Source organism: Meles meles, chromosome 6 (genome assembly GCF_922984935.1).
Source record: "Meles meles chromosome 6, mMelMel3.1 paternal haplotype, whole genome shotgun sequence".
NCBI classification, from domain to species: domain Eukaryota; kingdom Metazoa; phylum Chordata; class Mammalia; order Carnivora; family Mustelidae; genus Meles; species Meles meles.
The window spans coordinates 5,471,571-5,751,741 of record NC_060071.1 but is presented as its reverse complement, the minus strand read 5'-3'; the positions used below and the strand labels follow the sequence as shown (position 1 = coordinate 5,751,741).

Genomic DNA, 280,171 nt, shown 5'->3' with positions numbered 1-280,171 from the left:
CACCTGGGTGGCTCAGTTGGTTGAGTGTCTGCCTTTGGGTCAGGTCATGATCCCAGGGGCCTGGGATCAAGTCCCACATCAGGCTTCCTGCTCCGCGGGGAGTCTGCTTCTCCATCTCCCTCTGCCTGCTGCTCCCCACGCTTGTGCTTGCACTCTCTCAAGTAAATAAAATATTTAAAAAAGAGAGAGAAACAAACCTCAAGAGGAGTTTTGAAAGCCTTTCCTTTGAAAGTGGTTGAACTGTTTGCTGAGGGCGATGGGAAACTTTGAAGGGAATAGTCCCACAGAGGCCTGATTGGATTTTGTTTTCAGGAGAACCTAACTGCCCGAACTGGGCGATTGGCTACGACCAGGTGGGCCAGACTGGAACTGGAAGAGACTGCACGGTGCCCCCCACCCCACCCCGAGTCTGCCTCAGAGCAGTGGCCCAGTCTGGTTGGGCTCAACACCCGACTTTTGCATTCAGATTGGATACTGATCACAGATGAAGTCTTGTAGGTTTTGGTTTTGTTTTTAAGATTTTTATTTATTTATTTATTTATTTGAGAGAGAGAGTGAGGGAGGGCAGCAAGGGAGAGGAAGAAGCAGACTCCCTACCGAGCAGAGAGTTCCATGTGGGACTCGATCCTAACATCCTGAGATCGTGACCTGAGCTGAAGGCAGACACTTAACCGACAGAGCCACCCAAGGCGCCCACTGTAGGTTATTTTTAATAAAATGCAAAGATTAGAATTTTGATTTATGCAGTCCTTTGTCTTAAAATTGGAGTGCCTGGGGAGACTCAGAAGTTAAACTTCAGTTAACTGAGATTAGAATAATTAACATTGGTTGATTGAGATTAAACAAATGCCTTAGTTACCTGTTCCCATTTCTAAAATGAATGGAGTACGATAAATTCTTTGAAACATTATTCACTATCTGGGTATTGATATGGGCATCTGGTATAGGCTACGGGTGTTTGTGACAAAGCTTTTCTTTATGCAGGAGAGGCAACCTTTTTGTTGTTTTGTTTTTGATTTTATTTATTTATTTGACAGACAGAGATCACAAGTAGGCAGAGAGGCAGGCAGAGAGAGAGGGGAAAGCAGGCTCCCCACTGAGCAGAGAGCCCACCGCGAGGCGAGATCCCAGAACCCCAGGATCACGACCTAAGCCGAAGGCAGAGGCTTTAACCCATTGAGCCACCCAGGTGCCCCAATTTCTGCTTTTTAAATGTTATGTGAAGCAGACTAATGGTTAGCCTTTTTTTTTTTTTTTTTTTTTAAAGATTTTATTTATTTCTTTGACAGAGATCACAAGTGGGCAGAGAGGCGGCCGGGGCAGGGAGCCTGATGCGGGGCTCGATCCCAGGACCCTGAGATCATGACCTGAGCCGAAGGCAGAGGCTTAACCCCCTGAGCCACCCAGGCGCCCCTGGTTAGCATATTTAAAGTAAACTTTTTTAAGACAAATTAGAAGGTGCCCGGTTAAATTTGCATCAGATAAACAATGAATGTTTAAAAATAAAGTTGTAATTGAAGAATAACATACAGAAATGTGCATAGATGCAAGTGCCGACTCCATCAGTTTCAGTCAGCACACACCTGTGTAACCAGTGCTCCTTGTATCCCTGCCTAGTCACCACCCCCCAGGACAATGGCGACTTCCATCCTCACTGCTGAAAGCATACCGTGGTTTTGTCTGTATTTGAATTTTGTATAAATGGAATCACATGGTGATAAATGCTTGCTTGTCTTGCTTGTTTCATTCAAACCGGTTTTCCTTTTCTTCCCTAACTTTTTTTTTCCACATTAGTTTTGTTTTACCCACCCCCCCACCTTTTAAAGATTTTATTTATTTATTTATTTATTTATTTGGAAGAGAGAGAGCGCGCACACATGCATGAGTGGGAGGGGGGAGCAGAAGGAGAGAGAATCTCAAGCAGACTCTGAGCCTGAGGCAGGGCTTGATCTCACAATCTTGAGATCATGACCCTACCTGAAATCAAATGTCAGACACACAACCGACTGAGCCACCCAGGGGCCTCGTACCTCTTTTTTTTTTTTTTTTTAAGATTTGAGGTATAATTTACATATAGTAAAATTAACTCATTTTACATGAACAGTTTGAATTTTGGTCGTTGTATACAGTTAGGTGATCATCGTGAGATCTAGGACCATTCCATCACTGTAAAAAAGTTTCCTTGTGCCTTTTTGCAGTTGATATCCTGCTCTGATCCCAGGCTTTCTTTCACTATAGTTTTGTTCTTCTAGAATTTCATAAGATGAAATCGTGTAGGATGTAGTGTTTTGGCGTTTGACTTCTTTCTTTCTTTTTTTTTTTTTTTTTTTTAATTTTTATTTCTTTGACAGAGAGAAATCACAACTAGGCAGAGAGGCAGGCAGAGAGAGAGGAGGAAGCAGGCTCCCTGCCAAGCAGAGAGCCCGATGCGGGGCTCGATCCCAGGGTCCTGGGACCCTGACCTGAGCTGAAGGCAGAGGCTTTAACCCACTGAGCCACCCAGGCGCCCCCGTTTGACTTCTTTCATTTAGCGTAGTCCACGAGATGTTTCTGAGACTCAGCCTTGTGGTTCATTGCTACGTTATGATCATACCTGTTCATTGCTATGTTATTCCGCGGTAGGAACGGACTCTTTACTCTGTTGGTGGACATCGGGTTGTTTCTACTCTTACGCCCCTAGGACTAGCGATGCTCTGACCCTCCCTGTGCGTGTCTTTACCCCGTATGTGTTGGTTTCTGCCGGCCCCGCGTGTAGAAGTGCACCTGCTTGACGTCAGCAGGTGCTGCGGCAGGTTTCACAGTGGTGTCCCAGCTTCCACTCCGGGCCAGTAGTGTGTGAAAGGCCTGGTCTTTCTGTATCCTCGCCAACACTTGATGTTTGTCTTGTGTAATCTGAGCCATTCTCGAAGTCAGTGGCTGTAACTTCAGAACAACCAGACTGTAGTGAGTTGTTGTTTCACAAGAGCTTTTCCCAGAGCAGGCTCTTGTGTTTGGCAGGAGTTCATTTTGTCTGGTTTATCTTTCATTTTTAAGTAGTCTCTACACCCAGTGTGGGGCTTGAACTCACAGTCCCGAGTTCAAGACTCCTATGTTTTGCTGACTAAGCCAGCCAGGTGCCCCGTTTTTCTTTATAATTCTGTGTTGTCCTGCCATAGGCAGAATTGCTGATGAAAGTCCTGATTCTGGCTATCACTGAGAGGACTGAATTTCCGGGGCACCTGGGTGGCACATTTGGTTAAGCATCTGACTCTTGATCTCAGGTCAGGTGTTGATCTGGGGGTCATGGGTTCAAGCCCCATGTTGGGTTCCACGCTGGGAGTGGAGCGAGGACTTGGAGTAGAGAGAGGGTTTTCATTGGTTAAGTGATGTTTTTAGGATTATTAGGACGAGCATTTTTTTTAATGTAAAAAAAAAAAAAAGAAGAAGAAGATTGAATTTCCCCAGTGTAAGGCGATACTGAATTTGGCTTTGCCAGTGTTGTGTTTTGGAGAAGAGAGGTTAAAGCTGAATGCTGGTTTTGATTTGTTTTAGCCTGAGGCCATAGAGAAACTAGTCTATTTAGTTTTTGTAAATACTGTTTTTAGTCTAGAGGCAGGGGCTCCTGTTACTGGCTTCTCTTGCTTTTCAGTGAGGTGCTGGCGGAGGAGTCGATAGTATGTCTCCAGAAAGCTCTGAATCACCTGCGGGAAATCTGGGAATTGATTGGGATTCCAGAGGACCAGCGGTTACAACGGACTGAGGTGGTGAAGAAGCACATCAAGGTGAGCTGAGTCGCACCGGTCTGTTTGCAGTGGGACAGCAGTGCGGAGACTGGTGTCCCTCGGAGAGAACTGGGAAGTGATAAACACTGAAACGTCACAGGCTCTTCCTGGTTTTTTTTCTATTTAAGTCCTTTCTTCAGAATTTGTAATTATGAGGGGCCTCTGGGCAGCTCAGTTGGTTAAGCGACTGCCTTGGACTAAGGTTATGATCCCGGAGTCCTGGGATCAAGTCTCACATTTGGCTCCTGGCTCCACAGGGAGTCTACGTCTTCTTCTCTCTCATGTTCTCTCTCTCTCTCTCTCTCTCTCTCAGATAAATAAATTTTTTAAAAAAGAAGAAGAAGAAAAAAAATTATGGGGCAGCTGGGTGGCTAAGTGGGTTAAGCCTCTGCCTTCAGCTCAGGTCATGATCTCAGGGTCCTGGGATCGAGCCCCGCATCGGGCTCTCTGCTCAGCGGGGAGCCTGCTTCCCCTTCCCCCCCGCCCTCCGCCTGCCTTTCTGCCTACTTGTGATCTCTGTCAAATAAATAAATAAAATCTTTAAAAAAAAAAAAAAAAGAATTTGTAATTTTGAAGGTTTTGGTGTTACTGGTTTGGGGTTTATTTTTTCCCATTGACCCCAACCTTTTATGGGACTTCTTTCTCTCTTGTAGGACCTCCTGGATATGATGATTGCTGAAGAGGAAAGCCTGAAGGAAAGGCTCATCAAAAGCATTTCCATCTGTCAAAAAGAGCTGAATACGCTGTGCAGCGAGTTACATGTCGAGCCATTCCAGGTACATGGTGGGGGCTTGGGGGCTCCTGCTGGGTCTGACATTGAGGAAGGACTCCGACTTGGGGCTCCAGTGGAAGATTTCCTTGTAGAATCTTGGCCATAGAAAGTGGGAAGAATTTACCACCTAGTCAGTTTGTTCCAGCAACTTCCACTTATGTAAAGAGTTGCCCTGTTGGGGCGCCTGGGTGGCTCAGTGGGTTAAAGCCTCTGCCTTCGGCTCAGGTCGTGATTCCAGGGTCCTGGGATCCAGCCCCGCATCGGGCTCTCTGCTCCGCGGGGAGCCTGCTTCCTCCTCTCTCTCTGCCTGCCTCTCTGCCTAGTTGTGATTTCTCTCACTGTCAAATAAATAAAATATTAAAAAAAAAAAAAAAAAGAGTTGCCCTGTTGCGAGGTGGAAGAGCTGGTAAGTGTTACCATCCTTCAAGCCAAACCAGCTTCCTCTTGCTATCATTGTAGGGCACAGAACTTCCTTTTTTTTCTTTTTCTTTTTTTTTTTTTTTTTTTAGAGATTTTATTTATTCACCGGACAGAGAGAGATCACAAGTAGGCAGAGAGGCAGGCAGAGAGAGTGAGAGGGAAACAGGCTCCCTGCCGAGCAGAGAGCCCGATGTGGGACTCGATCCCAGGACCCTGAGATCATGACCTGAGCCGAAGGCAGCGGCCTAAACCACTGAGCCACCCAGGCACCCCTCTTTTTTTTTTTTTTTTTTTAAAGGTAGGTACAGATGGCACGATGCTATTCTTTTTCTGAAAGAAAATGAAAAGCACTACCCAGGAAGCAAAAGTGACTGGTGATACAAGGGAAAGTTACCAAAAGACCTGCCTTTGTGGCGTGGCTCATACCCCGCAGCTGTGTGCCACGGACCAGCCAGGAAGGCAGCTGGGGGAGAGAGGTCTCAAGGGCCGGGGTGTCCGGGCGGCAGAGTCAGGCCGAGGGCCTGCGGGGTTTGCTGCATGCCAGGCTGAGAGCTCGCTGTCAGCTGGCCAACCCAGGGCAGGGCTTGAAGGAGGAGCCCAGCAAGGACGAAATGAGTAACAGGATAGGGGTCCAAAACGTGGCCCTGGGGAGAACCAGTAGAAATAGTGTTGGGATCATAAAAATGAAAACCAGCGTGGAGCTTGGGGAGGTGGTTGGAATGGCTGTGAGTGCAGGGGCAGCGCACGGTGCTGTCAGAGTCCGGGGTCCCTCTCTCTTACAGCAAGAACTACGTGGGTGTCTAGGGGGGAGTTTCTTCCTTGTCTTTCCCTTCTTCCTTTCTTTTGAAAGATTTTATTTATTTGAGAGAGAAAACACAAGGGGGGGAGGGGCAGAGGAAGACAGAGAAGCAGACTCACGCGGAGCAGAGAGCCCGATGCAGGGCTCGATCCCAGGACCCTGGATCATGACCTGAGCCAAAGGCAGAGGCTTAATGACTGAGCCACCCAGGCGCCCCTATATCATTGATTTTAGATAGTTTCTTTAGTGTGGTTTTTTGTTTATTTTGTTTTGTTTTTAGTTTTCAGTGTGAAATTAGGTGAGAAGTTAGATACACAGTGATAGATCTTCCTCAGATTACATGACAGTCTTTACTCACCAGTGTTGAATAAAACCATGTAAAGTTTTAAGTCCTATACCTGCCACTTTTTTTCCTCTTAGTATGTTGTAGAAGAGCAAAGACTATTGATTTTTACTGAGTGAGGTGGTGTTCTTAGGGTTATTAGGGTGGGCATCCCGTCTTGAACTGGATTTACTCCTCAATAGCTAACTCAGCGCAAGCTTTCCAACCACTTTTCACCTCTTACCAAAGTGTCCTGGTACCTTTCCTTATTCAAGACCTTTCTTAGGGAACCCTCTTGGTGCCATATTTTTCTGGCCATGAGTTGACTTATTTGTAAGTTTAACTAAAAGTCTGTCATCCAAGGGGGCACCTGGGGGCCTCAGTTGGTCAAGCATCTGCCTTTGGCTCAGGTGATGATCCCAGAGTCCTGGGATTGAGTCCCACGTCAGGCTCCTTGCTCAGTGGGGAGTCTGCTTCTCCTTCTGCCCTTCACATGCGCATGCTCTCTCTCGCTCTTTCTCTCTGTCTCAAGTAAATAAATCTTAAAAAAAAAAAAAAAAAAAGGCCTGTCAGCCTAGCCCTGTTTCATTGTCCTTCTCTTCATTTGAAGAGATCCCCGTGGAACCTTCTCACAGTGGTACACTCTCTCCCACAGGAAGAAGGAGAGACGACCATCTTGCAGCTGGAAAAGGATTTGCGCACTCAGGTGGAACTGATGCGAAAACAGAAAAAGGAGCGAAAGCAGGAGCTGAAGCTACTTCAAGAGCAAGATCAAGAGCTGTGTGAGATTCTCTGCACGCCCTGCTATGACGTCGGCAGCGCCCCGGTTCCCAGCTTAGAGGAGCTGAGCCAGTTCAGACAGCACGTGGCCAAGCTGAGGGAAACGAAGGTAAGTGCTGGCCTTCGCACTTCCTGAAAGGCAGTTTGACTTTCCTGTCCGTACTTGTAATCATTTGATTTCGTAGGCGTCTAGACGGGAGGAGTTCGTCAACATAAAGAGACAGATCGTCCTGTGTATGGAGGAATTAGATCACACCCCAGACACGAGCTTTGAAAGGGACGTGGTGTGTGAAGATGAAGATGCCTTTTGTTTATCTCTGGAGAACATTGCAACACTACAGAAGCTGCTTCGGCAGGTAATGACCGCTCACGCTGCGGCCCGGTCCTCCAGCGTCCAGAGATTGGAAAAAACAGCAGTTTTTTCCTTCAGTCTTAGGCCTGTGTAAGTTAAAAGAATGAGAGAGATAGTGAATGATATATAACGATATATAACCTTGGGGGGGGGGTGTCTTTTTTTTTTTTTTTAACAAAACACTTATTTGAGGCTCTAAGAGTGAAGTTGAAATTTTGGATGAAATACTATTAGTCATGTGAATTAGCTTCATATTAAATTTTTTAAATTAAAATTCTGAATTCTAATTCTTGGGGTTTGAGATCCTACCACAATGGCAGCCATACAGTCTGTGTCCAGAAGTCAGGAACCCACACTTATTCACACTAGTAAAAGTGCTGCTTCTCCGTGTGGCTCCAGACGTTTCTTCGCAGGAAGCCACAGGGCTGGCCTTCTTTGTGCTGCTGTCTTTGCCATAACCATTGGCTTTCCTTGCTACAGCTGGAAATGCGAAAATCACAAAATGAAGCAGTGTGTGAGGGTCTGCGAGCTCAGATCCGAGAGCTCTGGGACAGGCTGCAGATACCTGCAGAAGAGAGAGAAGCTGTGGCCACGGTTATGACTGGGTCAAAGGCCAAGGTCAGGAAAGCGGTAAGAAATCCAACGGGCACTGGGTCAGCAGTCTCCACCAGTGTCTGGTATATGGTCTTCAACACCGTCTGCCTCGAGTGAGCCTGTTGTTTGTTTTAAAGACTTGAGAAAGATAGAGAGTGAGCATGTGTGCAAGAACATGGGTGGGGGGAGAGGAGGGGCGAGGGAGAAGCAGGCTCCCTACTGAGCAGGGAGCCTGATGCAGGGCTCGATCCCAGGGGATCCCAGGGGATTCTGGGGATCGTGACCTGAGCTGAAGGCTGACACTTAACCATCTGAGCCACCCAGGTGCTCTGTGAACCTGGTTTTAAGGCAAGCATTAGACAGGGATGTCTGTAGCCTGCTTGTCTTCTGTCCTCTGTACTTTTCTTAGGTTTCTGGCTCCCATGGTAACAGTGTTGTAAAAAGTGTTGATTGTGGGGCGCCTGGGTGGCTCGGTGTGTTGGGCCTCTGCCTTCGGCTCGGGTCATGATCTCAGGGTCTTGGGATCCAGCCCTGCATCGGGCTCTCTGCTCGGCAGGGAGCCTGCTTCCTCTTCTCTCTCTGCCTGCTTCTCTCTGATCTCCATCTGTCAGGTCAATAAATAAAATCTTTAAAAAAAAAAATTGTTGATTGAGGCACCTAGATGGTTCAGTGGGTTGGGTGGGTGTTCAGCTGCTGATTTTGGCTCAGGTCATGATCTCAGGGTTGTGGGATCAAGCCCTTACCGAGCTTGGAGCCTGCTTGGGATTCTCTTCCTGTCTGCTCTTATATGTGTGGGTTCTCTCTCTCTCTCTCTCTCTCTCTCTCTCTCTTTCTTTCTTAAAAAAAGTGTTGACTGACCCCTGTGGCTTGGTGTTGTAATTTTATTTTAGCAGCGTGGGGGGTTAGAGGGACCTTTAAACTTCTGTATTCCTGCGTAAAAGTACACTATGGCAAGCACCTTTACCAAATCTCTTCGTCACAGCTGCAGTTGGAAGTGGATCGGTTGGAGGAACTCAAGATGCAAAACATGAAGAAAGTGATTGAGGCAATTCGAGTGGAGCTGGCTCAGTACTGGGACCAGTGTTTCTACAGCCAGGAGCAGAGACAGGCTTTTGCCCCTTACTATGCGGGTTCGTACACCGGCAGCGGTTTCCTGTGACGTCCTCACTTGTCTTTTACGAGGGCAGACATTCACCAGCACATATTTCCTCTGCTGCCTTTTCAAGCCACGCAGCGTAAATCGCCATTCCTGTATAATTAACATTTGCAGATGCTGCTAGGAGATAAGGGGGCCTTGATTTCCGAAGTAGTAAGTCACCGTAGCCTGTCGTTGGGAGGCTCAGGTCTGTCGGGAGCTCGCTCCGTGCCAGGTGCAGCGTCAGACCCCTGACGCCACTGCCTCACGTAATCGTCACCTCAGGAGACGAGGGCACGTAAATGTTCAGCCACTTAACCTGGAGGCACAGGGCAGGCAAACCGCAGAGCCCGCATTTGAGCCCAGGGAGTGCGTCCCCGAGAGTTCGGCGGAGCCCTAGCCTGAACTGAACTGAGCGTAAAGATGAGATTGAACTAGGTTTTTAGACATTTTCTGTGAGCAGGTGGGCAGGAGGACCGTGAGGGAAACTGAGGACAAGGCAAGAGGTGACACAGCTCTGAGAATCTTCGTCATGGGAACCGCACACTAGCCGCTCGCTCCCTGCCCCCGCAGACGGCGCGTGACAGCGGGCGCGTGACAGCGGGCTTTGTCGCCCACAGTGCACACTTATTCACGCGTCACTTTTACTATAAGGAAGAAAATCTGGTTTCATTTTAAGAGGAAGGGGGTGGGGGTTAGTACGTGGGGATACTAAACACTAGAGGCGTTTTTTACAACTGTGGGGCCTGGGTCTTGCAGAGGACTACACGGAAAATCTGCTCCAGCTGCACGATGCTGAGATCGTGCGCTTAAGAAACTACTATGAGCTTCACAAGGAACTCTTCGAAGGCGTCCAGAAGTGGGAAGAAAGCTGGAGACTTTTCTTGGACTTTGAGGTACGGGCCTAGCTTCCGTTTCCCGATCCGCTCTGCTCTTGGCCAGGGGTCTGACACCCGAGCTTCAACACTAAGTCCCGAGTTGCTGCTGACCCAGCTGTGTGTGCCCAGCTCACATGCGGGAACGGAGGAGAACGGAATTACTGCCTTCGGTGAGGTAGAATTCCTGCAAAAAGAAGTCCGGGCTAGAACACACAGGGCAGTCACGGCTGTTCTACAGTCATCCGTGTCCCAGCTTCTCCCCACCACGAAGCGGTGAACCTGACCTCAGGTTCGAGGTGGCGCTAGAGCTCCCCCTGCGGCACTGCAGGCACTGCCTGTCCAGCCCCTCTGCTCACAGGCCGCACCCGGGGCTAGAGAGGCCGGGGGAGCCGCTGCCGCAGACAGATTCCGGTTCTCTGAACCAAGGAAGGGGGGCACTGATGTGGGGCGGCAGTTACTGTTCACTACCATTCCAGCTGTTGCTGTCTTCTCAGAAGGTTGCCTGGGTGCTGGGGCTCGTGTGTATGGTCTGAATTCCTTTTCTTCTGACAGACTTGGCTCTCACAGCTTTGCTCAGAGCTTTTCCAAGCTCAGGCATGGACTTGGATGAGCCAGACGAGACCTGTAGGGCACACGGAGATTCATTCTCAGAGCTTGAAAGGGGCTGTTAGGGAATCTGAGCTCAACTCCTTCAGGGTTACAGCAGGGAAACGAGGACTCGAGTGGAGAGCCCCGCGTGATGTCTCAGAGCTGATTAAGAACAGATGCCCTAGGCCTCAGTTACTCCTTAACTTGTGGTTGCAAGCAAGAAGGAAGGGTAGTAAATGTCAGTAAAGAGCCAGGTAAGCAAGGCTTATTGACATGCCAGTATTTAAGGAAAAATAAGAAGCGAATTACCACCCCCTTTAGTTAGTGTTTATGGGCAATCACCAGTCAAGTGGTCTGGAAGGCAAACAGTTTCTTTACGAGCTTTGCCCCCAAACTGACAAGATTATTTCTAAAATTTTCTGATGATCTCCAATTTTTGTATAAATCTAATTTATATGTACAAGTTACATGCTTAAATTACTGTCCTGATATACTGTATACATGATACAGTAACAAAAAACAGAAAAGCCTAACACTGTACATGTTTAACTTGCCTATTTTGTGAGTGTTAATTTCACAAATAACAGATGACAAACCTCTTAACCGGGCCCATTTGAGCTGCATCGTCAGCGCGCTAGAAGTGAGTGGGCCATAGGGATGCCACTGCCAAGCCCTCCCGCGTGTAGACCCCTCCCTTGTCGCTCCACACACCTCATTCCCTACAGGTGACAAGTTGTCTTTGACATCTGAACCACGGAAGAGAGCCAGTGACATTGTGCATTACATATTAAAGCCTATCTTTTATTTTTTTAAAAAGATTTTATTTGAAGGCGGGGAGAGAGCACGAGCCAGGGGGAGAGGAGAGGCTGAAGGAGCGGGGCTCAATCCAGGACCCTGTGATCATGAACTGAGCCAAAGGCTTAACCTAACCCACTGAGCCATCCAGGCGGCCCTATCTTACTTTCAGATTAGAAAGGAAACCGTGTAGTTTTCCTACACGCCAGTGAGTGATCGCGCGTATGCCTGTGGTACTCACAGCCCACTCTCCTGTCTTAGGACATCACCGCCTCTCACTGCGGACAGCGGGCGGGAATGCAGAACTCTTGAGAGTTTCCTTAGTATGATCAGTTTATGAGAGCGAGGGATCTTAGCAGTTTCTGGTCTGATCATCTCAGGGCCTACTCTAATTAAAAGGTATTTTTCACAGAGAAAAGCTTCAGATCCAAGTCGATTTACAAACCGTGGAGGAAATCTTCTAAAAGAAGAAAAGCAACGAGCCAAGCTTCAAAAAACACTCCCCAAGGTAACGTCGCCACTAAGAGTATTTGGTGCTTGGCTGCAAAACACCTTACTTTCTGTAAATCCTCTGCTTTGAATTGTCTCGCCCCAGAACTGTCCTCTCTTCCAAGGCTTAGGCAAGGATGGCAGGTATATGCCGAGCCTTCCTGGTGGAAGCATCTGAATATCAAGGTTTCGTAGCTGTCTCGGGCTGCCATAGCAAAGTGCCATCGACTGGGGGCTTCAACAACAGAATTTTTTCACAATCTGGAGGCTAGAAGTCTGAGATCAAAATATCAGCAGGGCTGGTTTCTTCTGAACCCTGTCTCTTTGACTTGTGGATGACTTGCCTTCTCCCTGAACCTTCGCCTGGCCTGCCTTCTGTATCTGTGTGCACATTTTCTCTTAACAAAGCCACCAGTGAATGTTGGGTTAGGAGCCGTCCGAATGACCTCACCCGCCCATGACGTCATTTTAACTCCATTACTTGTATGTCCGAATAAAGCCACATTCTGAGGTACTGGGAGTTAGTTAGGACTCAAACATGAATTTGGGAGGATGCAGTTTGGCTTATAGCATAAGGCAAGCTTTTGAGAAAGTGCTGTCGGCTTCCTTACTGTTTTTTTTGTTTTGTTTTACGATTTTATTCATGTATTAGAGACAGTGCAGGGCGGTGGGGCAGGGGAAGGCAGGAAGCAGATCTTCCTTTTTGCTGAGCAGAGACCCCAGTACAGGGCCCAGTCCCAGGACCCGGAGAGCATGACCCAAGCCGAAGGCCGATGCCCAACTGAGCCACACAGGCGCCCCTACTGTTGTCTATTTTATAACTTTATTTTTTTGTATAAATTGTACTATTTTTTTAAGATTTTTTATTTGACAGAGAAGTAGGCAGAGAGAGAAGGGAAGCAGGCTCCCCGCTGAGCAGAGAGCCCGATGCGATGCGATGCGATGCGGGGCTCATCCCAGGACCCTGAGATCATGACCTGAGCCCAAGGCAGAGGCTTAACCCACTGAGCCTCCCAGGCGCCCCCTGTTGTCTATTTTAGTAGAAGTAATTGTTAGCATTTATTGCATTAAGTGCCAGATACAAAGTGCAAAGTGCCTTCCATTTATTAATTCATTCGTTGTCACCACCTCCTTAGGAGGTTAGGATCATTTCCATTTTTATAGATGAGGAGACGCCTTGAGAGCTTCAGTAACTCGCCCACTTTTTCACAGCCACTAAGAAGTAGATCTGGCCACGAACCCCAAGAGCGGTGCTCTCAACCCGCTCTGCCGACTTCACGTGGCTCGTCTTCCCTGTGCCGTGTCCAGCTTCAGGCACCAAAACCCTAGTTAGACTCTGGGTTCTTGCCTTCTCCCCCCTTCATGTGTGTTAGGAATAAACCATCCCTAGGCTTTGCTCTCTGGTCACTCTGACCTGTACTCTCGTGGGTCCAGCGGCTTGATGTTCGGCTCCCGGTGCTCTGGGGCAGGGTCCTCCTTTGGGGGAATCATTTCACTCGGGCGTCACCAAAAATCTGTAGTAATCAGCGTGTCCTTGTCTGCGATCCCAGCTGGAAGAGGAGTTGAAGGCACGGATAGAAATGTGGGAACGGCAGCACTCGAAGGCGTTTGTGGTGAACGGGCAAAAGTTCATGGAGTACGTGACGGAGCAGTGGGAGGCGCACCGCCTGGAGAAGGAGCGAGCCAGGCAAGAAAGAGTGAGTGAGCACAGTGGGGGCCGGGGACAGGGGGTGTGAGCAGCCCAGGGTCTCTGCCGGGGGCAGGGGTGGTGGCGGTTGGAGGGGTAGCCCTGGGTACGGGGCCTGGACTCTCCACTTCTGGCCCTGCTCTGTCCCATCTCAGGCCTCTTCCTGTCTTGAGATTTATGGCTGTTGCTTCTGACTTTCACACAGCAACTCAAGAACAAGAAGCAGACAGAGACTGAGATGCTGTACGGCAGTGCTCCCCGCACCCCCAGCAAGCGGCGGGGACTGGCCCCCAACACGCCCGGCAAAGTGCGCAAGGTGAGCGCGGGGCTCTGTGAACCACCCTTACGGGGCTCTTGGCCACTTGCCTCCTGCCCCATGGATGGGGAAGGGTTTCTTGGGCCTTCTGGGTTCGGTTCCTCTAAACTATGAACGGAAGACAACCCTTACCCCGGTAGCAACTTGATAACGACAGGGACGGCCTGGTCAGTTCAGATGTGTGCCTGTTGTTGAGGTCCTGGGTGGGTTAAACTTGGGGACCCTGGACCGCAAGTTTAGTAAATGGAATATCCAGTATTCCTCCATCTCTGGAGCAGGAAGTTGGGGGGACTGTGACCTTGTCGTTGATAAATGAAGTAGAACTTTACTTCTCAGCTCGTATTTCATAAAATACAGGTGGTTTAAGAATCACCTGCAGGGGCGCCCGGCTGGCTCGGTCAGTAGAACACGCGACTCTTGATCTCAGGCCGGGAGTTCAAGCCCCATGTTGATGTTGCTTACGTAAGAAAAAGAAAAGTCACCTGCAAAAATTCCCAAGAGAATATTTGGTGTTTTTCCTGATTTTAAAAAAGCTTATAAAGATTTTTATTTGACACAGAGAGACACAGCGAGAGAGGGAACACAAACGGGGAGTGGGAGAGGGAGAACAGGCTTCCCTCCGAGCAGGGAGCCCTGTCTGGGGTTCAATCCCGGGATCATGAGCTGAAGGCAGCTGCTCAACCACTGAGCCACCCAGGCCCCCCCCAAAAGGCTTTTAAATAATGTATTTTTACGGGGCACCTGGGTGGCTCAGTGGGTTAAGCCTCTGCCTTCGGCTCAGGCCATGATCTCAGGGTCCTGGTAAGAGCCCCGCATCGGGCTCTCTGCTCAGCGGGAAGCCTGCTTCTCCCTGTCTCTGCCTGCCTCTCTGCCTACTTGTGATCTCTCTCTGTCAAATAAATAAATAAAATCTTTAAAAAAAATAATGTATTTTTACAAAATAGAGATCACATAGAATTCGGATTTCTGCCTTACCCTACAGGGTATGTTGCTTGTGATTTTTTCATAGCATCAAGCATCCTTCAAATACATGCTTATTGTTAGCTGTACCTTCTAGCCTCTTCTTGCCATGCTATCATTTATTAAACTAGCTCCCTCTTGCTACATAGTTTTTAATGAGAGTGCATGCCCGTGCTCTGGGGGGTGGGGAGGGGCAGTGGGAGAGGGAGAGACTCTCAAGCAGGATCCACTCCCAGCGCAGAGCCCAGCCTGGAGCTCAGTCCCACGACCCTGAGATCATGATCTGAGCCATAATCGGGAGTCAGATGCTCAGTTGACTGAGCTGCCCGGGTGCCCCTACCTAGAGGGTTTGTTTTGTTTCTTAAGTTTAATTTTATTGAGTCAAATTGGCAGATAAAGTGTACACTTTCATAAGTTTGGACATACGTATACCCCGTGAAACCATCACCACAGTCAAGCCCGTGAACACAGCCATGGCATGCAAAGTTTCCTCCTGCCCCTTCGTGTTCCCTTTGCACCCCCACCGCCCGTGGCAGCCACAGCCTTGCTGTCACCACTGACCAGTATGCGTTTTCTAACACACTATATGCGTGTGGTTATATAGTACGTGTGCCTTTCCGGCCTGGCTTCCTCCGTGCAGTGTAACTTCTGTGAGATTCGTCTGTGTTGCTACATAGGTAACAGGTCAGTCCTTTTTCAAAGGGACCGGTTTCTACTGCACGACTCGGCTGCAATTCGCTTACGTGCCTGGGGGTGGACGTTAGGCTTGTTGGTGGGGTTTGGGCTGCTGTAAAGCGGCTGCATTTGTACACAGGCCTTTGCGTGGCCATCTGCTTTCGCTCCTCCTGTGTAAATAACTATCTGATAGATTTAGAAGCAAAATGGCTATGCCATTTTATAGCTCAATCTGGATAGAAATCGGCTTTGAACACTGATGACAGGTTTCCTCATGGAAAACCATGGAAACCCATCTTAGACTTTTTGTTCTGTTCCTTCCTCTGTAGTGCTGGGCAGGCTACTGAGCATGTTCAATGTGTTCTTCTCCTTAGCTGAACACTACCACCATGTCCAATGCTACAGCCAACAGCAGCATTCGGCCTGTCTTCGGGGGGACAGTCTACCGTTCCCCCGTGTCTCGGCTTCCACCTTCTGGCAGCAAGGTCAGTATGCTGTGCGCACAAGGACCTTACCAACACGGTCCCTGCGCGTGGGTTCCAGTCCGGCCACCCTGGATCGCGAGACAGTCGGGGACGGTCACGTAAGGAGAAGTAGAGAAGCTGTGCTAAAGGTGTCTTTCAAGTATTTAACAGACAGGCTTGAGCCAGGTCCTCTGCACCTCATTAAGAATTCCTGCAGCTTTTATTTTATTTTTATTTTTTAAAAAAATATTTATTTGACAGAAATCACAAGTAGGCAGAGGCAGGCAGAGAGAGAGGAGGAAGCAGGCTCCCTACGGAGCAGAGAGCCGGACGTGGGGCTCGATCCCAGGACCCTGGGATCATGACCCGAGCCGAAGGCAGAGGCTTTAACCTACTGAGCCACCCAGGCGCCCCCTTCCTGCAGCTTTTAAAACCACAAGCAGAGACATGAAAAATACAGAGACGTTACTAGCCTTCGGCCACATGTGTGCGCATGTGTGTGTGTGTCCATCCTTAGCATGATGCCCGGATCTCTCTCTCCTCTGCAGCCGGTCATCACTTCCACTTGTTCAGGGAAAAAAAACCCCCGCGCTGGGAGGCACGGAGCCGACAAGGAGAACCTGGAGCTCAATGGCAGCATCCTGAGCGGTGGGTACCCCGCCTCGGCCCCCCTCCGGCGCGACTTCAGCATTAATTCTGTCGCCAGCACCTATTCTGAGTTTGCGGTAATTCACCTTTTCTGATATCTACCAGTCTCTGGGAGCACACAGTTGGGGCAGAGTGGGTTCCTTCCTGAGGGCACCCAGATAATTAGGACAGTTCTTTGGAGGCTGAGAATCCCTTTCCTGCCTTGACCGTGGCACGGGGTCGGGTGGTTTAGGGGATCGAGAAGGAGGAAAGTGGCAGCGGCAACGCGACATTTAACCTGGATCCTTCTGCTTAAGAAATACCCTTCCCTGGCCGCAGGAGGTGACCCTTCTGATCACTGCCCTGGTGCTCTCTTGGTGGAGTTCTTGGTAATTGTCTCAATTCTTTGTTCTTAGAAGGATCCGTCCCTCTCTGACAGCTCCACGGTTGGGCTTCAGGTCTGTACAGCAACCCCTGCATGTCCCATGGCCATTTTCCAAACTCACCTGTCACGTCTGCTCGCTTAACTCCCGTCTGGGCACGGAGCTACACTAACGGATCATCTCAGCTGTACGACTGTAGAGCCCCCCCTTTCTTTTAAACAAAGGAAGCAGGAATTCCTAATGCAGAAATCAAAACTACTTTGACTTCGGTCCTACAACATGCTAACCTGCTGATTAACAGGAACACTTGTTCAGACTTGAATTGGATTCTCAGCCCTACCTAAAGTCAGGCAAAAATTTTTTTTTTTAATCACCGTGTTTCACACCAGAAGACCTTCACCCTCCCCAGTTGTGACCTCAGAGGCCTCCAGTGTGCTGGAGAGAAGAGGCCCCATCGCGCGGGGAGGGGAGCCCCAGCTGTGTGCTGCCTGTCGTGAGGTTCTTGGCCTGTGTGCTGATTATGTCCTGGAGTATTTGCCTTACTAACCCCTTGGGGCTCACCTGCCAACTTTCTGTCTGCCACGAGCTAGCCGGCGCTCCTTTCCTAGCCTCCGCTTGCTCCTACCACGTCGAGCTGCTAAAGCATCACGTGGCGTTGAGAAAGCGATTTTCCAGACACTCTTTGTTCCTAACCTACTCCATCTTTACTAACCCTTACCTGCACATGTTCTCTCTTCCCTCAGTGTCTTCCTGGAGGCGGGGGGGGGGGGGGGGGGGCATGCTGGCGCACAGCCAGGGGAGCCACTCTCGGTGCTGCAGTGGTGGGGAAGGGGGGCAGTTGCCCAAGGCTAGAGCTGGTCTGGAACACTGAAACGAGCTTCATACTACGGTACTTTTTTCAAATGACATCATTGTGTGTGTCGCTCCGGCCAGCTGCCTGCTGCACAGAGGGACCCGCTTGCTCTTGCCTAGCCGAGCCCCGGAGCACTCACTTGGGGCTTAAATGCACCTGCTCCTCTTTATGGCAAGGCCATGGGTGGGAGGTCTGTCTGGTTTGGGTTGCTGTGGCTCATACCCTCCCGCAGGCAGCACCCAAGCCGATAGACTAACCTCTCCTGACCTCTCTCTCAGGCCTCATTCATGCTTTCCCTTCTTCTGTTCCATGTGCTCCAGCAGGAGATCAAATCACCAGCAGGTTCCAAGGCCCTCGGCCCCAGGGATTGGTAGATAGAGGGTCTGGCCTGTGCTTTATAAAGGGCTCAAAGACCAAAGGTTGTTGCCTGCCTAGCTTGACCACGTGAGAGAGTACTTCGTGGAGCGTAAGGGATTTCTGTGCTGGGAGGTTCTGGTGGAATGTACTGGCTCAGGAAAGGGGTCCGGGGTCCGCGTGCACATGCTTATCTACGGCTAATAGCATGGTGCTCAGGCTTTCGTCTTACGTCCCTAACACAGCCTGTGCTGGCGAGGGACCTCGGGCTCAGAGAGTCACATACCCATGCTTCCGAGGAGGGGGTAGTGTGCCGGAGAGGGTCCGCTCTGCCATTGACATTGTTTATTTTTCCAACAGCGAGAACTTTCAAAGGCTTCCAAATCTGACGCCGCTTCTCGAATCCTCAATTCGACCAACATCCAGTCCTGAGAAGCCCTGATCAGTCAGCCGCTGTGGCTTCCTGTGCTTAGACTAGACCTGATTATGTGGGGGGGCCTGGATTTTTCTTGAGTTTAGGTTCCACTACCCTGGGCCTGACTGACAGAAGTAATTGTCACAGATGAAAACCCACCAGAGGGTTCAGTGGGTCTTCAAAAACTGGATATTGTTTTGACCCAAGCAATACCTTAAAACTTAGTTCATAGCGGTAAGTGCAAATTTTAGCAGATGGAACCTAATTTCTTTCTCTGCCCTGAAATTCTATTGCTGAAGCCTGACCAAGGGCTTGTTGTATTTTACCACCGTGCCCATCCTTGGGGTGTGGGGCACGAAATACTACTGGCCTGTACCCTTATAATTGGAGATGAACATCTCGTTGGACAGGGAGGCTGGGGCTCCTTTGTTAAATGGTGTCGAATTCTGTTACCTGGTGCAATGGCCCACGTGTGGAGACGTGTGTGCGGACACGTATGCTCACCTGAACTCTGCTTCTTTCGTTTTCTCCGGGTTGAGGTGCCGGCGGTCGTCTGTCCCTGCAGTTGGCAGGCTGTGGGGCTGGGCCGGGCCATCTCGGTCCCGGAGACCTGGAACTTTGCACATGTCAGTGCTGGGGAGTTGCTCCTGCTCCAGCGTCCGCATCTTCACGTACCCGGCGATCACTACTGCTCTCCCCCAAGCACTATTTATTCTTCCTCTCCTGCCCGTGCCCGCACTACTGTCTGCACACTCAATGGTTCTCGAAAGCTTAGCGGCAGGGGTTTGGTCTGTGTCACCCATGCTGCTTAGACGTATACATGTCCTGTTTTTAAAAATATCAATATATTCTTAAAAATAAATTACTGTGTATACTTAAACCTTTCAGAAAGATACATGGTGGTGTGTGTTTGTTTCTCAAATCACTTTTTTGGTCAGTGGAAAACAGAAAAGACTAAAAGAACATACAAGAAATATTTAGTCAGGAGTGTGATTTTTATATCCTTTTTTTATTTCTAAATAAAAAATACTTTTCATTTTGAGAAAAGTACGAGAGAAAAAGTACAACTCGTGCTATAAAGGGGCTGAAGCCCTGTTGGGACACTTCCGGCTGCACTGCTGTGGGTCCTGAGCAGGCTTAGCTTTTATCGGGGGAGGCGGCCTGGCCTTTTGCTTTTTTAACAGCCTTTATTTTGATTAGAAAATACACACATATGTGAAGTGTACACTTGGATAAATTTTGATATCGCCCCAATCAAGTCCTGTGATTCTAGGTTTTGCGAATATCTCCCAGTCTGTGGCTTCTCTTTTCATTCTTTTAACAGTGTTTCTGAAGAGCAGACGGTTAACTTTGATGACGTCCCATTTTTCTTTAGCTTGTGTGTGTTCTAAGAAATCATTACCCAACCCAAGAGGTAACAGTTTTCTAGAAGTTTAAAATTGTAGGTTTTGCGTTTCTGTGTGTGATCCATTTTGACTGTGCATTCACGTGCACGGCTCCAAGTATGACTACGCACAGATGTCAAGCTGTCGAGCGACATGAGTTGAAAAGCCTTTCCTTTCTCCACTGCGTTGCCCCTGTGCGGCTGTCAAAAATCAGTGCGTCCATCTGTCCTGATTACTAAAGACTTAATATTCTTGAAATCAGGTAATATTAGCTTTCCGACTTTACTTTTTTGTTGTTTTTTCCATTTTTAGCATTTAAGTAGGCTCCACACCCCGTGTGGGGCTTGAACTCATGACAGATCAGGAGCTGCACGCTCTACCTACTGAGCCGGCCGGCTGCTTAGACCTTCTTTAAGTAACTGGCTGTTCTAGGTCCTTTGCGTTTTCATATGAATTTCAGAATCAGCTTGTCAGTTTCTACAAAAAATCGAGGATTATTGACTCTATAGATCAACTTAGGGAGAACGGACATCTCTCTCCATTTCTATGGCTCATACATACAGATCGTCCACATCTTTCTCAGATATATCCCTGTTTCCTATTTCTCGAGGCTACTGTGATATTTTAAAATTCCAGTTCCTGGCTGTTGCCTGCCTGCAGGAATACAGTTGAGCTCTCTATACTGCTCTTGTATCCTGCCTGCTAAACTCACCTATTAGAAAGATGGGGGCGGGGGCGCCTGGCTGGCTCAGTGGGAGGAGCGTGCGACTCGTGAGCTCGGGGCTGTGAGTTCGAGCCCCATGAGGAGCGCACAGATTACTAAAGAGGAAAATGATCATCTTTACAAATTGGCTCTGTTTGGGCACACTCCTGCATGGCTTAGCTGTGAGACAACTCCGGAGATTTCTCTACTGCTTGATCGCGTGGAGCCTAGAGACAGCCAGAGTGAAAGCCTGAGGTTTTCTCAGGCTTTTCTGAGCAGCTACGCCAGCCCTAGGTGCGGACTGAGCTTTCTCAGGTTCTCAGTACACGGGGGATCTTTAAGAGGCTTCACCTACGTACTTCCTTTCCCAACTTCCCTCTTCCCAGGCTTTTTGGCATGTCTGTGGCCTGTCCCAGCTATCGGCCCTCCAAGCTGCTGCAGCCAATTCTCGTGTCCTTGAATACTTTTGGCAACAGCCATCGAGCTTTGGAAACATGGACTCTGGCAAAGCGAAGGCCAGCTTTTACACTGGTCTTTCAGGGAAATGCCAGAGGTCGAAATCCAGTCACACTTCTTTGAAAAGTACTTGATGTCTCCCTCTGGTGCCACAAACATGCACCAAAAATGCGAGCTCTTGTCCTCATTATCGGCCCCCGCGTCAGGTGTGGCGGCTGGCAAGGTAAGATGTCGGCGCACTTACCCGCAAAGCGTCAGCTTCTCCCCTGGTCACTGGAAGGTTTTGACGATTTCTGGAGTTCTGCAAAAGTGGACTCTGCCACGGAGCACCTGGGTGGCTCAGTCATGAAGTGTCTGTCTTCGGCTCAGGTCATGATCCCAGGGTCCTGGGATCGAGCCCCGCATCAGGCTCCCTGCCGGGTGGGAAGCCTGCTTCTCCCTCTCTCTGCTTGTGTTCGCTCTCTCACTGTCTCTATCAAATAAATAAATAAAATCTTAAAAAAAAAAAAGTGGACTCTGCCAGTTTCTGCCAGTTCATTAGCTGCACTTGTGAAAGGCAGAGCCCGGGAGTTCTACCCCATTTTCAGCGACGTCCCAGTTCTCAATGTTTATGCACCTAAAACAGCTTCAACACACGCAAAGCAAAAACCGACAGAACTGAAAGGAAAAAATGGACAAATCTACCAGATAAGAAATAGTCAAGGCTCTAGAAGAAACTAATCCCACCAATAACCAGCTGGGCCTGATTGCGGACTGCCACCCAGCAACGGCAAAAGAAATCCAAAAGGAAAAAGAAAACATGTTCTTTTGTAAAGTGCATATGGAATAGTCACCAAAATAGGCCACATTCTGGGTCATAAACTGTAGCACATTTTTAAAAAATTTCAAGACTTATTCTAAGAGCCTGTGTGCACAGAGGGGCACAGGGAGAATCCCCAAGCAGATTCCCCCTTGAGCACGGAGACCAACGCAGGGCTCGATCTCAACCCATGAGGTCACGATCTGACCCAAAAGCAAGAGTTGGACGGACACCTGCGCCACCCAGGCATCCCACATTTTTAAAAAATTTAAGTGATCAAATGTTCTCTGGCCAGAAAGGAATTAAACCACAGCAGCCAAAAACCCTCTCAGAAAATGTCCAAATACAATCTTTAAAAAAAGAGAAGTTTCAAGTGAAATTCACAGATATTTTGAACTGAACAAAAATGTAAATACTAAATTATCAAAGTTAGAGATGTAGCTAAAGCAACAGGAAATTTCGTAGTATTAAGTGCTCATATTGGAAGAAAAGTCTCAACAATTTAAACTTCTACATTAAACAAAAAACCCAAAGTAACCTGACAAGAAGAAAGGACGTAAACCTAAGAGCAAGAAGCAATGAAGTCGAAAAGACCAAAGCAATACGGAGGAAATCAAAATCTGGCTCTAAAAAAACCCCAAAACTGGTAAACTTTCAGTGAGGGGCGCCTGGGTGGCTCAGTCGTTGGGCGTCTGCCTTCATTCAGCTCAGGTCATGATCCCAGTGTCCTGGGGGCTCCCTGCTCAGCGGAGAGTCTGCTTCTCCCTCTCCCCCTGCTTGTGTTCCCTCTCTTGCTGGGTCTCCGTCAAATAAATAAAATCTTTTACAACAAACCAAAATGTTTAGCGATAAGTAGGAAAAAATACCAGGAATCGAAGCAGGGCTATGCCTACAGACTCCACAAACCTGCAAGGGATCACGAGCGAACATTATAAACTATGCACAGAAACTTGACGACTTAAGTGGACAAATTTCCTGAAAGACAAAAAGGACCAAACTCGCCCCCAAAATAATCTGAATAGTCCTTTAACCCATCACTGCAAACCTTCTGAAAATTACAATTCCAGGCCTATGTAGTATTACTGGTAGATTCTATTAAATATTTAAATTAGAAAGAACACCAATTCTACACAGTTTCTTCCGGAAAACAGACATACCACTTTTCACTCACTTGATGAGAATGACGCTGGTGTCAAAACCACAGAAACACGAAACAAGAGAACTACAGGCTAATTAACACCCCTTGTGAACGGACAAAAAATCCTTAACACGGCAAACTGAATCCCAAAACACAAGAATCCACATCGTCGCCAAGCAGGGTTCACCCTGGCAGCGCGAGGCTGGCTCTGGTCTGCTGGTGGGATGTGAGATGCGGCAGGTGCTCTGGAGAGGTCCGACGTTTCCTCAAAAAGTTACCATGGGACCCAGCATTTCCGGTCCTAGGTTTGTTTTGTTTTGTTTTTTTAAGATTATGGAGCACCTGGGTGGCTCAGTCAATTAAGCATCTGCCTTTGGCTCAGGTCATGAGCCCAGAGCCCGGGATCCAGCACCACATCGGGCTCCCCGCTCAGGGAGGGATTTTATTCGACATCGAGCAAGCACGAGCCTCGGCAGAGGCAGGGATGCAGGTCTCGAACTCGGGATCCCAAGATCAGAACCCAAGTCACACATTTAACCGAGCTACCCAGGCAGCCCTCACTGCTAGGTATTAATACCCGATTGGAACATGTCCACACACAAATGCATGACTGCTTACAACATTATCTGTAACAGCAAAAAAGCAGAAATCATGCAACTGTTCGTCAGCTGACGAAAGGATAAACGAAGTCTATCCACGCGATACTGTGCAGCCGTGGGAGGAATACATGCGACAGCACGGACGAGCCTTGAAAATGCTGCGCTAAGTCAAAGAACCCCGACACGGAAAGCCGTGGGATTCCATGTATGTGAGGCATCCAGAATAGGCAAATCATAGAAATACGAAGGGAGAGCGGTGATCCAGGGGCTAGCGGTAACGGGCAGTGGTTGCTTTGGGGGCTTAGGAGAATGTTCTGAAACTAGATTGTGGCCATGCCTGTGACTGTACCAAAAACCACTGAGTTGTGTAGCTTAACGGGATGAATTCCACGGTATGTAAACGGTATAATTTTCAAATTCTATCATTGTAATCTACCATATTGACGAACCAAAGAAGAAAATCCACACGATCATATCAATTGATGCAGAAAAGCATTTGACAAAATTCATGATAAAAACTTCCAGAACGTTGGGGAGGGTATGTGCTGGCAAGTATGTAAACCTGACGATTCCCAGACCTGTGCTCCTGGGGCAAATAATACATTATATGCTAATTTTTTTAAAAAGACAAGGGGGAAAAAAGTTAGCACAGCAGGACTGAGACTGCCGGCTTAGACACGTTTGCTCGCCAGGTCAGCCTCTGGCTGGCATCTGCGAATTTGGCTCTCAGAGAGTCTCGGGCATGAGGGGTGGCTCGCTGTGCCTAGACTGCTTGAGTGGGGCACTGCGTCTTAGGCTGAACATTTGCTGCCCTGCTGGGAACGCCGTATGTGTAAGCAAAGGGAGCCGACGCGACAGCCCCCCATAAACACGGCGTGCTGAGTCTCTAAATGGGCTTCCCGGGGGCAGAAGCCCTGCACAGACATTGCTGTATTTTCGCTGCTGGAAGAGTGGGTTCTGGGTGACCCTCATGTGAGGGAGGAAGCACAAGTGAGCCTGCGCGTGGGTTCTGTCAGGCTTTGCCCGTGTTCGTCGCCCTTACCGTGTCCCTGTAATAAAGCTCCGCTAGGGTACAGCTATATGCCGATCCCAAAGGTCCTGAAGAATGGCCACTAGGGGTCGCGCTGGGGGTCTCTACCGCATCCTTTAAGTCCAGTGTCCTCCTCTGTAAATTAGCAGGGACAGACTCTCCCGCAGGCTCAAAGAATCAAGCATAGAGGCTTATAGAGACTTACTAAATGAAAATAAACTTTACCTAGAATTTAAAAAAAAAAAAACTTCCAGAAAATTAAGGAAAAAAGGAATGTTCCTTAATCTGATTAATGAATGGCATCTAACAAAGTCAACTCACACTGACTAAAGGCTGCGTGCCTTCCCCCGGAGCTCACAAGCAAGCGGTCTACTCTCACTACGCCTGTGGAATACGATCCCCGAACTCCGAACCAGTACAATACAGCAGGAAGAAAGACACGACGCACAGATTGGAACAAAGACATTAAACCATCTTCATTCACAGACATCATGAGTGTATGGATTCCAGGGAACCTACAAAACGCTCCCATTGGTCTAGCAAGGCCGTGGAACACCAGGTTAACCTACAAAATCAACCTCATTTGGAAACACTAGCCATCAACAATACTAAAATTTGGAAAACAGCACTTAAAATAACTCCAAAACAACAAACTAGACCTAGGTATAAATCAAACAAAACTCATATTAGCATCTGCGGAAAACTGCAGGATACTGATGAAAGAGAAGAGCCTGAGTAGGAACATGACGCCCTTGGAGGGGAACATGTGTTCTCCCCCAGGCGATCTGTACAGAGAAGGCAGATCCATTCAGAGTCCCAGCGGAATGTTTTTGGTAGATACAAACATTCTAGCGAATGTTATATGGAAACACAAACTAGAAAAGCCTAAGAATTTTTAAAAGAACCAACTTGGAGGACTCCCCTGTCTAACTTGAGGCTAGTTCTACAGCTCCCGCAACGAAGGCAAAGCGGCGTTGATTGGTGAAAGGACAGAAAAGGTCAGTGAACAGAACAGTGAGTCTGTGGGCGCCTGGGTGGCTCAGTGGGTTAAAGCCTCTGCCTTCGGCTCAGGTCATGATCCCAGGGTCCTGGCATCGAGCCCCACATAAGGCTCTCTGCTTCGCAGGGAGGCTGCTTTCCTCTCTCTCTCTCTGCCTGCCTCTCTGCCTACTTGTGATCTCTGTCTGTCAAATACATAAATAAAATCCTTAAAAAAAAAAACAACAAAAAACCAGTGAGTCTACGAAGACCCACAAAACTGTGGTGAAATGGTTGCTGGAGAAGGCGCGAAGGCAAGACAGGGCCATGTCCCCAGCAGATGCTGCTGAACCACCGGACAGTCACACGCCGAACGGCTCTACTCTTGCCTCACTCCTCACAAGGCAAAACTTAGATCAAAGATCTAAACATAAAAATCTAAACCAGGGGCACCTGGGTGGCTCAGTGGGTTAAGCCGCTGTCTTCGGCTCAGGTCATGATCTCAGGGTCCTGGGATCGAGCCCCGCATCTGGCTCTCTGCTCGGCAGGGAGCCTGCACCCCCCACCCTCCTATCTGCCTGCCTCTCTATCTACTTGTGATCTCTCTCTGTCAAATAAATAAATTTAAAAAAAAAAATCTTAAAAAAAATCTAAACCAGTATTTATTTTAGAACAGAAAATACTCATGGTATTCGGTTGGGCAGAGTTCTTAGTCAGGACATCAAAACCATCCATAAAAGGAAACAATGGCAAGTCAGACTTGAGCCACTTTTAAGACTTGGCTTTGCACAAGATACTGTTAAGAGATGGAAGAGGCGAACTACCAACCAGGAGAAAGTATTTGCAAGTCACGTATCTGATGAAAGGAGACCTGTATCCGGAATATATTTAAAACTCCCAAAACAGTCAAAGGAAACAACCGGGGGAGGGGTATAAGCCCTATCAGGACAAAATATCCTGGGGCGCCTGGGTGGCTCAGTGGGTTAAAGCCTCTGCCTTTGGCTCAAGTCAGGATCTCAGGGTCCTGGGATCGAGCCCCGCATCCGGCTCTCTGCTCAGCGGGGAGCCTGCTCCTCCCCCCACCCGCCTGCCTCTCTGTCTACTTGTGATCTGTCAAATAAATAAATAAAATATTTAAAAAAAAAACAAAATATCCTACAGCGTGTCTACAATGCGATGTGGCGCAGACCTGCAGATCAGAACAGAAAGTCTAGAAATAGACCCAAATACACACAGAACCCAGGTATAAGATAACGGTGCCATCTCCAGTCACTGGGGGTGGACATAAGGCTTAGCTGCTTGAAAAAAGACAAGGATTAGGTAGAGGGTAGAATGACGGTTGCTGGGGTGCTGGGGGTGGCTGTATTGGGGACTTTGTGTTTAGTGGGTATAGAATTTCCATAGAGAATTAAAGTCAATGTGAATGTACCTAATACCGCCGGACTATACACTTAAAAATGGCTAAATGGAAGATTTTATGTTAAGTATATTTTACCACAAGAAAAAAAAGTATTGTAAAGACACCACAGTCAGGAAAAAAAAAATTTTTTTTAAGACTATTTATTTGACAGAGGGATAGAGAGCACAAGTAGGCAGAGAGGCAGGCAGCGGGAGAGGGAGAAGCAGGCTCCCCGTTGAGCAGAGAGCCCGATATGGGACTCGATCCCAGGGTCCTGGGATTAAGACCTGAGCCAAAGGCAGCTGCTGAACCGAATGAGCCACCCAGGCGCCCCCAAATTTCTTCAATCACATATGTGCACACACACCCATTAACCATAAAGGGAAATGCTGATAAAGCTGATAGTAAGCACTTCTGTTGATCAAAGTAAGTTATTCGCAAAACACGCTGAGCATTACCAGGCACAGAGTAACATTTAACACAAACTGGTGAAACCCAACATACCATACAGACTGAAAAGCCAGCGGGGCAGAGAGCAGTCTCCACACGTACCCATGACGGACTTGTACCTAACATACATGAAGAACACAAATCACTACGAAAGCTGAGACAGGCACTTTAAAACAGAAACACTCCATATGGCCAATAAATAAATGAAAAGCTGCCCAGCCTCGCTAGTACTGGGGGAACCCGAACGAAAACTTCTGTCTGTCTGCTTGGTGTTTGAGCCACTACGAACCCCACATTGCCCGCGGGATGGGGGGCGGGCTAACACAGTCCCCTGGTAAAGACAGCTCGGCCACCAGGTCTACTCTGAATTCTGCAGATGAACTTGGACACATGCACCAGGTGTGAGATCAACAACCAGAAGCGAGAATGACCACGGGAGAGGATTCTGGGAAAGGGCAGAGTAGGACGTCCCTGTAATCCACGCCCAGACAACGATGGTGCTGCACGTCTGTTGGGCGGAACTGTTCGGGAACTCGAGTTTGCTGAAGGCCTGCCACTTGCAGGGGAAGGCTTGGGTGGTGAAAATGGTGATGAACTTGGGGCAGGTTCAGCTCCGCACGGTAGCACCACCCCCGCCACCCCGCAGCAGCCGTCCACATCCTCCCCAGGCAGCGGGCACACAGCTTCTGAGAGTCAGGGCGGGAGAAAGGAACCTGCCGTCCAGACAGCAGGCGTCTGTGCTCTGGCTGCTGCTCTGATCACAGAGGTGCAGAGGCAGGCAGCCAGGATCATGGTATGTCCCTGTACTGCGGCAAGCCTGTCCCCACTCTGGTTCAAGTGCCTTCCAGGAGATTTAAAGGGCCCGTGCCTTTCAGTTCCCCCTTCATTTCCACTGTTCGCCTTTCGGGGGGAGCTAGACATTAAAGATTGGCACACTGGGGGCATCTGGGTGACGCGGTCAGTTGAAGGTCAGACTCTTCGATTTTGGCTCAGGTCATGGGTGATCTCAGGGTCATGAGACGGAGCCCACCAAGGGGCCCGCCCTCAGCAGGGGGTCTGCTTGAGATCCTCTCTCCTTTGCTCTCTGCCCCTCCCCCTACCACCGCACAAGCGCACTCTCTCTCAAATAATAAATCTTTAAAAAAAAAAAAAAAAGCCTGGCATATTCCAAAACTTCTGCATATGTGGGGGAAACTAGAAAGGGATGGCCCAGCCCAAGGAAAGGCTTAGAAAAGACATAAGAAGACAAAGTTTACACCTCATTCCTGGCACAGAAACCCCTTACCACAGTAAGAAAACAAAAGCAACAAAACCCAGCAATCCTTGGAAAGAGGGGAGAATCCAACTTCCAGAGTTTGCTCAACAAAAAGTCACAAGGTATACAGAGAAATAGGAAAACATGGCCATTCAAGGAAAAAAATAAAGGCTCTGTCCCTGAAAAGCTTAATGGCAGGCATATTTGACAAAGTCTATGTTTTTTTAAAAGATTTTATTTGTTTGGGGCGCCTGGGTGGCTCAGTGGGTTAAGCCGCTGCCTTCGGCTCAGGTCATGATCTCAGGGTCCTGGGATCGAGTCCCACATCGGGCTCTCTGCTCTCTGCTCCGCAGGGAGCCTGCTTCCCTCTCTCTTTCTCTCTGCCTGCCTCTCTGCTTACTTGTGATCTCGCTCTCTCACTGTCAAATAAATAAATAAATAAATAAATAAATTAAAAAAAAAAAAAAAAGATTTTATTTGTTTGACAGACAGATCACACGTAGGCAGAGAGGCAGGCAGAGAGAGAGGAGGAAGCAGGCTCCCTGCGGAGCAGAGAGCCCGATGTGGGGCTCGATCCCAGGACCCTGGGATCATGACCCGAGCTGAAGGCAGAGGCTTTAACCCACTGAGCCACCCAGGCGCCCCAAGAAAAACAATTATTAATGTAAAAGGTAGTTTCACTGTACCTTCAGATTGTTAACTCCAAATCTTATTTTCTACAGGATTTGGGAGACCAATGCACTTTAAAAGAATTATTAGCTTATGTTCTGGGCACATGTTGTATAAAGATGTAATTTTAGGGTATCAGCAACAAAGTGGTGGGGACAGAACTATAAAGGAGCAGAGTTCTTCTACATTACTAAAGTTAAGTTGCTATAAATTCAAATTAGAATGTAATTTTGATATTAAATGTAATCCCCACAGCAGCCACAAAAGAAATAGGTATAAAGTCACACAAAAAGACATGAAGAAGAGATTTAAACATTTCACTACAAAAAAATCACCCTAGGGGCACCTGGGAGGCTCAGTCATTAAGTCTCTGCCTTCGGCTCAGGTCATGATCCCAGGATCCTGGGATCGAGCCCTGCATCAAGCTCCCTGCTCAGTGGGAAGCCTGCTCCTCCCTCCCCCCTCCCCCTGCTTGTGTTCCCTCTCTCGCTGTCTATCTCTCTCTCAAATAAATAAATATTTTTTTAAATCACCCTAAACACAAAAGAAGGAATCAGTAATAACTTTCAGTGGAAATGCGTTAAATTCTCTAATCAAAAGACAGTGATTGTGGGCGTCTGGTGGCTCAGTTGGTTAGGCGTCTGCCTTGGCTCGGGTCATGATCTCAGGGTCCCGGGGTCAAGTCCCACTTCGGCCTCCCTGCTCAGTGGGGAGCCTGCTCCTCCATCTGCCCCTCCCCCTCGCTCTTGCTTTCTCTCTCAAATATTTACAAAATCTTTTTTTTTAAAGATTTTATTTATCTGACAGAGAGATCACAAGTAGGCAGAGAGGCAGACAGAGAGAGAGGAGGAAGCAGGCTCCCTGCTGAGCAGAGAGCCCGATGCGGGGCTCGATCCCAGGACCCCGAGATCATGACCTGAGCTGAAGGCCGGGCTTAACCCACTGAGCCACCCAGGCGCCCCTCAAATAAACAAAATCTTAAATAAAAAAAAGACAGCAATTGGCATATGGATAAAATCATACAAACAACTGTACGCTGTCTGCAAGAGACTCACTTGAGGTCCAAGACACAAGCAGGATGACAGTGACTAGAAGGAAGGAGACGTTCCTGCAAACGGACAGCAAGAGGGCGGAGCTCCGCCAGTATCAGACAGAACAGACCCGCCATCATAAAGGTTCAGGACTCAGAAAAGAACATTACATAGTAAAAGACTCCATACAGCAAGAAAACATAACAATTACAAGCATCTACACACCTAATGACAGACCATCAAAATAAGTGAACCAAAGGGGCGCCTGGGTGGCTCAGTGGGTGAAAGCCTCTGCCTTCGGCTCAGGTCCTGATCCCGGGGTCCTGGGATCGAGCCCCGCATCGGGCTCTCTGCTCAGCAGGGAGCCTGCTTCCTCCTCTCTCTCTGCCTGCCTCTCTGCCTACTTGAGATCTCTGTCTGTCAAATAAATAAAATCTTAAAAAAAAAAATATGTGAAGCAAAAACTGACAGAATTGACACAGTTTTGTCAACACATGACGTACTATCTGTTGCAGGGGTACAGGTCCGTGACCCGCCAGGCTGACAGAACACCCAGCGCTCATTACAACACACGCACTCCCCGGTGCCCCTCCCCCGCTTACCCCGCCTCCTGTCCCCCTCCCCTCCAGCAACCCTCGGTTTGTTTCCTAAGATTAAGTCCCCTATGCTTTGTCTCCCTCTCTGGTTCCGTCTGGTTTCATTTGTTCCTCTCTTCCCCCACGATCCTGGGAGAAACAGCTGGAGACTTCAATACCCGCCCACGGTAACGGACAGAACAACCCGACAGCAGGAAACAGAGGACTCAGCGGCACCGTAAGGCAACCAGATCTGGCGGACACGGGCACGGTGCCCCGCCCAGGAGCAGCAACACCTTCTCAGGTGCACACGGGACAGTCTCCACAACAGACCATGTATCGGGCCACCAACTGAGCCTCAAAGATGTCGCACACAGCGATTCCTACCCAAATCCCAACAGTATTTCTCACAGAGCTGGAACAAGCCTGAAGTTTGCACGGGGCCACAAAAGATCCTGGCGAGCCGGAGCAATCCTGAAAACCAAACCCAGAGCGGCGGTATGACCTTCCCGGACGTGCGGTCCTGGCACAAAACAGACGCGTAGGCCAATGGAACGGAATGGAAAACCCAGAAATAACCCCACAATGATATGGTCAGTTACTCTTGGACAAAGCAGGAAAGAATGTCCAGTGGGAAAAAGTCTCATCAACAAACGGTGTCGGGAAAACTGGACGGAAACATACAACACCACCACCGCTGGGCCCCTTCCCTTCACCACACACGAAAATAAATGCAAACTGGATTAAAGATCTCACTGTGAGACCTGAAACTGTAAGAATCCTAGAAGGGAACACAGGCAGTGACGCCCCTCACACCGTAGCAACGCTTTTCTAGATGCGTCCCCGAGACAAGGGACATGAAAGCAAAAACAAACTAGCGGGCCTTCACTAAAATAAAAGGCTTCCGCTCAGAGAAGGAAACGAGCAGCAAAACTAAAGGATGACCTACCTCCGAAGACGACGCGCAGACGGCCAGCAGACGCACGAGAAGATGCTTGACCTCACTCAGCATCGGGGAGACGCAAGCCACGACCACAACGAGAGATCCGCTCACTCGGCTGGCATGGCTGGAATCAAAACGACAAGAAACAGCAAGTGTTGGCGAGGATGTGGTGAAAAAGGACCCCTGCACTTGTACGGCCACCGTGGAAAAGAGACCGTCCTCAAAAAGTTAAAAATAGAGCTACCTTCCGGCGTATTTACCCCCAAAATATAAAACCGTGAATTTAAAGGGATATACGCACCCCTATGTGTACAGCGGCATTGTTTACAAAAGCCCGAGGCTCCAATGATAGATGAATGGATAAAGACGACTTTGGGGGGGGGGGTATGTGGAATGGAATATTACTCAGCCACGAAAAGAATGAAATCTTGCCATGTGCAACAACATGGAGCTAGACAGCATCAGGCTAAGTGACCTAAGTCCTTCAGGGGATGACAAATCCCACAGGATTCACTCATATGTGGATTTTAAGAAACAAAAGAACCAAGAGAAAAAAACAGACCAAGAAAGTGACTCTTAACTATAGAAAACAAGCAAACAGGTGGTTATCATGGGGAGAGGGGAGATGGGAGGGGGTGTGCAACAGGTGAAGGGGATTAAGAGTGCGCCTATCAGGTATCAGGACGAGCGTGAGTAATGGATGGAATTGCTCAGTCGCCACACTGAACACCCAAAACTGGTACACCACTGTGTGTTAACTATCCTGGAGTTAAAGTTAAAAACTTAGTAAAAATAAAGATATCATACACAGCATCCTCTCTGACCACAGCAGGATGAAATTAGAAATCAGTACAAAGAAAACTGAAAATTCACAATATTGCGGAAATCAGATGATACATTTCAAGCAACCAATGGATCAAAGAAGAAACCACAGGGTAAATTAGAATACAGAGACTAATGAAAATGAAAAAGAACATTCCAAAACTCATGGGCCACAGAAAAAGTGGTGCTAAGGGGGTAATTTATAGCTATAAATGCTCCCATTTAAAAACAAGAAAGAGGGGTGCCTGGGTGTCTCAGTCGGTTAAGCCTCTGCTTTCGGCTCAGGTCATGATCCCTGGGTCCTGGGATCGAGCCCCACATCAGGCTCCCTGCTCAGCGGAGAGCCTGCTTCTCCCTCTCCCGCTCCCTTGCCTGTATTCCTCTCTCTCTGCATCTCTCTCTGCCAAATAAGTAAATAAAATCTTTAAAAACAAGAAAGAGGGGCACCTGGGTGGCTCAGGAGGCGTCTGCCTTTGGCTTAGGTCATGCTTCTCCCTCTGTCCCCCTACCCCTCCCCTCTGCTCATGCTCTCTCTCACTCTCTTGCTTGCCCATGCTCTCTCACAAATAAGTAAATAAAACCTTTAAAAAATAAAAACAAGAAAGATCTGAAGTCAACGATCTAATTAAACTTAACTAGAAAAAAAGAGAAAGAACTGAAGCCAAAACTAACAGAAGGAAGGAAATAATGAAGAGCATAGCACAGATAAATGAATTGAGAATAGAAAGACAACAGGGAAAAACCAATGGAACCAAAAGCTGGTTCTCCGAAAAGATGAATAACAGACACACTTTTAGCCGGATGGACTCAGGGAAAAAGAAGACTCAAATGACTAAACTCAGAAACGAAAGTGGGGATGTTACCACTGATTCTACAGAAATGAATGAGATTTTAAGAGTACTATGAAAAATTGTATGCTAACAAATTGGATAAGCTCGAGGAAATGCTAAAACTCGTAGAAGCACAGAGACTAAATCACGAAGAAATAGACAATCTGAATTACTATAACTTACTATAACTAGTAAGAAGATTAAATCAGTAATCAAAAATCACCCAATAAAGGAAAGCCCAGGACCTGAAGACTTCCCTGGTGAATTCTACCAAACATTTAAAGAACTACTACCAGTACTCCTCAAATTTTCCCAAAATACTGAAGAGAGGGGAATGCTTCCCAACTCGTTCTATGAAGCTAGCATAACAATGACATCAAAGCCAGACAAAGATATTACACGGTAACTACAGACCAATATCCCTTTTGAACATGGATGCAAAAATCCTCAGCAAAACACAAGGAAACAGAACTGAGCTGCATTTTAAAAGGATTACACACCACAACCAAAGGGGATTTATTCTTGGAATACCAGAACGATCGATGTAATACACCACATGAACAATATGAAGGGAAAAAACCTCACATGATCACCTCAATCAATGCAGAAAAAGCATTTGACAAAATTCAACACCCTTTCGTGATACGAACACTCAATAAAATAGGAAGGAAACTACCTCCCCATAATAAAAGCTAGATATAGAAAACCCAAAGCAAACGTAATACTGAATGGTGAAACAGTGAAAACGTTTCCTCTAAGTTCAAGAACAAGACAAGGATGCCCACTCTCACCACTTCTATTTAACACAATACTGGAAGTCCTGTCAGAGCCATATTCTCTGCGGAGAATATGACCTCACATATAGAAAATCCTGGCGTCCACAAAGAAACCATCGGAGTAAATGAATTCAGCAGAGTAGCAGGATACAAAGTCAGTATACACACAAAAAAGGTGCATTTCTATAGGCAAACAATGAACAATATGAAAACGAAATTATAAAAACAATTTCATTTACATTTTCATTTACATTACATTTACAATTTCATTTACAATAAAATCAGAAAGAATAAAATACTGGGGCACCTGGGTGGCTCAGTGAGTTAAGCCTCTGCCTTCAGCTCAGGTCATGATCTCAGGGTCCTGGGATCAAGCCCTGCATCAGGCTCCCTGCTCAGCGGCGAGCCTGCTTCCTCCTCTCTCTGCCTGCCTCTCTGCCTACTTGTGATCTCTGTCCGTCAAATAAATAAATAAATAAAATCTTCAAAAAAAGAAAGAATACTTAGGAATTAACCAAAGTAAAAGACATGTACAATCAAAACTACAAAATGCTGCTGAAAACAAAGAAGACATAAATAAATGGAAATACATCCCATGTTCATGGATTGGAAGACATATTATTGATACCAACACTACCCAAAGTGATCTACAGATTCAATACAATCCCTATCGAAATACCAATGACAATTTTTGCAGAAATAGAAAAATCCACCTTTAAATTCATAGGCAATCTCAAGAGACCCCAAATAGCCCAAACATTTTTTTTAAAGATTTATTTATTTATTTGACAGACAGAGATCACAAGTAGGCAGAGAGGCAGGCAGAGAGAGAGGAGGAAGCAGGCTCCCCGCTGAGTGGAGAGCCCGACGAGGGGCTCGATCCCAGTACCCTGGGACCATGACCCGAGCCAAAGGCAGAGGCTTTAACCCACTGAGCCACGCAGGCGCCCCAGCCCAAACATTCTTGAAAAAGAAAAACAAAACTAGAGGACTTACAGTTCCTGATTTTGAAACCTACTAGACAAAGATTCAGTAATCAAAAAACAGTGTCGCCCAGGCATAAGGACAGACATACAGACTGAAGGAACAGAGCAGAGAACCCAGAAGTAAGCGGTTGTGTATAGGGTCAGATGATCTGTGACAAGGGTGCCACGACCGTTCAGTAGGAACAGAACAGTCTTCCCAACAAATGCTGCACCGAAAACTGGACAATCACACACAAAAGAACAAAGTTGGACCCTTAACTAACATCATAACATCATATATGTAAATTACCTCAAAATGGGTCAAGGATCTAAATGTAGGACCTAAAACAATAAAACTCCTGAGAGAAAACACAGGACAAAAGCCTCATGACAGGGCACCTGGGTGGCTCAGTGGTTTAAGCCTCTGCCTTCGGCTCAGGTCATGATCTCAGGGTCCTGGGATCGAGCCCCGCATCGGGCTCTCTGCTCAGCAGGGAGTCTGCTTCCCTCTCACTCTCTCTGCCTGCCTCTCTGCCTACTTACGATCTCTCTCTGTCAAATTCAAAAAAAAATTAAAAAAAAAAAAGCCTCATGACATTGGATTTGGCGATGACTTCTTTAATAGGACACCAAAGGCACAGATGACAAAGGAAAAACAAGTTGAACTTCATGAAAATTAAAGTTTTTTTGCTTTTTTTTTTTTAAGATATTATTTATTTGACAGACAGAGATCACAAGTAGGCAGAGAGGCAGGCAGAGAGAGAGGAGGAAGCAGACCCCCTGCTGAGCAGAAAGCCCGATGTGGGGCTCGATCCCAGGACCCTGGGATCATGATCTGAGCCAAAGGCAGAGGCTTAACCCACTGAGCCACCCAGGCGCCCCAAGTTTTTTTGCTTCTTACATCAAGAGACCCTATTAACAGAGTAAAAAGGCAACCCACAGGACAAAATATTTCAAAATCACATATCTGATGAAGATTTAATATAAAGAACACATATGGAACTCCTAAAACTCAACAACAAAAACAAATAATTCACAAACAGCCAAAACCTTTGAATAGGCATTTCTCCATAGTAGATCTATGAATGGCCAATGAACACATGGAAAGCACTCGACACACTAAGCACTAGGGAAATGCAAAGTAATACCACAGGGAGATAGCACCTTGCACCCATTAGGATGGTCATTATGGAGAAAAACAACCAGCACTGGGCAAGGCTGTGGGAAAACTGGAACCTTATACACTGTTGTAGGAATTAAACATGGTACAGCCTCCATGGAATAGAGTACGTAGGCTTGTCGACAAATTAAAAATAGAATTACCAGGCGCACCTGGGTGGCTCAGTGGGTTGGAGCGTCTGCCTTCGGCTCAAGTCATGATCCCGGGTCCTGGGATCGAGCCCCGCATCCGGCTCTCTGCTCAGCGGGGAGCCTGCTTCCTCCTCTCTCTCTCTGCCTGCCTCTCTGCCTGCTTGTGATCAAATAAATACTTTAAAAAGGTAAAAATAAAAATAGAATTACCATACGACCCAGAAATTCTACTGAATATACACCCAAAAGAACAGGAAACAGGGTCTCAAAGAAACATCTGCACACGTAGAGTCACAGCATCACTCACAGCAGCTAAAACCTGGAAGCAAGCCAGCGCCCATCAACCGAGGAATGGATAAACAAAATGTGATCAGTGCTGCGATGGAAATTCTGGAATCTGCTACAACACAGATGAGCCCTGAGGACCTTAGGCTAAGTGACATAAGCTAGTGACACGAATGAGGATTCAGAACAGTCGAAATCAGAAAGACAGAAGGTACCGTGGTGTTGGCCAGCGCCAGTGGGCAGTGGCTGTTTAACAGGTAACAAGTCGTGCAGGACGAGAAGAGACCCAGGGGTCAACGGCGGCGAGATGGTTGCACATCAATGGAATTTAATACTGAGACACACACTGAAAAATGGTTAAGACGGTACATTTTTTATGTGTACTTTATTTTTTTATTTTTTATTTTTTACTTTATTTTATTTTGTAAAGATTTATTTGACAGAGCACAAGTAGGCAGAGAGGCAGGCAGAGAGAGAGGAGGAAGCAGGCTCCCTACTGAGGAGACAGCCCGACTCGGGGCTCGATCCCAGGACCCCGGGATCATGACCTGAGCCGAAGGCAGAGGCTTTAACCCACTGAGCCACCCAGGCGCCCCTTTTACGTGTATTTTAACTCAGTAAAAGGAAAAATGACCACCAACAGAAGAATACACAACGAGGTATATTCACACAACGGAATACGGCAGGACAGTAAAAATGAAAGGACCGCAGAGCCCAACACGGACGATCATACGGTGTTGAAAGAAGAAACACGACACAGAGGAACAGTCACAGAGTGACTCTAGTCACATAAAATCCAAAGCAAACAAACTAAACTCTACTCAATACGGACGCAGTGGTACAATCCTAAGTGAAAACAGGTGAGGAAAGATGACCAAGATGACCCCTGCTGGTCCCCAATCTCTGCACGACCTCAAACCCCCTGGGTCGGCTGCAGGAGCTTGATGATCTACCCCCCAAGACGCGCCCCCCCCAGAGCTTCGGATTTCACGGTGTCTGCCCTGCTGGCCTTGGCCATGCCCTTGCAAAACTCTTAAGGGGTGTCCAACACGAGGACGAAGTTGAAGACGCGGCTCTAGGGCAGGGCAGGAGGGCTGTGGCGGGGAGGGCGAATGCGGGGCGTCTGGGGGGCCGGCAGTGGTTTCCTTGGCTGGGGGTGGGGTGCTTCACGGGGGTAAGTGTATCATCTACTCTAATGCACGCTCACTTCATGCCCGTGGCTGCGGCTGTCCGCTCTCCTCTTTCTCCACAGCGTACACGTAGGTGTTCCAGAGCCCACAGCTCACGGCCCTGACTCGCAGTCGCTTATCTACAAAATATTCCACCCGGCGGGGCCGATCCAAGCTGGTCGTGTCCTGGTGGCCAAGCTGTCCATATTTACCTGAAGGGAAGGGAGCCCTTTGGCCATCCTCTCCTCTGGGCCTTGGGTCTTGCCCTCCAGGAAGGAAGGAAAAAACTCAGGCTGCCCCCCAAAGTGCAAGGGTTAACCCACCACTCTGGGTGGTCTGCTCTGGGAATTCAGGAGCCCAGCGCCACAGAGCCTCCGGGTTCAGGCAGAGCCCCCCCTCCCCAGGTCCCCAAGAGGCAGCTGCCACCAACCACGCCAGGCAAGACGCTGTTCCAGGTTCTCTGCTCCGAACTCCAGACACTCAGAGCACAGATTTTTAACTTTTTCCCTCCCCAGTCCAGACCAACAGATGCGTCGTAAATGCTGCCTAACCATTCCCTCAAGACAATTCTCCAGAAAGACCCACAGGGAGCACTAACATCGCTCCGCTCCCGTGTGGTCTCGGACTTCCGAGTGCCAGGCTCTGTTCTAGACCAGGGCCCGCAGCACTTCCGTCCCAGACGTCCCAGGGCTCAGGCCCTCTATGCCCTGGTCCCTTCCCCCCCGGGCTTAAGCATCACACAAGCAAACCTCTTACTTACCCCAGCCCCACGTGTAGAGCTCCCCAGTTCCTACAACCAGAAGGACAGTAAGGGGCAGTCACAAGGCAGTTGTCTAGCGTGGCCTGCCACAGTCCACAGCCAGCACCTTCCGAGTGTCCCGACCTCTGCCTGGCACAGCACAGCGCCTTCTCCAACAACGGTCTCCGCGCAGCCGCGGCCGGGGTGGGAGAGGATCCGGGTGCAAGAGGTTTACCGTCCCGTAGGCCGGCGGAGGGGCCTGCCCTCTCACAGCGGCGCAGGAGTCTTAGCGGCTGCACCGGGCAGGCCCTGGCCCTGCGCTCAGACCGAACGTCCGGCGACACCGGCCTCCCCGCAGGAGGAGGGACCTCCGCGGCCTGACAGCTGGGGGGCACCTGTTCAAGCCTCAGGGTTTGGGGCTGTTTTCGCGGAGGGAGGCGGCTACTCAGTGCTTGTCGGAGACGCTTCAAGTATGGGTTTCTGCGGGGGATCACAGCCTTCTCTGCCGCGCCAGCTAAGGGACAGGGCGGGGGACTTCCTGCTGCCCGCCCAGCCCTACTCACTTGTCACCACCGCGGTGTGCCGGGAGCCACAGCTGGCCTGGGCTGCCTCCGCGCCCCGGGGCAGATCCAGTAAAGCGGGGAAGGGCTGGATGGCTATGAAGGGGGCCGGGGCTCCGTCCTCACTCCCCACCGTTCTCCTCACGTCGGCGTCCCCTTCCTTCAGCCCGCCGGCTTCAGAGAAGCAGGGACAGAGGGGGAGGATGGTGGCGGCTAGGCGGAGCTCCGGCTACACCTTAGCCATGGGGGTAGGGGGCTGCGGATGCTGACAAGAGCCCTGCCATACCCCAGCCCTCCCCAGAGCCCGGAGGCCCACAGAGTGTCCTGGGGCCCCAAGGACGACCCATGTCCCTTCCGAGCACTCTAAGGTCTCGGCCGGCATGTGGCCAGGAGGCAGGAAGGACAGAAACACGTGAGGAAGATGGACCCTCACCTTCCCCGGCAACGGTCTTTCCATCCTCTGCCAGGCTCCTGGTGGGCAGGGCCAGCTGCCCGGATTCATTCCAGCCCCAGACGTAAATATCCCCCGACTCTGAAAAAGAGACAAAGGGGACCCATTAAACAGACTCTGAACCACACCATCACCCTCCCAAGCCCTCCTGAATCCACCCAAATGCCTTGTATACCCTCCAGCTCCCCGGGGATGACTAACGCCTGCCTTGCCCAAGGCAACACGCCGGGCAGTGCCTCCGGCGGGCCCCAGCAGCTTTCTGGCCTTATGGGCTCCTTCCCCCTCAGGTGCCTTCCTTGTCATCCTTTCTTCAGAGTCTCCTGGACCTTCCTCTCCAGTTTCACTTTTTCCCTTTGTTGCTAAACTGCCCCCTCCCCACCTCCTGCGTGTGACCCAGACAAACGCCATCTTGCGCAAAGCTGCCATGACGACAGCTCGAAGACCTGAATGAAGCCTTCTTGAGAACAGCCCCTGGACATACTTTCTCTTTTTAAATCACACAAGTAACAACCCTTAAGAACACCCTGGAGGCATAAGGTCCTTGGATCTGTTCTGGAGATGGGACAACACAGAACTAATCTCGAACATTCTCCTCCCGGGTGGCCCCCAGCACGGAATCCCAGACGCGAGGGCTATAAAAGCAGGTCTGACCGGAGGGCGTGCGGTCGCAGCCCTGTTGCAGCCGCCCAGCAGGAGTCCAGAAGCCCCTTAGTAAACCGTTTCTTGTCAGGCTGGACCTGTGGGCCTCTCTCTTTGGTCTCCAGCTCCTTGGGAAGTCGCTTCACATAAACTTCCCTTTCGCGGAACACCCAACCGTACATGCTTCAGAAATGCATCCCTGGAAATTCCCAACGGCCTCCCTTTCAAACCCACTGAGCCCACGACACCCCCTTCCGTAGCCCCGGCCACCACAGGCCCCGCCAGAGGCCTCTTCTGGAAGCTCTAACCTTCCTTGCCTCTCTCGTAAAAATTCACCCATGACAGCAGCTAATTTTGACCAAGTGTTTACTTGGTGCCAGAATTTTAAGCACTTTTCAAATATAATCATTTAATTCTCAGAAGAGCCCTACAGAGGGTCATATGACAGCATCCCTGTTTTATTCATGAAAAAACGGGGGGCACGGAGCGGTGAGGTGCTCTCTCCGAGGTTAGAAGGGGCAAAGTGATGATCTGAACCTAGTAAGTCCGGTCTCAAGCGTCTGTGCTCCGAACACTGTCACGGACTCAAGACTTCCAACTTCTTCCGGCCTAAAGTGTGAGACTTCCCATCTGGCTGTTTCTAGTCCTGTCTTCCCTTCCCTCCAGCCCACTAGTTTTCCCATCTGTCTGCGAAGCCGGGCCCAGGACAGGAGACTCCGGGGGTGGTGGTGTGGGCACATGTTTTTTAAAGCTGCCCCCACCCCCGGGGATAGAAGCGTCCAGAGCCCAGCCAGACCCCCAGGTGCAGACCCTTGCAAAGACCACCTGCTCCCAGCCTCACCCGACAGCCTGGGAATCAGCTGCAGCTGGGTGGCCTGCCAGGGTGGTGGACATGGGATCCCAAACGAAGGTCCCCGTTCTGGGCTCGCCTTCACCCCCATCCTCCTCCCTGTGGGCATCTGTGGGGCCACTGTGTGCGGCACATCACAGCCACCTGACCCCCTGCATCCTTTCTTGTCCGTTCTCCTCAGCTCAGCTGCTCCTTCCTGCGCCCTTGCGAGCGTTTTAGGAAGGCAGCCCCCGCTGGAGGCGGAGGGGTGGGAGAGGCAGGGGCCCAGCAACGGAAGTCAAGGGCAACAGTCGGGTGTGAGCCCACCATGGCGGGGCAGAGAGAGGGCTGAATCTGAGGGCCGCGGAGGAGTCCTGAACCGCAGGCCCGTTAACATGGGATGAACTTGAAAGGAGGCCTGCCTAGACCACCCCGCCCACCCGAAAGAGGGGCAAGAAGGTTTGGAGCCTAGAAGACCTTGAGTCTGTCACTTACCGCTCACACACACGGAGTGCCAGCCACCCGCGGCCACCTCAGCCATGGGAAGGCCCTGCAGCGCCTCCAGCAGCCTCGGCTCCGGCTCGGCCTCCAGAGTCCCATGGCCCAGCTGTCCGTGCCTGAGCGAGGGAGAGCCCAAGCGGGTCCCCCTCCCCTTCCTGCCCCAGTCACACGCACAGGTCCCCCAGACGGCCACTTCCCACGCTCACATCCCACTCCCGGCCAGGTTTGTCTGCCCCCGCCCCGCCCCGCCCCCGCCCGCGGCCCCCACGCGGCCACGCCCCCTCACCTGCCCTGGCCCCAGGAGAACACCTGGCCCGCCTCGTCCAGCAGCAAGGCGTGCTCGCCGCCCAGCTCCAGCCGGCGCGCCCGCAGCTCCGGGGCCAGAGGCCGGTAGAAGGGCGGCCGCGGACTCACGTAGGCGCGCGCGCCGGGCAGCAGGGGCAGCGCCCGGGCCTGGGGCTCCTCGCCCGCGGCGTCTTCCCGCTCGGCCTCCGGCACCAGAGTGTGGGTCCACAGGGGCTCCCCGCGCAGCGCCGAACCCGGCGCCCAGGCCTGCAGCTCCGGCCCGGGCCCGACTGCCGGCCCGGCGCGCAGCACCACGAGGAGCGCCTCTGAGGCCCACGCGTCCCTGCAGCCGCCCGCCGTGCCGCCGGCCGCGCCCGAAAGCTGCACTTGGCCTCCACCTGCGGGAGCGGAGGGTTGGCTGGGGGGCGGCCGGGCCACGCACCCGGGGCGGGGGCGGAAGTGGGAAGGAGAGGGGCGCTCACGGGTCACGACGGCGGTGTAGCTCCAGCTGGCGCTCACGCGGCAGACGTCGGCGCCCGGGCCCGGTGTCGCCAGCGGCTCGGGGCTGTGCACCTGCCGCCCACGCCCCGAGCCCAGCGCCTGCCCGAAGCCGCAGAAACCGAAGCCGAACCAGGACCCCTGGCGCTCCTCGGCCATGCTCGGGCCGCGCCCTCTGCTGGCCGCCACCTGAATGGGGTGGGAGGCGGAACAGAGTTAGGAATCCCAGCAGACTGAGGAAGATTCTGGGCTGCCTAGAATGGGGACACTTGCCCTGTTTTCCCTTTAGCTCAGGGAAGCTCACTGCCCCACAGACTGGGCCCCAGGTACTTAAGTGTCCTCTCCCTTAGACGTTGTCCTAGGATCTGAGCCCCCACAGCTCCCAGTGTCAGGCTCATTATCCCATGTCATCTTGAAAACCAGAATTACCCCCACTTGACAGAAGAGACTCCTAGAGAAAGTAACCCTTACAGAATCACACAACTTAGGACCAAGAGGGGCAGAGGGCTGAAATCAAGGCCGACCGACTCCATACAACAGTGCTCTTCCCACCAGGGCAAAACAGAGCATTTGGGAGACAGCGTCCTGTGCGGGTTGGCCAGACCCAAGATTCACGTGTTTCCCTCTACAGGGAGCGGTGCCCGTGTCCTTGGTCCATCACTTAAGCTTTCTGAGTCCAACTCAGTTTCTTCAGTTTTACAAAGGCACGGGACAGGACAGGGTGCCGCCTGTATGTACCCTGTAGAACCGTGTGGAACAGATGGAAATAAACGGTTCAGGTCTGGCCCATACCACGATGGGCACAAGGTTAAGTACTGGCTTATTAAATGCAGGGCTTAGAGCTGATTTTAGAAAGTCCAGTGGTACTTACTGGTTCTCAAGGGACCTATATAAACACAATTTCAGCTGGACCTCACCTAGTCACTTATTCGTTCTACAAGCATTTACTGATGCCGTCCTTTGGGCGGATGAGAGAGACGGCTGGCTGCCCCCAGAGAGCTCACACGTAAATGACACACAGTCCCGCGGTTACAAAAGCAACACCGCTTTTTCCGTTCGGGGTCCCCGCAAATCTCCGTGAGCCGGACCTGGGCTCCTAACCCCTTCCGTGCCCAGTCCCAACCCAAGGGGGCCTCTGACCTTTGATCTTGATCCTGTGCCTTCCACCCTCCTCGGGCAGCTCCCCCCGACCCGCAGTCTCCGGGGAGGAAAAGCGGGGATGCAGCGTAGCCGCCCGGGACCCGGCTGCCAGCCGCCGCGGAGGAAAGGTTTGAAGAGCCGCGGCCCGGGCCAGGCGCCCATTGGCTGCCGCAGCCTCCCCGGGCCAATCGCCGGCGAGGGCGGTGACGTCACCGCCCGGGGCGGGCAGCCGCAGAGCAGTGCTCACTCGGTACCCACCACTGTACCCGCAGTTCCGCCCGCCGCCCGTCCCGTCCGACCGAAGTCTACCCGGCCCAAGGTCCTGCGCTGGGCCGCTGCAGCCTCGGGTGTGAGGTTGGGCAACCTCCGGTGGGCGTGGGCCCGAGGCAGAGGTGGGCCGGACGGGGCCGCGGAGCTCGGGTTAGAATCCGAGCTGCAGAGCTGGCGAGGAGCGACCGCGGCGACGCGTGCACCTCGCCATTCCTCTCAGCCCGGGACGGCCGTGGCTCACGACCCACACGAGACGGACTCAGGCCCCACAGGAAGCAGCCGTCCTAGGCGGGCGCCTCGGCGAGTTTGGCCTTCCATTGGCTCCGGGCCTGTCACTCATCTCTGCGAGGCAATGAGCTTCACTCTCGCTCCCAGAGCGGAAACAGGCTCTCGCCGCTCTCCGCCCCGGCAGGTGGTGGAGCTCTTGCTGTCTCCAGGGAGCTACAGGATTTTTCTCGACGGGAGAGCAGGTCCCAGATGCAGAGCACTGCCGCGTGCAGGCCACTGGAAACTTTTAGTACAAAGACAAGAGTATTCAAGGTCCAGCACTTAAGAGTCCAAAGCCATTGATTCCCACGCGACTGAATAGATTTTTATTAGCTTCTTGGGTTTACCCTGATCCTCGGACAGAACTCGACAGCACTCAGCAGGCTCCGGGGTGAGGAATCCGTAGGATTCCCTCCGTACACTAACTGCTGCACACAGAGCCAGAGCTGGCTCCCGCTCCAGAGTCTGGCCCACAGCCAGGTCCCTGCCGAGGGACAGGGCGCGCACTTGAGTCCCACATACTTTTTATTAGAGGGTCGGGGTGGTCCTGCTGGCAGGCTCAGGTGAGGCTCCTAGCTGGTGCGGCTGCTGGATGTGCGCTTCCCAAGGCCGGGAAGGTGCGGGCGGGATTCCCAGCTGTCTACAGCAGTACACAAGGGCCCTGCTGCGAGAGGCTGGAGGCGGTGCTGGCAGAGCAGGGCTGTGACTGCCCGTGGTCCCCGATTCAGCAGAGGACATCAGGGGGCAGCTAGGGAGGAGAGGCCAGTGTTCAGCATCCCAGCCCGCAGCAGCCAAAGCTGTGTCCGTCCTCCTCTGCTGCAGCGCGCGTGTGCATGAGGCAGGCCCTCACTCTCCACCCTGGTTGGGTTTGATAAGCCCGTACTCCACTGCTTTCCCCAGGCAGGCCGCAGCAGCCCTGGTGACCGGGCTCTCCTTGCCCTTAGCCAGCACCGACAGGATCTCCAGCACCTCGCTCTCCATGAGGGTGCCGGCGATCTCTTTCGAGGCCTCCACCATGTTCAGTACCACCACCACACCCCGGTGCTGCAGCTCCTGGTTGGGGCTCAGGAGCAAGGCCTGCAGGATCTCCAGCCAGTGTGTGGTCTGCGGGAGACAGGACAGCGTCACCAGTCACCACGGAGCAGCAGGCTCAGACCTGGCCGGAGCACTCCCGTGTGTCCCGGGATGTCCCCCAACCCAGGGCCGTGCAGGGCGTTCCGGACCCGCCTCCCCTCCCCGGCCAACAAGAGGCACCGACCACTTGGGGGATGCGGCTGCAGAGCGAGGGCCGCATGGAGGTGAGCATGGCCAGGCCCCCAGCTGCGGCCCGCCGCAGCAGCTCGTCGTCCTCGCCGCTGTACAGCACCAGCAGCTTCAGCCGGTCATTGCCCTCGGCTTCAAAGAGGTCCTGAACCTGTGGCCACAGGAGGGGGGGGACTGAGCGGGCTGCAGCAGAGCCAAGTGGGGCACGGGTGCCACCAAGCACCTGTCTGTCGTGACCCCCGGGCCGCCCTCACCTCCTTGCTCATGGCCAGGTTGCACATGCACTCCGTGGCTGCCCGGCGGATCATCTCGTGCTCCTCGAACATGTAGCCCTCGATCATGGGCACGGCCTTCTCCTTCAGGATCTTCTGCCTGCGGGGGCGGGGTGGAAAGGTCAGCAGCCTCAGAGCTCCCGCCTCCGCCTCCCCCATCCCTGCGTCCCCATGCAATCGAGTCCCAGGTCAAGGATCTCCCGGGCACCAGAGACCCTCCTGCACCAGGCATGAACTGCGGTGGCTTCCAGCGTCTTCAGCAAGCCTAGGAAAATGCTCTACAGCAGGAGTTCGGACAGCAGGGGCTGCTGACAGTGATGCTAACGTCTAACCTTTAAGCCCGTACCCTGACTCAGAACTTGGACTTTTTTTTTTTTTTTAATTAACATATAATGTATTATTTGCCCCAGGGCTTAGACTCTCTTAATCCTCACCATGGCCCTACAGTGAGGGCGCAGGTACGCTTACTATCACTATTTTGCAGAAGAAGAAACTGAGGCTGAGTGCGGACAGGGACCCCAATGTCACCGTTCGCGGTGACAGTAGATGCATACCGCTTGGCCACACTCCTGGGAGCGAGCCAGGTGCCACGTATTCAGGGCTTGTGTGTGTATTTTCTCATTTATTGCTCACTACCACTCCTGAGGGAGGGGGTGTGCCCATCCCATTCCACAGAGGGGAAACTGAGGCACAGAGCAGCGCTTGTTTGCGTTACACACTAGCGACCAGTGGAGTCAGGATGCGGACCCAGGCGGCGGGACTCCAGGACGCGCACCATCACCGCCCCAGGCCTCGCCCACGGGTGGACCGCGGTACGAGTCAGAGCTCAGGGCCTGCCTCCCCAGGTACAGGGACGGGCCTGTGAGGCTCACGTCAAGCTGTGACCGAAGACAGCTCTTCAAACTGGAAAGTGCTGTCCGGGGGACCTTACCGGAGCCTCTCACTGATCCCCGCCAGGTTCGTGAGAGCCATGAGTGCCTCGAAGTTCTGCAGGCCTGAGCAGCTGAGGTGCAGCAGGGAGACGAGCGGCCGGACCACCTCATAGACCTGCGGCACAGCCACCTGTCAGGGCGCTCACCTGCGCCGCCCCCATCCCCACCGACCCGGAGGCGAGAGGCCACCCCCAGAGAGAAGGCTGCCCTCGCCACCCCGGGGCTCAGCAGGGTCGCCACTTCCTGTCCGTCCCAAGGAGGAGCCAGAGCCCAGGTCAGAGGCCATCAGGGCCCAGTGCGGGGTAGGGGAGAGGCCAGGGCTGGGGCAGCAAGACACGCACCCGCTCGCCAGGAAAAGTCATCTCTGGGTTGGAGGTGATGGTGAGCTTGGCGAGAGCCTGCGCTGCCTTCGTCTGGCCCACGTCAGTGCCTTCCAGGGCCAGCGGGAGCAGAGCCTGTGGGGACGAGCCGCTAGAGTCCGAGATGTGTCCTGGAGGGTAAGGCCCAAAGCACCAGTCCCCGAGCCCTGATGGTGGTGCCCTCACTTCTCTCCTCCCTCAGGCCTGTGACATTCCCTGCCCCGGGCCCTCTTCCCCGCTCAGGCCTCTCCTTAAGCTGCCAAACTCCTCCACACACACTTATTAAGGGCCAACCGCAGCTTCTGCTGGGCCCCGGGCCACGCAGGAGAAAGGAGCAGAGTCAGGATCTCCAGGGGCACAGACCCGCCCCAGTCAGCATCGCTCACTCGGCAGGAACACGTTCCTGCGGGTCCCTCGTACTGTGCTCCGGCCTCGTCTCTGGTGTGGCAGCTGCTGAGTCGTGTTTTCTAGACCCTCGGGAAGGAGTCTGTAAGCCAGCTTACCTTGCCCCCGCCCTGAGCCACCACCAGGCCTCGGTCCTCTACCTCGTCCACCAGCGCCAGGAAGACCCTGCGGGGAGACGGCGAGGGTGGGCGGGAGCCGGCTCTGGCCAGCAGACACCCCAGGCCCGGGCTCAGTCATGGTCACGGCCAGTGGCTCTGCGGGTGGCCCCGCGGCTCCTCCGCTCCCGAGCTCGGAGGCCTGGCGGCGCGGAGGCCGGCTCACCTGGACAGCAGCTCGCGGCAGGAGCCGGTCAGCACGGGGCTCTCGGTCTTCACCATGCACGTCATGGCCGACACCACACCCGCCGCCAGCAGCTTCTTGACCCGCGCCCGCACGAAAGCCGGCTTGTCCTGGGAAGGAGGCAGCTTAGCTTAGCCGAGGGGCCCCGGCTGACGGCACAGGGAGAGGAAGGCCCTCCTCGCGGCACAAACCGACGGACGTGAATGCAGAGGGAAAGAAACCCGCTTCAACGGGAGGCTGCTGCGGGTGCCCCGGGTCAAGGGCGCCCTCACCTTGGGGTGCTGCTCGGGCACGTGCTGCTTGGCGTACTTGGCCAGCTCCACCATCTTGGGGTCGGGCTCCTCATAGTCGTAGCTGTTGGTGCAGTTCACCAGCGCCGAGGCCACCGCAAAGAGCACCGACCTCTCCTCGGACTGCGGGCAGGACAGGGGCGGTCGGGGCGCCATCCGGGGGCCAAGCAGCACGGGACATATGCTGCCCGGGCCTCCAAGTCTACCCTCGGCTGGACAACCGGGGCGCCAGGATGAATGGGGGAAGCTCCCAGGCCCAACCTGCCCCCAGACTCTGGGATCTCACACCCGCGACCTCCCGAACTGCTCCAGAGACACTGTCCAGTCCGACGCTGCTCGTGCAGCCCCGGAGGCCCAGGCCACAGAGCGGCCCCGCGGGCTCCCGGCACTCCCGGCACTCCCGCCCCGGCGCCCGAGACCTGCCAAGGAAGTCTGGTCACTTTGAACCCCAGATTCTGATCCCAGACGACTAGAGGAACCCATGGAGCTACCCTGCTGAGCTGGAACAGAGCCTTCAGGGCAGCCTCATCTTCCACAAACTCTTCCTTCACGTCAGCGTCGAAGGTGAGGTAGGCCAGGCCCTCCACTGCCCAGCGCCGAGTGCCCGGGTCGATCTGGTCATTGCACAGCCACCTGGGGACACGCGGGGGAGTGGGGATCGGAACGGGGCGTGTCCCCTCTACACACGAAGCAGCACACGTGGCAGGACACACAAGGGTCTGCCTGGGGCACAGCAGGGTAGAGAGGGGGCCCCGCCCTGTGCCCACACCTTCCTCTCAAGGCCGAGCTGATGGTCCGGAGCCACAGCGACCAAATAACTCACTTTCGACACTGCTTGGCCAGTTTGAGAGTGGAGCCTTCGGCAAACTGCTTCATGCTGAAGTCTGTCCCTCCAGCCGAGCCGAGCTTACACAGGCCCTGCAGGAAGAGGCAAAAACAGCCGCTGGTCTCTAGGGATGGAGGCAGGGCTGGGCTCCTCCGTACCTGGCATGGACCCGCTCCCTGACATGGTGCCTGGCCCTCTGGAGGCCACGCACAGCCCTACCAGGCTACCACCTAGAGCATCCGGCAGCAAATCAGCTACTGGGGGCGGGGGGTGGGGGGGGAGCAGGTGATACATTGGGTAGAGACCGACATACTGTCCACGGTGCAGTCCTGGACCCCAACCCCCCGGATCTGCACTGGGTTTGCTCTGTTTTCTTCTGTGCCATACAGAGCCCTTTGTGGGTGGAGCCAAGACCTGTGTGGGGAGAGGCCCAGTGCCTCTGGCAAGAGAAGATCCTTCCGGGATGGAGAAGCCCAGGACTAAGTGCCGCAAGGAGGAGGACCAGCCTTTCCAAGGGGCATGGCTGCAGCAGGCTTGTGGAGACCAACCAGGGGCCAAAGCTCCACACCTGGGCTGCCCGGAGGCCGAGCCTTTCCACATGGCCCCTCTGACCGGCCGGGCCAACTAGCCTGGCCCAGCGGTCCTCCTCCCTCATCTCCTCCTGGAGCTTCTCCCGCCGCCTCCGGGGGCAGCAAGTGCCATCCTGCATCCTCGGCGGTCCTGTCTGCACAAGGCTCATCTCCCTAACTTGACCATGAACCCTGTGGTTAGAAGGAGCCAGGGCTCATGCCTCTGCTTCGACAAGGCCCTGCACATCCCATACTGTCCCCAGGCTGTGCTCGAGCCGCACCCTCACACACCGGCCCCTCAGTAAGCACCCCTGCCCGTAGGCTGGCCTGCCCAGCCCAGGCCTGCCCGGCTCACCACCAGCGCCCGGATGCGGATGCTGTCCTTCTCACTGCGCTTGTACAGGTCCTTCAGCAGCGAGACGCCGTTAGCCGTGATGAACGAGGCCCGCTTGGCCTTGCCGGCCGCATGGATGAGGGCCTCCACGGCCACCAGCTGCTCCTCCTCCTGCTCAGAGGCACACAGAGCGATCACGCTCTCCATGACGCCGCTCAGCTCCAGGGCCCGGTTGCCGGCTTCGCACGGGCCCTGCAGGAGGCAGGACACGGTCTGGATGGCCCGCAGCTTCCCGGCCAGCCCTTGGCCCTCGAACCAGCTCCTGCGGGGCACAGGGTGACAGTGGTCACACAAAGGCCAGCATAAGGGGATTCTCCTTCCCCACCCCCTTTCTGTCCACCGGCCAGGCACCTGCACTACTTGGGCAGGAACAGCAAGGAAAGCTGCCCCGGGACAGCAAGCCCATGCCGCTGGGCACTGGCTGCCCATCTTCTCTCGCTAGGCTTTCGGGCCTCCCCCGATCACGTATCTGACTTAGGTCACTCTCATGGCACCGCCATTTAGCTCCTTTCCTGCACTTATGACAACCCAAAATTGCTCTGCTCATATCAGGATTTGTCCTCAGTCCCATCTGGAACCTCCTTAAGGGCAGGACTGTCGCGCTGCACTGGAGTGTCAGAACAGACACCCCCAAGGGCTCAGTCCACAGTGCGTGCCCGAGAGCATTCGCTGTGGTGTAGAATGGAGAAAGAATATTCCCTGGGAAGGCCACTTCGGAAAAAGAAGTGGGCCTTGGGACCACTGTGGTCCCTGCAAGGCCTCCCTAGGCTGCTCTCCTGATTGAAACCCTTTCATTGCTGTCCCTCCCTGAGGACTGCGACCGGTCGGCACCCCCGGCAGTGGGCCGGGCCAGCTCCCTTACTTGATGTAGTTCTCGCAGAGCCGGTGGAAATTCTCCCTCTCGGCGTCACACTTCAGGTCATCAAAGAGCTTGTTGAGCAGCACGGAGGCACTCATGCGGCTGTTCGCGGTCACCGCGAGCTCTCCGGGAGGCCCCTGCACAGAGCCCCCCACCTCCAGAATCTTCTTCAGGCCTGAAAAGACACCCTGCTATGAAAGTGGCAAAAAGCTGGCAAAGCGAGGAGGTTCCCTGGGAGGGGCAGCGGCAAGCAGGGCCTCCCGGAGACAAGGGTACACAGCGTGGATAGTCGCATGCAGGGCAGGCTTGGAGAGCCCAGGGGCTGCCGCCGCCTCCAGAAACAGTCATGGTGTCAGGAAGGGCCCTCAGAAGTGAGGACCGCATGCTGGCCCTGCCCCTGGGGCCAAATGCTCTGGGGCTTTGAGGTTCCTCATCTGTAACCTCGAAGGGGAAATAACACCCGGGCCTCACAGCATCAGGAGGACACCAAAAGATGCACACCGATAAATGGACTCATGGAGGGCCTTTGCCAAGTTTTCCTTATTTAACTTTTTTTTAAAGACTTTATTTATTGGGGTGCCTGGGTGGCTCAGTGGGTTAAGCCTCTGGCTTCTGCTCAGGTCCTGATCTCAGGATCCTGGGATCGAGCCCCACATTGGGCTCTCTATTCAGTGGGGAGTCTCCTTCCTCCTCTCTCTGCCTGCCTCTCTGCCTACTCGTGATCTCTGTCAAATAAATAAGTAAAATCTTAAAAAATAAAAAAGATTTTATTTATTTGACAGAGACAGAGAGAGAGACAGAACACAACCAGGGGAAGTGGGGGAGGGAGAAGCAGGCCTCCCGCTGAGCAGGGAGCCCGATGCAGGGCTCGATCCCAGGACCCTGGGATCATGACCAGAGCCAAAGGCAGACACCTAACAACCGAGCCACCCAGGCGCCCCCCCTTATTTATTTTTAAAGGGAAAAAGAGTACTGTGAACTGATTTACATATGTGTGTGTGTGTATCTGTGTATACGTGTATGTATGTATTTAATATCTTTCTTTTTTTTAAGTACTCTCTTTACCCAGTACAGGGTTTGAACTCACAACCCCAAGGATCAAGAGTCCCATTTTTCAGGGGCACCTGAGTGATGCAGTCGGTTAAGCAGTTGAGTCTTGATTTTGGCTTAGGTCATGATCTCAGGGTCGTGATATGGAGCCTTGCGTCTGGCTCTGTGCTCAGCGGGGAGTCTGCCTGAGAGTCTTCCTCTCCCTCTGCCCCTGTCCCCCCCTCACAAGCATGCTCTCTCTCCAATAATAAATCTTTAAAAAAAAAAAAAGGCTGCGTGTTCCACTGACGGAGCCAGCCAGATGTCCCAAGAGGTGGGAATTTATATAGTAAACTTCTAAGTATTTTTCTCCAAGTACAAAGTAATGCACACTCACAGGCAAACACCTCAGATACAGAAAGCTGAACCAGCCTCCCTGCTGACGGGCTTGCCCGACTGCTCGATGCACACGCACATGAACACGGGCACGGCTAAAGGGTCTCCCCTCTCCCGAGACCACGGTGCAGGCCACAGGACACGCTTCAGTGCACAGGGCCAGGAACAATGACCCAAGCAAGATGTAACAGATAAGCTCGGTGTCCTTCTCCCTCTTTAAAACTGATCACCTACCTTGGTCAATCACCCAGAGCGTGAGGCTGTTGTTGGGGTCCTTCAGAGACTTCCGGGGCACTGCTTTAATCAGGAGGCTCAGAGCATTGTCCCGGCCTTGGCCAGAGACCCCCACCTCAGTCAGCAGCTCCAAGAGGTTACTGATGAGGATCTTGAGCTCTCGAGCAGGATCTGGCAACAAGAAGGCATCAGCGAACCCCATGGTGGCCCGGCCCGGCCTGACCCCAACCTCCCCAATAGGCCATGGAGACACAGGAAGGGGACCCCTGGGCTCCAGCCTTCCCTGTAGGTACCCTTCTCCGCAGGCTTCGAATCTAGAGTAAAATACTGCCACCAAGCCATATTCCTAAACAACCTGCGGTGGCCAGCGTGGTCCCCAAAGAGCTACCTTGGCTGGCTCGGCCCCTTCCCCTCCACGATCACAACACCCAAAGGACCGCAGACCTGCTTCCACTCACCCACGATGATGGCGCCTTCTTTCCCTCTGAAGCCTTTCTTGACGCCTTCCTTGAGGGCGTCGAATATAACCTGCAGCAGGTGGCAGGCAGCCAGGGACACAGCCTGGTTTTCCACGCCAAGGATGGAGACCACACGCCGCGTTCCCAGCACACTCAGGGTTGCCACTGTCTGGGTGGGAGAGAGGGGACAGTGTCCTGTTGGTGGAGGGCAGCCACAGAGATCCCTACCTGTGGGTGTGAGTGTGGCCAGAAGGGGAGAAAACATCTGGGTGGAAGGATCAGCTCCAAAGGGAATCAAAGTGGGCCTGACTGAGGGTGTGACCCAGGGCAATGCCAGGATTATTTGTGGGAACGGCTTCTAAGGGAAAGATTCCAGAGGAATCCACCACTACCTCTCCTTAGCTCGTCAGAGGAGACAGGAACACTGTGGCCCCAGGAACAGCTGCTTTGGTTTGTGTTTCGCTAACAAGGAGCCCCAGAAATCTGGACAAGCTCCATGACCCCAGGTCCAAGGACCCCTGGTTTCTTTCCAATGGTGACCCTGAGGTTCTGTCTGCAGCCTGCGGACATGCATGGAATGGACGACAGGGCCTCTCCGTCCCACTTCTAAGCTGGATATCCCAGAGGTTCACCTGAAAGGGGCAGGCAGGCTGAAAGAGGTGGATGGAATTCACGTGGCTTTACCGTTCTTAGTTCTGGGAGACCCAGAAATATAGCCTGAGTTTGGCCTAAAGAGCTTTCATGGACTATCCCACAGCTCCATCCCTGATCTCGGAATTGTGGGCGCCTCTCAAAGGAACCAAGCGTCAAGCTCCTGTCCGCTGGGTCCAGCCAGCTCAGGTAAGAAGTGCGGCCTGGACTTCGCCAGGGCCGGACTGTTCTGGCACAGGTGTCTGTGCTGGACACATGCTGTCTATACGGACCACCAGCGCAGGGTCAAGCCCCTCCTATCTGGTCCTTGTCTGGGTACAGATGCTCTGGGTGACGTCACGGACCACATCATTGGCTGGAGGACACCCCTGCAGGGGAAATGTCAGTTTGATGGTTGGAGAACGATGGGGGCTCCTTTCCTTGCAAGACCTTGCTTTTATTGCACAATGAATGAGTCCGAACGAGGCGTCTGAGCTGGCTCCAGGAAAGCCCAGCTCAAGCCTACTGAAAGCACGGGCTCAGGGTGTCCGTGGGCTCTTTTCGCTTTGAACAGGCCCCAGTTCATCCCAAATCATGATGGGTTTTTTTGGAGCCATTTTAATTTTTCCTCTCATGACATGTCCCCTTGTACTCGGCCTTCCATTCTTCCGGGAATACGGAGGGAGTCGTGCAAGGGTGGTGGTGCCCGGACCGTGGGAGTAGCCAGCCCCGCCGCCCCACCTACTCGTGACTGGTGCTCCGAGCAGATGCCGACCAGGGTGCGCAGAGCCGCCAGCATGAGGTCAGCCTCGCCCGTGTCCAGCAGGCGCTGCAGGAGCTGAACCCCGTTGCTCCGGAAGATCTTCTCAGCCCCAGCATCCTCCCGGGCCAGCACCACCAGGTTCTGGGAAGCCTACGTCAAAGGAAGCGCACCATCACGTGGACGCTACCCACGGCACGGGCCGGGGCGAGCAGCGAGCCAGAGCTCTGGACCGCGCTGCTTCCAATCATCGGCTGAGCGACCCGGGTCATAAATGGAACCTCTGTGAACTTCAGTTTCCTCCAGAAAGGAAGGGAAAGGACACACGCAGGCCCTAGGCCCTGTAGGTTCTCCCTCGGGCTCTGGGAGCCCGGCTGCATGACCCGAGGAGCACCAGGCAGCACAGCAGGCCGGCAGCGGCCGGTGGGCCAACACTGCTCACGGCGAGGGCACCGCCGGGGCAGGGGGCAGGGAACGGGGGGCGGCTGTAGTGGGAGTTCCGCCCCTACTCGCTCGGCCCAGACCTATACCTTTTGCTTCTTCTCGGTGCCTTTCTCTTGTGGGTCCAACAGTATCTGAAACATCTGTTCCACCTTGGCATCCGTCGAGGACATGTATCGCACCTACGACAAACCAGCGAGGCACGGGGCAGGTCCCTCTTGGAGCCGAAGACAGCGCATTCCCTGGGTGCTCTCTTCCGCTCGTCCCGGCGCCTGGCTCGTGTCCTCAGGAGGCACAGCTAGGACACCTGGGCCGCGGGCTCACCCCACGCTACCCTGGGCAGGAAGAGACTCGCCCGGCAGCTTCACCCAAACCTCCCGCGGCTGTTTTCTCTCCTGAGCTACTTCGCACTCAGGCAGCAGGGGCGGCGCTAGTGCCGAGGGCGGTGCCATTCCGAAGGCAAGGCACCCTGGGAGCCGCGGCGCCACCCCCTCCCGGAGGAGCCATCCATGTCGTGGCAGCATGGACGTTCCGCCCGTGGCCCTCAACCAGCCAGGGAGCCAGCTGGTCAGCAGGCAGCTGCGAACACTCCCTGCGGCTCCAGGATTCTGACAGCGTTTAAAAATAACCTGATGGGGGCACCTGGGTGGCTCAGTGGGTTAAAGCCTCTGCCTTTCGCTCAGGTCATGATCCCAGGGTCCTGGGATCGAGTCCCGCGTCGGGCTCTCTGCTTGGCAGGGAGCCTGCTTCCTCCTCTCTCCCTCTCTCTGCCTGCCTCTCTCCCTACTTGTGATCTCTATCTGTCAAATAAATAAATAAAATCTTTAAAAAAAAAAATAAAAAATAACCTGATGGACCAAGATCACCCTTGGCCCTCTCCCTCCCTAGGGCCCCGAGCATGGGCGGTGGCACGTCCCCAGCACGTGTGCCGTCCCCGCATCCCCCTTGGCACCCATGGCAGACATGACCAATCGGTCGTGCACAGGGCGCTCTGCGAGGCCCACCAAGCTGCTTCCTCATCCATCTCAACACAGGGCTCTAGGCAGCTCCTGCTGATCAAACAGAGCTGGAATGGAGCGGAAACGACCTGCCTTCCCACATCTCAGCCCTTCTGTAAGGCGTCTGCCAGCCCATTCCCTGCTCTCACTGGGACAGGGTTGAAACATCACGGGATCTGGTTAATTCAAGCTGGGCTGTGTTCATCATGGGCTTTAGACTCTTTCTCCTAAAGGAACTTTTTTTTTTTTTTTTAAAGATTCTATTTATTCATTTAACAGACAGAGATCAGAAGTAGGCAGAGAGGGCACCTGGGTGGCTCAGTGGGTTGGGCCACTGCCTTCGGCTCAGGTCATGATCTCAGGTCCTGGGATCGAGTCCTGCATCAGGCTCTCTGCTCGGCAGGGAGCCTGCTTCCCTCTCTCTCTCTCTGCCTGCCTCTCTATCTGCCTGTGATCTCTGTCAAATAAATAAATTAAAAAAATCTTTAAAAAAAAAAAAAGAAGTAGGCAGAGAGGCAGGTGGGGGGTGGGGAGCAGGCTCCCCACTGAGCAGAGAGCCCGATGCGGGGCTCGATCCCAGGACCCTGAGATCATGACCTGAGCCAAAGGCAGAGGCTTAACTCACTGAGCCATCCAGGGGCCCCCTAAAGTAAATTTTAACGTATAAACTATGCCAACAACGTCTCTTTCTATATCACGAAGTTAATGGATGAAGCGTATCTCTGAAAAACTCCATCGATCTCCCTCCTTCCCCAGGGCTCATACTGTTACCATTCTGATGCGTTATCTCTGAGAATATTTTTCTTCATATTTACACGCCCAAGTGGGCCCACAGAAGAAAACATGGTACTGTTTTGAGGGTGCACATGAGGTATTATTTTGACATGAACGGTATCCTCCCGTATGTGTTAACAGCATATGGGCTTTTTTCATTTCAGAAGTATTCTCTTTCTGGGGCACCTGGGTGGCTCAGTGGGTTAAAGCCTCTGCCTTCAGCTCAGGTCGTGATCCCGGGGTCCTGGGATCGAGCCCCACATCGGGCTCTCTGCTCAGAGGGGAGCCTGCTTCCCTTCCTCTCTCTCTCTTCCCCCCTCTCTGCCTGCTTGTGATCTCTGTCAAATAAATAAAATCTTAAAAAAAAAAAAAAAAGTATTCTCTTTCCACGTCTATACATGGACGTCTATAACTCTTCCTACTCTTGGTAACTGTGACACAGGGGTCCACAGTAAGGGCAGCACCCCGTTTATTAAGTCAGTCCCCTATCGCTAGGCAGTGAGCCAAGCCCCAACTTTTCATTACAACAAACAAGGCTGAAATAAACATACACAAGCCTGCTTGTGTACACGGTCAAGGCTTCAGGGGAGACAGCAAATAAACATACTAGATCACAGGATACGCTCACTTAAAATTTTAAGAGCTATGTTCAGGTACTCCCTGAAGGAGCTGTACCAATGTGCACCAACTCCAGCACTCATGATCGAGCGCGCCACTTAAGCGTCTGCCTCCCTTCTTCTAGCAAAGTGTATGTACTTTAAAAATTTGCCGAACAGACTACCAAAAAGACAGCACCTTGCTGTTATTTTCACTTGCTTCTCCCTAACCACTAGCAAGGCTGAGCTTCATTCCAAAAGCTTGTTTGCCATCAGTATCTCCTGTGTTTACACCCTTTGCCCAGATCCATTTACCAGTGTCCCTCTACCAACTGTCAAAGCCTCTCTCTCAGTCATTCAAGTACCTTCTCCTGAATCTGGCCGCCGATGTTCCTCAGGGCCTCCTGGAAAACTTTGTTCTTGGGTTCCAGGCTCACACATCTCTGCAGGTCAAGGACAGCCTGATCAAGGCGGCCCAACTTCTCTAGGGCTTGGCTGCGCCGGTAAAGTGCTTTGACATCTCCTCCGTCCTTTTCGATGGCTGAGCACAAACGGGAGCTCTGTCAGCACCCATGAGGCCACCGTCTCCAGGAAAAGCAGTAGGGAAAGGTCTCGAGGGCCCCAGGAAGGTGGGGGGACAGATGTGGGACTCAGTATTCCAGCCTCAGAAAGGTTGAGGGTAGCTGCAGAGAAGGAAACGCCCGAGGAAGTGGGAAAGAGAGAAGGCAGAAGCGTTTCTGGGGCCAAAGGGAAAGGAAAATGTGAAGGTGCAGTGGCCCCAGAGTCCTTGCCCACCACAGCTCCACACCGCAGCCCGCAGTCCCCTACCTTTGGATGCCTCGGTTTCTGCTTTGTCGTAATCTTCCTGTAAGAAAAGGAGCAGGAGCTTGAGAGGCTGGCCGTCTTCCTTTCAGGGCACTAGCTGGGCAGCAGGGCTGTGCTCTAGTAGCCACTCAAGTCCCCACCACCCGGAGGCCCAAAAGACATCAGACAAGTGAGTGGAGGTGGCCTGGGAAGGCGAACACCCAGCCAGGACCCAAACAGCAGCAAGACGTCAAACCGGGCCCAGGCAGGGCGGAGGAGGGGCAGAGGAAGAGCAGCCAGCTCCCTCACCAGCTTGAGGTGACAGGCGGCCCGGTTTCGGTGCAGAATGGCTTGGTCCTGGGGCGTAGCGCCCAGACCGAGGGCCTGAGTGTAGGCCGTCAGGGCGCCCTCGTAGTCCCCGCATTTGAACAGCTCGTTGCCCTCCTTCCGCAGCTGCTCCACCGCACTGGCCTGTGGAGGGAATGGGTGGAAACGTTGACGGTGGGCTCCGGCCAGGGTCGGGGAGCTGGGAGACAAGAGACCGTGGGGCAGGGGCAAGTCCCATGGAGGGCCAAGACGGGGAGAAGGAGGCCGGGGTACAGTCAGAGCAGGTGGGAAGTGGTGATGGAACGGAAGGACCGGTACGCACGCCGGGGGCGGCGGGCCGGGGCTCGGGGGTGCCTGGACCACTCACAGTCATCGCGGAGACGGCGGCCAAGGCGCGCGCAGGCGCAGTCTCTGGGGCGGAGTGGGACAGGCTCAGGAATCTGGCGTCGGCTGCCCCGCCCCGGTCCTGCGTCAGAGGCGGAGCCGGAGAAGGGGCGGGGGCAAGGAGAGAGAGCGCGCCGGTGGGCGGGGCTCTGATCCGAGGTGCAGATCCTAGTCTGTCCCCACCGGGACCTGCAGGGGGCGCGCGGCGGAGGACCGAGAGGGAAGTCCGCGGGCGCCCCGGCGCCGGCGCCGGCCCCCGCCCCGACCGCGGCAGAAGTGCACGAGGTCGGCGGTCATCAGGGCCACGAGCAGCAGGGTATAGAGGCCCAGGGCTAGGAGCGGGCCCCGGCCCCTGTAGGAGAGGAGAGAGTATTACGATGCTGGCCCCAGCCGCGCGCTTGCTGCAGCAGCTTGTCGGTTACAGAGCCCTTGAGAGTCGGAGAAAGATCGGGACACCCCTCTCCCCCGATCAACGTAGAATTCGTAAATAGAAATGCAGGGGGCTCACAGATGCCATGAAGCCATCCATGGACAGATTTAGTTTTCAAAACCCCGACTACAGTGGATGTAATCCACGAACTACAAGATCCTCTCGGTCTGACACCTGCCCCACCTGACCCTAGCCCCACAGTGCACGCAACGGCTCCCTGTTACCCGCTTACACAGCCCCCTGAGCGTCCTTTCACAGAACTGTTTGTAGTTGTGTATTCACGCGATTTTCTGTTTGAAGTCTGCCCCTCCACTCGTCTGTATGCTACAAGCTTCCCGCCCCAGGAATGAAAAACAGAGCTTGTTCGCCAGTGCTCCAGGGGTTCTGGGGCTTGGAGTTCTCACCTGAGGATGCGTGGGGGCGGAAGGGCGGACAGGTTGACCTGGTACAGGGCCTCAAATTCAGCGCGGGTGCAGCAGGAGCCCCCTGCAGCCTGCAGGTGGCAGCAGTAGGCTTCCTCCGGAGTATCCGAGAGCCGAGGACAGAAAAAACCGGGGTAGCGGCGGCCATCAGCGTCCCAGGTGGTCTGGCACAAGTGCGGGTGGTGGGCCAATGCTGAAGGGGGGAGCAAGGGGGCTGGAGACTGGCAGGAAGGGTCTGCCCACACCCAACTCCGGCCCTCTGGAGAGTGAAAATGATCAGCCCTTATCAAAAGGGGCAGACTCCCTTCCTCCCCACTGGCTCCCCAGAGCAGCTCATACATACCCTGCTGAGTTGGTGGGGGCCGAAGAGGGGAGCGCGCAGAGACTGGGTACCTGAGAGAGAGGTCGGCTGAGCAAGCGTCGCCCAGCTCAAGAGCAGCAGCAGCAGCCCCACAGTCAGGCCAGTCAGCAAAAGGCCCAGCCTCCTCGGAAAGCCCATGAGAGGTCACGTCCACCTGAGCGCTGGTCTTAGGAACCCCAACATCTCTCTTTCTAAGCCATGGCTGCAGACAGTAGGAAAAGAAAAATCAAAACCGCAAGGCCCCTGGGCGCCATGAACACAAACCTGAAGCTTCTACCACAGACCTCTGGAGCCAAAAGTGACTGAGGTTCTATATTCTGTTGGAAAACGTGGAGACTGTGTCTCCAGCTGCCTAAGGTTTTCCGAACTGAGGGGGGAAGGTTCAGAAGACTAGAGGGCAGAATGAGGCATGAGAGGGAAGTTGAGCCATTAGGCTGAAGAAGAGATAAAGCCAGATATGTTTCTCTCTACCCACTCTCAATTTCCAGGCTGCTGTGGAAGCCCTGGGAATTCTGGTCGTTCCATTTCGGGCCCCAGGGGCCTTGGTTACAGCGTTTGGAGCTTCCCTCCCTAACTTCCGCATCATGGCAACCACTAAGACTAGCTGAAAAACAAGGGCAAGTCCTTCCATTAGCTTTTCCCTTGAGCCCTTGTCTGCCCCAGCTGCCAGCCGAAGCATAGAAGCTACCAGTCTGATTGGAGGACTATACTTCACAAAGCAGTTCACAGGAAAAGCTCTTCCAGGGTCTCTAGTTCTCTCTTACCCCTTAAACCTCATAGCAGCCATCTGCTGAGACGGGGATTTTCTCTAGAAGACCCAAGGCCGCCAGCCAGCAGTGCTGTTATTCCAGAGTCTGTGAAGACCTGATGATGTCATGCTCCCAGAACAGCATGACAGCAGTTGTCATCTGAGGGGCGCACAGCAGGGGTCTAGGGACTGAAGCAGGAACGCTTACAGTACAAGAAAGAAATACAGCACCCGAGAACAGAGAAGACAGTTCTCACAGAAACATCACTGCTGCCTGGGAGTCTAACCCTGAAGCAGTTAGGCAGGCTGCTAGTGTAAGTTCCCGTTTCCAGAGGGTCAGGCTGTAGGGTCTTCTGGGCCCAAAGGCGAGGCTCCCACGCCCATCCCAACCAGCTCCTCCCTGCAGGGAAAACCATTTTTAGAGCACTTTGAGAATTTTTAGAAGATTGACACTGAAGATTGTCTTTTCACAGGACGAGAGGATCCTTCTGGAGGACGTTGCCTTTGACCCTAGAAGGCCAGGTGAATTGCCCTTCCTCCAAGGCCACATAGTCCCCTGTGTCTTTCTGCCCTGGATCCAGCACACTGTGAGAACGCCGTCTTATTTCTTGCTTGTCTTCCTCCTTCGCCGAGACTGTGGGTTCTCAGAGAGACCGGCCATGTCCTTCTTGTACCCCCAGTGGAGCAGCTCCCCTCACCGGCTGGTCTCTCCTCCAGGATGTCAGCTCCCCAGAAACCAGCCTGTCTGGGTCGGACTCCACAGTCACCGGCCTCCGCGGCGCCAGGGGGCGCTGTGGACGCTCTGTCTGGGTTCAAGGGGCTCCTGGGACGTCAGTTGCACGCCCCACCCGCGCGATGGGCTCCGAGGCGGCGCAGCTGGTGGAGGCTGCGGATTTCGCGGCTCGCAAGCACCGACTGCAGCGGCGGAAGGACCCCGAAGGGACCCCCTACATCAACCACCCTATCGGTGGGCGCACCGCCCGGGGAGCAACCGCAGCGGTGTCAAGGGGGTGGGGACAGGGAAGGGAACGCGGAGGGCCTACGCCTCACTGAGTACCTACACTGTACCGGCCTTTGTGCCGGGCACTTTTCGTGTTTAAGCCTCACAGCAACGCGGGACGGTAGGCATGATTGTTCCTCTGCACAGATGACACGCAAAGAGAGTAAAGGTCGTCTGGCTAGTGAGAGGCTACATCTGGCTCTGCAAAAGCCGCAGCACGCAGCCTGGGGCTCCCTCAGGTCTGACTTCCTGCTTTGCCCCGTCAGGTGTGGCTCGGATCCTGACCCATGAGGCGGGAATCACTGACATTGCGGTGTTACAGGTACCTCCCCTCGTTCTCTCCTCGGAGGCTAGGGTGGGGATCAGGGACCCCATTCGGCCCTGGGCAGCCCTTGCCTGGAGTCACAGGGCTAAGGGGAAGCCTATCCCCAGGCAGCCCTGCTCCATGACACGGTGGAGGACACAGACACCAGCTTGGATGAGGTGGAGCGGCACTTTGGGGCGCAAGTGCGGCGGCTGGTGGAGGAGGTGACAGATGACAAGACTGTGCCCAAGCTGGAGAGAAAGCGGCTGCAGGTGGAGCGCGCACCCCACAGCAGCCCCGGGGCCAAACTGGTGAAGCTGGCAGACAAGCTGTACAACCTGAGGGACCTGAATCGCTGCACCCCAGAGGGTACGCTCCCCCACCTGCTCGGAGGGAAAGGGGGAGGTGTCCACCTTTTGGAGGCACAGGTTGGTTAGTTCCAGGGAGAAGTGGGGGAAGAGCCTGGGCCTTCTAGTTGGTTCCCCCAGCTACTCCTACTAGCCCACTCTGATCTTGCACACTGTGGAAGTGCAACAACTGTCAAGGGGACGTTTTCAGGACAAATCCCAGCGGGAGCTCATCTCATGGCCCCGCAGCAGGCCAGGAAGTGGGCAGAAGGCAGTGCTCTCCTGGATGCCGTGTGAGCAGTTTTCTGCCCATTCTCATGCAGGATGGTCTGAACATCGAGTCCAGGAATACTTCGAGTGGGCAGCGCAAGTAGTGAGGGGGCTTCAGGGAACAAACCGACAGCTGGAAGAGGCTCTAAAGCAGCTGTTTAAGGAGCGGGGGCTGACGCTCTGAGCGGCGCTTGGAGCCATCAGGGGCCCAAAGGCCAGAAAGATTCCCTGTTCCGCCTTTCGGTGCCTCTCCATCTCCCTCCCTGACTGGTTCAGCCCAGATACAAGAGGCCAAGAGACACTTGCGTCTTCTCACTCTGAGTGTGTCCTGCCGACTCAGCTGAGCCCTGGATTGTGGAAATCAGATGGAGCCCGTCCGATCCTGATGCACGTACTGCCCTTTCTCCAGGCTTGGGTCTGTTTGCTATTCTGTATGAGCGAACTCTGGCCCCTCAGGGACTTGGGCTTCCATAAACACTAGTTCATAAGTCATTAAGTAAAAATAAAGCATTTTGGGTAAAGCTTTAAGTTCTCGCTGCCCCTTCCCCAGCCTGCCGAATGGGGAGCAGGTAGGCGAGCAGGTGGGAGGGATACCTGTCCTTGGACTTGGCAGGGAACCGACTGCGTGCCCCCACGGACAGGGCAGGGCCCCGCCCCGCCCCCCCCCCCCCCAGTCTGGCTTCCTTATCTCACTGATGTAATTACTAGGGTTAGACTAGGTCACGTGTCAGACGGAGTTCAAGAAATGGTAGCAGTCTTCCTCTAAGGTTGGTGAAAAAAGGAAAAAAGTTGGACGGAATGACAGATGTTTTGGAAAGGAATGCCACCTGCTTACCAGCAACAACAGGACAGGGCCCTTGGGGGTGCTGAGAGTCCCTCACATCCCAGACCGCCCCGGAAACTCGTCGCGATTTGCAGCCCATCCCAGATCTCAGCCCCACCACTCCGGGTCCTTTGGTTGCTAAGTGACGCGGACTTCCGGTCGTCTCCGGAAGTGGCCCCGAGGCGGCCCCACCCTCGGAGGCCTGTGGTGGGCGGGGTCGGGGAGAGGCGGCTGCTCGCTCCGTGGCGTCGGCGTGCGGGGGTCTGCAGGGGACGGATTTCTGGTCGCCGCTAGCCATTGAGAGTTATTAGCCCCTTGGAAAGGGCACACCTGGGGAAGGAGGAAGTGGTTAGGTCAAAGGCTATTTCGCGCTAGACCACGGTGGTTATTTACCCAAAGAGGGCTCCCGTGCAGCTTCTGCAGGAAAAAATGGTGAAGGGCCGCATGAAGGCGACTTAAAAGGAAATGAGTTTCAGGGTAGTCCCAGGTAAACGGATCAGGAAAGTGAAAAAATTAAGTGTAATCCTCTAAGGCAGGCCTGGATGAGGTGTGTTTTGGAGAATTTTGGTTTTTAATAAATTATTTGGGGGAGGCAGAATTACAGGATTTTTTAAAACCTTATTCCTTACACTTAAATATATTTACATATATACTTCTATATAAATAATGTTAGTATGTCAATTTATTAATAGTATAGTAGTACTTTATATATTGATAGTACATTACTATACTATTAATAAATTTGTATATGCAAAACCTGCAGTTTATATATATATATATTTAATATCAAAATACGTAATCTGCAGCTTTTAAGTGACTTAAAATGGAGGTTTCAGGACATTTAATAAAAATTCCATTACTTACAGAATGCAGGGGTATTTGTCTCACAGGGTGCTCCACGTTGTACAAAAAAAACCTTTTCATAGGTGTTACTTCATCTGTTCTGTATAATAACCAGATAAGGCAGTGCTGGGAAGGGATATTCTCATTTTACAGAGGAGGTGCAAAGACTTGTTAATGGCCAAAGAGATGGGGCAATGACAGAGTAAGGACAAGTTCCTTTTTTTTTTTTTTTAAAGATTTTATTTATTTATTTGACAGAGAGAGATCACAAGTAGGCAGAGAGGCAGGCAGAGAGAGTGAGAGGGAAGCAGGCTCCCCGCCGAGCAGAGAGCCCGATGCGGGACTCGATCCCAGGACCCTGAGATCATGACCCCAGCCGAAGGCGCGGCTCAAACCACTGAGCCACCTAGGCGCCCGACAAGTTCCTTTTTTACCACACTATTGGGCCTTTAAAATTTTTGTTTATTTACCTTTAAAAAAAAAAAAAGATTTTATCTGAGAGGAACGCCTGGGTGGCTCAGTCATTAGGCATCTGCCCTTGGCTGGGGTCATGATCCTGGTGTCCTGGGATGGAGCCCTATCTGGTTTCTTGCTCAGCAGGAAACCTGCTTCTCCCTCTCTCGCCATCTCTCTCTCTTATAAATAAACCTTAAAAAAAAAAAAAAAAAGGTTTTATTTGAGACAGTGAGAGGGAGAGCACAAGCAGGAGAAAGGGCAGAAGGAGGTAACGTCTAAGCAGACTCCCCAGTGAGGGGAGTCTCACAACCCATGAGATCAGGACCTGAGTCAAAATTGAGAGTCCGACATTTAACAGACTGAGCCACGCAGGCGCCCTTAACTCAATATATATTTTTAAACAATCAGAAACTTAGAAGTTGTGGAATTACAGAATAAGTAACTTTTCCCCCTGAACCATCTGAGATCATAGGCATTACTCCGAGATACTGCAGGTTCAGTTCCAGACCACGACAATAAAGGGGCTATCACAATAAAGTGGGTCAAGTGCAACTTTCTGGTTTCCCAGTGTATGTAATTATGTCTACACTATGCTGTAGTGTGCTAAGTGCGCAACAGCATTATGTCTTTAAGAAAACAGCGTGTGTACTTTAATTTAAAAATACTCTATTGCCCCCCCCCCCCCAAATGCTAATCATCCTTTGAGTTTACGCTGAGTGGTGATCTTTTGGCCGGTGGAGGATCTTGCCTCCCTTGATGGCTGCTGACGGATCAGGGTGGTGGTTGCTGAAGGTGGAGGAGCTGTGGCCATTTCTTGATAATTTAGTTTGCCACATTGATTGACTCTTTCACTAGTGATTTTTCTGTAGTGAGCGAGGCTGTCTGATAGCATTTTACCTACAGCAGAACTTAATTTTTTTTTTTTTTAAGTACGCTACACACCTAGCATGGCCCCCAGTGCCAAAGCAGGGTTTGAACTCACGACCCTGAGATCAAGACCTGGGCTAAGGTCAAGAGCTGGACACTCAACCAGCTCAGCCACCCAGCCACCCAGCGCCCCCCCCCCCCGAACTTCTCTTAAGTCATCTCTATACCCAACATGGGGCTCAAGCTTACAGCCCCAAGATCAAAAGTCAATGCTCCACCAACTCAGCCACACTCAGTAGAACTTCTTTCAAAATGGGAGTCAATCTGAGTTTAATATTGTAAATCCTTTGTTGTCATTTCAACAATCTTCACAGTATCTTCACCAGTAGACTTCATCTCAAGAAACCAGTTTGCTCATCCACAAGAAGCAACTCCTCATCAAGTTTAATCATGAGATTGCAGCATTTCAGTCCCATCTGCGGGCTCCACTTTTTTTTTTTTTTTAAAGATTTTATGAAAGAGAGAGTGAAAGAGCAGGGGGAGGGGAAGAGGAAGAAGCGGGATCCCTGCCAAGCAAGGAGCCCAATGCAGGACTCGATCCCAGGACTCTGGGATCATGACCTGAGCCCAAGGCAGAGGCTTACCCCACTGAGCCACCCAGGGGTCCCCAGGCTCCACGTCTAATCCTAGTTCTTTTGCTGTTTCCACCACATCTGCAGTGACTTTCTCCACGGACATCATGAACCCCTCAAAGTCATTCATGGGGATAGGAATCGACTTTTCCAAATTGGAATCCTGTTAATGTTGCTATTTTTATTTCTTCCCACAAATCATGACTATCTTAATGGGATCTAGAATGGTGACTCCTTTCCAGAAGGATTATTGCTTACGCTTTTGGTGTCGTATCTAAGAAATCGTTGCCACAACGTCAGGAACATTTCCTCCTGTTTTCTTCTAAGAGTTTCATAGTTTTAACTGTTACATTTGGAACTTTGATCATTTCAGGTTTTGTGTGACGTGTAAGATAAGCTTCCAACTTCGTTCTTTTCTTTGTGGGTCCAATTTTCTCAACACCATTTATTGAAAAGACTGTCCTTATAGCACTTATCTTAGAGTATTTTGTCCTAAGTATGTATCACTCTGTAAGTTTACTTTTTTTTTTTAACTTAAATCATCTCTACACCTCATGTGGGGCTCGAACTGCAATCCCGAGATCAGGAGTTGCATGCTTTACTGACTGAGCCAGCCAGGTGCCCCAGCACCTTTCTTTTCCTTTAGCAATGCTTTTTGAGATCTATTCATGTCAATGCACATGAGTGTTTAGTTCATTCCTTTAAACTACTTTTTAGTATTTCACTATATGAATGGACAGTATTTCTTTATGCATTCCCTTTTTTATTATCTATTTGTCAGAGAGTGAGCGAGTGAGCACACAAGCAGGGGGAGCAGCAGGCAGAGCAGAGGAGAAGCAGGCTCCCCACTGAGCAGAGAGCCGATGACCTGAGCTGAAGGCAGACACTTAACTGAGCCATCCAGGCGTCCCTACACATTCTCTTAAAAAAAAAAAAAAAAAAAAAAAAATTATTTAAGCTCTGTGCCCAATGTGGGGCTTGAACTCACAACCCCAGATCAAGAGGTATACCCACCACTGGCTTATGCATCCTGGATTTTCTCTTTTCCTGAAGAACACCTTTGTTCTACTGAAGTTTTGTACACTGCAAACTCTTAGCCTTCACTTGTTTGGAAGGCCATTTCTCCTCCCTCTGAATGGGAGTGCACCTGCCACCAGATCCTGGCTTGGCAGTCATGTTCCCCAAGTCTGAAGGCATCATTTCACGGGCAGCAGCGATCTACTGATGCTAACTAGATGTCTGCCGGCGCTCGGGCACTCCGGTGGTCGGTCCTTTTGGAGTTTCTCCTGTTGATTTGTAGGGGGTTTGTTTTTGTTTTTGTTTTTTTGCAGTATGTGTACGGGAGGATTTTTTTTATACATCCCTTTCTTGGAACTTGGTGAGTGCTTCCATGTAAGGACTCCTGCATATCTTCCTTTCTGAAGAATGCACCCGCTATCATTTTGACGGTTTCCTCTTCCCTACTCACTAGTCTCTCCTAAAAGTGCTGCTAAATGCTATGTTATTGCTTCCAAGTCTATCTGCCGTTTTGGTTTTCTTTGTATCTGAGAGAGAACACAAGAGCTGGGGGGCAGGGGTCGGGACAGAGGGAGAGTGAATCTCAGGCAGGCTCCCCACCAGGTGTGGAGCCCGACACAGGGCTCGATCTCACGACCCTGACTGAGACCGTGACCTGAGCCAAAACTGAGAGTTTGCTCAACCAGCTGAGCCACACAGGCGCCCCTATCTGCCATATTTCTTAACCTCTTTTATATTTTCCTTTTACCTCGGTGGTGGGTTCAAGGGATTCCTCAGCTCTGTTTTCTGAATGCACAAGTCTGTGTCATCTGCACCGAATCTGGTGTTTCTGCCACACAGAGTCCATTTCGATAAAGTACTTTTGGGGGTTGCTTACATTTTGTCACGTTTTTCCTCGCAGTCTCTTCGCTTTCTCAACCTGTGCTCCTCGCTCGGCCTGGCTCTGGCCCCTCGGTCACCTGTGTGTGCCATGGGGACTTGGAGGGCTCCTGGCCACTGCTTTTCCCTTGAGCCACGCAGCCTCCCAGCTTTTCAGGCCATCGTTGTTCTCTCCATTCTGGGTCAGAGGAGTGCCTCCAGGAGGACGAGGCTTTTGCATGGTTAACCTCTCACCATCCCCAGGCATCCGGGGTTGAAGAGGTAGGTGGGTGTGCTCAGGCAACCGGTTCCAGTGTAGGTCCCTGGGCTCCCCGCCAGGGAAACCCGACTCCCCCACCCCCGAGTGAGCTCCTCAAGGCTTCCACACTCAGCGCTGGTTTTTAAATCTTCAACCCTGTCGCACGTCCCAAGAGCTGGGAAGTCCTTACCTCCCCCACCGCTCCAGGTCTCCTGTGCCCAGAGTTCACTTTCAGTTCAGTCTTACCTCAATCGGGGGGTCCAAAGTCAGGACCCAGACTGGGTGAGACTCTGCAGATCCACTCGGTCCCAGTAGCCGCTAAGGAGTTCTGAACGGATTTCCCCCAGACCCCAAGTGAAATCGAGGTTTGTTTTGAAGGATCTGGCCTCCTCCTCTCTCACCTGTTCTTGCTATGAGAACTGCGCCCCCGCAGTGTTTATGTGGACGAAGTTTTGCTAGTGAAAAACAAGAGATCTCGATTTCGGACGGTGAGCCTCCTTCCCACCTCGTGCTTCTCCTCCTCCGTGAGGGCTTGGGTACCGTTAGCCTGCCGCTGTGACAGTGGGGGAGGCAGGCGAGCTTCCGCCGAGAGATGCCGTCCTTCCGAGGGTCTCTCAGCCCACGCCCTAGGGAAGCCGGGTCTGCGCAGTCCGTGCCTGGCTCAGTCTGCGCAGGAGGACTTGGTTCTTGGTTTCAATCCACCTTCCCAGGGTTCTTTTCTTCTTGGAGGTGGGTAGTTCTAAGCGGCTGGAGGGGTGCTGGGAGGAAGAGAATTCTAGTTCCAGGGGCTGACGTTGCTTGCATGTCACGTCCTCGTTCTAATTCTGATTATCACCCTCAGAATGGAGGCCTCAGTGTCAGGGCTTCGTGGTGAAGGACTGCAGTTTGCCTTAAAATCAAAGGCCCATTTCTGTACTACTGTATGCAAGAGAATCACCTGGAAGCTTGTTAAAAATGCAGATTCTTTTGAGTGCCACTCCCAGTTGTAGGGCGGTCCCAGCGAGTCTCTGTCTCTGCTCCAAGGGCTCTTGTCCTCACGTCCAGGCTCAGGGGCACCCCTCGCCAGGACAGGCCAGAAAGTTGGACCAGAAACAAACACTCCTGGTGATGTGGACCTCACCTTGAACTACGCTGCCTGGAGTGGTTTTAAAAAGCCAGTGTGCAGGATTAAACATTGTTCTGGGCAGATGAATAACTCCATGGAAAATCTAAGACCTTCAGATGTAATAAATAGCCTTTATTCTGCTCATTTCCTGGGGGGGGGGGGGTGGTCACAGAGTCTCCCTTATCGTTTGATTACAAGTCATAGGATACTAACAGATACCACCTGCTGTGATAAAACTACCTGGCATTACTAATAAGATCACCGCTTCTATTTATTGAGCTCCTCTGTGCTGAGCACCTCACATGGTAATCTCATTTCTTCCGCTGCAACTTAGCATTCCACGTGCCCTGGCCCGATGCTGGCGACAACAGTGCTGGGTGATCCGGAAGAACTCTGGATGTTTGGGGAGCTGCTAAGCAGGCCCGGGGGACCGTCTCCAAGGACCCCAAAGCAAGCTTTTCTCCTGAAGGAATTAACTCATCGATATTAGAAAGGCTGCAAACATTTTTCTCCCAATCTCATCTGTGTTGGAACTAGAATGTTCTCCATCATACATAAACTCCCAATTTCTTGGGGTGGTCAAACCTTTTTATTATTTCCCTCATTAGATCTTTTGGGGTTCATGTTATGTTTAAAACACAGCCTCCCACACCAGAGATATAATAATCTCCTGTATTTCCTTCAGTAATTTTGCAGTTGAACTTTTCTAGTTTCTTCCCTCTGGATCTAATTGTCATGGCAACTGTGAACTACAGATCTCTTACTTTGAGGGCCACTTGTCTTAAAGTTCTATTTATTAAACAAGTCATCTTTTTTCCCCACTTCAAATACTCCTTTTATCCTACTAAGTTCCCGTCTCCCTGGGGGTCTGCTCCGGGACTCTGCCTGTTGTTCCAGGAGCCTGTCGGTCCAAGCCCACCCCAGGTCACAGAGGCCACTCCTGGAAACCTGAGAGGTCTTGGGGCAGTGGCTCAGGACACGTGCCTTTCACTCCCTCGGCGCTCCCCGCCCCCAACTCCCCATCATTCAGGATTCGTGTAATGTTCTCACATATTTACTCTTCCATGAACTTGAGAACTCATCCAATTCCCAAAGCATCCAACTGCGCTGGAACACACTGAACTTAGGGGCTGATTCAGAGAGAACTGAAATCCTTCCGGGTTCATCGTGTCCGCTGTGTGTGTCCACTCACAGAATGGTCTTAGCAGGTCTCCTGCGGGCTCTCTTACACTGTATGGGTTGGCCGGGCTGTCGTCTGCAAATAGTGACAGTTGTACCCTCCTCTCCTTCACCGCTCTCCCACGGGGGTGACCGTGCCAGGACACCGCTAACGAGTGATGCGTCCTCGGCTCGCTTCCGACTTGTATGGGAATGCCTGTGGTTCTTCAGAATGTCACCAACTGCCGGTTTGCGATAGAGATTTTTGTCTTAATCTAGATTATGATGTCTCTTTGTCATCTTAACTAAGATTTTTAATAAGGGATAGATCTTAAACTTTACCAAATACTGTTTCAGCATCTATAGAGACTACCAAAAACTCTTCTCTATGAATCGAAGCTGAAATGAAGGCCCATGAGCAGCTGTAATGCCTCTTAGCGTACGCTCTGTATCCCCAGTCCCTGCGCCAGGATTCTGTAGAGGACAAACCCCCCTGCCCTGCCCACGCAGGGATGGGGCCGAAAGCCTTCTCAAGTTGCTCACACTCACGGGCGCCTGGAGGCTTTGCTTTCTTTCCAGGGAAAGGAAGTATGCCAGGCCAAATGCCCCCAGGATGGGAAGGAGCTCCCGAGGACGGTGGTGTACGGAGTACAGGAACAAAAGTGGGGTCAGGGAGGATGGAGGACCCTCCAGGTCCCTGCCACGAGCCCACACATCAACATACAGACCAAGTGCCCGCGATGAGAGGGGGGGTTTGGTATCTGAAGTGTCCTCCGCGCTCTGGCCATGACACGGTCTCTCGTGAGTCCTTCCTGCCACACCACAGCCCCGAGCCGGGGTGCGCAGGCCAGGGAGCACCCATGGCAGAGTCATCACGGAAAGCAGGGCTCCCTCCCCAGCCCCACTAACTCCGGGTCCCCGTCGCCCTCCTTCCAGAGCTGGAGGGTCCCCCTCGAGCCAGCTCCTGCCTGCAGTGACCCCGGCGCTGGGTGGCTACCCACTCAGCCGCCCCTACCAGTTCCGACCCTGCTTCTCCTCCATCCCGTTCTGGGACAACAGGGGGGTGCTTAAGCCTGTGCCCGCCTGGGCGCCATCACAACCCAAAGCAGAGGCTGGCCCCGTGCGCTCTGACCCTGAGCCCTCTTGCCACCTCCTCACTAGCGTCTGTCCTATCTACCCGACACGGGGCTTGGGGCTGCCGCCCCCGGACACAGAAGCAAAGATAAACAGAAAATGAGGGCGCAGCCCAGCGTGTCACAGTTCTGAGAGGTAGATCGGGACAGGATACCCGTCCGGTGTGCCCAACCCGACCTTGTGTGAGAGGCAGTCTCTGACGCGCTTTCCCTTCAGGCCACAGGAAGCCCTAGCCCAAGCGGAGGCGAAAGGTGGCGATCTCCATGGGCTCCACATAGACGTCAGTGCTGTTGGAGGGTGAGGCCAGGGGGTACAGTAACGTCAAGGAGGTCGGCTGCAGGAACCCCACGTCCAGGCCATGGAAGAGGCTCCCCAGGGCCACCTGTGGAGAGGGACACGGGACGGGGCTGTGCTGGGCGCCCTTCCTCTATGAGCCCTGTCACCTCTTGGAGAAGCCCACGGAGGCAACACGGAGCCTCCCCGCGCGTGGGAGTCTGTGTGCCGTCTCGGAGGGGCCCTGGGGTGTGCCCGGCTCTGAAGGCTGCCCGTGGGCCACAGGGCAGGCAGCGCCGCCCAGAGCCGTGAGCTCCTTGAGGACGGGGACCACGTTGGCGTCCACTCTGGACCCGCCGGCGCCCACCCAGACCGTGGCACATGGAGCCGTGTATCAGCGCCAGCTTAACCCCCGAACAGAGCTCCCAGAGCGGCGGCCTGAGCTTCTGGGGCTTTCCGCCTCGTGCGACAGTGGTCCCTGGAGCACAAGTTCTCCAGCTGTGCGTCTCGCCCGGAACGCGCCCCCGCCAGGCCTCGCTTGCTTTGAAAACACCCACCGACGGCGTCTCTCTCACTCCGAAACGCCCCGAGGGACCCCCGCCCGCAGTCCCATCCTCACTGCCCACCTCAGGGTGGCCCCCCCATGTTGCGGCCCATACCTTGCCTTGGCTTGTGGTGCAGTTGAAGCCCAGGTTCTTGGCCTCAAGGCCACAGTCGAAACCCTTGCGGTGCAGAATGAGTGCAGTTTCCGCCGAAGGCAAGGCATCGTCCTGGGTGACAGACGCGAGGGGTAGGAGGGGGTCGGGGCTGCTCAGGGCTCATGGAGGCGGGGGACAGCCCTGCTCCCCAGCAGGCAGGACCGGGACGGGGAGGCGTCTGGGGCACAACAGGCCAGAGCCTGACAGGGACACTCACCTCGGCCTGCAGCGTACGCAGGTTGAGCAGGTGGAAGTCACAGGGCAGAGAGGAGGCCAGGGGATGAAACGAGCGCAGCCCGGGGCCCGGGAGCTGCCTCTTGGCTACGGGCAGGGCGAGCACTGGGGTGTTCAGGTACATGGAGGTCAGGTGGCTGAGGAGGGACGGGTAGCTGGTGAAGCGGCCGTCCTGGACCTGCGAGGTTGGCCGGAGATGCGCGTGAGGGGGACGGTAAACGCACGCCGGGGTCAGTTCCTCTGGGAAGAGCTTCCCCGATGTGTCTGCGAGGCTCCAGGAGCCTTCACACCGGGCCACTTTCCGTCTCATCTCACACAACCTAGAAAGGACTACTTGCTAGGCCCTCTCTCTCCTCGACTTTTTGCGGGGTTTGGCTTCTGTGACGTCACAACGAGCACACACCCCACACCCCAAGTACCATCCCTCATCACCGAGATTCTCAGAGTGGGGAAGAGAATGGGAAAGACAGACGTGTGCTTCTCGCAGGTGGAGGGCGTACTCAGTGATCCTGCCGTTCGGGTCCAGCCCCACGTCCACAGCACCAGCCCCGGTCCTCGGGCCCAGGGGCCCCCACAGCTGAGCCCACCGAGGACAGCTGCTTAGGTAGCTGACCTGGACTTCCTCTGAGGTGGCTACTTGTCCGTGTTCTACACTTCTGCCCTAGCTTTACTCTCCTGCCCGTCGCCTAGAATCTCTAACTTCCCCTTCCCCTGACCCCCGTCCCCCCACCCACAAGCTCCCTCCTGTGGCTCACGTGAGCCACTCACATCTCCCGCTTCAACAGCCTTTACACCATCACCTGCCTCCGGCCTCCCTGGAGATCCACTACTCACTACTCCAGCTGTTAGAGCGACAGCTTAGGGCCGAGCCTGCCTGCTCGGGTCCCTCCTGGGCCTCCAGTCAAAGTCCAGGCTCTTCTACCAGCCGGGCCAGGCCCACGACAGTCTGCCCCAAATGACCCCCAACCTCTTGCTAGCCCAGCAACGGCCACTAGAACTTTCTGCCACGACAGAAACTCACTATACCTGCGCTGGACGACAGAGTAACTGCCAGCCACGTGTGGCCACGGGACGCTCGAAGCGTGACTGGGCGAATGAAAAGCTAAATTTGGTATCGCATTTCGTTTTAATTAACTTAAATAGCCACGCGTGCCTAGCAGTCACCGCACTGGACAGGCTGCTCCAGGCAGGGCTGCTGCCCGTTCACGCGGTCTCTCCTGCCTCCCGCCCTGTGCCGTGGTTCACAGGATCAGATCAGACCCCACTCGTCACGGCTGTGCTTGGCCGACGCCCCCGGAAGCTGTCCTCCGTGGCCTTGGCTCATGATGCTCTGTCCCTCCTCAGCACCAGGGGGCAGATTTCTACCTTCATTTTACTCACAGAGCTTGCCCCCAACCCACCCCCAAGCGAAGTCCTAGGGAGCGGGGTGGGGTGAGGGATGCGGATGTTTGTGTCCCCCTCAGGCCTACAGCACGACAAGAGCTCAGGATCTCCGTGGTGAGTGAGGACTGAGCCACGGCCTCGAGGGACCGAGTGGCAGGCTCGGTCATCCGCAGGCGCTGCGTCCAGGCACAACTCGCTACCACTAGTCCGACACCCCATCGCTAGCCCTTACCTCGAGGTCACCGCTCCTGCTGCTGTGAAAGACCAAGTCCCTAAACATGGCTGCCAGTTTGGAGAAAAAGCCAGGCTGGTGGGGGCAAAGAAAGCCATGAGATGCACGGGGCTGCAGCAGAGAGGGCTAGAGGACGCGGTGGGGGCCGGGGGCACAGAGGAAGGCGGGAGATGCTGTGGGAGACGGAGGTGCCAGGCTGCCTGGCAGAGCGTCAGGCTCGCTCCCCGCACCGCCGGAAGAGCCCTACTCTCACTGCCCCTCCCCACCTCTGCCACCCGAGGACCAGCCTGACCTGGCTCCCGGGGAGGGCGGCCCGGAAGTTACCTCACTGCCCAGGCTTCGCCGCTCCAGCAGGAGGCGGAAATGGTTGCAGGTTCTCTTGTTGTCCTTGAGCCCTTGGCCCAGACCCCGGTTGTCGTCCTGCATGAGCCGTCGGTCCAGGATCACCTCCAGCTGGCCTGGGGACGCTAACTGTGAGCCACGGTGCCGCGACCCCCCCATCCCCACGCAGATGCTGGGCTTTGGAAGGAGAATCCCAACCACGGGCCCCGGGGGACCCGCCTGGTGAGCTCGCCGGACGCGGAGGCACGAGCCGAGGCAGAGCCGTGGGAGCTGGGGCTCGAAGGGGGCTGCGTGAGGGCTGGTGTCCCAGAAGAGGAAGCAAGCGCCCAGAGCAGGCAGGTGGGCCCTGTGCCTCAGGCTGGGGACCCTATCTGGACTGGCCACGTCAAGAAAGTGAAGAAGCGAACAGAAGGGCTCGGGGCGGCCCACAGAGATTCTTGCGCAGGCCCAAGGCCGGGCACCGCGGGCATGCTTTGCTGCGACTGGAACACGCACCCGCCCCGCCCCTGCTCTACACTGGGCTGGACTCCAGCTCGGCTGCCTCGTCTGTCACAAGGAGGACACAGGGGACAGGCAGATGGCAGATCAGACACAGGCTCAAATTAGGTACCATTTCGGGTTGCCCTGGAGAGAAGGGATGGCAGAGAAGCGCCAAGGTTTTCTTTGTAAAATATGCTCGGGGAAGGGGCTCCCTGCAGAGCTGACGTATGTTGGGGTGTGGGGTTTTCCCAGCACCTGCTTTTTTTAAGAATCTCCTGAGGGAGTCTACTCAGGGGCCCCTAACCCTCTCCCCAGCCCGATTCTGACTGCTCTAGTTTCTAAGACTTTTATACGCACGGGTCCATTTTAGGACTTCTGGGTATCTTTCCAGAAAAGGTTGCTCAGGGTAAAAAAACGATAATCTCGGGGCGCCTGGGTGGCTAGTCTGTTAAGTGTCTGCCTTTGGCTTGGATCATGATCTTGGGGTCCTGGGATCGAGTCCTGCATTGGGCTCCCTGCTCAGCTGGGGGTCTGCTTCTCCCTCTGCCCCCTCTCGTGCTCTCTCTCTTGCTCTCTCTCTCAAGTAAACCAACAAAATCTTTAAAAACAAACACATAGAAAGTAATCTCTGAACACATTGTTTCCCAAAAGGGCAGAGAGAACCAAGGCGGGGGGACACCGGGCGCAGCTAGCAGCCAATGGTGCAGACAGAGCTGGGCACAGTCTGACAGCAGGGTGATCCCGGGTGAAGGGGGAGCAGCGCCACGCTCCTTCAGCAGGGGGTCAGGCCTCCATGGCCCCGGCCACCGGCCCCCAGCACAGCCTGGACCGGGCACTCTCAGCTCAGCGCTGCACAAAGGCTCCATCCCAAACCCGGAAAGTCGGAAAACCTCAGAGGCCAAGTGCAAACTGTTCTTTTTACCCTGACGACACAGAGCCACTTCAGCTTGCCTGGCATGGCCCAGCTCCAGCCCGGTACTCCTCCTGGCTTTGTTTCAATTTTTAAGAACAACAATTCTCTCTTTTAATGACTGCTAGTAGGAAAACAGTATATCCTTTTCTTCTTTGCTCAATTTTTTTAAATTAAAAACATCTTTTTTGGGGCACCTGGGTGGCGCAGTGGGTTAAGCCGCTGCCTTCGGCTCAGGTCACGATCTCAGGGTCCTGGGATCGAGTCCCGCATCGGGCTCTCTACTCAACAGAGAGCCTGCTTCCCCCTCTCTCTCTGCCTGCCTCTCTGCCTACTTGTGATCTCTTTCTGTCAAGTAAATAAATAAAATCTTTAAAAAAAAAAAAAATCTTTTTTTTCCATAAGAGAGCAAGAAGCTGGGAGAGGGAGAGAGAGAATCTCGAGCAGGCTCCATGCCCAACGTGGAGCCCTACACCGGGCTCGATCCCACAGCCCTGCGGTCATGATGTGAGCCGAAATAAAGAGTTAGATGCTTAACTGACTGAGCCACCCAGACGCCTGTTAAATACTTCATTACAACACCAAATGCACTTTTCCAACTGCCCCTACCTCCATCCCTGGCCAGGAAAAGGGGGCCGCAGAGCTCAGTTGAGAATCGCTGTTTGATACCCTGGTGCTTCTTAAAAGGACCCGAAAGGACCCCATCCCCAGGTCACCTCCATGGCTGCCTCCACTAGGAGGGTGACAGTGGGCGTCTGCCTTCCTGCCGTGCCCGTGCGACTGACAGGCGCTGCGAATGTTCTCCAAGCTTGGAGGTGATGCGGACCGCAGGGGTGGGGCCCGCTGAGAGAAGGCCCCGGGGCACCGATGGGGCTCTGCCTCGTCCTCGCCCCCTCGGTGTAGCTGGGCTCCCCACTCACCATCGTGCAGGCTCGAGACCCCCAGGGCCTGGGCGGTGTGCAGTGTGAGGCGGTCGCGGGCGTCCTGGATGTAGGCCATGACCGGCATGGGGTAGAAGTTGGCCTGCAGGGGCAGCTTCTTCAGATAGCGCCGGGGCTGCACCTGGGAGGGCGAGGCCGGCTGATCAAGGGCATCCGGGCACCCTCTGGGCCCCAGGGGTCCCCAGTCTGAAGGGGCCCCGGTCATTCTCGCCTCGGATTCCTCTTCCTCCACCAGGGCCGACTGCTCTCAAGTACCCGGCAATCACCTGAAAGCCGTTGAGGTCGGTGAAGAAGGCGCCCTGGCTGCCAATGTCCGTGTGGAAGCGCAGGGCCAGCTCCTGGTTGACGTAGTCACGGATGTCCACCAGGGATGACATGTCCAGGGACAGCCCCTCCACCCCTGGGCAGAAGGACAACAGAAGAGCGTGGACAGGCCTGAGAGACCGGCCGGGGGAGGCTGTGCCCAATCTGCCAGCAACTCCCAGCATGTCTGCAGGACCTTCCCCACAGGACAACTAACGTCCTTCTCGTCTCAAACAATACATTTGTTGAAAACAGACGTGTGAGCAGAAAACAGGCAGAAGGCAGAGTGTGGCCTAGCTGGTGCAGCCCTGACCTTCCTTCTGACCTTCCTCGTCCGCCGAGCTCACCTGGCAGATTATAAAGCCGGACCACCTGGCGGACATGCTCATAGTAGGCAACCACCTCCGAGAAGAAAGGGCCTTCGGTGACACGCAGCACAGGGGGATCCTTGGGGATGTAGGGCTGGGGACAGGGCAGAAGGCAGCTGAAGCCACAGCACAGAGGGCAGAGTGGGGAGGTACTGGCCCAGCACTGCCAGAAGTACTTGTTCCCAGCAGGCTCCGGCCTGAGAGCCCCGGCTGAGCCGGCCCAAGGCCCCAGCCGCTCCTTGGTGCAGCCCACTCCCAGAGGCAGCCGAGGCCAGGCCCCGGCAGGCAGGGACGACCCTGGAAGGAGGCCTGTGGCCACACCCCACCCGCCGCCTCAGTGCCCTGGGCTCCTCGGATCCCCGGATTTCTGAGCAGTCTTAAGGTTACCTGGGCCTCCCCATCAGGCAGGAAAAGGTAGGCTCCGCTCTTGTCCTTGGACGCACGGGTGCCATAGATGAGGAACTCCATGTCCACCCTCTGCTCCTGCTCCTCGTCCACCCTTCGGACGCTCTGCCAAAGAACACAGCCCTGACCCCTGGCCCCACACCGGCATGTCAGGCCTGCCCCCGGGAGGGCACGGACGATCTTCTCCGAGGAGCCAGCCCAGCTTCCCCATGCCGCCCCCTCCCGTCGCTCAGGAGCCGAGAAGGCCCACTCCCCAGCCCCCCCCCGACGGTCACACGGCAGCTCCGCACCCCCGCCCCCGCCAGGCAGGCCCTCCTCAGCCCTGGGCCCTGGCTCGTTACCTTGAGGAGCCCGGTGAGGCCTGAGAACCAGACCTGCATGTAGCGGTTGCTGAGGGCAAAGTCACTGGCGCCAGAGTCGATGACGCGCAGGGGAAACGCGTCCTGCCTGCTCACCGACAGCTGCCGGCCGTGCAGGTAGATGCGCACGGAGGCCGGCAGGGTGCGGGGCCCGTCCAGGCCCAGCTGCAGCTGCAGCACGCCGAGGCCCAGGGCTGGCAGGCGGATGGGCAAGGACACCTGCCGGAGCAGGAGGGGTGAGGGAGGGAGCGGTGAGGAAGGCAGGGGTGAGGAAGGGCGGCCCACGGCGTGGGCATCCATTCTGGGTACGGGCCTGGGAGTCTAGTCTCGGGCATTCACTTCTTCACTGAGAAAGGCTGAGCAAATGCCCACACCTGGGGGGTCCTCTGTCCCCCCACCCCCGCCTCTGAAAGTCGAGGGGACGTCACTTGCCTCTGGCCAGACTTTCCGAAGTCTCATATGATTCCTGAGAAACTATGAAACAGGAAGCGGGTGGCACGGCAACCTAGCCCCCGTTTTTGCTTTTCTACCCCACCAAACTTCCCCTTCCTTTGGAGCACTGACTCAAGTCCCAGGAGTGACTGTCCTCTGGGTAACCCCCTCCCCAGGACCCCTGCCCCCAACCTAGGCAGGAAGCAGGAGGGTGGGAGTGTCCCAGGTGGAGTGAGGCCGCGGGGAGGGGCCCCGGGTCAGCATGGAGGACTGGGGCCCACGCCCCGGGCCCTCACTCACCTGGTAGACATCGGCGACCGTGTCTGTGGCAGAGCTCCAGTGTGCGCTGATCTGCACGGCCAGCGGCTGCCCGTCCTCCGAAAGAACTCGCACTCGGGGCGAGCTGACCAGCAGGGACACCACACTGAACCGCTCCTGATCCAGGGGGTTGAAGAGAACCACGTACCTGTGGGGAGAGGCAGGCTCGCTGACCTCGGAGGCCACTGGCTCTGGGCAGCGGGAGCAGAGCTGTGGCCAGGCCGCGTCCCGCGGTGCCTGGGTAGGCATGGGGGAGACGGTGCCGGGAGCCAGGGGGGCTTCACCTCTGTGCCTGGCCGGGTCTGGCTCACCTGGGGGAGGAATCCAGCTGGATCACTGTACGCTCCGGCAGGGCGTCGTGATTTAAGCGGGTGTCATCCTGGGGATTAGATGGGTGGGAAGGGAAGAACCATCACCGGATTGGCCCGGCTCAGGGTCTTGTCTCCTCCCCCGCCCCTGTGGACCACCAGCCGCACTGGGCACTGATCCGCACTGTCCAGGGCAGGCAGGACAGGAAGAGGGACACCCTCTTGGATGGGACTGCACACTCCAGAGAGCGCCCCGAGTGGACGGAGAAGTGGGGCTCACCATCTGGAGGAAGGGCGCCTCAGGCTCAAAGCGGTAGGTCTCCTTGTCCCCCAGCACCAGGTAGTGAGCGGCATTGATGATGACCTGCTTCAGGCTCACAAGGGAGCGCAGGAGCCTGGGGGCACAGGAGGCAGGAGGGGGGCCATGGAGAACACGGCCACAGACAGACTGCCCACCTCCCCAGCAGGAAGAGCCCTCGGCAGGCCTGCCCACTGACTGCCCAGCGCGGCCCTTCTTAAGGACGGTGGGCAAGGACATGGATCCAGCCGGGCGGAGGAGGGGGCCGCCACCTGATGCCATAGTCTGCCACAACCGCCTCCTTGGCGGTGCCGGTGATGGCGTCGTGGTGCTGGAAGAGGCCCAGAGCGCGCCGAGCTTCCGTCAGAAGGGCGAAGTCCGAGAGCGGGTACTGGCTGGCCAGTCCAGAGCGGCGAGCGTGAGCGGTAGCCAGACTGTACAGTATCTCCGCACCCCTGCCCAGAGAGAGCGGTCACACTCTTGCCTGCACAACCCCCAGGTCCCCTGCGCTCAGCAAGCCCTGTCCCCTTCCTTCCACCACATCTCCGCCCGCCTTCGTCTCCAAGCCCTTCTAGTGCATTCTGAGCCAATCCAGCTCCTCCTGAAACTCCGAAGGCTCATTCTCCTCCCTCTGGCCTGGAAGCGGGGGTGAGCCTCACCGCAGGTGGGCTTCCAGGACCCGGTCCAAGCTCTTGTAGAAGGGCCGAGAAGTGTAGTAGCCGGTCCAGTAATGGTCCTCCCGGTCCGCATAGGAGAAGAAATCCCCGCTCAGCACGGGGAAGCCTGGAGGCCGGGCCCCCGGCTCCACCCCAGTCTTCTTGTACAGAGCGTCAAAATAGTCAGAGAGGGTGCCAAACTGGGCCTGCGGAGACCCCAAAACCCGCTCTCATCAGTTCCAGCGCTTCTAGGAGCTATGGCCCCCCAGGGCTGCAGCCGGGCACTGGGGGCAGGGATTCTGCCTACACACAGGCAGCCGTGGCACGTCCTGCCCTGTGGGACCGCACGCAGACGCTGGGGGACCCGCAGAGGAACTCTGACAGAAAAGGGAGACTCTTGCCCAAGAGTCAGGCACAAACCGCCGCCTGGAGCTGGCAACCTCCCAGGCCAGGCCAGTCTGCAGCACTGGGGAGGGACCCCCCCCCCAACACCACCCCCCAGCTCGGCGCCCCTCCCACCTGCACATGGAGGTCAGGCTTGCTGTTGAGGAAGTCAAAGAGCCGCTGGTAGTTGGAGAACTGGGCATCCCACTCCTGGGGCTTGTCGTATCGGAAGTCATCCCCCAGCGGCACCAGGAGGACGTTGCTTCGGAACAGCCGGGACTTTTTCCGGTACTGGTCCAGGAGCAGCGCGGCCCTGCAGTGGGGAAGGGCACGGGCCTGAGTGGAGCCTGGGCCTAAGAGGAACAGGGCTGAGCCAGCCCCAGAGGGCCCCTGAACACATCCATCAAGGAGTCATGGGGCCTGCAGTAGGCACCATCCAGACTGGGAGACCTGTGCCCGGGAGCCCCATGTTCTCTGGGTAGTTCTGACAACCAGGGACATCTTCCCAGGCTGGGCTGTGGTTTCCGGCTGCAGGTCCCAGATATCACGGTGGCCCTTGGACACCACACACAACGCAGCACCCTCCCCCCTCCATTCTCCTCCAGACACAAACCACACTCCTCTGTGCCTTCCATTCCTACTCCACAAGCCCGGCTCCTCTGTCTCCCGGGTCCCTCCATCCCCAGCTGCTCCCCTGCACACCACGCCTGAGTCCCTCAGAGCAAGGGGCCCCGCACTGGAGGCGGGAGTCCAGGTGAGCCCCCTGACCACCCCCTCAGGCGGCTGGCGTGGGGGGGCAACAGCACGAGCGTCTCTGGCAGCCCCGCGGTCACCCCACAGAGCTGATGTCAGCCAGCATGCACATTTCCCATGCCCAAGGTTCAGCAAGGTCCTCTCTTCTCATCCTGAACTTTTCGAAGCTGTTTTCTGAGGCTAAGAGGGGAACCTTACGTTAAAGCTAGTAAATCTCACCAGGTTGGATTCGACCCACATCACACACAAACTGTTACGATCTGGTGGGATCCTGACTCTGACACCCAGCTATACTTTGCCTACCAGTTAGTGGCACAGCACACCACCGAAGAGCCTAGAACCAGAGCCAGACTATGCCGGCTCCACTTGGACTAGGCTGAGCGACCCTGGGCAAGTTACTTTTCTGGGCCTCAGTTTTTATAAAATGAGGAGAGCATCACTACCTACCATCATGATGTTTTGAGAATTAAAACAAACTAAATGGGGGCACCTGGGTGGCTCAGTAGGTTAAGCCTCTGCCTTCAGCTCAGGTCATGATCTCAGGGTCCTGGGATCGAGTCCCGCATCAGGCTCTCTGCTCAGCGGGGAACCCGCTTCCCCATCTCTCTCTGCCTGCCTTTCTGCCTACTTGTGATCTCTCTGTCAAATAAATAAATAAAATCTTAAAAAAAAAAAAAACTAAACGAATTCGTATATACTGAACACTTAGAACGGCGCCTGGCACATACAGCAGAAATGATGAATACACATTTGTCATTTTCCTTTTCAGTCAAGTAACTGATAAAATCAATAGAAAATCAGAGCCTCGCAGCCTCTCGTTAAAGTCCCTGTCTCTTTTCAGACCAATCTAGTAATTGGCACGTTGTGGGTACCGTGGTTCACCCAGCCACTAATCTACTTAACTGTGCTGACCCAGCGGGTACTATCCTACTCTGTGCTCAAGGGAGGACCCCTCGAACACCCTCTCCCCCTAATTCCTCAGCCTAGTAAGCCTTTCAAAAGAGAAGACGAAGTTACTCTCATGACTTGCCCTCCACAGACCTCGGCTGGCATCACGGGTCACAGCTGCTGCTCTAGGACACACCACAGCTTAACAGCCCTAGAATCTTGCTTAGAATCAGCATTCAGGGGGCACCTGGGTGGCTCAGTGGGTTGGGCCGCTGCCTTCAGCTCGGGTCATGATCTCAGGGTCCTGGGATCGAGTCCCGCATCGGGCTCTCTGCTCAGCGGGGAGCCTGCTTCCCTTCCTCTCTTTGCCTGCCTCTCTGCCTACTTGTGATCTCTCTCTCTCTGTCAAATAAATAAATAAAATCTTTAAAAAAAAAAAAAAAAGAATCAGCATTCAGATTTCTGAGTTTCAGAAACAAAAGACCATTTTCTTTCCCTTTTGGTCACAGATTTCGCCTCTCGGACCTCATGGAAATCTGAGTTACTGCAACACGAAAACCAGTTCAACTTGTTATATTCTCAAGGCCATTTGGTTCCGGCCAACCCACTGTTCTAGATCACTCTTAGTCTGCCCTCTCCCGGGGCGTGGGCTGACTTCAGCAAAAGAGACATTTTTAGGGGTCCCCAATGACCCTTGGGGGCACAGGTGGGCTTTCTCTGAGGCTGGGGGCTCTTGGGCAGGACCGATTGTGCATCTGAATGGGGGTTCCTGGCCAATTTGAGCCAAGGCAGGATGCCTGTGCTAAATGAAGGCATATTAGGCCACAGAGTCCAAGGAAATTCACTTATTTTGAGAACTGTTCCCTTCTGAGTCAATCAACCGGCACTGGCTGGGAAATATCCTCATTTGGGAAAATAAAACCATTCTGGACAATTCCAGTTTCCCAGGGAGGTTCGGTAAAGGAGCTGCCCCCTTAGTGACTGGGGACCTGAACTCACCCCCTGTGCCCAACCCCCCTTTCTACAGAGGTACAAACCCCCCCACCCCGTGAAGCAGAGCCCGGCCTGAGGCCAGGTCTCCCGGCTCCTCTGTGTGAAATGGCCCAGCGCAGGCCGGGAGCGAGTACCTCTCAGCCACGTTGGCCTCTGTGATGGCCCGGGGTGGCACCTTCCAGGGGCAGTTGATGCGTCCACCCGGCAACCGCTTGAAATCGAACTGGCAGCAGATCTTGGGGTCCGGGCCGCAGGTATGGGGCACGTCATAGCTGTAGAAGGGCATCATGTGGCAGAAGATGTCCGTGTTGGCGTCCGCGTCTGGAGAAGACGGAGCGGGCCGTCAGCCCGAAGCAGGCTACCCCGGAGCCCACGGCGTCTCCAGGGGCCGGGCCGCTCAGACCCGCGGGATAGACAGCGGGCCCTGCAGAGGCCGGGGTGAACGTGACCCCCGACCTCCCCCAAAGGAGGAGAGCACTCTGACCACTGGCACTAGCGCTCCCTGGTCTGCTCTGGAGCCTTAGTTCTCATCCACCCGTCCTTCCCCAGGGAGAACCGTGACCCCCGCCAGCCTCCCTGGCCTTACCCCAGGTCTGTCTCCACATGAACTCCAGACTGTGGGTGGCGGCAAAGTGCTTCTTGATGGCATAGTGCACCCTCTGGATCAGCATGCTGGTCAGGTTGGCACGGCGCAGCAGGTAGGGGATGGTGGAGCTGTAGCCGAAGGGGTCCACTGCCCAGCCAGAGCGCGGGGTTGCACCTGAGAGGACACGGGAGCCACAGGTGGGCTCCCTGGTCCTGGGGACCCAGCTCCCTTCTGTCATCGTGCCAGGCCCAAGCTGGTGGAATCAGCCTGGACAGGGAACCCTCCCCAACCCTGCCAATCCCTGTGCCCCACAGGCCCCTGCTGCCTCCTGGGCCCTGCTATGGGGACAGACCCCCATTCCTGAGCCCAGACTCACCGAGGTTTCTCTCCAGCCACTGGTGGCCCTCAATGAACTGGTCAATGAGTGCAAAGTAATGGGAGTTGGCCTCGTCCGGCATCACCCAGCCTCCTGTCACAATCTCCAGCTGCCCGTTTCCCACCAGCCTGGAGTGAGGGACTCACACTCAGCGTGGGGCAGGGATGCTCTGCCCAGTCCTGCTGACCAGAAGTGCCAGGACCTGTGTGTGCTGGCCTCACCGAGCCCACTCGCCTCACCCAGCCCAGCCCAAGCCCAGGACCCACAGAACAAAGGAGCACCCTCCTCTGCCCGCCATACAACCTCCATGCTGTCCCGGCCCGGCCTCTCTTTGGACCTCCATCTGTGCTTCCTGGGGCCAGGCCCTGGGGTCCTTCTTCGCCAGGCATACAGCTTCGTGTGACTCTGATTTCTCCTAACACCAGTTCTTGTCTTCTTTGCCTCGGCCCCTGTGCCATCGCTCCTCCCTGCCCTGCTTCCGCCTGCCTCTCCCTGCCACACTGGCGCCCACCACTTGGCCTCCAGCTTCTCTGGCAGCCCTCCCGGGGCCCAGATGGCAGCCCTCCCGTGCCTCCCCGGTGGGCACTGGCCTGCGGACTGCTGCTTTCTTCTGGGCATTGATGTTGTCCCACCACTTGGCGAAGAAGGAGACTTCCGCCCAGAGGAAGCGCCGCCGGGGGTCCTCCTGCAGCTTGCCCACCATGCTGTTGAGAATGTGCTGGGTTTGCTCCGTGTAGTACTTGTCAAAGGTCTTGATCCAGCCTGGGGAGCCAACACAGGGTCCCCTTAGGACGCCAGGCTCTTCGTGGGCCCCCCTCCAGCCACTGGAGACCCCCCCCCTCCCCGCACAGCCGGGCTCCCAGGGCTCCGCCAGGGCCTCACCCGGGTCATTGTGGGAGTGAGGCACCACGAACACCTGCAGGTCTTCAGTGTCCCAGTCGTGAGGCCCGTAGGAGATGTCAAAACCTTGCTTCCACACGCCGCCATCCACGTTGTCAAAAGGCAGCTCCTCTGATATGGTCAGCATCTGCCAGGCCAGAGAGCAGCTCAGCGCCCAGCCACAACCACCAGCGCTCCTCGCCGGCGCGGACCCCTACCTGCAGCTCCGGCTTCTGGCCCCGGCCCCCCAGAGCAAACTGGCAGTCTTGAGGGGAGATGGAGAAGAAGCTGGGCCGGGGCTCTGGAGGCACCACCCAGGAGCCGTTGGCCGCGTAGTAGGGCAGCAGGGCCGGCGGGCCCTCCGCATTGGCTGTCAGTTCCAGCACCGAGTCCTTGATGTGGCTGATGATCTCATGGTTCTCCTCCAACAGCTGCTCCAGCTGCTCAATGCGGTTCTGCAGCACAGAAATTTGGCTCTGCCAAAAGACCAGAAAGCAATCACCCACGGCTCCTGGCGCCACAGGGAGGATCTCTGCGTGGGGCCCATCACCCGAGGCCTGACTGGGATCCTTCTCCCCAAGTGCAGGCAGAGCCAGGAGCCTACAGGCCTGGATGGCTCCGGTCAGATGAGCAGAGATCTGCAAATCACTACAGAGGACTACAGTCCACTTGGCTTGGGAGTACCCTCACCGCCCCAGCTCATGGAAGGCAAAGATTTCATCTCGAGTGCCTATTCCCCAGGTGTGGCCTGTCTGGGGCATGGTGCTGACAAGGACTGCAGCCGGGCTTAGTGGGAAAGAATGCTGCAATCCATTAGCAATGTCTGCCAAGAATTCAGGAGGACAGAACGGCAGGACATGTCTCTCCTTCCTTCTCTCTTTTTGCTATCCTTGTTTTTATCTTTGCGTTTCTAGAACATCTGCCTATTGGGAAGAAATGTTCCTGTTCTGGGCTGACCCTGACTCTCCACCTGAGCTGAGATGACCTGTGTATGTGAAGAGATTAGCAGCCAGGTCTGACTCACCCGGGGGAAGTTCCCACCATTCTGGTGACGGGTGGGGTCATGCTGCACTCGGTCCAGCATCAGGTAGAGCGAGAAGACGGCCACACAGAAGATCGCGGCCCCGCATACCGTCACCTGCTTCTTCAGCTTCATACTGGCCTCCACACACACCTGGCAGGAGGGACACCATTTGTGGCTCCAGCAGGCAAAATCCCTTTGTTGGTCTTTCCACCAAATGCCCCAAAGAGTTTCTGAGTGCCACTGTCTAGGCGCACCTATTTGCCTGGCTCCAGAGAAAAGCAAGTTTCTAAGGCTCAAATCCCAACATTGGCTGTGGAGCCTCCTCTCTCGGCTGAGACCCAGAAAGCTCCAGGAGCTCATCCTGTCCAGTCCTGGGGCAGCTCTGCCCCTAGGATGCCGAGGCTGCTCCTTCCCAGGGTAACACAACAAGATAACAGATTTCCCAGGTCTGACTCCAGAGTTTACCCCACAGCCTCCTGGTCATAATTAGCTTCCCTACAAGAAAGCCACAGCCAAAGGAGGTAGGTGTCCAGTCTCCTCGACCATGTGCTTCTAGTTTCAGAGGAATAAACAGATTTAGTTTGCTTTAAAGGCACGGACAGAAAAGCCTTTCTTCTGCCCTCTTGGATCAGACGGATGCACACCAGAAAGCGCCAGGCACAGCACGTCTCTCATTAAGAGAATCAGAATGAGTTCACAAAGCTGCAAGAGAGGCTCAAGCGTTTCTAACACCAAGCGGGCCCTGCTTCTTCTCCGGGCTAGTTGGGATTCCTGCAGCGGGTAACTTTCAGCTTTTGGTTCTAGAGCACTTGGGGGACCCCCTGGGAAGGCAGCAGTGATTGGTGCCCAAGGTACCCCGGCTAAAGAGAAGCTGCACACACTGCTCCACTGTGGGGCAACTTCGGAGGACCAGTGCCCACTGCCACCGCCCGCGGGCCCCCACTTGCCTGCTGGGGCGGAGGGAGGCCGCTAACTACTGGGCCGAGCGTGGGCTGAACCGCCGCTCCGGAGACTGGCTCCCGCCCTGGGGCCGAGGAGCTCTGTCGCCTCTGCGCGTCGTGCCCTACTTAGCGCGATCAGATTCCGCTCAGAAGCCTCCGGGCAATATTTTTAGCCCTTGGAGGTTGGGTCTAGGCCAAAGAGGGTGGAGCTGCGGGCAGAGCGAGTTGGGTCACAGGGTGGGCAGGCACCTGCCGCCGGGTCTTCGGTGACCCGCCCGCCGGCCGGCCCCCCCCACTCCCCCCCCCCCCCCGGCCGCGACCCTCGCCGACCCTCCCGGCCCCGGGGACCGCATCGACAACGGCAGGGCGTGGGAGCGCGGGCCGCCTCCGACCCGAAGCGCCGCTCGCTCTCCTGCCGCCCACGCCGGTCGCGGCCCGGGGCGCAGCCGGAGCCCTCCCCCGGGTCCGCCCGGCGCGTTACCGTCCGCGGCCGGCCTCCGCGCCGCTCCAGGCCCCGCCGGCCGACCTGCGCCCCTCACATCCCCGGGGGCGGCGGCCCGCGCGGAGGCAGCGACGCAGGCGAAGGCGAGCGTCAGCCCAGCCGTCGCTGCCGGCTCCGCACGCCGCAGCCGCGCTCCCGCGGGGCCACGACCGCCGGCGAGCTCCGCTGCGCCTACCCCGCGCCCGCCCTCCCGCCTCCCGCGGCCGCCCGCCGACCAGCGCGGGGGGCGGAGACAGCCGCGCCGCGCCGGCTCCGCCCCGTCCCGCCCTCGCCGGCCGGCTCGGCGCCTCCCGCGCGCTCCCCGCCGCCGACCCCGGACGCCGGCAGCGGGGCCGCACTGCGCAGCCGCAGCCCGGCCCGGGCATCCGCGCGCTGCGGAACCTCCGCGAGGGGCGCGCAACTTTATTTTCTGGATCTTACTAGCGTCCGCGCATTGCCAAGCAGCAGGGGAAACGTTCCTCCTCCATTTCAGCCGCCGAGCGGTGAAGCCCATTTTCTGAGCGCGCCCTGTTCTGCGCCAGGCCGCCTTAACTGGATGCGGCTACGCTTCTGGGGCCAAGGGGTGCTGCCCCTCCCCACCGTGGGGGCCGTGCATTGATCACGATCCCTTTCCGTGCTTGCCACCCCGTCAATAAGACACCGTCTTCCTGGTGGCTCTTCTTTCACTGGGCGTCTGGGTGGTTCATAATTTTGCAGCATCATAAACATACACAATGAACATCTTCCTGAATTCCACGTTTTTCTTATAGTGCTACCTTCGGACAGATTCGCAGCAGTGAGTACCTGGGCCTTAAAGATAGAGACCTGTGTGAGCCTACTTGGAGATCTGTTGCTCCCCCAAAGGATTGTGCTATCAGTGACGAACTGTTGAATATTGCTTACACAGTTAAAAAAAAAGATTATTTAAACCGTCATCTCATTGTTTTAACTCCCATCTCTTTTATCACCACAAACATTCTTCTAGGTTTATTTACAAACCGAAAGGCCAGGTACTAGGGTGTTAGACCTAGGCTAGATTCATCGTTCCCTAGGCCTCTGTGTTTTGCCTTGTGTTCAGGGAAATTTATCTTCCAGCCTTTCTACTGGATTTTTCATTTTGGCAATCATAATTTCCAAGAGCTCTTATTTGTTCCCTGGGGGTTTCTCTTTTTTTGTGGTTTTAAAAAAATTGACATATAATTCACAGTTGATGGCACAAGTCTTTTTTTTTTTTTTAATTTATTTATTTAACAGAGAGAGATCACAAGTAGACAGACAGGAAGACAGGCAGACAGAGAGAGGGGGGGAAGCAGGCTCCCTGTTGAGCAGAGAGCCCAAAGCAGGGCTCGATCCCAGGACCCTAAGATCATGACCCGAGCGGAAGGCAGAGGCTTTAACCCACTGAGCCACCCAGGCACCCCATGATGGCACAAGTCTTAAGTGTATACAGCTTAATCAGTTTTGATAAATGTATGTGCAAGGATAATCACCACTCCAATCAAAACAGAACATTCCCATCACCCCCAAAATGATCCCCTCTGTCAAGAGGTCAAGCAGTCCCTAAGCACAGCATGGTGGCTACAGGACCATGAGGGTCACTGCGGAAGCTGCTAGGTGAGCCTGCCACATTTCCCTAGCCTCAGCCAGTAAGGACACAACCCCCCCATGGATCCACAGAGCTTTCTACTCAAACAGACAGAAAAACCAAGAACAGCATGGTGTCAGCTTTCCCAAGTCAGAGGACAAGAGTGAACTGGAGGGATGGGGTGATTGGCAGTGAGGACATAGGTCTCTCTGAGGTTAGGGAACCAACTCAGCAACATTCGAGCCGTTTTCACAGCCTGCAGCTGCCCTTGACATGGAGGGAGGGGGCTCGTGGAAAGCCCCACAGATGAGCTAGGAGGAGGGATGAGAGAGGGCCTGGTGGCCGTGTCCCCACACTGTCAGGCTGCTTCTGTCCTCTGGTTGCAGGCAGAATCAGAAACATTCTGCCGGGGGGCTGGGTGCTCAGTGGGTTAAGCCTCTGCCTTCGGGTCCTCCGAAAAAAAAGAAAAGAAAACGTTCTGACAAGACTTGGGTGCTTCTGTGGTCAACCCTCACCTTCGTGGCCTCTCGGGCGCTGGGCAAGGGCATCAGGGCTCTGTGTCGGAGCTCCTCCCTGTCGCTCTACTTCCTGCCGCCCCAACCTTTCACGTATCCAGCCAAGAATTCTTTGCAGGAGCATAGCCACTCCATCAGAGAGCTAGTCGTGCTGATGGGAGCTTGGACCAAATTCTTTCTATTTGTCTTAACATCAGATGACAGTGACCACAACTGTGCCTCCGGGTGGAGTGATCGGGCCCACGTGGAGGACAGACCACAGCCAGGCTCCCTCCTTGAGCCAAACCATGATGTCCCAGATGCCACTGGGATCAACCTTAGAGCCTCCCTGTTTGTAAGTCGAGAGAAAGATCATTCCATTTTCCCTTATTCATTAACTTGAGTGCAGCAAGAGGTGTTGGGAGCCGTGAACATGCTGCCTTAACTGACCAGCACAAAGCCCAGAGCAAAAGGATTCCCATCATCACTTGTACTACAGACTTTAGACTGGTTTGTGTCTGGCAGACCAGTAGAGGCCGAACGTCCTCAGGCATAACCAGGGCAGCAGGAGAAGCACTAGGTTAGGCTCCCCCACCCCTGGCTCTTTTTTGCTGCTGTAGGGCCCAGGAGCCTGGTTTCCTAGAGGTAGGGATGAGAGGGGAAAAGAAAGAGTAAAGGGAACTAAATATGGGGTTTGGGTCTCTTACAGTCAGTCAAGGCCTCTTTTCTTCCTCTCAACCTTATAGTTAAACACTATCTGGATGAGAACTGCCCTTTCTTGGAATTGCCACGTTCAGAATTCACACTGCTTCATCTCAAGGGTGTGCTCTATTGGGAGCTGAGGGTCGGTCGTCTACTTAGCCTTTTTTTAGTTTTTCCTTTAAGGGCACATTCCATCTTTTGTTGGCACCTGCTACCGGTCATTGATAGAGGGCATGAAATGCCCAGGGAACGCCGCAGGTAGTTACCACGGCTGAGTGCTCTTGGGCATGAAAGCACCACTGTGTGACTGGATGTTTGGAGAACCCATATGTGCGACCCCACGCATTTAGGAGTCTTTGAATGGCACGCTCCACATCTACCGTGCAGACGGGAACTGCTGTCCATATCTGGAAAAAGCTGCCAATAGCAGTCATGGCCCAGGAGTACCACTGAGCAGAAAGCAGTCTCTCTGTCACGACCAGCCAGTTTCAGTGCTCCAGACTACATGCCCCAGAGTTCTATCACTCCACTGTGTGGCTTGTAGTGCAGGCATCTTAGGCCACACGCACTGGCCGATAGTCCAGGGGTATCAGCCAAGCCCTGGGTTACAGACAGTCAGCCGTGTCCTGTGTGATCATCGATCCAGGTGGCTATAGTTCTTACCTGGTACAGGTCTAACCAGCTTGTTGGTTCCACTGATGTTCATGGTCAAAGTGTCCTTTTTCCATGGGTAACCTGTATTAGTCAAGAGTCTCCAGAGAAGAACCAGTAGGATGTATGGACGTGTGTGTGTTTAAAGGAATAAGCTCACGCAACAATGGCAGCTGGAAAGTCAAAAGTCTAGAGGGTAAACCAGCAGGCTGGAGACCCAGAACGAGTTAATGCTACACTTCAAGTCTGGAAGCTGGGAGGCGGGAGACCCAGGGAAGAGCCGTTCAACTCCAAAACCCACCTGCTGCAGACTTCCCTCTTGATTGGGAGAGGTCAGTCTCTTGTTCTCTGCAGGGTTTCAGCTGATTCGATAAGGTCTACCCACCATATAGGGGGAGATTTGCTTTCCTCAAAGACCATCAATTTAAATGTTAATCGCAACTAAAAAAGCCTTCACAGCAACATCCAGAATAACGTTTGACCATGTATCTGGGCACTATGGCTCAGCCAAGTGGACACGTAAAATAACCACCATGCTTTCTGTGGGCTGTGAACAGGGACACATGTTCCCGTCATCTGTTGTCCTAATGCTCTTTCTACAGAAGTTAGGGCTGGTGGCAAATTACAGAATTCAGCTAGTCCTGTGGCATCACTGGAAAGGTGTACTGCAACCCAAGCCAATGAAGGCAAGATGATTTTCATCCTTTGGATGTGATGGGATGCTAAAATAGGCATTAGCAAGCAATGTCTCCCACCACACCCACGTGTCTTCTTCAGTCTGTACCATGAGCTCTGGGACTTGTAATAATCTGTGAGGCACCACAGGCAACTGGCTTTTGTTAGTGGCCACTCAGGACTATTATAAGGAGATATCAGGTCCTTGAGCTCCCTTAAATCTACTAGCTCCTTCGTCAGGACAGTAGCTCCCCTCCTCATCCCCCTGTCCTGCTCTGCTTCAGGGTGACCACTTGTCCCTGTCCTAATGACCACAGTCCTAATCGTGACATTTCCCCTTTGGGAACATCCCTTACAATTAAGAGACGTTAACACACATACTCAGAATTCCTGCTCCCACAATACATTCAACAGTATTAGTTACAACCACTTGGGTGTGTGTTGGCTCAAAAGGGCCCGCCCCAGAACTACAGCAATCCAGTGTTCACTTTGTCCAAATCTAGTAAGGGTGAGCTCTCAGTCACGCCTGTGGGTATGCCCCGGATCACAGTGGCCCACAGGAGGCCTGAGACGGTTTGGGAATTTTCATCATTCTCTGTTTTCTAATTCACCTCGACCACACATAGGGCCTCTGGTCTCCCCTGGGGATAAAAGGACCTTGGCCTCCAAACTAGCCCCAATTTGTCTATGAAGGGGGTCTAGGATAGTGCAGAAAGTGTTGGGTCCAACGGTAGTCCGAACAGCACAAACTTCAGCGGGAAGGTCAGGGCTTTCTCGGTGTCTCTCCTGTCTGCTCAGGGGACACGGCAAAGCTGGACCAGTTATGGCCCACATTGTTAAGTCCCATTGGCCATTCCAGGGCGTGATAACCAGATAGAATTTTTTTTTTTTTTTTTTGTCACAGTGAGATTATCACTTTACTCTTTCGGGAACCGCTGGCACAACAGCCAGGTCCAAATGGCCTGGTTTCTCCCCCAACCTTGACCTGGGGTGCATTATCTTGGCCTTTGCCAAAGCTTCCATTCTGGAAAAATTATCATGCCGTAGCTGAATAGTTTCCTGGAAACATCCTCAGAGAGCTAGAGAAGACTCCATTTCTCCTGCAGCCTGTGGGTGTTAAGCAAACGTTTGAGCTGACTTTGGATGACTTTTTGTTATCTGGACACTCGTGGTCTCTGTTATGAATGCAGGTTCCCGAGCACTGAAAGGAAGGGGTAGCCTCTCCCAGCACGATCTGAGGATGCCCGTCAGACGACAGGAATTCATCTTGGACAGGCCGCCATTTCAGTATAACCGTGAAGACCCACTGCACAAGCCTTCCTCCTCCACATTTGTGACATTGGCCGGCACGCTTGTAGCCAGGGGGGGCGGGGAGCATGGGGTCAATTGTGAAGCATGCGGAGGACCTCTATTCCTCGACAGCCTGTGGGGCAAAGAACCCTCGTTTGCTAGTCAGATGAGTCTTGCTTCTATGGTTTCACTGGACTTTTGTTCCAATCTCTCATTTCCCTCCTTTCTCATTCACTGTAAGAGTGGACCCCATCGCATTTTGAAGTGGAGAACTGCCCCTGACCACCAGGTAGCGTTCTGTCCGCAGTCACAGTAAGAGGGTGAGCAGTACTGCTGTGTGCTTTGTTCAGCTCTAGGAGAAAACCCCTCTTTGGCTTCTAACCCTAAACACCAATGTGTGGGGCTCCTGGTGGCCTCGGTCAGTAGAGCATGTGACTCTTGATCTGGGGGTTGGGAGTTCGAGCCCCATGTTGGGGGTAGAGATTACTTAAGAGTAAAATCTTAAAAAAAACAACAAACACTAATGGAACTCATTTGGGATCAGGGATAATGGCAAAGACTGCCTGTCTCTCATGTCACCAAACACGTCAGCACAAAGTGGACACTGAGTGAGGCAGATTTCTCTCTCCTCCTTGACCTGACGTTCCACACAGCCCTGTTTCTTCTCCAGAGAGACTGGCCTTATTGGACCCATAGGAAGTGCGGTGTCGGGGCTAACGGGGCCACAAGAGTCACTGTTGCCGTCACTCGGCCCACAGACTGCCTCATGTCATAGACTCAGCTGGGAAGGCGACAACAAGCCCCAGGGCATCCAGATGGCTTTTTACTCACAGACGGCAAAAGGAAGACCAGCATGGTGCCGACTTCTCACACGCCTGGTCCCACAGGAGGACATGGAACTGGAGAGACCGGGACAGGAGGTATGGTGGGAGGTCACTGTGGCGAAGGAGCCAACTGTAAACTACAGCTGAGCAGGGGCACGGCCTCAGGCTGCTCTCTACGAGGAGGAGGGGGCGGGGGAGCAGGTGACGAGCCCTGCCCTCAACCGGAACTAGAGGGATGGGGTGAGGCATGGCCTCGTGGTGGTCTCCCACGGATGGGGAGGCTCCTCACCCGGCTGCCTGGGGCCCCCTTGCTGCAGGATGATTGGTCATGCATTCTGTCAAGACTCAAGTCAGTCACCTCAAGCCTTGCCTACACAGCCTACGGAGAGACGTGTGAAGCTGTAAGGATACTGGGTGGGGCTGTGACCCTGCACTCACACCTCTTCCTTATGGGTAACCCTCAGCCCCAACCACGAGGCTGACGTCTCGATAGCTGTGTTTCGCCTGTTCTTGAATTTCATGAAATGGAATCATACAAGGCACGCTTTCATGTCTGGCTTTTTTCGTCGATGTGTCATTGAGATTTGCCAATGTTGGTACATGCACCAGTGATCTATTCTTCCTTATTGCTAGAGAGACATTTGGGTCATTTCCGGTTTATTCCGGCCCTAACCTCTCTCTCCTTCTGGAATTTCCATCACTCATATACAGGAATCTCGTGTGTTTCTTAGGCTCCCCTTTCTCGTTTTTTGTTTTTGTTTTTTTTTTTTTAATTTATTTTAGAGAGAATGTGGGGCACAGGAAGGGCAGACAGAGAAGGAGAAAGAATCCTCAAGCAGACTCCCTGCTGAGCACAGAGTTCAACACAGGGCTCCATTCTGGGACCCTGAGATCACCCCCGGGGCTGAAACCAAGAGTCAGATGCTTAACCGACTGAGCCACCCAGCTGTCCCTGCTTTTTCTATTATTTTTTTCTCTCCCTATACCTCAGATTAGATACCTCCTATTAATCCATCTTCAAGTTCACAAATAGTTAATAACTATTAACCATAGTTATTTTTAAGTCCTTGTCTGCCAGCTCCAATGTCTGGATCATCGGTGGATCTGCTTCTTTTTTTTTTTTTTTTAAGATTTTTATTTTTTATTTATTTGACAGAGAGAGATCACAAGTAGATAGAGAGGCAGGCAGAGAGAGAGAGAGAGGGAAGCAGGCTCCCCGCGGAGCAGAGAGCCCGATGCGGGACTCGATCCCAGGACCCCGAGATCACGACCCGAGCTGAAGGCAGCGGCTTAACCCACTGAGCCACCCAGGCGCCCCGGTGGATCTGCTTCTATTGTTTCTTTTTTTCTCCTGTTCATAGGCCCCATTTTCTATCCCCTTTTGTGCATGTTTTATCATTTCTGATGTGGGGTATAAAAGAAGGGTATATTTATGAGCAACGAGTAATATATACAATTGTTAAATCACTATATTGTATACCTGAAGCTAATTTAATACTATATTAACTACATTAGAATTAAAATAAAAAATATATAATAATCTTCAAAAAGGAAAAAAAAAACGGTAGGACTTCAGACTATGTTATTCTTCTCCCTTACCCTCCATCCCAGGGGAGCCAGTCACTTCAATGTAATTAGGCACTGAGAGGATTTGGGGCAGAGCTACAGTTCTGGTAAAATTCAATCTTTTTCTGGATTGTCCCTGTCCCTTAAGAGTGACCCTCTTGGATTTGGGGTTGAAAGCCTGGCCAGCCCCTACTGCTCTAGTCCTTCAAATTCTCTTCTGAAATTCTGAGGTTAGCTCTTTAGCCTCCCAAACCACCCAGGTTCAAAATCTGGCCAGTATTTTGAGGTGGGGGCAGTCATTATTTTAGCCCCCACGTCTTTAAACACTGCAAGACCGTGGGATTTGCCCTTCGAGCCCAGCCACTACTCAGCTGGCCGCAGTGCTCCAGAATTCAGCAATTGTTCCATGGGGAAAACTGGCTTGGCTTTCCAGGCTCCTCTAGTGCCCAACCCACGACACAGTCCTTGCAAGAACCACAAACCGTTCGTTTCTTTTTTTCCCAGTAGAGACTCCCTGCTCGGGGCAATGTTGCTCAACTGGAGATGCCCCAAATCAACAAATGTCTGGGAGAAGAAAATAATCATCTATCATCAGTGCACCTCGGAAGGTATCTTTCCCCCTGGAAATTTTGTTCATCTGGTCCTTATTCCTTCCACCACTCCTCATTCTCTTTAAAAAATGATAATTTTCAGGGCACCTGGCTGGCTCAGTCCATTAAGTGTCTGCCTTTGGCTTAGGTCATGATTCCAGGGTCCTGGGATCGAGCCTCGCATCAGGCTCCCTACTCAGCAGGGAGTCTGCTTCTCCCCCTCCCTCTGCTTGTGCACGCTCTCTCTCTCTCTTTCCTTCCTTTTTATTTTTTTAAAAGATTTTATTTATTTATTTGACAGACAGAGATCACAAGTAGGCAGAGAGGCAGGCGGGGGTGGGGGGTGGGGGGTGGGGGGTGGGGAGCAGGCTCCCCGCTGAGCAGAGAGCCCAATGTGGGGCTTGATCCCAGGACCCTGGGATCATGACCTGAGCCAAAGGCAGAGGCTTTAACCCACTGAGCCACCCAGGTGCCCTTCTCTTTCTTAAAAATAAATAAATAAAATATTTTAAAAATATTTTAAATATTTAAATAAAGATATTTAAATATTTTTAATATTTTTAAAAATTAGAAAAATAAAATAAAAATGATTTCCATGTCATTTCCTCCCAGCTGTTGCAATGGGAGTAGTGGTCTGTGGAGACCCACCTACCACATCCTACCCAGAAAACAGAAGTCCCTTGGTTCTGCTTTTTATCACTTCTGATGATAAAGACTTCTTAGTATTTTTTCTTAGTATTTTTTCTTAATCACACTCTAACTTGATTTCCTCTTGTTTACACAAGTTACAGTGTTTTTATCTCTGTCAAAAATAGACCTGAACTACTTCCTCAGCTTTCTCAAGGGAAGGCCATTTTACCTCCAAGTTCTTGTTGCCTTGTTCTTGGGAGCGAGAGATCCTTCCCGGTTTCTGTTTTTCAGTTTGTTCATACCTCTTTGTCTTCGTGCCCTTCTCTGGTGCTGCTAGGAAAGTTTCTGATGATTTTATAGATTTCGGGGGTCTTTATGGACCTAGAGGAGGAGGTGAGAGCTCCCCACTCTGCGACCCCGTTGCTCAGTAGACTTGTCTTGATGGATGAGCTCCCTGGGAAGCATGTTCTCTCTCTTCAGTCACCCCAGCCCCCTTTTAGGGAGACTCGCTTTCCCCGACTCCCCTCGCCTCTCCCCTGAGTCTCCTATGACTGTCACACATATATATCATCATGTCAGCTACTCTGACATTTGTCAGCTAGTGACTTTCCAACGTCAGTGGCCAGCCTTTGCCTCCATCTGGGCTTCTAGACTTCTTTATTTTATTTTATTTATTTGTCAGAGAGAGAGCACAGCAGGGGGGGGGGCAGAGGGAGAAGCATGTGGGGCTCCATCCCCAGACCCTGGGAATTATGACCTGAGTCCAAGGGAGACGCTTAACCCACTGAACCACAGGCCCACCCGAGGCTTCTAGACTTCTGTGTCACACCTAAATCCCCACACGCCTCTCAGAAGCGGGTCTCCAAACTCCCCACTGTCCCCCCAGTTCTGCTCCTCTCCCCGCAGGCCTCCTTCAGGAAGGACACCGCCACCGCCAGAAGCCGGTAGACGGTCTCCCTCTCCCCCGTGTCTCACATCCAGGGGCTACGGACCACGTCAGTTGTGACCCACGGACACCGCCGGTCCCCCCCCTTCCCCACAGCACGGGCCCCCCGCCTCCTCCTCCTGAGGCCTGCCCTCGGGAGGGGTGCACATGCCAAGAGCACTCAGTGGGCACAAGTGGTTTTATTATCTCCGCCGGGACGGGCCGACCGACTGGAGCTGCGCGGCTGCCGGCAGCACGGAGCGGGCAGGGGCCGGGGTCGGGCCGGGGAGGAGGCGACGGGCCCCGGGAGCGGAGCCGCAGGGTTGGACGTCCGGGCTGGCGCACAGGCCGCAGGCGGGAGCCGGGCGGGCCTCACCGGTGCCGCTTCCGGATGCTCTGCAGCTCCTGGGAGATGGCGCTGAAGCCGGGCCGCTGCGCGGGCTCGTAGGCCCAGCACTGCTCCATGAGCCGGAACACGGCGTCGGGGCACAGCTCGGGGCAGGGCAGGCGGCCCCCTGTGGGGACAGGCACGGGGGCGCAGCAGCGGCCGTGAGGAGCGGGCAGGGGACCGGCAGCCCCTGGGGTGCTCCCGGAGCACGGGGAGCTGCTTGCGCAGAGGGCTGTTCTCGGGGCGCCACTCCTCAAGGGCCCCGAGGACGCAGAGGCCCTGACCCCGGTCCCACTGCGCGCAGCGGGCTCCGCAGGCCTGATTGTTTGTCGTAGGAGGGACGCGGGAAGCCCTCCCGCCCTTGCGGTGACAGGTTAGCGCGACAGCGCTGGGCCTCTGGTGGCAGCCACAGGATGACCCTCGCTCTGCCCTCAGGGTGGTCGGGGGCCCCGGGGAGCCCAGCCGGAGCCTCGGGAGAACCGCGTGGGTCCGAAGCCGCCACCGTGCGGGGTCGCCTTACCCTTTTCCACAAACTCCCGCGTCTGCTGGTTGCTGAGGTTGGGGTACGGGGGTGCCCCCAGGCTGAACGCCTCCCAGAGCAGGATCCCGAAGCTCCACACGTCGCTCTCGGAGGAGTAGCGTCCTGCGGTGGGGGGGAGGGGGGCGGGCGTGAGCGCCCCGCGCGCAGCCGCAGTGAGGGCCCGGCCCCAGGGCGCCTGGGGGAAGGCCCGGCTACCGTAGTTAAGAGCCTCCGGAGCCGTCCACTTCACCGGGACTTGTCTGAGGCCTCCGGAGGCTGCATAGATCCCATCGGCCTCCTCCCGGGACATCCCGAAGTCACTGATCTTCAGGACGTTCTTCTCTGTCACCAGGCAGTTCCGAGCCGCCAGGTCCCTGGGTGGGGGCGGGGGCGTGGAGACAATGTCCATGCAGCCACCGCACCTGCCCAACCCCGCGCTGCAGGCACGGCCTTGGACAGAACTGCTCACCAGTCCCAGCCCCTGGTCTACGGGGGACAGGCAGCCGGCAAGTCTGGAGTCCATGCCTGCCCTGGGCGGGGGTTGGGGGGTGCGGGGGTGGAGATGGGGTCTAGGCGGTGGCGGGGCCCTCCCAGCCCTCACCGGTGGATGCAGCACTTGCTCTCCAGGTATTCCATGCCCGCGGCCGCGTCCCCCACCATCTGCAGCAGGGTCTTCATCCGCAGGCGGGTGCCCTCGGTCCGCAGGAAGGTCAGGAAGTCGCCCCCTGGGGGTGGGCAGCAGGTGACTTGGTGAGCCGTGGGCGGCCGCATCCCCCCCAAAGCGGGAGACCAGGTTCCCCCGCTCACCCTGCACGAGCTCCATGACAATGTAGATGGGCTGCTTCTGGGTGCAGATGCCAATGAGACGCACGATGTTGGGGTGGTTGTACTGCTTCAGAATCCTGGGGGGCAGGACCGCTTAGCACCCTGGCTCGGGGAGCCCCGGGAGACCCAGGGAGACCAAGGGAGCCCGAGGGAGGACGGGAGAAGGCCGCAGACAAGGAGAGCATGGCCTGTGAGGCCAGCAGACCCAGACACCTGCCCTCAGGTGAGTCACTGGGCCTCTACCCCTTGGCACTAGGCAGGGATACCACCTGTGCAGTGCGGGGTGAGGGGCATGAGGATTAAGCCGAGCACACATCACCTCATGCCATGCACAGAGGAACCCCCTGTATGTGGAACTGTGGGGTCATCGCTTTATCATGTACCTCGCTTCCTGCAGAAACTTGGCCTTGAGGTCAGGTGGGAGCGTCTCCCGACAAGACTTCACGGCCACCAGAGTATTGTCGGCCCTCAGGCGTCCACTGAACACTTCGCCGAAGTTCCCCTGAAAGGGCGCCAGGCTCCTACCAGTTGTCCCCAGACCAGGGTCCTCTTCCTCACTCCCGGGGGCTGGCCCTCATCTTGTCCCCACCCACCCTTCACTGTCCCCACGCCCAGACTGCTCAGCCGTGCTCCATAGGCGTCTGCCCCCTGGGTGGGGAGCCAAGGGGGTGTGCATGGGATAGGCAGAAAAGGTTACCTCAGACATGCCACATTCACAGGGAGAAGTGACGCAGAAAACCCCCAGATCTTTCCCTCAGATCGAGAACCCATTCTGATTCTTAAGGAATTGACTCTTAGGAGATATTTTATGGCTCATGGGTATTGCCCCTGAGGAGAAAGGGCCTGGGTGGGGCGAGGAGGCATGGGGGGAGGGTGCCGGTGGAAGTGGGGGAGGGAAAATAAGGACACGCAACTCACCCGTCCGATCTGCTCCCCCAACACCAGGTCTTCGTGGTTTAGCACCCACTTGTCCTGGGGAGGGAGGGGAAGGGGGGTCGGAAATCGGTGAGGGGATGGGTGCTGGGCCCTGCACGGGACCGGACGTCCCCCCACCAACGCTGTTTTTCATTTCTTAGCACTTCGGTTTATTGGTCTGAAAAATGGGGGTTGGACAGTCTCAGGATCACACTTAGATGACTTTGGGGACCAGGCAGCTGCCCTGAAGGAGGGAGGCTCGGCTCTGCGTGTATGCGTGTGTCCCACGGGATGGGAGCGGCCTTGAGATTCCAAACCTAGAGGGAAGCTGGCCCCGAGGAGGGCGGAATCACGTTGCACCCCCATATAGACAGGAGCCTGGGAAACCCTTCCTGCTCTGACGCTGTGTGGCCTGGGTGGCACGGCGGGGCCGGGCACAGGCTCACCTTGGGCACAGCCCTGTTCAGGACGATACCACTCTTCTTGGTGAGGGGCTGCTGGGAGCGCAGCTGGTGGTCGATGAGCAAGGGGATGCTGGGAAAGCCGTCCCCTTCCAGTCGGTATAGGTTCTGCGGGGCGGGGGAACCCAGGGTCAACGGCCTCCTCTGGGGGGTGGGGGGCGCCTGCACTGCAAGCCTGGAGCCCTCCTTTGGCAGGGGCGCCCACGCTGAAGACCTGAGCTTGCGGCACGGACGGGGTGCTCCCTGTGGCCCCTTCCAGCTCCGCCAAGGAAGCAGCGGACGTAGCAGCCAGTTCCTCCCATCCCAAGGCCATTCCCCCGCGGAGGGGGGCGGGGGGCAAGGCAGGGAAGGCCAGAGGGCAGGCCCCACTCACGTCGGTGGACTGGATGATGAAGTGCCGGGGCTGGCCGTCCCACAGCACAGACAGCACGTACTCCTGCTTGCCCTGACTCTCCCGCACCAGGAAGTCCCCGGAGTGCGTCAGCAGCTCAGCCACCTCTGCCCGTGGGATGGCCCCGTGGTACCACAGCTGCTCGTGCAGCGGCTTCTGCACCTCTGGCACGAGCTGCAGGGGTGGAGGGAGCTGGCAGGGATGGGGGGTGGGCGAGGAAAGGTCATTCCACCGGTTTGCCAGGGGAGGCCACCAGGACAGACAAGGGTCAGTTGCGGTCTCTCTCTCTCTCTCACATAGGTCCCTCGTGCTCACAAACCCCCTGCATGCCTTTAGAGCCCCGGGAGCCAGCGACAGGGGTCAGGCTCACTCTAGGCAGAGCTGGGAGGGGGAGCCCAGGCCCGCTGATCTCAAACCAGGCTCTGCCTTCTCCTCCAGGCCCCCGCTGCCCAACTACTCCCGGAGCAGGGACAGCCGAGGGTACCAAGGCTGCAGCACTGTACTCAGCTTAGCGGCACGTGTCGGACACCCCCTGGCCTGGCCCACCTCTTGGAAAAGGGCAGGGCTGTGGGCCCAGGCTGCGCTCCACTCACCGAGAACTTGGGGCGGAAGATTCCCGAGATGTGGCTCTTAAGGATCTCCAGGGTGGGCGTCCTTCCCCCTTCTCGCTCCTGCTCCTGAGGCCAGGGACAGACGTCAGCGGGTGGCCGGGCTTGGGGAGGGGGAGGGCAAAAGTGAGGAGCGCGCCCCGGGGCAGGCGGGCGAGGCCGGCAGGGCTGGCGGTGGTGGCGGGCAGCTCACCGAGGACGACGTGGAGTGGCGGTCGTCCTGCAGGAGCAGCACGGGCGGGGGCTCCCCGGGGCCCAGCTGCTCCAGCGTGGCCTGCAGCAGCTCCTGCTGGGCCTGTAGCTTGGCCTGGCTGCACAGAGCCACCTGCAGCCCCTGCAGCGCCTCCTGCAACACCTGCTTCTTGGCCAGCAGCTGCACCCTGTGGGGGGTGGGGGGCGGCCGGGAGGGGAGAGGGGCTCAGCCGCCAGCAGCGGGTCCACCCAGCGGGTGGGGGGCGGGGGGGGGAGGGCAGGCCAGGAAGCAGCTGTGGGCCAGCCGTGGGTGGGCGAAACGCTCACCGCTCCCGGGGATGGGTGTTCTGCTCCTCATTCCAGAGGTCTTGCTGCAGCTGGGTGACCGCCTCCTGCCGGCTGAGCACCGTCTCCGTGGCCGCGGCCAGTTCATCTGTCACTGAGGTCAGCCTGTGCGCGAAGGAAGGGCCGTGTGAGAGCCGGGCCCCTCGGATGCACCGCCGCGCAGCCGAGCAAGCCTGGCGGGCCGCAGCTCTGCGGAGGCGGCGTCCGCTGCCCCCGCCCCTCCCCCAGCCCGGCCCCTGGCCCCACGCACGTGTGCTGCACGCTCTCCACGGTCAGCTCGTTCAGCTGCAGCTCCCCCGTGGCCAGCGGCTCGCCCTCCTCCAGCAGTGACTCATCGAAGGTGACACAGGGCGGGATGTCAGGTGTGGACCTTTGGGGCGACAGTGCCCCGTCAGCGAACGGGCTAGAAGCCCTGGTGCCCGGCAGGAGCAAGGAGGGGCTTACCCATACTGTCGCAGGAAGCCTTGGTACTCGGCCTCGGGCTGGATGCGGGCGACCGCTGCAGCCATCTCCAGGTGAATGGCCGCCACCTCGTCCTGCACCAGGCTGCTAATCTCCAGGTACTCCTGCAGGATCTCCTTCCTGCCCTCAGACAGGAGTCCTGGTCAGTGGGGCCTCGGGCCAGGCCAGGCTGGGCAGCGTGGGGCCCCTGACGCCGGCTCTGGAGGGGCCAGCGCTTGAGCCTCCCCCTCCCTCTCATTCACCAGCCAGATAAATGACCACGGGCACATTACTCAATGTCTCCCTTATCTCCGCTTCCCGGTGTGTTTTACGGGGACGCTGGGCCTTGTGATAAGGACCCAGTGAGAGCTGGGATGCAGAGCGTGGTGCGCGTGGACCGCTCGGTAAATGCAAGTACAGGTGCACCCGTCCCGGGCCGCCAGCCCCACGCTGGGGGACTCTGGGCTCTGCCGTGCTGCTGGCCCTGCACCCACGCCCTGCTGGCCCATGCGTCCAGTCCCAGGCCCTCCCGGAGCTGCAGCCTCACACGGCCACGCACCTACACGAACATCCCGCCGGACGTCCCTGAGTCACCATAATCCCTGGAGTTGAAGTGCAAACTCCTGTCTCCCAAACCCGTTTCTCTCCTTCCTGTCCACGTGAGTCAGCGGGAACTCCAGCTTCCCTGGACGCCATCTCACACCTCACTTCTGGTTCATGAAGAACCGGCCCAGCTCCACCTCGGGAGTGCGCCCACGGAGACGGCGCTGCAACAGCCCCCCGTCTGGCCCCGTGAATTCTCTCCTCCACACAGCAGCGCCCAAGTCCCCCAAAGGCCTGCTGGCCCCTCCATCACCCGGCAGTGCCCCAAACCTGGACCTGTCCGGCCTCGCGGCCTGCTCTGGCCCTGCCCTCCCTCTGCCTGGCCTGGACTGGCTGCCCTGCTGCTCCCGGATTTCAGGCACTCTCCCACCCCAGAGCCTGTGCACCTGCGTTTCCCTCTTTCTAGACCAGTCTTTCTCCAAACATCCCCCATCCCACCCCCATTCGCCTGGGTATCTCTGAGGCTCTCCCAGAGCACTCTCTGGAGAGCTCTCCCTCCTCCCCTCCCCTGCCTTTCTCTGGACCACTTACTGCCTCCCCACACATGCTGCCCCTTGTCCTTACTCTCTTTTCTCTCTCCAATACCGTGAAGGACCCTAGAGGACAGATGCTCTTGTCTGTGTTGTTCCCCGCTGTACCCCGGAGCCTAGAGTAGTGCTCCGTTCATACAAGAGCACCTTGCAACAGGGACCCTGGAGAAGCACGACCCAGACACCAGCCGGCGGACTCCACCTCAGCCCAGCACCTGCTCCCCGGGGCAGTCGCAGCGTCTGGGGCTGGCGGTGGGGCTTCGGGCGGGGCAGGGGCGGCCGGAGCAGGGGCGGCCGGGGCAGGGGCGGCCGGGGCTGCGGCTTACAGGATGCAGGCCATCTCCTGGTGCAGGTCCTGCAGCGACTGGAGCAGGCCGGGGAGCAGCAGCCGGTGGTGGTGCTGGTGGTGCAGCTGCGCGGCCCGCACGCCCAGCACGTAGCGGTTGTGGTGAGCGAACAGCTTCCACAGGCTGCGCACATACTTGTCCTTGGCCTTGTCTCGGTCCTTGTCTGCAGGGGGATAGGGGGGTGGGCAGGGAGGGGTCGTGGGGGACGGCACAGAAGGACAGGCCCCCATGGGGGGGGGTCAGGGCTGGCTCGGGATCCCCTCTGTCCCAAGAAGGAAAGCCACACACCTTTGCTGGCCTCCTGGTACTTGCGTCTGGCCTGGGCGCTGTCCCGGGCCAGGACTCGGTACTGGCTCTTAAGCTTCTCGATGTCCTGGTTGTGGACCTGGGGAGAGACGAGGGGCCAGCGTGGGCTAACAGGTCCCCGGGGCCCAGGAGAGTTCAGCCTGAGGCGAAGCCCTGCAAGTGTCCTGCAGTCCTGGTGGGCCGCGCACCCTTGTCTGTCCTCCGGGAAGGGCCTGCAGGCCTCGGGGGCCCAACAACGCTGCCGCTGAAGTAAGAGCAGAGGAGCTGGCGGGAGGGCAGGCGCCTGGGACAGGCAGAGAGGGGCGCTGGGAAGGCTCCACCTGGCCCTCCTTGACCTAAAGTGGTACCTGGAGGCACGTGGGGCCAGGGCTTGGTTTAACTCTCTGTTGGTGCCATCTTGAAACTCTTCCTAATTTTTTGACAAGAGGCCCCGCATTTTCACTTTGCATCAACTCCTGCAAATTCTGTTCCTGGTGGCAGGAACAATGGATGGCCAAGAGCGAAGTTCTGATCCCAGTTCTCCTGTTTATGCACTGGGATCCTTTGGGTAAGTTCCCTCCCTTTCCTCTAAATCTTAGTTTCCCGGTCTGTGGTCTGTACAACAACTTAAAGGAAAGACGAGAGGAATCTCTTAAAGGGCCAGACAGTAGACACTCCCTCGGTCTCTGTTGGAATCCGCTCTGTCACCATAGGTCTGTAACAGCCCCAGGTAACAGGAAAATGAACAAATGGGCATGGCTGGGTTCCAGGAAAAGTACCCCATAAAAGCAGGCTGACCCCCGAATTCCATGCACTTCTGGGGAGCCCGCCGGTGGGTGGACAGTGGCCAGCAGGGGCCGCTGTGGGTCCGTGGGAAGGCTGGGTTTGGCACAGGTGGAAGGGGTGTGGCGCAGGGGTGCTGACCAGCACTGCGAACGGGCAGGCCGAGCAGCCTCCAACCCGCTCCCGTCGCTTAACCTCTAGACCAAGCAGCAGGGTGGGGTTCAAACGCCAGTGGGCTGACTTCGCACCTCCGTGTCCCCACAGTGGGGGCCCCACTGCTGCTTGTGGTATCTCTGACGCCTTGCGAGGAGCCCGCCTAGACCAGCAGCAGACAGACCAACCCAGACTGCTCTCACGGGCCCCAGAGCCAGCTGGTGCAGGGCAGTGAGGGGCGGGGGTCACAGACCTGCGCGCCCTGCAGGCAGTGGCTGGATCACTCACTTTGCTCGGCATGTGCTCAGGGGATAGAAAATGCAGACAGGCCTTGCTACAGACCAGCCCAGGAGCAGGGAGGAGGGACCGACGGAAGCTAGGGCAGGCTGCGGTCAGGGACTTGCACTTCCCCCGTGAATCCAGGGGCTCTTGTGCAAAACCAGCCCATTTACTCTCGGTCTTTGGGTAGCCAGGGCCAGGGGGAGCCCAGGGCCACCGACCCACCTTGGTGAGGTCCTGCTGCAGCTGCTGCCACTGCTCGCTGTACGTCTTGCGCAGCTGCTGCCGCTCCCGGATCAGCAAGCCCAGCTTGCTCAGGGGCCCTGAGTTCAGATCCTCCGCGTGCTGCCTCAGCAAGCGGCTCAGGCCCTCTGTCTGGCTGGTGATCTCTGCCCAGGACTGTACGACATGGGACAGGCGAGACAGGGAGTGGGGGCCAATGGCTCCCTGGCCCGGGCCTGCCAACCCTCCAACCCTCCCCAGTGGGCTCTGGGAAGGGAAGGGGGCAGACAGGCAGAACTGTCCCGTCCCCCCCGCCCCCCTTCCCGCAACACCGAAATTCCTCAGTCGAAGGCAGGAAGGGGACGAGGAGGCCTAGGGTCCCCCAGAACCCCCACCTGGCTGATGGGGCTGTTGGGGCTCATGCCCCGGCCCCCACTGTCCTGCAGGGACATGTGGTGCAGCAGCCCCGCGTACTCCCTGTCGCTCTTGACCCGCTGGGCCATCCACTTCCTCATGCCCTCCAGCAGCCGCAGCTCGGCCTCCTGCATCTGCTGCAGGGCCCCGTGGCCCTGGGCGCTGCACAGCTCTGAAGAGAAGCCCATGGCGCCGGCCTGCAGGGAGAGGAGGGTCCACAGCTGGGTAAGGCGGCAGCTGAGGATGGAGGGGCCGGCCAGAGAGGCGGGTGGCAGCCCTGCGAAGAGGAGCTGCGGCGGGTCAGGAGGTGAGGTCCTCTCCTTCTGAAATGCAGCCATAGGTCCAAAACGGCAACTTGGCCTGGGACGCCCGGCCCTCCTTGCTTCCCGAGTCTCCGGCCAAGGCATGGCGCCAGGGGACCCCTCCCTCCCCAGGCCCTCCTACCCCGCACCCTTCTCAGGGGCTCCGCGCGCCCCGGACCCTCCGCCGGGCTTCGGGCAGACACAGCCTGAGCCGGGCCCCTGCCGTGCCACGCGCGCCCCGCCCGGGGGTGTCCCCCCTCCGCACCCCGGGCCCCCGCTGCCCTCCCCCCGCCCCCCGTGCGCCTCCGGGGCCTCGCGGCAGGAGTTACCCGCGCGGGCAGCTGCTCCGGGGCTGCCGAGGACGCCTCCGGGACGACTCCTGCCGGACTGCGGCCCGGGCGACCCTGGCCAGTTCCTGATTCGGCTTCCTCCTGCCGCGGTTTCGGCTGGCCGGCCGGGGCGGGCCCGGCGAGGGGAAGGGGCGGGCGGCAGGGCCGGCGCCCCCAACGCCTGTCGGCCCCCCTGCCCAGCGCGCCGCGCGGCCGCGGAAACGGAAGGGAGGAGGGGGCCGGGGAAGAATGGCCGCGCGGAGAGCCGCCTGCCGGCGCCCCCAGGGCCTGGGCAGCGCCCGGGAGCGCGGGGAAGCGGCCGCTGCGCGGTGGGGGCCTGGCGCCCGGCCAGGGCGGCCCAGAAGGGGAAGGGGGAAGCCTACTCCAGGCCTCCCCACCCCATCGGATTCCCCAAGGAGCGCTCAGGCGCCAGCCAACATGTGAATAAAATTTCCAAGTAAATAACCCCGAGGAGAGGCCTCCTTCTCAGGCACAGGTCCTGGGGAGCCGGCGGCCAGCCCCCCTACCCGAGGCAGGGGCTTCCTGTCCCCCACCGCAGACCTCAGCCCTACAGCTCAGGGAGATCCTGAGCAAGGGGGACCGCCCTGCTGGAGTCCAGGCCTGTGGGAGTGGAAGCCCTCTGCTTGTCCTACTCTTGGGGCTCCCATGTCCCATACCTTGGGGCTTGTCCCCAGCTGCTGCCTCCTTCCACAGCCCACCGCTCCCCCAAGGAGGCCCTAGAATTCCGTGGGAGACAGCCTTTAGAGTCCCCGACTTGGGCCCACCTGGAGGCAAGCCGGTCATCATCTGGTCCCACTCCCCGCCCCCATCCCGGATGCAGTCCCAGGGTCCTAGGAAGAGCAGCATCACCACACTGGAGACCAGGCCTGGTTTGCATAGTCTGCACGTTTAATCACTTTAAAACCTCTAACATTATCTCGTGTCCATTAAATAGAACCAACAATGCTGGGCCTGTTTAAATTACAAGAAAAAAAAAAAAAATCACTGGGCACCAACCCAGTATCTTACAAAATCAGCCAGGCTGGCCACAAGGGTGGGGGGATGGGAGAGGAGGGGACACCCCTGGGCAGGTGGCTGGGTGCCAGGAAGGGGTAGGGGAGAGAGAAAGAAAAGAGGGCTCCCGGATGGGAGGGGACTGATTGTCCTCATGGGAGGGGTGCGAAAGGCACGTCAGAAGAGGGGGACTTAAGGGGGCAGAACAGGTCAGTGCTTTCTCCACAAGGGCACAGTGTTGGAGGGGGCTCAGTGCCACTGCCTGCCCACCCCTGGCACTTGGAGAACCAGTGACCCATGAGCCCTTGGCACGACAAGCCCCTGAGACACAGATGACAGCCTGCCCCTCCCCCACAATCCCCTTTCCTAGGCCCACCTGGCTTGCCTGCCTGCCTCTCTGGGACTTGGGGCTCAACTCCTCCTCACTCCTCAGCAACATGCGGCAGCCCCCCACACCTCAGGGCCAGGGTAGCCGGGGGGACAGCAGAGTGGACAGTGGGTGTGGGAAGGTGGGTGGTCCAGCTGCTACCCCCATTAAAAATACAAAAAAAAAAAAAAAATCAGCATCTAAAGTGAAATCATCACAAAGTGAAAATATATCCTCAAACAGCCCCTGAGATCCCCACAGGGGAAAGCAGCATCGGGTGGGAGGCGGGAGAGGCCGGCCGGGCCACCGTCCCTCCCCACCACCCACCCAGGGGCTCCGGGACTGTGAGTGCCAACAGCCCAGGCAGCCCCGGGCTCAGAAAACAGGGACTTGGGCCCTGGCAGGAGGGGAGGGGGCCCGAGAAGGTAGGGTGGTCAGGACACCAGCACGGGGCTCGGTCAGGCCGGCCGCACTTGGCGGGCAGCCAGCTGTGGTGGAGGTGGGCAAAGGGACACACAGGCGCGGGCGCGCCCTGGAAGCACCTGCCTTGCCTTGGTCCCTTCCTCTGATCACCACTTCCTCGAGAGGCTCACCAGACTCGGGGGACAGGGTTGGGGATACAAAAGCCCTTGGAGAGGTGGCCTCCTCCTTCGAATACCCCCTCGGCCAGCCTCCCTGCTGCCTGGATGGGGACCATTATTGCTTTAGAGGAACAGGGAAGGGACAGGGCTGCAGCTCGGTCAGGAATCCCAAAAGAGACGGGCTGACCCTCTGCACTCCGCAGGGGATTCCGGCTGGGGCCTGGACCTTGGAAAGCTGTCCTAACGGTTCCACTCCTTTCTCCACGCAGAAGGGCTGCTAGAGGTGGGGTGAGGCCCTGCCCTGCTCCCCAGCTGGTCCTGGGGCCCCACCTCAGGCAGCCAGAGGGGCCCAAAGGTAGGGTGAGAAGCAGTCTCTGCCCCTTTGCCTCCCAGCTGGGGTCCAAACCCAGTCCCAAGATAAAAAAATACTTTGGTGAATTAAAAAGTGCCCAAGGAGGGGATGGGCTGGAAGGGGCAGGCAGTAGGCGCTCATCAAAGGGCGCTCTGGTCTTTGATAAAGGCGGTCCTCTCGCCCCGGCCCTCGTCCTCTTCTGAGTCCGACGGGCACTCTTCCTGCCAGGCTTCGGGGGGCAGCCCCTTGTAGGAGATGAGGCCGCGGTCCATGGTGTACACCTTCACGCCCCGGAAGCTGAAGCCAGAGCGCAGCTGCAGGACCAGGAAGACGGTGACGAAGACCAGCACGATGAAGGCGCAGCTGAGGCCGGCCACCACCTCGGGCAGGTGTGAGGGCAGCAGCCCTGCCCGTGGCCGGGGCTCCGCCTCCACCTCTGCGGGCAGCCTCTGGGGCGGCGGCCGCTGCTGGGGCGACTCGCGGCTGCTCTGGCTCTGTCGGGAGCACGTCTGCTCCACGGGGTCCAGCGAGGCATGGCTGGGGCAGCTGAGGCAGTCTGTGGGGGTCAGCCCCTGGCAGGTGGCACACGAGCTGTGGCAGGGGGTACAGACACTGGCCCGGATGGTCTCCACGTCGTTCTCGGTGCTATAGTGCGTATCGAGGACCTGGGGTGTGAAGCCTGGTGGGCAGTGCTGGACACAGGTCTTCTGGTGCAGGGAGAAGCCTTCTTCGCACACTGCCGGCAGGGGAGGGGACGTGGGTGTCAGCTACGCAGGCAAGGCGGCCCCGAGCAGCCTCCAGCCCCAGAACTGCAGTCATCCCAAGCTCTCTTCAAACCCCTTTTCCTCCTAGCACTGGGCTGCAAGACGGGTCCCCTCTGTGCCCACCCCCTCGAACCTCAGGCCCCGAAACCCCGAAACAGCCGCCACTACTGACCCACGCAGGCCTGGCTGGTCGTGAGGGTCTTGCAGCCACTGCTCTCGGGAGGCGTGTGCGGTCCCTCGGGGGCCGTGCCATACAGCACGAGGGTGAACTTGGTCAGCGTCCCTATTCCAGGGTGGGGGAGGAGGCAAGAGTTAGGGAGCACTGCACCACTCCTGGAAATCCCAGGGCCCACCAGCTCCCTTCTTTGTCCCCCCGCAGTCCTCAAACATCCCCAGTACCATAGTTGTTGGCTTCGCTGGTGTTTTCAATCTCCAGGACCCACTCGCCAGAGGGGTCCTCATCCCAGGAGTGGGTTGTCATGAAGGCCCAGTCGTTAAACCCATCTGCAGAGTAGTCATGTGGCCTGGGGGAGAAGGGTGCCCATGGCTGTTGGAGGCCTCTGGGAGACCCCAGCCAGGGGACACCAAGGCCACAACACGTGGACCATACACCCTCCCCCAGTGCAGCACCAACCCCACTGGGCTGAAAATGCCTGTAGCTGTTGTTTCCCAGTAGGCCAGGATGTTCTCAACCAGAAGATTCTGGAAACGTGCAAAGTTTGGACACGGGAAGGCACACTAGTGGCACATAACAAGGAGAAGCCAGGGATTCCTTTGACGTGGGACAGTCCCTAGGACCAACCGTCCCTCCTGAAGTACCCAGAGCGCCGCCACCAAGAAGAACGTGGCGGCCACTAAGACTCTGGGACAAGTCCAGGAGGGATGCGTGCGAGTGTGAGGGGCAGGGCAAGCTGGGCAGGGGAGAGGGCAGGCACCTGGCGGCCAGCAGGGTGGAGCGGGTGCCCATGGGGCTGACCAGGTGGATGGCCAGGTCGCCACGGCGATTGTAGGACAAGGTAAGGCGGGCCTGCGCGTGCTCCAGCCGTGTGATGTGGCTGGGCTCCCCCAGGCAGGCGGTCACCATCTTGCGCACCTCCAGCCGCTTCCCGATGTCCCTGTGCGGACAGCAAGGATGGTGTGTGCCACCCAGCAAGCCTCAGGCCCCAGACACCCCTCCCAGCCCAGGGCCGGGCCTCACTTGGGCTCAGTGAGGATGTCGATGATGCATTTCCTCTGCGGGGGCACCGTCGTCCAGTTCTGGGCCAGGGTCACCATAGCACCTGCATCCAACAGCCCGTAGCCATACGAGTGGCTCACTGCGGGGCAGAGAAGGCGGGGTCAGCTGGGAGGCAGCGGCCCCCATGCCCAGCCTGCGCGCTGGGCCACCCTGTCCTCACCTTTCCGGCCCACACCGTTGGTGGCCCAGTCGTTAGCATTGAGGTGGGCGGGCTTCGAGGTCTGTACCACCAGGTGCTGCATGTCCCGCCAGGTGAGGTTCTTACTGCAAAGGGGGCAGGGAGAGGCGGGGCTCAGTCTCTCCAGAGAGAGGCCGGAGGCCAAGGGCTGTCCTGCAGGGGGCGCTGGTGGGGACGAGGTCGCTGCCCAGGCGGACTTACTTGGCTTCCAGGGTGAGAGCGATGATGCCGGCTGCCAAGGGGGCAGAGGCCGAGGTGCCAGTGTGAGACTCCGTACACTTCTGCCGCAAGTCTGTGGTCACCTACCAGGAGAACGGGTGGAGGGGCTAGAGAGGCCACCAGCCTGCCCCCTGCTCTGCCCACAGGCCCAGAGCACCCACGGAGGGCCGGGGAGCCAGGGCCAGGATACCTGGGGCCCAGCCGCTGCCTTGCTCACTTGCCGTGAACAGGCCAACACCTGGCCCTCCCCAGCTCTCCGTTTCCCAAGGCGCGAGGGGCTGAGCTCCAGGCTGGAGGCCACTCGAAGCCACGCACATCCTTAGAGTCTCCACTTCTCGGGGGCTTCAGAGAGCCCCATGGCCGGGGCATCCCCAGCCTCAGGGAGCCCCGGCTCCCGTTCCACCATCCCCTGGGCAGAGCCGGCAGGCAGCCCCCCCCCCGCCCCCAGGGCGGGACTCACGATCTGCTTCTCGTTCTGGTTGCCGCTGCTGTATGTGGTGGCCAGCGTGGACGAGCAGGCCTCGCTGTACCAGGGCACGTTGCCGAGCTGCGTGGCGCTGCTGATGGACAGCGTGTAGATGCTGTTGGTGTAGCCGTCACAGTTGCAGCTGTCGTGCTCCCGGCCCCCGTTCCCCGAGGCCCACACGAAGATGGAGCCCAGCCCCCCGCGGCCCTGTGGACAGAGTGGGCCGGGGTCACTCGCAGACGGGGCCCGGGGGAGGCCTGGCGGGAGGGCACTGCCGGGCACTGGGCCCATTGTTCGCGCAGGTCACCTACTCCGCACCCCGTGAGACCCCTGCTGGGTTGGGCGCTTGGGCAAGTCTGTCTGTCTGTCTATCTGGAACCACAGACCTGGGCTGCTGCCAAAGTGCCCAGACCCGGGACTGCAGGAGCTGGAAGGATGGGGGGGTTTTCCCCTTGTGTTTCTCTGTTGCTATCTGTCTAGTGCATTGACGTTTTAATAAATGAGCCTCGTATAAAATTAAAGTGTAACACAAGCATCCACAAACAGGAAGAGGAGAACGGGGGAAGCGAGCTAGGGAGCGGACAGCGCCCGGCCTGGCCTGAGGAGGCTGCGCGGGGACCCCCACCGCACCTGGCTAACCCCCCGGAAGAAGGCCTCCTCGGCGAGGCGGGCAGGCCCATCCACGGTCTTGCCGTCGTCCTCGGGGCCCCAGCTAGCGCTGTAGATGTGGATGTGGTTGGGGTTCAGGCCCAGCGAGCGGGCCTCCACCGCGTCCGTCACCTCGCCGTCCAGCATGCGCACCCCTGGCCGCGGAGGGGGGTGAGGAGAGGGATGCTGCATGGGTCTAGCCACCGGGGCACCCCCCAAAGCACACCCAGCCCTGCACCCCGAGGACACACAGGGGAAGGCAGAGGCTGGAGCTGGGAAACCCAGGCCAAGAGCCCAAAGAGAGAAAGCGAACACACCCTGCCTTCAACCACACAGCCTGGCCTGGAACCAGCCTCTGCACTCCCTGGGACACGCAGGGGCCAAGGGCGGCCCTGCAAGGACTCAAAGCCGGCGGCGGCAGGGATTCAGGGAGGCTTCTGCTAAGAGGCCCTCACCCTGGCCTGCAGCACGGGCGGCTCAGCTCTGCGTGGTCCGGGAGCCTCTAAGGAACTGCCCCATGGTGGGAATAGGAACGGCACTGGCCAGATGGGACAAAATCCCCCGCAGGGCCCTCGCCAGGACAGGGTGGTCACGGCCCACACCCACCTCCAATGCGGGCATTGTAGGCCACGCCTACGCCACAGACACCGTTGTTGGCCACGGCAGCCACCTCGCCGGCGCACCGTGTGCCATGCCTGCCGGGGACAAGAGCACAGCGTTAGCAGGCGACAGAGTGTGGTGGGGCAGCCTGAGGGACGGGACGGGTCAGCACAGCCCTCCAGCTGCGACCTCTGTGCCCTCCCACGCTCTCCGCTCCACGGCCACCCCTGCTCGAACCAGAACTGGAGCACGACCACAGAGATGTCAGCCTACGGGGGAGCGGGTCTTAACCCGGGCTCGACCCCGCTTTTGCAGTGGAAGGGAGGAGACCCCAGGCGGGGGCCAAGGGGCCTGCCATAGCTCACCTGTTGTCATTCATCTGTGTGTACCGAGGCTGGGGGTCAGGATCCTGGTCATTGACATCGAAGCTGGCCCCAGGATCCTGGAGAGGACATGGCCATCGTCAGGAACAGTCTGACCACACTGACAGAACAGGACTGCCCCAGGACACCCCTCACCGGGATCACTGCCTCCCTCCCCCACCTCCTCACATAATTGCCTGCCAAGTCTGGGTGGTTCTTCTCGATGCCATCGTCCAGAATGGAGACCACAATGCCGTGACCCGTGTAGCCCTGAGCCCAGGCCTCCTTCACGTTCAGGTCCCGCTGGGTGACGCCAGACTGCTGAGAAACCCGCCCCATCACCCCAGCACTTACAAGACGTGGTCGGCTGTGTGAGGTCAGGGGTACCCTGGAGAATCCCGTCACCACCCCCGAAACCTCCTTCTCCGCCCGCCCCTGCTGCCTGCGCTCCGTGGGAGGGTCGAGAACTCGGGAAGCGCGCCTCCCCCCACCCCCCAGGCCAGCAGGAAGGGGCAGCGAGAGAATGCTCGGCAGGGAGAACGAAGAAGGATGACAGGACGCCTCCATGTCAGCCTCGCCTTCCCCTGGGAGCCCTCAGTGGCCAGACAGGTGCCGCGGGGGAGGAGGACCCACGACCCGAGGAGGCCGCGTACCAGGTACCACTGCTGGGGAAATTTGGGGTCCGTGGGCTCCTGGTACACATCCCGTTTGGTCCTTGGCTTGGCCACCTGCTGCTCCAGCCACTGCACCTGTGAGGGGGTGAGGGCGAGCAGGTTGAGGGTGGGGGCGGCGGGGCGGGGGGCAGGGGGGCGGTGGTTGCTCAAGAGGCTCCAGAGAGCGGGAAGGGAAGGGTGGCAGCCAGAGGGGCTGGGGGTGCGCTCACTTGAGGCTCCCTCTGCAGCCGGCTGTGCCGCGGGTGGTGAGGCGACAGGGACCGCTTTGTCACCGCTCGATGCCAGAAGTGGTAATAGTCGCCGAAGATCTGCGACAGAGCAGGGAGGCTGAGCCGGGCTTTCCATCTGTCAGTCCCCGGGGAGGCAGCGGACGGGGGTGGACGACCGGCTGCAAGGGGAGGCTCACGACGCCAGGGGGTGGTGGGGCAGCTGCTCCCGGCCTGGGACCGGTCAGGGGGTGCAGGGGACAGAGAGGGACCCGCCCTCCCTGGCACAGTCTGGTCTCCCCAACAACCCACGTTGGAAGCCAGAGGGCAGGACGAGCCCCTGCTCCCATCCCCACCCCCCCACACCCCCCCCGGCCCAGAATGTGCCCCCACCCGGACGGTCCTGACCAGGTAAGCCCACAGTCCCCGGCCTGGGGCCCGAACCCCTGCCCTCACCGGCCCCACCCCCAGCAAGGTCGCCAAGGCCAGAGGTGGTCCGCCCTGGCCCGCGCACCTACCTGGCCCAAGTTGAGGAAGCCGTGCTTGCGCGCCAGGCGGTCAGCCACAGCGGGGCCTCCGGGAATGTGCACGGCCCAGGTGTTGGTGTAGACCTTCTGGGTGCGCGCGTCGGCGGCCAGCAGGACCAAGGCTCCTGCCGCTGCTAACACCCATAGCAACCAGGGCCTCAGCTCCATGGGGGGCACAGGTGGCCGGGACCCCGGAGCCCCCGTCTCCTTGGCCTGGTCACAGGGCCTCGGCTCCCGCGTGCCTGCTCACTGCCTGTGGCCCGGGGCTGACTGGCGGGGGCATGGGGCCGAGCGGGGCAGGGCTGCCAGCTCTGAGGGGAACAAGGGAGGAAGAGGGGGACATGGTCAATGGTCAGTCCCTCCCCAGCCATGGGCTAAAGCTGCCTTCCCAGCCCCAGGGCTCACTCTAGGCCTAAAAAGGCCTCCTGGGGAGACGGATGAGAATCCAGCCCCCCCAAGGTCAGCCAGCCAGCCGGATGGACCCCCCCAAACACACACACACACACACACACACACACACACACACACACACACGGCTCCTAAGCCTCTCTCCACATAAGAATACGGAAGTGGGATGAAGTATCAGGCTTGAGTCATCCAAAATCAGAAACAACAACAGAATAAATGTTCAGCACAATCGAAGTAAAAAAGAGATGGGCTCTAAAGCGGTATGTACACATGACCCATTTTGTTTTTAAGGAACTATTTATACATGTATATTTATATATAACCACAAAACAAAATCTGGAAGGACACATGCTGAAACGTTAACCAACGATTCTCTCAAGATGGTGACGATTACAAATAACTGTTATTTTCTTCTTTGTGTCCTTGTGTGGTTTCCAAATTACCCAGGTATATTTGACAAAATGTCTTTTCAAAGTTTTTTAATGGGTGGTGTCTACCCAGCTGGCCGGGGGTTCCTGGCTCAGCAAAGCAGACACAGCCACAGGGAGTTACCTGCAAAGACCCACAGCCCCATGGGAAGAAACGGGGGGGGGGACCCTGGGAGGGGCAGGGCTTGGGGGGCTGAGCCCAGGGGATCCCACCGGCTTCACCTTCCTCTAGGGGCAGACCCCAGGCCGGTGGCCGTCATCAAAGTAGGGCCCAGACTCTTTCCAGGCTGTTTCCTGGGGAACACTGGGGCCCCCCAGCACTGCCCTGCCCAGGCCTGGGTGCAGGGCCCCCGGCGGCCCCCTTGTACTCCACGCCCACCAGCCTTGCATCATCTGAGCCCAGGCAGCCAGAGCAAACATTGGCTGCGGAGCCAGGAGCGCCAAGGTGAGGCTCAATCAATAGTCTGCCTGTTGTTTCTCCTCCTTCAGCAAACAGGCCGCGGGACCTCTCTGCCTGGGGCCACATAACTGTCCCCACACAGGGCCCCTGATTAGCCAGAACCCAAGCCCCTGGGGTGGGGAGCAGCTCGGGGAGGCCCCAGTAGGGCCGCTGGAGGTATCCTGTCTCAGTGCCAAGCTCACTGAGCAGAAAGCCTGCCCACAGGGCCCCGGATGCCCCCACCACTCCCAGCCCCAAAGGAGGCTACTCCGCCAGGCGGCAAAAAGGAAGCTCCCCCGCTCGCCCCAGCCTGTGGGGCGCTGAACAGGCAGGCTCACCACTGGGAAACCTCACCCCTCCGGGGGCTCCCCTTGGCCATGACCAGCCTCACGGAGGGAGGGCCGCTCCTACAGTCCCACCCTGCAGGCTGGGAGGGACTCAACACAATTCCCAGGGTATTTTCAGTTTACACCAAAATAACCTGACAGCTGATGGCGGGAGGCATCCACAATACGGCTCCTCCTCGCCCTGTTACGGGGCAGAGTCCATGGGGCTCCAGGACAGGCCCGTGATGCCTTGGGCGTCCAACTTCCAGAAAGCTAGTCTTAGCAATGGCCGGGTGGCCAAAATAGGCCCTAGGCTGTGAAGAGACCTCAAGCCTCTCACTTAACAGTGGATGTGGGGCCCTTTGGGCAGAACCAGGTAGGAGCAAGACAAGGCCTCTTCTGGCCACTGCAATAGCTACCTCTCCGGTCCAGATGGCAAGTAAACCTCCCCCTGCCCCGGCCCCGGACCACAGTGCTGGGAGCCCTGCCGAAGCCCCCAAATCAAGACGGGCCCATGGAGGTCCAACCTGGGTTCCAGCACACTGTGAATGGAGCTGCAGCTGCTCGGCATTAAAGGTGATTAACCAACTATTTCATTACCCTGCAGCCCCCCAAAAGAAAGCAGGCTTCCGGCACAACCCAGCAGTCCCCGGAGAAAGGGCCTGCCTCCCTCCGCCCAGCATCTCCAGCCACGGGGCGCTGTGGATATGGCTCCCACACAGCCCCCAAGCCCCCAGACATCCCTACCTCAGCAACCTGGAGGGAGGGAAGATTTCTCACCCCCCTCCCTCCCCAAAGAGCAGGCGCTGAGAACAATGAATGAATGGGCTTCTCCCCACCCCCATCCCAGACTCTGACTCACCCTCAGAGTCCCAGTTCAGCTCAAACCTCCCCTCCCCAAACCACCAGGCTTGCTTTATAGCCTCCTGTGATGCCCCCTCACATGGGACTGGGCTCTGGGCTGTGGCCACAGAGAGAGCTGGGACTGCTCTTTCTGGCTGTGTTCCTGGGAAAAGCCATTTCTCCAGAGGTCCCGGGAACCTCTAACATAGACAGCCGCTCTGAAGCATTAAACTGAACCTACCCCCAGGTCCGGCTGCTGTTTCCCAGGCCCTGAGGGTCTGGTGTGGACTCGATTCAGTCTTTCTAGCAGACACACCAAGCCAGGTCCTGTCAGAGGCACTGAGAGGCGTCCCCGAAATTCTGATTTTCAGTCCCTGCTCAACTAATTTGCTGTGTGATCTCAAACAAGTTACTTCTTCTCTCTGGGCCTCAGTTTCCTTGGTGGTAAAAACTACTAGATCTGAGATTTTCCAACTTTTTTTTTTTTTAAGCCACATACTCCCTCCCCCCTTTTTTAAATCAAATCTTACATGAAAGCCCCACATAGGAAACAGTAAAATTTGGGCTGTTCCGGTTGAAACACGTCAAGGTTGGCTACTCTCCTGCGCTGTGTCCACACCTGGCCCGCAGCTGCCCAGCCCTCACCAGGCCACATCACCTGGGTTCCCCTCACACTTCCCAAGTCAAAAATAGGATTCCAACAGCCTCCAGGGCAGAGGGTCTGCACCTCCCTTCCCCACCCGCGGGGCACGCGGAGAGCAGGTACAGACCAGACAAGTGACTGCTGTCAGACCTGTCTGGCGAGCAGGCAGCCCCGCAGTCCAGCCACCCCACCGGGGCAGAAGGGGCCTGGGCCAGGCCTCGGCGGGAGGCAGCCCCAGCGCCTACCGGAGCCAGCCTCCCGGAGCCCGCGGGACCCGCACCTGCGTCTCCGTCGCCCAGGTGTGCGGGCGGGGGCGAGGCCGGGCGGGGAATAATCCCCTCCGCCCAGCGACCCGCCGTTCCTCCCCCTCCCGGGGGCGGCGGAGTGGGCGAGCCGGCGGCGGCCCCCGGCGGCCAGCGGGGAGGCGGGAGCACCCGGCGCCTCTGGAATTCTCTCCCCATCCCGCCCCCAGCGGGGGCCCCGCAGGCGCTTCCTGAGGTCAGAGGGCTCGCCCCGGCCCCAAGCGGAAAAGTACCGGCCACGGGGCCGGGGGCCGAGCCGGGCCCGGAGCGCTCAGGTGGGCTGCAGGGCGCCCTTCCTGCTCCCCGCGGCTCCACCCTCGGGCCGGCCCCGAGCCCGTTCCGAACGCCGGGACGGGCAGCCGGGGCCTGGGGGCCGGGGTCAGGCCGGCCGCGACCCTCCCCCGCCGGGGCGCCGGGACCGCGGAGCCCGCTCCCGGGGCACAGCGGCCCAGTCCGGCCGGCCCTCCCCGGGCCCGGCGCGCTGCCTCCCCGGGCCCCGCGCCCGCCTGCTTACCCGAGGGAGCCCGGGCGGGTAACTTTTCCAGGCGAGCGCCGCGGCGGCTCGGGCGCCCCTCGGCCGAGCGGAGAGCCCGGCGGCGGGGGGCCTGGGCTCGGCGCCGTCCCCGCGCCCAGCAGCAGCGTCACCGCGCGGAGGCGGGGAGGCGCGGCGGGCGGCCTCGGCCCGGCCCGCGACCAGGGGCAGGGCTCGGCCTGGGCTCCGGCTCCAGCGCGGGCGGGGGCAGCGGCCGGGCCCCGGCGGCGCTGCTTGTTTACTCCCGTCGCTGTCAGCGGCTGCGGCGGCCCGGGCTCCTCCTCCTCCGCCGCCGCGCCCCTCCCCCTCGCGGCGCCACCTCCGCGCTCCCGGCCCGCCGCCGCCGCCGGCCCGCCGCGCACGCCGCCCATGCGGCCCGCGCCCGGGCCGGCGTTCGGAGCCCGAGCCGCGCGGACCCAGAGCGCCGGGCCCGAGCCCAGGCTCCGAGCCCAGGCCCTGCGGCCTTCTGGGGCGCCCGCTTCCTCCGGCGCCCGGTAGAGGCAGGTAAAAAGTGAGGCCGGAGATCCCAAAGCCCTGGCGGCCGCCGGGCGCGTCCCCACACCCCCACCTCCCGGGCCCTACTGCCCGCGCCCCCGCCCCCGGCTCTGCGCGCCCCTTGCTCCGGGGGCAGGCGGCGGCGGAGACCCGAACTCGGAACCCTTGGCTCGGGCTGCCAAGGGCTTGAGGAGGTACTCCGAGCTCAGTGTCGGTTGGATTGCGGGGGAGCCGGCCCTCTCTTTCCCGAACCCCCACGACTGCCCCATTCCTGAGCCAGGAATTTGGGCATGACCCAGTTAAGTGTCCCGGGGTGACCGACCTGGGGTAGCTCCCCCTGAGGTCGGACCTCAGCGAGCGGGGCACACCTTCCCAAGGCCTACAGTTAGAGGAGTCACGACTGTTTGCATCTATATAGACAGGTGGGTAAGCTGAACCAGCAGCCCACGCCTTTTCCTTTTTTTTTTTTTTTTTTAAACACCAACCGCGGGCCAGGCACGGGGACTGTCACTTTAGGTTACCTCCTTCTTAAGTACATTATTTAATTCACATAATCCTTCCAAGCCGACATTATTAATCCCATTTTACAGATAAGGAAACTGAGGAGCACAAAGTTAAATAATTTGCCCAAGGCCCCCCACCTAGCAGGCCTCAGAGCTGGATGAGATCTGGGGCTTTGGCAGAACCCGATCCAAGCTACTTGCCGTATACCAACCGGCTCCTCTCCCTCCCTGGGTCCCTGCCCTAGAAAACGTCTGCGCTACTTGGCTGAGGCCACCACTGCCTGAGCTGAGAAAGAAAAGAGGGGAAATGTGGCCAAGAGCTCCCGGGCTCGGTTATTCCAAGGTCGTAGAGCAGTCTCTGCCCATCCTTTCTTGTGCCCTGGGAGACTACCTTGTGCACAGTCCTATCGTCGGCGTCCTTAAACGGAGGGGGGGGGGGGTGACAAAACCCGAACACCTCCCAGCGCTCACCAGGAGCCAGGAGCTATTCTCGGCTCTTTTCCACGTGTTAACTTTTATTTCTCCCTCCCCACAAACCCCGCCAGGTGGGTACAGTACATTCTCCTTTGGCACCTTTTATGTAGCACTGTCTACATTTTACAGAAGAGGAAACGGAGGCCCAGAGAGGTCAAGTAATATCCCTAAGGTCACTAGGTGGCGAGTCAGCTGGCAAGCCCGGGGTCAGACCCCCGTGGCCCTATTTCACACCCCGCCTGAGACAAGTTACTCCATTCTGAGAGCCTCCCCTGGCTCCTCAGTAAGGTGGAGATGGTCCTCACGGAATGCGACGAGGTACCCCTGGGACACCCCTTCAGATGCTGCAAAAACTGGAAACTCTGGTTAGAATGCGGGGTCCCGAAAGTCGGGCTGGGAGCTAAGTCTGGTTTGTTCCCGCTTGGGGTGGGAACTTCCCTCAAGAGAAGCTGAGACTCCTAGGGGCCACCCTGGGGTAGCCCCATTTGGGAGAACAATGCCTGTGCAGTCAGACTGAGGCAGGAAGTGAGTCATGGTTCTTCCTCAGTCTATGAGCAAGAGAACCCCATTGAGAGGAAATTGGGACAGGGCTAGCCCCACCTTAGGCTTGGAGTCCCCCACAGGTCCTCTGGCCTAGGCGTAAGGCCAGCGCAGAGAGAGAGCGAGCCTGGTGGCCTCCAGGTGCCCCACACCGGACGGAGGCTGGCCCCAGGGGTGCCACCGTGGGTCTCAGGAGGGGGAGGGGCTCGCCCTGTCTCAGATGGCTGCCACCTCGGAGGGGCCGGCCTCTCCCATCCCGCCTTTGGCAGGAAGTGCAATTCCTTCAGCTGTGTGGCTCAGAGGGGCATCCCTTGGGGGGAGGAGGGGGCAGAGGACGGAGTGAGTGAGCCCCTGTCCTTACTTTGCCCAGACCATCTCTACCTCTGTCCCTCTCCAACTGGGGAGTTTCACGTACAATCAGGTATTTTACAGCAGGCCTCTTGGCGCAAACGAATATGGAAGCCACTCTCCTTGAGACCAGACGCCTCCGTCTGGAGAGGAGAGAATCCCACCTTGCCGCAGCTGGTGACGGCTTCCTTTCTCGCCCCCAAACAAGGCCTGGGGGCACGTGTGGGTCTCTGGATCCCGCCCAAACATTTCTCTGAGGCCTTAACGCCTGAGGGAGCGAAGCTGCCCCTGAAGCCGGGTCCCCCCTGACTGAGGGCCTTCAGAGCCCAGGGCTCTCCGGAGCGGGTTATCAGTTTTACCAGTTTTACCAGCGGCGGGGAAGACGGTAGCAGCACGTGACAAGCCCCGAGCAGGAAGGCCTGGCAGGGGCGGGTAAGAGCAGGGCCTGACCGGTAAGGCCTGAGGGAGGAAGGGGCTGCAAAAGGGGGTTCCCACCTTCCCAGCAAGGCTCAGGGAGGAAGGCGGCAGCCAGCCAGGCCTCTCTTTACCTTCAAATTGGGGGGCAAGTCTCCTGAGGGCAATCACCGTCCCGTGGCTCGGTTCACCCGGGTGCTCCCATGTCCCCTGAGTGCTCCGGGGGGGGGTCCACTTCTCCCCAAATCTCCTCCCCGCTTTCGGGCACCTCAGAGCCCTGCACAGCAGCAACCACACCTGGTTTTAATCAAACCCGTTTGTGCCTGCACGGAAGGGCCCCTGACAAAATCTAACGGGTACTTTCTCTGAGAGGGTGGGATTTGGAGAGCTTTTTTAGTTTTCTTCCTTTTTGCTTACCTGCGTTTTCCAGACTGTCTACAGTAACTTTTCTAATCAAAGAATTAAACCTTGAAGTCATGCAAAATTGAATAAAGCACGCCCATACTTCACCAGCTAGCGCCTGAACACCCGGGGTCCATCCTGAGCGCCTCGCCGCCCGCCGGGGGCTACAGCCAGGCTCCTCCTATCTGGTCTCAGGGCAGGGCCTATCCAGTTCTGGCTAAACCACTTTGGGAAAACCTCCTTTATATGACAGGCAAACAGGGTGTCTGTGGGTGGGGGGAGGAGCCAGAAATGATTGGGTGCTGACATCTGGTCACGCTGGGACAGGATCGCAGCACGGCCAGCCCTCCTCATTTTCCCAGTTATTGGGGTGGGTCCGTGCTTACCTTTGCCTTACGGCTCTGCCACATCCCCAAGTCACTTACCGGTTTAATGGCTTCCCTCTGCCCACTTTGTGTCTTCTTCCTTGCCCTCAGTGCCCCGCCAGTGTTACCCATTGCTGGGCACGTGACAGGTGCTTTGGGTGCAGTCTCTCCTGCAAGACATTCATTGAGCACCTGCTGTATGCGGGAGCCCTGGTGCCTAAGCGCGGAGTCCCTTAGAGCTTGTCCTCAGGAAGCCAGCGCCGCCTCTGCTGGGGTTGGAAGGACCTGCTTGTGAGGATACCAGTGTCCCTGGAAATCTGCACCCTCCCACGGCCTCGCGGCTCCAACAAACCCCCGCCCTTCCTTCTCCCTCTTGATCCAGAAAAATAAGACAGTCCATTTTCATCTCTTTTTTGGAAAGATTTTATTTATTTGACGGAGAGAGAGAAAGCGAGCACAAGCTGGGAGAGCTGGAGAGGGGGAAGCAGGCTCCCCCGTGAGCAAGGAGCCCCAAGCAGGGCTCAATCCCAGGACCCTGGATCATGACCCGAGCCAAATGGCCGGCTTGTCACCAACTGAACCACCCAGGCGCCCCGAAAAAACAGTCCATGTTCATGACTTCTTGTTGAGTTTTCCAATCAGTTTGTCAGGATCCAGAACGAGGTTTCTCGGGCCACCAGATCATTCTTTTTTTTGTGGAGAGTGTCCTGTGTATTGTAGGATGTTTAGCACTATCGCTGGTCTCTAATCACTACGTCCCAGAAGCACCACCATCCGACCGTGACAACCATAAAAAAAAAAATCCCCCAGACATTGCCTAACGTCCCGTGGGGGGCGGGGGCCAGAGTCGCACCCAGCAGAGAGCCACTGGTCCAGAGTGTGGAAAGGGAATGGCGCAGGAGGCAGCAGGAATTGTCTGCAGGAACCATGCACCCAGACACCTGGCAGCGAGGGAAAAAACTGCCAAGCCCCGTGGCAAACAGTCCTCTGTGTCTCTACAGCATCTCCTCGGTAACACTCAGAATAACGCCGAATCCAGGTACGGAACAATCCCAGGGATCGCACTAAGGTCGGGGAGACAGCTTTGCCTTAAATGTGTATTTGGAAAGCAGGTTAGTAGCTGCTTGGGGAAGAGGAGCCAGGAGGGGCGAGAGGAAGCATTTGGGAGTGACAGACAGCCTTCGGGATCTCGATGGGGCGGAGGGTTTCACGGGTGTGCACGGACGTCAAAACGGATCAGGTGGAACCCTTTAAACCCGTGCGGTTCAGAGCGCGTCAATCATATCTCGATGGATCTGTTTTTAAAATGTACTTGTTTAGGGGCGCCTGGGTGGCTCAGCGGGTTAAAGCCTCTGCCTTCGGCTCAGGTCATGATCCCAGGGTCCTGGGATCGAGCCCCGCATCGGGCTCTCTGCTTGGCTGGGAGCCTGCTTCCTCCTCTCTCTCTGCCTGCCTCTCTGCCTACTTGCCTACTTGTAATCTCTATCTGTCAAATAAATAAATCTTTAAAAAAAAAAATGTACTTGTTTAAACTCATAGTGCTTGGAAGGTATTATTCGGAAAATTTACGAACATGCGCTAGCCTGTCTCTTGACTGTGACTGATACATGGGGTCCTTAAGATCAGGGTGGTACTTGAGAGGAAAACAGAAGAAGAGAAGACGATCGTGGGCCTCACGGCTGGCCTCAGAAAAGAGGGAAAGCCGGCGTGAAGCCAGGAGCGCCCGGCCCCGTCAGGGGAAGCGCTGGAGTTCTGCCCTTGTCCGCCGCTATCGAAGCAATGTGTCTGGGACCGCAGTATCAGGGGCTTGGGGAAACGAGACGACAAATGTGGTGCTGGCTGCCAGGAAGGAAATACACGATTCTGGACCCTACAGGCTCTTCCACTAACTTTAATCCCTAAAACAAACATCTCTGGGGAGAAAGTCAGTTAATACTGGAGGAGGGCAGGCGCTCTGGCTGGGTACACGGGGGAGCAGAGAACCCTCACGGGGCACCTGCCCATTAAAGGCACCAGCGCTAGTGCCTGGGGCGGGGGGTGCACTTGGCCGAGCAGGGTGCTGGAGAGGCCCAGGAGGGAGAGCCATTGCCAACAACGAGGGGCTTCGAGAGCTTTTCTGCTGGCGGAGACCTCCAGCCAAGGTTCTCGAGACCCGAGTGAGGCCGGGGAGCACGGAGAGAACTCGGGGTGAGGCTGAGGTACTGGGACCATGAAACCCTATTGGTGGAGGGTTGACTGTGCACCTCATGCATCTGTTCCTTGGACCCTGACTGAGCCCCTGGTGGGCGCAGGGCCTCCTCCAGTGCTCCCGTTGTGGTAAGGGAGGCAGATAGCAGGTGGTAAGCCAGGTTACAAGAGAAGTTCAGATCACCATTAAGTACAGCACAGATAATAAAGAGGGTCATGTAGTGCTTGGGGGAGGGTGACAGCTGCTGTCCCTAGGGTAGTCAGGGAAGGCTTCTTGGAGGAGGTGATGCTGGAGCTGAAGCTAAGAAGGAGGCAGTGATGTGGAGATCTGGAGAGAGGACGTTCCAGGCCAAGGAAACCGGGAGGTCCCAGGTCTGGGCCTGAGCTCGTGTGCTTGGAAGCGCACTTGGTGAGGTGCCCAAGTACTTCTTGGTGTGGTGGGAGTAGCCAGAGCAGAAGAGATAGCATGGGAGGGTGGTCAGAGTTAGGCCATGGAGCACCGTGGCAGGCCAGTCAGGGTGTTGAACTGAATTCTCAGAGCACTGGACAGTTTTTGGAAAATGTTACTAATTTGACTGTTTGCAAGGTTCTCTGGCTATGGTGGGGAGAAGATACGTAAGGGGTAAGAGGGGCAGCCCCGTTAGTGACCCTCCCACGTTCCCTGTACATAGGGAACTGCCTTGGGGAAGCTGAGTGCGTTCATCGCTTGGTCAGAGGGTCTGTAGGCTGCGAAAGATGGGGTGTCACTCATCACCTTGAGAAGCCACACCCCTGCAGGCCCAGAGTTGGCCAGGGTTGCCAGGCTGAGGGTCTCATGACCCCGCTGCTTAGGTGCACTCAGGTACGTCTTCCAAAACCACACCTACGCAGGCGTCCAAGCAAGTGAGCAGGCAGCAAGGGTTGCCCTGCGTGAATGCCTAAAAGTCCTAGGGCACTTGTTTGCTGATTCCGTGACGGGACTAAGTGCCTTCTGTGGATTGCTTCATTTATGGCTCAGAACACGAGGCAGCCTCTGGGAGTAGCCCCGTGTTACAGATTCAGAAACTGAGGTCAGACAGCTTGCTGGGAGTCACAGTCAGGAAGAGGGAGACCCTCACTCTGAAGCTGGGGACCTGTCATGGAAAGCCCACATGCTTAAACCACCCAGCTTTGCTTCTAGAAGAGGCTGAACCACGACTGGATCACAAGCCAGTTCCCTCGAGCGACGTGGCACAGGCTGCTGGACTGAGGTTCATGTTTGACTCTTCCCTGGACAAGGCCCACTGGCCCGTATCCTCCCAGAAGTCCATGTTGCCGTTTCTGGAATGTGTGTCCCGTGGTGCCGCTGCCTGCACCCCCCCCTCCCACACACACCTTGCGAGAGGCCTTCCAGGTGTGCTGGTTGTCCGTCCAGATCCCGCTCTGCAGGCCCCCGGGGCAGATCACATCACCTCCTGGGGCCCCAGTTCCCTCCTCTGTAAAACGGGATAAAGATCTACCCCGCGCATCAGGTGATGCCCGAAAAGTTCTCGGCCGGCACCTGGCCTGAATCGATTGCCTCTGCGATTAAGTGGCTTCCTCCTTCCTTCCTAAGCAGGAATGCTTTCCCGATGCTTCCACACTGGGCTAAAACCAGGCTTCCCGGCACGAAATTTCTGTCCTCACTGCAGCTCTCTGAGGCGGTCAGACTTTTTTTTTTCCTAGACAGGAGAGTTGTTAGCCTCCTTGCACTCCTGTCTGTGCTCAAAGCAGCCTTTGGTACGGCCTGGTCCCTGGGTGGTCCCTGAGGTGACTTGTACCCATTCTGCAAGTTACCTGCTCCTTTGACCTCTAATCTCTGAGGTCAGAGACTGGCAGGTCCTGACTTGTTCACATAATGACGCGCAGGAGACGTGGGCAGCCCGCCGTGGTGAATGGACCGGGCTGGTTGGGGCTGGTGGGGCCTTGCTGGCAGCTGCTTCTCCAGATGCCTGCTTGGCGGCTGGGGGCTGCAGGACCATTTTCGGCACACTAGAGGACAGGGCTCTCTACAGGACACCCGGCGGGCTGGCCACATGGGGGACAGGTGGCTATACCTCGTCTCTCGGCACCGGCCACAGCATCGAGCTTTCTGGGCTCGCTCATCTGAGAGTCCTGCCAGGGCTAATCTTCCTGACCTTCTCATTGTTTAGACAGAAGAAAAACTTCCAGATAGTATTCTAGGAAGAGAGTTCTCCTAGGAAGCAATAGGGCTGTTTATCAGCGACAATGAGCCTCCAGTCAGAGCCTCGTGCGTTCCCTCTACGGGAGAGAGACCCCCGCAGCCTCCCCAGTGCTGCTCGAGGAACACTGCGGTTGTCCATTTAGGTACACGTTCCTCGTCACACTTCTTATCCTGCCATCCACCCAGAATGATTCGAAGGTCAACACTTTACGGAAAAAGATGCATAAAGCCATCCTAGCTCGGCCCCTTCTGTATGGCCCCCCGCTACACCTGAGCACCAGTTTTTACTAGATCTGACTTATCCTCCCAGAAAGAAAGAAAAAAAATACATATATACATACACATGCATATTTATCTTTCTCTCCATGTATCTTCTTTTACTCCCCTTTCTTATCAAAAGGTCGCATATGACAATTTGTTTTTGGCACCTGGGTGGCTCAGTCGGTTAGGCCTCTGCCTTCGGCTCAGGTCATGATCCCGGGGTCCTCGGATCGAGCCCATCGGGCTCTTTGCTCAGCGGGGAGCCTGCTTCTCCTCCTCCCTCTGCCTGCTGCTTCCCCTTCTCGCGCTCGCTTTCTCTCTGTCAAATAAATAAATACAACCTTAAAAAAAAAAAAAGGAATTTTTTTACTTAGCAATACATTCTGGAGAAACTCACGTAATAAATACAAACAAGACTACGAACCCGGTAGAGTTCAAAATGAACATTCGTCTAAAGGGAAGGCTGATGCTGTTTGGCTGAAACCAATCGCCACTCGTGGGGACGGGGGACCCACCAATGGGAGCAGCGCTCCTTCGGCATCTGAGATCCCCACGGGTGCGCGCGTGCAGGATGACTCAGTGTTCCCACCACTTTTCTCTATTTGAATTCCTGCAATACTTCTGTTTACACAGTGGGCTGTTACATCATTTGGCCTTCACTTGGCTTCAACGCATCATTTACGCATTAAATCCGCCTCTGTTCTTTTCTTGTTAGCCAGCAGCAATTAAAAAGGACTGCTCGATGCCAACACAATCATAAACACGAATGCAAACTTGGGCAGTGAAATCCTGTGTCAACAGGAGATTGTAAGGTGGTCAGGCCGACAGTAATGATGATGAAAATAACCGTAATGGCCAACCCTTGCCGAGTACTTGCAATGTGTTCGTGAAGCTGAATGCTTCACACTCGGGGTCAGACGTAATCCTCTCCAAAGGGAGCATACCCATTTCAGAGATGAGAACGTTTGGTCCTACAGGGGTGAAACAGCTTGCTCAGGGTCACATACATGCACAGCAGACGGTGAACCCACATCACTGATCCCAGGGACCGTTCTAAGGGCTGGTGGCTGGGGCAGGGACCTTACTGAGCTCTCTGACATTAGCTCCTGGAACAACTGCTCACCTTGGCCAGGACCTGCTGGGCTGGGCTAGGCAGGATATACAGGGGCTGGGGCAGAGGGCAAAGGGGGAATGTGGGGGTCACAATCCCCGGTGGGACCTGGACTCCCAAGGGACCCTCTCCCCGAAGTCCTGGGTGAAAAAGCGTGCCAAGCCTGTGACCCTGCCTCCTGTCTCTCGGTATCAAAGCGAATAAACACAAGCCAAAAATACCATTTAGAAGAAAACGATCTACGCCCGTGACTGTAACAATGACATGTTGTCAGGTCCTGGCGGACGACTGAGAGTTCTAAATGTTCCTGCAGAGTCCCTGGCCAGCTCTGCCGGGCTGGGGCCGGGCTCGCGCCGGGCAGGGGCTGGGCAGTACTTAAGATAAAAGTGCAGACTCTTGGCCATCACCTCCCCGTGGCCTTCTATTTACCCTGACTCCTGCTCCGCCTCACTTCACCTCTTACCCCCTCTCCTGCCACACTGCGTGTTTGTTCTTTCCCTGTCCTGGGCCTGACCTTGCTCCCTGCAGCTCCGGGTGCAGGAGAGAGGGTGGTCAGGTAGGCCTGGAGCCAGAAGCCTCCGCCCAAGCCTAGGGACCAGATCACAGGGCATGTCTGAGCTGCACAGGCTTCCTGGCAATGGGCAGAGATAGTCTGATGCGGAAGAGGATGGCCCAGGGCATTCCCCTCCCCAGTGGCTACCCCAGGGTGGGTGGGGCTTTGGTCCTGAGGGATCAGGACAGTGTGGGACAAGCAGGCTGCTGGGGCTGGCTCCCTGGAAGGTTCACATGACAAATGCTTGGGGCCTCTCCATGTCTAGGTATTTCCGCTGTCTCCCAAAACTCTTCCCTGGCATGGGGTCTGGGGGGCACTCCCAGGCCCAAGGCAGCCAGGGAGGATACCATTCCATGCCCACCTTCGCACCCTTCCTCAGCTCCAGGCCTGAGAACATGGACACCCTCCCCCAGCCCCAACTAAGCCCAAGGAAGCCCGGCCTTATTTGGTCTCCATTTCCTACATCAATACAATTGCTTATAAAAACTGAGTTACCCCGTCTCTTTGGCTCTACGTGAAGTGCCAGGCCCTGCTGGAGTTCCAGAAATGCTGGTTCTGTGGTCAGTTGCCAGAGTGGTCTTCACTTGGTTCGCTGTGATTGGATCTAGGTATTCTTTTCATCTGGACCGGAGCTTCTACTAGAATCCAATCCATTCCTACTTAAAAAGATTTGGCTTCTTGCATTTCCAAAGCCATATGTCTGCAAGAACCATCTACTCTACTGCAGGGCCTTCCTGACCCCATCTCATCTCCTATAGTTCTCCGCCCGGCTCATCTGACTCCAGCACACTAGCCTCTCTGCTATTTCTTGGTCCCTCCAATAGCACGCCTACCTCAGGGCCTTTGCACTGGCCATTCTACCTGGATTTCTCTGGCAAAACACCCATGTGACCTGGTCTGGCCATCTCGCTCAGGACTTGGCTTGAACGTCGCCTTTACTACCTATAGTATGTTAAAATGCAAATGTTAACACTCCCATCCCCCTTTCCTTGCTTCATTTGTGCTTCATAGTACTTTTCACATGGGACAGACTCTGTGTTCTCTTTATGTAATTGTTTGTTGCCTTTTCCCCCCACTGGACTGTCAGCTCTACAACGGTGGGATTTTTGCCTGTTTTGTTCACTGCTTGTCCCCAGTGGCTACAACAGTACTGACATGTAGTAGGCACATTAGTTTGTTGAAGGAATGGTTTCACTGTAGGAAACTTAAATCTACATAAAGACACAAGGAAGAAATAAAAGATGCTAGAATTTCCAATCCTTCCAAAGGAGCTCCTCGCCTTTGGAGGCATTTAAGTGGAAACTGGGCATCCATTTGGTGAGGAGTTGTAAAGGGATGTGGGCACTGGGTGGAGGTGGGACTCCTACTCTTGGGAATATTTTGGGGGATCCTGCAAAATGCTCCCCACCACTCGAAGGCATTCTCTCTGCAATTTAGAGCCACTGAGCAGCACAGGACTTTCCCTTCAGTCCTTCCTCAGCACTGGGTGGGGAGCCCTATGACCCAGAAGGCTTGGGGAACGGGTGGAGTGGAATCACCTATCACAGCCAAACAAGACTGTCCAGGAGGAAATGCAACCGAGACCTGTGAAACCGTGACAAAGGGGCAGCAAAGCCGACCTTTGTCGGGCCATCCCCACATTGCCAGACACGTCCCAGACACCAGCCACAATGTCTGGAGTTCCATCATTTGAGAGACCTAAGTCTCTGCTTTTAAAATGCACTCCTGGGGGTTGCCTGGCTGGCTCAGTTGGTTATGCATCTGCCTTCAGCTCAGGTCATGATCCCAGGGTCCTAGGATCGAGCCCCACATCAGGCTCTCTGCTCAGTGGGTAGTCTGCTTCTCCCTCTCCCTCGGTCTGCCACTCTCTATCAAATAAATAAAATCTTTAAAAAAAAAATGCACTCCCTGGAGGGTCAGGCATTCTTCCACATCGCCACGTAAACGAGGTCCGAGTGTGCACGTCAGCCCTGAACGGGTCCTAAGGCAGTATGAGATTTGGCCATGTGTGCATTTAGAAGCAGGGGCACTGCCAGGAAAGAGAGCAGCCTGCAAGCCCTGTGCTCCAGGACAGGAGTCCCCAGAATCGAAGAGCTCAAAGACAGCAGCATGACCTCACAGGTCAGCCCCGGTGCAGGTACTGGAGCAAGTTATCTGGGGCAGGAAGTGGCTATGAGAGGCAGGAACCAATGCAAAATCCCCTCTCAACAGCTGCGTAATTTCTCTAAGGGGCCTGTCTTCACAGAAATGGGGTTACTGGGGCATGTCACCTGTGGGGAGCACTTGGGGAACTCCTTGAAGGCTCACTTGGGACAAGACACTTGGGGGACCACAGGTATGGCAAACGCACAGCAGACGCGCTATCACTTCTTTATCCTTGCCCATGGCAGACATTACTAATCTATCACCACACAGCTGTGGAATCCTTCTCTCTGCCGTGATCCAGACAGTCACTGCTAATCTATCGGCACTCATGCGCGAGGTGAAACATGATGGCTATCGCTGGTGGAAGGGCCATTCGGAAGGGGGTTGATGGGGGGCAAAAGAAATGTCTTCACCATGCCTGCCCTTCAAGAATCATGGGGTTAGGATTCCTCAGATGAGGAAATCAAGGCTCAGGGAGGGAGGGAGACCTGGCCAAGGTTATATTGGACTTCAGTGGGGGAGAGGTGGGTCTGGAGCTCCAGTCTCCCCGCTCCTCACCTGGAAGCTGTCACCTGTGACTGGACAGTTGGTTCAGGAGACAGAGCACATGCATATGTCCCCAGTGCCCACGTGCCCAGTGGAAAAAGCCGTTCGAGCTCTACATGTCAACAAGGGTAGAGAATGTGAAATCCCAGGGTGCTTGGGTTGACCTCATAAAATTTGGACTTTCTGGGCTCCATGAGTCAGCAGGGCAGCAGTGGGTAGATGTTGGGGAGGCCCTGTGCCTGGAACATGGCTGCTGTCCAGATAGGTCCATTGGAGCCTTAGTCCCTGGTCTGTATCCAGGGCAAACTCCCCAGTACCCTCAGGCAGAAGGAGGGGGGCCCGGTCCAGGGGACAAGCCTGCTTTAGGATGATCCCCGTCCTGGGCAGGCCATCTCTGCTCCCTTGGCCTCAGATGCCTGATCCATCTGTGAGGAAGCTGACCTGTGACTTCACTTTGCTGAGGCTCAGTTTCCTCATCCATTAAATGGGGATAATGATAGCTCCCTGCTGGGATGTCACAAGAGAGGGATGAACTAATGCTGTAAAGTGCTTGGCTCAGTGCCTGCACACAGCAGGTGCAGAGGGAGGGCCACTGCAATCACCTGAGGACTTTTCTGGCTGCCAGAGTCCAGCCTGTGACCCACACCTGCCTGTGGGAAACAGGCCATCTCACGTCGGCTCTGCGCTCACCAGAACTCACACACATTGGCCAAGCTTGGAGGGTGAGAAAATCGATTTCTCCTGTATTTGGGAAAGGGCAAGAGGGAAGACAGTGCCCTCTGTCTGCAGAGCAGCCCAGGAGTCCCCAAACAGCTGCTCCAGTTGCCCATGTTCTGTGGGGGAGCTGTAGACAGGGGGCCCCTTTCATCCCCCGAGGGGACTCCCCATGGGGCCGATTGGCTGGGGACTGGGCAGGCAGATCAGTGACTCTCCTGCTTGGAAGCCGGTTCCGGCAAAGAGAGGGTGTCACTCTGCCTACCTCTGGCTTCCCAAGAGCCCATCCTCAGTGACCTCAGTTCCCCTGTTCCCACCCACATCACACAGGTGACGCTGGGAGACCGGGTCCTGGGTGCCAACGGTGGGAGAAGGAAGAGACAAACATTGTCTCTAATGTTTGAAAACACAAATGTGGTCCATATTATAATTTTACAAGAAAAAAAGGGCCTGGTTAGAAAACAGCACGTGTCCATGGAGTTTACATGTGCACACTGAGCCACGACTAGAAGGAAAGACAAGGGGAGGCTGAGAGCGGTTGTCCAAGGTGGGGACTGGAGGATTTTTAGTTTCTTCCTTGGGCCTTTCAAGCTTTGTGACTATGAACACGATTTGCTTTTATCCTCAGAACAGTAACAACAAGCCCCATTCCTGTTAAATGATGGCACGAAGCCTATGGTTTAGGGCTCCGTGGCGAGCAGAGGGCAGACTTCCTCCAGCCGCGCCCCACCCGCCCCCACATAGCCGGTGACCCTCAGGCAGGAGCGGGGCTCCCCTCCCCCACCAATGGTGTGGCCCTCAGGCCGCTGGGAGGACCTCCTCCCTCCTGCTCGGGAATCAAATCCAGCCCTCTTGGGTCTCCCAGTCCCGAAGGTGGCAAAGGTCCTGCCAGCCGCTGGGGGTGGGAGTGGGGGGCGGAGCTCTGGGTTTGGCCACACCCCCCAGGGGGCCCGACTCCCTGCCTGCCCGCTGGGGGTGGGAGTGGGGGGCGGAGCTCTGGGTTTGGCCACACCCCCCAGGGGGCCCGACTCCCCGCCTGCCGGGAACTGGGCCAGATGGAAGGACCCGATTGCAGGCACCAGTGACGTCTCCCCCACTTCCTTTAACCTGCCCCGCTGCGTGTGCTGCTGAGTCAGGGTCCCTTTGGGGACTGACCAAAGGATGTGACATGCCACAGCAGGATGTGGCGATGCTCTGGGCCGTCCCCGGGAGCTGGGCAAGAAGGCCTGAGGAAAACGAGAGCGAGAGCCGAGACATGAGACGCCTGCCTGCGTGGCTCAGGTCATGATCATGGGCCTCCTGGATGGAGCCCCGCGTCGAGCTCCTCCCTGTTAGCGAGGAGACTGCTTCTTCCTCAGCCGCTCCCCTCCCTGCCCACTGCTCTCTCCTTCTCTAATACTTAAAATCTTAAAAAAAAAAAAAAAAAAAAAAAGAGCAGAGACATTGTGTGTCCCCACCCATAGGACCACCTCCCGGTTCTAGAGCTGGTTCTCTGCAGTGTCTCCTCTTGGACCTTGGCCACAGGCCTGCATGCCTCCCATGCCCCTGGCAGCCCCCCCGGGGGTGCAGGTGGTGGTCAATGCCAGCCCACGTCTGCGGCGCTCCCTGTTTGATCGCTTCCACTCTAGAGACCTCAAGAGCTTGGGAGGTTTTCAAAGGGAGACAGATGCTCGTGGCATTGTGGGGATAATTCTTCATGTACAATTGTTCCCTGTGTTGCAGTGGCCCCCTTCCACTAGATGCCCAATCACAGGGCCGTCCTGACATGTCCCCCCAACCCTACATTTCCAAACACCCCCTAGACGCTTAACCGACGGAGCCACCCAAGTGTCCCATGAAGAGATTTTCTGAGAAGGGACAAAGATCCCTTGTCCAAGCTCCCAAACCAACACTAGCAAGCATACACATCTGGGCTTTTCCAGGGCCACGGTTTTCTGCAAGAGCTACTGAGTGTTGGGTCCTTGGTTGCCTGAAGACTAACGCATTCCTAACGTCTACACGTGGGGAAGCAGCGACACAGAGACTGAGTCACTCACCTGAGGTTTCTCGCCTGGTAAGGAGCAGAGGCAAGATTCACACCTGAACAGTCTGGGTCCAGAGGCCCCACACGTAACCACTGAGCTAGGTGGACTCTGAGTGCCCTGGGACTTTGGCCTGAATGCACTTTCCTTCCCTTGAGGAGAAGTTTCATTCCCTCCGTCAGATTCTCCAAAGGTTCACAATTGAATAAGAGCCTTCCTCCCTTTATGTTTTCGTCCCACTCATTTTACAGGTAATAAAAGGTAACCCTCAAGGAGAGTGTGTTGCCACATTGGTGACCAGCTCAGATGATCAGTGGGCCTTGCCCGCTATGCTGTCCCCTCCCCCGGCTCCTTCCTTACAAAGGCTTGGACGGGTGCAGTACCCTTCCTGTGGGCCTCCCTGCCTCTTGGCCCACAGCCTGACAGGCTCCTACTCAATGCCTGGTGTTACTCTGCCCCAACTCATTCCAGCTCGAAATACTAGTATTTTCTTATGTCTGCTGTCTAAAGACGGTCACAGAAGTCTTTTCAGTCCAATGTGGTGTGAAACCTTGCTGTGTTCCCACAGAAGGTGGAGGCCGTTTCCCCTCTCCTTGAACCTCAACAGGCCTTTGTGGCGGCCTTCCTGAAGCCTCTGTGGGTGGCAAGGGCTGCTAAGACTTCGGCCTCCCTCTCTCCTCCAGTCTCTCCTGACCTTTGAACCCACTGCCATGGTGCGGTGCCATGGTCTGGGCCCTGCGGAAGTTCCCGCCAATGCCGAGCCAAGATCTCTGCTGATCGATCAGCTTACGGTGGTGAACGGCCCTCTGGATTCCAGCCTCTGCCCTAAATCTTCCAGCTGAGTCCCCAGGTACGGTAGGGCAGGCACGGCTGTCCCCTCTGGTGAGCCCTGTCCAAATTCTTGAGGCCAGTTACAGTTGTTACTTCCTTGAATGGGAGACCCCTACCAACTTGGGCTCGGGACTCTTGGGGGCTGCCGGATGCTCTGGAGTAGGGGAGCACAGTAACCACCACCAAGCTGGCTAAGAGCAGAGAGGGGGCTTCCCGATCTCCTCCCCTAGCTATGTCTGAAGCTGGGGTCCACATCTGGTAGGGGCAGATTTTTTTTTTGTTTTTTGAAGGAGAGAGGGAGGCAGAGGCAGAGGGAGAGGGAGAAGCAGGCTCCCTGCCCAGCAGGAAGCCTCATGTGGAACTAGATCCCAGAACCCTGAGATCATGACCTGAGCCAAAGGCAGACATTTAACTGACTGAGCCACCCAGGCGCCCCTTTTGTTTGTTTCTTTTACTTTTTGCCGGTCTGATGGGGGAGACAGAATATCTCACTGTTGTTTTCATTTGCATTTCTCTGAAACCAGCAAGGGAGAGCCTCTTTTCTTACATGGTCCTTGGCCTTAAGGGTTTCTTTTCCTGTGAGGTGTTTGCTCACAACTTACACTGAGTTTTCTGTTGGGTTGGTTCGTCTGTCTTTTTGTTGCAAAAGTCCTTTACATATTCTGGAAGCTAATCTGCTACTGGTTGTATGTATGGCAAATACTGCCTCCCAGACTGTGGACATATCTTATCGTCTCGGTTATGGTATATTTTGTTGAAGATTTGAATGTAAATGTTATCAGGCTCATTTAATATTTTCCTTTACAGCCGTACCTGGGATATTCTTCCTTATCAAGAGGCACCATGGGACTTTCCAAGTTGCTGGCTGTATCCCATTTCTTGGCTTTAGCGCTGGGTACAAAGCTGGGTTCGCTTTGGGAAATTTTATCAACCTTGTACGTATGACATGCACTTTCCTTTATTCATGCTGTAATTTTTTTTTTAAGATTTTATTTATTTGACAGACAGAGATCACAAGTAGACAGAGGCAGGCAGAGAGAGAGAGAGGAGGAAGCAGGCTCCCCGCAGAGCAGAGAGCCCAATGCGGGGCTCGATCCCAGGACCCTGGGATCATGACCTGAGCTGAAGGCAGAGGCTTTAACCCACTGAGCCACCCAGGTGCCCCTATTCATGCTGTAATTTACAAAAAGTTTATTTAAAAAGAGAAATCATGGGGTGGCTGGGTGGCTCCGATGGTTAAGTGTCTGCCTTCGACTCCAGCTGTGATCCCAGGGTCTCGGGATCGAGCCCCACATCGGGCTTCTTGGTCAGCGGGGAGTCTGCTTTTCCCTCTCCAGCTCCCTTGATTGTGCTTTCTCATGCTATCAAATAAATAAATAAAACCTTAAGAAGAAAAGAAATCATTCCTTACCCTGAGGTGATAAAAAACATTCACCTAGATTTTCTTCCCAATGTATTACACTTTCATTATGCACAGGTAACCCTCGAATCTACCCACAGTTGTGTGTGTGGTGTTAGGTGGGGATCTAATTTTACTTTCTCCATATGGATCCCCACTTGTCCCGACGCCATTTATAAAACTCTCTTCCCCACGTGGGTGATGCCTCTGGGTCACGTCGCGAGTTCTCCTTTACACACAGTTGTACTTCTGTGCCCTTCCTCGTTTCCCTTCATCTCTTCGTAGCCTGAAGCCAAAGCTGGTGGGCTTCGTTTCTTTAAAAAGCTTTGCTCTGTGGTAGGATCCAGGGGAGGATGCGAAGGCAGGAGACGGTGTGGTCGGAAAGATGCCGTGACCACGTCCCCCCAAGGAGTGGAGCGTGGCTGCTGTGGGAGCCGAGCCAGTGGCTGTGGGGGTGGGGTGGGGCTGGGAAGTGGGCCGAGGTCAGCCGTGCAGTGGAGATAAGGACAGGATTTGCTGTGGATCAGAAAAATGAGGATGGAAGGGGACTCCTTGGTTTTTCGGGCAGAGGCTGGCGGTGCCATGTGCTGAGCCGGGAAGGCCTGGGGTGAAGCTGACAGGTAGGCCCTCGAGACAGCGCGCTGATGAGTGACTGAGTGCAGGCGGGAGGGGTGGGGATAAGGGCGGTCCCGTCCCACTGACCCTTGCATCCTCCAGGAGGCCGAAGGACTGCTCGCCTGGGCAACTGCGGTAGCCCCCCAAGCAGGGCTGTCATTGCCGTGGGAGGAGAGGGACATCTTCCTTGCCCGGATGCTAGGCCCTCCCCTACAAATCCTGGCTCAGGGCCAAGCCTTCCAGGCTTCTGGTCCCAGGACACCGGTTCTTGGAAGTCTTCCAGTCCCACGGGAGGCCTGGGGAAGGACAGAAGCAGGCCCTGTGGGGTTGGCTTTGTCACCTGCCTCCCTGCTCGGTTACGCATGGCCACGGTGCATCTCCGTGGTATTTTGGGAGCCTGTGCTATTTGCCGGGACGGAGCAAGGATCCCTGGGCTTCACCTGGGCCTCTGGCCTCCGAGCCTCTGCTCGTGGGGGCTCAAACCTGGGCGTTTTCGACCAGAGCTTGCTCTGTTTACAGTCTGCTGCTGGCTCATCATCCCCAGCTGTTATGAAAACACCTTTAGTTCGTAAAACGTGGAAATTGCATCTGAGCGCTCCAGCTGAGTCATTTCTCTGAGCAAGCCTTCAGCTTGGGCAACATTTTTGGCCAGGCCTGGGGCGCGGCTCTGTGTGGGTCTGGGTTTTGCCTGAGGGCAGCCCCAGGTGGCCTGGAAGCTCCATGCAAACCCCAGAGCCCGAGCTTCCTTCAGCGAATTGAGGCCCATTTTAAGTCCCTTCTTTGTTTTGTCAAAGGGACAAGGAAGGGACCCCTGGGGTCTCAAGTCTCCAGACAACTCTGGGGGGTATGCAGAGCGAGGAGGCCTGGCATGGAGGGGAGGGATAGGGAGAAGCTCGGCTGGTCGGGGAGAAGGCCAGACTGGGCCTGGAGCTGGTCTGGTCCCAGGGCCTGCGAGCCCTTGGCCTGAGACACTGTCCCTCCCACCACAACCCTGGCCAGAGGTGACCTTCTGACTGGGGCCCAGCATGACTTTTGGACAGGAAGGAGGAAGGAGGGCGGTACAGAAGAAACCGGTCTTTACTAAGCACCTACTTCATGCCAAGCCCTTGGCTAGCTCGTTCTTCAGCCTCGTGCCTGGTCCAAGAACCTTGGCCCCTCGCCAGCTGCAGGCCCTTGGGCCTGAGTGTTCTGTCCTCATCTGCCTTATCTTCCTCATCCGGCCTCAGCTGTTGTGACGGTCAAGCGAGATGGTACAAAGACAAGTTAATAAATGGGTTTTCATAGTGACACGGCTCACATTTACGGAGTACACGCTCTACTGGGCTCCAAGCTGCAGGTTTTTCTTGCAGAAACGCATGGAACCCTCCCAGCAACTGTGAGGCGAGTTCTTTTTTCAGTCCCATTTTACAGATGAGGAAATGGAGGTACAAAGACACCGGGTCACCTGTGGAAGGCCGCGGGCGCTCGGACACAGGCAATAGGAATTTATGTGACGCTGCAGAAGCCCAGGCAGTTGGATTAAGCTGGTCTTTCTCAATGTGAATTCTCCAGAACCCTCGTCTTTCCTTCATTTTAAAAAAGTTGCTTCACCGGGGTACCTGGGCGGCTCAGCTGGTGAAGCGTCTGCCTTCAGTGAAGGTTGTGACTCCGGAGTCCTGGGATCAAGTCCCCGGTTCAACTCCGGGCTCAGCGAGGAGCCTGGGTCTCCCTCTACCCCTCACCCCCGCCCCGGCTCGTTCTCTCTCTTCCTCCCAAATAAATAAATAAAATCTTCTAAAAAACGAAAAAGTTGCTTCACTATCAGATAAGCATGAAAAACACTGGAACACTGCATGCTCCTTCTAAGACATTCACTGGGAACGTTGATATAGTAAAGGTTCTCGGAAGTGCTGTGGTTAAAAAGGAAAAAGCGGGGGCACCTGGGTGACTCAGTGGGTTAAAGCCTCTGCCTTCGGCTCGGGTCATGATCCCAGGGTCCTAGATCGACCCCCACATCGGGCTCTCTGCCCAGCAGAGAGCGTGCTTCCTTTCCTCTCTCTCTGCCTGCCTCTCTGCCTATTGTGATCTCTCTGTCAAATAAATAAATAAAATCTTAAAAAAAAAAAAGGAAAAAGCGGACAACCGGTTTGTGTTTAACCCAGCATTTCTGAGCTTCTTTGCTCTCAGAGCCTTATTTCTGAGGAGCCCTTATTAAGATCAAGCTTGAAGCCCGCACATTTCCCCAGCCTGCATGCAGGTCTTGGGCTGTCTTATGGGGGCAGCCCACGGACACCCCGGTTCCAGAGCCCTGTGTTTCTCCTTTGTTCAATCCTTTCGTTCACCTATGCCACAAGCCTTCACTTTTTATTTTTTTAAAGAGCTTATTTATTTGAGAGAGAAGGAATGAGCAGGGAGGCGGGGAGAGGGAGAAGCAGACTCCCCATGAGCAAGGAGCCCAAAGCAGGACTCGATCCCAGGACCTGGGGATCATGATCTGGCTTAACCGACTGAGCCCCCCAGGCGCCCCCGCCTTGACTACACACCGGCATGATGGGACATAAAGACGTGACTTTGGCTTTAAGAATCTTGTTAGACTGACAGGGGAGACAGGACAGTGTGATCAGAAGTTCAAGGGCCTGGGGAGCCCCAGTGGACGGCACCTACCCGCTATGGGAGCCAGGGGTGGGGGCGCCTCCTGGACAGGACTTGGGCTCAGTTTCCAGGTGAAGGACGTTGGGTCGTCAGGTCAGGGTTGCGGAAAATGTGTACATTCTTGGAAAATCAAGGCATTGGTTATCTAGACTCTTGGGGACATCTCTTGGATTATCTGATTCCATTCTAATCAGGCTATTTTACAACACTGCAAGTTGTAGATAAGTAATGCAAAACCATTCTTATCTATAGACCTGCGGACTCCAAGTCCTTCTGCAGAACGCCCCCAGGCCTCCCCCTCCCAGCTTTTGCCTTCATTTGCACATTCCTGATCAATAAATGCCTCTGTTCTTCAGATTCTCTTGTGAACTGGTGAGACCATTTGCCTGGTTCCCTCACTGATTTAGGGGTTTAATAAACTTTTTTTTTTTTTAAGATTTTATTTATTTGACACAGGGAGAGAGGGACAGAGAGAGAGAGAGAGAGAGCACACAAGCAAGGGGAACTTCGGAGAGACAGAAGGAAAAGCAGGCTCCCTCCTGGGCAGGGAGTCCAACATGGGGCTCTCTCCGAGGACCTTGGGACCCTGGGATCATGACCGGAGCCGAAGGTGGACACTTATTAACCAACTGAGCCCCCCAGGCGCCCTGGAGTTTCATCAAACTTTACCACATGTTCATTCTTATATGACAGTCATGATTCCACCTCTTAAGAGGATAACAGTAAGGGGCGCCTGGGTGGCTCAGTTGTTAAGAAGCTGCCTTCAGCTCAGGTCATCATTTCAGGGTCCTGGTATCCAGGCCCACATCGGGCTCCCTGCTCATTGGGAAGCCTGCTTCTCCCTCTCCCACTCCCTCTGCTTGTGTTCCCTCTCTCGCTGTCTCTGTCAAATAAATAAATAAAATCTTAAAAAAAAAAAAAAAAGGAAGACAGTAAGAGGCTCCTGGGCAGAGGGTCGCATAGGCGAAGACCTGGCTTTGCTCTCGGCACCAGGCCATGCGGAACAGGTGCCCTGGGTCCTTGTCACCGCGGACCACCAGGAGCTGCCGAGATGGGCTAAGTTTTCAGGCCCCACTCGCAAAGGGTGGAGGCGGGGTGGGGGGTGAGATGAAAGGAGCGGGGTTGGCTGTCAGGTGATGTGGGCATGCCTCCGGGGGCTGCTGCGCTTGGTGTCACCGTGACTGGTGTGTCTGCAAGGGAGCTGGGACATCTCTGATGCTGCTGCTGAGGCCGGTGAGAAGCTCTGAGGGAGCCCCTCTGCTCCCCAAGATCTGCTTCCTTGTTGGGATTTGCAGGCCAACCTACCTGCCCAGCGCAGCTGTGTACCTTCTGCAGCTGGAGCTGGAGCCCAGCACGGGCCTCTGGCCCAAAACAAACAAACAAACAAAAAACAAAACCCAAAACAACCAACCCACCAGCCAAGCCCAGCTCCCTGCAAAAGGTTGCCTGGTGGGGTTCCCAGGCAGTCTCTGGGGGATCCACTCTGGGGAGCCTGCTGGCTCTGGAGGGAGTGTTTGCGTCCGTCCCCGGTGAGGGGCCCTCCTTGAACCCACACCCTCCTCATGTAAGGCCCAGCATCCCACCCGTGGGGCCTCACAGAGCCCTCGGAGGGTTTCTCCTACACAAGGGCAGAGGGACATAGGACAAAGGCAGCCCTTGGCGCCCTGCTTGGCTTAGCAAACGGCTGGAAATAACCTGCGTGCCCAGCAGCGGGGGATCAGCGAGCCTGCGCACCCATTCAGTGGAGTCCCCGGAGCTCTTAAAAAGACGAGGTTCCCGGAGTGTTCTCACACGGGAGGGGCAGCTCCTGCGCCCCACTGTGCAGGCACTGGCCCATCCCCCACCCCAGCCAGGCACCCCATGTCCTTCGGAGCGCCCCTGATTGGTGTCGCTCCGGCCCTGGCCGGAGGAGTGAGGTGGAAGATAGAAGACTGCGAGCCTGGTGGCCTGGAGTGACCCCCACACCACTCTTGGCCTCAGTGTCCGCCTCTGTGCGGTGGAGACGACTTAATAACCTCCGGGGTGAGACGAGCACCTGACCTGCAAAGCGGGTGTTCAGTAAAGGGGACCATGACTTGAGTCTTGCCTAGTGGGAACTATGGGGTTGCAGAGCAGGGGCAGGGCCCAGAGTCGTCTGCCGGGAGAAGCCGAGCCCTGCCTGTCACTTGTTCCGCGTGAGGGTTGCGGGCGTTGAGCTGTGGCTCCCCAGCCGCCCCCACAGCCGACGCCGTGCCCCCGGGAGGAAGAGTTCGTGCCGGTGTTTCTGAGGGAGGAGGCGCATCAGGGGACTGGCGGTTGACAGCCGCAGCCCTCACCCTCGCCTGCCCTGACGTTCACGGAGCCCTGCCAGCGGCGGGGGTGACCTCAGCTCCCCCACTGGCGCCGCAGTCGCTGGCTCCGTGAAGAGACTGGGTGATCTGGGGCAGCTCTGCGGGGAGCCGGCGGACACTGTGGGGGCGGCCTCTCCGGAGGCTCTGGGGGACGTGGGGGTCTGGGCTGGAAGTGGTGGGGGGCTGAGAAGGGAGCTCCCCCGGCTGTCCCGAATCCTCAAAGTGCATGACGCCACGGCCCCCACGGCCCTTCGGCTGGCTCCACAAAAGCTAGACTTCCTTTCCAGCTAACTTTTTAGTCCTTTCCTTCCCTTACTGACTTGGGTGATTCTTCCTTTCACTTCCCCCTCCTTTACACGCTTTGTCATTCTTTTAAAAACCTTAAGAATGCAAACTCTGTTCTTTATTCCTTTCAAGGACCCCATGAGGAAGACTCTACTGTGCCCCTATTTTTCAGATGAGGAAAGAGCCAAGCGAGGACAAGGGCCCTGCTGGTAAGAGGTGAAGGGCCAGACTCACCCATGTACCTTCTTGCTTCCCAGTTGCCGGGCCCTCGCAGGTCACTGGGCCGCAGGAATGAGCAGAGTCACACTGGCCCTTGGGGAGCTCACAGCTGGTGGCAGGGGCCTGACCTGTGGGGTTGGGAGTATGTCAGGGAAGGTTTCCAGAGGAGGAGGCTTGGGATCTGGGGTGAGGGAAGGAGGCTGGGAAAGGGATTCCGGTGATGGAGAAAGCGTGTGCAAAGGCCCAGTGATGTGGGAAAGGGAGCTTAGGCCGGTGGGGCTAAGGGTGAGGGTGCAAGTGGAGAAGGGCAAGAGTCAGGGATCCGCTCAGAGCAGGTGAGAGTGGATGAGGGTGATGGAGTCAGATGGGGCTCAGGGGCCTCCAAGGCTGAATGGAGGCGAGCCTTGACTGGCAGGCATGTCCCAGACGCTTGTCAAGGCTGGGCTGGGCCCCCAGCTGCCTGGGTCCAGTGCCAGCTAGAATGGGCATCTGTTAGGACATCTGGGCGGCTCAGTCAGTTAAGCGTCTGCCTTCGGCTCGGGTCATGATCCCAGGGTCCTGGATGGAGTGCCACATCGGGCTCTCTGCTCAGCGGGGTGCCTGCTTCTCCCTCTGCCCCTCCTCCACTTGGTCTCTCTCTCCCTCTCTCTCTCTCTTTCTGAGTCAGATAAATAAATAAAATCTTAAAAAAAAAAAAGAATGTTTATCTGTCTTATGGGCTTAGGATCCCACACCAGGGACAGGAAGACAAGCTCAAGGATTCTTCCAGGCAAGAGAGGCAGAATTCCTTGGGGAGTGGCTCCCCTTTTCAGCTCTTCGCAGGATTCAGCTGCCTGGGTTGGGACCTGCAGAGACCCTGGGTCCTCACATTGCTTCCTGAAAACCTTATTCATACTAAAGTGTCAATGGCTCCAATGAAAGGTAGCAGTGCTCGACTCTGGCTGTCTAGAATCATCTGATGTGCGTGCGCTTTTATAAAAATGACACTTGCTCATTCTCAAAAAACCAAAATGAGTGATACAGGAAAGTAAAAAGAAGGGAGCAGCAACCCGCGCATCCCCATTAGAAAGCCAGCTTCCTGAGGGCAGGGTCGTTTGTGTTCTCTGTTGTCCTTCCAGCACCTAGAACTTCCTGGCACAGAGCGGCTGCTTAATACAGCCCACTGCCCAATACAGCCTATTGCCCAGGGTTCACATTGGGTGCATGGCATCTATACACAGAGAACTTTGGAGGGGTAAAGAGGGGCCGGTAGGCAGACAGGTAAATAGGTCCAAATACTTTTAAAAGATGGGATTACACCACACCTGCTAGATTTAAAACTAAAAGTAATTTTACTTGAGTTTAACAGGAAAAAACCCACAGCTGTAAAAACTGCTGAATCTTAGATAAGTTTTTACTTTTCTCAGAGGTATTAGTTCATGATGAATTTGTTTCATGTTAAGAAAAAAGATGATGAAATTCATCAAGAGACTGGAGTCTTGGGGGAAAACAAGAAATGCTTCACTTGGGCAGGTGCCCTCCTTCCTCAGGACGAAAAGGTGATCACCTGCCTTACCAGTCTTCACTCCGTTCCTGACTCCGACTCTACTATTTTCTCTTTGGCACGGTTTCTAACACTTCGATTCTGCTCTGCAGCCACAGTTCTCCTAGTATCTCAACTTAGTCCTGTATTTCAATGGATTCCATCCCCCCCCCCTTTTTTTTTTCCATCCCCTTTTTTTAAAAGCACATTTGGTCCCCCGGGGTTTTGCATCAGGAGGTCATCTCCTGGTTATACCAGGAAAAGAAGAGAAAGACTTTGAAATGGCACCTCTGCTCCTGAAAACGGCCTACAGCGGGGAGGAGGTCCTATAGTTGGAACCTGTGCCTTTTGTCATTTTGGAGCAAGTCGAAGTTGTAGAAAACTTAGGACAACGCAAATGGTTCTGGTTCGGAGACATGAGGATGGATTCTGTGCAGGGGAATGCTGAGACGGCTGCCCCCAGGGCTCGTCAGTTTCGTTCACGGACGCACATTCATTTCCGGACTCCTTAGCTGCCTGTTTGCGTGTACTTGTTCTAATACTTCTTTAAGCCAGTTGGAACCTATCACTTGTTCTAATTATTTAACGAGTTAAATAAAATTTTTGACATGTGTTCATTTTATATTGTAGGAGAGTCATGATTTTACCCTTAAAAAAAAAGGTCCCTTTTAACTTTCAGCTAGGTTTTCATTGCTGAATAGTTGTGTGTGTGTTTTCAAAAGAAGGCTCAAGGGTCCTGTTTTCCCTGATCCTTTCCATGTCGTCTATAAATCTGAACCACCTCGGTGGGTGCAATATTCTTGGTTTCCTTCTTTCCACACAACTTTGAAGACTAAGCTCCCTTGTCTTCTGGAATTGAATGTTGCTGGGGAAAAATGAGAGGCCAGATTGATTTTTTTCTCCCCTTGTTCATGACTTGGGTTTTCCTCCTGGGTGCCTGAACACTTGTTTTCTCTGTCCTTAAAGTTCAGTAACTCAGCGCGAGTCGGTATGTTCCTGAGGGCGGTTACCCTGAATCCGTCTTGTGCCCTCTCCGTATCTAAATATTCTTGGGCTTTAGAGGTTGGATCATCTACTTCAGGGAGCCAGTCCCTCTCAGGCTGGAGGCTCTGGGCTCCATCATGACCATCTTCTCTGAGTTCACAGTGATTCCTTCACCTTTCTCTCTGTGCTGTGGGTTTGCTTTTTAGATATGTGTGCTATGCTGTGACTTGGTTTCTCAGATGTGCCATGGTGCTACTTGGGTCTTCCCGTCTGCAAGCTCCCTCGGCATGTCCTGATGTGGTTTCTTGACTGTCTCTTCTTGGTGCTCTTCTTATATCGGGTTCGGATTCTCAGGAACTTTCTTCTTTCCTGGGGCGGCTGGTCTCATGGAAGCTGCCTTTGATCCTGGGTGCCTGCTCCCTTTCAGCTTTCATGCCCTCATGTGATTTCCTTCCCCTTCCCGGCAGTTAGCAGGGTGGTCTGGCAAGTTCGTTTCATCTGTGTGGTTCTCTGAGCACGTCTTGCGGTCATCCTACTTGCCGCTGTAACATGGGAAGCAGCCTGAGTCCCCCCAGGGCAGCTGCGAGGGCTGAGTGGTTTTCAGCTCCCTTTTCAGGAGTCCGAGGGTATGGGGACAGAGTCCTCTATGGACGCCGCCTGGCTGGGGGCTACGTGCCTTGTCTCTGCTGCCGTCCCCTACGGGCTCTGCACCCAGACCCCTGCTCTGCCAGGCTAGGATGGTGTCCTTGACCCACCACGGGGCAGCCCGGGGTCCATGGAGGGTCCTAGAGGACCTAGGGGTCCAAGAAGAGTGGAGACTCTTCTTGGTTTGTTGGCCATTCTTTTCATAAACAATTTGTCCTGTTACTCATTTCATCTGTACAGTGTACGGGAGCCTGATCTGTCCCCTCGCTCTGCCCCTCAAGGTCTGAGTTCCTCTCCTACGCAGTGTCCAAAAAAATGCCAGTGTCCAGGTCCTGCTGCACAGAGGCCCCGAGAGAGGCTGCTCCTGTGGGTCTGCGTGGGACCTCTGCCCCCACCTGTTGTGGTGGGGGTGTCTAGACCTGGGGGCCAGAACTGCTGAGTCACCTACCGGGGTCATTTGCATTTTGGTCACATTAAAGGAAGACAGCTCAGATTATGTGAAATCACGGGGCTCTGAACGGTTCAGTTTTGGCATGTCTAAGTGGGCGGGCAAGTTGGATCATTTGCTCTGTTGGTGAGGCCTCGGAGGCCCAGAAAGCAGAAGTGACTGGCCCAAGGTCACACAGCAAGCCAGTGATAGACAGGTCTGAAGAACTGGAAATGCCAACCCCAGATGTGCGGCCTGGGGTTCAGGGTAGCCCACCTCTGAGGGCAGGAAGGTCTTTGTCAGAGGGACGGGGAGGGCCCCCTTTCCCATCTCCTGGCCTCGCAGAGAGGAAATGGTTATGGCCCTGGTCCTGGGGAACTGTGGTCATGACCTTCCTTGGGGGAGGGTGGCTGCCCCAGGAGGCCTGCCAGCAAATCCCAACCCTCCTGGAAGGAGTGGCCCCACTTCCTCTCATGCCTGCCCCCCCCACCCCCCCACCCCCCTCCCGCTGTCCTGACAGCTGTGCTTTCAGTGCAAGCCGAGGGCTCTGGTGAGGACCGGGACAGCAGGTAGAGTGGGCCTGGTAAGGAAGCAGCGACGGAAACGGCAAGGAATCTGGGATTAGTGCTGGAGAGGGCTTGGGTCAGGCCCTTCTGAGAGAGTCCCCCATCTGCCAGGGGAAGGGGGTGCCAGAGAAGTCGGGGCCCTGATTGGACCGTGCAGCTTAGTGTTCTGACCAGGGGCTGGGCCAGGACCATCGGGGTGGTCGGATGGAGCCGCTCGGCTTATCCTGGCCTTTGGTCAGGCCCTGGCTCTGTGCTTGCCGCACCCCACCAGCCTGTTGGCGTCCGGCAGCCCAAGGAGAAGGCGGGGACCACCCCCTCACTCCTTCCGTGGCCCTCCATGGCTCGGCTGGCTCAGGAAAACAACAGGACCCTCTCCACAGGGTTGGGGCGAGGATTAATTCCGGCAGAGGCACACAGGAAGCCAGGCTCTCGATAATGGAGCCACCGAGCCCAAAATAGATCCATTCCACAAGGTAACAAGAAATATTTCACTGGAGTTTTTGTGAGGTGATGGGGAAAAGGAATCTCACTGTTCACCACAGAGCTGCAATTTAATTTCTCTCTGGGGACATTTCTGATCTTTCTCTGCTAAATCCCGCCCTCCTCCTCCTTGCCTACCCCCCACCTATTCCCAGCGGCCCTTCTACCGTGCAGTCCCAGCTTTCCACCGGGAGAGGGGGGCTGGCGGCCGCCCCCCAACTGTGGACCGGGGAGGGTGTGAATCACGACAATGGCCGCGGCTGGCGCCAGGCTCCGGCAAGTGCACGGTGGGGACTCTTTGGGCCCCACCAGACACAGGAGGACCCGGGGAGGGACTGCCAACTCTGGCCTCAAACTCAGGCGCCCGGGCCCCAGCTGCTTCCACAGCGGACTCTGAACACGTTCCAGCCCCCACTCATGGGCTTCCGGGCTCTTCATGGCAACCCTGGGAGGAAGACGGGCCAGGCAGCCACTGCCTATTCTGGCCCCAAGGAATCCCATTTTTCAAATGAGGAAGCAAGACGGGGAGAAGCTGACGAACACGGGCCCCGAACACCCCTTCCACATCTGAGGGTGCGGGCCGCCCAGCCATCCTGCTGAGCAGGGCAGCTGCTGGGTCTGGGAAGGGAGGGGGCCTGGCCGCCTTCCGCAGGGCCCTTCCGCAGGGCCCATCCCCCGGAGACCGCCGCAGCCCACCTTGTTATTAGAGCCAACTGTTTGCCTGGGATTAACCTCCTCCTTTGCGCTCACCATTTTGCTGTGTTGAGTCCTCCTCCCACTTTGGAGGAAGCCTAGCTTTCAGGGAAGGTCAGGCAGGGCTGAGGGGTTGGCTTGGGGGAGGCCCCATGTGTTCCCCGAGTGGCGTAGTGTCCAGGCAGCCTGGCGAGGATGTCACCCTCTCTGAATCAGATCTCTTAAACTGTCAGGTGCGCTGGCCCCTTGGACAACCTAATGAAAGTTGTGACCTCTTTCCCAGAAATCTGCGCAGACTCCCAAACAAAAACTTACAAGTTGGGAGTCGATACGTCCTCTGCCATCTCTCCTCAGGTTTCCCCGGGGCTCCTGGTCTAGATGAAGGCCCCCTACGTTACGGGGTACTCTCTCCCAATCTTCAGAGCCCCAGAATCTGGATGCTTCTGATGCTTGGATGGCTGGGGATGGCCATGCCTGAAGCAGGCATCTCTGGGACAGAACAATTTTATGAGAGGATTAGGCTGAGATATGGCTGACCCCACTGAGTGAGAACGATGTCCACATAAGTCGCCAGTCAACTCTGGCACGGAGAGGCCACATACAACAAGTAGACAGAAGGGGGCTTTGCTGGAATGAGAACCACCCACATCCAGCGAGGGCCAGGCACTGGGCTGCACGCACTCACGTGTTGTTGCATCTCCCTAACCACCAATACCACCGGGTCACGCTATTCTGATCTCTCTGAGGCAAAGGAAAGTTCAATAAGTTACTCGAGGTCGCGCAACATATCGACCCAACCGGCGGCCTTTGACCTCAACTCCTCTGACCCAGGAAGCTGTGACAAGTCTTCCTTCCTGTGAGCTGGGGACGTGCACAGCCAGGGGAGGCCTGCCTTGCTCTGTTCTCAGACAACTCTGTCCCCAGCTCTGTTGGATCCTCTTGGGTCTGGGCAAAGAGAGCCGGCGCCAGGTAAACACCGAAATGGCGTTTCTGGAAAGCCTCTGTAACACACTGGCGTCCCGGCCCCCTTGTCTAAGAGTCCCCGATGGGCCGTATCACGAAGTGGCATGGCAGGGAGGCAGAGCTCCGCTCTCAGGCAAACTTGGCCGGTAATGTGATCCCATTTGACCCCACAGGCTGGCAAGGCCTGGGAAATGTCAGCTTACACTCGTTCCCACCGTTTCCGAGGGGGTTTCCTTTGCCCCCGGTGCGCTCTGCACAGCGCCGACTGGGAACGGCGGGTCTGCAGTGGCTTCCCGGCTGTCGAGCCACAGGTGAAGGGGCACTTCGGCGCTGGAAGGGGCTGCGGAGCCTGGCTCTCTCTCAGAGCCCCTGAGCAAGGCTGTCCCGCTGTCACCTTCTTAAACCCCCTCCGGACGGTTCTGCCCCACCTGACAGGCTCGCTCAGCATCGTAGATGGAGGGAGCTTCGTCATCGCCAGAAAGCAAGGGTGAAAGAGAAGGCCCTGGCCAAGGCCCAGAGCTCAAATTCGCAGCAGCCCAGGTTTATATCCACCCTGGGGACTGACCCTCTGCTCCACCTGAGGCCAGGGGATCTCAAAATGTGGGTTGGGGCGGAGGCTGGCGGCCTCAGCGTCCTGGGGGCGCTCATCAGGACTGCAGACCTTCGGGCCCGGCCCCGATCTTCTGAAGCGGAAGCGCTTTGCACCAGCCAGTAGCGATGCCGGAGCCGAGAGCCACCACCCTAGGCCTCTGCCTTCTCGGCGGCCCCGTGGAGCCCTACACAGGCGGGAAGGACTCAAGTTTGAATTCCTGCCCCTCCCCAGAACCTTCCCCACACGTCACGACTCCAGACACGTCGCAGAGAATAGGGAGCTGGAAACAGAGGCCGGTGATGGTCCGAATCTTCGCACATGGCAGAGGAGGCATCTCCAGATCAGTAAACGGGGAGATCCGCTCGCTCTCGGGTAACCAGAAACGTCCACGAACACACACAACAGGGGACCTAAGCGAACACGGCCAACCGGAGGGCAACTTGCACTCGCCTTCATGAAGCTGGCAGGAGCGGTGAAGGGACAGGCCTGCCACCTGGGCTGTGGGATTCTAAGGTTTGGCAGGCCCGAGGCCCCTGTCCCCAGCCTCCTACCTCATCCTCCCATGAAGAGGACAGTCTGGGCGGATGCCTGTACAGTGGCCCTCTTCATCCACCCATCCAACTGTCTACCTGCCACCCACCCATCCCCCACCCAACAAACGTTATTAGGCTCCTGCTGTGTGCCAAGTTCTCCTGCCAAAACCCCAGTCTGGGGCAAAGCACAAAGCTAAGGCAAGGACTGCGGAGGGAGTGGTGGCTCTTATGGGGTCCTTGCAGGCTGGCTGGGGCCCCCCTCCCCCTTCCCCTGTGCAACACCTGCTCCTCGAGTGGGAGTTCCTGCTGGGCTCCCTAAGGTCCCCTAATCAGGTGACCCAGCCCAGGGTGCTTGTCCCCTTGAAGTGAGGAGGGCAGTCAGTCAGGCAGGCAGTCACTTCTCCTCAGAAGTGGGTTCCAGGGCTGGCTCTGTGATCCTTTCACCCTTCCCAGAAGGTGAGGAAAAGAGAGCCAGTGGGGCTGGAGGAGCCCTGGGACCCCTGGCCTGAGGGCTAGGCAGCTATTCAGCCTCCCCCGGTCCAAGTCCAACCCCACTGGCACCAGCCGGCCTGGTGGGGCCCTGGGAGGGGGTGGCCGCCCGTGGCCCCACTGCCCGTTCCGAGTCCACAGGGGTTCCTACCCCACAGCCCTTCTGGAGCAAAGCTGAACCCAAGGTGGCCGAGTGGCCATCTCCTTGCTTCGTTTGATTACAAAAATGATACAGAGCTTGTTGTAAAAGTCAATCAGTTCAGCAAAGTAAAAATGACCACAGTCCTGCCACTTTTACTGTTTTGGTCAGCAACCTTCTCTCTTTCTCTCTCACACACACACACACACACACTCTCTCTCTCTCTCTCTCGTAGCCGTGCTGTTCTGTAGCCTGCTTTTAAGAAAAGGAAAGCTGACGTTTACAAGCTGTATGGCCACCGAGCCCTCCCCCTGGGGCCTGGGGTTCTGGGGCGGGCGGTGGGGCAGCAGGGACTCACCGGGAGGCGGGGGCACCCTTATGCTCCCCAGCAACCGCTGTGGGTGACTCCCCAGGCCCGTGGGCAGTGCGTTCATCACATGCTCTTCCATAAAACATAACTTAGCACAGAGCTAGATTTTTTTTGTGCAGGGGTGTGTGTGGCCTTTGAGGAAACACTTGCCGAGCTTGGGGGAGGCGGCGTGGGCCACAGAGAGGACACAGGCGCACGCACATCCCTCAAACCCCGCACAGCGCGGGAGATCCCGAGCCCAGGGGCCCCAAGCAGACCCTCCAGGCAACAGTGACCTCCTGCTGGGGAGCGGTAGGGACGGCTGGAATCACGCACACGCGCGGCCATCTCTCTGGGGTGTCATCAGAGCATGTCAGCAGCCCCTGCCCATTTCCCCGCCTTGGCTGGTGAGATCGGTCTGCTCCTGTCACCTGGGGCCCTGAAAGTTGCCACGGTCTCCCCCTGTATGAGCAAAGGCCTACTGCCTGTCTGTGGGCATCCAGCTCACCTGCTCTGGTCTTTCCTGACCCTGTGGTCAGGGTCATTTTTCTAACACTCACATTAGATCATCGCTCTCTCCTGCTTCAGCACCTTGCCTGGGCTCAAGTCCACACTCCTTGGCTGGGATTGTGTGGACTGGCGTCTCTACCTCCTCCGGCCTGTCCTGAACCCCGGGGAGGCCCCCAACCCGCCGTGCTCTGTCACACCTCCAGCCCTCACCTTTGCGGTTCCCTTTGGCCTGGGGTCTCCTTCTCTTGTTCTAAATTCTTCCTCATTTTTCAGGGCTTCAACTTCACTTCTCATGCCCCCAAAAGTGGACTAGGCCTCCCTGGGGGCTCCCCCGGCACCTCACATACTGCTCTATTCTCCTCCTCCTGGGGCACGAGGGCCTTTGTCCCCCTCACCGACTGAAGCTTGCCGACAGCCGGGGCCATGCCCGAGTCTCAGGGTTCCGGGCAGCACGGGTTTGCGGAGTAGGGGACCACAGCGGAGCCCATCGCCACCGCAGCACACGGGGACCCGGGGTTTCCTTTATTGTGCGGATGAGAAACGGAGGCTCAGAGAAGTCACGGAGCATGCAAAGGTCACTCACCTAGCGTGGCAGGCGCTGGGTGGCTTTGGCTGGCTGCCGCGGAGCCGGCGGTGACAGAGGGACTGCAGTCCCTGTGTTCGCGGTGCACGTGCAAGACAGTGAGTCGCAGCAGGGCTCGCGTGGGCGACTTCTCTCTGGCACTAACTGTTAAACCACAGCCGCCGCAGACGTTCACGCTTCTGTCTTGAGGTTAGAAGGGTTACAGCCTCCCGAGGGTCACGAGAGGCACGAGGCCCCTCACTGGGGAGGCCCAAGGGTGCTGGGTATGGGCAGCACTCCAGCCAGAGGTCTCGGTTTCCGAGACGCACTTCCTTCCTGGCTGGGATTCAGTCTCATGGCGGCTCTCCAGACCCTAAATCCACGGTCAGCTGGGTCAGGGTTCCCAGCTCACTGCCCTGCCTTCCACTCCAGGGTTTGCTGCTCTGGCTTCTGCCCCATGGAGGGAGTTCTCTCTGCAGGAGGCAGGGACCTGCATGCTCCGCTCTGATCCAGAGCTGGGCAAAGGGCCAGGGTCTGACCTTCGTGGGGCCTCAAGGCTCCTGGCAGGGACTGGGGACACGGGCCGGGACAGGCTGACGCCTGTGGCCTGTGTGTATGCCAGGCCTTGTGTGGGACCCAAAGGGATGGAGGCCCAGTGGGGTGAACTCCAGCATCCTCAGTAGCCTTAGGGGTCATCCGAGTCACTGATGGTCGCCAGTGGTCACCGGTCACCGAACCTTCTGTGGGATGATGGAAGCTATGAGGACACCAAGAAACCCAGCCTCAGGACCCCATCCCTGCTTGAGGGATGCCTCCCCTCTCCAGGGTTCTGTGGCCTCAAGTCTGGACTTCTGTCTACCTTCTTACCCTGTCCTCCCCCAGCAACTAGGAGAATAAGGACCCAGCAGCCATCCCAACCACGGTGGAGTCTTGTTCCCTCTCCCCTCTCCTCCCACCGCAGAGAACACAGGTCTGACGAGGAAGGCCAGTCTGGGGGTGAGAACAGAATGAGTGCTTTTTGGAAAGCAGGAGCTTTCTCGAGGCCAGGGGTGCTTGTCCCAGCGGCTCTAGCGGTGCTGCCCAGCCGCAGATGCTGAGGCCATGCCTCCCAGCAGGAGAGGGTCTGGTCAGGGCTGGATTCCCCTGAGCACGTCCAAACCATCCATGAGGCCACGCGGGGGCTGTAGCAGCTGCACCGAGGGAGCAATGGCTGCTGGAGGCTCTTGGGGACTCCACCCTGCCTTCACAAGGGGCCCACAAGGCCATGGTCTCTCCGCCCAGATGTCTCTGCCAGGGTGGGAGCCCAAGGCTGGAGACCTATGAGACCCACCCGAGGGTAGGTGGGCCTCAGGGGCTGGAGCAGCTCCAAGTCACAGGAAAACAGTTTCTTAAGAAGAGCAAGAGGGCCTGGACCACAGCCTCTACTTCCTCTTCTCCTGTTCTGGAGAAAAACCGCAGCTCAGCTGTGCTGGCTGATACTTCTGCAGCCCTATCCCCGGGGCCTGCCCCCAGGGGTCTGATGTTTCGGCAGGTAGTGGGAGGTGGCCCCTGGGGCTTTGGATGGAAAAATGGGGTTGGGAGAGGAGGCTGGATTGTCCAGGGAAAAAGCACAGACCTGGATTCCTTAAGGCCTATTGCCTAAACGGGAGCACTTGCAGGAATGCAAGGGAGGGCTCTGGATTACTACACGAGGATGGCAAATACAGATGGGGACTTGTCAGGGCAAACCAGGATGGACCTTACCCTACTTATCACCACTTCCTAGCTGTGTGGATTCCGGCAATTACATAACCTCTCTGAATTGTGGTTTCTGCATAAAAAAGGCTAATATGTGCTTGCCTCCCAGGGCTGTTGGGAGGAATTAAAGGAATGAATTAAATTATGTGAAAATTCCTGGAACAGCCCTTGGCAGAGAGTGGGTTTTGCAGGTCTGTTCTTTTTGTGAAGTAGGGTCCCTGTCCTTAAAAGTAAGCAAGGACCTGTCAGCTTGTTGAAGTCCTCATGGTGGGAGAGGGGTCAGACTCCAGTCCTTCTTGTGTCCTCCACAGGGCTGGTGGGGAAGGCGGTAGAGCCCCAGACCCCTCCCACCCCCCCAACCCTTAGGCCTTCCTGTACCTCGGGAGGGTGAGCCAGCGAAAGGCCCTAGGCTGGAACTCTGGCAGACTCGTCTCCCACCTTCCTTCTGCGCCATGGTGACTTCTGTGCACGGAAACCCCAGCAGGGCCCGGTTGCTTTGCTGTCACTGGCTCTCTCTGGCTGCCAGGGGCACACAAAAAAAGTCCTTGTGCTTCCGTTGTCCTGAGATCACCCCACGTGGATGCCGCGGCATTCTACCCCTAACCCCCGCCCCCCACCCCTCCAGCAGGGGGATCTGAGAAGGCTGGAGGCTGAAATGGAGGAGGCCACTTTTATTTTCTGTGCCTGTTCCTGGGGCCCGATGAACTGACCAGAGCCTGTTCCAACCCAGAATTTCTAAAAAGAGGTGGCTGTGGGGCCCTGCTCTGCCACTGGACCCTGGGCTGGCCTCAGGTTCCCGCTGCGAAGTGGGGCTGGGGTTTGGGTTGGTTAGAGTCAGAGTCAGCTCTGTCCCTCCCCAGCACCCCACTCCTGCAGCTCCCTCTGCACCACCCTCTCTGCCCCCTGGCCCTAGAGGCCCCTGGAGATGGGCAGAAGAGGTCTCAGTAAAGGAACTACAGAGGTTGGAGCCAGGAAATGAACCAGTGTCTCTGGGCAGAGCCCGCCCCCCCCCCCCCCCCCCCCCCCCGCACTGTGTCCCCAAGCCGAAGCTGCCTCAGGGGGAAGGATGTGACCTCCTGCCAGATGCCCTCATGCATCGCTAACACTCCCAGGTGACCCTGTGCCGGGGACACTGTCCCAGCAGCCTCAGCCACAGGCTACTTTGTCCTGTGTCCTTTCCTCACCCAGACAAGTTTCTTCTGGCTACTCGAGTCAGAGCTTGCTGGGAAGATGGGTTCTGTGAAAATGTCAGCTCTGGAAGAGATCTTGAGAACAGGGCAGTGCTCAGCAGCCTCCTCCACTCAGTGTGGAGCCCAAAGCCCCAGGTGACAGACCCAGATGCCAGAAGGTGGTGTGCAGCTGAGGGCTGCCCCTCAGGGCGGGTGCAGGCTCCGCGCAGCCCTGAGCCTGTGGGCAGAGGCCACAGGGCTTCAGCCACATCCCACTGCGGGAACGTCCACCCGGGCAGGGCCTCCTGTGCTCCACTCTCCTGACTGAGGGCCAGGAGAGAAGTGGGACGCCAGACAGGTCACCAAGGTTCCTTACAGCTAAGAGGCGACAGGTCTCAAAAAATGAGGTACTAAAGCTCCAAAAAGAGGTGCTAAAATCCCACGTTAAGACTTTCTGGCCCATGAGCCTACACGCGGAAGGTCTTCAAAAGTGAGGCCTCCCTAGTATTAACCGTAAACAGCTCCGATATTCTCACCAGTCAAACGTTTGGCCATTCTCCTGTTGGGCCCAGATTTGGGGATATTATCCAGTGTTGACAACTTAAGAGGCAGAAGAATGGCATCTCATTGTTCTAATTTATAACTGGGGGGACTGGGCGTTTTTCACATATTTGTGGGCCATATGTACTTCTTCTGGGAAGAGCCTGTCACAGCCTCTGTTCATTTTTCTACCCAGCTCGTTTTCTTTTCCTTTTCTTAAATGATCGATACAGGTACTCTGTATTATGGATATTAAATCTTCGTCAGATATTTTTGTTTTCTGTCATTTGTCTTTTAATTTTGTTTATGTCACCTTCTGCAGAGTTTTACAGTTTCACCAGGTCCCATGCGTGTCTCTTCCTGCGGCTTCTGTGTTTCATGTCGTGCTTAGAATTTCTCTCACTGAGATGATTCAGCTGCTGCTTCAGACGTTCTGAGAAACGACAGCCACAAGGCTTGCAGCGGCAGCAAATCATGCTTATTCAAAAGAAAACGTTTATTTTAAAAATAAGAACTGTCACCCTAAGCATTTATTTAAATATTAATAGTTACGGGCAAAAATTATAAATGGTCTAACAAAACTAACAGCTTTCTGGTCACAGATGGTGAGACGCTGACAAACAAGAAATGAGATCTATGTACACTGAGATCTGGTTGTTATGAGAAGGCATACGAAGGCTTAAGAAAAGGTCTATTTATAGGCTTCGGTGGAGCCATAATCCCCAATCTTCTAGGGGCTCCTGATGCTGCTTGAGAACCAGGCACAGATGAATGGGGTCCAAATACGTTGGAGGATCTACTTTTAGAAGATGTCCTTCTGCATGCGGTGGACCCCCTAAAAGGTGACAAAGAAAATCAAAGGGTTAAATAAAATCAGAAGTGCACAGTCTTCTTGCTCTCAACCTGCGCAGAGTTCTACCACCAGTCTGTGATTTTCCTCGCTCTTCCGCGTCTCTGTGCACTTCCTGCCTCCAAATGCCCTGTAACTTTCCTTTACGGTGAAGGAATGAAGGACTGCTGCCCTTCGCACAATTTTGTTCTCAATGTCTCTCCTTAAAATGGCAAGGGCTGTTTCTTCATTTGGGGGCTTGAGACGGACCCCCTGTGCCTGCTCTGCACCCCCACTGCTCACAGCTAATGATGAGACACCTCCCTCTGGACAACAGAGCCCAGATCCACAGTCCTCGATCTATTCTGACCGAGTCGGGAGGTGAGAATACCTTGATTTAAGGTCCCAGATGCTTGGACAACACACTGTGGAATTACAGTGCTGGCGCAGCTAAGAGAAAGGTAGCTTTGTGGGTGAGTGGGGAGCAGCGGCAGAGCACAGGGGGAGCCTCGCAGCCGGCCCCCTAGCGCAGGGCAGGTGGCCCACGTAGCTCCCCGGGGAGGCACTCGGATCTGGCGCGTTGTCGGGCCACACCGCCAGCAGCTTGCTCTCTGGCCCACTCTCCTCTCCCACTTGCTGCCTTTAAAACCAGCTAAGAAGCCTGGCCACAGCCTGTGACAAGTCCTGCCAGCACCTCACTTCCCTTACTGACCCGAAGATACCAGCTCTTTTCTCCCCGCTAAGGAAACGCAAGAGAAGAGCCACGGGGCCAGCATCTTACACGGATAAGAGAAGCCTTTCCCGACTGCGCGGTTGACTCCCCATGGTTTGTAACCAGCCAAGTCGGTGCCCACAGGTAATCCCATAACGTCAGGGCCTGCAAGTGATCTTCCCCATCTCTGAATGGGGAGGCCAGGGTCTCAGGGCCACCGTCTGGTTAAAGGCATTCTGCTGGCCCCTGGGGAAGAGAGCTGTTTCAACATTTTTAAACTCCTGCTTGAAGGCAATACTCGGCAGAGAAGCAGCCTTCAATTTCCCTGCACTGATTTCCTGCTGAGAAATTAAGCCCTGAGCGAAAACCTGCTGTTTACGTTGATTTACAGAACGAATCTGCCAGCAGCGGTCCCTGTGCAGCCGGGCCATCAGAGAGCCCAGAACACAACAGGTTCATTGTGTGTTACTGGGAAGATGTAAAGCTCAGAGGGTGGGTCAGGAGTTAAGGTTTCTGGCACATGGCCATGGAATTCTGGGGCTGAGGAGACTCTCAGCCAGGTGAGCAGCCTGGAAGCTGTGGGAAACCGTGCCCGTGGTTCAGCGGCAACAGGGATGAAGCAGGGGTAGAAGAGGCTGCTACAAGGGGTCAAAAAAAAAAAAGGTTACAGGGGCGCCTGGGTCGTTCAGTGGGTTGAGGCCTCTGCCTTTGGCAGGGGTCATGATCACAGGTCCTGGGATCGAGCCCCACATTGGGGGGTCTCTGCTCTGCAGGGAGCCTGCTTCCTCCTCTCTCTCTGCCTGCCTGCCTCTTTGCCTACTTGTGATCTCTGTCAAATAAATGGGTAAAATCTTAAAAAAAAAAAAAAAAAGGTTACAAAACTCCCTGGTTTTGGTCAGAAGGGATTAGGAAAGAATCCCATTGTAAACACGCAGGCTAATTAATAATCAGCATTCAAATTGGTACTGGCTTTTGAAGAAGTGTGAGTTTTACTATTTCTTCCTAGATTAGGTTCTAACCCACAGGCGAAGTGCTTCACTCTTAAAAACAGAATCTGGAAAAACTGCAAAGGGAGCCAAGGGCAATGAACACTGAAATATGGTGGGTTCTGCTCGAACAAGTAAGAATGGGAGGATCAGAACTGTGTGTGAGGGAGATCCGCGGATAATGCGCAGAAATGAAAGGGCTCTGGGCAGGCGTGGGTGAGCCAGAGGCCGGTCCTACCTGGGAAATTGAGACCCGGCTGGGAAAAGCCTCACACAAGCCTTCCCCAGGCCAGGCCTCAGCTACCTCATCATAAACCCCAGGGGGGGCTGGACCAGATGCCTTTTAAATCCTCCTCCCACTCTGTGAGCTCCTGAGCAAGTGAGTATTTCCCAAAAGAGAGGAATAAATGAGGAAAATGAGAAAATGTCCCCACTGAAGAACACCTGCTGGTCACTTGCGCACTAAAAACCACAAAATGAAACTAACATTTACGAATGCCTTTAATTTCTGTACTCTGGCAGAAGGATTAGCACATACAAGATGTTTGTTTATGGACTTAACAAGAAAATGACAATTTGGTAACATTTGCCTTCCTTTCTCTTCCCCCACTTGATTTTTGTTTTTTATTACCCAGAAGGAAAAGAGGTAGAAAAACTGCAAGAGAAAAACACAATAGCTTGCAAAAGTTTGCTGAGGACTTGCTTCCTTTCTCCTGTAAGCATTTCAGTTAGATTATGCGGTTACTTGGGGGGCCACATTCTCGAGGCTGACGGGGTGGTCCCAATCCTGCCAGACCTTGCTCACCTACAGGGCACGGGCAGTGCAATTATGAAGACAAAAGAAGTACTGCACGGATCCCCGGCCAGGACCTGACAGGGCCTCGTGCCCCGCCAGCATGCAGGGAGCACCCCAAAGCCACTGCATCCCAGCCCCGGGGCCAGGCAAAGGTGGGAGATGGAAGGTGGGAGCCATTCACGCAGCCCTTGGAGGCCTGGCTCAACTGACCTGTTGGTCTGGTCTTCGAGGCTACCCTCCACAGGCTGGGAGGTCGGTTCTCCCAGGTCTCACCGCAGGCCGGGGAGCTTTGGCAGGGAGCGAGCGGGGCCGCAGATGCCGCGGCAGAGAAGGCAGAGTGTAGCAGTACAATGGGATCATAAAAGCAATGGGGAAACAAAACCCTCTGTTTACTCAGCTAGTACAGGATTCATAACATTTTAGGTGGAAAAGAACCTTAAGAAGAGCGATTATAAAGAAAAAGTCTCTTTTTTTTCAAAGGTAACGTCAAAACTGGAGACATTTTTGCAAAGTAGAAAACTTGAGTGATAATCAACTTAGGAGTAGAGATTTTAAAAATCTGAAACAAATGTTTCTGTTTTGGATTCAATCTTAGTCATCACTCCATTAACTAGAGAGGCAACATTTAACAATGGCTTATTTTAATAATGCTTCAGAGCGAACCGGAGCCATGGGGCTTTTGTACTCTCCTCCCCGATGCACCCACCGCCCCGTGGCCCATGGGGCAGGACCTACCCTTTGGTCTTGGAGCCACCAAAGCCAGTTTTCCTCCTCTTAGGCCTTTGGGAGGTTGACATCCTCTTCCTCTTTCTTTCATTTTTGGTTTTATTCATAAAGTAGTGAGAAGATATGGGTGTTTCCTCATCAAACTCCTCAGGGCCGTTTTTTCTGGTGCTCCTGCTGCTGCCCGGGCTTCTCCGCGGGGAACTGTCACCAGCTACAAGTGGACAGTGCAGATGTTTGTCCCTGATGCTGCGCTGGCCCAGGCGCCATGACGGTCCATGGGGAGGAACACCACCAGGGGTGCAGTTGGGCTGATACCCAGCTGCTTTCCTGGCGGCCTCCTGCCACCTGGATTCAGCAATTCCACAAGAATGGAAGATTTCTTTGGTGTTAGGGGACTCTGCCAGAGTCCTCAATGGAAATTTACTTTTAAAGTAAGGAGATCAGAATTTATTAAAGAAATCTGCGATAATCTCTCTTTTTTAAAGTAAGCTCTATGCCCAATGTGGGGCTTGAATGCACAGTCCTGAGACCAAGAGTCACATGTTCCACCGCCTGAGTCAGTCAGGCGCCCCGGAAATTTGTAAAAGTCTAACAACTTAACTAAGGACATCAGGTGTGGCTCATACTCTATTGTGCATGGCCTGTGTCCCTGTTATCGTTTGGGGAGTTAATCCTGTGAAGCTCTTTGAAAAGTATAAAGTGGTATATAAAAGACAATTTTATTTATCATTTAACACATCCTAAAAAAAGAAAGAGCCCAATATAAGAGAAACATAACAGACTATGGTCTGTACCTCATCTTGAACAACAGTTATGCAGTAAACGTGTGCCAGAAAACCCTAGGCCCTATTATACTCTTCAAAGACAAAAAACGCTTCGTTATGTTATGGTTGGGAACGTAGCACATACTCTGCAGGAAATGGGTTGGTACAAAAGCACTAGTGCAAAGGAGGTGGTAATTTCCACGAGGTACTGACACCCTAAGGCACCTAAAAAGCAGGAAATCTTCCCCTGGGTCACCGGGATCCCAGCTTCCATTCTCCATTCTCCGGAGGAAGGTATTTCCCGGCTGGTCTGGCTCCCCCTCGGGCTACCCGCCTGCCTGGCGGGAAGGGGTCTAAGCTGTGGGACTCCAGAGTCCATCCAACACTGGTTCACACGGGGAGCTGTCATCCCGTCATCCTAGCTGTGGGACTTGGCACTAAAAAGGCTGTGAAATGGGGTGTTGTGAGGACGGAATGATACAAAACAGGCAAAGCTCTTGGCACGGTGTCTGTCCCTCAGTAAGTGGGAGCGATCATCACCACACTGTGGGCTGTTTCCACAGAGGAGCCCGTCTTATGTGGGCAAAAATCCCCTTCCAAACAAGTTACTACACTAAACAAATGTTAAGTTCCTACCAATATTCAAAGCAAGGCTCCTAATGGAATAATTACCACACAGAGGAATTTATAAAAACCTTGCTTTTCAGCATTTTGTTAATGGGTAAAAATTGGAGGGGGAGGGACAGAACTTGAAAGAAATGCGCACTCATTCCTTCTTCTGCTTATCTTTCCCATCAGCCTTGGGAAGAAACCCCTGCCGTCTATTACACAAACAGAAGAATCATTGAACTTGGCCCGTCTGTTGTGTCTCACTGCAGGGCAACATGCAGGAGGAGGGCATGGGACCTCGCATCTCCTACAAGAGCTCCATTTTGAGCTTCTTGGTGTTCATGCTGTCTGTAGCTCAGTGAGGGGCTCACAGCGAGGGGCTCCATGACCGGCCCACCGTAACTGTAGACTGTCTGCTAGTGATGCGCTCACTTGGGCAGATTCTCTGATAACGATGATTATCTAGCATTCCAATTGCACATTTATTTTCCCAAAACATTTAAACTCCACTCTTAAATTTTATCTTTAGACATGCTTGTCAGATAACATGTCCCTCCCACAGATAAGGAAACCAAACACAAAGAAGTTACTTGCGGCCTGCCATGGCTAGCAGAGTCCAGACGGGATTCCCTGGGCACTTGCCTTAACAGAACTGGAGCTCCTGGGCCCAAAGGTCCTCCTCTGGGGGGTGCGGCTAAGTGCCAGTGTCCTCCAAGAGTTGCCTGGCACAGCACAGGGGCTGCTCTGCACTTGAACGTCAGTGTGACAAGGTGGAGGAAGTGTTAACACAATCCAGAAACCACAAAAGTCTAATCCGGTGGGATGCATTGCTTAACATTCAAACAGGCTTCTAGAAAACACAGTTAGCTGTGTACCGTACCTGGCAATGTCCACTCAGAGTACTTCTGTAATACTGAAATCACTTCGGCACCGTATTTTTCCAGTTTATCTTCAGTAACACCATCAATCTGAAGCAAAACCTCAGGATCAGAAGATAAAGATTCTGTGCATGGGCATAAAATTAGGAATTTAAATTACCACCCATAGAAAATCCACTGAATTCACGCTCATTCACTCATTCAGCACATGCCTGTGAAGTGCCAACTAACTGCAGGGCACCAGGCACACGGGCCAATCTTCTAACTGGCAGTTGGTGCCAACAGAGGCAGCCAACAGACCCTGAGGACGGGAGCCCATCATGCAATTCCAGCAGCAGAGGCGTTAAGTCAGGGTAGAGGGGGGCAGACAGAGAAGGGGCCTGGAGGTGGGTACCTGCGCTACGTGTCTCAGAGTTTAACCACACTTTGCTCCCGCCCGCTGTTCACAACAAAGACTTGTCTAGCTGCCACACTGATGTTCCCTGTTTGCGGAGAACGCCCACATTTGTCTTTCCAGCTCCGACTGCTCCCCGGCACTCCAGACATGGATCTCCTCTTCCAGAAGTCCGTAACTGAAGTCGTACTCCACCCCCAACCCAAACCCGTGCTTCCTCCAGTCTCTCTGCCATGTGGGGTGAAGCAAGTCCTCGGAGGGGAACAAGTGGGCCATTAAGAGTCCTCTGCATACAGATGGCCCATCAGTCTTGCAGCTAGACAAGCCTGTCGTTTTAAAGATCGCTCTGGCTGCCGCATGGAAAATGACCTGTCAGGGAGAGAGGAAACTGTGACCGGGCAGGAGCCCCTGTGGGAGCAGGCCAAGATGCGGGAACTACAGTCAGGCAGGGCACGTGGACAGAAGAGAGAGATCCACATTTCAGAGGCTGGGTCTGGGGGATTTGTCGAGGCACTGGCTCTGGGGAGTGAGGAAGTGACAATTCCTACTCTTTGAGCAAATAAAGGGCAGATCTCAAATCTGTAATTTTCACATAATTTCTGTGTTTAGAGGAAAAGGAACAGACCTGTGGGACAGACCAGTAGGTTTATGGAGGGTTAATGGAAGATGAAGTTGGGCAGGCAAGCAGAAATCTGTCCCTCTTCGAGAATTGGTGGCTTTTCAGCAGACTTTGTGGAAGATTAAATGTGTCTCCTGTTCCTATCTGGAGTTAGAGACCAGGTAGGGAACTCACTAATAGCCTAGGCACAAAATGCTGTTATTTCCTTGATTCTAAGACACGCACTGCTCCACGCTGTGCCATTCCCAAGGTCCAGATGCGTCCAACAGGGGCCGCTGGCCAAACGGCTGCCGCCACCCATGTGCATGAGGCCTCGTCCTGGCTGGCTGTGCTGTGGGGGCCTCAGCAGTGTCCCGGGTGCCCCACGCAATGTTGGTCAGAAGATGAGGCTGTGAGGACACTGGAGAAGTGACCGTGATGCAGATAAGCACAGGGTCATGGGGAAGGGATTTGGCACGAATAAAGCAGGTATCTGCCTTTGAGGAAAAGGCACGATTCCATGAGCCACAACCAAGTGCTTAACAAGACCTGAAAAGGATGCCCACAGCCGATGGGGCAGCAGGACATCTGCGTCCCTGAGAGCTGTGCGGCCTCCCACCGATGCTTTCTGGCACCCTTGGAGAAATGCCACCATCATATCAGAGCGGCTGACTGGCGGATTTGGTTAAGCTGCTGGGGAGAAGAGTGGAGTGCGCTAAAAAGGCTGTGTCACTAGCACTCTCAGCCACACGAGGGAGGGGCGCCTGGGGGGCTCAGTGGGTTAAAGCCTCTGCCTTCGGCTCAGGTCATGGATCCCAGGGTCCTGGGATCCAGCCCCACATCGGGCTCTCTGCTCGGCGGGGAGCCTGCTTCCCCCTCCCTCTCTCTCTGCCTGCCTCTCTGCCTACTTGTGTTCTCTGTCTGTCAAATAGATAGATAAAATCTTAAAAAAAAAAAAAAAGACACAAGGGAAAGACACGTACAGCTAAAGCCACAAATGGTTCCCAAGAGTTCAGGTTTTGGATATGAATTTCTCTAAGTACCTAAATCAACTTGCTATGATTTTATGCAATTTTAATATACGCACAGAGTTATATACAATAAGAAATCTGTATTTAAGTAAATCAGAAACAATTCTTTCCATAAAAGCACTGTGTCACTGTTTAATTAGCACAATTTTTTCTTTCTTAATAGTCCACAAAATAGCAGTCTTTGAAAACAGACAGCATCTCAGAGCTGATGAGACGCTGTGATGACCCAGGGTGGTAGGAATGGGAACAGAAGAGAGAGGAGGTGTGGATCATTGAGATTTTATGATGGAAGAATGCAGAAGGCAATGTGTACATTAATCAGTCAACTATGTGAGGGACTTATTTTACTTCCCAAGGGCTTTCTTATTAGGATTCTAGGTGGAGCTGTCAGAAGCTATGGAAACGACTATGGTCATAATAAATAGCTATGGAAATAACTCAGGTCAGCTGAACTCAAGATAAGCAGTGTGCCAGATCTGGGTTCAAAGAAGCATGAAACATAATGTCTTTTCATAAGGAATGTAGCTCCTCATTGCAAAGACATTTGTACTTAACATAGCCAAACATCATAAAGCAGGCAGATAATGAAGACAAAAATCAATGAGTGACAGCAGGTATTAGAGGTTACAATTATCCACATCCTAACATCCAGCATTAGAGGGAGAAATATAAAATTAAAATTATACTGTGTGTCCAAATAACACAGTTCTGTATATATCTTATTATTATTATCGTTTAAAGATTTTATTTACTTGTCAAAGAGAGTCAGCACAAGCTGGGGGAGCAGCAGGCAGAGGCAGAGGGAGAAGCAGGCTCCCTTCTGACCAGGGAGCCTGATGCAGGACTCGATCCCAGGATCCTGGGATCATGACCTGAGCTGAAGGCAGCAGCTTAACTCACTGAGCCACCCAGGTACCCCGCTATATGTATCTTAAAGACCGTATTTCATCTCAAGTTTAAGTTGCTTCTTTGAGCTTTTAATTTAGAGATTAAGTAAAAATAATGAAAATAAACCGAGCTAGATCGATGCTCTTAAAAAGTTCCTTAGCCAGATTAACTTTTGGCTTATTAATTCATGCCACGTAACAGAAGACCATACGTACCTGCAAGCTTCTTGAGAGTGACAGTATTAAAGATATTAAAGTAGTGGACACCGAAAACTTTGCCCAGAGATTTGCAGACTTCTGTCAGTTCTCCAAGACACTTCTTCACCACCTCTTCCCTTTGAGATATCTTTGCCACTAAAGCTTTCTGTTTTTTCACACTGGTGGAATTTTCTGTTTCCATAAAGTCTACCTTTGTGAGAGAGAAAGTGATCACAGGAGTGGGTACACGCGCACTTGTATCCAAATATAAGCTTCATTTAATTCTTACTTGCATTTACATGGGTTTTTTTTGTTTCTTTCTTTTTTTCCTTTCCCCCCCCTTTTTTTTTTTGGTATTTCTGTTATGCCAAGCAGCTATAGCAAATGCCTCAGGAACAGGGGCTGTGGATTCCTCCTCTTTCCATCTCCAGTGCCTGGCACAGAACAGCTTCTTGATAAATGTTTACCTAATGAACGTATGATGATTCAGAGATCGGACGACCCGACGGAATTCGCTCTGACAGGTACTACATTACTTGGGTTCGATTTTAAGCTCTTTCCAAATTAAGAGGCACAGAGTACATTCGTGTAGGACAGTATATATAAATTCAGTATCCATAAGCTTTGGAGAAGACCCTCTAATTTGCAGTAATATATTTTTACCCACTCACTGTAAGATAATTAAATAAAATAAACATTTAAAATATCCTACCTTTAAATGCCCATTTAGGACAGTTTGGGCTTTATTTCCTGGCATCACATAGGCAATTGGTTGGTCATTAGCATTGATATATAAGTCTTCATCCAAAATCTTGTCAAGTATCAATTTTTTAAAAAGTCTTTCAGCATTGTGTCGTGAATAAGTAGATCCCTTTCCAAATATCCCCGACTGAATTTTTGCACTCTTACTCCCTGGTAAGAAGGCCCAAGGAGTTCGATTAGTAAATGTAGGTATGTCAGAAGCCTCCAGTAGAAGAGGCTGAAAAAGTCATTTATGGACAGGTCTGGATAAATGGAGTGGATAATCTGTGCCATAGGAAAACCCATGGCACAAACATACGCATTTCCATAAAGTGAGAATATCTGAGTAGAACTCTAAAATTTCTATGGTTATATATACTTTTCCTCATCTTTTTATAACACACATTGAACAAAAACAGCAGCAAAATAAAGCTTATCATTTTAGGATGTTGCACTTACAACTTCTAAAATTACATTAGAGCAAAGAAATCAAAGAGAGGGTTACATAAACTCAAAGCACTTCGTATCTCTGTGCTACATTAGGACAACGGTGCATTACTTTTCCTTACAGAAAAATTTGGACATTTTCACAAATGCTATCTCTGGTCCTGTACTGAAAGTACCACTCGTGTGCCCTCCAATTATTTAAGCCCATACTTTCTGTGACCCTCACGGAGGAAGCCATGATAGAGCATAAGACAAAAACACATCATTCCAGGAGACTGCCTCCTTCCTTCCTCTTCCTACTGGCTGAAAGCACCGCACTGGCCTGGGTATCTGGTCTCCTATCCAATCTGCTGTAATTATTAATGTCTTCATTGTAAACATAACTTTATTGCAGCAATCTACTTAAGAAGCCTCGTGACGCTGATTATAATCGGAATTAACAGTTACTCTGTAAAGCTTTAGTTCTATTTTAAGAGCTCCAAATAATTACATTATTGTAAATGTCAGATGGCTTCTGGTCATCTATACCCCATGATTCAAGGTTTCCTTCCTTCAAGTGGTTTGAATCCCTGAAACGTCACATCACAGGACCAGCCCTAGAGCTGGCAGTAACTAAGAAAGCTGGAAAAATAAATAAATAAATAAAAGGTGCGTGTGTGTGTGTGTGGGGGGGGGGGGGGGAGCTGCTTGTGAGCTTGAGCCCCAAACTGGCTGTAGAGATCACTAAAATAAATAAATAAATAAATAGATAAATAAATAAATAAATGTATGTTAAAAAAAAAAAAAAAGCTCAACACAATCTTCTTAACATGAAAGAGCTAGAGAGGAACTAGGTATGCCAGAACAATGTTTGATTCAGTCATCTTCCTGGGAATCTACATGAAACGAGCAATCACAGGTGCGGCTGAAGGTGTATTTAAAAGGCTATTTATCACATCATCACGTGTAACAGAAAAACATGTCCTTAAATAAGACCACTTAAATACAGCTCATCAATATGATAAAATATAAATTACTAAAAGCTAGAATAAAAAAGTTAAATAATGCTTGTATCTTGTTATGTAGAAATGATGCAAATTATATGTACAGTATGATAAATATGTGACTGTGAATAAATACACATTAAAATATTAGCGCTTTTTTCCGGAGTTACTTGTATTTTCTACATATTGCAATGTGGAGTGATCACACATCACTCTTACAATACGTTATTTTATCTGCAACTCCTTGTTCCTCCTGACCCTGAAAGAGGTCCAAACTCAAAGGCAAGAATCCAGAAAGGGGGGAGCACCTGGGTGGCTCAGTCAGTTAAGCGTCTGCCTTCATCTCAGGTCATGATCTCAGGGTCCTGGGGAGTCCTGGGATCCAGCCTCACATAGGCTCTGTGCTCAGCAGGGAGTTTGCTTCTCCCTCTCTTTGTCCCTCCCCCGGCTCATGCTGTCTCTCTCAAATAAATATAATCCTGAAAACAAAACAAAACGCCCTGGTGGCTCAGTTGGTTAAGTGTCTGCCTTCGGCTCAGGTTATGATTCCGGGTCCTGGGATGGAGAACGAAGTTGGGCTCCTTGCTGGGAGCCTGCTTCTCCCTCTCCCTCTGCCCCTCCCCAGCTCATGCTCATGCTCTCTCTCTCTGATAAAATCTTAAAAAAAAATTCAGAAAGGGAAGACCAACACTAAAAGTTGCTTTTGTCTGGAAGAAAGAGCAGATCCAGAAGGAAGAGCTGAGAAACTGAGTAAACTACATTCCTATACCAGTCTAGGCTATTAATTTTTTTTTTAAAGATTTTATTTATTTATTTGACAGAGAGAGATCACAAGTAAGCAGAGAGGCAGGCAGAGAGAGAGAAAGAGAGAGAGAGAGAGAGAGAGAGAGAGAGAGAGGAGGAAGCAGGCTCCCCACTGAGCAGAGAACCTGATGTGGGGCTCGATCCCAGGACCCTGAGATCATGACCTGAGCCGAAGGCAGAGGCTTTAACCCACTGAGCCACCCAGGTGCCCCTAGGTTATTAATGTTTTAAAAAATAAATGCACCTATTAATTGCTTTATCTATTTTTTAAATTAAATGCATGTACATGGGAAAAACAAAATATAGTACAGAAAGGTTTAGGATGAAAACCAACATTCCTCTGTCCCATCCTTCTTCCCTCCCCCATCCTCCACGCTTCTGGAAAGCAATCATGTTTGTTTTTTTTTTAATTTTAATTTTTAGTAATCTCAACCCCCAATGTGGGGCTTGAACTCATGACCCTGAGATCAAGAGTTGTGCTCTTCCTGGGGTGCGTGGGTGGCTCAGCGGGTTAAGTGTCTGATATCGGCTTAGGTCATGATCCCAGAGTCCTGGGACCGAGCCCCACATTGGGATTCCTCCTCTGTGGGGAGCCTGCTTCTCGCTCTGCCTGCTGCTCCCTTGCTTGTACTCTCTCTTCTCTGTCAAATAAAATAAAACCTTAAAAAAATGTTATCTATTTCTATCTATCTATATATGAATATATGAGTTGTGCTCTTCCCTATTGAGCCAATTGGGTGCCCAAAGGCAGTAATTTTTTTTTTTTAAGATTTTATTTATTTGAGAGAGAGAGAGAGAGCACGAGTGAGTGAGCACGTGAGCATGGTGCTCAGGTACAGGCGTGGGGAGGAGCAGAGGGGGATGGAAAGCAAGAAGGAAAGACTCCCTAGCAGACTCAGGAGCCCATCTCAGGGCCCTGAGATCAGGACCTGAACGGAAACAAAGAGTCAGGTGCCTAACCAGCTGAGCCAGCCAGGCACCCTGGCAGAGTCCTTTTTTTTTTTTAAGATTTTATTTATTTGTCAGAGAGAAAGAGAAAGAGAGAGAGAGAGAGAGAGAGAGAGAGCAAGAGAGCACAAGCAGGGGAGTGGTAGGCAGAGGGAGAAGCAGGTTCCTCCCTGAGCAAGAAGTCACACGCGGAACTTGATCCCAGGACCCTGGGATCAAGACCTGAGCCAAAGGCAGATGCTTAGCCAATTGGGTCACCCAGGCACCTCCAGAGTCCTGTTTTAAATAGCTTTTGTTTTCAGCTCTTCCTGTGGCCACCTCCACAAGGAACTCAAACCCTTGCTGTCACTCCCTCAGCCAGCTCTACCGCCTGCCATTTACCCATGACCCCCCTTCCCCCGCTATGGAAGTTGAGGCTTCATCTCATTGACATTACTCCCTACACTACACCTTGCCCCAAACTTGGCTAGTTATATAATATGGGTTAATCTACTGATAATTTGGTAACTTTATTTTTATTTGTTTTTAAAAGATTTTATTTATCTGACAGAGAGAGAGAGAGAGCACAAATAAGGGAAGTGGCGAGCAGAGGGAGAGGGGGAAGTAGGCTCCCCTCCAAGCAAGGAGCCTGATACAGGGCTCCATCCCAGGACCCTGGGATCATGACCTAAGCCAAAGGTAGACGCTTCACCCTGATGACCCTATTTTGTAACTTTAGACAGAACTTCTGGTTCCTCTCTCTCTACCTTTTGCATAAGAGGTTATTAGCAGCCCAAGCCTTCTGAGTGCTCCCCCTTTTGTTTATTGTACCTTTATTTTTACATCATTAAGATGAACACATCTTGTCCTGTTTCCTAAACATATTTCAGTCCATACGTTGCCTGTAACTGTTGCAGTTTGTCAGCAGTGTTTATGATACTCTTCCTTCCCTACTTAGAAGGTCCTGACTCCCGGGTAACCCTCAAGAGAATGTCTACCACACCCAGACAACTGGATTGCTTTCGGATGCTTATCAATTACTCAAAATTGTATAACAACTTCCCTTGTTTTACATTTGACCTTGGCTCTCTTTGTATAATCTTTCCCATGGAATTTCTAAATGCCTTTCTCCTTCTGTTGAGAATTAACATTTGCATTCTTTACTGTCATTAAAAAAATTTCATTTCTTACTCCTTCTCACATTGCTTGGGACCTGTTTTTCTTGACTTTGTTAAAACCTGCACAGACTGCTTATTGGACCTGCTGTATACCCATGGATCCGGGCCTCCTTCTCCCTGGACCCATGGGTCAGCTCCTCTGTTTATGGTATCACTTTCTTTGCCTTCTGGGCTCTAGTCACTGATATTAATCACAGGTTTGGCTTTGGTTTCTTTTTTCCAAAGTTTTCAGGATTATCTCGGAAGGGGTCCAGAGTATGCCAGTGTGGCATAAAAATTATTTTGAGCAGAAGGCATTTGAGTTCCTGGAACCTCTTATCTGCAATAAGAAGCAGAGACCCCCGCCCTCCCCCCAAAAACCCCTCCCTCAATTGTCATAAATTCTCTCCCTGGGAGCAACCGAAGAAGACTGATTCTTACTTATCATCAGAGATGAGAAACCTCCATACCATTCCTAAACACCATAACAAAATTATCCTATCTCCCTCTCATCTATTCTCCTAAGGGCCCTTATCTTTCCAAAAAACCAAGTTTTCCGTAAGTGTTCTTCTCCCCCTCCCTTTCCATTATTAAGATGGTATATAAGCCTCAATTTTAATTGGCCCTTTTAGTCATATTTTTATGAAATCTGTCTTTCATCAGTTTAATTCACAGATCCCCAACCACTAAATCTAACAGGATGGAGGAAAAGTTTTTCCTCCCCAACATCATTTTATTCTTGGTATTCTCAAATCTCATAAAGCATCTCCTTTGGCATTCAGTGGACATTTTAATCTGAAGCCCTTTTTCTCTTTCACTCGGGGAAATTTTCTCTTATCACTGATTTGATAACTCCATTTCTTTATTTTCTACATCACAAATTTTGTCAGATTTCACATTTCCTAAGAACTAACCTATATTTTTCCTTATATTTTCCATATATATTTTTGCTCAGGTCTTAGAAAACTCTGACATTACCTTTCAACATTTCCACTAAACTTACTTTGTCAATCATTAAAAAAAAATTTTTTTTTAAGATTCTATTTATTTATTTGAGAGAGAGAGAGCACAAACTAGGAAGTGAGGCAGAGGGAGAGGGAGAAGCAGGCTCCCTGCTGAGCAAGGAGCCCGATGTGGGGCTCAAACCCAGGACCCTGGGATCATGACCTAAACTGAAGGCAGGGTAGTTAACCGACTGAGCCACCGAGGTGCTCCAATCATTTAAAATTTTTAACAGTTCTTGGAACGCCTCACTAGCTTAATCGGAGGAGCCTGTGACTCCTGATCTCAGGGTTGTAAGTTTGAGCCCCATGCTGGATGCAGAAATTACTTAAAAATAAAAAATTAAAGAGACGAATAAATAAAAATTTTAACAGTTCTTTCTCAATCTTTGTTTCTTTTCCGTAACATTCTATTGTTACTTAAGTCTTGGTGAAGATTCTAAATTAGGAGTTTCTCCTCTATACCTCCTAAAGCTACTGCTTACTTTCTAAATTTTCTTTATCCCCAGGGTCAAATACTTACTTGGTTTCTCTTGGTTGTCCAGTTGTACTTAACCTTCAGGGATCAGGTTAAACTTTTAAGGTGGATTTCCTCTGTCATTTAAAAAAAATTTTTTTTTAAAGATTTTATTTACTTATTTGGGAGAGAGAAGTATGAGAGCACGGTGGGGAGGAGCAGAGTGAGAGAGAATCTCATGCAGGCTCCCCACTGAGCTCCGAGCCCGACACGGGGCTTGATCTCATGACCCTGAATTCACGACCTGAGCCAAAACCAAGAGTCAGATGCTTAATTGACTGAGCCACCCAGGTGCCCTTCCTCTGTTATTTTCTATCTATTTCCCCTCAAATTCCTCCCCCGAATGGGAATATTCAGGTTTGCTTTAGGGTGAGTGGGTGGGCTAGGTGGTCCCCAAATGCTACTTAGGGGTTCTGGCCCCTAACTCAGCTGCCCTTCTATTCCTCACGGTGTTCATTTTTTTTTTTTTTTAAAGATTTTATCTATCTATTTAACAGAGAGATCACAAGTAGGCAGAGAGGGAAGCAGACTCCCTGTCGAGCAGAGAGCCCGATGCGGGGCTCGATTCCAAGACCCTGAGATCATGACCTAGGCCAAAGGCAGAGGCTTTAACCCACTGAGCCACCCAGGCACCCCACGGCATTCATTTCTGTTCTAGAATCAATTCCAGGCTGGCATTTGATGCAGTTCTTTCCTCCTATTTCTGGCTCCCCTGCTTTCTTCACTCCCATCCCCTGGACCTATATACTCACTCTGAGGCCCGATAACGGAGTTCTGCCTGGTCAAGCCCCGCCACCCCGATTCTCACTCTACATTAATTTTGCAGGTGGCTTATTGTATTTCATTCCACTTGTCACCATGCTTCTATCTATTTCCTAAAAGATTTGAAATATCTTAAATCTGGTGATGTCTCTCTCTGGTTCTCTATTCACCAATGAAGTGACTCCCCATTTTGTTTCCTATTATTTAAATAGGGCCTCTAACGAACAAAGAAGAAGGCATCCTTTTGCCCAAGCTGCCGTCTGGAACCGGAAGTCACTCAACAGGTAATTTTCTTTTCTTTTCTTTTTTTTTTAAAGACTTTATTTATCTATTTGATAGACAGAGACCACAAGCTGGCAGAGAGGCAGGCAGAGAGAGAGGGAGAGAGGGAGAGAGGGAGCCTGCTGGCTCCCCGCTGAGCAGAGAACCCGAGGCGGGGCTCGATCCCAGGACCCCGGGATCATGACCCGAGCCGAAAGCAGAGGCTTAACCCACTGAGCCACCCAGGCGCCCCTCAACAGGTCATTTTCCAAGCAAGTTATATTTCACTTATTCAGATGAAATTGTATATGCTTTAATATTTTCTTTGTATTTATTATTACTATTATCTTTATAGTCATATAGTTGACATATAATATTTCATCAGTTTCAGGTGTACAAAACAGTGATTCAACAATTCTGTACGTTATGTATGCTCGGCAGTCATGTTATTACAATGTCACTGACGATATTTCCTATCCTGTCCTTCGCATTCCCATGACATACTCATTTCATAACTGGAAGTTTGTACCTCTTAATCCCCTTCATCCATTGTGCCCTATTATTTGCTTTTCTGAATGTGAAAACCTCACCTTAGGAACATATAAATTCTATACAAACAACTGGTATAATTCATTAAAGCTAATTTTCTTTCATTACTCAAAAAAGTTTTATTCTGAAATCTTTAATTTCTGTAAGAAGACAGGCAAGAGAGATTTTCTATGTACTTGTGATAAATTCTTTAGATGTTCAATTTTATTTTTAAAAATATTTATTTATTTATTTGATAGAGAAAGAGAGAGTGCACGCCTACACAAGCGAGCACACAGAGACAGAGGGAGAGGTAGAAGCAGGCTCCCGGCTGAGCAGGCAGCCTGATGTGCGGCTCAATCCCAGAACTCTGGGAGTGTGACCTGAGCCAAAGGCAGATGCTTAACAGACTGAGCCACCCAGGTGCCCCTAGATGTTCAATTTTAATCGCTATAACTCAAACAATAAAAAAGATAACTTACCCAAGAAAATGTCGACAAGCATATTCATAGTAAATCTCCCAGAAGGACCTATGTGGTTTTTATTTCTTGTTCCTTGTGATGAACTATGTTCTTGAACAAATCTTACAATATTTTTTACATCATCGGTCACGTCTCTTGTCTTATAATCCTGTGAGTAAGAAGAGATTACCTTCTGCTATAATTAAGATGATACTGAGATCAGTAGGGTTTCATACTGTGATAGTCTCGTAACAAACCATTTCCAGACCAAAACCAAGATTCAAACCCAAACTTCAAATGTTCTTTCTTTTCTAAGCTCTTACATCAATCTTGTGTCTAGGACATTAGCACAACCAGATCTATGTCATTACTGGATTATAGACATACATCTCAGTCTTTCAACTGCCCGACAGGATGCTGTGGGGAGGAATATCCTTTCCCCTTTTAAAACCCTTCACACCCTCTAGATCAGGGCTCTGACACGTGGATGGTGATTCCTGGGATAAAAACACTGTCCAACCGTGCAAATCTGGGAGGTCTGATCGCTTATGGGGCTTGATCGCTTATGGAGTGTCACAGTCAACCCTTTTAACGATGTCCTGTTAGTTTCCTTTTTCCTTCTCCTCACTGGTCTGCAAACTCAGCTTACTTTTTAAAGCCCCCATTACTCTCTGATCTGTCAGCTTTCTTTCAGCCTAGATCTCCAAACTAGCAATACTAACCAGCCGCTGTTCTAAAAAGCAGCATCCTGCTTCTGGCCTCGGTCCACACAGCCTCCTCACTGTCTAACCCTGGTTCCCCTGCCACAATCTCACAACCTCAAGACTAACAGGTTTCCTGCCTTATTCTAACAGCTGGTAGTGACTCTGAGACTCTACCCAGAGCCGTCACGAAACAGTGCTCTGTCATTCTCTCCGACACCATCCCTGCCTTAATTCTTGGTGACTCAGGGGACAGATGATCCTCCCATCTTGGCCTCTGGCATCTTGATCTCCTCTGCCCCAGTGACCGCACCTTCCACGTATGCCAGCCACTCCCATGGTCACACCTACCACCTCGGACTCCCTAAAATCAGCAACCCCTTCATTCTCGGGATGCCCCTCCATGCCATCTCGTATATTCTGACTCCAACAGCCCACTGGGCCTGCCTATCCACTCATTCCCATCCTTGGATGCTCCCCTAAGTCAGCTTGGATTCCACAGCCCCTTATTACAATACTACCTCCCATGGGCCTTCAGCTTTGCCCTTAGGTCCATTCATCCCATCCATTGCTTGATGATACACTCAAGATTCAACTCTTCACCACTCTGTGCCTAAAACTTGGCAGCTGACTTTGGCTGGAGACACACAACCAACCACGCTGAAAGTGTGTACTTTCCACAAATGGCCACAGACCTCAAGTGGGCCCTCCAAACGGCCAGGTAATCATCACACATCCTTGGTCTCGCACTCCTCCATCCTAAACAGGAGTCAGCATGCTATGGCCCATGAGCTGGATGCCTGTTTCCGTACATCAAACTGTACTGGAACATAGCGATGGAAAATCGATGTAGTTATTGTTTATGTCTGCTTTTGGGCTAAAAGAGCAGAGTTGAGTACTTGAGACGGAGCCTGTGATTCTAAGGCCCATGAAGCCTAACTATGCACTCTGGCCCTTTAGATAAGGTTTGCTGACCGCTGCCCCAGATGACTGGACTACTTCACTTTCTCCTTTGTCTTCAGTTCCCTCTCTCGTCCTGAAGACTGTCAGCTGACGACTAGCCTGCTACTTCACTGAGAAGCCTGAAGCAACCACAAGAGAGCTCTCGCAAACTTCCCTCACAACACCTGTCACCAGCAAACGTCCACAGTCCTCTCCGTCCTTGTGCTCTTAGAGATGACCTCTCCGGGTTCCTGCCTGAAGGCAATCTCTGGACTCACACACAGGATCCCTCTCCCCACCACCCTTGCCTATCCAAGGACGTTGCTTCAGCGGTTCTCCCCATTCCTTACACACCAGCTTTCCACCCTATGCAGGTACGTTCCTATCAGCACTGACAGATGCTACTTCTCCTGTCCTTTCCTGACTCCGCTTCCCCTGCCAGCTGCTGTTACACTTCTCTGATCATCCTTGAAGCAAAACTTGAAAAAGTCCTGTATACGCATATATATATGAGAGCCCGCAGCTTTGCCCCACTCTACTGGACCTGTCAGGCGACTCCAGCCACGCCTCCTGCTGAAGCCAGTGTGTCTTCTGGGCTCCTTCCCTCCTCGGCTTAGCGGCCGCACAGGAGCAAGGAGCACTCCCTCCTCCCTGAAGGCTTCCTGTAAGGACTGCTGATCTTCCCCTCACCTTGCTTATTCTCTTTCTTGGTCTCCTTTCCTAGTCCCTGCTCTTCTCCTTAAACTCTTAATGTCCTGGAACTTGGTCATTGTTTTCTTTTCTGTGGTCTAACCTTATACCCCTGAAGATTTCAGCTGCTCTTATGGCTCTGAATACCATCTGTATGCCAACCACTCCTGAACTGGTGGGTACCACAAGCCCCTTTTCAGGATTTCGGAATCTAACAGATTTATCTAACTCAAAACACCCCAGACCGAACCGATCTGGCCTGCCAAATGGCCATCCCCAAGCCTTGTGGCTGAGGGTCAGCCACACCACCCCTCCAGCTGTGGCTCTGGCTTGCCGCTTCCTTTCCCCCAACTGACTTTTAGCCCTGCTCAGCTACACGGGCTCCCTTTGCTATCCCTCAAATGCACAGGCATGCCCCCCACATCTGGGAGCCAAGAAAGCCCATGTCCAGGGAGTGGTTCAGCTAAGTCCCTTTTCAGGTGTCCGTGGCTCAGGCAGCCTGCATCCTCTGTGAGGAGACTTCCCTGGGCCACCGCACCTAGTCCTGCACCTGGCATCCCACTCACTGCGCCAGGCTCCCACACCGCTGTGCTGCCCGTGCCCTTACACTGTACGTACTCAGCCTCCCTCCGCAGGAATGTAAGCCCCACAAGGGCAGGGATCTTTTTATTCTGTTCAGGGATGCATCCCGATCTCCTAGAACAGCGCCTGCCACAGCAGGCTCTCAACAAACATTTGTTAAACAAGAATGGATACTGATCAGTGACGTCCAGGTGGAACCGGCCACGAATCCGCAGACCCAACCCTCTGCGTTGGCTAGCGCCACAGACCTCTGTGACTGTGCTTATCACGTGCCATGTCTGTCCCCCTCCAGTCTATGAACAGGCTGCTCTTTTGTGAGTCCCCAGCACCTTGCACAGACATTTCAAATAATGGATCAAATATGAAAATGCTCTGTAAACTGTGAAGGACGGAGACATTAAAACACAGAATTACCATGAGAGGTAAAATGAAGTACCTAATGATTGAATTTAACTTCTCACGGTTATCTTTAGGACAAATGAATTGCCATTAATTCTTTATAGCTTTTAAATAACCAATTTACAGTATAATGTAATTGACCTGATTCAAACACACAGTATACTAGTTATTATAACTCTTCAGGATGAGAACTTCAAATACATACTGGGATTTGAATCTACATACTCTCCTGCCCATGTTGGATCTTTTTGGATATTTACGGATGAATGATACTTCTAAAATATCCTACTGTACACATATATAACCTCAATATTTGGGATGGGTCCAGGGTATTTTTTTAGGCTTCTAATTCAAAAGCTATTCCACAGAATTACTATTAAATGTTTCTATTCCAAAATACCATGGGGAGGAAGCCACCTTTCCCTGGTTCAATCCCTGAGGGCCCACTTAAGGTTACCTAACTTATATCTAACTTTGCCAAATTAAAGTGTTGGCAATTTCCTGAATTACAAGGAACTTAAAACTTTCTTATTTTACCTTTGTTTTGCAGCAGTTATCACAAGAAACATCTGGGTATTTCTTACAAAAATCAGGATTAAATCCATTTTCACCAAAGTAAGCCAAAAGCTGTATTCTCCTGCATTCTGTTATATTTTCACAGTAATGCACCATACTGTACAAATTATTGAAGTGAGTCTCTCTGGTATGATGGTTTCCATCTTTTTCCACTAAAAGAGGTAAAGAACAAAATAAAAATACTCATTAAAGTAGGAAAACAGAAGAAAATATCACAGAAATATTTGGAATAGATTCCAAAACTTTAAATACTAATAAAACAAAATTACTGCTAGCACTATATATCAGTACGACATCATTCTACGTTATGACAAAACCGTGTATTTATGTTTATCCCTCAGATTTTTAGTTTTATAGAAATAAATGAAGACTATCACCAGGAGTAGCTGAAAAAATTTTGCGAATCTTCATGATTCCCAATGATGAAGATGTGAATCAAATTTACTGTATTTACCAGACGAGCACGCCGGCTCAGCTGGACATTCGAAGTCAGCAGAGCAAAGCAACCACGGCGGCAGGCCAGGCGCCCCCCACCACCGCCCCGGTGTCTGGGATCAGAGTAGTTATGCCAGCGGTTCCAAAGCCACGTGCCAAGCAGCTCTGGGGTGTTGCAGTGAACTCATGGCGGGTGCTGGCAGGGTATTTTAAATTTAAGGGAAACACAGCAATATTTGAACACCATACAAACCGCCACCCTGAGGTCAGGCTGCCTACACTCCTTCCAATGCCATTTCTGTGAAACCGAAGTTTTGGCAGTTGCTGTGATAAATCCAAGAACCTCCAGAAAAATCCATGAGAAACAGGAAATAGGGTGGCAGTGTCTAATCTCATTTCAAGGTTTGAGAACCACATGCACATACTTTCCATTTGTAAGCAACTTGAGGTTCATTAAGAATGAAAATAAAATTTTTTTTCTAGTTTATGAGTATTCTTTTTTTAAATGTTGCTAAGTGTTTAAAACTTAAATGCTTATTGAATTACTTGGATCTAACTTAATATAGGCTCTGTTTAAAAACACAAATTGTCACACTAAGTTGTTGTGTGGTTTTTTTTTTGAAGATTTTACTTGACAGAAAGAGACACAGCGAGAGAGGGAACACAAGCAGGAAGAGTGGGAGAGGGAGAAGCAGGCCTCCCGCTGAGCAGGGAGCCTGATGCAGGGCTTGATCCCAGGACACTGGGATCATGACCTGAGCCGAAGGCAGATGCTTAATGACTGAGCCACCCAGGAGCCCCATATCACGCTAAGTTTTAAGGTCTCACTTTTTTCACTGAGAATCATCCTTATTTATTTATTTTTTTAAGATTTATTTATTTGAGAGAGAGAGAGAGAGCACGTGCACATGAGCATGAGAGGGAGAGAGGCAGGGTCTGAGCAGCAGACTCCGATGCAGAAGCCGGATGCAGGGCTCGATCCCAGGACCCTGGGACCTGAGCTGAAGTCAGATACTTAACACTGAGCCACCCAGGCACCCTCACTGAGAATCATCTTAGTAGAGTGCAAGGGGTGTGGGCTTTGGAGGTTAGACAGACCTGGGCCCCATCAGGGCTCCATGACCTACCGGCTCTACATCTGCCGTGCTCCTGTGTGAAATGAGGACAGTAACAGTAGCACCTGTGAGGCCTGTTTTGAAGACTGGATGAAGGGATATAATCAAGCAGTTAAGACAGTGCATACAGTAGGTGCTAAGCAATGTCATCTATCTACCACTGGATTCGCACTCCTCCTGGCCCCCCACTCCTACCGCTACTGCTGCTCATCAGCGTTCTTGGAAGCAAGTTACAAAACCTTAAAGAAACTCCCTTTCACCATGGGGTGAACGCCATCTCAAAAGCCAGGGATGACGGGCACAAAAGGTGACCGGATATTTGGCACAGTGCCTGGTAAGTGTCATGCCCCATGTACAATGCCTGTGGCAGGATCCATTCAGAAGTGGGTCTCAAAATAGCAAATTTATTGAGGAAATGTACTTAACTATCACGACTTAGTAGAAAAATGCGCAAAGGGCATAGTAAGATTCTAGAATATGAATTCACTTTAACCTGGCAAGTCTAGGTCTGGAAATTTATCCTATATAGACAGCTGCACAAACGCCCAAAGATATGTGCAACAGGTGCTCAGCACCGCACTGCTGATAACTGCGCAGAACAGCAAACAGTCAAGGTCTCTCGTCCGAGAGGACCTGGTAAACGGACATGGAATGCTATGCAGTCGAACTACACGTATCAGTCGGTTTTAATTACATCCTAGTGTAGACTGAAACAAACTATATGTCTGCATATAATATAATCCCAAGCACAAATGGCAAAATATATGCATTTGGCAGGGATAAACACCAAAAACAGGATATTGCTTCTCTCTGATGGGTGAGTGGAGGGCTGAGGGAGGAGAGAGATATATGGGGTGGGGGGGGGAGGAGTTATTTCTGAACCCGGTGGTATCTGAGGGTTTGTTCTTTTTCCCATTCTATGTTTCTGCATGTTTGAAATACGAGTTACATGCAAGCACGCATGAGAGCTTGGATCTGGAAGGCTACGTGGGAAGCCAAAAGCTGGACTGACTTTCTAGGGCTGGATTGTGTACAAGGCATGGTCTGGACATTTTCCACTGTGTCCATGTCTACATACACACGTCCACACGATTTGAGTTTTACATGACAAGCCTGTGTAACGCTTGTATAACTATTTAAAGAAAGCCAGGAGCAGATGCTCCCGGGAGACCGCAGGGGCGGGGCTCGGCTTACTCAGGATGAGTCTCTTCAGCCGGGTCACGTCGTGGTAGGTGTAGAAGAGGAGGCAGTGTGATGTCTCCCCATCTCTCCCAGCTCTGCCGGACTCCTGGTAGTAGCCCTCCACAGATTTAGGGAGAGACGCGTGGATCACGAACCGCACGTCGGGTTTGTCGATCCCCATTCCGAATGCTATTGTTGCACAGATAACCTGAGGGAACAGCACATGCCTCTTAGGCTCAGAACAGATGGAAAGGGACATTTTAGTAACAGTCGCCTTGAAAAGCTCTATCCTCTGCTTTACTTTAAAGTGTACTCTATCCCGCAATCTAGTATCTTAACTTGGTCCCATTATTGAGGATGACTAATGTGAGGTCTTCCTATGGATAATCTGCAATCCTAGGAAAGTCCGAGAAGATGAAGAGGAGCTCGCGGCGGCAGGCACTTTCTCGTGGGATCTGGCATCATGGAAGGGGCCAGAATCAAAAGTCATCATGTCTTGGGGGGGTGGCCACTGCTTGCTCTCTTCTGTTGCTGATATGGAGGCATGAGGGGCACTGTCACAAACGAGCGTTCCCAGGGCTTTTGCTCCCAGATGCCGCCACTGCCAGCTTCTCTGATGCTTTGGGGACACTGGCATTCTCATCTGCCCCCATGCTTACCATCCGTGCTCCCAGTGGGAGCAGCTGACGGATCACACACGGGCTCCTTTTCCTCAACAGCTGATTTCAAAGGAAAAACTTGCAAAATTTTTATTGGAACTCACGTGGGTAAAAGTCTGAGAGGTGCTTCTACTACAAAAAATACTGCAGACTGCGGTATTGGCCTATGCAAATCACTTAGGACAGGAAAGGTGACAGTTAAATTTCAGGAGCTTCAGAAATCCGCCTTTAGTTAAAAAAAAAATCATTTTCAAGAATATCCATTTCAGTTGCAAATGTAGGACGTATTAACCCAGACAAAACCATTACATCTCCAGCTTTATTATAGAAATAAAGCTGCAAGACATCCCCCCTCCAATTTCAAGAAAATAAATAGCGGCTGCAGGAACAGTATTTCAAAAGCAGCGGAACTACCTGGCAGCCAGACTGAGGCTGAGGACATGGTCTCGGTGACCGAGGACCAGGGTGAGCAAGCGCAGGCCACGGAGAACATGGCCAACAGACAGTCGTGCTTGGTGGCACTGGGGGTGGCTGCGGCCTCGTCAGCCTCTAAATTGATGGCACTTTGATGGAAGGAAGTGTCCTTGGAAAAGAGAGAGTCTCCTGGAGCCTCTAGTGGGGGAGAGCAGGTGGAGAGGCTGCGCCGGGAGGTGAGGCAGCCAGCCGGCCTGCTGCGTTCCAAGAAGTGGGGGTGCGGGTGCGGCTCCCCTGGTCAGGTGGGCAGAGTGTGGGCTCCCAGTGAGGCAACCCCAACGCCAGCTCCCCCTCTGAAAGCCTTTACTTCGTGTCACTGGGAAAACTGGCTTAGTCAAGCTGTTACTTCCTTCTTTATTTCTGTGTTGCTTTTGAAACTTCAGACTATAATAATGTCTTTGTGGAGAAAAACAATGAGGTTTTAGTCTATCTGACAAGTCTAACAAGATCAAGGTTGTCCGGTGACTGTATAATTACACCTTGAGGATTAGCCAGTCTGAAAACAGAAACAAAAACGCACCCATTTTCTTAAACTGTATTTTTGATCAAAGTGTTTCATGTACATATATACAGATATGTATACATGCGTGCATGGCTATTACAGAACATTTATACTATATGTAAAGATTAAAAGAACTCGAAAAGAACTGGCTTTTTTCTTTTTTTCTCATCTATTTTTCTATTCAAAAAATTTTTTTAAAGATTTACTTATTTTTTTGAGAGCTAGAGAAAGCAGTGGGGAGGGACAGAAAGTGAGTATCTGCACTGAGCGCAGAGCCCAATGTGGGGCTTGATCCCAAGACCCCAAGATCATGACCCGAGGGCTGAAACAAGAGTCAGACACTTAACTGACTGAGCCACCCAGGTGCCCCTCAATTTTCTTTTCTATAGCTGAGATTTCATACATTTAGGTTCCATTTGTCCCTACGTTTCTCCATCACTGGCATCTGAACATTTTCATATCATTATGAAATTCTTCATAAACCATTTTCTTTAAGATTTTATTCACTTATCTGAGAGAGAGTGGAGAGAAGGTATGAGGGAGCGTTCAGAGGGAGATGCAGACTCCCCGCTAAGCAGGGAGCCCAGTGTGGGGCTTGATCCCTGGACTCCAGGATCATGACCTGAGCCAAAGGCAGAGGCTTAACCAACTGAGCCACTCAGGTACTCGCTTCATAAACCATTTTCTCTTCTTTTTTTTTTTTTTTTTTAAGATTTTATTTATTTGACAGAGATCACAAGTAGGCAGAGAGGCAGGCAGAGAGAGGAGGAAGCAGGTTCCCCACTGAGCAGAGAGCCTGACTCGGGGCTCAATCCCAGGACTCTGGGATCATGACCTGAGCCGAAGGCAGAGGTTTTAATCCACTGAGCCACCCAGGCACCCATACACCATTTTCAATGCCAAGAATCGCTATAATGTACCCAGTCACTCTTTCAGGACATTTAGGCTACTTACTATTAAGAATAACGCTATCGGGGCACCTGGGGGGCTCAGTCATTAAGCATCTGCCTTCAGCTCAGGTCACGATCCTGGGGTCCCGGGATCGAGCCCCACATTAGGCTTCCTGCTCAGTGGGAAGCCTGCTTCTCCCTCTCCTATTCCTCCTGCTGTGTTCCCTCTCTCGCTGTCTCTTTCAAATGAATAAATAAAATCTTAAAAAGAAGATAGCGCTATCATACAGTCAATGACATTGTAATAACTTGGTATGGTTCTAAGTGGTTGGTACAATTATCACGGCGGCATTTTTTTTACGGCAGGCATTTCACAGTGCAGAGTTGTCAAGTCACTGTGCTGTATACCTGAAAGTAACATGATATTGTATGCACCAGCTATACTTCAATTACAGAAAGCCCCAAAACCCATACAAACACTGACGTAAATTCCATGCATGCGTTTCAGATCTGAGGCTCCTCGAACAGTCTGCCATATTCTTTTCCAGAAAGGCTCTCAGGAGCATTGCAGGAAATCACCTCTCAGAGCACTGTCCCCCACAGTTAATAAAAGTTTGCTAATATAGAGGTGAAAATGGTCTCTCACTAATTTGTTTGGATTCCTTTAATAATGAGCAAAGCTGCACACTGAAAAACAATTCTACTTAGCCTTTTGTGGCTCCTTCTTTTCGATGTCTCTTGATAGCCTGGGGTAATTTACTATTTGAGACTTATGTTTTTCTCATTGAAGTTTTGGGATATTTTATTTGCAGAAGACATTATTTCCCTAGTTGTTTGTTCTTTGCTATTGCCTTTAATTTTGTTCGACACAGAAGTGTTTAGTTATTTAGATTTTTAATCTTTGGAGCTCTTTTTAAGCTTAGGGTCTCTTCCAGCCAGAGTTCATACATTTAAAAATACCAATATTTTTATTTACCTGTGATTCATTTTGATAGGAGGATCCAAAACGATTCCCCCCAGCAGGTAAGCATACCACCAGTTGGATCATCCTCCTTTCCTCATTATTTTTCAATATCATCCTTGCCACATATTGTTTTTACCTTTTTTATTTTTTTAAGATTTATTTATTTATTTCAGGAGAATCTCAAGCAGACTCCACCCTGAGTACGGAGCCCTATTTGGGGCTTGATCTCATGATCAAGAAACCCAAGAGTTGGATGCTCAACTGACTGTACCAACCAGGTACCCCGTTTTACATGTTTTCCTGTCTAATTCTGGATTTCTGTGTCACTGATCTGTCTGCAATGTACTGCAAAGCTAGTGTTCATGTGTTTTCATTTTCCTGCCAAATTCTTTCAGTTACTTTAACATGAATATTCTTCCAAGAAAACTTCAGAAAAAGTTTATCAAAGGGAAAAAAAAAAACGCACTGGAATTTTGCTTAGTGCAATATACAAATTAGGGAAGATTGGCATCTGTGATTACTTGAGTCAAGATACGCTGGTGATGCATTTCTGGATGTGATCTATCTGAAAGTGCCTTTCTGTTGTGCCCAACATCTGTGACAATGAGCTGGCTGTGAATCCTTCAAGCCCAAGCTTTTCTCCTTTGATTCTGAAGACAGTGTGTTCCTGATTTTACTATTTAATCAGATGGTCTCAGGCCTGCCTGCTTTTTATAGAGCACCCTACCTCTGTATCTTTGTGCGGATCAGTTCTCTCAGCTCTCCATAAACCAAACACAGTGGTGAACTATGTCTACATGTACGTTTTCCCCCAGCGACTCTGAGATAATGCTTTTAAACTTGTTAAATATTTGTTATGGATTCATTTGGAACACATCGGACTACTGTATCTGCTTCAGCCATCCTCATTTCTTCCTTGGATACAATGATTATTCTTAGGCTGACATTTTCAAGTTACTCACTACCTCACTGATGCAGATGTCTGCACTGAGCTGAACCATTTGTGTCTTGATAATGATTCTACTTGTTTTTTGCCTTTTGTGCATTTTCTTATCTAGATAAACTGCATTTTTTTTTTTTTTTATTTGTGCCTTCCTCTTAGCCTGTGATCTTCTTACGGCAAAGCACTTCTAGTTCATATGTGCTGAGTACTCTGACACCTTTCCAAGGACAGTAGGCTAATATCCTCTAAGATTTTCTCCTGTTTTCTGTTACAAAATAATGTTGAGAGATATTTTTCCCTTGAATCTTCGGGGTAATTTCTCTTTTTGTAAACTGAAAACTTCACTTTGAAAAAACTTTGAAAAAAAAGTTATTAGTTGTTTTTCTCAAATTCATCCTTATATTTAGAGAGGTCTATCCAACACTGGCACCTGTCACTGTACAGGATGCCTAGAGTGTTCTTAGCTTCCTCCCTCTTGATCCACTTGGGTGACAAATCTATCATCTCGGAAATCTCAACACAGTTATTAGGGAAATGCAAATTAAAATCACAATGAGATGTCACTTCATATCCCCCAGGATAGCTAGAGTAAAAAAATAAAGTAAAATAAAATAAAAAGTAGAAATAATAAGACAGAGACATTGGAACCTCATACATCACTGGTAGAAATGTAAAATTCTGTAGCTGCTTTGGAAAACAGTTTGGTAGCTCTTCAAAAAGTTAAACAAGAGAGTTACCATATGACTAAGCAATTCCACTTTTAGGTATCTATCCAAGAGAACTGAAAACATGTTCATACAAACACATGTACACAGATGTTCACAGCAGCATTATTCCCAATAGCCAGAAAGCGGGTGCAACTCAATGTCTCCCAACTGATGTATGGGTAACAAACGAGGATACAGCCGTACCATGCAATGCCATCCCGAGCACAGAGAAATGAAGGACTGATACATGTTACAACAAGATACACAATGTATGTCTTGAAAACATTATGCTAAGTAAGAGAAATGAATCACAGAAGAACCCATAATGTATCATTTCATTTATACGAAATGTCCAGAACAGGAAAATCTATACAGACAGATTAGCAGTGGTTCCACTAGTGGCTGCCGGGGACTGGGGAGTGGCTGCTAAATCATACGGAGTTTCTTTTTGGGATGATGAAATATTCTGGAATTAGACAGTGGTGAAGCTTGCACAACCTTGTGAATATATGAAAACCACTGACTTGTAAACTCTGAAAGGGCGAATTTTATGGTATATAAATTACAACTAAATAAAAAAAAATTTTTTTTAAGAAAGAAAAAGCAACTTAAGAAAGCCTCAAAATGATCTGTTTTTAAATTTCAGTCTTATTTTGATGTTTGCTGTCTTTAAAGTAAAAACAGTTCTCATCTGGCATGTGCAAGTTTGTTCATATACTAGAAAAGATGACTTCCTTTGTTTATCTCAAAAACGTTACCTGGCAGCCGTCCTGATTAACCCACTTGTGCTGTACTTCGTCCCTGGCAGAGTCACTGAGGCCAGCGTGATACGCAAGAGCAGCGAGACCATCTTTCTGTAAAGTGTCCGCCATGGTGTCACATTCCCGCCTGGAGAGGCAGTAGATTATCCCAGAGTCATCTGCCAAGAAACCAAAACAGTATTGAGACATGAGAGCCTTTAACGTAAAAAACAACACAATTTTTGTTATGTTCTTTTTTTTTTTAAAGTAGGCTCCACATCCAGCGTGGAGCCCGGTGCGGGGCTCAAACCCGTGGCCCCGAGATCGAGGGCCAAACCGAGATCCAAGAGTGGGATGCTCAACCAACTGAGCCATCCAGGTGCCCCTCATTACGTTCTTAGAAATACACAAACCATAAGCAGATCTTCACGGTCTACTTATAGTGGGGCGGGGGTCACAGAGGTAGAGTAATTCAAGCAAGGAGCTCATGTATACTGGAAACCACAAGACGTGACCTTTTGTTCTGTCCCCCGAATGACTCCTGGGGTGACCTGCAGGAAGCCTGGGCTCTACTTCACATGGGCTATAAAATGGGCGAACGCTGTGGAATACACGAACGCTGTGGAAAGCGTGTAGCAGTATGTATTAGCCTTACAAATTCTCCTAGCTTTTGATTCAGTTTCCTTCTAGGAAAGTAATCTAGGAAATAAAGTGGTACAGGACTTCTACGAACAGTTTTGTTTCTCCTTTTGAAAATTAGAGAAAATTTAATGGCCAACATTAGGAAATTAACAAAGGAATTATGAAATAAGATATACTGAAACTTTTTAAGTGATTTCCAAAATTTTTTAAAAACCCATGAAAATGCTCAAGATATAAAACAGGTTAAGGGTAGAAAAACTGTAGACACAGTATGCTAATGGAAAGAAAAATGCACACAATTGCTGGAAGGAAATAAACCCCTAACAGTAATGATGACTTGTCTGGAAGTAAGGTTTGTCTTTTGCTTCTTTCTTCTTGTTGCTTTCTTGGTTTTCTTCGTGAGCACGTGTTATATGTACTTTTATGAGAATCACAAAATGAAAGGTATGAAAGGAAAAGTCCTCGCTTGCGGCAGAGCCAAAGGTATAGACAGACATGCTAACCATCTACGTTCTCTGTCCGGGAGAAGGAGGCTTAGGAGGGAGATTGTGGATGACTTCTTGGTCTATCCCCCTTCATCGTTTAATTTGTTCAAATACATATACTAATTTTTTTAAGACTATTTTTTAATGTGCTCTCTAGGGCACCTGGGTGGCTCAGTTGGTTAAGTGTTTGCCTTTGGTTCAGGTCACAATACCAGGGTCCTGGGAACAAGCCCTACATTGCCCTCCCTGCTCAGCAGGCAGCCTGCTTCTCCCTCTGCCTCCCTCCTCCCCTCTGCTTGTGCTCTCTCTCAAATAAATAAATCTTAAAAAAAAAAAAAAGTGATTTCCACACCCAACGTGGGGCTCAAACTCACGACCTCAAGATCATGAGTCACTTGCTCCGATGGAGCCAGCCAGGCGCCCCGCAAACATGCATACTAGTTTTTAAAAAATGAAACAGAGGTGGTTAACTTGGTTAACAGAAACATCTCTCTATGGGGAAGTAGAAAAGGGGTTACGTGGAAAACCACCAGGCATTTCAGGGATCTCATTTTAGCTAACAGAACTCAGAGGCACTCTTGGTAGAAGGCCCTAACACAGAAAGCAGCATAATTCATACCAACAGAAGCCAGAGGAGAGACACTGAAACCGTGAAGTAGAACACGGGTGTGTAGGAGGGAATATTTCATATACTTTTTTCTTAGGGTTTATTGTTATCAAACCAAATGTGATTTTGTAATTTCCAGGATTGAGAGAGTTGCAATATTCTGTTCTATAAATAGCTAGTTAGTGCTATTATAACAAGGAATGTTTAATATGCACACTGATATATTCTATTGTGATACTAAAAAGACATTTATTACTTCTAGACATAATCAGTCACATGGCTGTACTCACGTGGGTGATGCTTTCTGATCCATTCTAAGCAATCAAATGCCACCTTCTTGGGTTTTTTCGGTAACACGTAGTATTTCAGATTATGTCTATTAAAGCTCATGCTGAACCTAGAAGCCCCAAACATAAAATTTTGTTATTGTAAGAAAATACAGTTTTAGCCACCTTCACATATTGAACACTGCTTTTCCACTTTGCCAACCTAATTACCAAGTCATCCCGAGCTGAATACGGTCACTGGCAGCTTGCCTATCAGAACCCCGGAACGGAAGTCAGGTGAAGGGCTCGCGGACAGAATGGGGATAAGGAGCGAATGTGTATGGACGAGATGACAAGGAGTCAGGAGGACTGTAGAAGAGAATGTGTAGAAAGACAGGTGAGTCGGGAGCAGAGTCGCCAGGATGAGGTTGACAAGCAGAGACACATAAAACATTCCAAAGATTAAGAAAATCAGAGAAAACACACATTTCAGGCTATCGGTGTCCCCAAGTTTTGACCGCGTACGTGAAGAGCTGATGGCAGGGTGTCAGCAGGAGCTCACACCCTCCACTTCATGGGTCACTGTCCTCTGCTTTGTGCCCCAGAGGGGATGTGGCTGACTCGGAGACGGACATGCTCCCTTTCCGCTGGCCCTCTGCTCTGGCTGGTCTACTTCCTCCCTCCCGCTTCCGTAGGGAGTTTTTCCCCATTCCTTCGTCTTTTGTGTTTCAGTCTCTTCCACAAATTCTTCCCTTTTGTCTGAGTGTGTTCTGTGGGACCGCCAATCCTAAAAGCAACAGAAGGGCCTCTGCACCCTATATTCCACTGTGGCCAGCACCTCACCTCTTTCTTTCCCTCCAGTATTAAGTTTCTCAGAAGACACTTACACCCCCAACCAACTAACCACACATCCAATTTTGATTCTTGGCACCTCTATTCTGGCCTCTGCTGTTACCATTCTACCCACATTTTTCTATCTAGGCTTTTAAAACTAAATACGGGCGTCTGGGTGGCTCGGTTGGTTAAGCGTCTGCCTTTAACTCAGGTCATGATCTCAGGGTCCTGGGATCCAGTCCTGCATTGGGCTCCCCACTCAGCAGAAAGCCTGCTTCTCTCTCTGCCTGCAGTTCCCCCTGCTTGTGCTCCCTCTCTCTGTCAAATAAATAAATAAAATTAAAACAAACAAGCAAAAAACACCTAAAGAAAGGTGAGGGGATTGTTACAGGGTCCTTGGCCCTACAAAGACCGCCCCCCCCAACCCCTGGTTCTGACATCTCCACAGGAAGGAGAGGTAACAGTTAAGGTCAGGGCATAAAGACATGTCCGTGCCTGTGCTGATGGAAGACAAGAAAGAGACCGTAACTATAATAACCCATGGTTAAGGAGGATGCCTATGGACGGCGGGTGGGGATCAGAGGGAAATACGATGGGGAATAAAACAACTTGCTTTCTGTCTTTGTCCCTGAATCCAAGCTGGTTGGGTCCCGGCTTGCTGCCAGTGGCAGGATACACTCATTTGGTTTGAGGACAGAAGGATGCCTTGTGTATGGAGGGCAGCGTCCATGTGAATGGACTGCGACGCAAGTCAGAAGGCCACGCAACAGGCCACGGTCATGTTCTTGCCGAGTGCAGGGAGCACACTGGTCTTTGTGAGGACCTCACTCTGACCTCTCCATCACTCCGCGTTGTTGGCCGGCCTCACAAAAACCTGCTACGAGCACCGACATGTTCACAGTCCACAGACTTGCCCCCACCGTGCACCTCTAATTTGTCTCATCTTCTTCCTTTGCTTACTCTTTGAGTGGGGACCACTCCCCAATGCCCAGCTCTTCTCTTCTCCCCCACATCACCTTCTCTGGGGACTTCACTTGCTAGTTTAAGCAGCACCCAGTGCATCCCCACTTGTCCCAACTTCTGCCCCCCACACCCCACTTAGACCTTAGCGTTCTAAACCACAGTCCAACTTCTTTATAAATTAGTGGCTGAAACGGGGGTATGCGTACCCCAGGGGTTCACAAAACTTTCTAAAGTTACACAGCAAAGATAGCTGTAGAGGAATCAACCGGCAGATTCTGTTTTCAGGTGGACTTTCTGCATCGGGCTCTGTGCTCAGTGTGGAGTCCGCTTGTCCTTCTCCCTCTGCTCCTAACCTCCCCCACACTCTCTCTCTATCTCTTAAATAAATGAATAAATAAATAATCTTTAAAAAGAGAGTGTGCGTGCATAAGCAGGGGTGGAGGGAGGGAAGAGGAAAAGAGAGAATCTTAAGCAGGCTCCACACTGAGTGTGGAGCCCGACACTGGGCTCGATCTCACGACTCTGAGATCATGACCTGAGCTGAAGTCAAGAGTCCAGTGCTCAAATGACTGAGCCACCCAGGTGTCCCCGAAACTTTCTTTAATCAAAGTACCAGAAACCCTTGGTAGGGCTTCATGTCTTTTAAGGGTTTTACATAGTTCTGTTGGGAGTAAAGTGTGACATGAGACATGAAGTACGCTGACCTTTGCTGGGATAGTCTGATTTCAGACACACCGAGAGCAAAGTGGTGGCAGGGGAGATGATTTTCACCTTATGATGCTGCTTCTTGCATAGCTGGCTATTGTCACAGGACTCCTTGCTCTAAGAGTCTTGTGAGACGTCTGCTAACCAACACTTTGAAACCATCCCTCTTATGCTATTTATATGCACAGAACACTGAGAGCTCTCTTCTAGGGCTGGAAATGGCAGAGGAACACGTAGCGGATTGTGGTAAGAAAAGGCAGTAGATAAAAGACTGATCCGTCTGTGGACTATTTCGATCAATCGTTCTCAGTCAATTATTTACAATCACTGCTGCAGCAAAGGAAACCACAGTCCTGACAGGATGATGGCATAAAAAGAACTGCCCAGGTATACAAATGATGTAGATGGTCTTTTTTTTTTTTTTAAGATTTTATTTGACAGAGAGAGACGCAGCGAGAGAGGGAACACAAGCAGGCGGAGTGGGAAAGGGAGAAGCAGGCTTCCCGTTGAGCAGGGAGTCCAATTCAGGGCTCAATCCCAGGACCCTGTGATCACGACCTGAGCCGAAGGCAGATGCTTAACAACTGAGCCACCCAGGCGCCCCGATGTAGCTGGTCTTAAAAATCAGTTGAGTTACTTTGGGCTTAGGTTGGGAATGGTGCGAGTCTCCCTACCCATATGAATGCTGAAATGACTATAGACAAGAAAGGCCTTGTTACCTTCCCCTACATTTTACATCATGCTTTACTTTCAGAACAATGTTTTATGTATTTAAAAAAAAAGGTCTGGGTCAAAAAAGAGACCACACCAAGTGCAGGTAGCATGAGAACCTGTGACTCTGCTGGCGGGAATGGGAAAGTACGGCTCCTTTGGAAACACCTGGCAGTTCTGCAGAAGGCGAAAAACAGTCACCCAACAAGTACGCACTTCCACTCCTCTGTGCGTGCCCACAAGAAGGGAAGGAGGAGGTCCACACAAAACCCTGTGTGTGAACATATATTTCAGCATTAGTCATAAAAGCCCCAAATGGAAACAACTAGATATTCACTAACAAATAAAACGGGCCACACCCATACGATGGAATATTATTCAGCAATAAGCTTTGAAAACATGTTAAGTGGAAGCCAGTTACAGCAGACCATGGGTCGGATGATTTCATTTGTATGCGAGAGCCAAGACAGGCAAATCTACAAACAGAAGGCAGACTAGTGGTTGCGGGGGAATGACTACTCCTGGATGTGGGTGTTTTTGCAGGGTGAGGAAGACATTCCAAAATTGATTGTGGTGATGGTCGCACAACTCACAAAAGCCCACTGAACTGTACCCTTTAAATAGGTGAATTGTATGGTACACGGATTACATCTTAATAAAGCAGTTATCAAAAACTGACACAGCATCTGAAAAATTCCTAATATTTGTGTCATAATAAAAAAAAAAACCTTAGGGATGCCTGGGTAGCTCAGTCAGTTAAGCTTCTGCCTTTAGCTCAGGTCATGATCCCAGGGTCCTAGGATCGAGTCCCGCATCAGGCTCCTTGTTCAGCCGGGAGACTGCTTCTCCCTCTGCCTGCTGCTCCCCATGCTTGTGTGCACGTGTTTTCTCTCTCTCTCTCTCTGGCAAATAAATAAATAAAATCTTTAAAAAAAAAAAACACCAACAAAACAAAACAAAACAAAAAAAAACACCTTAGAAATGTTACCTAATTACCTTAGTCAAACAAATTACTAAAGATAATAAAATGACATGGCATTGGGAAATAAAGTTGCCGATCTCAAACTCAAAACCACAACAGATCTCTCCACTACAAAAGGCCTGCTGAACCCCAGCACACGGGCCAGGTTGTACACAGTTTGCTAAGTTGAGAATGTCAGCAGTTGCTTAGAGTTTGTCTTATCTGTTCTGTTGGAAAATAGGATGTTTGGAATTACCAAATATTTTTCTTTTAAGATAAAAACATAAGCAGGGGGAGTGGGAGAGGGAGAAGCAGGCTTTCAGCTGAGCAGGGAGTCTGATGGGGGGCTCAATCCTGGGACCCTGGGATCATGATCCAAGCCGAAGGCAGACGCTTAACAACTGAGCCACCCGGGTGCCCCTGGAATTACCAAATATTCTAGTCAGAGACAGGTCCCATCAACTGATGAATGTATAAATAAACACAGAATGCCCACACAATGGTGAAGATTATTCAGCCTTAAGGAACCCGGTACTGATATACGCAGCCACAGGGATGAGCCGTGAGAACACTGTGCTCGGGAAAAGGCGATGGGCACACAGGAGAATGGGAACATGGGGAGTGACCACTAACGAGTACCAGGTTTCTTTTTGGGGTGATGAAAATGTTCTACGCTTAGATTTGGGGGATGGCTGGATAACTCTGTGAAGACAAAAAAAACCGTGAATGCTAACCTTTAAATGGGTGAATTTTATGACGTGTCATTTATCTCCCTCTCTCTTTTTTTTTTAAAAGTAGGCTCATGCCCAATGTGGGGCTCAAACTCACCACCTGGAGATCAAGGGTCTCAATCTACCGACTAAGCGAGCCAGGCACCCAAATTGTATCTCAATAAAGATCTTATTTTTTAAAAAGCTTGAGACTCCACGGTATCTTTGCTTAGGGAGCACTGTATCAGTTGACATTAACATGGTAACTATGATTAGGTCCAGGGTGTCAAACTCATATGTCATTTTAAGTGATGTGTCAGGAAACGGAATCAATTTGTGCTCAGCTCTTGTTGCTTTTGAAACTGAGATAGTTGTCATGGGGATGTGTACCACACAGTTTACGTGGATTGAGAAAGTCAGAATTTTCCTTTTAAATAAATGAAAGTAAGTTTAATTTAGGTGATGGGTTTGGCAACAAACGCGGGCTTGGCCAACCAAGTTATATAGAAGTCATGTCCCAGTATTTGAAAGAGCTAACTGGTAGCCACAGAATTTTGATAAAACTATTATTTAAAAGCATATCCCACAATAAAAATACCTTAGATTTATAATATGTAATACAGTAATAATATTATATTAATTATATATTAATACAAAATATCAATTATGTTATATAATATAAATTATATATAATGTTAAAAATGTTTCAGCAAAGTATAAAACTAAGAGCATTTTGATTTCCCCAACTCTTCCGGATGTAATGGATACAAGATGCATTTCATTGAAAGAGGAACAAGAATACTGATTGATTGATTGGTGGGGGAGAGGCAGACGGAGAGAGAATCTCCAGCAGGCTCCATGCTCAGCACAGAGCCTGATGTGGGGTTCAAACTCACAACCCTGAGATCACGACCTGAGCCAAAACCAAGAGCTGGATGCCTAACCCACTGAGCCACCCAGGAACAAGAATATTTAATGGTCATTAGAAAAGTCTTGGCAAAGTATTTTTTTATATCATGTTTCTCAGAAAAAGTAAAGTGAGTAACTAATGATCTGACTTATTTTGCCAGTCAAATAGTTTACAATTCTTTGCTTTCTACAAAATTGAAAGGATTTGAGTTGTCAGCTGATAGATCACTAAAAATAATTTTTGATGACAGATCATTATGTAATTTTGGCATATACGTCAGAAAAAATTCAAATAATTGAGTGTTACTCTTATAATAAATGCTTTCCATTTCCATCTACATGTTTATGTGAGTAACGGTTCTCAATGCTCACATCTATAAAAAAAAGAAATATGGGGGCGCCTGGGTGGCTCAGTGGATTAAGCCGCTGCCTTCGGCTCAGGTCATGATCTCAGGGTCCTGGGATCGAGTCCCACATCGGGCTCTCTGCTCCGCAAGGAGCCTGCTTCCTCCTCTCTCTCTGCCTGCCTCTCTGCCTACTTGTGATCTCTCTGTCAAATGAATAAATAAAATCTTAAAAAAAAAAAAAAAAAAAAAAAAAGAAATATGAACTGTTTTGATTTGTCAAAACAAATGTTGTATCAGCTAGCTGAAAGAAGTCCTATCTCATTAAATTACACATTCCCAATCAAAATTTATGCAAAAATTTGAAAAATATGGTTAAACTATTCTGACCGGTTATATAAACTAATGATTATAATAGTTCAATCTGGAACAAAATTTTGGTATGGGAAATTTAAAAAAATAACTTTTAATTTAGGCATCTATTTTCTTGCCGGTAAGTATAGTAGACTAAGCAACAAGAATTCATGCATAAAAATATACTGCCTTAGGATAAAAATCTGTGGGGAAACTGAAAGAGAAATAGGAGTTCACAGAGAAAAAGGAAAGATATAAACTATCTGTTAAAGAACATTTTGAAGATAAAGTTAAAAATTTTTAAAGTGTTTTTAAGTGAGTGAAAGTAGGTACAAAATTTCTATTATATTTATATTCTACTGGAGACATTTAAAAGGGCTAGGTAACAATTTTATTCAAAAATGTTATTTACCACAGGTCACATTCTCTTTATTTAAAACTCATGCTGAAAAATTTCTGGTGTTAGGTTAGAAACACACAAGTGGTATGGTTTTCCAAAATCCTTTCAGGAGGCCCCTAGGACCACAAAAAGCAGGAAGACTGAGGCCATAACCATCCCCACCCACTCCTTAAACATCCCCCGTACCACTGAGCTAAAAATCAAATTCATTACCCACTCCTCCACCCTTGCTCCCTTCCTGCACGTCCGGTTATGGTCAGTGGCGGTGGTCACCCGCACCACAAACTGTACACAGAAACTTCCACGACGTCTGCCTTTCTTACGCCATCAGCTGCCAGTCTCCTGGATTCAGCTGTGCTTTCCCTGCACCCTGTCCCCTGCATCGTCTGCTGCTGCCACCATCGTCACCGTCTCCTAGAACGCTAGGGGCTGTCTGGCCTCCGATCTCATTCCTCTGCTCTACCTTCTGTTTCACTGCCAGCATGATCACTCTACTGTAGGGTTCAGGTCAAGCCACTTCCGGCCACGCTGCCCACAGGACGAAGTCCAAACACTTTATCATTACGAAAGGCAAGATCCCCGCGATTGGGCGTTGACCTGCCTACCCAGGGCCAGCCCTTCTCCAGGTCTCTCCACTCACCCCATGAATTATCATCCGTTCCTTGGAACCAACTTGGACTTTGATGCCCAGAACTCCAGCCCCGAATCCTCACTCTCCACCCATGAAAGTGCCGTCCTCACCACTTCACACCCACGAGGATGAGTATAACCAGAGACACATGGTAACACGTGTTGGAGCAGACAGGGAGAAACCACAACCCTCACCCACTGCATGCTGCCGCTGCTTTGGAAAACTGCCTGCAGTTTGCATGGCCCAATGACATCCCTGCTGGACGGATGTCCCCGAGAAACGAAAGCCCCTGTCTACATGACAACTTAGACACAAAGGCTCATAGAAGTATTCCTAAGTATAACAGCCACAAAATGGAAACAACCAAAATGCCACCACATGATAAACGAATGAATAAACTGCAGAGCGTACACATAGGATGGCGTATTTTTTGTCACTGAAACAGAATGAAGTACTGTCACACGCTGCGACACAGATGAACTGTGGACATGTGTGCTACGTGAGAGGCCAGCCACAGCAGGCCACGTCCTGTAAAATTCTGTTTTGTTTTGTTTTGAAGACTTTTATTTATTTATTTGACACAGAGAAAGAGATCACAAGTAGGCAGAGAGGCAGGCAGAGAGAGAGAAGGGGAAGCAGGCTCCCCGCTGAGCAGAGAGCCCGATGTGGGGCTCGATCCCAGGACCCTGAGATCATGACCTGAGCAGAAGGCAGAGGCTTAACCCTCTGAGCCACTGAGGCACTCCGAAAATTCTGTTTATATGAAATGCCCAGCTTAGGCAAAAATATATAAAGACATGAAGTAGATCAGTGGTTGTCCAGGGCTGGGGAAGTGCGGGGATAGTCGGAACTGCTAATGGGTATGGAGTTTCTTTTAAGGGAGTCAGAAATGTTCTAAAAGTAGTGGTGGGATTGCACAACACTGTGAATAAACTAAAAAAAAAAAAATCCTAGAATTGCACACTTTAAAAAGGTGTATTTTAAGGTATGTAAACAATATCTCCACGCAGCTGGTTACAAAAGACTACTCAGCCTACAAAGCCTGCTTCCCATATAAAACCCCATCCGACCCCTCCTCATTAACAACCAGTTGTTATTTTGGGTTACCGTCAGTCTTGCCTTCCTGAGTTCCTGCAGTCATAATTTACATCTCTAATTACCACTTACTTCATTCTGCAACTTATTAAAAAGTATTTAAAGGGTTCTGAAACCAGACTGTTTGGGTTTAAGTCCTCCCTCCATCATTCGCAAAGCACATGACCTTGTTCAAGTTACTTCTCTGTGCCTCTGTTTCCTCATTCCAAAGTGAGGAAAATAGGAGTACTGACCTCATAAGCCTTTTGGGTGGAGAAATGAGTTCACGTACAGAAAAGGTCAAGAGTAGTGCCTGGCACATTGTATAGGCTAAATATGTAACTGTCAGCTCCTGTTTCTACCGTATTACGCTACATTGTTGTCTCAGCTGTCTATAAGTCTGTCTCCTCTTTCTCAGTTTATATTTTAAGGTCCTAAGGAAAAGGAATAAAATCTCTATTTTATTATCTACCCTCGTATTTCCCAAAGAAGAAGAAGATCAGCACAGAGCAGCTGTAGGAGAGGAGCACGGGGGCCAGGGCCCCAACCCTAGGGAGACCTGCCTTCACCAGGGCCCATGACACAGCAGCAGCTGGGTTAAATTTAATCCAAACAAGGGCCGATTGGCCAGAGAGATCAGGAAAAAATGTACCAGAAAGTGTCTGTTAAAATCTTTTACTTCCACTAAGAGATTTAAATTCTCCCAAATATAGAAATACCAAATATATTAAGGAATCAACAGAGTTGCCCAAATTTTCATATTTTACCCACATTTACCAAAATTCCTCCATATGTTCCATTTATTCATTCTTACTGAGTGCCAATTATGCACAGGGTGCCACATGCTAGACTCAGGAAATGTACAATCTATTGCTTTTCCAGGCTGATCTCCTCACACGACTAGGAAAAGATTTTTAAAGGTGTCTGTCTCTGAATGCATATGAGCAATGTTTACTCAAAACAAAAATGACAAATTCCATACTTAGAAAAAGTTATTCAAAAGGTGAACAGAATTTATATAATTTCTTTTAACTATGTGCATTTGGTAATTAATACGACTGGCCTAAAAGAAGGAGCAGACTGCATCTGGCATAAATTTAATGGAAAAAAGCTAAAAACATTGCCTATTAAAAAAAAGAAAGGCTCCCACAGATCAGTGCGGTACTTACAGAAGTGAATTTCTAGCATGTAGATTATTCACTAGAACCTAAAGCATGACACTTAAATATAATGTTATAAAGTATATCAATTATGGAAGCAAAATCTCCCCCACCCCCAAATTCTACACAAACACCCTTCTGCAAGTGGGATTAAAGTAGAATATTCCATTTCAAATTTTGGGATTTCACAGAGAAAATTCTGAGGACTCAAAAATTCATGCGCTCAAGAACGCCAGTTTAATCGCAAAGGTCCCTGTAGCTATCCTAATCTCATGCTCTCCCATATCCTTCGTGTGGCACTTTCGGTTCTTCCCATAACCTGCTGAACGAGGTTGCTGTTTTTACCGACAATATTTAGAGAGCCCGCTTACTGTCTGTATTTCCAAATGAACAAAAGGCGTGCCTTAACCATTCACTCCAACACATCAGTCTTTTCTTCAGGCATTCCTCAAACTCAAAGCACCCCTGATAAATTAGAAGGGAGAAGGATTTTCACTGGCACACAGCAGCTGTTGATTAAGTATCCGCTGAGCGAGTGCACCTATCAGAGAATGCACCTGCCTCTACAGACTCATGGAGAGAACAATCCAGTACAACCCAGATGTGCAGGGCTACTCCTTTATAGCAGTTTCTGTTATGAGTAATTACGGATTTGGTGGCAAGAAGAAGCACTTTGCTGTTGAGATGAAAACAAAGTATAAAAGCTGTTACACATCGTTTCTGGACGGGTTTCAGCATCTTGGATTAAGTGGGGCTTCAGGGGAAACGACAGAGCAGGGTCATCTGTTCACTTCCTGATGTACGCTCTAGGATGTACGGGAGCCGGAATCAGATAAACACAAGCTGATTTGCTCCTGGACCTCCTAGAGTTATCAGGTACAGCGCATACTTTATCCCTACTTCCAAAATAGCTATGAGGATAGAGCTTTAATTTTAGTAAGGAAAAAGCCACTAGGGCTTGCTTCCCATATTTCGCTGCACACTGGAGTCACTTGGGGACTTTTTAGAAACATAACGGCTCCCAGCCCCCCAAATTCTGATCTAAATGACAGAGTGCAATCTGTGCCTCGAGGTTTTCAAAGCTCAGTCTGTGATTCTGCTGTGCAGCAATCCGGGAATCACTGCCCCCGGGTGTTTTAATTCAGGACTTTCAGCAACTTACACCTGAGGCTGGAGAATCTTCAGCTGAGTGAGGATGTCCTTCTGTACCCTGGGGTTAGCTGTGGCGGTAAGGGCCATCACTGGAACAGACGGGAACTTCTGGCGAAGCATATTCATTCTTTTGTAATCTTGGCGGAAATCATGTCCCCACTAGTTGGAAAAAAAAATACTGCTTTTCAGACTGTCTGGATCTTCCTTACATAAACAGAAAACACTGCTCACTGTACTGAAAATGAAAACCACTGTATTCTTCAGCGAGCTAGAAGAGTAAGTTACCGATTTCCCTCTATTCTGAAAACACATATCCTATTGGTAGTACATATTGAGATTTCAAGTCACATGAACCATTATTTACCTGACTGACACAATGTGCTTCATCAATGACAAAACGTGCCAAGAGCTTCCTCTCATAGAGATTCTCCAGAGTGGAAATCAGTCTATTACTTGCACAGACCTAGAGCAGAAATGTATTCATTAGCGATCTGAAAGCATTTAAACACCACATCACCTTAAGGGCTCTGTTGTCTTTAAGATTCACTACAACGTAAGCTGTATTAAAACCTCCATATAAAAAAAGTTCTCACTTCAATGTATGAAGAGAATTGGCAGAAGTAATAGAAAATTCTGAGTGAGACCTTCTAGAATATTCACCCCCATTTAGCAAGCAATTATTTATCAGGTCAGTGGTTCTAAAGCATTTTTTCTGCCTCAATATACCTGAGGTTCACCACACATTTACGCTGGTAATAGAGTTACAGATGTATGTTGTGGGAGGGCATGTTATTTGGGGGTGGCGACACACACACTTGTATGTATGTATGTATTTCATGGTTCCGTCTATACAGGGCCTAGAAGCAATGATGCCCCAGTGGCAACAACAAAACGTGGCATCCACATCTAGACAGGCACATGTCAAAAGGACACAGAAGCAGTGAGTTGGAACTCTTCTAATAGCCAGATCTAGGACAATTAGAACATCCAAATAAACAATGAGAACTGATGATAGTCCCCTGACAAATTAAGAATCCATGATTTTAAGTTGATATAAATACATAAGTAGATAAAAGGGAAAGCTCTTCATCATAAGAGAGCGCCAGCTAAGTCAGAAAAATCATCATTTGGCATCCATTATAGTAAACACTGACAGGGATTCATCAACAGATGATAAAAACTCTCTTGGGTAAGTCTAATGAGTAACAGGGTACTTATCCAGTCTCAGAGTATCCCACAGCAGGATACCCGCCAATTGCAAAAGCCAAAATGTACATTTATTTTTGTAATTATTATAGTAATCGCAACAACGACAAAAAGGAATTTTGTAGTGGAGAAACTGGGCAGACATCACCTCAACCAAGTGATCAAAGTTAACTAACATGACCGGTAACAGAAGGAAGAGACATCCGGTGCCTCCCACTCGGATGCGAGAACATGTCACCACCTCTGGAATACTCCTGCCAAGACGAGTAACATCAACCTCATCATGAGAAAACAGAAGATACATTTGAATTGAGGGACAGTCCTCAAAACAACTGGCCTTCACTCTTCACAACTGTCAAAATCATGAGAGACAGAAAAACCTTAAAGAGACATGACAACCGAATGCAATGCATAATCCAGGATCTTCTTTTGCTATAAAGGACATTACTGGGACAACTAGTGAAACTGGAATGAGGTTTACAGATTAAGCCATTGTACTGTATCAGTAAAAATTTTCTCATTTTAATGATTGTTCTGGGGTTATGCAAGAGAATTTGCATAATTTATTAAATCAAAAAAAAATAAATTTATTTATTTATTTATTTTTAAAGACCTTATTTATTTGACACAGAGAGAGAACATGAGCAAGGGGAGTAGCAGGCAGAGCAGGAAGCAGGCTCCTCGCTAAGCAGGGCGCCTGATGCAGTGTCCATTCCAGGACCTCGGGATCATGACCTGAGCCAAAGGCAGACGCTTAACTGACTGAGCCACCCAGGCACCCTGGAATTTGTTTTTAGGAAATGCACAGTGAAGTATTTAGGGTTGAAAGGGAGAGTATATCTGCAAACTACTCTCAAGTATTTTAGGAAAAAAGTAAAGAGAGAGAACAATAAAGCAGTTATAGTGAAGTGTTACCATTAGGGTTTCAGGGTAAAATACAGGAATCCTTGTACTATACGGTGTAACAGAAATTATGTCAATGACTCAGTCGGTTGGGTGGCTCAGTTGGTTAAGAGTCTGCCTTTGGCTCAGGTCATGATCGTAGGGTCCTGGGATTGAGTCCCACATCAGGCTCCCTGCTCAGTGGGGGAGTCTGCTTCTCCCTCTCCCCCTCCCCTCTGCTCGTGCTCTCTCCCAAATAAACAAATAAAATCTTTATTAAAAAAGATTATGTCAAAAATCTAAAAAATTATGTATTCTAGTGGGCTTTAATGAGATAGTAGAAAAATATATTGGTCTCTGCTTCCGGTTCCTGGTACAGAGCTCTTGAAACCTTAGTAATTTGCTAAGTGATAAGAACAGAAGCTTCCTTGGTTCTAGTATTTGTCTCTGACCCCATCCTTGATGCAGGGCTCCTAAACCCCTTCTAAATTCTTAAGTGTTAAGAACAGCAGGAGCATCTTTTGTTCTGGGGCAGTGACTATGGGTGAGGGCTGCTCACCAGAGAGACCGAGCCATGATCAGAAGCCTGGAATCTTCAGGAGCACCCCATCCTGCAGAGAGGGGAGAGGGGCTGGAAATGATCTTGCCGACATGAGGCAGCCATAAAACTCCCAGAGTTGGGGGTTTGGCGGGCTCCCAGGTTGGTGAACATGTCCACATGTGGAGGGTCAGGCATCCCAGCGCCACGGGGACAGAAGCTCCTGCACTCGGGACCCACCTAGTCCCTGTCCTGTGTCTCGCTCCTCTGGCTGTTCATCTGCATCCTTTATCATATCCCATAATAAACTGGTAAATGTCAAGTGTTCCCTTGAGTTCTGCAGGTCGCTGTAGTACACCAATCGAACCTGAGGAGGGGGGTCATGGGAACCTCTGATTTGTTAGCCAAATCGGGCAGAAGTTATGGGTAACCTGGGGACCTTCAACTTGCTGCTGGCATCTAAAGAAGGGTAGGGACCATCTCAAGAGACCGAGCCCTTAACCCATGGGATCGGATGCTATCTCTGTGCAGACACTGTCAGCATGGAGTGACACTGCGGGACCCCCTGCTGGGGTCGCAGAGAGCTGCTCAGAACGAGGAAAAAGTCCACACATTTGGTCACCAGGATTGAAACACTCTATGTGATGGTAGAGGAGAAAACAAGACGGGGGAAGACTGGGTTTTTCCCTCCTCAGGAGGCAGACCTGGACTGTTTTTCTAACACAGCTTTAATACTATATTTTAAAATAACAGTATCAATACGCACCTTCTCTGGAGTGACATATAGAAGTTTTATAATTGGGTCTTTCTTGGATAATTGCAGGTAAATACTTGTGGCTTCGGAGTCAGTCTTATCACCCGTCAGATAGGTAGCTGGAATCTAAGCATGAAAGTAGCAAACATAAGCACAGACGTATCCTCAGTCTCTATAAATGTTTTAGAAATCACATATCAAAACTGGGTCAAAGGGAAGACAATCTCAGTGCAGTGGAAGTAAGTAGTTAGCATATATTAAAAAAAAAAGCAAACTTCTTAGCCATAACTCAAAATACTCCCATTATTTCCTTCTCTTTTTTCCCCTCTTTTCTTTACTGCCTTTGCTTTTCATATCTATAAGCAAGATAAATATGAATTCAGTACCCAAGAGCATCGCATCCTAAAGTATGGCTCATTTTAGTTTAGGCAAAGGTATCTCCAGCATTTTAAAGCTCAGGGACGATGACAGTAGCATCAGGCCTGATGGGCCACAGGGGAAGGGCACTGCACAAACACATTCTTTGGAAGAAAAATCAAACCAGCGATCTTGTTGAGGGGTGGGAGCTCATAACCTTGAAAATATACAGGATTTGGCAGAATACATCCATATACGTTCTTAACTTCGGCCAAGAGGAAAAAGGATGCCTGTGTGGGGGTGCTCCTGTGTACGCATTTTAAGATGTGAAGAGAGTGGGAACTGTGGTGATCTCGCAGTAGTCAGAAAAGAAATCTTTTCACATTAGTAAAAGAAATTCACATCAGCAAAATACAGGTTAAAAGTTCTTGCTAAATTACATTTTTCTAGAATAAAATCAGGCTGAACTCAGAAGGTTATCTGTATTGGAATTTTCAAAGACTCATACAACTTAATGGAACTGCTGTGCCTCATGGTTACAATTCACAAACTACTGTATGAAAAAGGTTACTCAGAGTACTGAAATACAATTATTTTTACGTCTTTATTAGTATTTCTTATTGTAATTGGTAGTACTTTAACTTACATCCAAGGAAGTCAGCTTTTGGACTTGATCTACTATGAGGGACCTCAAGGGAGAAATGACGATCGTGACGCCAGGAGAGACACAGGCAGGGAGCTGGTAACACAGACTTTTACCACCTCCTGAAAGGACAAAAAAAAAAAACAAAAACAAACCCAAAACCTGTCAGGTTCTATCGTGAGAGCATGAAGGCAAAAGTTACGAACTAAATCATACAGTAATATTTAAAAGCGATTAATAGGACACCAAGTGACATTCAGCACCGTGCCAACAATTTGCCATATTCGAATGAGCCAAAATATTTAGACAATTTAAATGTGTGAAAATTACCTTTTAGGCCATCTTGTGTAGGCTTACATGAATGCAAAAGCAGGAATCAGGGCAGGGAACTTAGAGGCAATAGAATTGCTTTAAAAATCTATTTGGGGAATCCAAACGCAGTAAAAGGGGTGTTCTATCACAGTTTAGGATGAAAATAATTACCTGGTATAATATTTAATTTTTAAAGACTTAAAATGTGACAAAATATACATCACTTAGGATTGTAGTGACCACGGTTTAACACTTCTTAGATGATCAGAAAACACTTGTAGGATCTCATTTTAAACTACCATGAACCTGTCAACGCTAAATACCCACGCTTTGACTCCCAGCACTCTTCTCAACAAGGGCATGTTCCCAGTCTTCCTTGGAGATAAAAGAAGGGTAGAACTACACTGGGGTGTACTAACAGAACATGAAGAGAAAGACACCCTGAGGCGCACCCCCATCTCTCCGTGTAACTCGAGTTCAAAATGCTAAGACAATCAATACACGTTAAATGCTGACTAAAATGATTCGTCTCTAATTTTCAACTTCTCCCATCCACGAATAGTAGAAGCTTGTGCCAGGCAGTTTCTAAGAGGTTGTTTTTTGTTTTGAACTATACATGACATGCTGCCTCTTTAGCTATGGCTAAACGCTTTTCGCCGGATGGTCACGACATTCTGTGAAGTAGGTGCTTCACTGTCATCCTCAGCGGACACAGGAGGGAGCAGGCACGTGGGCTGAAGGGCCTTGCTCAAGGTCACACTGTGAGGAAGCGGCAGCGCTGCATGCTGAGGCCAGGCCTTCGCTCCAGAGCTAAAGATCTTAACCAGCCTTCAATACTACACTGAACCAAATAAAGTGTCAGAGGCGGGCAAGGCCTCTGACGGTAATTCTTTGGTTAAGTGCCGGACTAATTTAGACTTAAAGAAAGAGAAAGAGAAAGAGAGACAGAGAGAGAGAGAAATTCTAGATTGACTGAACACAACAAGCTCTGAGCTGAAAATCTTAAAGGGCCATTAGTGCTATCGCGTCGACAGAGGACGTGAGGTAGTACAATTTCTCACTACGGCGTGGGAGGTCTAGAGGTCCCTTCATGATGGAATTACTGTGTGGGTGTGCATTTTACTTCTATTAAAGGACTTTCATTTAACATCTGCCAATGGACTCCTGCCAATTGACATCTAAAAATACGTACCAGTGGGCATTAAGATAAAACAGTCTTCACCCAGCAGCGCAGCATTGATCGCCTCTAGCTGATTAGTTCTAAAATTATGCAGGCCAAATTTTTTATGAAAAATCTTCATCATTTCTTTTGTATGAGGAAAACTAAGACTTCGGAAACGCTCGTGTTTCAGATTTCTGGATGCTAAATTTTGTGCCGACTTATCTGAGAAACAATCGATGTTAAGAAAAATCAGCGCGTTATTATTAACAAGTCAGTTTCAGCCCTTTCCCCTTGCCACACAAACTCAAAGGCATACATGTCCTTGCAGCACATCTTTCTTCAACCACTTCTCAGGGTTTCATCCCTGCCAAATGTCAAAGCCGCCAGAGACTTCCTGAGGCCAAATTCCAGTCTCTTCCTTGATCTTTCTGCAGCACCCACCACTAACTATTTCATTTATTCCCTTCTTCCTCCTCTCTTGACCTTCAAGACCATCATGGGGTTTCTTTTTTTTTTTTTTTTAAAGATTTTATTTATTTGACAGACAGAGATCACAAGTAGGCAGAGAGAGAGGAGGAAGCAGGCGCTCTACAGAGCAGAGAGCCCGATGCGGGGCTCGATCCCAGGACTCTGGGATCATGACCTGAGCTGAAGGCAGGGGCTTTAACCCACTGAGCCACCCAGGTGCTCCCATCATGGGGTTTCTACTCAAATTCTCTCTCCGAGCTCCACTTCCTCCACCTGCCCCTTACACTTGGGAGTCTTTGCAAATGCCTGGGACTTTTAGCCATTCTTGCTTTGGAATTCTCTTAGTTCTCTGATCTTAAACATCACCTCTGTGCACAGAACGCTCTTTTGTAAAGCCCCACTGACACCTGCCCAAGTTCCGGTCCTGGGCGCGTCTCCAGATGTCTGCAAGACATTTCCACCTGAATGACTTACCAACACTTTAAGCTCCACAAGTCTTAAAATAGCCCTCCTCAGCTCTTCTCCCAATCTGCTCTGCCTCCTGACTCCCCTGCTCTGCTAATGGTGTCATAGATTTCTCAGTCACCGGGTCTGAAACCTTGGCGGCATCTCGGCTTCCTCTGGCTCTCCTTCCCCCGTGTCTCTCACATCCACCCCCCTGCTCGGCTTCCTGCTCTGCAGCCCTGCTCTCCCAGCCCCGGCTCGGCCTGCAGAACAAGGGGTGCTCACGCCAGCTCTGGCAGTCTCTCTAATCCCAACACTTGACTGTCTCAAAGATAATTGCGAACATCAAGGATGACACACTCTTAATGTGATACAAAAATAAATCCATTAATGGTTATTCTAAAGGTCAGCAGCATAACTGTTAAGAACAACCTCGTGGTATTAAGTCATCAATGGCAAAAATAGGGAAGGCTGTACTTTCTAAAACCTTACACATAGAAACTTGTTTCAGTTAAAAAATACTTGGCAATAACTTTACAGAGTTGATGTAACGTTTTAAAATTAATCTTGGCTTCTCTCTGCAGCTTTTCCAGTGGTTAATTGTACTTCTCGACAAACTTCTACTAAACTGTGAGTTTCAGGAGGACAGGGACTACTCGTTACTCATCTATGACCAGAACCCGGCACAGAACAGGGCCCAAAGTGCGCACGCCGTAAGTGTTTGTTGAATGAATTAAAAGGATTTTAGGCCCAAAGAAATAAATTGTCTTTTTTTTTTTTTTTAAGAGAGAGAGAGCAGGGCGCCTGGGTGGCTCAGTGAGTTAAAAGCCTCTGCCTTCGGCTCAGGTCATGATCCCAGGGTCCTGGGATCAAGCCCCGCATCGGGCTATCTGCTCAGCGGGGAGCCTGCTTCCTCCTCTCTGCCTACTTGTGATCTCTGTCTGTCAAATAAATAAATAAAATCTTTAAAAAAAAAAAAGAGAGAGAGAGAGCATAAGCAAGAGGAGCCCGATATGGGGCTCAATCTCAGGACCACGGGATCATGACTTGCGTTGAAGGCAGATGCTTAACTGCCTGAGCCATCCAGGTGTCCAAGAAATAATGTGTCTTAAGAAATTTCTGACTTCATGTCTTTCTTAGACTGTCCTTCATTTTAATATTTTAAGACAGAAAACAGATCCTCTACTTTATAAATTGATTAGTTCTCATTAATTCGGAGTTCTAAAAATACAATCACAGTTTTAAGATATAAATTTAGCCTTGATTTTACTCATCCCCCAAGTCATTAAAAACTTGGTCCTCATGAGCTTCATTGTTCTAGGGACTAGAAAACGTTAATTTAAAGGCAAAGCACATTTGTAATGACTTTAGAGCTTTACTACAATAGGTCATAATTAGTCATTTTACAAAACAGCTGCTACGGAGACAAAGGAGCAAATGCTTTTGAAATTGGGATCTGTAACTTGTGTCATCAGCAGCAATCTGCATAGAAACAATGTACTTTCAGGCAAGGATGATGGGCTATCGATTCTCTTACACAACTCTGATCCTGACAGTTATGTTTTCATATAAAATATAAGCATTTACTTTAAACTTACCAGTGTACTTCTGAATTGACTCTGAGTTTTTATTTTGAGCAGCAGATGCCACTGGAAGACAGTTTGTCTTGGCTGAAGAACTTCCTTCTGATACTGGCTTAACGGGCCGGCCTTCCTTAATAGGTTGACAGGCAGCTGTGGAAGATTTGCTGGCCACTAAACTATGCATAATATTTTCCCAGTCATCATCATCATCATCAAAGCCATCTATGTCAAAATTGTCAATATCACAGGCAGCCTGGAATTCTCTTTCTAAGTCATTTATTGGAGCAGCGCGTTTATTCTGATCTTTCACAGCCGTGCTTGTGAGAACATTTCCCGGGAAGTAAGAGGTTTCGTTTCTTTTTTCTACCCTTGGTGTGTCAGCCCAGTTGCTACTCACAAAGGACTTCTGTAAATGGGGGCTGAATAACGGTCTTTCAGAGGGAGTCTTCGTGGTGGCTGTGAATCCTGTCTTTCCTGGGGTAGCAGCCACTAAACACTCCCTAACGGAACTGGGATGCGAGGGAAGGTGTGGAAAATTTAACTCCTTAACAGAATTCCCTGTAGGACAGGAGTCGCCCTTTGAAAAAGCGCTGGGAGCAGAAACAGAAGCCATATCCTCCACAGGGTTCCCACGTGAAGCAGGCCTGCATCTCCACCAGGAAGCAAGAATACTGGCATCACTTGTATTAAAGTCGGCTTCAGCTAGGAGCTTCCTTCTGAAGAGGAAACAGAACACCACATGAAACGTGAGGCGACACAAGTCTGTCTTTAGTGGCGGAACAGATCCTCTTTTCCTCAGTCTTGAAAATGTGAATACAAATGCTAAGGGGGCAGTTTGAAAAGGTAAATAAATTTTTTTTAAGGTTTAAAAAAATATATTTATTTATTTGACAGACAGAGATCACAAGTAGGCAGAGAGGCAGGCAGAGAGAGAGAGGAGGAAACAGGCTCCCCGCTGAGCAGAGAGCCCAATGCAGGGCTTGATCCCAGGACCCCGGGATCACGACCTGAGCCGAAGGCAGAGGCTTTAAAAACCCACTGAACCACCCAGATGCCCCGAAAAGGTAAATAAATTTAAAACAGAACAATGACAATTATCCTATTCAATCTAGTGGCCAGAATGCCTGGAAATTCTGCCCCGTATGTTCTGACTCAGGTTGGTCGAGATGTAATCAGATATATACGAGAAGGAAAAGTGAGATACCTTACGTCCCGCTGCTGATGCAGTTCTTTCCCACAATCCAGAGCCGCCAGTTCATGGTCAGGAATAGCATCGACTAATTGACAGATCTGGTCCATCACATGAATAAGCCGCTGCTGCACACTTGTCTGGCTAGCTATAAAGTGTTATTTTGTTAATATTTTTCCTTGAGCAAAGATTTAAAATTATGACAGTCGTGCATGTAAAATTGGTAGTAGTTTAACAAGAAGATTATAAGCTACCATATGTTGCCCTGTGCAATAATCTGAAATTATGTTATCTGTACTCTTTATCACGAGAGCCCAAAACTGTGTTATCATCATCTTATTTCATGTTAGTTTTCAATTATTTCTCTTAGGGTAACCAATGTCATTGTGAGATGCAAAGGTTTATCGCTTTACTATCGTTTTTCACTAACTGCAGGGGTAAATCTCACCATGCCCATACACGGGATCGTACAGGGCCAGCCAGGCAAGAGCCCCACCCCACCTGCAGTCCCGGGCTGCCCGCACCCACACTTCCTTCAAAGTAACAACACAGCACTAAGACTTTCTCTTTTTCTTTTCTCTTTTTAAGCCCCCAACCTCAGTGGGCATCTGATATAAGACAGCTCAAAGAGAATTAGGTCTGGGAGTTTTTTGATCAGAAAAAACGACTTCTCTTTTCAATAAGCTGGATAGGCTGCTGGTGGCTGCCCCTGCCACCACCCCGGGAAACAAAGCTTGAAAATAAGCCCCACACAAGGGAAAGGGGAAAACAGAAAAGGAAAGGAGCAGGGGACTGAGATGGGGACAGGGGATGGGGGAGAGGGGAGGAGACAGGTGCGAGAGAAAAAAATGCCTGAAGATGATGTTTGCACGTCAGAATCCGGCCAGACCACTCCACATTTTTAAATTCATGTTACAGAACTAAGAAAAAGAATGTCAAAGGAGATAATACTTTAAATGAAGGAAGAAAAGAAAGGGTCATGGGTAGCCATGGGAAGCCAGGAAGATGCCTACTCCACCCCGAGGGCCTAAGGGATGTGGAAGAAATAAACGGTTGAGGCGTTGCTGAGGAAACCATTCTCAGGAGACGATCCAAGAGCTAACAGAAGAAAGTGGTCAGGGAAGAGAATGAGGCTACCAGAAAATCACTGGAAGAGGGCAGCCCGTTGTAAGGTCCAAAGGGCAGGAGGGAGAGGGAGAGCGGACAGACGGGGGTCGGGGGGACAAGTGTCTGTGTCAGAATGAGTTGGGAAACATGGACTTTTCCTGGTGACCGGCATGGATCAGGACGTGAGGTCAAAGATGGCGAAGTGGAATTGCCGAATCCCTGTTTTGCCTGTTTTCTCTACACGGAGAAAGGGTATCGGATTGGAAAGAGGAGAGCGAACAATGAAAGCCAAGACAGGCTCGGAGAGAGATACAGGTATTGAAAAGGAGCTCGTCTTCTTGTCTAGACAGATTACACCGCAGAATACAAAGGAAACCCGCAAAGAAGATCCCGCTGATATGTGAGGCATCCAGTGAACAGGACAGTTGATGGAAGAGCAAAACAGGCAAACACTGTTCTAATTTTCAAAAAAAATGCTAAACAGATTGCCAAAAGCTACAGGCTGGGGCTTTGGATGTTAATTGAAGGCAAAATTCTAGAACATGTTATCAAATGTCTGCTTTGTGAGCTCTAAGAAGGAGAGGAAACAATTATAGAGTTAGCAAGAGTTCATATAAATAAATCAGTAATCTTAATGTATGTCCTTCTTTGAAGGGATTACGAGACTGGCAGATAACAATACCTCCCATTTATCGAAGGCCGACAGTACACGGGGCCCTTCACCATGAATCCTGACACCCAACAAGGGAGATGTTATTCTTTTCATTTCGTAGAAGAAACTGAGGTTCAGAGAAGCTTCGCTGATTTTCCACAGTCTCCCAGCCAGGAGCAGGAGGGGACAGGTTCGTACCTTGAGACCGTATCACTCTGGAGCCTGTATGTTGCCATCACCGCCCCCTCCCCCTGGTTCCCCTTGCCATCTCAGACCCTGAACCCAGTGGAGTCCTGTGAGTCTTCTGTAGCCCCGAGGGCCAGGGAGAGAAGCACGGTCTCAAGGCAGGTTTGTGACAACACGATGTCGGCTGAGAGGGAGACCTCTGATGCCATGCTGTCCTTGCTCCCGGCCTGGACCACCACTGCCTCGTGAGACCAGGCCGCACAGGCAGCAGAGCGTGCGGCCACAGGCGTAAACCCGGGAGCCTGCACATCACTGGGTTTCAAGCCCTGCTCTGTTGTCTAATTCTGTGAGCCCATGTAGTCCTAGTTAACACTCCTGTGCCTCAGTTTTCTTATTTGTAAAATGGGGAGAAGAGACACTACCTTAAAGGGCCGCTGAGAGGATGAAATTAGTAGCATAAAAGGTCTAGAAGAGCACCTAGGACATCAGGTGTCTCAGGGACATTTCTAACGATAAATTAAGACACCAAAATAAAGAAAATGAAATCGGGAGGCTGTAGGCTGTGCACAGACCCAACATGCGTGCCTCTGCACACACCCCATGCATGTACGCGTGCGCACACACACATACACACACACACACCCACAAGTACAGAAACTATCAAAAAAGACCAGAACGTGTTACAGAAATATTCAGGGAATGAAGAAAGAACTCTTGGAAGATGGCTGATTAAAAGGAAAAACCCCACAGATGAGTTAAAGATAAAATCTGGTAAATCTCCCAGAAAGCAGAGAAGCAAAAGATGGAAAATAGAAAAGATAACTCATGAAAGCCTAATATCCAAATAACAGAAGTTCCAGGAAGAGTGAAAGAGAAAACAGACAGAAAAAGAAAAGACAAAGAAATAAGACCAGAAAACTTTCCAGGATAGAAGGACACAGACCTCGGGACTGACAGAGCCCCCGAGAAGTAGACATCAGGAGAGGAAAAGGAGGCTGCCGCTTTCCAAAGTCTTGTAGTGCAGCTGCGTTATTTTTACTGATGTTGCACAGAAAGTTTAAAAATGAGTTGAAAACAAATCAAACAGAAAGTACTAAACTTTGTACGGACGTCAAGTCATAAACCCAGAGTACAAACGAGGGACGTCAGGAGGATGAAGGTCTAGAAACCAGTATCTATAAAGAAGAGTTAAAAGACATAACAATATTGAGCCCTTAAAGGAAAAGGAGCCGGGGCAGGAAAAGCTTCTAAGAGCTTTAGACTTATCTCACAAGGATTAAAGTTCCAGGAAGGCAAATTCTGGCTCAACGTGAGAAAAAATTTTCTAACAGGTTGTGTTTTCACCATAGAGAATGGATTATCTTGCGGGAACACGAGTCTCCGAGTTGTTGGAGCAAATGCTGGCTAACCAGCGCCCAGGGGTGGTTTGGTGTTCGAAGTGAGGAACTGCGAGGTTGCCGTCTCACGCTAGACGGCCACAGGTTAAAAATACAACTGTACTTTGTTTTCCAAGGTTACGTGGTTAAGATATGTGCTACGTCAAAACACTTCTTGTACCATCACCGTCTGTGCTGGTCTCTCGATCGGGGGGCTGCGTCGTCGTCCCCTCAGGTGTCGGCAAGTCCTCGGATGTGCTAGGGCCACCTTTTGTGTCCGAGGTGTCAAGGTCCTTTAACATACTGCGAATTGAAAAACAGAAAACCACCCTCAGGACAGACTTAGACCAAGTGTGTAATTTTTCCTCCCATGTTTTTCCACAACTGGTCAGACAATACCTAACAGAAAAGAAAAACATGGTTTTTTATCTCCTCTATTCTAGAACCTCTTTGACTGGCCTTCAAAGACTCCCATTCTCTGGCCCCGAGAGACCCTTTCAATTTTACCTCCAACTATGTCCTTTCGGTAACGCTATATGGTGTCATGGGGCACGACTGACATTCCTCACAGGAGCCCAGTGTGGTCTACTTGGTCTACTTGAGGGATTCTGCCTTGCTCTCCTCTCAATTTGGAAAACCACTGTCCAATCTCTTCTGACAATTTATCATTTTATACAAAAATTATTAACACATATAAACACAGTCAGCCTGACTAGAAGTTACAAAATAAATGAACACTAAAATTAGTGTTAAGAGAGAATACCATGGAAATCCAAACAAAGATAACACTTTCTGGAACCTGAGAAGGCTTTGCCAAGGAGGGAGATTTGAGGAAGCTTGAATGATAGGTATGGGAAAAGTAACACACCATGAGAGACAAAAGATAATTCTCTTTACTTGATATCAACTGTACTTGCCTAAAGCAGGATTTTGGAATGCAATCTTCTAACTTAATTGAGCAGTGATAAATAACTACACATAGTCTTAAAAACTGATAATATAATTAAAGAAAAGGCCTTATATTTCTAGCAACATTTTCCAGATTGTTGGTTCGTATCATCTGCCTCATGGGAGCTTAGGGTTATCATAGGGGCGTAACTGGAGATAGAAATGAAGAGGTAATGTGGGGCCTGAAGACAGAGGACTTTGAGGGCTGGCTCGAGAGGTTCGGGCACACAAGAGATACACAAACACCTCTCTCTTTTCTGTTATATATTATCTGATGACTGCACCTCTGAAATTAATCCAGAAGTCACAACAGTGTTCTAAAACAATATCAAATACGAAAGAAAATTTATGTGTGTGCAGTAAGAGTATCATTTGTGAAAATTCTATTTCAGTTTTAAAATATATACAAATATGTATTTGAGATTGCAATGGAAAATATAGAGAGAGAATCTACCTTGGGAATAACCTTGGAAATAAGCATTTTCCAACTGCTAAAAATCTAGGTAAAGTTAATCATGGTATGACAACTCAATAAATTACACAGCCATTGAAAAGAATAAAAATAAAGATTACCTAGCAATATGGAAAAATGTTTCAAAAATGTTAAGAGAAAAGCAGAACCAAAAATTATAGATACATGTTGATTATAGCGATGCAAAAATCACACACATATGCAGACAGTATCAAAACCCAACATGAAACAGAACGTCTGGTTTTTTGGAACTGCAAGACGATAAGCATCCTGGTAAAGTGTCCGGAAGGTCATCGGTGCAACACACACTTTTTTAATAAATAGGAAAACCGCCCCCCCCCCCCAGATGTTCAGTAGGAATCAGTATGGTCCAGGAAATAGCCCTACACTGGATCCTAGTCCATGTGCCATCAACTGTATCATCCCAGGTAATCCCCCTCCTCCCTAGTTCACTCTGTATGAACTCCTGCTCAGTTCTTGCACTTTCAATAATTCTGTCCTAATTTCTTTGGGAAGGGAGGAGAGGACAGCTCCTACAGTTTATTAGTTTTGTCATCAATAGTGATCATGCTCTGACCTTTCCCACCTCTTTAAACATCCTAACCCCCCTGTTAAAACACAACCCCAGAGAAAGGAGGCACGCAGGCAAATACCTCCTTCCTGCCTGCTTTCCTTAATTAAGGTGGGATCCTAGAGGGACATGTTTCTCATCAAAACACTGGTTACCAATACAGTAAATACTCCGCCACTCGACTGATCTGGACTGGGTCAAAGAAGGAGGTAAGACCGACTCCTGGTATTTTAAGCTACTGATGGGTTATGCATACCACCTCTTTCTCCCACAACACTGCCAATTAGCCACAATCGTGTCACTGATTTACTGAAGTTCAGCGAATGGCAAATAAAATGGCCAATTCTATCCTGCACAGTAAAGAGAAAAGGAAAGGAAAGGAAAGAACAGGACATATTATTTACTAAGTCACTTCCCAAATAAGGAGTTAGTTTTGTGTCATTTCAGGACTAGGAGTTTGAAAATACAGTATTTTTAGGAATATATTCCATACGGCAAAATCAACTAAATAAAACTGGAGGTCCCATGTAATGAATCATAATGTGACTTTATAGCTATAGAATACCACCAATGAAATAAAATGTGTAAATAGGGATTTTTTTATGCTTTCATGCAGATATAAAACTTTGCAGAAGCATGGAATCCATCTATACAGAAATGATCCTAGCTAAACAGAATTACTTCAGATATCCTAGAAATAAACAATAATGTTCACTGAGTAACTTGCTGTTTTACCTGAAACATTTTAAAGAGGAAGAAGAGGCAGAGATCACTTCTTCTTCTGGAGAAGGTGGAACAAATTCTGTATCGTAATCATCCTCGTCAAGCTCAATACATGGAGACCTCTCGACCGAAAAGAATTCTGTTTCTTCCAAGTTCTTCTTTTCACTACTACCTAAAGTAAAACCGTGGACAGACACAGGTTACCTTCATCGCTCCTGAGCCAGACAGCACAGGGCAGGACCCCCGGGGGGATGCCAGCACTGCCCATGCGCCCTCCCTCTGCACGGCCGTGAGCGGGTTTCCTCATCAGTAAGGACCGAGTCACCTGGCCTAAGTCTAACGGATGCGGGAATGAGGCTGATGATCTGCTTACGGATTTGCGTGACGGTCTCCAGTTGAATTAGGAAACCCAAACTCAGTATCAGCACCTCTGTTTTCCTATTTTTCACTCATATTTCAGTAAGAGGGAAGTATAATAAATGAGTCCGATAATCGTACAAACGCTGCTAACTTTACCACAAAGGCACCCTAGTTAATGAAGTCGCCACGTTCAGTGTCCCTCTCTTGACTGTGTGGGATTATAATGCCCAGTGGTTGCTCGTCAGTTTACCTCTGACCCCATTTTCTCTTCATAAACAGCCTCGCATTTGATCAGACTCCATCACCTCTCACCCACTAGCAACCCCGATGGCATTCAGGTGTTTATTTTTTTATTTTATTTATTAAAAAAATTTTTCTTTTTAAAGATTTTATTTATTTGACAGACAGAAATCACAGGCAGGCAGAGAGGAAGGGAAGCAGGCTCCCCGCTGGGCAGAGCGCCTGATGCGGGGCTCGATCCCAGGACCCTGAGATCATGACCTGAGCCGAAGGCAGAGGCTTCAACCCACTGAGGCCCCCAGGCGCCCTGGCATTCAGGTGTTCAGAAGTGTCAGCCTCACATTTACCACCATTTCATAGGGCGGGTGCTTCCATGCATGGCTAATCTCAGCTGTGAGCTCTGGACACCTAAAACCTAGGAGACCTGAACAGAGAATGATGTGAATGTCATCTGGAACAGTTTACTGGCATATCCAGATCACATCACACATCCACAGTCAGTGGGAGCACGCCATAAAGGAATTATAACGGAAAGCCTTGGTTTCACATCCCAGTTCTGCCACGAGCTAGCCAACGGGGCATTAAGAAACCATTTAACCTCCATGGACCTTACAGAGCTATCCTTGGTGTTTATGCAAAAATTATGTTAGCAGAATAAAATCTCTCATTTCATCCATGGGTCCCGCCTCAAGAAGTGGCCAATAGACTGCACAGCAGGGCCCTCCACAGAGCCCAAGGACAAAGGCTGGATCTATTTGCTATTATTCCCAGTGCCTACCTTTGAGTAAATTAATACAGTCAACATACTGAAAGGGGATAAAACATCATTTTTTACCTCTTTCTTCTCCCAAATGAGTTTTTAAAGGCTGACTCTCCCGAGCATCTCCAGATATAAGGTCTTCAGGACTGGGGTCATCGTCAATGCAAATCACTTCGTTACTGAACCATTCCGAGTCGTCGTTCTGTTTCTTAGTCAAACACGCTTGCTTGCTTTCAGAGGAGGATAGAGTCAAATCAGCCTTTACTGTATTTGCTTCGGGAAGCTGCGCTTTCAAAACATTTCTCTTAGACTTTTTCGATTTCTGAGCAGTGCTTACTCTTACAAAGTGATTTCTGCATGGTGTAACAAATGCTTTTGAATTTCCAGAAGTATCAAAGTCATCCATATCATCCCAATCGTTGATGGTAACAAAAGAATCTGATGAAGAACTAAATTCTAATTTCTTGAAAGTAGCATTACTGGATTTTTTTACAATCGGTGTGTTCTGGGTGTTACATAAAACTCCCTGTGGAACTTGCAACGCATCGGGCAATAACGGTTTTGAAACAGCTCTCCTGGTTTGCTGTCCTGCTGGAGCATTTCTGAAGTCGCTGGGCTTTGTCTGCTGACTTGCGGTGAGGGGCGGCGGTCCACTGAAGGAAAAGGCCTCCCCGACATTAACATCTTTATCATTTAACACAGGTGTTTTCACTACTGAGACACTAGTGACAGATACATTGTTGGCCGATGTTATTTTCTTTTTAAAAGTGAAACCTCTGAAACATAATTGAAAAACTGAGTTAAATTGGTTAGTTTTAACAAACCCACCAACTATAGAAAACTCTAAAATCCCTTACTGATTTACACAGCAACTCCTTCACTGTATCACAAATGAGCAAAGAATCTATCTCCCTCTCTGGTTTTGAAATTTATATGGTAACTTCAATTATACTTTGTATGCTCTGAGCTTTCTAATTTAGAAGCTAATTATTCAGTTTTGAGAATGTTCAGGCCATTCCACTACTTTTATTTCACAGGCAGGTCGCCCTTAATCAGTAGCGCCTCCAGCGGGAGGGGACAGCATAAAAGAAAAAGAGAAGAGATGCAAGTGTGGTGACTTCTTGTCTCTCTGACACATGGTCTATGGGGAAGAGAGGTGACGACTGACAGGCTACACTAGAATCTGAAGGACAAGTAAAAGTGTCCTGGATGTCTGCTGGCTTTGGTGACATGAAGTTCAATGGTAACTTTAAAGTCCAGCTCCCAGAACAGTTGGTGAAATTCTAGAAATTACTATTAAATATCATAAGGAGTTTGGAGTCTAGCTCAGAGGAGAGAACACAACTGGAGAGCTACAGTGTCCTTATAAACGGTTTCTGGAATGGCTATAAAATTATATTAAAATATTACAATACCCATTTTCCCAAATTTATAAGAAGATTCAATATTCATTCATCCTGCAGATATTTACTGAGCAAGCATCACGCGCCAGGAACCAGGGGAAGGTACTGAACATTTGTTACCTGGAGCTGCTAACGCATGTGCTACTGGTAATTTGCAAAGTGAGAAGATCACTGACCCCTCAGCTTCATTTCCTCATCTGCGCAGCAAAAGGGTTGAAAGGGAAGGTATTTCATTTGTATGATACTGTGGGTCAGTGCCTGTATGGGAGCCAAAATACTTACGAAGGTTTTGGTTTTGAAGGGCTTAACTTGTTACTAAGTTTTCTGGCTGAATGGCGTTCCAGTTGCTCCTGTAGATTATTCTGGGGCACAGCAGCCATGATGCTAAACAGTGAGGAAAAGAACTTATCAGTGGAGTTATGTACTTTGGATTAATCATAGTATTCTTGGGGGGGGGGGCGTGGAGGACTGTTCTGACTGTGCTCAGTTAGGGGTTTTTTTGGTCAATAAATTGCTCTGACATTTTTTCCCAAGTGGTGGTATTTGAACTATATAACCTTTAACTCACTTGAAGGCTCAGTTAAATAGCAAAATGACCTGGTTTCCCTCAATGCTAAAATAAGCACAAAAGATATCAGGCAAGAGATTATTTGTGAAGGATTTGGAGAAAAACAGGATGGGGCTTGGGCTTGAAGAATAAATGGAAGCTGGATGGGGGTGAGGTGGGAGTGAATGAGGAAAGCACATGGAAAACCCCAAGAAAAGATGAGCAGAAAGAGGACTTTCCCCGAGTGCCTTCATACCCCTGGTGGGACAAGTGGGATATCGCTGGATACCGCTCAGGATAACACACAGCCTCAGTCCCCTGAAGGTTCCTGAGGCCGAAGGAAGACAGGAGAGCTGGAATCCATGCACAGGCAAAACCTCCTTTCCCATTCCATCCTGACCAGAGGTCTACTTTTATCTTATGCCATGGACCTTAAGAGGAAGAGTCGACTACACTAGATGATATTCATGGAAATACGAAGTTTTACGGAAATCATATTCCACCCACTGATTATTAAAATAATCTGTTTAACAGCTATTTTACTTGATTTTTTTAAAGTTTATTTATTTTAGTAATCTCTACATCCAATGTGGGGTTCAAGATCCAAAGTCATACTCTTCTAAGCCAGCCAGGCATCCCTATTTTACTTTATTTATTTATTTAAAGATTTTATTTCCTATTTTACTTTAAATAGTAGTAAAAACAATTTGGAAGAAATGGAATTGTATTCAATTGAGAAATTTCCATTTGTCCAGCTTGATGAAGATGATTACGATATAAATTTTGTTCCCCGTTCTCCAGAAGGAATGATTTCTGCCTCTTCTTCCTTGTTAATATACTTTAGGTAAAATAGCTAATTAATAAACACTGACTAATTCACACTGATAATGTGAATTATATCTTAATAAAGTTGTTACCAAAATCATCATGAAAAAAGTCAACAGAAGGGTTATAGTGAACTCCTACATACCCGTCACCCAGCCTCAACAGCTTATCAACTTGCCCAATATCATTTCACTGGACACATATCCCGGTGTCCTCACTTTACCATTCTGGAAATTAACCTCCTCAAATGATGTATTTTAATCCTGTTGTCCCTTCTTTATTCATTACCTGGAATATTTCTTTTTTTTTTTTTTTCATATCTAGATTTTTTTTTTCCCTTTTTATTTATTTATTTTTTTTTCAGCGTAACAGTATTCATTCTTTTTGCACAACACCCAGTGCTCCATGCAAAACGTGCCCTCCCCATCACCCACCACCTGTTCCCCCAACCTCCCACCCCTGACCCTTCAAAACCCTCAGGTTGTTTTTCAGAGTCCATAGTCTCTTATGGTTCGCCTCCCCTCCCCAATGTCCATAGCCCGCTCCCCCTCTCCCAATCCCACCTCCCCCCAGCAACCCCCAGTTTGTTTTGTGAGATTAAGAGTCATTTATGGTTTGTCTCCCTCCCAATCCCATCTTGTTTCATTTATTCTTCTCCTATCCCCCTACCCCCCCATGTTGCTTCTCCATGTCCTCATATCAGGGAGATCATATGATAGTTGCCTTTCTCCGATTGACTTATTTCACTAAGCATGATACGCTCTAGTTCCATCCACGTCGTCGCAAATGGCAAGATTTCATTTCTTTTGATGGCTGCATAGTATTCCATTGTGTATATATACCACATCTTCTTGATCCATTCATCTGTTGATGGAACCTGGAATATTTCTATCAAGAGACACCTCCTCTGATCTACTATTTTGCTACTGTATGGTAGAGTTCATACAGGAAAGACAAGATAAATGTTAGATTCTTTCCTTTATTTATTAACTTTCAAATCAATGACTTGATTTTCTAATAACCCGCAACGATGGTCAATTTTTTTTCCCAGTATTATAAGCTCACAGGTTAAACATATTAGATACATTTTAGTCCAATAGTTAGCATCCTCGTTGATTGTCCAATTATTTCATGTTTGGCCAGTGGGAGTCTCCGAAGTCCTTTTGCGTATAACCTTCATAGTCTTTGCAAGCTCCCTTGCTCTCCTGAATGAAAAGGTATTCCAGGCTAATCTTGTGTATTTTTTTGCCCCAGACTTAGAATCAGCCATTTCCCCCAAAGAGCCCTGATTTTTTTCATGGAGAATATGTTAAGACCACAGCCTCCATGTGTCCAAAGGCACCTTCCTATTTTGTCCCAATGTGGGGCTTGAGCTCACAACTCCGAGATCAAAAGTCACGCAAGAGTCCTATGCTCCTCTGACTGAGCCTACTGGAAGCCCTGGCACACCCTGGCACCCCCCCAGTTTTATATCCAGTTCAAAGGATTGGTCTTTTGTTGAAATATGCTCTCTCCAAGGTCCATCCAATGTGGAAATCCTTTGCAGCATAAATGAGAGAGTGAAGTCACACTGCTGCGTCTCAGCATTTCAACCGTTGCAGCTGATACAGAGGCAGAGGAACACAGACCTTCATCCTTAAACCCTAAGCAGAATAAAATGGTCCATGGCATCATTACAGAACTTTCTCCCACATTCCTTCTAAGTTTTTACAGCTTTTATCTTATCCCTCCATGAATTTTCCATGTCTTATTCATTTTTGCATCAAAACCAGCCCCGGTACTCTTAAGAGATTTCCAACATTACTCCACAGCCTGATGACACGGGTACTTAGTCATCTCAATAGTACAAATGTTTGATTAAATACTTCATAACTGTAGTGACATATTATGGATTCATAGTTAGTGTGCAGTCAGCCTGAAACCTGGGGCACTCTTCCCTATTTTTAAGCAACACAACATTGTGGTTATTCCCAGAGGGCAGCATCCTCTAGCCAGAGATATATTTCAAAGCGCGGCAGCAAGCACAAATTTTCTTTTCTTTTTATTACATTCATAACTTTCTACTTAATATTCTTCAGTGGGAAGTTGGGTGAGTGCTGAGAAGCAAGGAAGTATCTCCTTTGTGCCTACTCCATTAAAACATTAAAAATGACACACAAAAAATTGTTCACTAACAACAGCAAAGATTAGTGATATAAAATTAAAGGAGGAAAATAAACTGAACATAGAGACCAGTGAAAAGTTTCACAATACCAAAGAAGAGAAACTAAGCGATGAGCCCAGAAAACTTCTGAATTAGGTTCCCCACAGGAATCACAAGTGTAATTTGGAAAATGATCAACAATTTTCTCTCACTCGCAGGAGGGAAATCATTCTTAAGCCACTGTATTAAGCAAAACACTGATTCAAAAGCATGAAAAAATGTACCGAATGAAACAAAGTAAACCACAAGATCATATCCATGCACAGAAAGAACAAGCCAGTGAAAAGAAGGAATGAGAGGATGATAACAATCCAGAGCTGGAATACAAAACATATACCCAGTAAAAGAGACTTCTTCAAATGTTAATTTAAAAGAAACCAACGGCAAAAAATTAAATGATTAAAGGGGCCCTATCTGAACAGTATCTTGAATAACAAAAATAGTTTAGGCCAAAAATGAGAGGACCTTTATTTAACAAGCAGGTTGTGATACTAAGAAGTAGTCTAATGACATTAAACTAAAAGGGAAAAAAAATTAAGTAATCTCTACATCCAACATGGGGCTCAAACTCACAACCCTGAGATCAAGAGTTGCATGCTTCATTGACTAAGCCAGTCAGGTGCCCCTAAAAGGGAAAATTAAAAAGATCCAAGCAACTTTCATTTACTTATGACAAGAAGAGAAGTATCTTCTTGGAGTTTGTTTTTTTGTTTTTCTTAAGATTTATTTATTTGACAGAGAGTGAGAGAGAGGAGGAGAGTGAGTGGGGGTGGGGAACAGAGTGAGAGAGAATTTCAAGCAGATTCCACACTGAGTGTGGAGCCTGATGGGGGGCTCGATCTCACAACCCTGAGATCATGACCTGAGCCCAAACCAAAAGTCGGATGTTCAGCTGACTGCACCACGCAGGTGCCGAGAGTTTTAACAGGGTAAAAGTACACCCCTATTTTCCAAAGTGTCTGTTAACAAAGAAATGTTCACATTGATGGGGCTCTGTGCTCAGTAGGGACTCTGTTTCTCTGCCTCTGCCCTTTCCCCAGCTTGCACACATGTGCACACTCTTTCCCTCTAAAATAAATCTTCCAAAAAAGAGAGATGCTCAAATAGCAACAATGACTTTAAAAACACAAATTTAGGGGCGCCTGGGTGGCTCAGTGGGTTAAAGCCTCTGCCTTCGTCTCAGGTCATGATCTCAGGGTCCTGGGATCGAGCCCTGCATCGGGCTCTCTGCTCCGCAGGGAGCCTGCTTCCTCCTCTCTCTCTGCCTGCCTCTCTGCCTGCTTGTGATTTCTCTCTGTCAAATAAATAAAATATTAAAACAAAAACAAAACCAAAAACCCCCCACAAATTTAGGTAGACACAAGTAGTGGCTTGCAGACTCTGTGTTCCTGCTTTGCCAGGAAACTACAAAAGTTCTTGTGCCAGTGAAGCAGAATTTCTTAAGAATGTAAGGGGTGGAGAAGAGAACACCTATAATGGCTACGAAGGCCCTCATGCCATGAATGTCCAACTCATGTCTTCAGATGATCATGTAGTTACTGTGGAAAAAGAACACGTGCTTACATCCAGAACAATAAAAGCCACGTTGTGTGGCCTGAGTCAGTCTGCTGAGAATGAGACTACTGAGGTCAGTTTCATGTGTGCTATCAAAGGTTTGTGTGGGGGTGCCTGGGTGGCTCAGTCGGTTAGGCATCTGACTTGATTTTGGCTCAGGTCATGATCTCGGTGTCGTGAGACTGCCCCACATGGGGCTCTGCACTGAGCATGGAACCTGCTTGGGATTCTCTCTCTCCCTCTGCCCCTACTACCCACCTCTTAAAAAAAAAAAAGTACATGCGTATTTTACCTACAAGATTTGCTACACAAACAGCTCCTCGGAAATGCCTGAATTCCCAACTGCATCTGAAACTGGGCTGGAATTGCTGGTGGCTGTGAACTTCTAGATTGTTAAGTATGATAAATGATAATAAACCGTTAACTTCTTTCAGTGTTCAAAAATGAACAAAAACAAAAATTTTAAAAGTTTGTGGAAGGAGAGGGTCATCTGTGTTAACCATGCCGGTGATGTGTTCTGAGAACACTGGCAGGAAGAGGACTGTTGCTGTGAAATGCAGTTATTACAACAAAAGTAAGGTTAAAGACTGCAGAAAAACAGAAAGACGACAGAGAAAGCAAAGTTTTCTCCCTCCGCCTTTTTTAAAAGGCAGAATTCCTTTTCTTTCAAATAAATGAGACTAAAGTTACTATTCTGGGCTCTAACACAATCAGTATTACCTTCTCTCTAGGTCAAGCTTTTCTTTTCTTTTTGTTATCTTAGGATGGCTACCTCAGGACACAGGGAGAGACTGGCCAAAAAGACTGCTCTTAAGAAACTCAGGGCCAACTAACATTCAGGTATGTCTTGCTCTGTTTCCAGTTTGTGCTGGAGGTGTAGGATTCAGGGGTGGGCTCCACTTGGTTACTGTTCAAAGGGAGGAGCTACCTTTCCTGGGGCAAAAGTGAGGGCCAATCATAACCCTACAAACCTCAACTTCACCTCCACGCACACTAAGGACAAGCAACACTCTCGCTAAACAAACATCAAGCAAACACAATTTCTAGACGAAGAGAGATTTTTAACTAGGATTTCATAAATATATGTTTTCTTCATTTATTGTCATACATAGCTTATCTTCTGGGAAGAGGCATATCTGTGTTAGTTACCTAGAAAAGCAGAGCTGTCAAAATATGGAATCTGACTACATCCCAGAAGAAAGGGAAATTTATTAATTACTGGGTATCAGGTGGTTGTCAGGTCCATTTTCCCAAAGATCTTCCATATCGCTATTTTCATTACAAAGGTTTTAATTATCTCTCTTTAATATCCATAGTAAAAATGTATTTAAAGTAATTCTCCATCTTTTAGACTTTTATTTAACTTTCAGTTATATTTAATAAGTAAAATTAAAACAATGGATAAGAGAGATAAAAAGAACCTACACATTATATCAAAGAGTCCAAGGCAAAGGGAATAAACAGTCATTGCAGAATGATTAAAAAGCCCAAACTGTACTCAATCTCTATGACTCAAACAACACAGCAAGAAAGTGAATAAAGCTAAAACTGTTAAAAATGCAAGGAGAAATAATGGAAAGAAACAGAATTGTAAGGAAATCAGCATCACTTTACTATAAAACACAAAGACCAGTGGAAATGAGAAATGTACTAAAGAACCCAGCTTCTTTGGTCAATCCTGCCACAAAAACCGTGTGGCTTGGAGGAATTCATTTACTCTCTCTAACATCCTCATTTGTAAAATAAGGAGGTTGGGTTGGAGAGTATCTGTGTTTCCTTCTAAAATTCGTCTTCTATGATTCCAGAACTAAATGGTAACTGGCAGGAATAAAATGAGAAGTATATAATCCTTTAAAAAATGTTGATTAGTGGGCACCTGGGTGGCTCAGTTGCTTAAGCAACTGACTTCGGCCGGCTCAGGTCATGATCCCGGAGTCCTGGGATCGAGACTCACGTTGGGCTCCCAGCTCCGCGGGGAGTCTATTTCTCCCTCTGATCTTCTTCCCCCTCATGCTTGCTTTCTCTCTCTCTCTCAAATAAATAAATAAAATCTTAAAAAAAAATGTTGATCAGCAATAAAAAAAGCTGTCAAAGAAACAATATACACAAAAAAGTAGAGATTACATAGTTTCAATTCAGGGGCACAAGTTAATAAAAACAAATGAACAGGGGCACTGGGGTGGCTCAGTCGTTAAGCATCTGCCTTCGGCTCAGGCCATGATCCCAGGGTCCTGGGATTGAGCCCCACATTGGGCTCCTGGCTTGGTGGAAAGCCTGCTTCTCCCTCTTCCACTCCCCCTGGTTGTGTTCCCTTTCTCGCTGTGTCTCTATCAAATAAATAAATAAAATATTTAAAAAAAAAGAAAAAATTAATAAGGAAAATAAAAGTAAAATTTAGAAAGTTTATATTACGATCTAAATAAGACAACTAGAGCTGATGAAAAATCTCCATATTATAGAATGATACTATTTTTAAACTGAAAATTAAAACACTATATACTGAACTCTTAGTTGGCAATGGTTTTTAGTTTTCAGCATTTTAGGTTATAGATTCTGATAACAATCTGATGGAAGTAATGGACCCTCTGTCCAGAAAAATGAACACAATTTTGTAAAAAGTTTCAGGTTGTTCTGAGTCCCACCAGAAGCCCATAGCCCTTGCTAAGAATCTGCTTTATTTGAATATGACTGAAGGAGAGGAAAACAAGGAACTAATTATATGCTAATCTTAGAAAAAGCACAGAATAACAATTCAAACAAAAATTTTTAAAAAGATTTTATTTATTTATCTGACAGAGAGGCACAAGCAGGGGGAGCAGCAGAGGGAGAGGGAAAAGCAGGAGCCTGATGTGGGGCTCAATCCCATGCTCCTGGGATCATGACCTGAGCCAAAGGCAGATGCTTAACTGAGTCACCCATGCACCCCTAAAAAAAACTGAATGAAATGAAAGCCAATAAAGAAAAATTAGGGGAACTGACACAAACAAGAAGTTGTTTCTAGAGCACAATAAAGGGACAAATAGTAAAACAAAATATGAAAGGACAGAGTAAAATATAAAAAAAGAAATAAAACATAAAGGGAAACAGAAACACTAAGTACCAAAGTATGGGAGTTGATTTGAAAAATCTAAATTAAATGGACTTTTCACTAAAAAAAAGATGTCTTCAATATTGATATAATAGGGAAGCAAAATGAACAGTCAAAACCAAAAAGAACTATAAAGTTTCTCTAAAAAGCACCAAATTCATTCTACAACACAAGCATGGTCTTGACCCTAAAACATCCTAAGAAACAAGTAAGAAACTTAAATTCATGCTCACCAACCTCAAATGGGCCTGCAGCTCTGCCGGGGGAAGAAAGTACAGTTCTCTGGCCAATCTACTTTCACCTTACATCTCTTCAAACTTCTTATTCCTCTCTCTCTCAGCAGATGACTTCTTTTCTACATGACAGAGAACACAGAAACGACCACAGGAAACTTCCTCACTTTTCTGCTGCCCAATATGCAAGCTCCTCCTTCATGTGGATCCAGCCTACTCTCTTTGACAAGGTCAAGTTCTCTACCTGAACCCTCAGGTCCCCTACACGTCCTCCATCTTCCCAAAAACCTTACTCTATTTATTACTGATTTTTCTCTTTCCTGTATAATTAGTTCATCCTTCTCAACTGGCATCCCTTTACCTTCAAAACATGTGAGAGCCTCTCCCTTTCAGGAAAGAAAACTCCAAAACATGATGCTTATAGAACTCTGTATCTCCTTCCCTGTAGAGCCAAACTTTTTTCTTTTTAATGATTTTATTTATTTATTTGAGAGAAAAAGCTCACACAAGGGAGGAGCAGAGAGAGAGGGACAAGCAGACTCCTGGCTAAGCATGGACCCCAACACGGTACTCAACCCCACAACCCTGAGATCATGACGTGAGCTGAAAATCAAGAGTTGGACGCTTGACCGAATGAGCCACCCAGGCACCCCTAGAGCCAAACTTCTTGAAAGACTCACCTTCATTCTCCGTTTCCTCCCTCTCAACGACTCTTTTCCTCATATAAATCTGGCTTCTACCCTGACCACAATGTTAAAACCCTTAATAGGGCCACCAACGATCTCTATGTTACTTAATCCAACAGTTTTTTTCAAACCTTCTTTCTTGAACTCTGAGTATACGACATAGTTGACTACATGCTCCTCTTGAAACAGGAGCCTTCTATCAGACCCTCTTGACACAGTTTACTCCTACTCATCCTTCAACATGTCAACTGAATCATTACTTCCTTAAGGAAAACTCAATATTTAGGTAATAGCATAAGAGGTTAAGAGCATGGGTTCTGGGCCAAGGTACATGGGTTTGTGTCCTGGCTCTGCCACTTATTGGCTAAGTGATCTTAGACATTATCATTTAACCACTCTGCATCTCAGATTCCTCATCTATACAATGCCCACCCACCTCATGTGGTTGCTATGTGAATTTGAATGAACTAGTATTTGTGAAGTGTTGAGAATGGTCTCCAGGAGAGAGTAAGCAACATATATATCTGTATCTACACAGATATGTGTGTGTGTGTGTTTGATGAAGAACAATTCCTCTATAATACACTCTTATAATAACAAATACCTCTCAATTGCAGTTCTTATCATAGTTGTAACTCTACATACATTTAAAAAATTATTTGATTGGTTATTTCTTCTACTAGATTACAAGTACAATGCAAAGATTGGGTCCTTATTGATTTCATAACCCACAGCATCTCTAAATACTTAGTGTTCAGCTTAAACTTATTAAATGAAAGGATAAAATCAATTTTATTTTATTTTATTTTTTTAAAAGATTTTATTTATTTATTTGACAGACAGAGATCACAGGCAGGCAGAGAGGCAGGCAGAAAGAGAGGGGGAAGCAGACTTCCTGCAGAGCAGAGAGCCCATGCGGGGCTCGATCCCAGGACCCTGGGATCATGACCTGAGCCGAAGGCAGAGGCTTTAACCCACTGAGCCACCCAGGTGCCCCAGATAGAATCAATTTTAAAGAATATAGAAAGGATGGCTCAAAAGGTCTTTATTATTTTAAAGATTTATTTATTTATTTGAGAGAGTGTGCACATATGTGCACAGGGTGGGGGAGGTGGAGCAGAGATAGAGGGAGAGAGAAATTCAAGCCAATTTGGCTCAGAGCATGGAGCCCAATGCTCGGCTCAATCTCACAACCCTGATATCACGACCTGAGCCGAAACTAAGAGGCACTTAATCAACTGTACTTCCCAGGCATCCCTCAAAAGACCTTTCACTGTGATCAACTACGCCTTATCCTAGAAATGTAAAGCTGGTTTAACTGTTAAGTAAAATCATTAATATGGTATGTCATCTTAATAAAAATCAGTATCATCAGATCAACAGACTTTTTTTTTTAAAGATTTTATTTATTTATTTGATAGACAGAGATCACAAGTAGGCAGAGAGGCAGGCAGAGAGAGAGAGAGGAGGAAGCAGGCTCCCCACTGTGCAGAGAGCCTGATGTGGGGCTCGATCCCAAGAACCTGAGATCATGACCTGAGCCGAAGGCAGAGGCTTAACCCACTGAGTCACCCAGGCGCCCCCAGATCAATAGACTTTAAAAAATACATTTCTATTGGGGTAAAACATACATGCAGTAAAGTGCACTGATCTTAAATGTACGTCTCAATATATTTTACTTATATATTCGACTATATAAAGGACATTCAAATCATAGTACGGAACATTTCTAACACTGCAATAGGCCTTCTTGTCCCCTTTCCCAGTTAATTTACTCCAGATGTAACCACTTTCTTTATTCTATTACCAATGATTAGTTTTGCCTCTTCTTGAACTTCTTCATTCATATTTATAGAATTCTAGAGTACATATTACCAATGAATTTTTGAAAAGCCATCTGATAAAACTCAAACCATTTCTAATAGATAGACTGAACCACAGAATTGGAAGTTAAAATTAAGGCCCACACTTATATTTTACGATAGGAGTGAAACCATTACAGGGACAAAAGACAAGGCCGTTCTCTTATTTTCTCTCTTATACAGAACATTTTGCCAATGTGAAAATATTCAAAAAAGAAAATTCTAGAAGAGATGAGAGTATCATTACATGCAGACAATATGATTATATACCAACACAATGCAAAGAAAATCAGTCATAACAATACATAATTAAAACTTCAGCAAAGTGGCTAAATAAAAGACAAGTAGAAATCCACAGAAGTCAAGTGCATTCTCTTGTAGTGGTAATAACTAACTAGAAAATACAATTTTTAAAAAGCATTCAGTTAACAATAGCAATGAAAAGTACTAAACTACCAATTAACCTAACAAAAGACATACATCTTCATGATATAAAGAAAATGGCCAAATATTACCGGGAGAAATAAAGAAAAATTTGGAAAAATATTTCATAGACAAAAGTTTCATATTCTTCAATGAAAGGTTTAAATATCATTAAGATAATAGTATTTGATAAGTTAATTCATGAGTTTAACAAAATTTCAATGAAAACACCACAAGAATACTTCATAAAACTCAATAAAAATGCTTCTAAAGTTCATTTGACAAAAGCACAAGACAAGAATATGAAATAACATTGGGGAAATACAATTATGTTAACTATAACAGGAATTTAAATGGCATGGTACACATCTTAAAAAAAGAATAACCTAGGGGTGCCTAGTTGGTTAGGCGACTGGCTTCAGTTCAGGTCATGAACCTGCAGTCCCAGGATCAAGCCCCACATCCGGCTCCTTGCTCAGCAGGGAGTCTGCTTCTCCCTCTGACCCTCCCCTCTCATGCTCTCTCTCTCTCAAGTAAATAAAATCTTAAGAATAAAAAAGAAAAAGAAAAAAAAAAAAACCCCTAGTCTCTAAAACATAATGTTTAATGTGTGGTGAGAGAAACATAACAAAATGGGGAAATAATGAGTATTTAACAAGCGTTATTGGGAGTATTCAGCAAGCAATATACTCTAGATCAGGAGCTGGCAAACTACAATTCACTGGCCAAACCTGGCCTGCAGCCAATTTCTGTAAGCAATGTTTTACTGAAACGCAACCCTACTTCTTTGTTTCCATACTACCTATGACAGCTTTAACACCATAGTTGGGTAGTTATGACAGAGACTATCTGGTCTGCAAAGCCTAAAATATTTACTATCTGGCCCTTTATAGAAAAGGTATGTTGACAGTTGCTCTAGATTGGTGTTGGGTAAAAAAAAGGAATTATTAAATACATCAAATCTATGACAAGAAAGTTAAAAAAATTATCAGGCCAAAATCTAAACAAAAGTGGGCAACCAGAGAGTTATGGAAAGCTCTGAAATTGCTTTTGTCCTAAGACAGATATCTCATCCTGAGAATATGGACATTAATTTTGATAGCCTTGGAGGGAAAAGATGGACAGAATGAGAGTTAAGGCCTAACCATGGTGGGAAATGTTTCCCTATAAAACCAGCACCCCCAATGGCTATATGATTTGGGAAAACGTAAACCAAAATTAAACTCTATTTCTATCCCTGGTGTCTGTAAGCGAAGAGAAGTTACCAGCTGCTGAGGGACTAAGTGGGACAGACCCTGAGACCACAAGCCCAAAAATATTTTTGAATCAATTTTTACACCTGAATAATTTCTTAAAACTTCGAGTCATGAATTTAGATTAAAGTGATCCTAACTCCAGAACACCTGGCAGAAGCAAATGCAAAAACATCCCTGGAGAAATATATCTTTATCTTAGGGCTTAAATAATTCCCATAAATAATTCTTCAAGACAATGCGTAGCAAACACAGACAAAAATAGCCAAGCACACAAGGAAACAGGGCACCAGAAATGAGAGCTAGTTGTAATAGAAAAACAGCTGAACAGTATTAGGCATGAAAGTGTAAAGCAATTGCACTTATTATGTTTAGAAAAATAAAAAACAAGTTTGGAAGTATCTGCAGTAAACAGGAAACTATAAAAATGATCTTGCCAAAAGAACTTCTTTTTTTTTTTTTAAAGATTTTATTTATTTATTTGACAGAGAGAGATACATGTAGGCAGAGAGGCAGGCAGAGAGAGTGAGAGGGAAGCAGGCTCCCTGCCGAGCAGAGAGCCCGATGCGGGACTCGATCCCAGGACCCTGAGATCATGACCTGAGCCGAAGGCAGCGGCTTAAACCACTGAGCCACCCAGGCGCCCTTGCCAAAAGAACTTCTAAAAATGAGAAATACAATAACCAAAATTAAGAATTCAATGAATGGATTTACCAGTACTTACACACAAGTCAAGGGATAATTAGTAAATGGGAGGGAAAATCACAAGAAAGTATCCAGGATCAGTTTCCAGGGATTTCTCACATTCCTACACGGTCCAAGCCTACTGAGCAAAGGACATGTTAAATCTTTGGCAGCTAGACATAGTGTGTCCCTCCAGAGAGAGCTGGAGTCACACCTCCCCAGAGACAACCCACAGTAGTAAAGACAAAGTCCCTGGAGACATTTCCTTACATTTCAGGGTCACAAACCTTAAGGCACCTTCCCCATCTCACCCGGGGCAGATCTGCCTACATCCTAGGGTAACGGGTAATCTCTCTGGAGGGAAGGACGTGCAGTGTGTCAGCAACCCTTAAGTGTTCAGAGTCTGAATTTTGGAGTTCCTTTTCTGTGATGCACTAAACTGTATATATGCACGGTATCACCTTGCCCTTATCACCTCACCCTGTGGGAATTAGGGCAGGGGGAACTGATGCAAGATATTGTTGGCTATGTTTGCTACAATAACTTGTGTTTATCTCTGATCCAGGGGTCTTGGGTCTCGACAGTACCTATGCAAATGTGCACGTATGTGTGTATAAAAACCTGTGACAGGCTAACTTCCTAGTTTAAAAGAAGGGCAAAATCTAAGATCCTTCATGGTTTCTGACTTAACAAATGCATACACAGAGAGATAAACAGGTAGAAAATATGAGAAGTTAGAAGACATGGAAGATGCAGTCAGAAACTATTACAGAAATTAAAGAGAAATCTAGTTCCAGAAAGGGGAGAAACTGGGGCAGAACTAATACTTAAAAAGGTAACAGCTGGGAAGTTTCCAGAATCAAAGACAAGAATCTTCAGATTCAAGAATGCAGAAAAATTCTGAGCAGGATAGATAAAAAAGAAATCCACATCACATTATATCATTGTACAACATTTGAACAGAAAATTGATCTCTTCAGCACAAATGAAAATCAGGAGGCAGCAGAATGGTATTTTCCATGTGCTCATAGAAAATAACCTAGAACTCTTTTCCCAGCAAAAATATCCCTCAGAAACTGAGACTGAATTGTATTCTTTAAAAGGATGGATTTCGTGATATGTGGATTACATCTCAGTAAAGCTGTTACTTTTAAACTGACTATAACAAAAGCAATGGATAATAAGTGTTGAGGATGCAGAGAAATCGGGACACTCATACACTGCTATTGAGAGTACAAAATGGTGCAGCTGTGTTGGAAAAGTCTGGCAGTACTTCAAAAGCCTAAACAGAGCGATTTCACTCCTAGATATACACTCAGAAGAATGGAAAACATGGATTCAAACAAATACTTGTACCTGAATGTTCATAGAGGCATTATTCGCAATAGCCAGAAAGTAGAAACAACCCAAATGGCCATCCACTGACAAATGGAAAAATAAAAAGTGTATCCCTGTGATGAAATATTATTTGGTCATACAAAGGAATACAGTACTGATTCATGCTACAATAATGATGAACCTTGAAATACTATGCTAAGGGATAAGAAGCCAATCACAAAAAAGGGCATATGGTATGATTCCAATTATATGAAATGTATAGAATAAGCAAAGCTGTATAAAGAAAGTAGGCTAGTGATTGCCTGGGGATGGGGGTGATGATCAGATTGGGGGGTGACAGCAAGGGGTGTGGAGGTTCTCTTTGGGTTCAGGAAAATATTCTGAAATCAGCTGTGACAATGACTACATAAGTCTATGAATATAGTAAGAGCCACTGAGTTGTACTCTTTAAATGGGTGAATTTTAGGTTTTGTGAATTATATCTCAAAGTTGTCATTAAAAAAAAACACAAGGTAAAATAAAAACACTTTCAGATCATCAGAACCAATAGTTTTCCACCAGCGACTCTCATTAAATGAGATTCTGAAGGAGGTACTTCAGATAGTAGAAAAGTGAGCCTACCTGGAAGTTTTAGATGATAACTGGAACTATCATCTAGATAGTTGATATCAAGGAAGGAAGTCAAGACCATGGTAAATATGTGGCTAAATCCATGAAAGCCTTGACTGTGCAAAGCAACAATAATGTCTTGCAGGGCTGAAATAAATCGTTAAAATACCCATCAGTAATGACACATAAGTGAGGTAAAGAGAGTTAACGTGCTCCAAGGCCTCTGTGTTGTGAGGGGTGTATGCTGTTGTTTAGCTTCACACTTTGAGAAGACAAATGTGCATGCTGCACTTTCTAGGTAACCACTGAAGAATAAAAATAGAATGACTTAAAACTCTTGATTTCAGCTCAGGTCATGATCTCAAGTCAGCCCAACCTTGGACTCCACACTCAGCAGGGAGTCTACTTGGAGTTCTCTTCTTCTCCCTCCCCCCCTCCCCGCCCCGCTTGTATGCTTTCTCCCTCTCAAATAAATCTTTAAGAAAAGCTATAAGAGGGGCGCCTGGGTGGCTCAGTGGGTTAAAGCCTCTGCCTTAGGCTCAGGTCATGATCCCAGGGTCCTGGGATCGAGCCCCGCATCAGGCCCTCTGCTCAGCGGGGGCCTGCTTCCTCCTCTCTCTCTGCCTGCCTCTCTGCCTACTTGTGATCTCTATCTGTCAAATAAAATCTTAAAAAAAAAAAAAAAAGAAAAGCAGAGAAAAGGGAAAATAAGTTGGTAGTAGATTTAAATCCAAATATTTGTTAGTTACAATAAATATAAACTGACCATTCTGGCTGAAAAGATTATCAATCTGAACTTAAACAACGAAATCTAACTACTGTATCTGCTGTTTGTCAGAGACATGTCTAAAACACTAGGTGTATTAGAAAGGCTTAAAGTAAGATGAAAAAAAGCATGTAAAAACTCACCAGAAGCAAGCTGAGATTGCTATATTAATACCAGACAAAATAGATTCTTAAGACAGAAAGCCTTACTACAGATGAAGAGAGTCACGGTAGAATCATAAATTCTGGGGCGCCTGGGTGGCTCAGTCATTAAGCGGCTGCCTTCGACTCAGGTAATGATCTCAGGGTCCTGGGATGGAGCCCCACATTAGGCTTCTTGCTCAGCAGGAAGCCTGCTTCTCCCTCTCCCTTCTCCCTCCTTCCCCCCACCCCCTGCTTGTGTTCCCTCTCTCGCTGTCTCTCTGTCAAATAAATAAAATCTTTAAAAAAAAAAAAAAGAATTCAATTCACTAGAAAGATATAAAACTTTAGATCTGTATGGCCCATGAAGTATCTGCAAAATACATGAAGCAAAACTGATGAAATTACAAGAAAAAGACTATAATCATAGTTTTAAAATTAGCTCTCAGTAATTGATAGAATAAGTAACTAAACAATCAGTAACCACCCAGATCTGAATAACACAACCTTTACAACTACAAAATATGCATTCTTTTCAAGAACAGATGCCTACAGAAGCTGACCATGTACTAGGCTATAAAGCAAGTCTCAACAATTTCAGTGAATTGAAGTCACAAGATGTTCTCCAACCAAATTAATTATGCCAGAAATCAATAATAAGATAATTAGAAAAAGTAATTGTTTTAGTATCCATTGATGATTCAGGCCTGAAGAAATAATAGTGTGATAGTAAACAGCAGGATTGTGCAATGATGGTTTTCATAACCCCATCCATCAGTCTTTGTAGTGGGCACCATCGTTCAGTAGCTGGCATTTGACTGTAAAGAACCTTCCCTTCTCCCCTATTTGCTTTTTATCAGGAAGGATTCTTAATGTATTTGGTGGGTTGTCATCCATTACTGTCATTATTTCCACGCTTAAATGCTTTCATATTTGATTAGTGGGAATGGAGCTCCTGAAAGCTGGCTCCTGTATCCTTTTTTATTTTTAACTGGGCTAAATTACATGTAATATAAAATTTACCATCTTAATCATTTTTAAGCACTGGTTCAGTGGAATAAAGTATATTCACATTGTCATGCAACCAATTGCCAGAACTTTCTCATCTTGCAAAACTGAAACACTATACCTGTTAAACAATAACTCTACTTCCCCTTTCCCCAGCCCCTAACAATCACCATTCTTTCTGCATCTATGAATTTGACTGCTTTAGTGGACCCATACAGTGTTTGTCTTTTTGTGAATGGCTTGTTTCACTTGGTATATTGTCTTCAAGGTTTATTCATGCTGTAGCATGTGTCAGAACTTCCTTCCTTTTTAAAGCTTAGTGATATTCCATTGTATGGATCGAACACATTTTGTTTATCCATTTTTCTGCCTATGGACATTTGGGTTGTTTCCACTTTTTGGTTATTGTGAATAATGTTGCTGTGAACATGTGTGTACAAATATCTCTGAAACCCTGCTTTCTATTCTTTTGGGTCTATACCAGGAGTGAAATTCCTGGATCCTATAGTAATTCTATTATTTTTAATTTTTGAGGAATAGCCATACTATGTTCTACAGTGGCTATACCATTCCACATTTCCACCAACAGGGCACAATTTCTCCACATCCTCACCGACACAAGTTATTTTCTGTTTTGTTTTTTATAGTAACCATCCTAATGAGTGTGAGATGGTATCTTGTGTTTTTAGTTTGCATTACTCTAATAAATTAGTGATGCCGAGCATCTTTTCATGTGTTTTTGCTTGTTTATCTTCTTTGAAAAAATGTTCACTCAAATCCTTTGCCCACTTTTAATTGGGTTGTTATTTGTTTGTTTTAAGGAACTATAGGAGTTCTTCATTCTGGACTAGGGGAAGGGAAGCAGGAAGGAGGCAATACAAAGAGGCATGAGGAAACTTTTGGGAAAGATGAATATGTTAATGAACCTGACTGTAGTGATGAGATCTCCTATCAAAACTAACCAATTGTACACTTTACAGGGACACCTGGATGGCTCAGTTGGTTGAGTAACTGAATCCTGACTTCGGCTCAGGTCATGATCACTGGGTCATGGGATTGAGCCCCCACATCGGGGTCCATGGTTAGCACAGAGTCGGCCTGGGATTCTCTCCCTCTCCCTCCACCCCACCCCTGCAAAAACTGTACACTCTACACATATACAGTTTACTGCAGATCAATAAAGCTGCTTTTAAAAACACAAAACCCAAAGACATCTAGAAGACTGTAAAGTTTTGGGGAAATTTTATTTCACTTTAGCCCTTCAACAACTAAAGACACATGACTAAACCAATAATTGTAAGAATAAAAAGTTAACTAATAAAGAATTTGGAAGTTTTCCTTCATTTCTTATGCTGCGGACTCGAAAAATTTTCAATAGAATTTCTCTGTGAAACCATTTAGATCTAGTGGGTTTTTTTGGTGTGTGTTCAATGGGACATTTCTTTCATAACCTTATTCTATGAAAATTGAGTTATTTAACTTCCAATCTTTGCTGGTGTCAATTTTGGTAAATTGTATTTTCCTAAATAATTTTGCATTTCATTTGAATTTTCAAAATCATTTAACACAGAAGTATGCAAATTAATATTATTAACATTTTTTCCACTTGTTATTTTGTATTTGTGATTTCTCCTAATGCTCTTAACTTAGCAATTAGTTTACCTGGTTTGTTAAATGGTTTGAGATCTAAGATTGTGATTTCTCAATCAGATGTTTCTCTGTTCTCCATCTCATTAACCTCTGCTTTAATCTTTATTGTTTTTTATTCTCTTGTGCTTTCTTTTGTTTTATTTTGTTCTTTTCCTAACTTTCTAAGTTTGGAATTTATTTCATTTATTTCCCTTCCTGAATTGTAAGACAATAAATCCCCCCCGCAACCACTACTTTATATGTATCTCACAGAATCTAATGTTGTGTTTTCATTTAATTAATTTTCAGGAATCCTTTATTCCAATTTGTAGTTCCCCTGCATCCAAGAGTTCTTTAATTGAGGGTTTCATTTTCCATATAGAGCAGTCTTTTGTTTTTTAAAAATTTCATTTTAAATTTCTAGCTTTGTTGTACAGTGATAAGGACTATTTCTAATATTTCTACTTTAGGGAAATTACCAATCTTTTCCTTGCAGCGTAACATATGAACTATTTTTATGAATGCAAATGTATATTTAAGAAGATAGATCATGGGGGACTTGGGTGCCTCAGCTGGTTAAGCATCCAACTCTTGCTTTTGGCTCAGGTCATGATCTCAGGGTCCTGAAACTGAGCCCGGCCTTATGGCCCTGTGTTCAGTTTGGAGTCTGCCTGTCTCTCTCTCTATGCTCCTCCATTTGTCCCCCCCAATTCCTCTCTTCGAATAAAGAAATAATCTTAAAAAAAAAGGGGGGGAGACCCTGGGAGGCTCAGTGGGTTAAGCTTCTGCCTTTGGCTCAGGTCGTGATCTCAGGGTCCTGGGATCAAGGCCTGCATCGGGCTCTCTGCTTAGCAGGGAGCCTGCTTCCTCCTCTCTCTCTGCCTGCCTCTCTGCCTACTTGTGATCTCTCTCCGTCAAATAAATAAATAAAATCTTAAAAAAAAAAAAAAGAGCATTGCAGTACTAATCCTACAACTTTCCCAAAGATTTTTGATTTTTCAAAGTAAAAGAAAAAAATACAGGAAATCTCCATGTTTAGAAATAAATATAAATAAACTGTGAATCAAATAAGATATCACAACGAGAAATGAATATATTTGGAACTGAAAAATAACCAAAGTCCATATATAAAAATATGATATGCAACTAAAGAAATGTAGAGCCATACTGTCAGAAAAGAAGGCAGAAAGTTAGTGAGCAGAAAGCATCTATCTAAGTAGTTACAAAATGTAAAACAAGCTAAACCTGATGAGAATAGAAAGGAGAAAATTATAAACAACTAAAAATAACAAACAAATGCTAGAGAGGCTCAATAAGCGAAAAGTTTGTTTTGTGAAAAGATTTACCAAAAACAAGAAAAGACACAAATTGGTAACCAGACTGAAAGAAGAGACTTAACTACATATACTATTTACATTAAAATATCATAATAGATCCTGAATGTTGTGCCAATAAACTTTAAAATCTAGATGAAATATACAACCTTCTTTAAAAATTAAAGTCACTCCAAAAGAAACAGAAGGGGCGCCGGGTGGCTCTGTTGGTTAAGTGTCTTCCTTTAGCTCAGGTCATGATCCTGGAGGCCCAGGATCAAGCCCCACATTGGCTTCCCTGCTCAGCGGGGAGTCTACTTCTCCCTCTCACTCTCCATCTGTGTGCAAGCTCTCTCTCTCTCTCAAATAAATAAAACCTTAAAAAAAAAACAACAACCAGAAAACCTGATAACCTTATAGCCACTTAAAGGAAATATCTATGGTTAAGCCTTGCTCTGCCAGACACATAAAGACTTAATAAAAAACTTGTTTAAAACCATAGCAGTGATGAGGTGCCTGGTAGCTTAGTAAATGTGAGTGTCTGACTCTTGATTTTAGCTCAGGTCATGATCTCAGGGTCATGAGATCGAGACCCATATTGTGCTCTGCACTGAGCATGGAGCCTGCTTGAGATTCCCTTTTTTCCCCTCTCCCTTTGCTCCTCCCCATGCTTGCAGGTGCTCTCTCTGTCTCAGGAAAAAAAAAAAAAAAGGCAGTGATGATGCAGGCACGAAGACGAGTGGAAGAGTAAAAGGACCCAGAAACAAACCCATACACAGACAAATTATAATAATTTATGACACTTATCACTGCAGAACACCAGAGAATGAATCTTTTCAGTGGTTGGTGCTGGGACACTGGATAGCTACATGGAAAAGAAATGAAGTTTAAACCCTACTTCATTCACTCCATACATACAAATCACTTTCAAGTGAACTGCAGATCTAAATGTAAAGAGTAAAACAATAAAGTTTCTGGGGGCGCCTGAGTGGCTCAGTCAGTTAAATGTCTACCTTTGGCTCAGGTCATGATCCCAAAGGATCAAGCCCCACGTCAGGCTCCCTGCTCACGGGGGAGTCTGCTTATCCCTCTCCCTCTGCCCCTCTCCCCCATGTGCGTGCGCTCTCACTTTCTCTCTCTCTCAAGCAAATAAACAAAATCTTAAAAAAAAAAAAGTTTCTGCAGAATAATATAGAATAACTTTATACCGTCTCAGAGATTTCTCAGATAAGATACAAAAAGCACTAGCAAAAAAGAAAAAGACAGCAAAATTGAATTACACCTTTTTAAAAACAATTAACCTATAACGTATTACTTGCCCGAGGGGTACAGGTCTGAGAGGATTACATCTTAATTTAAGAATCTTTTTATGTGTCAAATAGCCTAAAAGAGCATCAAGACTTTTGAGACAAGTGAATGTAAGGAAAAGCAAGATAATAATCACACGAAAGTCAGGATGATGGTTGTCTTTGGAGTAGAGGATGAGACGGGGCAGACACCCTCTGAGGGTGTTAGCTATGTGCTTTGCTATTTCTTACCTGAGACATAAGTACAGCGGTATTCACTTTGACAAATGTGAGCAAAAAGTTCATATTCTGAGCTTTGACAAGTATGTCATTAAGCTATTTCAGGGGTCCCCAGACCACCCCCTCACTTTCAGTGGTTCACTGAACAACTTCCAGGACTCAGCATATAATAAGTACTACTCACAGCTAAGATTTACTGTAGCAACAGAGAGCAGGGACACACAGCCAGATCAGCAAGGGGAAAAGGCCTACCAGGCAGAGCCTGTAGGACACTCTCTACCTGCCATGAGAGCACACTCTTGCTCAGGGAAGATGCACCATTTCTGCCCCTGGAAACCTGCCAGAGATGCAAAATCGAGGGTTTTTACTGGGGGCTGGTCACAAAGGAACCTTCTGTCCACCAAAAATGTGGACTCTCGGAATGAAAGCAGATGTTAGTGTCCCAGGTAGGCAAAACAACCATCGTGGCTTAGGAAACGTTTCAAAAACCAAGTTCCCATTCATCAGCCAAGAACCAATCTTGCAAGGAGGTCCTTCTAAAGAGAAGTCTCGGGCCTACGATGCTAACTCATTCCTACACAGCTTATACAGATGTTTTTTGCACTTTTACCTATGGCATTTCACAATAAAAGATGCTTAACAATGGTAGACTACCATATTTAAAATCTATGTTCAAAAGCCACAGAGATGACATTTGCATTATATATATCTGACAAATTAGTAGGGTTTGGGGGGCGCCTGGGTGGCTCAGTGGGTTAAAGCCTCTGCCTTCAGCTCAGGTCATGATCCCAGGGTCCTGGGATCGAGCCCTGCATCGGGCTCTCTGCTCCGCGGGGAGCCTGCTTCCTCCTCTCTCTCTGCCTGCCTCTCTCTCTGCCTGCCTCTCTGCCTAGTTGTGATTTCTCTCTGTCAAATAAACAAAATATTAAAAAAAAAAATTAGTAGGGTTTGGGATGTTTAAACAATTCCTACAAAGTAAGGAGATAAAGCAAGATGGCTGCTAAGAAAGACAAAAAACTCGAACAGACACTTTACAAATAAGGAAACAGTCCATAAACACAACACGGAGCTCAACTACACTAATAATCCAGGGAACTGAAACCACAAGAAAATACTACTATACATATATCTACTAAATAGGCAAAAATTATAAGATAATATCAAATATTAGCAAGAACGTGGGGCAAAGGAAAGTCTCACACGCTGGTGGGAGGGAGGGCAACCACCTTTTAAAACAATTTGGCCTTATAAACTATAAGGTACACACACTCTTCAGCCCAGCAGTTCTCTGAGTTACACATACAAACTTGTGAACACGTGCACCAGGGCATATGTACAAGAACATTCACAACGACATCAACAGCCAAAACCTGAAAACAATCCAAATGCCATCAAAAGCAGGATAGGTAAAAACAAACAAATAGGGGCGCCTGGGTGGCTCAGTGGGTTAAAGCCTCTGCCTTGGGCTCAGGTCATGATCCCAGGGTCCTGGGATGGAGCCCCACATCGGGCTCTCTGCTCAGCAGGGAAGGGAGCCTGCTTCCCTCCCTCTGCCTACTTATGATCTCTATCAAAAAAAATAAATAAAATCTTTAAAAAGACAAACAAACAGAAAACCCACAACAAAACCCAAAACACCAGGACAGATACTGTGGCACAATGACACAAAGGAATATTCTATAGCAATAACATAAATTTTTATTAAAAATTATTTTAAAAATTAAAAAAAAAAAAACCCTGTATCCACAATATGGAAGAATATCACAAACACAATGTCAAACCAAATAAGACAAAGGAGAGTACATACATCAACTACAGATCTCAAAACCAGGTAAAACTGAACTGTGTTACCCATGGATGCATACATAGGGTAAACTATGAAGACAAGATAATCATCACAAAATCAGAATAGTTCTCTCTAGTGTGGGGAGAAGGAGACTGCTTAAGAGGGAAGTCACACTCCAGGGGCACCAGTAATACCCTATTTCTTGATCTGTTTGATGGTTATGTGTAATTACTATTTTATAATCATATTTATGTTTACATAATTTAGTGTTAATTAAACTTTATAATTTTTTTAAAAGATTTTATTTATTTATTTGACAGAGAGAGATCACAAGTAGGCAGAGAGGTAGGCAGAGAGAGTGAGAGGGAAGCAGGCTCCCCGTCAAGCAGAGAGCCCAATGTGGGACTCGATCCCAGGACCCTGAGATCATGACCTGAGCCGAAGGCAGTGGCTTAAACCACTGAGCCACCCAGGCGCCCCTAAACTTTATAATTTTTAAACTTTGCAATTTTAAAATAATTACTCTTTAAATTGTATATATACATATACTATGTACTTCCTAAGATACTATGTATCCTCTTTCTTTCTCAAAAAATTTCTTTGAAAGGGGCACTGGGTGGCTCAGTTGGTTAAGCATCTGACTCTTGGTTTCAGCTCAGGCTATGATTTCAGGGTCATGAGATCAAGCCCCAAATCAGGCTCTGTGCTCAACTCAGACTCTGCTTAGGATTCTCTCCCTGACCTCCTTCTGCCCTTTACTGCCATGCACAAGCTCTTTCTCTCTAAAATAAATAAAATCCTTTTAAAAAACTTCTGTGAGAAACAAAAGTTGGCAAAAACAAATAAAGAATTAGTATTAAAAACATACAAAGAGCACCTGGATGGCTCAGTGGGTTAAGCCTCTGCCTTCCACTCAGGTCATGATCTCAGGGTCCTGGGATCAAGCCCGGCATCGGGCTATCTGCTCGGTGGGGAGTCTGCTTCCCCCTCTCTCTGCCTGCCTCTATGCCTACTTGGGATCTGTCAAATAAATAAATTAAAAAAAAAAATCTTAAAAAAAACCCCAAACATACAAAGAGCACCAAAGTTTTCATGAACAAATGATAAGAGTATAAACACACAGTTCACCAGACTACACAGACACTAAATTACTTATGGGAAAACATTTTCTTTTCTAAGAATTAATAGCACTAAGTAACACTGCATACCAATTAAACCAAAGAGAGTGCAATACTGCGATAATTTAGAAGATAAATCACAATCATGAAGACCTAGTAGCTACATGGAGTAATTTAATATTGGAAAAACAAAAGAGTAAATTATGAATACATTATGTTTACAGCTAAGAAATCTGTGTAGCTAAAAACTGGAAAGAACCCATGACAAAGGAAAACAGCTAATGTGGTTGAAAGCCAGAATTATGGGTGCAATATTTTCCTTGATACTGTGAATGGGTTTCATTAAGATACAGGAATTTTTAGGGGCACCTGGGTGGCTCAGTGGGTTAAAGCCTCTGCCTTCGGCTCGGGTCATGATCCCAGGGTCCTGGGATTGAGCCCCGCGTCGGGCTCTCTGCTCCGCGGGGAGCCTGCTTCCTCCCCTCTCTCTGCCTGCCTCTCTGCCTACTTGTGATCTCTTTCTCTCTGTCAAATAAATGAATTAAAAAAAAAAAAAGAAACTATAGTTTAAAAAAAAAAAAGATACAGGAATTTTTATACAAAGTAAATGAAATAGTTCCTTGCAATTCTAGAGAACAAAGTCCATATGTCATAACCCCAAGACCTTCCACAAGCTGACTTCAGCGTGTGTTTTTCACTCCGTGCCAGGCACCATTCTGGGCACTGGAGTAGAGGCAGGCAAGACTGAATTACTCCCCCAGATGAGCTTCTAGGCCGGCAGGAAATAGACATGTCAACAAGTAATTACAACTCAATAAAGTGAGTCCCACAAAACGTCTCTTTTAAAAGTCTGTGACTTCCCCCAGAAACAGACCCATAAATACAGAGAACAAACTGATGGCTGCCAGAGAGGAGGGGTCATGGGACAGGCAAAATGGGTGAAGGGGAATGGGAGGTACAGGCTTCTAGGCAGGGAATGAACAAGTCACGGGGATGAAAGGTACAGCGCAGGGCATAGAGTCAGTGGTATCGGAGTGGCTTTGGGTGGTGACAGGTGGTAGGTACACTTGCAGCAAGCACCGCATGCAGTCTACAGCTGTCAAATCACTACGCTGTACACCTGAAACGAAGGGAACATTCTGGGCCATCTATACTTCAATTTTAAAAACAAAACGGGCCAGTGTGGAGGTGCGGGCAGGTCTGTAGCTTCCCAGGTGAAGGAAAAACTCAGGAAAATCAGAGAAGCTTTCAAAAGAATACTGAACTGGGTCTTGAAGTGCAGGTGAACGGTTCCAGACAGGGTGGGGGTGTGAAGGGTGTCCATGGCGTATTTGTGCCAAGTGAACAGCAGGTGCTTGGAGAAGGAGACTGCTTAAGACATGCTCCCGGCAATGGCCAACCACTAGGGCTTTTAGCATTCCGTTCCCGGGTACTTTGCAATTACTTTGGGTCTTTTTGTTCTATCCTTTCTTCCTTTAAAAGAAGTACATAGAAGAGAATAGGTATTACATGTTGGAATAAGTGTGTATTTAGTTAAAACTAGTATGAAAAATATATTCGTTTAATTTTAATATATATTCAACCTTACATATTTCAAACATACAAAAAAAATGATACACATGTACTCACCAACCAAATTTAAGAAGTCAAATTCTGTCCTACTCTCTTTCAAAGGCATAAAATGCTTCAAATACATTTCAAATCCCTCCCACTCCTCTTACCTCCTTCCCTCCTCCCTCCTTCATAGATACTACTGACTATCCCCAACTGGACGCATATGATTTCTCTGCATATTGGACTTTCACTACACACCTAACACCACCGGCTTTGTGTAGTTTTTAAATTCTGGGTTTCCTTATCAGTAAAATGAAGGCAGTAGCTCTTCCAGTTGAGGATTAGAAATAGAATGATGGGCGCCTGGGTGGCTCAGTGGGTTAAGCCTCTGCTTTCGGCTCAGGTCATGATCTCAGGGTCCTGGGATCCAGCCCCACATCTGGCTCTCTGCTTAGCGGGGAGCCTGCTTCACCCCCCCACACCTGCCCTTCTGCCTACTTGTGATCTATCAAAAAAAAAAAAAAATCTTTAAAAAAAAAAGAAATAGAACGAATATGGTGGCTATCGTGGTGATCCGCACTGAAAAGAACTTGAGACCCAGAAGTTTCGTTCCCTCTCAGACTATAAGCTACCTTCCAACAGCAGCCTGCCTAACAAAACCTTGGTTCAATTTAGTTCTATTTACATTCCCCCTATGTAATACTTCTGCCTCCCTTTCCTTCCCAATTTCTTTTTTTTTTTTAAGATTTTATTTATTTATTTGACAGAGAGAGAGAGAGAGATCACAAGCAGGCAGAGAGAGAGGAGGAAGCAGGATCCCCGCTGAGCAGAGAGCCCGATGTGGGGGCTCGATCCCAGGACCCTGAGATCATGACCTGAGCTGAAGGCAGAGGCTTAACCCACTGAGCCACCAAGGCGCCCCTCACTGCCTGACATCTACCCCAATCTCTGCCGTTACTGCCCCTGAACCGTGACAGGGACACAGAAATGCTACTTGTCTGTACTGGTGGCAACAGGAGCTGGCGTGTGCCTCCCCCATCTCAGCCCGTTAAATGTCCAAAATGCTGAGTAACCTGAGGGCACGTGAGGGCTACGGGAGGAAGTCTGGTGTGGAAGATGCCTTGGAGTCAGGCAGCTCTTTCAACACAGGGACAGCCTCTTGGTGCTTCAGATTCTCCTCGTCAAAAGGAGGGCAGTTTTACCTACGTGGGGTAACGGTGAAGACAGAACCCCTACTATGTACCAAGTACTCCCTGAAGCATCCATTGGCTACATTAAGCCATTTAATCCTAACGAAACCTCCAGGATGTGGAAGAGATGACTTCCGCCGTAAGACGGAGGGACACCGAGACAGTTTAAATGACGAGTGGACCGTGACTGGGCTCGAACTGGGAGAGCCGGGATTGGACCCAGGCAATGCGACGCAGCCTGTGTCCTAACCACGCCCCTTCGCGGAGGGGCGGGGAGCCACAGCACGTGACACGCAGCGCACCCGAAACCCAGGAGCCCAGCGCGTGCCCGTGGAAGGGCACAGGAAGAGGACGAGCTTTGGTCTTGGGGGGGCGGGTGGCGAGTGCGAGGGGTCTGGGCTGGGACCCCGGTAGGCACCGGCTCACAGAACCAAACACCGTGGGTGCTGGGCCGACCGCGGCCCCACCCCCGGGCCTCTGTGCGCGGGTCTGCGAACACGCGTGCTTTTCGGCTGTCCTCTCAGGCTACTGGCCGCGACGGAGCACGGCTCCGCGGGCCGCGCCGAGCCAGAGCGGAGGAACCTGCGAGCCTTCCTCTTCGGCACGGAGGCCGGGTTGCGGGAGCTGGGCCAGGCCTGTCCGCCCCTCAGTCCGAGCGCGCCGCACTCACCTGTCCCGCAGGCTTGCAGCGGGCGGTAACCCGGTCCAAACTCCCCGCGCCGCCTTCTCAGCCCCCGCGCGGAGCGCCAGCTCACTTCGCGCCGGAAGCCGGCCGATCCCGATTGGCTGCTTCCTGAGGGAACCGACCAATGCCGTCGTCCCATGGCACCTGTCCCCGCCCCCAAGGCGGGGGCGTTCCCAACGCCCAATCAGAGTCCGGAAGTGGAGGTCACGTGACCGCGGTTAACCCCCGGGCTTCCGGGACTCTCTGGATATTTGTGTTCCTGTGCTTCTTGTTGTTGGTGGAGGCCTTAAATAAGAGGGGCTCCTGAAACCGAGAGCTGGGGCGGGAGAGAAAACCCCCGGAGTTTGAGAGGGGCCCGAGACTTGGCAGCTTCCACAGACCAGTCCCAGGCTCTTACCCAATGTTTCTGTGAGGCTTCGGCCGATTCTCCCCTCCACCTCCTTGTAACGCTGGCCTCTGCCCCACCCGAGCTTGCGCGAGCGACTGTAAGTTGTCATCGACCGGGAAAAGGGTCGCAAACTCCGGTGCTTCGGGGGACCGAGTGCGACCTCTTGGTATTTTATGTGAAATCTGCCGATTTTAAAATGCTACAAAAATAACACGCTGCAGTCAAAACACACTGGGCAAAGCAAAAGCAGGTTTTTAATAGTGAGAAGGCCAAATAGGATAGAGACAAAGTACAAGGTATGAAAATCTACCAAAAGAGAGAGCTCTGAAGACTCAGACTCAAGGGTACTACCCAGAGTGGTAAGTAGGATCGTCTCAGAACTCAATGAAGGGTGACACTCAGCTGAAATCGCCTGGGCCACACACTGCCTGAATTTTCCTTTAGCTTTTTCCTTGTCTTTCACCTTTCTGCCTTCCCTAGTGCCAGGCATTGTGCTGAGCTCTTGAGAACTTTCTCAGGGAGCGCACAGGACGTTAGACTTGCACGTCGGTGGCAAAAGCGATGGGAACGCTGATCGATGTTTTGGCAGCACCCAAGAGGGACACGTACACACAGATTGGTAGCGTTAGGTAAGACTGCGAGATGGGTGAGAGGTATGATTTGGCGGGAAAGTCCTGGAAACAGGAAAAACCACAGTAAGGGACCTCTGAGGAAATGTCAGGAAAATGAGCAACAGAGAGAGATGACAGGAGACAAAATAGGGACCAGATCTCAGTTTGGACTTCATCCTAAAGATAAACAGCAATTGGAGGGATCTGGGGACAAGCGGGATAGGAGGAGGCTTGTTCACTAATTTTGTACATATGTGTATCTCCACCACCCAAATCAGGGTATATACCATTTCCAGCACCCAGCAGGATTCCCATGGGGAGTTTCCCATCTCTCTGTGCCCCCAGTCATAAGCGGGTATCACACAGCGTATACTCCTCCACATCTGCCTTTTGTGGCTCAATGTAATGTCTGTGAGCTTCATGTATATTGTGTGTACCAGCGACTCATTCTTTTTATTACTATGTAATGTACAGAAAATTCATGAAAACTTTGAATTGGTCCCCAAAATATTACTTCTTGTCCAATGAAAAATAAGGTGGTGTCTAGCACACACTCGGGGATATCAGATTCTGTGCGGGCTCTACACCTTTCATGGTCTTCGATATAAAGAACAACTCTAAGGTTTATTTCAAGAAATAGTTTTTGGGGCACCTGGGTGGCTCAGTGGGTTAAGCCACTGCCTTCGGCTCAGGTCATGATCTCAGGGTCCTGGGATCGAGTCCCACATCGGGCTCTCTGCTCAGCAGGGAGCCTGCTTCCCTCTCTCTCTCTCTGCCTGCCTCTCTGTCTACTTGTGATCTCTCTCTGTCAAATAAATAAAAAAAAATAAAATAAATCTTTAAAAAAAAAAAAAAAAGAAATAGTTTTTGTCTAGAAAAATGCAAACTGTGTCCAGTGGAATGCATTTAATTACTGTCGATTTCTTCAGTCCTGCCAGTTTTTCATCTATTTGTAAATATTTCATTATTTCTCATTTAATTATAGTTTATATGTGCGGTCCTTTGAATTTCCCTTTGAATCAGTTGTACTACCTTTCTGGATCTCATTAAAGAGTTAAACCTTTGACATGTGTTTATTTTATATCTTTAAGAGAATCATGATTATACTTGACTTTATAAAAATTTTTCTTTAACACCAGTACGCTATTGTATGAGCATGCCACAATTTATTTATCCATTCATCTATGGAGGGACATTTGCGTTTTTTCCCCTGGTAGCAGTTATAAATAAAGCTACTATGGACATTTTTGTGTAAGTCTTTTGTGATTGTATGCATTACTTTTTCTTGGGTAAACAGTATCTAGGAATGGGATTTCTGGGCTATCGGTAGAAACAGTCATGTTTCCAAAGTGGTTGTATCATTTTATACTACCACTAACAATGTGTGACTCTCCCATTATCTGCATCCTTGCCAACACTGAAATTGCCAATCCTTTTCATGTTAGCTATTCTGCAGGGTGTGTAAGGGTATCTCATTTTTGCTCATTGTTTTTGGTTTTCTTTTTTTTTTTTTTAAGATTTTATTTATTCGATAGACAGAGATCACAAGCAGGCAGAGAAGCAGGCAGAGAGAGAGAGGAGGAAGCAGGCCTCCCGCCCAGCAGAGAGCCCGATGCGGGGCTTGATCCCAGAACTCCGGCCTCATGACCTGAGCCGAAGGCAGAGGCTTTAACCCACTGAGCCACCCAGGCACCCCAAATCATACATTTTTGGTTTTCTAAAAAGATTTTATTTATTTGACACAGAGAGAAAATGAGCAAGGGGGAGGAGCAAGAGGACAGGAAGAATCAAGCCTCCTGCCCAGCAGGGAGCATGATATGGGACTCTTCCCAGGATCATGACCTGAGCCGAAGGCAGCCACTTAATACCCAAGCGCCCCCACTGTTGTTTAGTTACCCATAGAAGGTTTTTCAGGAGGGAAGTAAGTTAAACGGCTTTCAGAAAGCTCTCTCTGGTTGGTATGTGGAGATCGACATTTGTATACCAGCGCTCACAACAGTGTCATTGATAGCGCCAAAAGGCGGAAACAAACCAGGTGTCCCCTGGGAGATGAATGGATGAAGAAATATATACATGCAATCTCAAAAAGGAATGAAATTCTGACACACGTAACAACATGAACCCCTGAAGACAGTACGTTAAATACAACCAGCCAGGTACAGAACAACCACTATTGCATGATGCTACTCATATCAGGTACCCAGAACTCAGAGACAGAAAGTGAGATGGTAGATACCAGATAGAATTTATGTTGATAGATGATAGATAGATAGATAGATAGATAGATAGAATTTAAGATAGATAAGATAGATAGAATTTATAATGAAAAACTTCTGGAGATAAAATTCTGGAGATGGATGTTGGGGATGGTTGCGTAACACTGTGAATGGAATGCATGTCAATGAACTGTACACTTAAAATAGTGATGGTAAATTTTATGTCATATACACTTTCACATGTGCACACACACACACACACACACACGGACACACAGATACACGAGCCTGGTATTAATTACTGGGCAGTGGCTTCTGTCTCAATTGTACCTGCAAAATTCTAATTCATGCACGTGCCCAAATGAGGACACAGAAAGAAGATTTTATGAGTTAATGTTTCCTGAAAGGAGGAAGCACGCCTCACAGGGCCACATGGGGAAGCAACAGGTTTGGCCAGGATGCAGAGAGGAACAAGGGAAAGCCTAAGCCAGAGCCTTATTGGGGTGTGTGCAGGCAGGGCAGGGAAAGTAGCTTGGACTGGCTAGTGTGAATAGTGCTGGTGGGCTGTGGGGCACAGGGGATGTTCCCAGATATCTAGTACCTGGCCCTGAATGGATTTCAGCCGGGGAAACACTGGGATGGTGTGTGAGAGTCAGAGAAGGTGGGGGCTCTGGTTACGGACTGGAGATTGGAGGTAGGGTTTGTGTTAGGACTTTTCTGTGCTGGAAAAAACAAGATCACAGACTTTAGCTATTCATGGGCAAAGATATGTTAAAAGGACAAATACTGGATTGAAAAAAAAAAACACAGAACAGTTGGCCTGGTGGCTATAGCATCATTTCAGTGGAACTTCGGGGTGACAAGAGCAGAGACTTTCAGGAAGTAGGGCCCAAGTTCCTCCATACAACACAGGAAACATTTCACTCTGAGCGTGAAATGGAGGGAGAGGTGACATATAAGAAGTCCTTCTCGGCCAGCCCGTAACCAGGTTTTCCATTTATACAGCATCAGCCAACACAAAAACAAAAACAAACGGGAAATTTTTGGAGTCTCTAACAACATTTTGGTCAAGTCTGTAAAATGTATTAAAAACACAAGTTTGACAATAATGTCTTGGTATAATTCTCAGGTCAAGTGTATTTCTCAGCAGTTATGTTGCTGGAGCGTATGAGCTGATATCCAGAAAAGCACAACGGATGTGGAAAGTCACAGACTCAAGGTCTGTGAGAGCCTGTATTTCCAGGAAAGCCCAGTGTGTAACCAGTTACTTGATTGTTTTCATCGTGTGTCGCATGAGGCTAAGAGAGAGAGTTTCTTGTATCACAAGCTCTTGGGCCACTTATGGCCATCACAAGTAGTCTGGAAACTCCAGGAGACGTAAGAAGTTGCTGAAGATTCTACAACAGTAAAAAAAAAAAAAAAAAAAAAAAAAGATTCTACAACAGTGAAGGAGATCGGAGGGCACTGATGGGAGGGGCTGTTGATTTTAATTTGGAAGCAAAATCTGTAAATGAGGAATATGTCGCCACCAGCCACAAAAGGACTAAAAGATACGGGACGTACATGTCTGCAAGAACCGTGTCAAATGGGTTTCCTTGGAGAAGCATGTCATCGGTCAAGGCATACCTGTGCTCCTGGGGGACGTGGGAAGATCTTGTCTGTGCTGGCTGTATGCGGAGGCGAAGCTGTTGAGGTTCCCCAACCCCGGAAGAGGTAGGTTATGCTCCTGCAGGGGCAAAGGCGAAATGCAGCTGAGAGGCTGCTGGAACAGGCACTCGATGTAATGACCTAACGACCTAACGTATCAGCCACATTTATAAGAGCAAAATATACACCTATTGTTGATTGGATAGATTCAGTAATCTTAATAGTGTTAGATGTGGAATATCTAAAGACCCAATGGATGCGACCAGCTCACTCAAGTCACAGTAATCCACCATGAGTCACCCTCTGGGGACTGATTATGAATGTCCTTCTAACATTGATATGTGGAAGCCCCAACCCCCACCCTGATAGGATTTGGAGATAAGGCCTTTACAAAGATAATTAAAATTCAGTGAGGTCATAAGGGCATGCCCTGAATCCAATAAGACTGGTGGCATTACAAAAAGAGTAGGAAAGAGAAAGGAGGGAGATTTCTCGTTCTCCGCACCACTAGAGGGAAGGCCATGTGAGGACACAGCGAGAAGGCTCACAAGCCAGGCAGGAAGAGAGGTCTGACCAGAAACTGAGTCAACCAACACCTTGACCTTGGACTTCCCAGCTTTCACAACTATGAGAAAATCAATTCCTGCTGATTAAGTCACCCAGTCTGGTATTTGGTTATGACACACAAATCCAACACCCTTTACTTTGTCCAAGTTTAAGAACAGGCGAAATTAGGCTGTCAAACGGAGAAGCGGCAGGGATAATCACCCTTTTGTTAATTAGGTTTTATATAATAAGTTTTAATCCTCGAAGGCCCTGTTTTAACTTACATTGGGCTATAATAGCTATTTTAACTAAGGGGTCCGTGGAGTCCCATTGTACCAAGCCAATTTGAAAGTGCCAAAGATTTAATTTTAATTTATTACTCGTTGTGTTAGAGTGTGTGCCCAATGTGGGATATTTTTAGGACAATGGGTATTATGACTATGGGAAATTTAGGCAAAGCTATAGTTAAAGTGAGACATTCCTACTTCTTTTCTCTATCTTATATTTAGTTACTTTCTTAAGATTAAAGCAGACACGATGTTTAAATTTAGTGGAATCTCTAGATATAACTGTAATTTGAGCCCCAGTATTAAGACCATGAAGTTACGTCAATTGGTGCATTTTAGCAGATGCTAAAGTTAATTTAGAACTTGGGTTGCAGACACACAAAAGACAATCAGCACCGTTTTTATCTTTGTTACATAAATTCTTCTGGTATAGACATTGTCTGTACACAAATTTCGGATTTCCAATTGGGTCAAATTAAGAACATTTCTTTTTAGTTAGATGTTATATATATATATATATATGTAATGTATCTATTACATATTTGTGTTAAAATATTAGGAAGACACATAATTTATTTAGTTACCTTTTATATTCTCCCCCTGTATCTAGGCTTTAGTTTTATTTTGTTCTTTTTTTCTCTGCCTACTGGTTTTCTCCTGTTTCAGGCTTCTAGCTGCCTGAAGCAGTGGTTTTTAGTTTCTGTCGCCAGCTGATGAGAGGAAAGAAGGAGGGTCTGGAAGAGATCCCTGGTTCTAGGCAGCAGCTTCTCCCTGCCCACAGCCTACTCTGTCCCCTTCTTGCCAACCCCCCCAACACACACCTGTTTTTCTCTTAAGAAAATATCTTTTAGAACAGTCAGACAGCTGTATCTCTAGGTGGGTAATGTTGCCCCCCCTTTTTTCTGTCTCCTGTCTGTCCCTGACCATTCTGACCAACCCCCCTTTTTTTTACTTTTGAGTGTTTATATGATAAAGTCCTAGTCTGAATACTTCCATCAGGATCTGGGGGGCATAGGAGCTGCCCCCCAGATCCTGATGGAAGTCTGGTTCCTAGCCCTGGGTTGATTGAGAGCAGGGGAAACCCCGGCAAGCGTTGTGGGGATTATATAAAGGAGGTGGCTGTGGGTACGGACTTGGGATGGGTTGGAGGGTTTGTAAAAGGTCTTTCCAAGCTTGCAAAAGTGGGTTGCAGGTGAGATGTAAACAACTTTGGCAGTTCCCTGGGCTCCGAGGTTAACAGACATGGTTAACAGACGTCAGAGACCAATACAGAATCCAGCAACACAGTCTGAGTAGCCCTTCTGCGCCCTGAGGCGTTTTCCAAGAGGTCAGTGCTAGTGGCTGTGTCCCCTCAGCCACACCTGCGTGAGGCATAACAACACAGTTTCCAGGCATGAAAGAGCCAACCCCCCCCCCCCCAACAACTCCAAAGACAACGAAACAGCATCTTTCGTAGTAGCAGATGTCTGTCATTTTCACCTTTCTGCTCACAGCACCTCGATACCCCTTTGGAGAGCCACCCCTCCAACTCCCAGCCCATGCCCTTGGGGTTCCAGAGGTGGTCAGGTGACTTCCGCCCGGCCAGGCAGCATCTTCCACTGTCTTGGTCCCCATGATTGGTTGAGGGATGGGCCTGGGATTCCAGCTAGTCCATTGCTAGAATGTATGGGAACCTGGCAGGTGCACCCTTTCTGGTGGGGCTATTAGCCTGTTAGCGTGACATCTTGGAACCGGGACTGGGAGGGAAGCACCGGCTAGAGGAGAAGTGAGATCTAACCTGGGAAGAAACCACCACAGAGGAGAGTACAGACGGGAGCAGGAAAGAAACCGGGTTCTGACTAGATTGTCCCATGCCCTGGATCCTGCTGGGAGGTCAAATACATGAACCAGTAAGTTCCCTTTCAACTAAAAAAATACCAGGTGAAACTGGGGAGCATAATATACGATGGTTTGTGTAATAAAAAGGGGTGGTAGTGTTTATACGTATCTGCTTGCAAATGCACTTAATCTTTTCTGATAAGAAACAAATAATCAGGGGCGCCTGGGTGGCTCAGTGGGTTAGGGCCTCTGCCTTCGGCTCAGGTCGTGGTCCCAGGGTCCTGGTATCAAGTCCCGCATCGGGCTCTCTGCTTGGCAGGGAGCCTGCTTCCTCCTCTCTCTCTCTGCCTGCCTCTCTGCCTACTTGTGATATCTGTCTGTCAAATAAATAAATAAATAAAATCGTAAAAAAAAAAAAAGAAAGAATCAAGGATACCTATTATGGAATGGGAAGGGGGAAAGAATCATAGAAAGACTTCACTGTATTTTTTTTATATCTTTTGACATTTACACATCTGAGAATGTTACCTATTCATAGTATTAAATACAGAATTCTAAAAATATAAAAACCAGCGTTTGCAATGGTATTTGATAAACCTTAGGAAGAACAAATCCTATTACATCAACTGTATTGAATTTTCAAAGTGTGTGTTAGTAAGATAAGTATATTTATATCCCTAACCACCCAGAAGTGAAGTAAAAAAAGAACAGTTAAGAGACCAGGTATGGGGGCACCTGGGAGGCTCAGTGGGCTAAGCCTCTGCCTTCGGCTCAGGTCATGATCTCAGGGTCCTGGGATCGAGCCCCGCATCGGTCTCTCTGCTCAGCTTCCCCCTCTCTCTTTGCCCACCTCTCTACTTGTGAGTTCTCTCTCTCTGTCAAATAAATAAAATCTTAAAAAAAAAAGAGAGAGAGAGAGAGAGAGACCAGGTATGGAGAAAGATCTTAATTAAATTTAAGGTTGGGATGCCTGGGGGGCTCAGTCAGGTAAGTGGCTGCCTTGGGCTCAGGTCATGATCCCAGGGCCCTGAGATTGAGCCCCTGTGAGATTGAGCCGCTGAGCAGGGAGCCTGCTTCTCTCTCTACCTCTGCTCCTCCCCCCTGCTTGTGCACGAGCACGCACTCTCTCTCTCAAATAAATAAAACCTTTAAAAAAATCTTAAAAAAATAAATAGGGGCACCTGGGTGGCTCAGTTAGTTAAGCGTCTGACTCTTGATCTCAGCTCTGGTCTTGATCTCAGGGTCATGAGTAGAAACCCTGTGCTGGGCTCCATGCCTTAAATAAATAACCAACCAACCGAATGAATTTAAGGTTATACACACATAGCCTGCCTTGTGTTATGTTTGCTGAGAAGATGCAAGAAGCTTTTTGAGATATTCAGTGATAACTGCAAAGTTCTTCTAGAACATTCAGTGTTACCCACAAGGAACTTCTGTCTCTGTGTAGGATGTAGTAGGTTATCAGTAGATCATGATACATAGACTGGTCAATGCTACAATGATTGGGCGGGGGAGGGGGTGGAAAGGATAAACTTCAAAAATCATATTTTTAAAGACATCACAGAGCAGTGGAAGCAGAGAAGGATGAGCCCTTTCTAGGGGAGCTGGGATCATTCGTGCTTTTTTCCTGGGTCATGTGTGAAGCCTGGGCATAGGCTCAAGATTGGGCTTGGTTTACACTGAACTGTTGAGGCCACTCAGACTATTGTTAAAGGCTAGAATCTAGATATGAGGTTCTTTACCTCTTGGGATATTTGGTAAGTGCTAGAGTAGACTGGGGGGAGGTTAGGGGGGAGGGGAGGGCCTGTCTGGGGCCTGGGCTGGAAAGACAGAGTAAGATCTGCTGTCTCTTCGTGTTTGAAAGGTCGAGTCCTGCTAGGGAAGGGCCTGCAGCAGACATAAGGCAGGTCTCATTCTCAAGATAATTAAAAACAGACGTGGACAGAGTCTAATTAAAGATGCAACTCACTCCAACTCAGCTCAATTCCTGATTGGATTGAGGCATCATCCCTTGGGGTTATGTTGCCTTACAGAGGATGGGTAAACTCTGCAGGAGGAAATATGATTACCTCCAACTTCTGTGGTTCTTTTATACACAATGTTTGGCATATAGTAGAAAATTACGAGTCATGGAAAAAGCAGGTACAGTAGACCGTTCAGGTGGTCTCCCAATGATGTGTGTGTCCTAGTTCCTAGAACCTGTGGATGCAGAGACTTTGTGGGTGTGGTTAAATGTCCTGAGATGGAGAGAGGATTCTGGTTTATTGGGGGGTGGGGTGCTGATAAACGCATAAGGGTTCCAGTGAGAGAGAGGCAGGAGGAGAGAGAGAGTCAGAGTAGTCTGAGAGACTGTGTCTGAGAGACAATCTGAGAGATGTGAGGCAGCCAGAAGCTGGAGTTATGTGACAAAGAGGTCACAAGTCGAGGAACGCAGGTGGTCCCTAGAAGCTGGAAAAGACAAGGAAATGGAGTCCCCCCGGGACTCTGGAAGGAACCAGCACTGCTAACACCTTCACTTTAGCCCGGTGAGACTGCTGGACTTCTGACCTCCAGAACCAGTAGATAATAAATCAGTGTTGTCCTGGATCACTAAATTTGTGGTTATTTATTACAGCAGCAAGCGGAAACTAATACAGCAGGGCGGCGTGACAGAAAATGGAGAGAGAAAAATGAGACAATAAAAGTAGACCCACATCTGATCTGGATGTTAAGGATTTAAAATAACTATTTAAATATGTTAAAGAAGGGGCGCCTGGGTGGTTCAGTCGGTTGAGCATCCAACTTTTGATTTCAGCTCAGGTCATGATCTCATGGTCATGGGATTGAGCCCCGAGTTGTGTTCACTCTCAGAGGGGAGCCTGCTTGAGACCCTCTCTCTCCCTCTGCCCCTTCCTCCTACCACTCTCTCTTTCTCTCTCTCTAAAATGAATAAATAAAATTCTTACAAAAATAAATAGTGGAAGCAGTGGACAAAATGCTGACAAAGTGGGGAATTTCGATAGGGAATTGGAATATGTGAAAACCGAATGAACATTCTAGAATGGAATAAAGAATGGGATGAAATAAAGAATTCAGATGGGCTGAGCAGCAGAGTGGACACAGCAGAGGCAAGAGCTTAGTAAACTTGAAGACAGGCCAATGGAAAATATCCAAACTAAAGTTTGTAAAGATAAAAGAACAGAAAGAACAATGTCAAACGCAAAGGTCTCGTTTAACGGCTTCCCAGAATACAGTATTTAACCAAGAAGATTATTCCTTTAATCTTCGAATGGTTGTTGCCGAAAATAAAAGGGAATTTGTGCATTTAAACTATAAATAAACTCACTTCATAAATCCTATTGTAGGTGTTCCTATTAGAAGCCTGGATCTAGTTTCGCACACGGATTATAAATCAAAGTGAAGCTTCTAGCAGGTTTGAATCTAAAAGCCACATCATTTGACAACTCTGAAGTTGTTTTCATATTTGAAAAATGGAGGTGGTACATGTCTCACAGTTTTAGGATGAGGATGAAGTGCCATAAGCCCTTAGCATAATGCCTGGTTCCTTAACACGGAATATTCTAGAAGAACTCTGCAGTTATTGCTGGATAGCTCAACAGAGTAAATGTCTGTTTTTATGAAGTTTTTCTTGGGCGGTACGTCCCCCTTGTCAGAAGAGTCCTCAGGGGACGATGAGGCAGTGAACTCGCATCACATGAAATGAGGTTTTAAATGAGATAATGGGTGTGAAGCTCTCCATAAAGCCCTTACCAATGGTGGCTTTTCCTACCATGGGCAGGAACCTCAGTTTACCAACTCAGGTGTGAACAAATACCATTTTCTTTATTTTTAGGTAATTTTAGGTTGTAGAACCCTAATCAGCTAGAGTGACGGCACATTAATCTCTGGAATTTGGGGTCTTCTTTCCTTTCTGCTGTCAAAGTTCTAGAGGCTCATGTTGTGCCAATGTGTCAACGGTGGGCAGTCCTGGTCATCTTTCTCCGTAGTCACAAAGTAGTATCCTGTCCCTGGGCCCATGTCTTCTACCCAACAGTGGACTCTCTCCTCAACTTCCATTCCCAGTCTGGGGGCCACGGGAGTCTCTCTGCTGCCACAGCGCCACGCAAGGACGTGGGGATCTTGGAGAGGCAGCCTGGGCATGGCTGGCCCAGACATCTAGACAGCAGTGCCCTCTCTGCAGTCACGTTCCCTGGGGCACTGGCCAGGAAGCAGGGCCCTTCTTTCCTGAACCCACCTCATCCCTGTTGTCACAAACCACTTCCTCGTTTATCTTTCCCCTTTTTAAGGGGCTTTTATCTGGTCTTCGTAGAGAACCCTGTCTTCTTAATAGGCGTAGGCCTCTGGAAACTATTGTTTTCAGACTATAGTAGTCCCCCTTTATCTTTGGGGGGTCCTTCCAAGACCACGCCCCCCAAGCGGATGCCTGAAACCGCGGATCGTACTGAACCCATATGCTGCTTTTTCCCTATGCATACATACATACCTATGATAAAGTTTCATGTGTAAATTAAGAGATTAATAACGGTAATGAATAATAGAACAATTCTAACACTATACTGTAAGGAAAGTTATATGAATTTGGCCTGCCTCTCAAATTACCTTATTGTTCTGTACTCACCCATTTTTTCCCTTTGGAGATTTATTAGTTTATTTGAGAATGCGAGAGTGTGCAGGGAGGAGGGGTGGGAGAGAGTGAGAGAGGATCTTAAGCAGACTCCATGCTGAGTGCGGAGCCTGATGCTGGGCTCAGTCCCATGACCCTGAGATCATGCCCTGAGTCAAAACCACCGCCACCACCAGGCGCTCCTCTGTCCTCACCCTTCTTATGAGGAGGGTAGATGACAGAATGCCCATGTGACAGATGAAGTGAGGTGAACGACGTAGGACCGTGGCGTAGCATTAGGCTACTACTGACCTTCTGACGCTATGTCAGAAGGAAGAATCATCTGCTTCTGAACCATGGTGACCATGGGTAATGAAAGCACAGGTAAGAGGGGACAGCTGTAGCTTTCATTACTGCTTCATCTCTCATCTGAGCCAATACACACAGAACTGTCTTAAATGGATGAAGAAGGGAGGAGGGAGGATACTACAAGAAAATAAAAACCTAGGGGGCACCTGAGTGGCTCAGTCAGTTAAACACCCGCCTTCAGCTCAAGTCATGATCTCAGGGTCCTGGGATCAAGCCCCGAGTCAGGCTCCCTGCTCAGCAGGGAGTCTGCTTCTCCCTCTGCCTAACCCCCAACTTGTGCTCTCTCTCTCAGATAAATAAATATAATCTCTCTCTTTTTTAAAAAGATTTTATTCATTTATTTGACAGAGATCACAAGTAGGCAGAGACAGGTGGTGGGGGGGAGCAGGCTCCCCACTGAGCAGAGAGCCCAATGAGGAGCTCGATCCCAGGACCCTGAGTTCATGACATGAGCCGAAGGCAGAGACTCAACCCACTGAGCCACCCAGGTGCCCCTAATCTCTCTCTTTAAAAAAAAAAAAAAGATTTTATTTATTTGTCAGAGAGAGAGAAAGAACAAGAGAGCAAACGCAAGCCGGGAGAACAGCAGGCAGAGGCAGAAGCAAGTTCCCTGCTGAGCAAGGAGCCCAATGTGGGACTCTATCCCAGGACCCTGGGATCATGACCTGAGCCGAAGGCAGACACTTAACCGACTGAGCCACCCAGGCATCCCAAATAAATATAATCTTTAAAAAAAAGAAAAAGAAAAAGAAAATAAAAATCTGGCCTTTGAGGGCTCCAGTGATGGTATAATGCTGGTACCAGATTAACTTCCCTGCCCTGAACAACCATATAACTGGACAAAAGATGCGAGCCACTGCTCTCAGACACTGGACAATAGGCAGTGCCTTACCATGATCTCTGAGAGAAGGGGAACTCAGGACATAGACCCCAAATCATTTTGATTCTCTGCTGCGGAACAGTTTTCCAACCACAGCATGGCAAGCTGGAGTCATAGCAGAGTAGGGATGCCCTGCTGTGTTGTGGAGGCAGAGATCAGAGTGCAGGGTTGCCAAAGCAGACACAATCTATAGGTCATGGCACTGGAAGGATGTTGCTCCACGTGTGGGAGGCAGAAACCTATGTGGCAGGCCCCCTGTGTCACTGCCTGAGAGCTGGGGTGCACATGCGTTGGGGAAGAGTGCCTGAGGCTTCTCCATGAAAATGTGCTACAGACTTGAGAACAGAACAGATACTAGAGGTCCAGCAGATAATGGAACCTACAGCATCTACAGTATATCACAGTGTCCGTGAAGCCATCTAAAATTCCTATACATGTGGGAAAACAGGAAAACGTGACCCTAACTAACAACAACAACAAACAGTCAATAGACACTGACCTCAAGATGGTCCAGGTGTAGGATTTTGCAAAGGCTTTGAGGAAAATATTACAAATATGTACAAAATGTAAAAGAAAATATGTTCAAAGAATTCAATGAAAAGATGCTCACCATGAGTGTGCTGACAGGAAACCAAGCCCAAAGGCATATGCGGTAGATAAGGGACCTAGGGATCGAACTGTTCTCAAGCTGCTTGCACCTAACCGTCATTATTTTAGACTTTCCTTCACTCCTAATTCTGGAGATACCTGGTTCTTTTGATAGCTGTTCCTTTTTAGGATTCTGTGGTATAAACCGAATTGGTTTTTGCCTTATCCCAGTACTGGCTCAGGAATGGTCCTGCCTGAGATCTGCTAAGATAATCACCTTTCCTCTTCTCTTATGGACCCTCCACAATTGTATTACTGTTGTCTCCACCCTTGTAGATATATTGTAGGTTTTTTTTTTTTTAATCAGTTTACTGTTGTTTTAGTAAGGGTCTTAAAAGGAATGAATGTGGACTTGCATGTTTAATCCACAGTTACAGCCCAGAACTCCTGTTACTAAGTCTCAAAAGTGATTTTTTAAAAGATTTATTTATTTATTTGACAGAGAAATCACAAGTAGGCAGAAGTAGGCAGAGAAGCAAGCAGAGAGAGAGGGAGAAGCAGGCTCCCTGCTGAGCAGAGAGCCTGATGTGAGACCCTGGGATCATGACCTGAGCTGAAGGAAGAGGCTTAACCCACTGAGCCACCCAGGCGCCCGTCAAAAGTGATTTAAATAACATAACATTTCCTGGAAACTGTTCTCATCCAATATGTGAAGAGCCTTCTGCTTGCCTCCTCCTCACTAAAAGGCCTCAAATGAGATTTCTCAATTTGTCTTTCTTTTTGTGTTCTCAGGGGCCATAAAGCCTCTAACATAAATTATAGTTACGCCAATCCCAAGCCCATTACTTGGAGATGGCAAATCAGGAAGAGAGAGACGCTCATTTTCTTCTAAGGAAGTAGCCCTCCTCAACGGACTTGAGCCCACCACAAATGCATACCTTCTTAGACATGTCTGGCCTTTGATGACGATAAATATTAAATTGTGCTTCAAATATAAAACCTCTGCTGCTTGTAACTCAAGCTAACAACATTAAATGATTACCTAGGTTTAGAAATCTAAAAGGCTTTCTTTTCCCTTAAACTAGTCCTGCCGGCCTTAGCATTAATTTTCTCGATTCTAGTAAGCACTTCACTCTTCTCTGCCATTTGTAGGGTGAAGAGAAGCACCTTTGTTGTACAAAAACTCATGGAGACAACTCCTTTTTGCCTACTAGAATTCTCCACACAGTTGGGAGCCCCAGGTGCGCCTCCAGCCTGTGCTCTGTGGTTAGGACATCTATCTGGTTGGAGCTTTCTTCTGTTTTCTTCTGTTTTTGACTTGGCTGCCCCCTGAAAGGGAAGGGAGCTTCTCCCCTGCAGGTACAGTATTCCTTCTAAAAACCAAACTACAATTCCTACCTACTGTCCAAGTACATTTGTGTTAATTTTCCCTATCCCAGGTGGTCATATTATCCTCATCCATTGGGCCCAAGTAGACCCTGCACTCCATTTCCAACTCCAACATACTAGAAACCTGATAATTGCCTCACAGTTTTTGCGTCCCCTCTGTTTGCCCTCACTCAAGCTTTCTGCCCTCTTTTTTGCTTCGTGGAATCTTGATTTCATGCAAACATCTACGCACATCCCTCCTGTCCTAGAAACTGGCACTGTCCGCAGCTCAGCTCTTGATTACTGAGTACCCTTTCCTGAGGTGCGATTCTTCCAGTAGGGATCAAGTTCTTGCAGTGACACATGTGGACACATTTCCCGGGGAGACTTCTGAGCAAGGTTTCCTCATTCCCAAAACTAGACCCCAGGGGAGAGTCATTCTCTTCTGCTGATCATTGTCAGGTCTGAGTCAAGTGGCTGGAGCTACAGCAACCTTCTTGTGATGGGGAGGAATCTAGCCTGAGGAGGGCAGAGGAGAAAGATGGAGACTTTCGGTCCTCCATGACATCCCCAATTATACCAACCACGGAGCTTCCCCACTTCTGGAAATCTTGTTAAATAAGTAAAAGGCTCTTAATTTTTAAAGCCAAATTGAAGTTGAGTATATTACATTTTTGTCTGTTTGGCACTCCAGATCCACTGTCCGTTCCTCTCTGGATCAAGAAGCTGGGCTTGGCCAACGCATGCCTCAGTAGTAGATCGAAGGGTGGGACTAGAGAGCCATTCCCATAACCATGCCTCTCTTCACCCTCTCAAGTATGAGGGTAGCTTCTCTGTTACTAGTTACATCCCTTGTTGGTTTCCTGAACCTGGCCCCTACTTCTGTAATCCCTCCATTAACCTCTCTGAAATGTGCCCTTTTCGACATGCCATCTCTTTCCTGTTGGGACCCTGACTAAAATATCGGGTTTTCTTTTCTTTTTTAAAGATATTATTTATTTATTTGACAGAGATCACAAGTAGGCAGAGAGGCAGGCAGAGAGAGAGAGGGGAGGGGAAGAAGGTTCCCTGCTGAGCAGAGATCCTGATATGGGGCTGGATCCCAGGATCCTGGGATCATGACCCAAGCTGAAGGCAGAGGCTTTAACCCACTGAGCCACCCAGGCGCCCAAATAGTCGGGTTTTCAACGGATGCTGTTACTGTCCACCTTACTGAACTATAATGGCCTCAGAGACATTATACTGTCTTTTACATAGATGGATCTGTTCACTGGTTTCAGTTCATGATGCTGGGAGGTGTTCTCCTTTGATGTCTCCTATCTGCACAGTTTTTATTGACTCCAGGTGACTTTGGGGTTGTTCATATTTATGGCCAACCAGGAAATCAATGAAGAGAAATAAATCTCCAAATGTCTCTAGACTAAGGACTTTTTACACCTTACACACTGTCTTCCGAAGAAGCCTTGCGAGATGCCCTCGCTGAAAATGCTTTGGCTGTTGCAACCATTTCTCTCCTCTCAGGCCATTGCTTCGTTTTCCTTACCCAACAACCAGGCTCCTCTGACAACTTTCTTGAAAGTTGCTCTGCTCCAAAACCAGCCCCCACATTCGGGGGGCGGGGGGACATCTGAGAGGCTGGACTCTTCACCCAGGTGACCTGAGGAAATACCCCAGATGGCCACTTGATGGCGCCCAAGAATCTTCTCCTTCACTTTGCTCACATGATCCAGGAATGGCTCTCGTGAATAAAGCAAGTATGGTTAAGAAGTCTGATCAGAGCTACTGATGTGTTCTTACCTGTCCCATTGTGGGTCACAGTAGTCTTGAACCTGCAGTTTTTGTTCTATTTATTTATTTGTTCATTTATTTATTTATTTATTTATTTGAGAGAGGGAGAGAGACAGATTAGGAGCGCAGGGGAGGGAAGGGGAGGAGGGGGGCAGAGGGAAAGGTAAAGGGAGAAGCAGACTCTCGGCTGAGCAGGGGGCCCGACTGGGGCCTAGATCCCAGGACCTGAGCAGAGGGTAGATGCTTAACCAAGTGAGCCACCCAGGGCCCCGTGCATGCCGTTTTTAAAGCACACAATGGATTATTCTGTTTAATTTCATCCAGATCAAGAACTACTGATCACAGAAACAGAAATGTGTGTTCATAGGAGATATAGAAATATCACCATAAGCAAAATGTAAGATGCTATTGTCATCAAAGAGCTGCGGAAAGGTTTCACAGTGAGATCTGAAGTACCCCTGTCCTTTAATATAATGGGACACACACTTTATAGACGATACTGAGAATGAAGTCTGTGAAGCCTCTCAGAGACAGCAAGAAATTCACTGTAGATGTTCAGCAAGGCCATAGAGTGGCAAAAATAGGAATCTGAAAATGAAATTGTCCAAGGTATGTGCAGATATCTGAATCGAACAGCCTAGATCTTGCCCTTAGTTCTTGCAAGCATGAGATGCATAGCTATCAAAGAGACAAGACTTTCTCATCTGGAAATATTAATGGGTTGACCCATGAAACTTTCTTCTATACTCTCAGGGGCACCCACTTAAAAACCAACATATACTAAATGCTATCTTACTAAAGTAGTGCAAAGCATTAAAAAAAAAAAAAGGTATGTCAAGCTCTTCCATTCCTAAGTGTCCTACCATAACAAATGGTGCTTCACTTGTATCCCTTTCAGTCCCTTCAATTCCGATCCCAGTTCCAACAGGTCTTGTTTTTTCCCATACCACGTCATTCTCTGAATCACCATCTATCTAATTCCACTCAATTCTGACACTATCTACCTGGAGATAACATCAGATCCCACGGGTTAGGGCAAAGTTCTACAAGATTGTTCCCCTCTTCAGAACCGTAAGTCTAGGTTGTCACCTGGGCTTCTGACCAAACATTACAAATTGGAGGTTCCCATGGCTCCGTCCTTGGGCTCAATTCATTTGCTAGAGCAGCTCACAGAAAAAGAAACACTAAACTCACTAGATTACCAATGTATTATACAAGGATGTGACTTAGTAACAGCTTGAAGGAAGAGTTGCACAGGGCAAGGGATGGGGAAAGGGGTACAGAGTTGCTATGCCTTCTCCAACCACCTGTCTCTCCCAATCTGTAATTGTTCACCAACCCAGAAGCTCTCCAAACCCTATCCTTCTGGTTTTTCAGGAAGGATTCATTCCATAGGCACAATTGATAAATCACTAGCCACTGGCAAATGACAAACCTCCAGCCCCTCTCCACTCCATGGAGGTCAGGGGGTAGGACTGAAAGTTCCAACCCTCTGATCACAAAATTGGCTCCCCTGGCAAGACCTTCCCCTTAGGAAGACCTAAGGGTTTCCTAGGTCACCTCATTCACACAACTTGAAATAACACTTTATGACTCTCATCACTTAGACAATTCCAAGGATTTTAGGAGCTCTGTGCCAGGAACAGGGAAAAAGACCAGATATAAATCTCTTATTATAAATCCCAATATCATAGTCCTTTTCACCCTTTCTGTTCTGTGACCCTCCAGCTCCTCCCTGCAACTATCTGAGGATCTCCCTTGGGCTACAGGGGCTGCTTTGCACACTAAGCTTGCCAGAAGCTTGCCAGAAGTGCCCGGGAGTTCACTAACTCTAACCCTAACCCTAACCCTAATTAATAGTTAATGTCCTCTGAGTCTGGGGCTACGGACCAGCAAAGGAGGTCTGAGGAGGGACCCACTCCGAGGCACGGTTTGCCCTTCAGAGCTCCCCTCTCTATCTGTTGGTGCTTGGCCAACACCACACTCTTGCTGGCATCTTACCTTTCCTATAAGTCTTTCCTCCACTCCGTCCCTTGTTTCTCCCTGGAGTATTTCCTTAATAAATCATTTGCACATGACTCCTGTCTCAATATTTGCTTTTGGGAACCCAACCTAGGAAACCAACATTGCTATAAACCATGTAGTTGTGAATAGCCTTATGTTGGGATACACATCAAAGTCCACTAGGGAAAAAAACCATACTGAGACATGGCAGAAAGTCCTTGGCCTTCAATCTCTGACTGCAAAGAGAATTAGGCTTCAGTGTAGGCAGGGAAGGGAGGAGAGAGGCAGAGTGATAATGCCTGCTGCTTTGCTGCTGACCAGCAGGCAAGAGCTGTCAGTGAAATGCCCACCAGAGTCCTTTGTGCTTCAAGAGGAGCAGCCATGGGGGCTCTTCCTGACTCCGGTGAAATGCTCCTGGGCAGGGGCGGGGCGCCTGCGGGGCTCAGTCCGTTGAGCGTCTGTCTTGGGCTCAGGTCATGATCCCAGGGTCCGGGGATCAAGCAGGGAGCCTGCTTCTCCCTCTCCTCCCCGCTTGTGCTCTCTGTTGCTATTTCTGTCTCTCTCACTCAAATAAATAAATATACAAAATCTTTTTTTTTTTTTTAAGGAATGTTCCTGGGTTTGTGTTTTGATTTCCTATTCAGTTGAAGATCTGCAACACCAAGACAAAGGTATTTGCCAAACAAGTTTTGAAAACCCAGTGTCTTTAGAACTGTTGGCTACACACTGGCTACAACTGTAATTTTCTTGCTTATCATTTCTGTCCATGTCTGTGTCCAGAACACTGTGCCCAGCAGCTGCAGAGTATACTTTTTGTTTAAGAACACATGAACATTCCCCAAGATAAGCCACACACTAGACCATGAAATAAATAAATAAATAATGAAGGATTGACATCTTAGAGTATGTTCTCTGGTTACGATGGAATTATAAATGTTAAAAAAATTTAACGAAGTAAATCTGCAGATCTAAGGGGTGTTGTTGAAGGATTCATGAATCGGGCAGCATCCCAACTGGCTAGTAGAGCAGATCTCCAAAGGGCTACAGAAAAGGGTTTTTAAAGGTAGAGCAGGAGTGGAAAAAAGGAAATTAAAGCAAAGAATCCATTCTTAGACAAGGTTACCCTCTTAAGGGGAACGGAAGGAGACTATCAGTATATATCAGTGTATTTCCTAACGCTGATCAGGAAATCCCCATTTCCACTGGTAAAAGGTTACATTTCCGGGTTGAAACTATAATTAGGTTAGGTGTTAAGTCTTGGTTTACTGACTCAGGGCCTTAACCTAGGTGATACGACTCTGGGTCTGTGGTTTTCTTTTAAAGAGAAATAATAACAAAAAGAAACCTAGAGGAGCCTCCAGTATTTAGAAATTAAGCAACACACTACTAAAAAACTCATGAGTCAAAGAAAAAATCCACAAGGAAAATTTAAAAATATGTTAGGGGTGCCTGGTGGCTCAGTCAGCTAAGCATCTGATTTTTGGTTTCAGCTCAGGTCATGATCTCAGGGTCCCGGGATCGAGCCCTGAGTCAAGCTCCTTGTTCAATGGAGAGTCTGCTTGGGATTCTCTCACTCCCTCTCCCTCTGCCTCTCCCAGGCTCTAAAACAAACAAACAAACAAACAAACAAACACTCAATAAATAAATAAAAATACTTTAAACTGAAGAGAATGAAAATACAACATATCAAAATATGTGGGGTGCAGATAAAGCTGTGCTTAGGGTTTTAAATGCTTATATTACAGAAGAAAAATTTTGAATCAATGATCTAGCGGTCTACCTAAGGAATCAAGAAAAATTAAATCAAAAGTAACAGGAAGAAAGGAGACAATAAAGATGAGTAGAAATCTGTGAAGTAGAAAACTAACAAAAATAGAGAAAACCAACCGTTGGATCTTGGAAAAGATAAATGAAATTGGTAAACCCTATAAAGACTTTGCAAAAAAGGGAGAGACAGAAAGTAAAAGTGAGACCAGGGTAAGCAAAAACAGACACTCAGATCAATGGAACAGAATAGAGAGCCCAGAAATAAACCCACAATTATATGGTCAGTTAACCTACAACAAAAGAGGCAAGAATATCCAAGGGGAAAAGACAGGCTCAACAGACAGTGTTGGGAAGACTGGACAGCTCCATGTGGAAGAATGCCCCAGGACCGCTTTCTTTAACCACACACAAAAATAAACTCAAGATGGATTAAGACCTAATGTGAGACCTAAAATCATAAAACTCCTGGAAGAAAACAGGCAGTAATTTCTTTGACATCACCCATCGCAACACGTCTCTAGATATGTCTCCTCAGGCAAGAAAAACAAAAGAAAAAATAAACCATTAGAACTACACCAACATAATAAGCTTATGCACAGCGAAGGAAATCATCAACAAAATGAAAAGGCAGTCTACCAAATGGGAGAAGATATTTGCAAACAATACACCCAATAAGAGGTTAATATTCAAAATATATAAAGAAGTTCTACAACTTGGGGTGCCTAGGTGGCACCAACTCTTGGTTTCAGCTCAGGCTGTGATCTCGGGTTGTGAGATGGAGCCCTGCATCAGGCTCCTTGCTGTGTGTGGGTATCTGCTTAAGATTCTCTTTCCCTCTCCCCTGCCCTTCTTTTTTCTTTTTTTCTCTCTATCTAAAACAAATCCTTAAAAAAACACTAAACTTATACAACTCAACACTAAAAAAGCCCCAAATAGGGGTGCCTGGGTGGCTCAGTGGGTTAAAGCCTCTGCCTTCGGCTCAGGTCATGATCCTAGGTCCTGGGATTGAGCCCCGCATCGGGCTCTCTGATCCGTGGGGAGCCTGCTTCCTCCTCTCTCTCTGCCTGCCTCTCTGCCGACTTGTGATCTCTGTCAAATAAAAAAATAAAAAATTTTAAAAATTCAAAAAAAAGAAAAGGTGAGGCCAGAGTAAAGGCTCTATGATGGAGCCTGACCCTGTTCCTACAGGTGCTCCAAATGTTCCGAGTCACTGTAGTCTCCCCACCTCACCTCCAGTTTTCCTTTCCACGGTCTCAGTTACTCGAGGTCAACTGTGGTCCTCACTGGAAGCAATTGCACAGCCTAATTCTAAGTCACAGTGTCTCCGCCGGGGCCTCCTTTCTTCTCATCACCGAGCCTTCCATCATCTCACATCCTCACAAGAAGAAGGGGGAGGACAGACCGTAATATGCTCAGACAGAGAGAGACCACGTTCGCCTACCTTGTGTCACGGAGTATTGTGATGATTGTTCTGTTCTGAACGGGAGTCACTGCTTTCCGTCTCTTAGGGAGCCTGACTGGTCCCGGAAGCTTTATCACAGGTGTGCATGTAGGTGTAGGAACAGACATCGCGCATATAGGGTGTGGTACTATCTGCGGTGTCAGCATCCACTGGGGGGTCTTGGAACGTATCCCTCACGGAGAAGGGGTGACTACCGTATCTCAGGATCCACACTGAAACCAACTGGGTGCAGTGTGCCAACTGATAATCTGGAACAACTCAAAAATCTTTGTCCAGAGGGTCTGTGTTCTTCTGCTGAATGGAAGACGGGAGAGGGAGAAGTGTGGGAAGGAACAGCAGGGACGGCTGCAGAAACCGCAGGCTGAGCCCGGCCGACGCCCCCAGCGATCCCTTAGCCTGGAGGTCCACGTGCCGCCTGGCCGCGCGCCCCCGCGCCCCCGCGCCCGCGCGCACGCATGCGCTTCGGGGGCTCGGCCACGTGGAGCTCTCTAAACCGCAGCAGGCTTCCAGTCTGGTTTGTGTCCTCTTCCGGACATTTCTTGACACCCAACACCTAAACGCCTCTTGCAGCCCTAACCTAAACCCCATGCGAAGCTCCCAGTCTTTCCTTCGGTTTTACAGGGAAGAGCGCTGAGTTTTATGGGAGGGAGAAGACAGGCATTTATATTTAGACGTGGGGAAGGAGAGCAAGTCTCATGCTCCCTCTGAATCAGAAACGAGGCTGAGACCCTTCTTTATTCTAAAAGCCAACAGCTGCTCAGAGACAAGCAGACTGAACCACTTCCTCCTTGCTCAGAAACTCCGAGTACACACACACACACACACACACACACACACTTTATATACACATATGGTTGGAAGAATGAAGAAAAAGAGCACAAAGAAAAATAATTCATCGATGATGTCATCTGCAACTTGGGTGCACAGTTACACATCCCGTGTCTCATGATGTCCTGCAATAAAGAACGTTCACGAGTCCAGACAATTCTCTCAAACCAGGAGGTTAAGGATCACATGACAGATAAGAACTCACCCGCCAATTAAGACAGACCAGTTGCTTTCATAAAACACACACAGAGATGTTACTTCTTTTTTTAGATCCTCATGAAAAATTTCAAACACACACAGAAGAATAGAGTAACGATCCCCTCCTATGCCCATCACCCAGACGGAACATTCCAATTACATTGAGTTGGAAGGAATCATGAAACAGGAAGTCTGTAGTTTGGGAACAGGGCATAGTTAAATTTAGCTTTCCTGGGAACTTGCTCCAACTTGATTAATCAGCTAATCAAAGCTCTTTGTCTGATTTCAGTTTCCTTATCAGCGTAAAGAAAGGCTGTTCACTGCTCACCATCTGTGCCCGACTTCTCTAGGTCTGGGTCGAATGCTCACACCCTGTTCAAGATTGTCCATCTTAGCCGATCCCTTTCTCATCAGGTTGGGGGGAGGAAAGGATGACTTACATTATTTTCTATATTTTTTTCCACAAAAATGAGACTTAGATTTTAAAACTGCAATCTGCCGCGTTTGAGACGGTGGCAGGCTCCCCATGTGGAGACGAGCACTGGGCCGATGGAGCTCTGCACCTGGCCACCAGGAGAGAGTTTTGGACAGCACATCTGTCAGGATGGTCCACACACCCGGGAGACAGTAAGAGAGAAGAGTGTGGGTGAAAGCCAGATCCCGAGTGGAATTCTGTGGGACACTCCCATCCAGGGTAGGTCAGAGCTGGGTCCTGACAGAACAGAGGGAACCGAGGACAATCCTCAGAACTCAGCAGGAGAAAGGCATGCACAGAGATGATGAGGCAGAGATAAAAACCCAATTTCTACCCAGCCCATCTCATCCCTCTCCCCCAGCCCTGTCAATCTCTTCCCCGGCCTGTCAGTCTCTCCCCCTTCTGGAATCCCTGGTCCCCTGGGGGAAGACTGCCCTTACTCCTTTTCCCCCGGTCCCCTTGTCACCTTCTTTCTCCCCATTCCTCTCGGACTAGCTAATTCCTACTCAACAGACCTCAGCCTCAAGCTGTCTTTCTGACTTTCCAGGGAGATCAGACCCCACTGTTCTCCGCTCTGCACTTTTCCTCTATGAAACATCTAGGTGGTCATTGTGTATCTTCCTGACTCTTCATTACCTACTGCCCTGAGGAGACCATGAACCCCAGAAGCGTGGAGACTAGATCTGTTTCATTCGCATGGTGGATGCCAAGTGCCTTCCTTAGTGGCTGGCCTGAGTTGTGCTCAGTAGACCGAGAACAAACAAAGGAAGGAGCGAATGAAGGCAAGGAGGTGTTGCCAATTCCCAGGACTCAAGGCCAGCTATTCTTTCTGGAATTGCTCAGAAGGGCCAAGCTATCATCTGCAGTTCCGCTCACAACCCTGGGGAAGGCCAACTGTGGCCGTCCCCTGCTGCCGCTCCCACGGCCAGAGTCCCCGCTGGGGTCAGCCCGGCCCGGATCATGACCATTCTAGCTGTCTCCTGGGCCTGGTGAGGGTGGAAGCCGGACTGGAGTGAGTGGGAGGTGAGGCCAGGGAGAGAGTGGATGTCCACAGCTTTTTCACAAGTTTGGCTTCGAAGGGGAGGAGAGAGTTAAGGTGATAGCTGCAATCAAAACAGTTGTTTTTTTTTTTTTTTTTAATTTGGGGAGAGATGTAAACATGTTTAAAGGTTCCACTTAGGAGGAGGAAGTTGAAGAAACAGGAGGGAGAAAGAATCCAGAGAAGAGGAACAAAGTCCTTTCTAAAGGGCCCACGGATGCTAATACCAGCTCCTTCTGCCTCCCGGCTGGCCCGGGGCCCCGACAAGTGCGGCAGCTGCTCCCCCATTTCCACGTGGGCTGCTGGAGCTCCCGAGCAGGGCCAGGAAGGGAAATGTCAGAGCACTGGGTCTGAGTCACCACACTGACTGCCCACCTCCAGCTTATAAAGAGGTTGGAGAGGCCTAGGGAGGAACCAGGAATTCTGAAGTCAATTTCTTTTTTTTTTTTTTTTTTAATTTTTTTTTTTTTTTTTTTTTTTTGTCAGAGAGAGATCACAAGTAGGCAGAAAGGCAGGCAGAGAGAGAGAGGGGGAAGCAGGCTCCCTGCTGAGCAGAGAGCCCGATGTGGGACTCGATCCCAAGACCCTGAGATCATGACCCGGGCCGAAGGCAGCGGCTTAACCCACTGAGCCACCCAGGCGCCCCCGAAGTCAATTTCTGCAGGAGATGTCTGCACAGCAGAGTGCAGGGGGAGAGGCAACGTGTGCTTTTTCTTTTCTCAGATCAACCGAGGAGGGCCATCTGCAGGATCTGAAGGGTGATCCCTAGAGCAGGGGACACACAGGGGTGCCTGAGGCATGCCCGGAAATCCAGGGGAGGCTGTGGCCGTGGGCTTTCACGAAGGGCTCTGTTTGAGAGGTAGGTGAAGGTTGGTCAAATGTGTGTACTTCGTGTGGATCAGACGTGCGCCCCGCGTGTGAGACAGAGCGACCGGTGGTTGGTCTAGATCAATGGGTCTCACCTGGGGAGACTCTACACCCCCAGGGACATTTGGCAAAGTCTGGAAACACTTCAATCATCATGACTCATGGGGGTTGGGGCAGCCATCTAGTGGGCATCTAGGGGGCGCAGCTACACACCCTGCGGGGCGCAAGCCGGGGCAGCATGGAGGGGAAGGAGAGCAGGTTTTGTGTTGGCAAGATGAGGGAGTCCCTGTATGATGGCCTACACTTTTTCTGTATGAGTAAAAAACTCGTCTTCTGCTAGGAGTGAAGGCAATGTGGAGGCCACGGAGATTGGAAAGAATGGATAATGGAGACAGTCGTTTTAGGAGGAGGAGGGGGAGAGCTAGGTGACACAGGGCAGGGTTGTCAGACAACAGGCAGGAGACAGCAACAGGGGCCCCGTAAGAGAATGGAGGGTCCAGAGATGGAGTCAGTACAGATTCCTGGGGTGGGGGGTGGCCTGGCCCTGGAGTGGCACCGGGGTCCTCCCTGCTAGCAGGCTCGTTTTCTCTTACTGCCCAAGGCCTCAGTCTGGGGTCGGCATCCCACACCAGCCACATCCATGGGCCAGGCCTCAGCCCGGCATGATGTGCTAAGTGCAGGGAGGTCTCTGCCTCAGCCGCTCCCGCTCTGCCTTACAGAGGGGAGACCCCCTAACTTGCACCTTGTAAATGTCATCGAGCGCAGTCCGAGCCGCACACGCTCTCGCTCGGCGCGAGGTGCATTTCACAGACAGCCTCGGTGCTGTGTGGTGAGCGATAGGCGCTGGCCCTGACCACGGGGATGGGTGGGGAGTTCACGGCAAGGACACGGCCCTCACGAAGGAGGGGGAAGATGAAGAACCTGCTCTGAAAGGGCCAGAAAGCAGGGAGGCCTTGGGGACCCAGAGAAGGCAACTGACAGTCTCAACCAGCTGCTGCCGGATGGGTCAGGTCCTACCTCTTCTCGGCTTTTTCCTCCTCCCATTCAAGGCTCAGAGTCCCAGGAGAGAGTCTCTGGGGGCGGGTGGGGGGAGCAGTGTCCTCGGCCCGCACGGAGGGCAGACACGGGTTCCAACGCCCACAGGCCAGCATCTGGGGAAGTAGAGGCAGGCTTTTGGGAGAGTGGTCGGGACGCTCATTTCCTGGAAGGCCTCCCACAAGCTCCCCAGAGGCCCGTCCTTCCTGACAGAGTCTCGGATGGATACAGAGCTGCAAGACAGCTCCTGGGGGTCGCTGGACCCCCCCCAGTCCAGACTCATCTCCGGCCGCAGCAGGCCTCATGCACTGTCTCGCGGGGGGACATGCACTCCCCCCCTTTCACACCCACGGACACGCGGGGTGTGCAAGTGGAGCCCTAAGCCCTTTCTTGACCTCGTAAAAATTTTTTTTCTTCTAACAGGGAAAAACACTATTTTAGTCACTGTTTTGCAGAGAGGAAGAAAGTCCTGTTTGTCCTTATGATTCATGTTGGTGGTTTCTGGATGATGTTCTATTGATTCACGACGACTCCCTCGGCATCTGGTGTGAATTAAGTGGGGCTTTCTCTGGGTGACAGAAAATGCGAGATCTGAAACAAGGCTAACATGAAAAGGAGCCTGGTGGGAGCTCAGAGAGTTTGAGCAATCCTTGGGGCTGGAGACGGTCCTGCTGGATGCTGCGTGCGCTGAGCAAAGTGAGCAGAAAGCGACATGTGGCTTCAGTGTGGGGCGGCCCATGACGGAATGTCTGCTCCTCACTTTCACGCCGATGACTCCTCATGGGTCAGATGGCTTCCCGTATCGTGTTGCTTTATCCTGTCGCCAGTATCCCGACTAGACCCACGGGGGAAGCAGAGGCAAGGAAGCTGCCATGGGTGTCTGATCAGGGGTCCAGGTTTTCTCTGGTTGGTCCATGACGTTTCCCGGAGAATCCTGGAGCCTATCCAGCGGTTCCGAATGGGACATGATCTGGCCAGTGTGGGGGCATTTTTGGCTGTCATGGCTGGAAGGGGGCTCCTGGCCTCCAGTATGTAGAGAGCTGGGAGGCCACTGAACATCCTACAGAGCACAGGACGGTCTCCACGACAAAGAATTTTCCAGCCCCAGATGTCAACAGAGCTAAGGTTAAGAAACTGCTCTAATCCAAACCAACCCTTAATCCCAAGTGACTTGATGGTTTCAGGTCATTAACTGACTTAATGAAAAGGCCTCGAGTTATGGTTAAAAAGAAAAAAAAAACCCACAACAACCAAACAAACAGATCTTTTGAAAAATCATGAAATTTCTGTGTTTAAAAACTATACAGTTGACCCTTGAACAACATGGCTTTGAACTGTGTGGGCCCCACTGATACACAGATTTTTTCCATAAATACAGTCCAGTCCTGTAAATGTATTTTCTCTTCCTTATGATTTTCTCTTTTAAGATTTTTATTTATTTATTTGACAGAGAGAGACACAGTGAGAGAGGGAACATAAGAAGGGGGAGTGGGAGAGGGAGAAGCAGGCTTCGGGCTGAGCAGGGAGTCCTATGTGGGGCTCGATCCCAGGACCCTGGGATCGTGACCTGAGCTGAAGGCAGACTCTTAATGACTGAGCCACCCAGGCGCCCCCTGTATGATTTTCTTAATAATGTTTTCTTTTCTCCAGCTTACTTGATTATAGGAAAATAATATAGAATACATATAACATAGGAAATGTGTGTAAATTGTGTTACTGGCAAGCCTTTGGTCATCAGGAGGTTCTCAGCAGTTAAGTTTTGGGGGACTCAAGTTATACATGATTTTTGACAGCGCAGGGGTCCATGCCCCTAACCCCTGCATTATTTCAAGGATCAACCCATATATATCTTGCCTAGATTTTAGTCTTTTTTTTTTTTTTTAAGATTTTATTTATTTATTTTAGAGAGCAAGTGAGCAGGGAAAGGAGCAGAAGGAGAGGGACAGGCAGACTCTGTGCTCAGTGTGGAGGCCAGTTCAGGGCTCAATGTCACGACCATGAGATCACGACCTGAGCGGAAGTCGAGTCGGACACTTAACAGACTGAGCCCCCCAGGGACCCCAAGAACTTAGTCTTTAAGTACCATTCTCTGCTGAAAAGAGCCAGGGCTTCTGAGAAATGGCTCTCCCACGACTGGAACGGGCAAGCAAGGAAGATAGCAAAGACCATGATGTGGATTTAAGGACACAGGAAGCAACCTGAAGGAGCTGTCTCTGCTCGCAAGTGGGATGATTTGAGTGTCGAAAAAAAAATGCCAACATGCTGAAATCCATATCTGCTATCCTGTGGCTTCTAGAATTTTCTTTTATAATATAAAAAGAAATGGTGCTTCCATTGCCTCTCAAACCTAGGTGTTCTCAGTTTTCTTTAGCGTTATCCTGGAAGGAAGTTTGCCTCATCTGGGCTCTGCTCCAGAAAGGGAGCCAGAATGAGGTACATGGTAACCACATAGTCATCATCAAACAAACCAGGACTGCACACTACTCTGGGATGCTTGTAGCTTTTGTGTGGGAGAGGGCGAGAAATGTGTTAATGAGGGACTGCAGAGTAGATGGGTATGTCTGTGGGAGGGTACTTTCACTGGAATCTTCCTCTTCCAAAAACCCAACTCCAGTAAGTTTAAACAATATAAAGAAGCTATGGGCTTGTACAATCAAGACATGTAGACAGTGCTACTCAAAGCACGGTCCATGGACTGGAATGTTCCACGAACTGTTACACTCCTACAAGGGGGTACAACTATACAGCTGAAATGACCACGTGCACAATCCTCTTTGTACCAACCTCCTTTCCTCTGTTGTTGATAATAATAAGGAATAATGAGGGGCGCCTGGGTGGCTCAGTCGGTTAAGCATCTGCCTATGGCTCAGGTCATGATCCCAGGGTCCTCGGATCAAGCCCTGCACCCAGCTCCCTGCTCAGCACGAAGCCTGCTTCTCCCTCTCCCTCTGTCCCTCCCCTGTTTGTGCCCTCTCTCTCACTGTCAAATCAATAAATAAAACTATTAAAAAATAATAAAGAATAATGAGAACACCTGGATTTAAGAGGCAACAGAAGCACCACCCTTCAGGAGGGAAACTTCTTGAAACCACAGGGTTCATTTTTACCGTATGTTACAAAGTTTTTCATAAGGTAACAGGAACATAAACTTGGAAACAAAAACAAAAACAAAAAAAACCTGCCTTCATTACAGTTTGAGAAACACTAGCCGAGTGTGGTAGTGATTCACCATCCCAGCCGTCCCTTAAACCCACCTGGTGAGTTTTGACAACGACTCATCCTGCAGCTCACTCCCAACGATTTTGTCTTAACTGGCCTGGGGTGGGGCCCAGGCATGGGTGTTTTCGAAGTTTAGAGGGTGGCTCTGATGGGTAGCCAGAGCTGGGGACCAGTGGCCTCAGATGAGACTTGACCCAGGGCTCAAGGCATGGGCTGTCATCAGAGACCTGTGTCCTCACAGCACTAAATGCTTATGTTGGAAAATTAGACGGATATCACATCAGTGACCCCAGCTTCCACCTTAAGAAACTAGAAAAAGGTGAATAAACTAAATCCAAAAGAGCAAATGAAACGAAACAGTAAAGATTAAAGAAGATATCAGCGAGACAGGAAAAAGAACAATAACAGGTATCAGTGAAAATCTTTGAGAAAAATCTTTGAAAAATCAATGAGAAAAATCAATGAAATTGATAAACCTCTAGCCAAACTGGCCAGGGAAAAAAAAAGAGAAAACACAATTCACCAATATCAAGAAGGAGAGAGGGGACACCAATACAGATTGTATGGATGTGAAAAGGCTAGTAAGACAATACTATGAACAGCTTTATGTCAATAAATTCTGTAACTAAGATGACATGGATTATTTCTTTTTTTAAATAATTTTAAAATTAACATATAATGTATTATTAGCCCCAAGGGTATAGGTCTGTGAATTGCCAGGTTTACACACTTCACAGCACTCACCATAGCACATACCCTCCCCAGTCTTTTTTTTTTTTAAGATTTATTTATTTATTTATTTATTTTATTTATTTGAGAGAGAGAACATGAGCAGAGGGGAGGGGCAGAGGGAAAAGCAGGCTCCCCACTGAGCAGGGAGCCTGATGTGAGACTCAATCCCAGGACCCTGAGATTGTGCCCTGAGTGGAAGGGAGACGCTTAACAGACTGAGCCACCCAGGTGCCCCTAGACAAAAAATTTCCTTAAAAGACTCCAACTACCAAAAGCCAACTCAGAAGAAAGAGGTAACTCGAATAGCCCTATATTTATTGAAGAAATTGAATTTATAGCTAAGAAACCTTCTCAGAAAGAGAACTCCAGGCCCAGATGGCTTTATTGTTCAATTCCACCAAATTTTTCAGGAAGAAAGAATGGCAGTTCTCCACAAACTCTTCCAGAAAACTGAAAAGGAGAGAGAACTCCCCAACTCACTGTTTCTGACCAGCTTTCCCTTGAGACCCGAACTAAAAACATTACAAGAAAATATATATGGAGATCCTTCAAACTTCCCATTCTTGAGAAAGCCATCTCTTGTTGCCTTCTCCTCCATAGCTCTTTGGAAATAAGTTCTTCTAACCCAGGACCTGGCCCATATGTAACTTCAAACTGTACAACATTGCCTCCTTCTTCCTGCTGTAGATGTTTGGGCCCAAGGGCAGCCTTTTCACCTACTTTGGGACACTGGCTCAAAAAGGTGTGCTGGGACCCTTCTTGAGAGGTTGACCTAAGAGACACAAAGGGAAGGAATAATTGATGGTAGGAGCTGAGGAGGGAGACTCACACTGACCCAACAGCTGTGGCAGCCATATTGGGACCACGAAGAGAAAGGAGAGGAAATGGATCCAAAGACCGAAATGAGTAGACATAGAAATTGTATCTACTAGGCAGAAATTGCAGGAGAGAGGAGGAGACTGAGAGGGAGGTAGGGAGAGAGAGAGAGAGACTGAGTTAGCAGTGAGGGAATACCCTAGTTTCTGTCCCTTGTGAGGTCTCGCTCTTCAGATTCTTTTGGATTCATGGAAGATTATTTCTACTTGACACAGAGAGTAGACTTCCCTTTCCTATAGGCAGCACTACCCTGACAAACAAAATGCTCAATGAAAGCTAAGATCCTTCCATTCCTGCATGTTAAGGCCTTGGTGTCAATTCCTAACCTAAGAATACCATGGGCCACCTTCTTCATTCCCAAAGTCTTCAGGGATTTAATTGGATTCTCTTCTCTGTGTGTTCATTAAAATTGAGAAAAAATTTCAAGTGTAACATACATACAGCAAAGCATACAATTCTTAGGTATATACCTCAAATAATTTATACACACACACACACACCCCTCTATAACCACCACACAGACACAGAACGTTTCTAACACTTACAGAAAGTTGACTCTTTCTATTCTCTGTGGAGCTGCAGACCGGATTCTGAGCAGTTCTTCGGTGTCTATGTGCAATGGACTCAGTTGTGCTCTTCCACAATGCATGACTTAAAACCCTAACCGCATGGGACTGTATTTGGAGATACGGTCTGTAGGATGTAATTAAATTAAATGAAATCACAAGGGGGGCCCCCTAATTTAACACAACTGATGTCCTTGTAGGAAGAAAAGGCACCACAGCTCACTCTCTCCTTCCCCTGCCCCTCCCTTACGTGCACAAAGATGAGGTCCTGAGAGCACCCTGAGACAGTGGCCCCCTACCTACACACCAGAAGAGACCTCATGATGAAGCCGACTTGCTGGCACCTTGACCTTGGCCTTCCAGCCTCCAGACCTGGGAGAAATACATTTCTGTTGTTTGAACCTCTGGGTCTATGGTATTTTGTTTTGGCAGTTTGACCAGATTCATACACCAGGGGACCCATACAAAGGACAAAGAGAGGAGAAAGACGTCTTGAACAGAAAACTACCCCTGATAGGAGCTCAGGCGAGTGATTTCACAAAACAGGCAGGTGGCCTGTGCCCAACGTGGCGGGGGAGGAGAGGGCAGGCAGCACAGCCAGCAAGCCCGCAGCCCCTCTGGCCACTGGGTCTGGCCCACCTCTAGGCTGGCTTGGACAGACTGCACGGAGACATTTGATCAATTTGGAACTGTAGTTAAATGTCAACCAACAGCCTCTCATTCATCTGTCCCCTCGGAAGTGCTCCAAGACAGCCCAACAATCCAATAGGGCTCGTATTTGATTTTCCCGAGCCAAATGTGAGCCTGGTGGGTAGACGCAGCTGGGCATCGACTTGTAGGAAACACGGAGCCCTCCCCCCCAACGCAGGGTGCACTGAGTGCACTGGGCCAGCCGGATGGTACTGGGCCCCCCTGGAAACAGCTCACTCTCTGGTATGAACTGGGAACACCTCCGCCCCCCGGAACTTGGTGACACCTTACAACGGGTCACTGGGAGGGGTCTATCCTGGTCCAGGCCCCGTTACTCTGTCATTGTCCACTGCCAGGCTTCTGTGTCATCAGACGGCCACTCACTGAACTTGTCCCTCCTGTCTGAGCTGATGTGTCAGTGACAGAGAGCTTCTGGTCTCTCTCTTGCTGCAATAACTATATTTCTTTCTTTCTCTCTCTCTCTTTTTAAAAGCTTTTACTTATTTATTTGACAGAGAGAGATCACAAGTAGGCAGAGAGGCAGGCAGAGAGAGAGAGAGAGAAGGAGGAAGCAGGCTCCCCAGCGAGCAGAAAGCCCGATCCAGGGCTCAATCCCAGGACTCTGGGATCATGACCTGAGCCGAAGGCAGAGGCTTTAACCCACTGAGCCACCCAAGTGCCCCACTTTCTCTCTTTTTTTCAAGATTTTATTTTTAAGTAATTTCTATACCCAACGTGGGGCTCAAACTCACAACCCTGAGAGAAAGAGCTGTGCGCTCCCATGACTGAGCCAGCCAGACGCCCCATGCAATTGCTTGTTTCTGTTGCTAGGGCTTTCCTGCCCCCTTGTTGCTGCTGTGATTTCTCTTCCTTCTTGTTCCTGCAATGCTGAGAGGCAGCCCCTTCACCCACAACACCCAACGCACGAGGTCATCCTGTCTGGGTTGCTGCAGTGGAAGGTGCTGGAAGGATACATTCCAGACTCAAGGTAGCAGGTGCCTCGAGGCACAGGGAGGGGATGCAGTCAGAGAGACCCACTCTGGGGCTTTGGACTCTCTTGGTGATATTTTCTTTTCCTCACACTTGGTGATGGGACGTGAACATTCTCTATTAGTTTTAATGCCTTTTTGTATGTCATATTTCATAAAAAGCTTTGTAAAGATTACCACAAAGCCGAGCACCTTACCTCCCTCCCAGCAGAGCCCGGAGACCAGCAGTGGTACCCCTCAGACGGGGCCCATCGATGGTGCTGGAACCTCTGTGCAGGCCGGGTCCAGGGTCCTGGGAGATGTTGCCCTTGGTTCCGAGAATGAAGCAGCATTTTGTGGGCGCTGCTCAGGCTGCAGACAGCACAGACTCCCCCAGGAAGTGGCTGGGCTTCTCGTTCATCTGAGAGGAGGAGGCGGATATGATGGGCACAGTCAAGCAGGACAAAAACCAAACAGGCATACGAACAAAACCGAAATCCTGACCCTTGTTTCTGGACCTGGGGTGACTGTTGGATATTCTGCCATCACAAGAAAGGGGAGCATGGATGGAGGGCCCCCCGCTCCCCTGGCGTTCCACCCCAGTAGAGCTCCCTGGGTAGTTCTTCCCCCCTTTACCCCTTTGCCCACAGCAGCTTTACAAAACTCTCTCTTGTCTTGACCTTTTGGAGGCGGCACAGTGCCGGCAGTCAAACAGCCTGCTTCAGAAGGATGGGGTCTTCTGGACCCTTTGACAGCCTCCATTGGGAGCAAAAATGCCTTCCAATCAAAGCACCATTTCCCTGTCAAGGCAGGCCCCTCTCTGTCCAGCATCCGGCACCCTTTGGGGATAAGAGTTTTCTTGGAATTTATGAAAACACTCCATATTCATTTTGTACCAAAGATGTAAAAATGTGTCTTTGTGTGAAAGGAGAATGCAG

The 280,171-nt window shown here is 50.4% G+C and overlaps 9 protein-coding genes and 1 long non-coding RNA gene across 39 annotated transcripts in view; 4 read left to right on the top strand and 6 right to left on the bottom strand.

Moving 5' to 3' along the window:
• PRC1 (protein regulator of cytokinesis 1) overlaps positions 1–19,314 on the top strand; it is a 24,467-nt gene extending 5,153 nt beyond the window's left edge. Inside the window, exons 2-15 of one of the 3 annotated variants that reach the window (XM_046008679.1) lie at positions 3,629–3,761; positions 4,415–4,537; positions 6,730–6,963; positions 7,040–7,210; positions 7,687–7,836; positions 8,783–8,930; positions 9,695–9,831; positions 11,609–11,704; positions 13,236–13,382; positions 13,578–13,688; positions 15,698–15,808; positions 16,336–16,512; positions 16,831–16,872; positions 18,365–19,314. In XM_046008679.1, coding sequence (XP_045864635.1) covers positions 3,629–3,761; positions 4,415–4,537; positions 6,730–6,963; positions 7,040–7,210; positions 7,687–7,836; positions 8,783–8,930; positions 9,695–9,831; positions 11,609–11,704; positions 13,236–13,382; positions 13,578–13,688; positions 15,698–15,808; positions 16,336–16,512; positions 16,831–16,872; positions 18,365–18,436 — 1,852 coding nt within the window. In that variant the 3' untranslated portion in view covers positions 18,437–19,314. The remainder of the gene's footprint in view (positions 1–3,628; positions 3,762–4,414; positions 4,538–6,729; positions 6,964–7,039; positions 7,211–7,686; positions 7,837–8,782; positions 8,931–9,694; positions 9,832–11,608; positions 11,705–13,235; positions 13,383–13,577; positions 13,689–15,697; positions 15,809–16,335; positions 16,513–16,830; positions 16,873–18,364) is intronic. The other 2 variants (XM_046008680.1, XM_046008681.1) reach the window with 2 other exon arrangements.
• RCCD1 (RCC1 domain containing 1) lies at positions 9,838–44,378 on the bottom strand. 16 transcript variants are annotated; one of them, XR_006818714.1, is made up of 12 exons: positions 43,630–44,378; positions 42,474–42,678; positions 41,993–42,389; positions 41,701–41,822; positions 39,720–39,818; positions 39,290–39,460; positions 38,748–38,777; positions 38,026–38,199; positions 31,836–31,953; positions 27,411–27,475; positions 21,208–21,435; positions 19,412–20,281 (listed from the first exon to the last, which is right to left on the bottom strand). XR_006818714.1 is itself a non-coding variant. In XM_046008685.1 (9 exons), exons 1-8 carry the CDS (start codon positions 43,789–43,791, stop codon positions 38,027–38,029), a joined length of 1,359 nt encoding a protein of 452 aa, XP_045864641.1. In that variant the 5' UTR covers positions 43,792–44,378; the 3' UTR covers positions 36,660–36,690; position 38,026. The 16 variants fall into 16 exon arrangements, 5 of the variants coding, with proteins under 5 accessions (XP_045864641.1, XP_045864645.1, XP_045864643.1 ...); XR_006818713.1 differs by having other exon boundaries at positions 19,412–21,435; XR_006818716.1 differs by lacking the exons at positions 19,412–20,281; positions 21,208–21,435; positions 27,411–27,475 and adding an exon at positions 9,838–10,435.
• A 91-nt stretch (positions 44,379–44,469) lies between these two features.
• On the bottom strand, positions 44,470–64,066 carry UNC45A (unc-45 myosin chaperone A). Of its 4 annotated transcripts, none has more exons than XM_046008675.1 (23): positions 63,223–64,066; positions 59,701–59,920; positions 59,340–59,550; positions 58,444–58,857; positions 58,104–58,265; positions 57,819–57,855; positions 57,356–57,531; positions 54,712–54,804; positions 54,167–54,334; positions 52,792–52,960; positions 52,334–52,504; positions 50,678–50,849; positions 49,777–50,077; positions 48,850–48,944; positions 48,518–48,659; positions 48,009–48,149; positions 47,719–47,846; positions 47,496–47,562; positions 46,975–47,088; positions 46,633–46,748; positions 45,684–45,801; positions 45,425–45,580; positions 44,470–45,270 (listed from the first exon to the last, which is right to left on the bottom strand). In XM_046008675.1, the coding sequence occupies exons 4-23, from the start codon at positions 58,492–58,494 to the stop codon at positions 45,013–45,015; spliced, it is 2,835 nt and encodes a 944-aa protein (XP_045864631.1). In that variant the 5' UTR covers positions 58,495–58,857; positions 59,340–59,550; positions 59,701–59,920; positions 63,223–64,066; the 3' UTR covers positions 44,470–45,012. The 4 variants fall into 4 exon arrangements, with proteins under 4 accessions (XP_045864631.1, XP_045864630.1, XP_045864634.1 ...); XM_046008674.1 differs by having other exon boundaries at positions 59,751–59,920; XM_046008678.1 differs by having other exon boundaries at positions 58,489–58,857; positions 59,751–59,920; positions 63,223–64,065.
• Positions 61,303–63,228, top strand: HDDC3 (HD domain containing 3). Its single transcript, XM_046008690.1, has 4 exons — positions 61,303–61,433; positions 61,733–61,788; positions 61,899–62,139; positions 62,441–63,228. Exons 1-4 carry the CDS (start codon positions 61,322–61,324, stop codon positions 62,569–62,571), a joined length of 540 nt encoding a protein of 179 aa, XP_045864646.1. The 5' UTR covers positions 61,303–61,321; the 3' UTR covers positions 62,572–63,228.
• A 1,623-nt stretch (positions 64,067–65,689) lies between the features above and the next one.
• On the bottom strand, positions 65,690–88,012 carry MAN2A2 (mannosidase alpha class 2A member 2). Of its 4 annotated transcripts, none has more exons than XM_046008176.1 (25): positions 87,785–88,012; positions 87,310–87,512; positions 86,363–86,512; positions 85,557–85,814; positions 85,342–85,486; positions 85,050–85,221; positions 84,460–84,587; positions 84,084–84,230; positions 83,632–83,818; positions 80,999–81,176; positions 80,483–80,685; positions 80,096–80,278; positions 79,806–79,920; positions 79,529–79,596; positions 79,200–79,365; positions 78,450–78,686; positions 78,091–78,213; positions 77,683–77,797; positions 77,299–77,432; positions 77,012–77,153; positions 74,684–74,817; positions 74,360–74,434; positions 72,728–72,922; positions 72,472–72,582; positions 65,690–71,921 (listed from the first exon to the last, which is right to left on the bottom strand). In XM_046008176.1, the coding sequence occupies exons 3-25, from the start codon at positions 86,492–86,494 to the stop codon at positions 71,769–71,771; spliced, it is 3,501 nt and encodes a 1,166-aa protein (XP_045864132.1). In that variant the 5' UTR covers positions 86,495–86,512; positions 87,310–87,512; positions 87,785–88,012; the 3' UTR covers positions 65,690–71,768. The 4 variants fall into 4 exon arrangements, with proteins under 4 accessions (XP_045864132.1, XP_045864130.1, XP_045864131.1 ...); XM_046008174.1 differs by having other exon boundaries at positions 84,084–84,257; positions 87,785–88,011; XM_046008175.1 differs by lacking the exon at positions 87,310–87,512 and having other exon boundaries at positions 84,084–84,257; positions 87,785–88,011.
• A 9,464-nt stretch (positions 88,013–97,476) lies between these two features.
• On the bottom strand, positions 97,477–107,231 carry FES (FES proto-oncogene, tyrosine kinase). Its single transcript, XM_046010016.1, has 19 exons — positions 107,050–107,231; positions 106,400–106,615; positions 106,008–106,181; positions 104,571–104,667; positions 104,262–104,445; positions 102,806–102,943; positions 102,612–102,731; positions 102,344–102,466; positions 102,018–102,204; positions 101,810–101,893; positions 101,199–101,408; positions 100,811–100,933; positions 100,368–100,421; positions 99,833–99,951; positions 99,432–99,526; positions 99,226–99,349; positions 98,841–98,998; positions 98,625–98,747; positions 97,477–98,231 (listed from the first exon to the last, which is right to left on the bottom strand). Exons 2-19 carry the CDS (start codon positions 106,604–106,606, stop codon positions 98,089–98,091), a joined length of 2,463 nt encoding a protein of 820 aa, XP_045865972.1. The 5' UTR covers positions 106,607–106,615; positions 107,050–107,231; the 3' UTR covers positions 97,477–98,088.
• Positions 107,232–107,935: 704 nt separating this feature from the next.
• On the bottom strand, positions 107,936–122,472 carry FURIN (furin, paired basic amino acid cleaving enzyme). Of its 3 annotated transcripts, none has more exons than XM_046010429.1 (16): positions 122,357–122,472; positions 115,236–115,555; positions 114,721–114,819; positions 114,491–114,586; positions 114,027–114,158; positions 113,841–113,917; positions 113,482–113,570; positions 112,858–113,030; positions 112,222–112,434; positions 111,744–111,844; positions 111,525–111,628; positions 111,326–111,443; positions 111,063–111,242; positions 110,527–110,651; positions 110,300–110,410; positions 107,936–110,099 (listed from the first exon to the last, which is right to left on the bottom strand). In XM_046010429.1, the coding sequence occupies exons 2-16, from the start codon at positions 115,410–115,412 to the stop codon at positions 109,504–109,506; spliced, it is 2,391 nt and encodes a 796-aa protein (XP_045866385.1). In that variant the 5' UTR covers positions 115,413–115,555; positions 122,357–122,472; the 3' UTR covers positions 107,936–109,503. The 3 variants fall into 3 exon arrangements, with proteins under 3 accessions (XP_045866385.1, XP_045866384.1, XP_045866386.1); XM_046010428.1 differs by lacking the exon at positions 122,357–122,472 and adding an exon at positions 119,148–119,408; XM_046010430.1 differs by lacking the exon at positions 122,357–122,472 and adding an exon at positions 119,148–119,408 and having other exon boundaries at positions 114,027–114,155.
• On the top strand, positions 115,586–119,663 carry LOC123943171 (basic proline-rich protein-like). The gene is made up of 4 exons (XM_046007109.1): positions 115,586–115,595; positions 116,463–116,525; positions 116,623–116,696; positions 118,497–119,663. Exons 1-4 carry the CDS (start codon positions 115,586–115,588, stop codon positions 119,661–119,663), a joined length of 1,314 nt encoding a protein of 437 aa, XP_045863065.1.
• A 4,210-nt stretch (positions 122,473–126,682) lies between the features above and the next one.
• BLM (BLM RecQ like helicase) lies at positions 126,683–245,499 on the bottom strand. Of its 5 annotated transcripts, XR_006818868.1 has the most exons (27): positions 245,384–245,499; positions 217,661–217,762; positions 216,051–216,751; positions 214,628–214,787; positions 212,083–212,204; positions 208,596–208,728; positions 207,407–208,107; positions 204,927–205,118; positions 203,426–203,544; positions 202,435–202,548; positions 199,407–199,505; positions 199,053–199,201; positions 188,159–188,265; positions 186,153–186,313; positions 180,268–180,463; positions 177,485–177,675; positions 173,655–173,802; positions 165,757–165,956; positions 165,063–165,255; positions 161,939–162,061; positions 159,695–159,896; positions 155,950–156,471; positions 154,306–154,446; positions 152,212–152,930; positions 142,752–142,864; positions 129,496–129,674; positions 126,683–128,307 (listed from the first exon to the last, which is right to left on the bottom strand). XR_006818868.1 is itself a non-coding variant. In XM_046010427.1 (22 exons), the coding sequence occupies exons 2-22, from the start codon at positions 217,756–217,758 to the stop codon at positions 156,294–156,296; spliced, it is 4,287 nt and encodes a 1,428-aa protein (XP_045866383.1). In that variant the 5' UTR covers positions 217,759–217,762; positions 245,384–245,499; the 3' UTR covers positions 155,541–156,293. The 5 variants fall into 5 exon arrangements, 1 of the variants encoding a protein (XP_045866383.1); XR_006818869.1 differs by lacking the exons at positions 126,683–128,307; positions 129,496–129,674 and adding an exon at positions 138,165–138,497 and having other exon boundaries at positions 152,212–152,947; XR_006818870.1 differs by lacking the exons at positions 126,683–128,307; positions 129,496–129,674; positions 142,752–142,864 and adding an exon at positions 148,551–150,018 and having other exon boundaries at positions 152,212–152,947.
• LOC123944952 lies at positions 135,092–136,236 on the top strand. The gene is made up of 2 exons (XR_006818879.1): positions 135,092–135,276; positions 136,065–136,236. It is a non-coding gene; the product is annotated as an uncharacterized LOC123944952 (long non-coding RNA).
• Positions 245,500–280,171: the final 34,672 nt, after the last annotated feature.

Excerpts from the sequence above, each read along its gene's own strand:
- UNC45A (XM_046008675.1), bottom strand. The coding sequence starts at position 58,494 with ATGACTGTGAGTGGTCCAGGCACCCCCGAGCCCCGGCCCGCCGCCCCC. Across the intron at positions 46,749-46,974 it reads TGACTTTTCCTGGCGAGCGG|GTCTATGAGGTGGTCCGGCC; the intron begins GTGCGTGTCTTG and ends GCTGTGCCGCAG. Across the intron at positions 45,802-46,632 it reads GGGATCAGTGAGAGGCTCCG|GCAGAAGATCCTGAAGGAGA; the intron begins GTAAGGTCCCCC and ends CCGCCCCCGCAG.
- MAN2A2 (XM_046008174.1), bottom strand. The coding sequence starts at position 86,494 with ATGAAGCTGAAGAAGCAGGTGACGGTATGCGGGGCCGCGATCTTCTGT. Across the intron at positions 85,815-86,362 it reads ATGGTGGGAACTTCCCCCGG|AGCCAAATTTCTGTGCTGCA; the intron begins GTGAGTCAGACC and ends GTCTTTTGGCAG. Across the intron at positions 79,597-79,805 it reads AGGCGCCCTTCCTCCAGATG|GATGACACCCGCTTAAATCA; the intron begins GTGAGCCCCACT and ends TCTAATCCCCAG.
- LOC123943171 (XM_046007109.1), top strand. Across the intron at positions 116,526-116,622 it reads GCGGAGCCAGGAGCGCCAAG|GGCCCCTGATTAGCCAGAAC; the intron begins GTGAGGCTCAAT and ends GTCCCCACACAG. Across the intron at positions 116,697-118,496 it reads CCCCAGTAGGGCCGCTGGAG|GCAGCCCCGCAGTCCAGCCA; the intron begins GTATCCTGTCTC and ends TCTGGCGAGCAG.
- BLM (XM_046010427.1), bottom strand. The coding sequence starts at position 217,758 with ATGGCTGCTGTGCCCCAGAATAATCTACAGGAGCAACTGGAACGCCAT. Across the intron at positions 208,729-212,082 it reads GACCAGCACAGACGGTGATG|CTAGCCAGACAAGTGTGCAG; the intron begins GTACAAGAAGTG and ends AACACTTTATAG. Across the intron at positions 162,062-165,062 it reads CACTCTCAAGAAGCTTGCAG|AATCTTTATCTTCTGATCCT; the intron begins GTACGTATGGTC and ends GCCCATGCACAG.
- FES (XM_046010016.1), bottom strand. The coding sequence starts at position 106,606 with ATGGGCTTCTCTTCAGAGCTGTGCAGCGCCCAGGGCCACGGGGCCCTG. Across the intron at positions 100,934-101,198 it reads TCATCATCCAGTCCACCGAC|AACCTATACCGACTGGAAGG; the intron begins GTGAGTGGGGCC and ends CCCGCCCCGCAG. Across the intron at positions 98,748-98,840 it reads TCCGGAGGCTCTTAACTACG|GACGCTACTCCTCCGAGAGC; the intron begins GTAGCCGGGCCT and ends CCCCCACCGCAG.
- RCCD1 (XM_046008685.1), bottom strand. The coding sequence starts at position 43,791 with ATGGGCGCCTGGCCCGGGCCGCGGCTCTTCAAACCTTTCCTCCGCGGC. Across the intron at positions 42,390-42,473 it reads CTACACCGCCGTCGTGACCC|GTGGAGGCCAAGTGCAGCTT; the intron begins GTGAGCGCCCCT and ends CCGCTCCCGCAG. Across the intron at positions 39,819-41,700 it reads GCACTCCGTGTGTGTGAGCG|AGTCGGGGGATATTTACGTC; the intron begins GTAAGTGACAGA and ends TCTCTTTTTCAG.
- HDDC3 (XM_046008690.1), top strand. The coding sequence starts at position 61,322 with ATGGGCTCCGAGGCGGCGCAGCTGGTGGAGGCTGCGGATTTCGCGGCT. Across the intron at positions 61,434-61,732 it reads CTACATCAACCACCCTATCG|GTGTGGCTCGGATCCTGACC; the intron begins GTGGGCGCACCG and ends TTGCCCCGTCAG. Across the intron at positions 61,789-61,898 it reads CTGACATTGCGGTGTTACAG|GCAGCCCTGCTCCATGACAC; the intron begins GTACCTCCCCTC and ends GCCTATCCCCAG.
- FURIN (XM_046010429.1), bottom strand. The coding sequence starts at position 115,412 with ATGGAGCTGAGGCCCTGGTTGCTATGGGTGTTAGCAGCGGCAGGAGCC. Across the intron at positions 112,435-112,857 it reads TCTTCCGGGGGGTTAGCCAG|GGCCGCGGGGGGCTGGGCTC; the intron begins GTGCGGTGGGGG and ends CTCTGTCCACAG. Across the intron at positions 110,411-110,526 it reads CAGCGAAGCCAACAACTATG|GGACGCTGACCAAGTTCACC; the intron begins GTACTGGGGATG and ends ACCCTGGAATAG.